Source organism: Equus quagga, chromosome 2, assembly GCF_021613505.1.
Source record: "Equus quagga isolate Etosha38 chromosome 2, UCLA_HA_Equagga_1.0, whole genome shotgun sequence".
Lineage (NCBI taxonomy): Eukaryota > Metazoa > Chordata > Mammalia > Perissodactyla > Equidae > Equus > Equus quagga.
Window position 1 is genome coordinate 85,494,029 of NC_060268.1, and position 288,358 is coordinate 85,782,386.

Genomic DNA, 288,358 nt, shown 5'->3' on the forward strand with positions numbered 1-288,358 from the left:
TTGGGATAAAGAACATGATTCATTATGTAATATTATAATTATATCATTAGAAGTATCATTGAAAACCGAGATTCTCCACACAGGAGAAATAAGACAGAGAAGTAAGATGAAAGAATTTAAGCAAAAACTCTGTAGTTGGAAGTACCATCACGAATTTATGATGTACTTTATTTTTTAAAAATATTTCCTAGTTCTGTGCATTGAAAAGGGACACTGAGAAACTCAGTTGTACTGAGCCCTGCTAGCACCCAGTGTGATGGTTAATTTTCTGTGTCAACTGACTGGGCCACAAAGCGTCCAGATATTTGATCAGCCACTCTTCTGGGCGTTTCTGTGAGGACTTTTGGGGATGAACAGGTTCACGTTAAGATTAACATTTCAGGTTGGTAGACTGTGGAAAGCAGGTGGCCTCCCTAATGTGGATGGGCCTCATTTAATCAGTTGAAGATCTGAATAGAACCAAAAGGCTCATCCTCCCCTAGTAAGGGAGGACTCTCCCTGCCTCACTGCCTTTAAACGGGGACATTGGCTTTTTTCCTGCCTTCAAACTAGAACTGAAACAGCAGTTCTTCCTGGGTTTCGAGGCTGTCAGCCTTCAGACTGGAACGACATAATCCATTCTCCCGGGTCTCCAGCATGCTGACTCACCCCACAGATTTGAGACCTACCAGCCTCCATAATTTTGTGGGCCAATTCCTTACAATAAATCTTTTCATGTACACACACACACACACACACACACACAGATCCTGTTGGTTCTTTTTCTCTGGAGAATTCTGACTAATGCACCCTGAGTGAGGTCTTCCAATATAATTTCCCATTAAAAGGAACCAGGGTTCTTGGAAGAAATGACTGATTCCAGATCTGCAGTAAGAGAAGTGAAAGACGAATTTGGAACATCTCTTTATGACAAATATCAGGGAAACTATCAAAACTATTAAGATCGTGTCAAAAGGAATCAGAAGTCAACTTGAAGAGATTCCATTGACCAAACATGGTACAACTTGTATATAAGGATAATAATGGCAATGATTTGAAACACATAAAAATATTTAGATCCATTGGTTCATAAAGAGATTAAAAATCTAGGGGCTGGCCCAGTGGCACAGTGGTTTAGTTCACACGTTCTGCTTTGACGGCCTGGGGTTCACTGATTCAGATCCTGAGTGCAGATCTACACACTGCTTGTCAAGCCATGCTGAGGAAGGAATCCCACATATAAAGTGGAGGAAGATGGGCAGAGATGTTAGCTCAGGGCCAGTCTTCCTCAGCAAAAAGAAGAGGAGGATTGGCAGCAGATGTTAGGTCAGGGTTGATCTTCCTCAAAAAGAAAAAAGTCTAATTGATTAACATTAGATGCTAGTGCATAAATTATTATTTTAAAAACTGGTGAAAAGAAAAAAGGGAAAGAATCCTGAATTTTCTATAAAAGTTTTACTATTGGGTAATCAAGTAGTAGAATGCGGTATTCTGTTTTTTGAAGTGTAAGCTAATGAATGCAGGAGAAATACTAGATTTAAAATATTCCTATAATGCTGTCCTAATGAATTAGTGGATCAATAATTGCTAACACCATATGCCTCTTGGGGGCAGAGTACCCCAGCCCTATGAAATAGTGTCAGAAAGTATAAGACCTTCTTTTCTGTCGGTCTCAGCCTATCAATAGTGATGCTGTCAGCTAGAAATGCCTGGGGCCACTCACCTTGGCCCGCAGGAGTCCGCACAAACATTTCCCCACCCAGAGCCAACATGGTGGCTGGACTGGCCCTTGTGGTTCTTATTATGATTGCAAGATTCACCTCAGCAACAACCATTGGGGAACTTTGAAAAAACAGGGTTTACTACTCACAGATCCTGGAGCCTACATGACATGCCTGGGGCCACACAGCAACATCACAGTGAGAGAGAGAGAGAGAGAGAGAGAGAGAGGGAGAAAGCTAGAAGGAGGGAGAGTGTGTGGACCTAGGGTCGAGAGTGGGATGTCTAGGGTTTCTCGGCTTCACTCTTCATTGGTGAATTTAAAACACAGGGATGGAATTAAAGCACAGAAAAGGAAAAGCAGGGTCACGCGTATCGTCAGTTATCTAGGTGATCCAGGGCTTTCCAAAAGGGCCACTTCATTGGTGGAGCAGCCTGCCTCTTGCTCTAGCTGTGTAGCTGGCATGTGTGGTTTGCGGTGATGTCTTTGCAATGGATAACTCGGCAATCAAAACCTTAACGTCAGGCACTTAAGCTACAGTCAAAAAAGCTAATAGGCAGAGACTTAACTACAAACCTGTAACTGAGAACATCTCTTTCCAACTACCGTTTACAAAAAACAGAGAGGACAGATGGACGTGCTAAATGATGCCATGGGGATGTCATCATCTAAATTCAGGCGGTCAGAAGCTCTACAGGACGAAAAACCAGTTTCTTCAACTAATGAGTCACAAGAAGAAAATACAGAGTGGAAGCATGATAGCTTATAAGTGATTTCAGAGACATATCAACAATCAAGTATGTGGATTTATTCAGAATGTGATTCCAATTATAAACAAGAATGTTTATGACAAACCAATTAATATTAATCCTGAACTCCTCACCTTGCTCGTAGTACAAATCAAGGAAATAATTTCTCTTATTTTCAGCTGTGATACTCCGCTGAAAGTACAGTTTAATTAATTTATTAATATTGTGGGCTGCAAATTACTTCAGATCTCTTTTGAGAAAGGTTGGATACAAATCATTAAATAAATAGTTGAAACAAACTCGGAGAGTCATAGGGTATGCATATGTTCAGCTTAATAAATACTGCAAACAGTTTTCCAAAGTGGTTGAACCAATTTACACTCCCACCAGCAGGGGGTGATAGAAGCTAGGGGGACACGGGAAGACAAGCAAGACAATTGGGGCCCCAAGCCCAGGGATGACCTGGATTTCAGAATTTCGAGGCAGTGAATCTATTGGATAGTAGTTTGTACTCAGAAGTTCTCTCAACTGCAGTGATTGCTAATGTGTCACTACAGAGGAGGGAAGACAGAGATGAACAGGTGACAGCTCACATAAGAGGTGCCCCCCGGGGCTTAGGTTCTGGTTGCACAAAGAACAATATATACTTATACTGGTAGTTCTCAAATGGGGGAGATTTTGCCTCCTTCCACCGCCACCCCTTTGGAATACCTGGAGACATTTTTGATTGTCATATCTCGGCAGGTTTGGAGGAGGGACCACTGCATCTCATTGGTAGGGGGCAGGGATGCTGCCAAACATCCCTATAGGGCTATGTGTGCCATTGCTCCACAATAAAGAATCATCTGGCCCAAAATGCCAATAGTGCCAAGTTTGAGAAACCCAGTATGTCCCCTTGAGGGGTAGTAGTAATGGCAAGGGGCACAGGAGAGGCTTCTGGGGTGCTGGTAGTGTTAAGTTTCTTGATCTGGGTGCTGGTTTCATGAGAATATTCAATTAGCGAAAATTCATCAAGCTACACATTTATAATATGTGGACTTTTCTGTATGAATATCCTAATCCAATAAAAGCAAACAGTATGTGCCTGACATAGCGCTGAGCATTTATATTCTTTCTTCAAAACCCCCATAATTTGGATTTGATTATTTCTATTCTAAAAATGAAGAAATCGGGGCTTCAGGAAGATAAGTGTGTTGCCCCAAGGCACACAGTAAATGAGTACCATAGTACCAAATCTTGGACTTGAACCTTTATTTATCTGGCTCCAGGTCATTGAGCTCACCCAACTCCAAGCCAGCAACAATCAAATGCTAATGAAAGGCAGTTGGAGAAAGGGGAACTGGTTTTCATTTCAACATAGTCCACATTCGGGGTCAACCAGTCTTCTGAGTTTTCTCCCCTTTTAAATCGCCTATTTCAGGACGTGTAAAATTTTTGTTGCCTCTGAATTAGAGAATGGACAGCTGTAAAAGAGAGAACATGGGTGAAACATGGATCAAATAAGGTAGCGATTTTATAGATTACTAGGATTTGGGGAGAGAAGGTTGAAACTACTAAAGTTTAAAACTTAATGGGAAGTTTTAGGACCACATGTGAATTGCATTCATGCATACTCCCATGGGACTATGAATAATCGAAATCTAGGCTAAAACCTAAGAGTTAGGAAAAAAGGGGGCATTAATTGTTAAAATGAATGAGACACTATTCATTTGGAAATCTTTCACAGGAACAGCCAATATGAATACTCAATAGAAATGGACAGCTTGACCAAGCAACCATTTATAAGAAGCAAGGGAAAGAACTGTCAGGAAACCTCATCACTCAGAAGTCAACAGTTCTAAAATTGCTCAGAGCCCAGAGTAATCACCCCCCTCAACCCCCAACCGTGACTCTTTTGAAGTGTTTCATGTAAAATCAAGAATCAGAGCACAGATCAAAACCTTAAGCCCAGACAGACCATGTTAATTATGCAAAACATCTTTGTACTTGACTAAAAGAATGATTTCAAAGTGCCTTGAATATAAGGCTCATCGATAAATGGTACCTACTGGTATGAGTGTACCAGGCCCAGAGTTTTATAAGCAAATATACTGCTATAAATTATGAAGCTTAAACATAAGAATAATGAGTGGGGGATGGTTATCTAGAAGTAATCATAAGACGTTTGCTATTAAAATTAGTAGTTACAGATTCAGTGGGATCTCACAAAGCTCCAATTTTAAGTTTAATTTGCTGAAAAAATACAGATTGGTAGACTGAAAACCATTTATGTTTTTTAAGATGGTGATAGTGATAAATGCTACTGGATCTAGTTAAAGAGAAGTGTCTGGTTAGTGGGCTGAAGAAATCAAGGTCACATGCTGACATATTTTAGCATCTTTGCTAATGATTTGGAAGAGAGAAGAATATACAGCATGAACATTTCAGGTAATTTTTAAATTGAATATATATAGTATAGACGATATGAAAGAGAAGAAATACTATTCTTATATGATAATGGGCTTTTTCTCCAACCAGAGTTATATGCCAAGTAGCACTTCTAAATTCCCAGGAGGAAAGTTGCCACCCCTAAGTTGACCACAAACATAGTCAAGAGCAAAACTTTCAGAGTCTGAGACAACACATGCCTGTGTCTCTCCCCTAGGAAGCTGGGCTCTGCCCAAATTCTGACTCCCTGCATAACCAGAGAACCTAGGCCCGGCCGTTGCTGTCTAACCCTTTCTCAAAGTCAGAGACTCTGCCTCCCACGTGTTAGATCCTCGTCCAGCAAACTCCAGTTTCTCCCGGGGCTCAGCCCCACACGCAGGACACATCAAATGCAGGTGATTGTCACGCCTCAATTCGAAGAAAACAATCTCTGCCTCCTTCAGCTGTGCAAGGAACGTTCCACTTGTCCCTGTTAACTTTTCTTGGCTGGACCACTTCTCCAGCTTGTGCAAGCTTTTTGGGGGTCAAAATACAAAAACAAAAACAAAGTCACTTACCACTGTGTACACCATAATTTCTCTGGTAGATGCATACTAAATCAGTTATGTCAGCTATTTATTATGCAGTTAAACAAATGATTTCGTGTGTTTTTACTTTTCCAATCAGTTGTTTTGATCTAATAATGAAAATACCCAGAGAAGAGAAACTTGTGTGTATTATGGTCACAAACTAGAGGAATGGAAAACAAACTGAAATCTCAGGATGTCTCAGCTTTAAAGACTAGCCTAATAAAATATTTCCCAGAGAAAAGCTCGATTAAATAATGAATGAGTTGAATTCGGGCATTGAACAAGCTGCTGACATTGGGCTCCTAGGAAAACCTACTCTCCACCCTGAGGTTTCAAATGTAGTAAGAGGCAAACTTTGACTGTTTCCCCTGAAAACACAAGTTCTTCGGTTCTTAATTGGGCTCTACAGATCAATTTTTGAAGATATTAGAAATTTCCCCAAAACTTATGAATATATGTGTTTGTGAATACACATACATATTGAAGGAGTCCAGAATATGCCACTGTGGCGTAAAAATTATTTTGAGCTGGAGGCATTTGTGAATCAACAGATGAGGAATTCTTTTCTTTTTCCCTGAACTCCTTTATCTGACTAAAGGCAGAGCCGCCCAAAAGAACTCAATTCTTGTCAATCCCCTCCCCAAGGGCAACCTGGGAAGGTTGACTCATCAGCCAGGACAATGAGCTGGCACCACTCCTAAAGAGAAACTGCCACGAAACTATCATATTTCTTCTACTCTCCTACGGGCCCATCTATTTTTCCTGAAAGTCATTTGTTTTCCCATGTGCCATTTCTCCCTTCTCCCCCTTCTGAGAAGTCATTTGGCTTCCCGTTTTGAGTCCTTCTCCCCCTTCCTTTCACCTGTATGTGTATAAGCCCCCAATTCTAACTGCCTGTTTTGAGTCACGTTTCTTTGTGAACTCCCTTATGTACAGACATGATTAAAATCTGTTTTTTCTCTTGCTAATCTGTCATTGAGTTTAGTTCACAGGCCTCCAACTACTGAACCTAAGATGGGAAAATTTTGCCTCTTGACAATATATAGGGAGATACCTGTGTGTATATACACACATTCTCCCCTATCAACTGTCTATCATCTATCTATCTATCTATCTATCTATCTATCTATCTATCTATCTATCATCCATCCATCTATCCATCTATCTATCATCTGTCTATCTCTATTTCTTCCCAGGTAAAAGAAGACACACAGCCTTCCTCAGAAGCCAAAAGAATTCTACCACCTTTTGATCTACAACCTTTAATGTGTGAAAAGGAAAACAAAATGGACTATTCTTGTGAAATATGTAGTCCCAGAATGCCTGGCTCAATGCCATGAGTATAAACTGTAAAAAGTTAAAACTTTCTGGAACTTCAGATCCTGAGGTTTTATGGGCCGGTTTGCTTGCGTAGAGCAACTTTTTAATGCTTTAGTAGATGATCAGTTAGGGGAAGACACTTTTAGTACTCCTGATAATAAAGTTATTTTTAAAGTGATTGACTTGTGTTAAGATGAAATTGAATACTCAAATGCAGTAAGATTATGGAGGAACTGTGCTTTGGGTTTATTGTTTAAAATGACTCTCAACTCTTACACAGTTTTAACTGTTTATTTGAGTTGGTTCTCTCTTTGCACATTTAAAATACTTTACAGTAATTGGCCTCTGTTTCTTTAATTGTAATTATGGATAAAATTGTCATGTCATACTTTTTTTCTTTTTTAGTAAACATGCAGAACATTACACAAGGCAAAAGTTTACAGCTCGATGAATTTTACAAAGTGAACAAATTCATGTTCAGACTAAAACAACAGAACATTAACATCATCCCAGGAGCCCACTTAGAGCCCCTTCTAGTCATTACACCCCCAGCCTCCTGACAGCTAACACCATAGACAGTGTTTCCCGTCTTTGAACTTCACATAGATGAAATCATACATTATATATATACCTGTGCTTGTGTCTTGTTTCTTTTGTTTGATGTTGTGAACTTTACCCATGTTATCACATGTAACATTAGTTTTTCATTTCATTTCTGTTTAGAATTCCATTGTAGAGTCACGACTTACTGATCAACTCAGATATTGATGGGTATATACTGTTTCCATTTTTGTAATGATATAAGTAGTGCTGCCATTAATATCCTTTGGCATGTCCTTAATTGAACATATGCATGCATCTGTTGCTTATATACTTGAGTCAAACTGGGGGAAGGGTCATAGGGGACGCATAGGGTCAGCTTTAATAGATACTGCCAAACAGTTTTCCAAATTGGTTATACCAATTTATAGTCCCATTCATCAGTAGTACATGAGAATTTTTTTCCCATAACCTTGACAACACTTGATACTGACTTTTCCATTTTAGCCATTCTGGCTATGTGTAGTATCTTGATTTCAATTTACGTTTGCCTGATAACTAACGACGTTAAGCACCTTTTATATGTTTCCTGGCCATTTGGATAGGTTCATTTATGAAGTGTCTGTTCAATTCTTTTGTCTGTTTTTCTACTGAGTTGCCTCGCTTTTCACTGTAGAAAATCTTCATGTGTTCTGGATAAGAATCCTTTGTCTGATTATATATAGAGATTAAATGTCTTCTCCCACTTTGTGGCTTATCCTTTCACTCTCTTAATCGTATTTTTTGAGGAAAAGATTAATTTTAATCATCTCCAACTTATCAATGCTTTTCCTTTATGATTAGCATCTTGTTTCCATCTGAAGAAATCTTTGCTTATCACATAGATATAAAGACATTTCCCTGTCTTTTTCTGGAATCTTCATTTTGCCTTTTAGTTTTGGATCTACAATTCATATGGAATTGATTTTTGTGAATAGTAAAGGAAGGAGTCAAGGTTCATTTTATCCATGTGGATGCTAAAATGACCCAGCATCATTTTTCAAAAAGGTCTTTTCCCTACGCACTTCAAATATGTCACCTTTGACATAAATTAGGTCACAGGTTACCAAATATGTGTGGGTCTGCTTCTGATCTTTTCTGCTTGTCAATTTATCCACCCTTGTGCCAATCTCACACTTAGTTACAACACCTTTATAATACATCTTGATATCTGCGAGTGTTCATCATCTGCAAGATGGCTTTGGCTATTCTTGGACTCTTGCATTTTCATATACATTTTACAATCAGCTGATTAATTTCTGCAAAAAACCACATAACTTTTACTGCACTTACATTCAATCTATTGACATCTTAATATATTGAATCTTTGAATCCATGAATCCCTTAATTTATCTTCTCCCTCATTGTTTTCATTATAGAGGTATATATATCTTTCATAATTTTGCATCTATATTCATAAGAGATTTTCATAAGTAATTTTCCATTCTTGTATCACCTTATTGGCCTTTGGAATGAGGATTATACTGGCCTCATAAAATGGGTAGAAAAGTGGTTTCATTTTTGCTATTTCTGGGAGAGTCTACATAAGACTGGTGGTTTCTTTGTTTTCCGTAAGTATTTCAAGGAATGTCATAGTTTTTAAATTATTAAATGAGCTATTATATCTAAAGCACTTAGAAAGTACCTGGCATTTGATAAGTCGTACAAAATGTTCAGAATTCTTATGTGCTTCACTATCCATATTCCCCATGTAAATCATTGCATTAAAACGCCAGAAGAGAATGCAGGCTTTATCCAAAGAGACCTATATAAAGAGGTAATGAGCTTTAAGCCATTCTTCAGAAGTCACCCTTCAATTTTCATTCAATTATCAATTGACTACTCATCATACTTTCAGAGAATATTCTATTTCAATTTTTCAACTCTTCTGTTGCCATAAAAGTTGGATTAATACTAAATAAAAGAGAGGGGGGTTTTGACAGAGCATAGTTTTAAATAATGAATATGGATAACAATCTCATACTCATGAAGAATTTTTTGTAGCTCCTAAGTTTACACTGAGTCCATGACACATCTATGTTTTCCTTAGTGAACTCGTCCTGTACACCTTCTTCCATTCCTAGTCACTACGCTCTCTCTCCCCTCTCTTCCAGTGGAACTTTTCATGAGTTACCTCCAGTCAGTCTCCATTTTCCTACATTCACTCACTTCTCAAGCCAAATCTGGTTTCCACTTCTACCAATCCACTGAAATGTCTTGCTGCCAAGGTCCCCCCAAATTGCCATGTCATTAAGTAAAGGTCATTATTCTCTCCTCAACTTATGTGATCTCAGCAGCAATTAGCACTACTGACCACACCTGCTTTCTTGAAACACATTATCATTGAAACACATTTATCATTAAACTCTATGACAGTTCATGCTTACTACTTTCTCCTAATTCTATTTATACTATTAGCAGACTCATCTTTATATATATGACTTTGTTGAGTTCAATCTCTTGAAGCATGCAGCTGCAATCATTTTCTATGAATGTTGGCCCTTAAATGTCTCTCTCAAGTAAGGTGTATTTCTTCTCTGTGTTCCACATCCACGCATTCACTTACCTCTCTGACATCTCCATTTAGAGACTCCTCAGGCACCTCAAATTCAACACCAGCTAAAACTGGGCTCATGCAGTTCTTCCCACAGCTGATCCTATAATTCTCTCCCTCAGCAAAAGTTGACACCATCTTCCTAGACCTGGAGATGAAAGACTGAGAGCCATCCCTTGACTCTACTCTCTCCTTCATCCTACAGTCACGCACCTGCTAAGTCCTGCTCACTTGATCTCCTAACCATCTTCCAATTTCATTATATTTTTTTCTTTTTCCAGTGCCACTATTTGAAAGTCCAGGCTACCATCAATTGGTCAGAACTACAATTGGCTCTGCTCTGAACATTCGTAATTGCTAGTCTACCCACTGCAGCCAGAATGCTCTTTTCAAAACTTGAATCTGAGAATGTCAAGCCACTGCTCAAAAGGATCTGTTTAATGTCTGGCTCTATCAGGGAACGTAGTCTGTTTTGTTCAGGTAGATCATCAGTGTTCAATATATGTTTGTCAAATGATAAATGACGAGAAAAAGAATCAAAAATTGTTTTAGAGCCCACAGATAAATATTATATTTTACTTTGACATGGGGGTAAGAACTTCTCCAAGTATAAGACATTATTTAATTTTAAAGTTTATAATCAAGAAGGCCAGAGTTTATAAATAATATCACACAATATAAGCTAGCATTTAATGCAAGAAATTAGTTCTTAGGATAGACCACACTAATCTATCCAGCTCAGCCCTCTGCTCGGAGAGTCACACACCAAAGGCCAGAGAAAGAAAAGTCATCTATGGCCCAGTTAGTGAGACACGTATTTACAGTGTCTATTAGGTGCCAGATAGGATGTGTTACCCCGTAGAGTACACTGGGTGTCAAGGCCTCTGGTAACTATGAGCTACGGCAGATGCCAGAAGGATATATAAGATGCAGGGGTGAGAAAGAGAAGGGTAGGATTTCATCCAGCCAAGGAACTAAGAAAGCCTATTTGGGGCAGGAGACTTTTGAGAATTTTAAGGGCAGAATTTATTTAGACAGAAACTGGGGAGAAAGTATTCCAAGTGAAAAGAACAGTACAAATGGGATTAACCTGGCGTAATGTAATGGGCACCATTGCTGTGACTTCTCATAAGTTACAGAGGCCTCAACTTGGGTGGTGGCGATCAGAAATGGACAAGATAGAAACGGACAAGACAACACGTCAGCTGGAGCTACCAGATTTTATGGGTTGGGAGATGGGGAAAAAAGCATGAGGAACAAAAAAGGGGATGCCCAGGGCCTCCCACCCCAGGAGATGCCAATGCCAATAAAGGAAATAAGGAAGCTAGAAGGAGACCATGGTGCTGGGGTCCTGAACACATGGAGGGAGAGAGAACGCTGAGTTTCTGACCCCCTGAAGTATAGATGCCTGTGAGATATCCAGGCAGGGCTGGAAATGGACATGTGAAATTTGAGAAGAGAATAAGGAGAGCTCGGCAAAACTTCAACATTCCTATTAAATTATCTTTAATTATCACACTGTGAATCCATAATCCATACATCTTATCTGAAGCATTCAGGAATCTTCAAACAAGTTTCTGATTACTTGTATAAATCTTCACATTTCACTTACAACTATCATTCATTTTTAGCATCCAACATCTACTTAATCAATTAACAATTGTTTTCCATAAAGAGTTTATTGAAGGTTGATTCGGTCTTGCTCCTGCATCCCAGCAGCTGTTTGTGTCCTAAACTCTACACTGAGAATTTCAGTCAGGCTACAAAAGAAGTAAGTCTAACTAACGATGCCTTCTTGTCGGGCAAATTATTTCATTTTGAAATTCTATAGCAAAAGAACAACAATAAAGTATTGGTTCCACTTTTAAATAAATAAGGGGTTATTTTGCTGCTGAAAGTTTTCATTCAAATGACTGATCAGATCTCACATGTCTGTTTAAAAATGTCTGACTTAGGTCGTTACAAAATGACAGACTATGATAAACTAGATGATAGTTGGGAGTGAGACAATGAGGCATTGTTTACACAGAAGATTGAGTAACTGGTTTAACAAAAGAGGTTCTTGGGTATCTATTGTATGTACAACTAAGAGATTTACTGGAGCTTTTATAATTTCTGCCAGGCTCTTTTCCAGCCAGCTTCATTAACTTGAAGTAAATCAAATCATGCAGAAATCTGGCTCAGCCAGGAAGATATAATATGAAGAAAAACAGACACGGGATGATAAGGTTTAGAATCTTTGGCATTTTTCATAAACATTTTGTTTGAAGATTATTAAATTACAACGCAGAGAGAGAAAAAAAAACCATAGTAAAACTCACTATTAAATCAGGTCTTTTTACCTCAACTTTTCTTTACAATACACATATATATTATATATATAAAACTGCACATACAAAGTATGTGTCCACAAAATATAGTCTTTACAACTTAAATATCATTTGAACAGAAAGATACTTGCATACATTTTAAATATGCACAGAATTGGAATTTTTATTCTGGGGGGGGTTACTGAAATGGTGGGGTCTGCAGGAATCAGATACACTCAAAGGAAGACTTCAAGGTGGTACTTTTCTAGAAAAAGGTTTCCGAGATATATTTGTATTATGTGTAGCTTATTTTGCCCATGAGAGGAACCAAAGATCAATTTTGACTGCTAAACTATTTTTACTTTCTGCTCAAAAAGGCGGGCAAATGAGCTGATTATGACAATCAGGTAAGCAGCCACATTTATTAATCCCTTGCTCCTCAGTCTTTATCTTTCTAAATACTCTCAGAGGTCATTCATCCATCCCCTCTCCGCCTTTCTGAAGCTGTAATGTTGACAGTTTATTTTGGAAATAAGCAAAAAGTAAAGTCAGAAGAAATGGCGTTTTAAGGCAACTAAATACTTTCGTTAAACCTTTACACTTCGGAGGAGCGATCCCTTTGGACCTTCCTGGGGCATCCATTGCCCACGGTGGCCCGTGATGTAGGCTGGCATCCAGCACCTAGGGGTTTACTGAAATTTTACATATAGGTCTTCAGCAATCACAGCCGAAAGATTCCCAAAGATTTGGGCTGAACCTGGTAAGTATTAAAAACTCTATTTATAATATACATTATTTGCTAGATGATGGCTATCAAAGACTTGTTAACTCAGAGAAAAAAGTGACTCATGAACAATAATCTGAAAGGAGTGTGGGGATGGGGAATGGAAATAACTGAATCTTAATGAGAATCCGTCGGAGGTGTGAAAACAAGTTCAAAGTCACTCTTGAATCCGAACGGTCTAGAGTTGTTCTCAGGGAGGGTGTTCAGACCCATAGCAGCCTTGCTTTATCTCCTATTTGAGAAGGGATGTTAAGTCTTTCCTAGTCTCTGGATTGTTTGCTTTTGCTGGGCTGAACCGCTATGCGACTAGGACGCCCATGCATGCGGATGTGCGCACGCGCGTGTGTGCATCTGTGCGCGTGAAGAAGGGGAGAGAATACAGCGAAGGGTCCACACAGATGCATTTCAGAATGACACCACGGGTACCACTGAAAGAGCGATGGTATTGGTCTAATCAACCAAACAGAATCCGGTGCTGGTGTCCAAAGTCGGTGTGTGTCCTAGAGCGCGCTGCGCTTCTTCCGAAGGGGGCTCTGACTGCTGCAGAGTTTCAATTCCGCGTACTGCACCTGTGAAAACAAACAGACGTGACGCTGGCGGCAAGGTAACCCTAGCTCCCCACAGTGTGTGTTAATGGCTCCCCAAAGACAAACCAAGGCAAGGGAGGAAAGGTTCAAAGGTAATGAATCATTTTCTAAACACAGGAACACGGGGGGATTAATTGCAGGAAGGATTTGAGAAGTCATGCATCATTTCTTGAAACCAAAATATTAAAAGCAGATTTTTCTAATGAGATGCATGGGTTTCTACCTGCTCTCGGCACTGCTAGATGATTTTCGTTTTGTACCTGCTTGTTTTCAACCAAAAGTGTGCTTAATAATGGCCTCTTGGGAGTGTTTATCTTAGTATATGATACAGCAACTTACTAAGAAGTATTCATTTAAAAATATCTAAAATCTTGGGGAAAAGAATCTCTGCAAATTATATACATTTATTTTGCCAGAGAGGGAAAAAATGTTGAAATTGATACTGGCCCCAGACTGACTTAGATTTCTTTTAAAAATGAATTTCATTTACAATGTAATGGCTAAAACATCTGTGATAAATATAAGCACTCGGGGGCGTCCCCCATGGCAAACTGTCTATCGTATTATTAGAAAGTGCTCTTGGCGATTCATGAAGGATCTTACTAGCATATTGTATATCTTCCTCGAAAGCTCTTTTGTTGTGTCCCTGTGTATTCATGCCAACTCCAAGTGGATGACCACACTGAGGGCTGGTGCCTGAACTATGCACAGATCATCCCTGGGGGGCTTAATGGAAACTTCCATTCTTCAAGACTGCAGGCACGAACTCACATTGCCCCTCAAGTGATGGTACGTTGAATCGTATCGCTTTGGTGTGTGGACTTTGATAGGCTGATGGCGGAGCGGCTCCATTTAAAGTATTGTATTACAGACCACATGTGCTATTTTGAGCATTTGTGCCAAACTCCCCAAGGACACAGTGGCCCATCACATAAATTGAGCTATACTTGGCCAAAAGCAGATACGTGAACAAAAGCATGCTCTCCTTGAAGGGTTTTATGAAAGACCCTTAGCGGAGCTGGGGATGACACACCTGTCAATCTTCAATGCAGAACAAACAGGGCCAGGTTACTATTTTATAATCATGGAATGCAAATGTTAATGAGTAAATTCCTATTTATAGAACGCATTTTAATAGATAATCATATCGTAAAATGAAGGTTAAAGGAAAATAGCATCCTGGAGTTTATTTTAATCCCTAGAACTTGGAATGAAGGGGAAAGAAACTCTAGGGCTTTGCAGCCCTACATCTCTGCAATCCACCCAGAGTTGCCAGGGAACCAAAAATGGTACGATGGCCTGAAGATGAAAATCAATATTTGATTGAGGATTCTCTCAGATAATAAAGGACTGTGTCTTTGATCATTGTGATGCTATTTCACGCCATGGTCTCCCATCTATCTATTCTATGATCTCTCTTCTCCATTAGAGAGATTACTGCCTGCCCTCTTTCCTCTGGATGCACAGCAGCCCCATCTGCAGGGGCCCAGATCCAGCTACCTATGGCACTTTCTGGTCTTGTTGCCTTGGTTAATCTCTACATATCCACAGACAGAGGACACTGCTGGACTAATTGGCCATTACCTGTGAATAATACTTCCGATCTATCTCAAATTATGTCATGCCGTCTCTGCCTCTATGTGTATGAGAGTAAGTGGGGGCTCTGCCCTCAATACCCCTAAGTCTTTACAGGGAAAGGGGCAGAAGTGTAGCCTAGGAGATAATCAGAACAAACAAGAATAAAAGGAATAATCCTCTTGTCCCTCACTTCCCATAAAATGCCCGCCATCCGGAAGAGGAGGAAAATAAGCCAGCCTCCCCAAGTTTTGGACGTCATGCTCTCCCATGCACTGAGCCCGTCTTATCCTCTTTGGGGAGACAAGCAATCAAAAAGGGACAAATACCACTACACTCTAGCCACGCAGTATGAGTTCCAGATCATTCTTAAGTAGCTCTTTTTCAGGATAATTTTCCCCAATCATCTCATGCTTTGGACAAAGGTTTTCTCAGCACCTCCCTGTAAGGCAGGACTCTTTAAGGATTTTCTGATTCGTTATCTCAATTACTCACAAGCACAGCCCTGGGCCCCTCTGCCTCTGGCGCTGGCCAGACTCCTGTGCTGGGCCCCTGTTGGTGGTGAGCATTCATTACATACCTTTTGAACATCAGACGGCACCCTGGAGAGGAAGTCTAGTAGCTCATTGTTGTCGATGGCATAGGGATTTCGAAGCTTCTTAGTAAATTTATTTATGCCTGAAAAATAGAAACACCGGGCAATCTCTTTGTCTGTCTGTCTATCTGTCTATCTATCTATCTTTAAAAAATCACCTGACTAGGGGGCGGGGTACATTCACAAGTAAAAATTAGTGTGAAAACAATTACTAGACCTGAAGTCATGCATATGCTGCTGTCATGTGGAATCATTCACAAATGGCTTTTCTTGAAGGAAGGAAGGGGTGATTGTCGGAGAGGGACTCTGCCTCCTTCAGCTGTGAAAATCCCATTACAATCCCAGCGGCAGGGCGGCAGACAAACACACAAAAACTGGCGCTCATTGGTTTTTTTGGACTACGCTGATTAACAGCCTTCTCTGCTTAGAAAACCAATGTCCCAGATGGGAAAGGCCTTCGTTAGCCCAAACAAGTCTCTGCTTGGGGGCTCTGGACCGAATGCAGCAGTGTGAGGGGGAGGGTGGGAGTTGTTTTTTCGTTGTTAAAAAGCAAACTGCAGAAATCTATCTCCCCCCTTGGAAGTCATTTTCACAGGTTTCTCTTCTCTCACTGCAGAACAGAACTTGACATGTTGACTGTACTCTGATGCTGCAGGAAACTGTGAAAAGTTATTATTGGAAAATTATCTTCCTCTGGTTGCTAACTTAATTTATGGACCGCAACACGGGTGCGTGGGTTGTTCTCAGCAGCGGAGCCCATGAGAATTTAGGACGCAGGCAATGACAATTAGAAGGCGTTCAACATTTAACACGTCAATACACTGTAGAGCATCCTTCCTTGGTGGCTGTGCCTTGGGCTCGTGGGCATGTCCTGGACAAGTTCTACCCATGGTTCCTCTTCAGAGGGAAGCTCCTTTCAATTACCTTTTGTCTCCTGCTCTGCCCCTTGGAGCTGCAGTGCCCATACCCGGAACTCACAAACTGTGGTCTTTTCACCGAACGTCAGTCCTTTTTTGTGCTGAGTATTAGAAGCAGAAAGACTAGGTGGCCTTCTGAAGTTTTGCCCCAGAATGTGTGTTTAACAAGGATCATATCTGAAGGCCGCGGCAATCCCACTGATGCTGAATGAATTCTCACCGTAGGTGTACCTTGAATGGCTCCTACTCCGAAGCCAAGGTAACATTTAACTGTTCAACGGTTCCTAACACATAAAAGGGTTGATGTTTTTCTTCTTTCATTAAATATTATTTTACCTTCATCTAAGGACTAGACATCCTGCATGGCATTATACCCGACACAATGCCAACCTCCAGGCTTTTCTTTCGAGAGGGTCAGAGTCACATTTGCTTTGCAAATGGGAGCAGGCCATTGTTCACCAGTAAATGGCAGCATGGTGGTGGGGCTGAGGAAGACTTCTTGTAAGTGTTCCCTTTCTCTCCAGTCAAAGCTGCACTACGTCTTTTTTCCCTCTACCCCCACAGCAAGCTTCATGTGTCTAGCTAAAATTTTCCCCAGCGTTCCTTTAAACTAAAATACTCTCACTGTATTATTCTAAAGACATTTAATTGTAGCATGGGCTTTTTGGCAAAAGAAAACAGACAAGGCAAAATGACGAAGGGAGACAAAGACGTATTGAGAAAAGATATATCTTCTATTGTTAATTATATATAGTGTGCGCATCTGGAGTCTTTACAATGAACAGCAAGGCACGGATAATATCGCAGCCCATCAAAACACTGCATTCTTAGTCACTGAGAAGATTATAAACCTGCACAGCAGCTCGAATGCACCAATAAGGGCAGAATTAGTTCACAATGCACAGAAACTGTCTATATTAGAAAAACTTCGCTAGAATAAAAATTATAAGGCACTCAGATTGCATGCTTCAAAAGCATACCTTATTTTTTTTAAGGGGTCACAGGCTCAAAGGTCAGTAATTCCACCATATTATCTACTGTATGAGACCAAGTGTCAACAGGGTATCATGTATTCCTTGGTCATCTTTAAGGGGGCATGGGGTAAGGAACAAGGGTTATGGAGCAGGAGTAGCCAGGCTCCAGTTCTGGCTTCACCATGTATTAGCTGTGTGGTTTCACATAAATCACTTAACCTTCCTGAGCCTCAGATTTCTTATATTAAAATTTGAATAATAAGGACCTGTCCTACATAGTTTCCGAGGTTGATGGGAGAATCACATTGGACAACAAAGGCAAGAGGATTCTGTAATCTGAAATTCGCCAACAATGAAGGGGGCTAACATCATTACTGTAGATGTCAGTAAGCCAAGAAAACAAAGGTGGCAATGATGAAAGAGTCTTTATACTATTAGGTATGTGAGCACACACCCAAATTTGGAAGTTGTCGCTTTATCCATTAGCATGCTAAACATACCTTTAGTTTTGGGGTTTTTTTTTTGTTTTTTTGGTGAGGAAGATTGGCCCGGAGCTAAAATCTATTGCCAATCTTCCTCTATTTTGTATGTGGGATGCTGCCACAGCATAGCTTGATGAGCAGTGTGTAGGTCTGTGCCTGGGATCTGAACCTGTGGACCCCAGAGAACCAAAGTAGAGCATGTGAACTTAACCGCTACACTGCCAGGCTGGCCCCTAGATTGTTTAACTTAATACGGACAGACAGAGGGCATATCAACTGTGAATTTTTATTTCTTTCTTTTAGCAAAAAGGGAAAAGTAAGTGGAATCCAATTACCAAGGGATAGCATTTGGGAGAGATGCTGATTTAATGGTCCCAGGTCACAGATTGAATAGATCACTGGATTGAAAGCAGCCCTCTAGTAAAAACAGTCTTGGGGAAAGCCAGAGAGAGGAACAACAGCATGGGTGCTTTGCATATATGGCCACTGGAGAATAACCACTTGAAACAGAATTATAACACTATTTTTCAGATACTTATATGAGTGAGTGGCACGTAGCCCCGATTGCATGCATTGGTGGGGGTGGGTGAGGTAGGGCGGAGAGTCCTTGCTTGGTCATTTATCCAACACGGAGCATCTTCCACGGCTATTCTGAAATTAATCTATTTTTATAGGTTTTATGTTAAATAATTCTGATACTTAATAAACATTTATATAAAATATTATTTTGGGGAAAGAATATGGAAATATAAAAGAGACAGTTAAATAATTTTGTTTCAAAGGGTTAGAAGCATTGAACAAAAAAATGTAGGATCTTATTCACCACTTTTAGGACTCAATGAAAATGAGTCAGTAACTTAGAATAGGAAATAGTCTTCTGATCCTTAATAAAGTTTAAAGGAACACTAGAAATTTAAGACGTGTAAAGTTATCTTCTTCTACATGAGAAAGTCTCTGCCAAGGATGCAATCATGTAAGAGATGTGCAAAGGAGTGTCCTGGGTCTGTGCTGGCTAATAACTAACTTGTCTTGGAAAAGAATAAGTCCTGATAGAACTGCAGAATATATTTCATGACGGCAAGGCAGGGCTGACATGGTGAGCTCAAAGGGTTACTGTCAGCCCAGGAGAGCATCGTAAACTCCATGCTCTTTAAGAATTTCATTCACAAGCTGAACAATAAATAGAGCAACGTCTCATTAGGTAGATGCAAAAAGTTGGTGTGGAAAGCTGCCAAGATCTTGGAGGAGAAGAAGAGAAGTCAAAGTGATTTTGGGTAAAGAGAAAAAAAATTGGAATCTTAAAATGGACAGTCAAAGGAGGAAATACAGTTTGGTCTTCTTTGTGAAGGGAAAGATGCAGAAAAGCAAATCAAGAATACACCAGAACAGTGAAGAAATCATGGGACAACAGTATTTAACAAGCTGACTATGCCATCAACTTACACAAACTTAAAAATGAACAATATACTGGCAAAAAGATTGTAATTTTGAATCGTTCTAGGTAGGGTCAGACAACAGTTTTAGATTTGTGTTTTAAATGTAATCAGTAAATGGATTTGGAAATTAATACTTATGAAAAACAATTAAGAGCGCATAAGATTGCTCAGTCTATACAGATGACATTCAGCACATAAGATATTCAGGGAAATAGTTTTACAAAATACCCCTTCTTAACCAATGGGCCCCTGAAGAACTCCATGCTCTCTTTCCTAAAGGTCAAATACAGATCGATGTGCTAGAATTGTTGCGAAACAAAACAGAAACAAACAAAACTAAGCATGAGAAGACTTTCCTCAAGAAGGAGGGTCATCAAGGATTGATTAAAAGACATCCCTGAAGAGAGAGTCAGAATATCTTTTTCTTTTCTTGGGCTTGCTACAGAGGAGAGAGACTTCTGTACATAGGATTTTTGCCTCCAGGACAAAATAGAAAATGAATGGATTATGTTCCCTCAAAATCATTCTACTTCTGAAATGTTAGGAGTTATTCTATTTTCCCCATGCCTTTTCCCATTTCTGAATGTCTATGTTTGGCTTTGCTCATCAGCAGGATCCTACCTTTGTGGGTTCTCTTTGAAAAGGTCTACATTTAGTTTTTGAGAAAGGTTGAAGCTTTTATTTGGCATTTGCAGGCTCTCAGCTTTTGCTTAAAGGTGAATGCAGTGCAGTCACACATTTGTAACGTCCCTGAACATCTTACCATCTGAAGATCCCTAGAAGTGACTACGACTGTGAACTCAGCAGTAGTTCGAGAAGCCAAGTCATGGAAACCAGGACTGACAGACTCTTATGGAGAAGGGCTGTCTGCTTCTCCAACAATTAATTTACTGCAATGAACTTTCCTTCTATCAACGCAGAGCTCACCCACTAACAGACACAAATGCTCACAAAGCTGCTTGCATTTTGTCCAGTTGCTTGCTTGAGTTGTAAGTCAAGTCATGGAATTTATTTCAAGTGTGCCATTTTCGTTTCTACTTTTTTAAAACAGCTAAACTTACATAGGCACACCATTTCCCCTGGTAAAAAGAAACTTCCTCTTCTGTCAGACCCTGGTGAGGGAGTCCCTGAGTGCCCCACCGCTTCCCCCCACTGCTACTCCATGTAAGTATTGGGTTAGATGATTTTTTTCTCTCCAGGAGAGATGAAGTGTCAGGAGCAACCTGGCAGCAGCCAGACCTACTTTTACATAATATAAAGGGCAAGATGCAGGTGTTTGCTCACTGTTTAAATAACAGTGTTTCCTGCAAGTTACTGGGCCACAGCAATATATTATTCGAGAGTATTTATGGCTATGAAAGCCCAAAGGGAAATTGCACGCACAATCACATTTTTATTTGATTGCAATTATACAAGAGGCCTATAAATATCTCTGTTGATTGTTCATGCAACTGGTCTTTTCAGGGAGGTCCTGGAAGTTTTTGTTCCCCAAATGCTTTCCTTAATCTCACGTTTAATTGCCAACAAGAGAACATTTAAAGTTTATAGTCGCACTTTAAAACGAGTAATTGGTTCTTACCTGGAATTGCTTGCTAGCAAAAGGACTGTGCCCAACTTACCCCAGATTAAAACGATGTACCGAAGTGGAATGAAATACAAAATGATGGTGGCCACTGCCAGTATCAAACAGGCTAGGAAGGAAAGGAACGGGACCGTCCAGTTGAATGTGCTGTAGACAAACCACATAAATGTCATTTTCTCTGATCCTCAAGAACAGCTACGTATTCATTTTGCCATGTTTATTTCTTAGTTAGACGAATGAAAAAGGTCTATTGGAAAAGTTTCTTTAAAAACCCGGAGATAAAAGTCTGCCACACTGATTGGGCACTGGAAAAACATTCTTGAGGAGAAAGCCACAAGGCCAATTGCCACGCCACTTGTCAGAATCTTGGTGACTTTGCCTTCCTGGAACCAATAGTTCCTAAGAGAAGACTTTGGCTCTCGAAAGTGATTAAAACCTGCGAGATTGTCACAATGACTCTGTACATGGAGATCGTCAAAACAAAAGGTTAGTTAGGTCATTTTCGAAGTCAATATTTCTCTCTCAATTGATAGATGGTTGCCAGCAAACATTTAGAAAAGGGAGGATATTATTCCAGCGCTTCAGTGCTTTTGTGTTTTCCAATAACTTATATGTAGAATTTCCAGACTGACTTACTCCAGAAGGCTTCAGAGCCCTGAAGTAGGCTGGGAGCATTTGACTACAAACCATGACACCGCCAACCCATAGAAATGTAGGTGATGTTACCACATATTATTTTCACCAGACCCCTGGCTCCTTTCATTGTATCTACTGCCTATTTTGACTTGTGTGGAAACGAAGCCACAGCATGGCTGCTGACAAGTGGTGTAGGTCCACACTCAGGAACCCAACACAGGTCACCAAAGTGAAGCACACTGAACTTAACCACTAGGCCACGGGGCTGCCCCCGTCATTAATATTTTTAACCTTTGCCTATGGAAAGATACAATATTATATATGTGTGTATTTAATTTCTCACGTCTTTAAATTATAAGCAAATTTGAATACATTTTAATATACTTGCTGGTCATTTTAATTTGTGTCTTAGTGCTTTCCCGCTTATTTCCTCACCAGGGGCCACTATTTAGAAAAGTGCTTAAGAAAACTGATTTGTAATCAAACTGCCATGGGTTTAAGTTCAGGCTCTGTCTCGAAGAAGCTGAGTGACTACAAGAAAGTGATTTAATCAATGTGAGCGAGAATTTCCTCTCTATAAAATGGGAAGAATAATAATACTATAGCATAGAGCTTTGCTAGAATTAAAGAAGAACTTCCATTTAAAGTAATTAGTTCTGTTTCTGGAACACTGTCAAAACTCAAAAAATGTAAAGAAGCTACTACTAAAGTGTCTTTTTTCCCTCGGGCTGTTTGGTTGGCTTTTTCCTCAAATAAAATATCTCCTTGGATGCTAAAGAAATCAGTCCTTTGTGATATCTGTTACAAACATTTTTCCAGTTTGTTGCTTTCTTGACTTTTTAAAAATCTAGTTCATAATTTTTTAAATATAAAAATGATATATTTTACAGGACCACATTTATCAATGTTTCTCCATGTCCATTTCTAGATTTGGTAGTACTTATAAAAGATTCCCCCCAGGCCCATGACTTGGCATCACAAATTTGAATAATCAGCCATTTCCTCACTCTTTTATCATACTGTTTTCTATGTTATTTTAAATTTCTACATATATGGAGGTCCATTCCTGACTTCTCTCTTCTGCAGAACCTCTACTAGAACAGTTTAGTGGGCAACTCCACGTCATTTGTGGAAATGTTATATGGTCTCCACAATTGTCCCAGATACGCCACGGCAAGAAAGTTAACCCACAGATACTCCTTACACAAGGACACAGGGACGGGACATGAATGTCTGCTGCACCATGGTTGGCAGCAGGTAAAAAAGGAAACAGCTTCAGTATCATTAATAGGACAGTATCTAGATAAAGGAAATATCTGAAAATATCTAAATAAAGGGGAAAATCTAAGTGGAAATACTCTGCAAAATAATACAGCTTTAAAAAACAATGCGAATATAAAAGGGAAACCCACAAAAATACCTCTGCCCGCAAGACAGAGGCTCAGAGCCAGATACAGTGAAAAACTAAACTACAGAAATTAATGTGTGTATGTGTATATAATTATTACTAAATTTACACATGGACAAACACCACACATATAGCCTTCCATTTTGAGAAAACCTCTGAAGGACGTACTCCAAACTGTTAATGGTGGCTCAGTATGATGCGAGAAGCAGAAAGAAAAGGGGAACTAACAGAATAAAGGAAGGCTTTCTGTTTGAGCACTTTTATAATGGATGTATAATACATTTATAATAAAAATAAAAGCAAAATAAGATATAATAAAATCAATAAATTAAAACTTAAGTAAGTCAAAACAAATATCATATTTTGTGCCTTATTTTTTTGTTTTCCTAAGGCAGAGACATAGTGAGTGGTAGAGTCTTAATACAAACCCACAGCTGGGTAAAAGAAAATCTACCTTTATTTTTTCACTCTAGCATAATAATTATTATTTATCAATAGAATACCTTACAATTTAAAAATAATTCTTGTTCCTTCCTACTTTTATTAGATTCAGTAATTTACTCAACTTCTCTGTGCTTTAGGTTCCCCATCTGTGAAATGGGAATAATAATTGTATCTTCATTATAGAGGTGCTAAGGGGATTCAATGAGTTAAAACATATAAAGCCTTTAAAACAAATCTCTGGCACATGGTTAATTATTCAATAAGTGTTAGCTGGCCTCATTTTGCTGTTATTACACAAAAGTGACATAAATATAAAAAGAAAGCTAATTATACAATTAGCATTTTAAAGATAATAAAAGTTATGAAAAATGCTTGGAATTACTTTTCGTATAAAATATACATTATGATTCCTTTTCTAGCAATACCACCTGCCTTTAAAAAAATTTAAATACTAGATAAACAATTTTTAAACATTCTTTAAAAAAAAAAGGCAGAGGGCCTGCCCAGTGGCACAGCAGTTAAGTTCGCATGTTCTGCTTCAGTGGCCCAGGGTTCACCAGTTCGGATCCCAGGTGCAGACCTATGCACCACTTGTCAAGCCATACTGTGGTAGGCATCCCACATATAAAGTAGAGGAAGGTGGGCATGGATGTTAGCTCAGGGCCAGTCTTCCTCAGCAAAAAGAGGAGGACTGGCGGCAGATGTTAGCTCAGGGCTAATCTTCCTTAAAAAAAAAAAAAAAGGGGGGGAGAGAGAAAGCCACCACTAGGCTGACATGAAAGTAAGAAAACACAAGAGTGTCAAATAAAATGTATTGCAAGAACTATGGGGGTTACTAAGCTCCAAAGTGAATTTTCACTCATAATTTCTGCCAAATACTGAAATTTCAAACCTCTGTCTCTTACCTGCAGGAGAGGTAGAAAAGAAAGCCTAAGGCCTCCCAGGGGAAGATTCTAATAGGAGAGCAGTGCATAAAACTCACACACTCAGAGGAAGGGTGAATTGAGAGAGAGAGAAACAGGGAGAGAGAAAGAAAAAAAGGAAAGAAGGACGAATCCACGGTACTTAAGCAGATGCAAAGAACTCTGCCTGTCATGGTCCTGGTGCCTGGTAGGGAGTTTATGCTACCAGTGTAGTTTGAAAAGCCTCAGCAAAAAATTTAATTTAATAAAAAAAGAGATCCCAGGTCCATAGTACCCTGAGGTGACTCAGGCAGGCATCCTCTTTCGGGAGATGCACTATCAACTCAGATATCTGAGCACGCGCCACGAAAAACTCCAAGGACTATGAGTTCACAGTTAAAAGTGCAAAGCACAAAAGGACACACAGCATCTTGAGTAAGAGCCAGAAGTAACAGCAAAATCTGAAACAAAAGACTTCAGATACTGAAAACAAACACAATACATTAAACAATAATGTTTAATATGTTAAAAGTCATCAAATAGAAGCTTGAAAATATGATCAAGAAAAAGGTCGTGAAAATGACCAAGAAAATTTGAAAACAAAGCAAGTAGAAGTTTCAAAAATAAAAACTCCATTGACTGAATAGATAAGTAGGTCACTTCCTACTGATTATAGATTCAGTTCACCAAGAAAATATAACAGTTTTAACATCTAGAGAATATGACCTTCAGAATATAGAAAGTAAAAACTGACCAAACTACAAGGAGAAATAGACAAATCCACAGTGATAGGAAGGTATAAACACACATCTCTAAGTAATTGATAGAAGAAGCCCACCAAAACCAAAAGTTCATATGAATGTGAAAGATTTACACACATCAACAAACTAAACCAATGAATATATATAGAACAATACACTCAATAACCTTCTTTCAAGATTACATGGAAAATTTATAAAAGTAGGCCATTGGCTAGGTCATTATATTCTGACCATAAAGCAATTAAGTTAGAAACAAGGCACAAAGAGATAACTAGAAAATCTCCATATATTTGAAAATTAAGCAATATACTTTTTGGCCGAGGAAAAAATCAAAACAGAAATTAGAAAACAGTTTTTACTAAATTTGAATGATAATGAAAATATCAATGCCAAAATGTTTGGCATATAGCTAATGTTGTGCTTAAAGGAAATTGCAGAGCTTTAAATGCTTATGTTAGGAAAGTAGAAAGATTGAAAATAAATGATCTGGTTTATCTATCTTAAAGAGTTTAGAAAAAGAATAGTAAATTAACCTCGGAGAAAGCAGAGGGAAGAAAGTAAAAAAGATAACAGTAATTAATGAAAAAGAAAGCAAGCAACAGAGAAGATTAACAGAGGCAAATGCTGGTTCTTTCTAAAGACAAATATAATTGATAAATCCCTCTCAAGAAGAAGGGAAAATCCAATTAATACCAAGCATAAAAAAGTGGGCAATGCCTCAAACTCTATTGACATTAAAAACAGTAAGAGAATTTTATAAACAAGTTTATATCAAAAAGTAGAAAATTTAAATGAAATAGACAAACTCCTAGAAAATGACAACTTACAGAAACAGAGATGAGAAGAACTAGCATGGCTGAATAGAACTGCATATTACAGAAACTGAATATTTAATTTAAACATTTCTCCCACAGAAAACCCAGGGCTAGTGGTTCACCAGCAAATTCTATCAAATCTTAAAGGAAGTGATGACAGCAGGCTTACACAAACTCTTCCAGAGGATGATCAAGAGAGAGTGTGAGTCTAGAATAACCTTCTCTCCATATGAAATTTTCAAGAACAGAAAATTGTAAAACAAAGCTCACATATCATAGCTGCAAAAATCTTAAGCAAAAAAACCAGTAAATTAAATCCAGCAACGTATAAAGGGATTGTATAACATGGCAATTTGGATTATTCCAGAAATGGAAACTTGGCTTAACCCTTGAAAATCAATCACAATAATACATCACACTAGCAAAAATAAAGGAGAAAAAAGTGTATGATCATCTCAATGAATGCAGAAAGAAAGTTCGATAAAACTCAACTCCCATTCATGATACAAACCCTTAGCAAACTAGCAATAAAAGGGATCTTTCTTAATCTAATAAAGCATCTTTACAAAAACCTATAGCAAACATCATTATTAAGGGCAAAATGCTGGAAGTCTTCTGTCTGAGATCATGAATGAAAAAAGAACGTTCGCCAACACCAGTTCTGTTCAACATCGTACTGGAGCCACTGGCCAGTAAAGTAAGGCAAGAAAACAAAGCAAAATGTATAAACACTGAAAAATAAGGAAGAAAATATTATTCCTAAATGATATGTTTATGAAATAGAAAACTCAGAATAATCACCTTCAGATAAAAGTTAAACTAACTAACTTGACCAAGGTTAATAGATACAAAGTCAACGTTGGAAAATGCATCTCACTTCTATAACCCAGTAAGAAACAGATAGAAAATAAAATGTGAATAAAAGATAATATTTAAAATAGCATGAAACAAACCAAGTACTTAGGAATATAACTCACAAAAATGTGTCAAAGTTCTATACATAAAACTCCAAAATAATATTGAGGTAAATTAAATGGAGGAATATATTACATTCACATATTAGAAAACTTAAATTTTATCAAGATGTCAGTTCTTTCCCAGTTAAAGCAATCCTTATAAAGATCTCAACAGTTCTTTGTGTGTGTGGAAGTGTGTGACGTGTCACGAGTATTTATGTGTTGGATTCTAGAAATGGAGATGTGTACCCTGTTGCAAATACCTTGTCAGATTTGCTCTCTCAATAGCCAAGTCAGTTAACTCATGAATTTTTCTCTCAGCAACCCATAATTTTAGTAGGAAAATAGTTAAATGTTTGAAAAAGAGAGCAGGGCATTAACTATGTCTTTTTTTAATTTAAGACACGGTGGAAAAAAGTCAAGGCAATTTACCGAAAATAATATTCATAATAGTTAATATATATATTTTTTGGATGAGGAAGATTATCCCTGAGCTAACATCTATTGTTAATCTTCCCCTATTTTGTATGTGAGACACTGCCACAGCATGGCTTCACGAGCAGTGTGTAGGTTTGTGCCCAGGATCCAAACCTGAGAACTCCCGAAGTGGAATGTGCAAACTTAACCACTATGCCCCTGGGCTGGCCCCAATAGTTAGTATTTTTAAGTGATTATTACATGCCATCCACTGGTCTAAACTCTTTTACAGCACTGATTCATTTAGTTCTTCCAAAAACGTTACAAAGTAGGAATTATTACTATTCCCATTCTACAGATGAGGACTCTGAGTTAGAAAACTTAAATAATTGGCCCCAAATCATTCATTCCCAGTATAAGTGGCAGAAGTGGGATCTGAATTCAGGAAGTTGACTCCAGAGCCCACACTCAAAGCTTCTACAGCAGGCACTTTAGAAAATGTAAGAAGGTATATTTTACTCATTTAATCCCTTCGCTACTCCTACTTATAAGACTGATCATTTAATTCGAGGATACTACATAGTAATACCTCTAACACTCAAAAACTTACTAGACCCTCTCCCCATTTATCATGGAAGATCTTGTAGTATCTGGTCTTCCACACAACACCCAAGGTTGAGGAACCCTGGTAAATCGAAGATTTCCATCTTGAAGTGAAAAAATTTATCAAACATTTTCATAGACTTCCTCAGTTTTCCTGAGTTGGAACCTCCCTAGATCCTAGGAAGGGAATCCCTAATTTGGGCAGGAACGAGACAAATGAGCCAAGGCTTTCAATTATTGAAAACAATTCAATGAATTCCCTTCATTCTTTCAACCATTTGGGTTCAATCACATCTCCTAAGAATGCCATTTTCAAAATTTGAAAATGCTAAACACAAAAGATGGCGCCCACATCTGGTAAGGTGGGTGCACCTCAGGCCTCTAGTTTCTCCCCCACCTGGCTGCCACCCGTTGACCTTTGTGTCAATGGAATCGTTATGTTCCTTCTTTCCTAGGCTTGGACAAACGAAGTGCTCTGACTCTTCCATCCATGGAAACAGAAACAACTGGTTGCCTAATCTTGTAGATTCTTCTTTCGTAATGTACCCCACAGGATGCTTTCTTTCACATGTGCACTGTTTTCACACTAGCTTGTGAACTCTCTCCTCACACCTGGCTTCTGGCCCTCTCCTTGATCTTTCCGCCTTCACTCTTTGTCTCTTCCAATATGTCACTCTCAGATTAAACACAAGATGCATCAATTTATCATTCCCCATGTCCTCACTGTGTTTCAAACTGCACTTAACCTGCTTTCTCATCTTCATTGCTTAGTATTTCTCAACTTCACTGCTTAGCCAGAAAGTTCTATTTCTGACAAAGGTGCCTTCCCCACCTTACTTTGCAGGGATGACTATGCTGTCCTAGGTCTACCTTAATCTCATTATCTCTTCCATGGAGATTTCCTTAACCACGCAAGGACACAAGTGTTGGAGCCACTCCATAGGATAGGGTGTATAATATGCATCTCTCTTCTGACCCAGCCTGCCTGCTGCCTGGGATGATATAAATGCTACATGTTGAGTAAAGGTTTTAGCCTGATTTTTATGTACATTTGAAATTTGTATAATATTCGAGAAGGTCATTAGAGAAGGTAGAGAAGAGTAGAAAAAAGAAAATAGTTTAGTTCATGTAAATGCAATACCGTTGGGGTCCTCCTGGTCAGTAACTGGGAAGCCTTCCTCCGAGAGTTTTATGTAAGCCTATTTATTTGCTAGTTGCCAAAAGTTGGGTAGCAGTTTTCCTGGTCCTTAAGCACTGAATTACAATGGAATTCCAACAGAGTTACACATGACATCCTACTTGAATGGCCAGCAGGAACTGTAAGGTCACTGTAATAATGAATGGCCAGAGAATTAATAGGAGTTGAGCCTTATGAGCCTTCCTGTGTTGCAGCTGGGCAGAACAGTACTCTGTTCATGGCTGAAAATACGTCTCAGACATGGCCACCACAGCTGCACTGGGCACAGCCGCCCCTCAAAAGCACTGTAGGGTTGGGGGCCTGTTTAAATCACTCTGCCCTCTTCTCTCACAAGACACATTTCCTTTACCATTATCAACTGCACAACGGCCACATTTATCTATTAGCGATGATCACGCACGGAGACAGTTTTACTGAAAGACACAGCCTTCCTTCCTCGGTCTTGCCCCCATACCACATCCTCTTCTCCTCCTTGCTGCTGTACATCCCTCACTTAATTCTTTTCATTGACTTGTTCCATCCACTCAAGGCCCTGCATGACCTGCCTCATGTCCAGGTGCTGCTGCCACCATCCCCTATAGCACAGACAATCTAATCCCCTACACCTCCCTGTATCTGGCACAGTCTTGGGCTTTGAGCCTTGGCACAAGGGCCCCCACCTACTGACCACCCCCATTTATCAATTCTATGCCCATCGATCTCTTCCCATCCTCAGACAAGCTGCTAAGTTATTGCTTCTTCAGAACTGCCCTCTGTCTGTCTCTCTCCTACACCCCTTTCTGGACTGGACAGACTTCCCCCGACATCCCATCTTCCCTCTATCTAGAATCAACGCTACTGAATTCTAATTGTCATATCACTGTTCTTCTATCTCATTGGAAAATAGGTCCCGAGAGGATAATGACATTACAGTGGAGTAGTGAGGAGGGCAGGTTCAATTCCAAGCTCCACGGCTGACTAGCTGTGTGACCTTGGGCTACCTATTTAATCACTCTGTGCTTCAATTTTCTCATCTGTAAAATGAGGATACTGACAATCCTTACTCTATAGGGCTGTTGGAATCATTTAATCCAATTCCTTTAAGTAACTCCTTAAAGAAGTTACTATGTGAAAAGCTTTACAGCAGTGTCTGGCTGGCACGTGACATCAGCGGATGTTGCTATTACTGTTATGGATGCAACTCTCATTTTTAGACCAAGTCAGTGCCTGAAACTCAATAACTGATCATTGAATGAGTGAAACATTATAAAACCCTCTTCATCACTTCAATATTTTCTACTGTCACTTATGTTTTTGTTAAATAATTTTGAGGGTAAATTCAGGAATCATTTGTCAATTTACATGAAATCCAGAGGAATAGAGCAGATAGGCATCAGTACATGTAAGCAAAAATACTACTGCTCTTTTTATTAGGACATTGATAATGGGAATAACAATGTGTAAATCAGTAAAAACTCACCAAATTTGTTTAAAGATGGTTTTAAGCTATTTTTTAAACAAAACAAACATGTTCACTATTCCAATAATAAATGGGCATTCAAGGGCAATTTCATTTGATAAGGAACTGAGAAAGATCAGTATCCAAAGAAAGTTCCATATTAACTATTTATATTTCCCAATGTTATCATTTATTTATTTTCCTGCATTTTAATAGACAAAACTTTCACTTGGCTTTTAGCACTAATTTTAATCTCTTCTTTACTTATGCAATTTCTAAACATTAGCTTCTTTACTTAAAGAAACTAGATTGACCAATAAGATAAGAAAAAAAATTAATCTTTGGAAAGACCAACATAGCTGATACAATTCTGTACTTAAAAGGGGAAAGAAATAAGTTTACAATTCAAAAGAAAAAAATTAAAAATGGCTGTGTTCACTGGCATCAAATGAAGACCAAGTTATTCAGAGTTCATGACATATAAAACAAAACAAACACGAATCATGAAGAGTCTTTGTCAACTGGGACTCCATGAGAGAATTCAGCCCTGAGGCAATATGGTAGGGAATAGCAAGCTATGGGTTGGATTTGAGTCAAATCTAGCCTCCCACCTGTTTTTGTAAATAAAGTTTCATTGGAACACCTATCATACCAATTCATTTACATATCAACTACGATTGCTTTCACTCTTAAACAACAGAGTTGAGTAGTTGTGACAGAGACCATATAGCCCACAAAGCTGAAAATATTTATTCTTTGGCCCTTTACAGAGGAAGTTTGTTGACCTCTGTTCTAAAGCATCCATGTATGTCATGAATTAACTTCACATCTTTGAATCTATGATGCTACTAGTTATATACCAGGCTTTGGAAGATTGAGAAAAAAATTCCCTCAAGGCATTTACTGTGTTCTGTGGTTCAGATGGAAAAGGCTCCTTTAGAGCGTATTTGCTTCCCTTTTTATTTCTGAATAGGACAATCTATTTTTTTAATGCAGTTTATCACCCAATCTAGGATACTTTTGAGAGTGAAAGGGAACACTGTTAATAAATTATGCTGGGACAATTGGTGTAAATTGGGCCACATGGTCACCCCAGTTCTGAGGTAACGCAACTGTGAGGTTGACAAGCCAAAGAACAAACCAACCAAAGGTAACAGGATTTGCCCAACAGTCTGCTTTTGTTTTTCATTCTTGCATTTTCTGATCCCACCCTCCCTGCCCCCACACCCTCACTGTCCTTGAAGATGGCAGCTCTATTTCAAACACCACAACACAAATGTAGAACTTACTTTTTAATTCTTTCTCCAAAAGAAGCTATTTCTTCCAAGATGTTTTGAACAGTTGAAACAATATCCTGCACCATATAGATTCTTTCAATTAACCCCTTTTTCTCGGATTCCTAAGAAACATAAAAGCACGATTTAACTCAGTTACTTCATTTGTATTGTCTCAGCACACAAATTATTATAACCATGTTATAATAACATGGTTATTATCAACAGAGAGACTCCAAGAGATGAATTGCATTTTTCACAACTTAAATATTTACTGACGCCAACAAATCCCTGTTGACTCATTCAGATGCGACCACTCATAGTATGCAAGTCTCAGTTGCAAGTCTCAATCTCATGGGGTGATGAACCAAGAGCTTCATTTCCCTGTGGAGGCTGCTGCTTCTGTCAGAGAACTCTGGAATCCCTTCCATTGGTTGACCCTGGTTTCCTCTCTGCCTTCACAAGGTTATCTGCCGGCTCACCTTACCCCTCTGCTATCACAGTCCTTCAGAAATGCTTCCAGCAGGTTACAACATGGCCTGTTGGATATCCACATAATGTGTTTCCTAGTACTGTGGCTTCTTAATCAAACTCTGCTGCATTTTTAGTCAGGTTTTAAACCCAATGGGGGCCTGATGAACATTTCATTCATCCTTCAGCAATCACCTCAGAAATAAAGTAAAAAGCGGGAGATAGGCCACAATGTCACCAGATAGTACAGTGCTGAGGACCGTATCCTAGATTACTCCCCAGGCAGATGCTCAACAATTGATTGATTTCTTTCCTTCATGGAATTAGAAGCAAATATAAGTCCATCTTCCTCAGGCTCCAATTCTTCATGTGAAATGGAATTCAGTTTTCTAAGAATATTGTCCTTACTTTGCTTATAGAAAACCTTAAATGTGTTCTACCATGTTAGGTAGCCAATGCTTATAAAAATCATTCAGAAATTACTTGAATGTTGGAGAAAATAAGGTTCCCTAAAGAGTGGCATTTTGACACTACTTCTTATAGTCTGATACCACATTCTAGTTCCCTTAAGAACTCTATTGCAAGTGGGATTTAGCTGGTGTCCTCTCAGTTCTTGCCTACCTGGGTCATTGTAGTCACTACATCTAACATATAAAACCTAAAACCTCAAATAACTAACAAAATCTTTTTTCTTCTAACTAGAATTTTACTTGGGTTCAAACAGTACTAAATTATTGAGTTAAAGCTTCTAAATTTAGCAGACCATTTCTATAATAAACTTCTGTGCAGCAAAAGATAAAAAAAAAAATTATTTCATCCTCATCTTGTATTCTCTGCTTCATCAAACTAGATCCACGAATGGAAGGAAGGAGAACGCACCAGCTCAGAGTGATTATTGGTAAAAGTACCAATACAGCAAAAATGTCAAAAAGCACAAACTTTCCTTCTTGCATCTGCTCTTGCTTATGAAGCTACTTGGCTGAAACAGACCAAAGAAAGGAGCAGAGGTTAGAATGGTCCACTGCCACTCATCTTTAGTAAAAGGTGCGGGGATGCTCTGAATGACTTCTTACCATCTGGTTTGGACTCCTTTCTCCAAGCATTCTGTACAGAAGGAGAAATCAGGCTGTTTCCTCTTGCAACATCAAACTTTCAGGACATTTTTACTTTTTCACCCTAATTTTACATTGCTTATTTCCCTTACTCTCTTACTAATTCTTCAAGCAGTTTGAGTTAAAAATTAGATATGCTGCCAGAGCGACCCAATTCATGCACAACAATCCACCAACATCTATTAAGGGGCACAATGGTGAAAACCCATCTCTGTCTGCCACATGAGTATTCATGTCTATAAAGGAACATTTGAAAGCACCGGGTATTTGACCCAAAGGGCAAAAGTGCTTCCTCTTTTCAGCAGCGTAGAGTTTAGGTCAAAACAATTTCTTGGAAAATGACTCAAATTTCCATGTGGCTCAACTTCATAAAAATTTCCTATTTCAGTTGACTGATTTTTTTTCCCCTATGAACACTCAAACACTGAGGTTCTGATGGTGAGAAAGGAAGAGTTAGTATACCAAAATAATAAATGATTTTCATAGTAACCTTTTACTCTATAATGAATTTGATGTCTTAGATTGAAGATTCAATATTCAAAAACTAGGCTTAAGAACCCCACTGTATCTAGGGTAGCAAGATAATTTATTGACCATATTTGTACACTTTTAAGAGTAAAAGTAATCAGAATTACATAATTTTTGAAATATTTATCAAGTGACAACTGGTTTTATTATTAAAATATAATAATTTTATTTATAATATAAAAATTTTATTTATAATATAAAAAATATAATATAATAATTTTATTTATAATATAAAAATTTTATTTTTATTTTTTCATAATAAATGTTTCAAACTAAAAATTTATTTTACAACCATTTAAACAGAAGAAATTTGTTTATCTTGTCCGAATTTTTTAAATGAAATAGTAAGAATAATTATTTGTGCTATGTATTCAAATATTTACTTGGTTTCCTAGTTATACGTGCTTATAATCCCATGTCAGGATTACTTTTCAGAGGAATGTACTTTTAAAAGTCATGTTGTTGATTTTTAAAGATTGGCCCTGAGCTAACATTTGTTGCCAGTCTTCCTCTTATGTTTTTCTTCTTTTTCTCCCCAAAGTCCCCCAGCACATATTTGTATATTCTAGTTGTAGGTCCTTCTGGGTCTGCTATGTGGGATGCCACCACAGCACGGCTTGAGGAGTGGTGCTAGGTCAGCACCCAGGATCCAAACCAGTGAAACCATGAGCTGCCAAACCAGAGCACATGAACTTAACCAGTCAGCCATGGGGTTTGCCCAAGAATGTACTTTTTCCTTTTTTGTTTTATTTTTGAGGAAGATTAGCCCTGAGCTAACACCTGCCACCAATTCTCTCTTTTTGCTGAGGAAGTCTGGCCCTGAGCTAACATCCGTGCCCATCTTCCTCTACTTTCTATATGGGACGCCTGCCACAGCACAGCTTGACAAGCAGTGCATAGGTCCGCACCCAGGATCCGAACCCCAGGCTGCCGAAGTGGAGCACGTGAACTTAACTGATGCACCACAGGACTGGCCCCAAGAATGTACTCTTTAATGTCATTTTTTCATTTATAATATTTCATAAAATTGTCCTTAGTCATCTTCACAGTTGTACTTGGTCATTAAACTGATACCTTTAACTGACTCTACTGTAGACCATAATATTAATCACTCTCATAAAATATTTATATCATATAAAATATAGAATATATAATAGAAAAAAATTCACATAATACAAAATACTCTCTCTAGGTACTGAGGTACCTTGAAAATTCACAACAAAAATGTGGTACATGGAGAATATTCTCAATTCTACTTTTCAAATTTCTATTTGAAATCTGTATACATTCAGTCCAAATATTTTCAGAGGCACTATATTTTGTATCCATTCATGTGAACTTTCTCTGTCAGGCATTTTTTTCAAGTCAAGACTTCAAAAAATTTGTCTCTATGATTCTTTTGAATGTTTCACAAAATTTGTGCTGAAAAATAAATGGCTTCTCAATTTCCTTCCATTCCTGAGTAGAATATATATTTATCTTATTAAAAATCAAAGATTTTTTTCTACAAATTGAGATAATCCAAAGTGTAACTTCAAAATTTAAACATTGAACCATGCACAGCATTTGACCTCAGAGTTTACTTTGTGCTAAATATTCTGAAGGAAAAAAATGCATCGTCTTTTTTGCCAGCTCTTTTTTAATTTACTTCTATTCACTAAAAGCTTCACTAAGTGAAGTTACTTAGCACTTCATTCATTTCAGATTTTGATTACAAATTTCCAACTGATTATGATCAAAATGCAACAAAATTTAAAAGACGTCTTTTTTCCCAAGAGTTCAATAACTTTGGGAGGTATTTAAGTTGACTGAGAGCTCTTTCAAGTTCCAAACTTTCCTAAAATCAGACTGATGACCAACAGCACAAAGAAAGTGCACAGTGCCATATTGAAGGATATTTTTATATCTGACATCTTTGTCACGAAAATTTACTTGTTGCTATCTTAACTCTGTATATATAAAACATTTACAAATGTGGACACTACAGCTTCTAATTCAATTGGTGGAGCGTTATCACTTGTCTGTGTGATCATGGATAATCAGGGCATCGTGGTCAGTCCCAAGTACATTTCGGCCTCATAGATTCTTTCATTTAATAAGACTATCTTATTATCCCATGATGCTGTGCTCCATCAAAATTTGCATTCATATTATCACTACAAAATTAAATAACCCTCAATGTTAAGTGTTTAAACAAATGTACAGTGGCATTCCTAATGTCAGAGATTTCATCATTTGCGAAGTTAATTTGCAAAACCTTGATTTTGATTTCATATAATGGATAAAAAATTGAAACAGTTTCAGAATTAACTCATCTGATATTCTGTTTGAATAATTTGATGGCACACAGATAAGACTGACATCATTTGACCCTTCGCAAGGATTTTAATATGTTGATGCTACTGGAGTCAACACATGGACAGCTATTTTGCCATTTTTCATACATGTACATGAAACCATGGAATGGAAGATGAGATAAATTAATGTGGAAGAGCAGCCATTTGATCTAAATGAAAAGTCATGGTCCACAGAGAGATACATAAACACGCCTTTACAACTGTGTGAATTAAAATCCCATTTCCAGAAATGATCTTCTTAAAGTAACTGCTAACGGTTGAAGGCTTTTCAGCAGATTTGTGACTTAGGTTTACATACATCAGTGATATGATCACGGCCTCCGGGGTGGATAGGAGATGTGAACAAACATCCGTCAGTTAGTTTATCAGTGAGTATATTGAGAAGTGAAATATCAGTACTTGATTATTCATTAAACATGCGCTTTCTGTATTTATCATTACTCACTAAAAAAGCATTATCAAACAGTAAAAATAAGGAAGTGCAGATTTACTCAATACGAGTGAAATAAACATTAAAATAAGGATGTTCAGTCTACTTTTTATTCTCTTATCCATGGACTGTCATGTCTTCATACATTTCATACACACCCACCCTATAATTTCTCTTCCTTCTCACTAACCATTCTGAACTGGTGGTTCAGAGGCTCTACGCATCTTCCAGGCCCTGGCAATGGCTGGGCCACAGCACACTGCTACAGCAGGAGGCTGAGGAGGGGGAGTTTGTATGCTTCTCCACTGCTGCCTGGGATAAGAAGTGGGGAGCTCATCTGAGGGCACTTTGTTTTATCCAAAAGCTTTCCTTTAAAGCCAGGTTTTAGTTACTTAGCCCCTGGAAAGAGTCAGGAATACAAGATGGGTCATCCCCGAGTGTTAGATCTAACCTGGCATCACTGAAAACTCTAGCTCCTGCTCACGCAACTCACGGCCACCAGTAAAGACCACAGCAGAAGCTGAAAGCACAAATCGAAAGCCTACGCAACTCATCCAAGCTGATGCTAATGGAAATATTAGATACAAGACTGAGTTTTAATAACTGGGGGGAAAACTCAGTAAATGGAAACTTTCTGGGCAAACAGGGATATGTGATCAACCTAAGTCAGTTTTCCCTAAAATTCATTAGCACGGAAAGGGACTAATTCTTTCCAGAATATTCTTCTGGATGGGGAGGAAAAACATTTTTGTATATGCTTCCACCTCTTCCTTCCAATCTCTGCATTTGCTATCCATGTATGAGAGGGAAATGTTCAACTGAGAGCAAATACCTTCATGATTAGTGGTGAATATCATTTCTGTTCTCTGAATGTCTTCAGTGGCCTTTGGACAATATCTCTGTGTGTTTAGCAAGGCATGGTAGCTTCTATGCTACAAGAAAATATTTATGCTTTCATACTTAGGTGTTTCATTAATATCTCCCATAACCTTCCTGCTCTGCTCTGCTTTGCTTGAACTGGTGGATCAACAGAAAAGACCAGACTGCCTTACCCGACCCTGTGCTCTCAGCCCCAACAACTGTGGCGGGTGCATCCTCAGAGCTGACACAGTGCACGCTTGATGGAGAAGTGAATGGATGTGGGGAAAGAGCAGGGTACCAGGTTTAGAATAGTATCAAAGGATTATTTACATCAACCTGGGAAAAAGTGCTTAGAGTCTGAGAGAAGATTCTAGGCCTCATAACTCTGGCAGCATGACTGAAACGTCCAACTCAAGCTCCTGGCCTTTTTGAAGCCTTTTCCTCAGGGTACCAGTCCATACTGTCTCCTGTCCTCTCAATTTGTGTTATACCTCTATTCTTTTCACCATTCTAGTAGCAAATGTTCTTTGCACTCTCTGCACTGCAAAATTTATCTCTTTTAAAATAATATACTATTGATGTCATGGGTCTTTTCTCTTTAATTATATCCGCCACTATACCAATGGACATGTTACATAGCTTTGGTATTAGCATTTCCACTTATAGGAAACTGATGTCCAAAGGGCTTAAGTGACGTGTCTATGCTCACGTTTGTCTATGTTCTCATACTGTATGTGGCAGAGAATTCCGTCCAGGACTATTAACTTCAGAGCAAGGGTCTTCAGCATTACAAGAAGCCCCTTAGGTTCCTACTGGACATTTCACAAGGTGGGCATTCAGCTCATACTTGTTCTTTTTGCCATTTGCTTCTTCAGTGTCTATGGCTCTCTGTTCTCGGTCTCTACTTACTACATAATGTATAATTTTGAAAAACTTTGTTCAGTTACATATTTCTATCTACTCTTCCTTTCTAGCATTATTTTCCCCAATTTTCATGAGAATGTAGGTTAACTCATGCCTTTTGAAAACACTTGAGGAAAAACATTTCTTCCTATTCTTATTTATCTATTACTTATCTTGTTCAACATTTTAGCAAATTTTATTTAGGTATAATCTGCATAAAGTGCATACAGTAATTTACACATAGTAAAATACATTCATTCTTTTTTAAGAGCTGGAGTCAGGGTTTACACCAACAGATGAAAAGTTAGGGAGGAAAAAACCTTAAGATGTACCAATTTCACTGGCCTATACATTTTGTTAATAAAAGGCTACGGGGTTAGAGAAAACTAAATTCAACACTGGTCTTGTCATCTACTAGCTTTGAGATCATGGCAAGTACCTTATGCTTTCTGCATCCCTATTTTGCTATCTGGAAAAGGGAGCTCATAATCCTTACCCTGAGTGGAGTGTTTGGAGAATTAAATATTCTATCCCATGTGGGGCACTAGGTATACACGAGGTGCTTCAGAAACCTGAGTCCCTTCCCTTCAAGAATGCAAGGAGACAAAAGAAGGAATAACCTGTTGTCTAAAGAATACTAAGGTTAATTTAAGTTTCAAAAGCAATGATCTTCCAGGACAAGTCTACTCATGTCGCCCTGCGTCATATGAAAGATCATCTAGCAGTTCTATCTGCATCCTGCTGGCTTTATTTACACATTTCAGATGGAACGAGAGAATGTGGGGATAACACAGTTTAGCAAACACAACATTACATCTGCTGCTGCTACCAGATTGCCCAGGAAGACTAACAGTGATTCATTCACAAAGACAGAAATGCTCTCACATGTGCTTATATTTTTCCTTAACATATGAGGCTTCCAATTTATAGAGGGAAATGTGTCATGAAAATAGTGATAGCCACTGGTGTGATTAAACAAATGAACAGGATAATTGTGGCTAAACACGTAGCTTTAGATTCCTACATTTGAAAAAGAATGGATTCTTCTCTCTCAGTACAAACTTGAAAAATCACAGAGGCATCAGTAAAATTCACATGATTTAGGGTCTACTTTATAAGCAGGCATGTATCACCATATAATAGAAGAGATGAAAGCATGGAACTTTCCAGAACCAGAATTCAAATTTCATAAAGTTCCTTTGTTTTGTTATACATTTTAAAGAAAGAGTATATGAAAAATAATGTAATTTTAATTGTATTAATAATTGTAAGAAAAATAATGACAAATTGCATCTCTGTAACTCAAAAATGCATATTATCACATAAAGATGAATGCAAGATTAGTATTTTTTCATTGTCCATTTGTTGATAAAATGTCAACCCAACTGAGTCTTTTGGCTAAGTTTTATAGGCAGTTGAATTAAGAACAAATAATGTGCCTGTGTTCAACATGCTTGTTTTTTCTTTAAAAACAAAAACAAAAACAAAATAAATCAGGAAGTGAATCTTTCCGTCTTCAAGGCCTGTTGCCTTCTTCACGTCTCCAATGAGCATAGCACCATAGGTGCAATAAACGAGCTTTGAGCCTCTGGGCGAAAATTAACACCATCAAAATGAATTTACAGCTAAGAATTAATTATATAATCAGTATGTGACTTTAAATCTTTCCCACATGTTCTGATTTAGGAAAAACTTCTCATTTCTCTATTAATTACCTAAGCAAAATGAGAGAGTCCTGAAAATTGACCATGTCACGAAATACCCTTTTGACATGCTTAACAATTGAGTAATATCTGTCACAGGATGCACAGAATTCTCAAGAGGGATCAGCGCAAAGTCTCTATCTCAAGATATTCCCAGTAATGTCAGCCTTCTAGGAGAAAGATGCAAAAATATGACTTTAAACTTTAAATGGGAGTGTGTTTGGTCTGTTTCATCCCACTGAATATTAAAAGCCTGCAATCTGAAAACTTGAAGAATTATAAACATCAGAAATAGACTCAGTGGCATTTAGCATGAAAAAAAAAACCTCTCAGCATCTGTCATAACAAAGAACAAGAAGCAATATATCTGATATAGGAGATTAAAAATTATTCCCTGGGAATCCAGGCTTGATGCACTGGGAACTGTCTCCAGGTCTTCTTCCCATGAGATGTGTTGTGTGTTCATGGAGAAACACACACACACACACACACATGCACACACACACATAGAGTCAACTCCACGGTGCATGCTATTAAAATGGGGGCGGGGAGGAATCTGGGCTCTTCCAGGAGAGTACGTCCTTCTCAAGTAGTACTCTGGCTTTGGAAAATGAATATAAAACAGACTGGATTTTGAATCGACATCATTTCTAAGTGGTTTTAAACTGCTCTAGCTATCTGTTCATTACATAAACCACTTCCACACTGACTAGTATTTACCAACATGTTTTTTTTGGCTTGCACCAGAAATCTCACCTGATATCAAATGGGAGGGTTGAAAAACTAAAAGGAATGAACAATAACATCAAGAGGAAGATGCTGATAAAACACAACTAAAATATTGGGAACAGTGAAAACAATATATATTTGGAATTTAGACCCTGGGAAGATTGACTTCCTTATGTTTCTCAGAGCCAAGTGACAGATGCCATGCCACCACAAGGCAAACAAGGCTAATGGTTTTCCATCACTGTAACTGCTGTAGGTAAACACACAATGAGCTGCAGTTGCTGATTTAGCTGTGCATGTCCTTTAGTTTTCTTTGAAGTTAGGGAGTAAGGAAGGTGGAAGACAAAATATTTATGTGATCAAGCAATGCAGTAAGTAATTCTTATTACCCTAAGACTCGGCTCAAACATCACCTCCTGTAGCTGTCCTGACTCACCCAGACACTTCACCTCTACTCCCCAACACAGTGTCAAACTTTGATGAAAGTAGCGATCAAATTCACTCTGATTAATGACTTTGAACACCTTGTTTATAGGTGCCATCTTTGTACCCACAGAGGCTCTGAGACAGAGAAACCACTCCATGAATGTTGTCAATAATAATGCAGAAAAATAGACTAATAAATTAATGACAGGTTTCCTTCATAACAATGTGGCATGGTCAAAAATAAACAGGATTTAGATCAGAAGAGCTGGATTTGCGCCTTGCTACTATCCTGGCTGGGAAATCTCGGGAATGCTATTTCATTTCTCTTAACCTGAGTTTGTTTATTTGAAGATGGGGAAAATAAGATCAAATTTGATGGTTTGAGTATTAAATGAGCTAAAGCATATAAAAACATCCTGCAAATTGTAAACACTCTACAAATATTGATATTTTTATGTCTAATTATTTAAATAATTCTTACTCAACATAGTCTTGTTTTAAATTATTACCTTTGTGTCATTTATTGCTTACTTAAATTATGACATTTCTCCTGAGGAAAAAAGTGGTGTCGCCACCTTTCTATCAATTATCTTGTAAATTATCTATCAATTATCTTGTAAACTTCAGTGGATCATTGTGACTTAGGGCAAACCACAGCAAAGCAGCAGACTGCATCGGCCAAGACACGAGGAATAGCTACTCTCCTCACAAAAACAATGACTTGTGGATAATTGAGATACAATATCCAATGTATTCTACATTAGCATGATATAAAACTTTTAGGCAATGGGAAATGAAATAACTAAATGCCGTACAGTCTATAAAATCAGAGCCTCTGACTGTGTTCTGTTAGACATGCACACTAGCTAATAAAATGATAAATAATCATATTTCACAACCTTTGGGAGTAACATACTAAGTGTAATCCTTACAGTAGAAATCACAAAGAAAATCCACAAGTACAAAGAATATTAGCGAGCCTGATAGTAATAGGATGAATAATGCTTCAAAAGGTCAGATTAATAACATGTCGATTACTTCTAAAGGTAAAGAAGCCCAAACATTTTTAAGAATGGAGCTTTGATTTCTCAAAGGAAAATCTGAACAAGTCGATGTGTCAGAGAAAGAACTGCAGGAAATAGGGAAGCCAATCCTTTCTCATTCAAAACATGCATAAACTGATAATTAAGAATTGGCTGGAATCCATTTTAATATTAAAGTCTTAAAAGTAAGATGGTACGGTACAAATGTTAGTCATTAAATCACTTCATCACTAAAAATCATATTAAATCAAATTAAAAGGAGTTAAATCAGAACAGCCATTTACTTTACTCCCCTGAAAATTATCCCTAAGCAGGTCCTCTAAAATATGTCCTCTCTATAGATGTATATGCCCTGAAAATGTGTGTGTATACACTCCGCTATTGTTAACCTTTCAAAGATATTATGTGACTTTTTATTTCCTTAAAAATGCCACACTTCATCATTTTAAAGCACCACTGCTTAGTCAATAGTTAGAAAAAAATCACTAATCAAACTCATTGGCTGTGTTTTGGAATTCTTAAGAAAGCCTGAGGGAACCATAAGCAAAACTACTCTCACTATGAGATCGTAAGAAGACTTCCTCTAAGAATGATAGGCTTTCCTGGTTGAGGGACTATAGACCATCTTCTGTCTCTGGAACAAGAAAACACAGGAAATGAGGCATGATGGACCCCACCACGTAGTCCAAAGGACTCTGCAGGTTCATCTGCAGCAAGGACTCCTCCTGAATACATAAGCCACCTGCTCCTCTAAGAAGGTTCTAATTGGGTAGCGATGAGTGGACCAACTGGTGTGAGGATGGAAATAATTTTGAACACTGAAACTGAAGATTTAAAATGTACTTAAATTTTAATGATGACATCCTACTTTGTGAAAAGAGGGTAGAGATATAAGGGTCATCCATCCTTTCATTATAAAAGTTTCCCCAATTGATCAACACAAATGTAGTAGATACTCCTCGTCTTCTTAAAGGAAAACATCCATATCTTGTTTTCACCCATAATCGATAAAAAGGGGTGACTTTTTTCCTTCATAAACACTGTTATGCAATTGTAAACTCATTGATAACCCTAAAAGAACAGATCATTCCAGTCCTGTTTCTCACAGCCAAGTTAAAAACAAACCAACCCACAATGCAGGCTTCACAGTGCTGTTTCTTTACGATAGCAATAGGCATGGTTTTTTTTTTTTTTTTTTTACATGCCCTTATGATTCTTTCTTCCTGATGTTAATAGTAAATGCTGAAATATTCTATGTAAGTGATTGTTGGGCTGGAAAAAGAAAGAAAGTCTGATGCAAGTATTTATACCTTCCGCAATGAAAACAAGATATTATGGCTCTACGTGACCTTTCCTAAGCATGGGATACAGCATTTTACACAATAGTTTCTTGGTTCATGCTTCAATTACTGACCTTTACTGTGTAGAAAATTAATGCAATTTTCATTGTAATTCATCCATACAAATAAGGTCCACACAGAAGAATTCCACATATGGAATCTAATACAAATAGGAAATGTCAGCTGATTGCTGTTGGCTGAACTTAGTCACTATCTGTTTGTTCTGAAGTCCCCAGCAAACTATACTTGTAACAAGCAACTTTTTGCCTAGGCCATCAGCTATAAGAAAGAAAGAGTTCCTCTCTTCAAAGTTCAGTTTCTATAGTTAGTTTTCTAAAAGCCAAAAAACTAGCTAGCAGAAAGTTCCATGTTATAACTGAAAGTAGTCTGATTTTATTTCTAATACAGCTCGCTACCATGGACTTTTAACAATGAGAAGGAATAAGAGGCTTCAATGATGTCATTTTACAACAATCCCCGTTCCGGACAATAAAAGTATGACAGACCCCAGACCGTGTCCTGGTCTGTACATCGGAGACAGGCAGAATATGGGAATGTGTCCATCTCCTGAGGAAGTCGTGCCAAGGGGCCCCGGCATGCTTTCATCTTCCACAGTTGTCCGTGATGGTATTTGGTGGGAAGGGGCGCTGGCAATTAAGGAGTGTCACTTTCAAGATGGATAGTTTGGGTAGAAAGGAGCCCCTCTCCTCTTCTGGTTTGGAAGGAAACGGCTGTGTGTTTATAATTTGTAAACATTTCATCTCTCACTGGGTGTGTTACAGTTCCCAGAAGCACGGTCTGTCATGTCTAACATGCAACAGAAGCCAGAAGGGCTCCGTGGGTAAGCCCTCTGCTACAGACACTATGGAGGGGAGTGGCCCAGGACTGTGTGTGCAGGTCGATGACGAGCACATCTCAGTTGGGGAGGCTGCGATCCATGGAGAAGAAATAATGAATTGTAATATACATGTGGATGTGTGCTCAGGAATTCTTAAAGTTGAAATTCCTTCTAGTTAACAAATCTCTTAGAGAGGTTAGAGTGAAAAGATACCGACAAGGACTGCAAAGTTGGCCAGTCTCGCCTAACAATAGAAGGGCTGTGTTAAGCAGAAGAGGCATAAATACAAGTCAAAATTTCATTTTAGACTTATTCTTCTAGAAGATTTCATAGAAATATGAAAGTGAGGAAGCAAAACAAACGTGGCCATGCTGTAGCTATTAAATACTAGGAAAACACTATAATCAAAACATCTCAAGAATGAAATTGCCCTGGAGGAAACAAGAGAGTCGTAGTGCCAGTGCCCTCAGTGTGGGACAGGTTGACACAACTGTTGTGTGGAAGGCCATGCTCGGATCATCCTTGCCCAGAAAGGCTTGGTACACAGCCCGAACAGCTCGACTTCATGCCCCCAGGCCCCCAGACAGCCCCTGATGCACCTCAGTGCGACGTTAGACCATGACAACCACTGGTCTAGACTTCATGGCTTGAATTTGTTGCCTGCCAGTTACTAAACACCATGCTTTCACTCAATGCCTTCTGGTTGGATGCTCTCCTTTATCAGATGGGCCAAAGACACATGGTCACAATTATCCATAAAAGGTGATGACGTCCTCTTCCACAGGTGGCTCATTTAAATAGGATTGGCCAAACAGAAAGGAATCTTCTTCATATCTAAGCCTTTGTTAATAAGATTTAGGATTTTGCCTAGTACAGGTTTAAAATAATTTCCTTAATACTTGCGCTTCCTTTGATAAAACATCCCATCATGCACTTTAGCTTGGCTATGACTATTTTCAATATTCAAGCCACTCACGTCAATTTATTGAGAATAAGGTTGCATCTGAGTGACCTTTATTCTGAAAAAGGTTGATTCACTTTAAAACAATATTATACTTTATTTTGTTATTTTGCTATTAATGATCATCTTAGCACAACAAATAAGATTTACTTTGTAATCCACCCAATTTGTTTGAAATGGGCAAAACCATCTGGCATGCTCAATTAATTTTAAGGCTGCTTACGTCATGGAGCCAGTGTTTTTGAATTTGTCTTTATTTCCTGGGCAGTTTATATTGGATACTTATTCTTAAGATTCTCCCTTTTGCCCTTTTCCTCTCCTGCTAGCCTCCTCTCCAACTACCACCACAAGCCCGTGACACCCACAGGTTCTAGCGGACTGGAAGTCCATTAAGCTAGTAGCATCTCATTTGACATTTCGCTTTTTTTCTTTTTGTTCCAGAAGGTTTGTCTGAAAGCGCAATGACAACAAAAGCAGCAGATTTGAGAGATTCTCCCAGGAGAAGAAAAAAGGACAGATGTACACAGACATATAGCTGAAAGCGTTGCCAGCAACAGCTGGGAAAGTGACAGGCTCTGAAGTGGGTGACCACCCCACAGAGTGCAGACACGAAGCTCAAGGAACGGCAATTCCACTTGACTTACTTGTGACTTCCTAGGCTGCCTTTCATCTACCTTTTCTACACCAAGGGGACAGCTCATCTTTGCTTGCATCAAATGACAGGCCTCCTATAGGTATGCTTCTTATAATATTCCAATTATTCCGTATATTTTATCCCTTTTCATCTTCATTTTAAAAAAATATTAAAAAGGGGCATCCTTTATAAATTACAAGAAAATTACTCTCCTGGTCACTCTATAGTACTAAAAAAAAAAAGAGTTTGACTCAGTCTGGGCACACATAGTCTGCTGAGACATTAATGCTCTCTTTCATGTTCTTTCTTGAGCCCACTCACCTTGTCATCGTCATCCTCCTCTTCATCTATGTCTGTGCTCTCCTGAAAGGAAACCCCGCAATTTGTTAATAAAATATCAACCCAAATTACCAAATGCAAATTAAACTCATATACATTTTTAAAGTTTTCCGATATAATTTAAACACTTGTATTTGTAAGACGCATTATAACCTCTTAAAAAATAATACTTCTAAAGTTCAGACTGGAAAGACTATAAACAATACGCATAATCTACATAAAATTGTGAACTATAAATAAAGCTATTAGGCGAGTGCCCTTTGAAGGTATCCAGCTTTAATACCGCATTGCCAAGTTGCACTTTCTGTAAACAGTTTTGTTCTTACGCTGACAAATGAACCCAGTGCTCTGTTAAGGCTGAGAACACCATGCCTACTCCGTTTGTGGTAGGCTCATTGTTATAATGACTGCTCTTTCCCTTTGGGGCCATTACCAAAACATTAGACAGTAGAAAATGCATTAGTCTGACGATAATCAATCTCAAGAATAAGTTACAGGTTTCTCTATGGTATTATTGTTTTCCTTGGGCTTCGGGCTTGGTGGGGGGAGGCAGGTGAGGGGAGGAAACTCTAGGCTCTGATCTGGACTAAAGGCACCTGGCTTTAGTTCAGTGGCCGCAGCACCACCCGTGCTGCAAATAGGGCTTTTCAGATTCGTTTAGAAATCTTCCCTATTTAATCGGTAAATTTTAATCATACCACTGCAATGTTTAAAAGCTGACACACACTGGTACACAATCAGATGGGTTCAGTAGCTCGGAAAGAATGCTGGGTATTAGAAAACCAGGGACTGTTTTCAGCTTGAACACTTACCTTCCTTCTTAACCTTGCAAAGGTCAGACGTGCTGTTTAGATGTCATTGTTCCAATAGCAAAAAGAATGGTGGGTGCCATGCTCCTCAAATGGAGGAACTCTAAAGTACCCAGAGTACTCTGCTATACCCCATAAAACCACTGAGCAGTCCTCAGGTAACTTCTCCAGAGCTGGTACCGTGTTACCTCCCAGAATTCCCATGAGCTTCGCCTAGCAGTCTGTGCGACACTCACTGATCCAACCCATGTACCACTGGCAGCAAGTCTGCTTTATGAAAGCAAATGAATACAAAGAAAACACACGAGGGGAGGAACGAAACTGTAATGAGCAGTTAGCAGTCTTCAGCTTAAGACAAAGTCTTTAGCCGGAGATACTGTTCCAGCAATTTTTGCTGTGTGACTCTGGGCAAATCACTTTGCCACTCTGAATCTTAGTTTCATCAAGCGTAAAATGAGAATAGTAGTTCTTGCTTCTTTCATGCTTGTGTTATCAAGATTAAATTAGGTGATGAGTTTGAAAATGTTTCGCAAATTAAAAAGGTTTTATGAACACACACACATTTACATGCGCATATACATAAGTATACTTATGTATGGATGCATAAGTCTACATATACTTGCATACAAATACACACACATACATATACACATATACACATATATATATGCTATAAACATTGTGCTTATATAGCTGGAAAAATAAAATGATTACAATTGTAAAAATGTTAGTTGACGGCATTTTTATAACAGATGTTTCTCTATAAAACTTGCCTTTATCTATATCTCTGTGAAACTCAGTTCTTAAATGAACCTATACTTTAAAGCTATTTATTTACTAGTTGGTTCCAGCATCTTCAGGCACCTTATTATAGATATATGCCCATGCCTACTGCACTAAACAATAAAAAATCAAACGCAATAGAGTTTTGAATTTGGCTGAGGTTTGACTTCCTGCCACAACACTCATTTTTCCCACTTCCCTTCTATCCCAAATGAAACCAGAAACAACCCTTAAATATCCACTACTTCAGAGATGATGTTTTTATAAGGAGAACATTATAAGGAAAAACAGGTGAAGCTGGTCAGCTTTTGAGTCTTGAAAAACTCCAAGTGAAGGTGATCTTTCTAGAGAAGATGTTATCAAGTCTCGAGACCTTGGATTTTTGTTTTACAAACTTGGTTCTTGAATCTGGAATGCCAAGATTAATAAAGCAAGCTTATAAATACAAGCTCCTTCTCACCCAGAGCAGAAAAAGATCCTATGGGCTGGGATAAGAGGGGTGGAGGAGGAACGTTGGGAAAGAAGTCAGATCAGTAGACACTGGGGGATGGCTTTGAGAAGGGGCCTTGGCCAGACTTTCCTCAATACCACAGGGAGTTTGAGAATTACAAGAAAAACTTGGGCACCTGAGAACAGAAGGACCCATGCTCACCCCTCTCTGACTGCCCCGGGATTTGGTAAGGCTCCACAAATCCCCCAAGCTTTCAGGCCAGGGGAGAACACTGCACAGGGCGCCTATGGGGAGAGGTCTGAGGCCGCCTCCCAGAGGCTCGCTGTGCCCCGAAGGGCATCAGAGAGTCACCAAAGGCTTTTCCCTAGTGGTTGAGAGTGTTAGTCACAGGCACCTGACAGAGAACCAGATGGACACACTGACATGTGCTGTTGGCATAGAAATGATGACCAAGAACCGGAGGGCTCTCCTCAAGCTAAGAATGTAGGCCAAGACTCAGGAACATAAGATGCCACAGAAGGAAGTCTCCAGACTATGCCTGAGAAGAGATCTTGCCCCTGTAACTTGAATACATGTACAGCGTTGCTTCTCAAGCATCAAATGCAACGGACTTAGGCCATGATTTGGAGGAGGTGCTGCTGTTGGTTTATTGTTGTTAACACATTTGTCTTTAGTCAAAAGTCAGACTTACTGGAATCTTTGCTCACCTGGCTGTCCTGGACGCTGCCAACCTTCCCTTTCATGGGTCTGAGGAAATTGTAGATAAACAGCAGCAATAACGCCAGGGGGATCATATACAGCTCGAAATTCCAGACAGTGACCAAAAACACCTGATTGGAAGACAAATAAGACCAATGACTGCTTGAGAAAACTGTGGGAGCGATCTTAAACTCCTACTCTTGACTTAGGACTCTCTAAGTCAGTTCCAAACAGGTTAACACACACACACAGACACACACACACACACACACACACACACACACTGATTAATAAAGATTTAGAACTGGTAGTAGAATGAGGAAAATGTAGAAATGAGTTGGCCAGTCACACTCTAGAATAGACAGATACAGTAGCCCCATATCTGGAAACTCTATGACCCTATCAACCCTATTCAGTTTTTTCTTCCTGGATTTCGTGTACCAGAATTTAGGTAAAGTAGTTTGGAAAAATCGAAGGTCATGAAGAGGGGGGCCACAGGCCCAATTTTGCCAACAGTGAGGTTTATTTGAACTGGAGAGAGTGAGTACTTCTTAAATTGGCTGCCAATGTTGAAAAATCCAAATATTTTAGGTGAAGACTTCAGGTTTCCAAAGTCTCTTTGAAAATCTTACAGTCTTCCAATTTTGAGGCCAGATGGCCACAAGAAAATGATGGGCTTGAACTGCCTACATCAGACAAGGTGCGTGTGTACCTGCCCGACTTCTATGCCTCTGAATCTGGGACAAGGACAAGGGAGGGCTTGGGTTTGAATGTAAGTGCCTATGCTACAGTGGTCACTGGGGACATAAATGCAAGTAAGACATGGCCCTACCTCCAAGGAACACACTAATTCATAGGACAAATAAGATAACACATGCTAATGATGACATGAGGCAAGAGTGACATCTTGGGCAAATTACTTTGAAACTTGAGCCCCACTTTCTTTTCGAACTCACACATAGCGCAGAAGCTGAGATAAGATAATTTGTGGTTATCAGCCGTTCCCTCACAAAGGCTTGAAAGAGTCACTCGTGTAACAGTTCAACTTAGAAGATGGGGCAGATTCTGCATCTTAAATATTGAATTTTCCTTTCCAAAAGCAGTATTTTCACCTGTTACTACAAACTTTTTCTACCATTGCAAGTTTTCTTTTTGCAGATATTATATATTTCTTGCTTATATTTTTGGTTGCTATTATAAATTTAATTATTTCTTCCATTATATTTTTCAGGCAGGCAATGGTTTGCCTATAAAAGCTAATAATTTGTATGTATTAATTTTTTTAAATTAAGAACCTTACTGAATTTTCTTATTGTTTCAAATAGCTTTTCATTTCATTCTTTTGGAATTTCTAAGAATACAGTCACATAATCTCCAAATAAAGAATTGCTTCTGTTTTCTCCTTTCTAATACCTGTAACTTATCTTTTTCATTTTTAATTTCATTACTACTAACAAAACAACATTAAATAAAACTGTTGAGAGGGGTACCATTGTCTAATTCCTGAATTTAATGGAGATGCTTCTAGTGTTCCTTTCTCTAACATTGCCATTGGCTTGGAGTTTGAGCTATACAAATCATGTTAAAACTAGAAAGTTCATATACAGGTGTTTTTATCTATTATTCTTTGTATATTTTAAGCATTTTATAAATCCTCTTTTGTTTCTGATCCAAACGTAGTGAAAACCTTTTTTAAACAAGAATACCTCCATGAGTTTCAACAAGGGTTTATTTAATTATTATTTTTAAAATCAGGAATGATGGTGACTGATCAACTGCTCTTTTGCTATCTTCTGAAATGAGGGTTCTTGTCTTCTCACCTTAGAACATCAATATGGCGCACTGAGTTTATAATTTCCTAATATTGCAGTGACCTTGTATTTCTGGGAGACACTCCTTCGGTGAGGTGTCTTTTAATGTACTATTATATTCTATTTGCTAACGCTTGAAGATGTTTTGCACAGACATCCATGAGTCACATTTATCTGCCACTTCCTTTTTGTGTTATTTTCAGGTTTTAGCATCAGGATTATTTTGGCACCATATAAAATTTTACAGTCTATTCTTTCTTTCTCTACGCTTCAGGTAATATTTTTATATTATATTACTAAATATTCCAAGAATGAAAAAAATACGTAGACTAACAAATGCCCACGCACTCCCTAAGCACAAGGATTTGTTAACATGCTGTAACCTACCTTTCTGATTTATGTATTATTCTTCCTTTTTTAAAACAAAACACTTCAGATAGTTGGTTCCCACTGTCAACCTTCCTTTGTCCTACTCTTCCTATTCTCAGAGATAAACAGGTCCTAAAATCAGTGTAACACCTGAGGACACCTAAGGTTTACATTAGAAATAACATAATCTGCATCAAAGTTTTCATATCATTCTAAAAATTTTTTATTCAATATTATGCTTTATAGATCTATTGATGGTGTATGTATAAATCAAGAATATTCATTCTGATATATGGCACCCCGTTCAAATGAACATACTGCAATTTTTCCATTATACTCCCTCGTCAATGAAAACTTAGGTTGAAATAGTGATTTTAGTTTTTAATGTAGTCAGACATATTAATCTTCAACCTTAGGATTTGTGCCTTTAATGTCTGACATTCTACTTAAGGAATCATACTCCATCCTGAAATGATAAAGGTACTTCCTTGTGTTTTCTTCCAAAAGATAATTGTGTGTATGTGCGTGTATGTGTGTGTGTGCGTGTGTTCCTTATTTTGTCTCAAATGCTTTTTGGTTTATATCTGAAAAAAGCATGCATATCAAGTTGAAGTTCTGTATCAAGTTCCCACAGGAGCGTTTTTTGTTTACGGGCCCCCTAATCGCTCACATTGATATGTACATTTCTATTCTTTTACCAAGACCACATTTGAAACCTGTAGTTAGTAACTAGATGATATCCGAGTGGGCAAGTATGTATTATTTCACTTTCAAGAAAATTACCTTGGATAGTTCTTTGTCCTTTATCCTTCCACACACACTTTAGAATCAATTTGTAAAGTTCCATAAAATTCTTGGTGAAATTTTTGATTGGGATAGTCTTGAATGCATATATGAATTTGGAGAGAACTGATAATCTGATATTGACCTTCTGAATCAAAAGGATTGTTTATTTCTCCATATATTCAAGACTTCTTTTATATGTCTCAAAACACTTTATTATCTTCACTATACTGATTTTGGATATGTTTTACTATTATTTTTCTAAGTAACTTAGAGTTTTGATACTATTATGAATGGGGTAATTTTTAAATTTATATACTTTAATTCATTACTGCTGGGTACAGTAACAGTGATTTTTATGTGTTGCTCACATTACTTCTGAGGTCTCTCAGTTGTAGGAGATCTCAAATATATTCTTTTGGAGATCTGTTGTGGAAAATCATATAAACTGAAGATCATGATAATTTTTCCTTTTGTGTTTCAATCTACATGTTACTTATATTTTCTTTTAGTGTTAAACCTCTACACATTTTTTATGAGTAAGTATAGAATTTTTTAAATACTTTTTGAATCAATGCAGATTATTATGTTGTTGATTTCTTCCAGTCTGTCAATCTGGTGTGCTTTATCAACTTTCTTTTATTTAGTAGTTCATAGTACACCTTTTCCTATAATTTTCTCTTTCTCTTTTACTTTTTTATTTTGAACAACACAGAGAAAAGTAGAGAAAACAGCACAGTAATTTCTCTACTAGGTTAAGCTAGAAATTTTCCTAATTGTTACCCATTTCCCTTTCCCTGTTCTTAAACTTCTTTTAGGATTAGGGTCGTTAACCGTATTCTAAATGGTGGTTGTTTCTAAACGTCTATCTACTGGATAAATGAGATTTTATTGTTCTTTTAAAATGCTAAATATAATTTCAAGTACAAAGAGGCTGACAAAATACTATTGAGAAAAACAAGAAAGAGCATATTTTTAACTTATTTTCTTCATCACAAAGCTATTTATAAACTGTCTTTGACAAAATTACTTACACATCAAGAAATATTAGAGGGATGCTGTGTTAGGTCTATCAAAAACCCTTCAAATATCCTTCATTTGCCATAACATCCACCTCCATCAGGTATAGTTAAGTAAGCCTAGAAAGCATTGTACATCAAAGATTGAGCTGCATTTAAACCACATTCAAAGGACCCAGACTCTTTAGAGTGAGGCAGTGGTGCCTTTAGAAATATTTTTCAAATCAATGCCTAATTCGCACTTCTGTAGTAAATACTAATTTCCTAATGAACATGTCTTCTAGGAAAACAAATAGAAACCTTGGGCAAAACTTTGAAAAACAAGACCATTATGTGAGAGTCTGAACCACTCAAAGTTATTAAAACTTTGCAAGGGAGCTGGAATCTTGGAAAAAGAAATCAGATCTGCACAGGGTCACTTTAACATTTTTGCACCTTTGACCTAAGAGCAGCTGCAGGCACAGTGGTGGGGAAGTTGGTGATACCAATAGAAATACTGGCCATCTTTCTGAGCGGAGGAAACAGGTCAAGGAGTTGGGGACAGCCAGAGCGACCAGGGAGTACAGAGGTACACTGGAAAGAGGGAGCAAGCAAAGAAAAGCCCCAAATTCTGTATGTGAACTATGCTCCAGTCTGTGACATACATGTGGGGCTGACCCAAGTCTGAGCTGGGATCAAAGCTGCTACCCACAGGAGGGGTGACACAATTTGCAGTTTGAATCTAATGATGTTGAATGCCTTCTTAAGACAAGAAAATCAACATTATTTGAAAGAATGTAGCAGAATCTAGAGTCTCCACCACGTAACATTCCTAATGTCTAAGACGCAATTCAATATTATGTGGCATAGAGAGTCAGGAAAGTGGAATCCATTTTCAAAGAAGAGGCCATCAACAGATGCCAACTCCAAGATGAACTGTATGTTGAAATTACCGGACAAGAACTTTAAGCCACCTATTCAAAATATGCTCAGTGAGGTGAAGGAAAATAAACTCATAATGAATGATAAGTTAGTAAATATAAGCAGAAAATATAAAAAGGAATAAAGTGGAAAACTGCCCAACTAAAATACATCGGAATTTTTAAAAAAATTCAGTGGATGTGCTCAATAGCATAATTAAGAAGAAAAAGTCAGTGAACATAGAGATACATCAAAAGAAATCGTTTTACCTGAAAGAGAGAAAAAAGATTGGAAAATATGAATAGAATGCCTGAGGCCCATTTGATAATTTCAAAATTTCTAACATAGGTATTTGGAATCCCAGAAAAAGAAAGAGAAGAAGATAAGAAAGTATGTCAAGAACTAATGGCTGAACACTTCCCAGAGAAACTCAAATAGAATAAATTCAGAGAAAATGAGGCTTAGGCATATATAGTGTAATCATACTTCTGAAAAACAAAGATAACAAGAAAATTTTGAAAGTGACTCTCATGTTGTTTCTCGAAGTTCCTCTTTGGAATTGTTAATAGTCTATATAATAAAGAAAAGAATAAAGTTGACATACTTGTTACATCTTATATTTTTTAGGTAGCATGCAATTTTCTTTTTTAAGATTGGCCCTGAGTTAACACCTGTTGCCAATCTTCCTCTATTTTCTCCCCAAAGCCCCAGGACATAGTTGTATATCCTAGTTGCAGGTCATTCTAGTTCTTCTATGTAGGATGCCACCATAGCATGGCTTGATGAGTCCTGTGTAGGTCCACGCCCAGGATCCGAACCAGCAAACCCCAGGCTGCCAAAGCAGAGCACACGAACTAACCACTCACCCCAGGGACTGGCCCCAGGACAGCAATTTTAAAGAGTTAATTGAAAAACATAACAAAACCAAAACCAAAAACTGTTAAGCCAAAATTCTACGTCCAGTGAAAATATCCTTCAAGAATGACGGTGAAATAAAGATTTATATCAGAGAAAGTTAAAGGAATTTTTCACCAGCATATCTGCACAGCAATATATGCTACAGGAGTTCTTCAGAATGAGTGGAAATGATATCAGATAGAAACGGAAACTTCAGGAAGAAACGAAGACCATCAGAAAGGAGAGATAAATAGGTCAAAATAAAAGATTATTGTTTTCTTTTATTTTCTTTAGAACCCATATAACTGTTTAAAATAATTCTTGTAATATTATCTTGGTGGGGTTTATAATGTATTTAGAAGTAATACATATGAAAATTAAAATATAAAGAAGGGTAGGGATAGGTGGGCAAACAGACTTAGAAGAGTTGCAATGTTTCTGTGTTTTAGGTGAAGTGATATAGTATTAATCTGAAATTGACTGAAAATTTAAGGGAAGATTACACATATATGCACATACTTGCACACATGCATATTAATCCCTAGGGCAATCACTAAAAGAATAGCGCAGGGAAGAATAGATAAAAGTCAATAGATAAATTAAAACGGAATTCTAAAAGGTAAGCAAAGGGAAAGAGAGAAAAAGAAATATAGTGGAAAAATGGAAAATAATAAAATGGTAACTAAAGACAACAATATCAATAATTACATTAAATGTTAACGGAATAAATGCTATAAGCATAAAAGACAGAAATGAGAATAAACTGAACAACTCTGTGGAAAAGAATGACAATTTAAACAAAGAGAAAAATTGTCAGAAAATACAACTTAACAAACTTGAATAGATCAATTGAATTTATTGTCAAAAATATCCCCACCTAGAACATTCTGGCCTCAATGGTTTCATGGTTGAATTCCAGCAAACATTTAAAGAAAAAAGAATATTATATTGGAGGGAAAACTTCACAAATAATTTATGAAGCCAGCATTACCGTGACACATAAACCTGACAAGCCCATTAGAATGAAATAAATTACAGGTAAATATCCAATACGAACAAGGATAAAAACCCTTAAGAAAATAGTAGCAAATTAAATCAAGAATTCAATGAAAAATATATACTATAGTATGATCAAGTAGGGTATGTTCCAAGAATGCAAGATCTCATTCCACTTTCAAAAATCAATCAGTGCAATTCACCATATTCACAAAATAAAGGAGAAAAATCATTTGACTATTTCAATAGATGTGGAAAAAGAATTTGATGAAAAAAATTCAGTTCAATGCTCTTAACAAACAGTGAATAGAAGGAATTTCCTCAGTGTGATAAAGGACACCTACAAAAATCTTACAGTTATGATATTTGATCATACTTGGCAGTGGTTTATTATATGTAAATTATGCCTTAAAAGTTCATTAAAATAATCAGTATGTCCTAAGAAAGACACTTAGGCATGCAATTATATGAATAAATCTCAAAAACACATTGAGTGAAAGAAGCTTTATGCAAAAGAGCACACACTGTGTGATTCTACTTATGTGATGTTCTAGAACAGACAAAATGATTCTATGACAGGGAAAATTGCATGGTTTTGTTCTAAAATTAGGAACAAGGCAAGGATATCTGCTCTCACTACTTCTATTCAGTATTTCACTGAATGTTCTAGCCATTTCAACACGGTAAAAGAAATGAAATAAAAGGCATGAGCATCAGAAAGAAAAGTAAAACTCTCTCTTTTTATAGACGACATGATTTTTTACATAGAAAGTCCTGAAGAATCTACAAAGAAAATCCTAGAAATAACAACTAAATCTAGCAAAGTAACAGGATAATAAAGTTATTTTTTAAAAAATCAATGCTATTTTTATATACTAGCAGCAAGAAATTGGAAAATGAAAAATTAAAATTTCCATATATATAGTAGCAGGAAATCCCATGAAATATACGGGAATAAAATTCACAAAACATGAACAACATCTCTTCACTGGAAATTATAAAATATTGCTCAGGAATATTACAGAATGTCTAAATAAGTGACATATATGTCACTAGTTCATGGATTGTGAGATTCAACATTGTTAAGACGGCAGTTCTCCAAAAATTGATCTATAGATGCAAGCAATCTCAATCGTGTTGAAATTGACAAAATGATTCCAAATATTATATGGAAATCCAAATGACATAGGATAGTCAAAGCAACTTTAGCAAATAAAGCTTGCACTATGATTTCACAACTTATTATAAAGCTATAGTAATGAAGACAGTGTGGTATTGGTGAAAAGATAGACACAGATCAATGGAACAGAAGATAGAGTCTAGAAATAGATCCAAATATAGGCAGTTAATTGATTTTTAAGAAAGTTGCCAAGGTAATTCAACAGGAGAAATGAGAGTCTTTTCAACAAATGGCACGGGAAGAATTGGATAAATGTACAGAAAAAATAATCACTAACCCTTATGGCTTACCATATATAAAAATTAACTCTGGATCAATCATATATCTAAAAGTAAAGGCTAAAAATTTTAAACTTCTAGAGAAAACATAGGAGAAAAATCTTTCTCATGTTGGGATGGTCAAAGATTGCTTAGGACACAAAAATTACAAAGAATAACGTAAAGAATAGAAAAAATGGACTTTATCAAAAGTATTCTTCTCTTGCTCTCTGGAAGACAATATTAAGAAATGAAAAAACAAGTCACCAAATGGGAGAAAATATCTTCTATACATATACTGAAAGAGAAATTATATTCATAATATATAAAGAATTCTTACAACTTAATAAGAAGACAACTCAATAAAAACAGGTAAAATATTTGACCAGACCCTTCATGCAAAAAAAATCTGTATAAATACCTAAAAGCACATAAAGATATCCAACATTATTATTCATCAGGAAAAGTATATTAAAACTACTATGAAATAGTACTACACAGTATTGGAAAGGATAAAATTTTAGAAACTGACAAGATAAAGTGTTGACAGAGAGAACAATTGGAGCTCTCATACATTCCTGGTAGGAATACAAAATGCGAAAAGTGATTTGGAAAACCACACGACACTCTCTCTAAAAGTTGAGCGTACACTTGCCCTAATTCACAGCTTTTCTACTCCTAAATATTTAACATATGTCCCATGAAAAGACTTGTGATCAAATGTTCATAGCACAGCAGCTTTATTCCAAATAACAAAAAAACAGCAATAGCCCAAATATCCACCCAACAGTTGACTATAACACACCTATACAATGGATCACTACTCAGAAATAAAACAGAACAACCACCTATAAAATGTCAAGGCCAGTGCTTGAAGCTAGATTTCTCTGACACCAAGAGAGCTTCTCGCTCTACCATGTGGATGCAGATGCAAAGGTGACTTGATCTGATCCTTTTCATAAAAATGTAATTTTAAGAAATTTTTAACTCAAATCTTCAACTCGAAATATTTATTCACTTTCTTCCCCAAAATGTGTTTACAATAATTTTTATAAAAATAGATATAAGAAATATGCCAAATCTCAGCTGAGAAAAATGTGATTCATAAAGAGACTGTGCTTTTCTGGGAAAATCCTAAAGACAGAAATGCCTTAGGGAGTCAATGGTTCCAAGTTAGCTGTGATTGAAGAACTCAGCCAGGGTTGCCATAGACACTCGAACAAATCCTCTAGGCATTCTTTCTTGAGGCATGACAAGAGAAGGATGTTATCTCATGTCACAAAGAGTTTTAAGGAACAAATTAGGCTATATTGATCAGGTTTCATTATGAAGTGGTCTATAACTAATTAACTAAGTAATTGACCAACCAATCAACCATTTAATATCTTTTTTACATCCAAGGGGATGCTCTTACTTCAAAGTAGTTAACTTGGGACACCAAGTACAATGTCATGACTATTACCCCAAATACTTTGGGATCTCAATTTAAAATTACCTTAAGATTCTGTCCTCCCATCGTTTGAAAGCGGATTCAAGACAAGGAAATAGCCAATTACATGAAGCCAAGTCTCTGAAAAATTCTCAAAAACACTGCGTTTGTTAGAACAAACAAAACAGTGTACGAAGTATGATTATAGAGATTAGAGTTGGCCGTTTTGAACTACACATTGTCCACGAAAGTAATAATTAAAAGAAGTTGAACAATAAAACAAAGATCCTCATTTGCATACAAATATTTTGGTAGGAGTGCTCATAGAAAATCATAGCCTATTGTATGTTTGTATTTCATAAAAAGCTATAGGCATGCCACAGAGATTTGGGTATCCAGTGAATATGATCATTATTTATAGAGTATGACTTTGCCCCAACATTGGTCAGATTAACGATGCGATCTTAAATTGCTATTCTACTTTGTAGTAGAAAGACATAAGTTGACTTAACAGGGCATAAATATATTCACCATGTAAAAACAAAATTAAAAGTTCACTTGTGGTAGAAAATTATTGAGAAATTTATATAGCAACTTTCAGCTAACTTTCATCAGTAGATGAAAAATCTACTTTTTTGTTATAAATGACCCATTCCTACACCCAAAACCAAATACTCGGTTTTAAGAAAGAGAATAAAGAGGTCTAAATTCAGTTCATAAATACAGTTAAGGCTTAACGTAAAAAGTAAAAATGGAATAGATATTTTGGAAGAAACAGATGAAAATCCACCTTCCTTGCCACCAGCCCAAACTCCAACCTTGCCAGACCCCTGGCTTAACATTGTATCAAGAAGTAACATCCCAAGAAGCACAAAGGAAGGGCTAGTTGATTTATTTTGGTTAAGGCATTGTTATTTCGAAGTTCGAGGATTTTGAATGAATACTCAAGGGGGTTGTAAGGTGTTTCATCCAAAAAATACTCAAGAGGGGCCTAACTTTCTGTAAAAAAAACCACTAAAGTGGTCCTTGTGACAACCAAAAATGAGAAAGGGCAAAATACACACACTTCTTTCAGAATATTGTGTAAATCAGTTAATTTGTTATAGGAAAGATTAAATCTGGAAATTTGAAAAGAGCGTCTCTTGAAATAATCATACAATTTTTAAGAATGATCATGCTATAAGTACAGGGTATAATTTGGGGGGAGAGTAACACACATATGGTCATTTTAGAATAAAGGTATTGGGTAAAGGCAAAACAAAGCTATGCTACTTGTGTTCCAAAATATTCCAAGGTTACACAAAGAGAAAGCAATATAACAATTTGTTTTTAATTTGACCAAGTACACATTCATTTCTAAGATAACAAATCAGTAAGCGGCCCCTTCTCAAGAAAATGTAACTGCCTTTATTGTTGTTAAAAGGAAAAAAAGAAGTGCCTTATGTATCACCATACCAAAGCAAACAACAGAAAACCAAAACCACCTACAGGTCTTATCATGCAATTCACCTGACTAAGATTTTCCATTGTTTCCTGGCCTACACTATGACATTTAAACCACACAGTTTAACTTTAAGACCTCCCTCAAACTGGCTCAGACTTGACTGTATTCCCTAAGCCAACATTCATGACACATTCTAGATTCCTAGTCATGCTGTACCATTTACAGACCCCAAGACATAAAATGGTGTTAGGAATTTTGTGCTTTTAAACATACCCTTCTTTCATTTAGAAAGCCACTGCCTCAACTGTTTGAGTATTTTCTCAGCTCTTAAGTATCCCCCACAATCTTATACCCGAGCACTACACACTAAGCCCATCCTTGTGTGACTACTTAACTTCATGCATAAATTCATTGTTCATGTTTCCTTCAGCACTCATTTAAATGTTAAGCATCTACTATGAGCCACACTGATTCAGACACAAGAGTGAACAAAACAAACAGAAAAACCAGCCTTCATGTCGCTTACACTGTATTTGGGGATTAGGGATGAGATAGATAAAATAAATAACTATATATAATATATCAGATGGTAAAATTGCCATGGGGATAAAAACAAACAAGGATGAAAGGAAGGGAATCCCAGGCAATGTGGCTGGGGTGCAATGATAAGTAGAATGGTCAGGGAGGGCCCTGTCAAGAGGGCAACATGCTAGCAAAGGCCTTGGAGGAAGAGTGGAAATCTAGGTGACAGTGCTTCCAGTCAGAAGGAACTATAAATCCAAAGGTCCAGAAGTGGGAGAATGCCTGGTGTGTTCAAAGAATACCAACACCCCTCTGTGGGTGAGGCCAAGTGAGCAAGATGATTAGAAAGAGAAGTGAGAAAGGAACAGGAGTCAGACCTGAGGGGCTGGGATCAGGGCTGTAAGGTCTTTGATATTTATTCTAAGGGAGTTGCCAAGCTGTTAGAGTGTTGTGAGCAGAACAGCGACAGGACCTGACACCTATTAGAGAAGGATCACTCTAGTGCATAATGAGAACATACCATAAAGAGACAAGGACAAAAGCATAGGTTCCATTTACAAAGCTATTGCAATGAACCAGGTTATGGTTAATTGTGGCTTAGAACCATGGTGATGGCAGTGCAATCAGTGAGAAGTGGTCGTGTAACTTTATTTAGAAAGTAGGACCAAGAAGATTTGCAGACAGTTTTGATGAGAAGGTAAAAATGGAATTATAAGGATGATACTAACATGTGGGGCTAGAAAAGTTGAAAGACTGGATTTGCCCATTAATAGAGATAAAGTCTGTAAGAAGAGCAAGTCTGGAAAAGAGGAGTCTGAGGCATCTTTAGATGTCCATGTGGAGACATATAGTAGGCATTGGATATATGGTTCGAGTTCAGGGTAGAAGCTAGGGCTAGAGACAGAAATTTGTGTATTATCAGCACCCAGATAGTATGTAAAGGTATCATAATAGATAATTTTAGTGAGGAACTAACTGTTGGCATAGAAGTGATCCCCATAAAAGTATAAATTTAGAGTTTGAGAAGATTAGAAGATATCCAAAAGACAACCGAGGAGCAGCCTGAAAAAATGGACACATAGGGGGTTGTAGTGTCCTGGTTACCAGATAAACAAAGAATTTTAAAGAGGAAGGCAATAATACATTTCCAAGTAAGATGACTGAAAACTGGTCATCGATGACTTGACATGAGCAGTTTAGTGGAGTGATAAGACAAAAATCAGATAAGAGTGAGTTTAAGCAAGAACAAGGAGAACCGTGCACAGCGAGTAGTGAAAATTCTATCAAACAGTTTGCTATAAAGAAGAGCAGAGAAATAATAGAAGCTCGAAGGGGACGTAGCAATGATCCAGGAGAGAGAGAAAAAAAAAATTGATGATATAGAAGACAGAAGAAAGAAGAGTTGGGGCAATATTCTTGAATCAGTGGGCAGGGGTAGGATCCAGTATAAAAGTGGATGGTTGGTCTTCGCAATAATTCAGTTCATTCATAGTCACAGGAGGGAAAGCAGAGGACACAGGCAGAGATGTTGGTAGGGGGATAGACATGGTGGGGGTGGGATATCAGTGGAAGACACATGTGTCAACCATGGTCACCAACTGAGTGAGGATGGGGAGAAGGTATCGGAGATTGAGCAAAGAAGAGAAGTTATGAAATAGTCTGGAAGACAGGAAAGGAGAATGGATTATAGAAATGTAATAGAACTGTGGAGAGGCACTAAATGTGTGTTTCTATAGCCATACTTAACCTGAGATTTAGCTAATTGAGTATAATGATGAAGGTAGAGAAGGTAAAGAAATTATTTTAAAGATGGACCATGGACTCTGAGCTGGATTATTGGTGAGGCATAATACAAAGCAGAGAGGATGAAATTTAAATACGACTGGTGTATTAATTCACAGATTAAAAGCAGCCGAAGAGAAAAGTAGTGAACTGAGAAATAATTCCAAGGAAATTATTCAGAATGTAGATGAGAGAGACAGATAGAGATATATAAGAAAGGTAAGAGACACAGAAGATAGAAATGAGAAGGCCTAACATACATGTGATAGGTGTTCAGGACAGGGACAAAAGGTTAATGAGAGAATGGGGAAGAAGTAATATACGAAGATGAACCTGAGAATTTTCCAGAATTGTTGAAAGATACCAATATAGGAAGCCCCCGAAAATCCTTATCAGGATAAATAAAGAAAAATTTAGGCCTAAAAATACCATAGGAAAACCGAAAACACCTGGGAAAAAAGAAACACATAAAAGAAGCTAGAGAGAAAAGATAATTCAACTACAAAGAAAAAGCTATTTGAGTGATGTTCTATCTCAGTGCAGTAAGGGAAGCAAGAAGATGGTGGAAGAACTTAAAATACATGTGCTTTCAGTTCTTCAACTTAGTATCTTGTATGTAGCAATTGTCTTTAAAGAAGAGTAAAGTAAAGACAGTTTCAGAAAACATGAGTCGACAGTGCTTATCACAAAAGACCCTCGTGCAAGTCTATATAAAAGATTTACTGTAAAGAGAACGAAAACTGTCCCTGGTATAAAGCCTAAACGTAAGAACGCATGTGCTCAAAAGCCACGGTAAATGTGTATATCAATCTAAATGAACACTGATTTACAAAAAATGGTCTCATTTGTGTCACAAGATAATCTAGAACTCAAACAGAGTCTAGCAAAAGTCCGTAAGTTGGGAGAGGCGCAGTTTGATTTTAAAAATTCTAAGGCACCCTTGTTGTTTAGTCTGTATATTAAGTAGAAATGTAAACTTTAGCTTTTCGGGATGAAGCAGAAGCTTTCATCTCAATCTTCCTGCAAAAAGGAACAAATAAGCCACCAAAAACAAACATACAAAACCCCAAAAAGCAACTTCAAAAACTGGATAACAAACACAAACAAAAAAACTGTTGAAGGCATCTGAAAGCAATCAAGGCATCAAGAACGGGTGGAGACAAGATCAAGGATGGAAGACAAACGCAATGACGGGAGGCTGAGCTTGCTACTGCTTTATTGCCTTCAGGGTTTGTTTCGTTTCTTGCCAATTCATCATGTAGGATGTAGCGACTGAGCACAAAGTAACAGCTGAGAGCTTGCTTCAATCTTCATAATCTATGGAGGTAAAAATTGGAGTGGGGGAAACTATGGCAGCCAAGACTTGAGGGACAAAAGGAATGGCAGCAATTCGAGCCCAACACTGCATACATATCTCCTGGAGAAATTTACTAATTCCTAACACATGCATGCTTAGGAGGAAAGGTTGAGACCAAGCAGAAACTGGCAACTAAAAGCTTCTGGCAATCTCCCTAAGCTGAAGGACAAAAATCGAAGGAAAAGGGCTATTAAAAAGAAGGGCTTTAGTAGACACTGCGGGCTTTTATTGAGTCTCCTGAAGGGCTATGCACTAAGCATGGGGATAAACTAGAAACAGACCAACCCTCAAAATGTGTGAAATCCTATCTTGGGTCATTTCAAGCCCTGATTGGGTCATACTGACTTGGCAGACCCTAACAGTCCCCTCTTCCTCCTCTCTGGTGGAAGATAACATAGTCCATACCCTCTAAAATGTCTCAATAAACCTTATCCAACATCTAATAAAAAATAACCAGGCATGGTCAAGATAAAAAACAATGACCAAAAATCAAGAGAAAAACAAGACAACAGGAACAAACAGGTGATTCAGACATTAGTTACCAGATATGAATTTTAAAAGTTATGATTAATAGATACATGAAAATGGATTAAAATATGGAAAATATCAGCAGAGAACTGGCATCTATAAAACAGAATCTAATGAAAACCTAGAAATTAAATAAAGATAAGTGAAACGAAGAACTTATTAAAGGAATTTAATAGCAGAACAGAAAAGAGAGGATTCGCGATTTGGAATATTAGCAGAAAATATCTATACTTTACGCAGAGATAAATATGGTAAGAAATAATAAAAAAGATATATGGTACACTGAGAAAGACTGAATTTATATGTAAAAAGCTGGAGTCCATAAGGAGAGAGTAAAGAGAGTATAGGGAAAAAGCTATAAATGATATTGGATGAGAATTTCCCAAAATTTATAAAAGATGTGAAGTTACAGATATAAAGAACCTCAAATAGGAGAAAGAGAAAGAAAACCACATGCAGACATCTCCCAGTAAAACTGCATATAATTGAAGACCAAAAGAAAGTTTGAAGGCAAACACTGGGACAAAAAAACACATTTCCTCCCAATGAACAATAATCAAACTGACAACTTATTTTTCAACAGAAAAGATAACAGCCAGAAGAAAATTGGAAAGAACTTATATAAGATAGAATTCATCTGCTCCTTGAATGTTTGGTAAAACTTGCTCCTAAAGTTGCCTGGGCCATATGATTTTGCTCTCTGGGACCACAGTAAACTACTGATTCAATTATTTAATGGGTTTAGAACCATTCCAGTTCTCTTCTTTTTCAGTCCCTTTGATATGGTGTTTTACAAGCTTGATCTATTACATACATCTTTCAACATCCTCAGCATAAAATTTCATAATATGCTCTTATGCTTAATCTCTGCCTCATCTGATTCATTTTGCCTTTAATGCCTGATGATGTTGTTCATTTGTGTTTTCACTCTTCAGACACTGAAAACTCTCAGAAAAGAATAAGCAGTTTGATTAGTTTTTCAAAGAGCCAATTTTTAACTTTGTTAGTCCTTTTTATTTTACTTATGTATTCTACCTCATCGATTTTGCTCATATGGTTATTTCTAATTAATTTTGCTTCATTTTTCTGTTCTTTTTCTAATGTCTTGCTTTTGAAAGTTAATAGTAATTTTGAGTCCGAATTATTTTCAATATTGGTTTTGCCTTGTTCTGTTTTGTGGGGAGCACAACAAGTAAATTCTAACTGTTATGTGGAGGAGCAAACAGCCAAGAATAGGCAAGGCACTCCTGAAGGCAAAAAACCAACTGGGAAGAAAAATGCTAAACCCTATGATGTCTGTGTAATATTCATACAGATACAGATGACACCAATGGACAAGCCCACCTGTCCATAGAAACCTCATTTATAGCTGTGTGGGGATTGCAGATCTCTGGGAAAAAGTTGGAATATTCAAGAAATGGTACTGGATTAATTGGATGCCCAGAACACAAAAATGAAATCAAAACACAAGTTGATTAAAAAAGGTAACTTAAAAGGCAAAACCATAAAAAAATGTAAAGAATATCTTTATGACTTTGGGAAAGGAAAGGATTCCTTAAACAGGACACAAAACGCACAACAGGGAGAATAAGTGATAAATGTGACAGTACATATAAGAATTTTGTTCATCAAAAGATAATAGAGTAAAAAAATAAGCCACAAGCTTGGAGAAGATATTTCCATTCCAAAGAATTTGTATATAGTTTATATAAAACACTCCTACAGATCAATAAAAAGCTATGCAATAAAAGATAATTAGGCAAAAGCAGAACAAAGGAGGAGGAGCAAAAAGGGCCCCAAACATGTGAACCTTATTAGTAAGGAGAAAAATGCAAATTAAAGCCACACATCAGATTGACAAAATCAAGAAGTCAGATAATGCCAGGAATTTTTTAAAGATGCAGAACAATGACAACTTTCAATTGATGCTGATGGTCAGTCACTTGGGAAATGGTTGGCATTAGCTACTTAAGCAAAACATGTTGATCAGATAATCTAGCCATTCCACTCCCAGGTATAAAACCCAGAGTAGTGGGTCTCAAACTTCAGCATGCACAAAAAACACCTGGAGGGCAGGTTTAAGCAAGATGGCTGGGTCCCCTCCTGAGTTTCTGGTTCAGCAGGTTTGGGGTGGGGTCTGAGAAATTACATTTCTACAAAGTTCCTAGGAGCTGCTGCTATTGTCCAGGCACCCCACATTGGGAGCCATTGCTCTGAAGTCTTGCACATGTCCACCTGATGAGATGAATAACAATGTTTACAAGAACCCGTCCCACAATAGCCGAACCAAACAAACCAAGGATCCATCCAGATGTCCATTTAGAGTAGAATGGATAAATAAAATAATTTACTCGCAAAATTAAACACCATACAGAATGAAGATGAACCACGTGGATAAATGTCCAAAATAAGACTGAGTGAATTAATTTGCAAGTCACCGAGTAAGAAAAGTATTACGTGATTCCTTTTATCAAATCTTCAAAAAACAGACAAAATTGAATTGCATTGTTCAGAGACAGATACAAAGGTGACAAAACCACAATGGGTAGTGAGTGAATGACAGAACATTCAGTGTCACCATTACTTCTGGGGATGGGGGAAGAAGGAGTCAATGACAAAGAGGCAGAAAGGGGACTTCTAAGATACGGGGAACTTTCCATTTTTAAGTTGGGGGGTAGGCATACAAGTGTTTCTTACTGTTATTCTTTAAATTGTTCATATATGTGTGTACATAGTTTTATAAATTCCCTTGTATATACGATACATTTTGAAATAACTTTTTTTTCTAGATGGTAACATGCTACTAGAAACAATGGGTATGATTTTTCACTGACCCAGGAGTGCTTTCAAAAGGCACGAAATTGAAGGCCCCTAAGCAGCCATTTCTGTTGGTTTATAACTACTATGAAGGAGAAAGAGCTGAATTTGAAAGTGAGGAAGGCCAGGCTGGCTAATAAAGAAAAGGACAGAAGACACCAACCAAAATGCACGTGTGCGCACACACGCACACACACACACACACACACACACACACAACCAAACTATGATGGTTACAAAATTGTGGAGTGATGAGCAGCAGTTCTTACTGTGGTTCCCCTGGTTTCTCTATTGACAGACTTGGGAAAAAAAGGGCAACAACCCCAATCCCACCCCCACCTCCCAGACCTCTCCCCCATACCTGTACAAATTCCTCTGTTGTCAAAAATGTTAAAAAAAAATTTCAGATGCTGTTTAAATATGATAGGGCACACACAAATGTTTTTAAGATTCTTGTCAAGTCCTACTACTTAATACACTGTTTCTCCAACTTATCTGAGAAGGAGATACAATTTCTTTTCCCACATCATATATATTAACCCTCGAAACACCGCTCATTTTACATCAGTTTTGGAATGTTAGCCACTGCCAAGGGTTTCAAACCCAAATGCCCACAGAGGTCAAGGTAAAATGTAAAGAAGTCCAGGACTTCCAGGTGTAAGACCATGGGGAGTGGTGGGGACCAGGGTAAGCTCAGATTACATCCTTTCTCACCCAAAGGATCCACTCCCTACTCAACTTTAGCTGACTGTTGTCATGCAAAATTAGATCTGACACTACCCAGTATTCTGATTTTTCAAAAGTTCATTATGGGAATAAACTACTGATCCACGCAACTTGGATGGATCTGAAGGCCATTATGCTAAGAGGAAAAAAAAGTACATCTCAAAGGATTACACAATATATGATTCCTTTCATATAACATTCTCAAAGTGACAGAATTACAGTGATGGAGAAGAGATAAGTGGTCGCCAGGGTTGGAATTGGGGGTGTGTGTGAACATTAAAGGGTAAAACAAATGAGTTTCTTTGTGATGATGGAACACATCATAAAGTGATGGTTCTATATCATGACCGTGGTGACGTTTACTTGATATGTGAACTACAAAACAACAATAACAGAACCAACCAAGAGTGCATGTAAGAACTGATGAAATCTAACTCAGGTCTGCACCTGAGTTAATAGTATTATACCAATGTCAGTTTCCTGGTTTCCATGATGCACTATGGTTATGTAAGATATTATCATTGGGGGAAGCTGGCTGAAGAGGACGCGGGAACTCTTTGCACTATTTGTTTAACCTCATGTGGGTCTTAACCTATTTCAAAATAAAAAGCTTTTAAAAATGCTCATGAGCATCTTCCATCTTTTAAAATATGGGAATAATTCAATCATTTTGAAAGAGTTTGTCTCTTCCCCTCCCAAGCACATAGACACTGAGTGGATCAAATATGGCCCCCATTGTTTGCTACTTTACAGCCTCAGATTACTTTCCCACACTTCCAATTCATATACTACTCACAATACTTTTCTCTACTTCCCATGTATTCACTTCAAGGCCCAAGTCATCACCCAAAGCCTAGTTCTCACCATGGTGCTCTCCTGCTCAAAGCCTTTATGTCTGCCTACCCTCTATAGACAGAGTCTAAAATTCTTAGTTTGCTTTTCAAGGCCCATCACATCAAAACATGGCCTAAATTTACATTCACAATTCTTTCAGACTCTCTGTCTCCTACTGTATTTCCTAAATTTCAGGCACACAAATTTGCCATTCGTAAAAACTGCCTATGTTTTCCTTCTCGGTGCCTTAATCCAAGTGCCTTTAGGAATGTTCTTTCTCCTGCCTCCCTGGTTCTCCTGGTTGGAAAAGCCATTATTTTACCTGGTGTTTTATAATGCCTTATAATGGGTACCACAAAATGCCAGGCACATATGTTTTAACTGGTATCATGGTCATCTCATTCACATCTATTTCCCTCACCAGAATTGTTTTGCTCTTTGAAATCCTGAAGCATATATAATTTATCTCTATATTTCTGGTAAAACATACGATGATGTCTTCTATGTAATAGATGCTCAAACATTTGTTGAATGGAAACAGGAGTCAAACTGAGCATTAAAGTAAAAGTTTAGTTGAATCCTACATATTTCAATAACCTGCTACCCAGCAGGGCAGTTGGGTAATGTCACAACACAAGACAGCTCATAACGGTCTGGAGGGCAGACAGGGAAGCCCTAAATCAGAATCCAAACTATGGCTTTGGATCAGACAAATGCGAGAGACAGAGCTTGAAATAGTCCAGATGCTTGAATTCCAAATATTCCCCCAGCGCAGCATCCCCGGTGTGGACCTTTGTGTGTGTCTTGGAAAGGGTGAGCAGGGGAAAGTTCTGGTGAATGGTTTATTTCCATCCTATATTCGACGTCAATGCCCAGAAAGCCAAGGTGGTCAAATATACCACAGGTTTCAAATCAACTAAAACTGCTGACTTGATGAAACAATTCAAACATCCATTCAACCAGCATTCATGGACTGTTTACTATGCATGGGGCACTGTGCTGCTGGGATTTTTTAACAAACGAATAAGACAGTTTCAATCAGCCAGCAGTCACCAGTATAAATTCTCTCTCTTTTGCACACACACTCCTAAATTTGAGGCCCCCACCATGCCTTATTTAAATGTAGTTGTAAGTAAAATATCAGGGTGCATCATTATACAGGACCCCAAAGTAATCAAGAGAATATTTCTTAAAATGAGGAAATGAAATTGTTAATAATTTAATTTTTGGTGAGGTTGAATATGGAGCTGCGTGCTCTTAACCATTATGTTACTTTCTCCTGTTGTGTTATTTCCAACAGTTCTGAGGCAATTACATTTTCTAATATTAAGCCTTTATTTAATGGTGCTGAGGATATATTAATTTTGATTGCACCTAAATCATGGCTCTCCCTATACTAGCTGTGTGAGCTTGGAAACATTAGGTAACACGTTTCCCCTGTAGAATGAGAATGGACTGCTGAGAGAACAGAACGCAATGATGAAAGCAAGGAATCATCACCATGCGTCTCAAAGTAGATGAATGACTGGATCCAAGTCAAAGCACAGGGATATAAGCATGAAGAAAACCACTTGGAAGATAAGGCTTGTTGGTCTCTTCTTCACTAACTATTTCTGTAGAAAAACACTCAGGCTGTTCATTGGTTCAATGAGAAGACATTTACTCAGTTAATTTTTTTCTTTTTTTTTTTGAGGAAGATTAGCCCTGAGCTAACTACTGCCAATCCTCCTCTTTTTGCTGAGGAAGACTGGCCGTGAGCTAACATTCATGCCCATCTTCCTCTACATTATACGTGGGATGCCTACCACAGCATGGCTTTTGCCAAGCGGTGCCATGTCCGCACCTGGGATGCGGACCAGCGAACCCTAGACCGCCGAGAAGTGGAACATGCGCACTTAACAGCTGCGCCACAAGGCCTGCCCCTCAGTTAAAATTTTGTATTAGGGTCCATGGTAGGCAGTGGCAGTGCTTGGATTAGACCAACAATTTAACAGCAGAAAGGACGTACAAGCAAAAGACGTGACAGTGGTATAAATTTTTAAAAGCCTCACATGCTTGGAGATGGTAAAACATCCAATGGGGCTGGATCCTAGAGGGATGGGCTGGAGATGAGGTTGGGAAACTAAGTGGGCGCCAGTTCATGGAAAGACTGGTATGTCATGGTAGTAAGGTGAAGATGTGATCATAAACTAAATGGGAAGTTATTCAAGAATTTTTAAACAGAGAAATGATAGGATCAGATATTTAACTAGATAATTCTGGTAGCAAAGTACCCTTAATTATGGGAATGGGGTAAGGAAATGAGAAACTGAAAAAAATTTCAGGAAGAAACTACAAGTGCCCAGGAGAAAGGGCAAGGTCATGTTTGCTTGGGAAGTTAAGGGACATTTACAGTGAACATAGGCTTTTGTTGGCTTTTTAAACATGGCTTGGATTTTGATTAACTGTGAGGAGTCATGTGGGGACACATTGTGGATTTTATGCCCAATTACACTCACCCCACTCACCAGGAGTTACTTCAGAGTTCTGGACAACCTTTCACATCATTCCTGGCCTCCTTACCTTTTGGCTGTCCTCTGGAACTAGTGCATCCATTCCCCTCCCCATTGGGGTTCTCATACCCAAGATCTGCGGTATGGACAGGCACACAGCTTCCTTCTAGGCTTCCTGCCTTCCAGCCATATTCTAGCAGCCATAGCAGAAGCAGACTGAGCAAACCAAATACCAAAAATCTTTCAAGTTGCTGATAAGATGTGACTTCCGTATTTTTGCAATTGTAGTCCTCCCAGCCACTTCCATTAAAATGTCCATAGTACATAACCTTTTCCTTCCAAATTTTGCCTCTCACTAAATTACTTCCTGTGCAATGGACAAGCACTTGCTTTCAAAGATCCTTATCCATCAGAAAGCAACATGAACGGAAGACAGTAATGAAGGGCCTAGTTGTGGTAAGCAGAATAATGGACCCTAAAGATGTCCATGTCCTATTCCTCAGAACCTCTGAATATGTTACATATTGCAAAGGGGAATTAAGGTTACAGATGGAGTTAAAGTTGTTACTCATCTGCCTTTCACATAGAGAGATCATCTGGTTGAGTCCAATGTAATCACAAGGGTCCTTAAATGTGGAAGACAGAGGCAGAAGAAGAAAGTCAGGAAAAGATGTGAGGACAGAAGCAAGGTCAGAGTGATGCCATGTGAGGACTCAACAACGTACCCTTGCTGGATTTGTAATGGAGGAAGGGGCCATGAGGTAAGGAGTGTGGGCAGCCTCTAGAAGTTGGGAAAGGGAAGGAAACAGATTGTCCCCTAGAGCCACCAGTAGGTCCAGGAAGGGATTGGTTCTTCCCAGTACAGTCTCTACCTACAAAGAGGTAAGGGGAACATAGACACCAATCACGGAAGAAGGGCTTTGGCAAATCTCTACTCTGATGGGGCCCAAAACTGAAATGCCCTTCCCGCCCCCACCCTCACCTTTCTCCTGGGTCCTCTAATAAAACCTTTATATTTTAACCTGCACCTCTAAGTCATGCTTTGGTTGCCATGATAGATACAGAAAGTTTACCGAATCAACATTCATGAACTCTATTTTCCTCAGCATTGAATTATACCATTTCTGGTGTTTCTTTGGCATTGTCTTTGACTATTTCTACATGACATAGAATGATCTGGTCAATTCACTGGGGGAAAAACAACCTGGGTGTCTTGCCCTGTCTCTTAAAGACAAAACTCCATCAACTACTTCTAGTTTTGTGTAGGAATGACCCCAACAGGTAATTTATTCCCAATATTTTTGCAGAAAGACACTTGGATGATGTGTTTCTCACTTTTATTATCCTCTATGACTGTTTGAATAAACAATGTATGTATCTTCAAATTGTCAATTTCACAATAACACTAGACTGAACATTTCTATGAAGAATGTAGCTAATTCCATTCTGATTTTAGAGGAAGTCTATACATAAAAAGTCCATATAATCCTAATATTAAATATAAATTGGAGACTTTTAGATGGTATTCTTCTGGCATGGAGTTTTTGTTGACTTTATTTTCCCCTTTTGAATGTATTATGTGATTTTTTAAAAACAGGGAAAAAATTGCTTCTGACTTGTATTTATATGTACATTTCTTACTAAATACATAATCTTTTCTCTCTTCTAAATATGAAGCATTTACTAAAATCCCATCACTTTAATGTCTGTATCATACTATTGGCCATCCTATACTTTACATTTCTTGATGATTCCATATAAATGGAAAAAGTCAAACAATTACCCATCGCCCATTAAAAATCCCCACACCACTCTTAAAGGCAGAACTAGCTTAAAAAGTAGAAAAGCTCTAAACTAAATGAAAGAAAGCATCTAATGTGCTGCGACTATTGGCTTTTTCCCCCTAGAAAGATCACAATTTCAGGTCTACATTCCTAGAATTAGACAATAAATTTCTCATTATGCATTTTTGCAGAAGCTGACAATTGAGCAGTTCAAAGTCTGATTTGGGTAAATACATCTTTGAAAGCCATCAGCAAATTCTCTGCTCTGATTAAAAGAAGGGAGGAAAATCCTCACACGTTTATTTATTCCCCATAAAGCTGGGGATCTTGAAGAGGTCAAGAAAAAATTCCACTAAATGTACCGGTAAGTGTCTCACTCACTTAAGAGGCGTAATTGTGGGCACCGTGGGCACGCTCCACAGTAGAAGTCCAAGGGGGTTCTAATTGTACTCTAAGTGGACAAAGCATTCTCTGAAAGTGTTCTCTGACTTTGGTCACATGAACATTAGGCTGCAATTGTGACTAAAAGCTTAAACTTACATACGACTTACTCCTTCATGTTCATCGAAAGATTAGATCAGAATGGAGACAGAAAAAACGCTCTGGGTAATAAAGCAAGTGTATCTAATTAGCATTAGTGCAGTGATCAAGGGAAACAGTTCACTGTGTTAACTTACTCCACTTGCAGCTTTATTTCTGGCACTAAAAGGAGGAGGCTTGCAATAGGTTCACACTGAGCCTGCAAGAGCTCTGCACGTCGTATCCAGTGTGCTTAAAACAGACGAAGGTGCCTTAATTCGGGAAGCCTCCATAGCAATTAGGGAGCGATGCTATTTATAGCAAAGTACAACTCCTTTAGGAATCGTATCAAGAATGTCTTGGATGGTCTCCCGTTACTCGGATAGACTACCTATTTGCTTAATCAAAAAGCAAATTGTGCCTGTATCAGAGCCACACGTCCTTGCCGCTAAAAACAAAAGCGATGCCAAGATTTGGATCTTCCTTTCCCTTAAAATGCTTTTCAGAGTCCTGAATTTATTTTGATCAGGAGGAATCCAAGAAGCTTTCCTCCAATGCTGAGACATCACTATAAACCAGGAAGAAATCCAAAATATGGTCTTTAAGTATGTATAAGCATGCGCACAAGCGCACACACAGACACACACACACACACTCACTCTAACAATCTTTTGCTCACCAAAATAAAAGTTCAAATCAAAATCCAGCAAATACAAATTCAATTTTTGTCCCGTTATGTTCAAAATCTGTTGCATCATGTAAATAAATGTGCCTAAAAGAACAACAAAAATTCCTAAAACAATGATCTTATTTAAAGATGCCATTTGAATGTTAATGTCTTTCATTTCAAACAAAAAATAATATGTTTGATTCCATAAATAGAAAAGAAAGTCTTCCTCAGCTTTCTTTTAGGATCTGATCCATTTAAGCACAGAATGAAAATATTTTAAAAGGCTCTTTCCAAACCAAGAGGCAGATGTTCAGGTAATGGCCAAGCCAGGAGATTGTTTATTTTAATAAAGCTATTATATGTGCGGCCTCAAATTAGGAGTGGCACTGAGGCTGGGCCATGTCTAAACCATCACCACCTGTTTGCCCTGAAAAATCAATTAAAGTCACACTTTCATAGCACTGCCTTCTGACCAGTAAAACTTAGACAGCTTCATCGTGAGATTTGAGTCGCTCAGAGGGAATGTTCTTGAAATCCAAATCCTTACTCTCACATTCCTCCTAGCTCACATTCATATAAACTAACCCCGGTAAAAGCAGCCTTCAGGGCCAGGGGTAGAAACGAGAGAGAGAAAGAGAAGAAAAAGGAGAGGAAAAGAGGAGAGAAATTCCTACTTCTGTCGGCTTCATACTGAGAATCATACCTCCTTTTGGTGAATTCCAATAATTTCTTCAAAGGCTCCTTTTTTTCTCCTTTCCTTTTTTTCTCCTTCAGAACAGAATTCTGTGCTACATTTTCTGTGCAATAGAAGAGATCCAACTTTGCAAGTTGAAAGCAAGGGCAGGAAACCCTTCCCAAGTGTTTTAGTAATTAAACGAATATGCATAATGAACCATATGCCCAAAGGGCCTGTTCTTCATGTGGGCCAGATTTTTGTTTGAATTTTTAATTTTTATATACAGATGAAACATTCAGTGTAATCTACCAACAGTGTGAGAGAACATGCGATGAGGAAAAGTGCGAGGGAGCGTCCACGTAGGCGCAGGAACAGGAGACACTAGAGAAATTCTCTTCTGAAGATGTTGATTCGAACGTGTATTCCCCCTCCAGCAATTGTTCTCGTCATCTGCTCCAAGTCTTCGGGAGGCGCATGTAAGGAATCCGCTGACAGCTTTATACAGTATGAGTAAATACAGTGCCGTCAGCCGAAAAGTGTGAAAATCCCATGGGACAAACAAGGTTTTCTTAAAAACAAAAATCCTCTACACCCATCATTCAGACTACCATCTTGAATTACAGGAAATCCTCCCAAGTCTCTTTTGGAAGCTCATAAATATTGTACTGTAGGCTCTAGGCCACATATATTAGCAACTTGAACTGATCTAAGAGGAATTCTTATCTCTCAATGATCCAACTGTGGGTAGTGGGTAGAAAATGCTCAGAAGAAATGCAAGCCTGCTCCCCCAGCTCCTACAGGAATACAGACCATGAATTGGAGGAGTTCACTGTGCCATCTCAGACACAGAGGTCGCCAATATTTCCTCAGCTACCATAGAGCAAGCCAGCCCTGGCGGTCCAGTCGTTAAGATTCGGTGCTCTCACCTCTAACGCCCAGGTTTGTTTCCTGGTCAGCAAACCACACGAGACAACCACTCCTCTGTCAGTTGTCACACCGTGGTGGCTGCATGTTGCTGTGATGCTGAAAGCTATGCCACTGGTATTCCATGGTGGATAGGTTTCAGTGGAGCTTCCAGACTAAGACAGACTAGGAAGAAAGATCTGACCACCCACTTCTAAAAGAAAAAAAAACATTTGCCACGAAAACCCTATGAATGGCAGTGTGATATAGCACCAAAAGGTGAGAAGATGGCGCAGAAAATCCAGGCAGGGTTCCACTCCGTTGTATACAGGGTTGCTAGGAATTGGAATCGATTCGAAGGCACTAACACAAACCATCATGGAAGAACTGGTAAGCTTTTCAGTGTTATTTAGAAAATACTGAGTTACAATCAAAGCAACGTAAGAGATACAGAGTCTGGTAAAATTACTAATATCAGCCCCCGGAAACAGGATTGAGTAAGCATTCTCTAATGCAGAAAGGAAAGCTTTTTAAAGATATGTTTGCACGACGTTTGAAATTTACAATGGTAGCCTGAACGAAGTTATCAGGTAGTAGGTGTGGGGCAGTTTTATATCTTCCTACTTCAGGATAAACATTTCACAAGGGGGTGTGGGGGTGGGTGTGTGTGTGTTGGTGGGGGAGGTGGCACAGAGGAAATACTAAACTCCCGCTATCCTCCACATCTTCAACTGAAATAACCTAAACACAAAATGCCACACTGGGCCTTACGGCATTGAGAAAAGATGATGAAAACAAAACTGATCAAAAGTCAAAGTGAAGCCTGGGACTCTTTTCAGCTCCCCGTCTTGAACACAGAGATGCTGTCGATTTCACAATGTAAACAGCAGAAATGGAATGCAAAGCATTTAAAGAGCAAGTAATAATGGAGCTGTAAATAACATCCCTCATTGCTTTCACTCTTAATTCAGAGTTTACGCCTTTGACACTGGCTAGGATACTTGATCTAGTGGTCTCAGTGGAAAGACAGATAAACTTCAACTGCAGGCAGAAGACAAAAACTGACAAGGAGCATCACCTTTCCTGACTGTTTAAATCCTTTAAGGAAGTGTGGAGCAATTAGAGAGGGAGTGTAATCTTTGCAGAGTGCATTAACACTCTCCGACCTCCCAGACAATAGATCAGACCTCAGACACATAATGCTTCCCTAAGGCTTTTTAGCCAGTGTACTTGATCTCTTAGTCACTCCTAGTGGGTTACTATAGGTATCATCCATGTAGAAGGCATTATTCATGAGCACTGCTTTCCACTAGCTCTGACACTGGACTGCAATCAAGCAAAAAGCAGGAAAATCACCATAATCCTCAGCAGTATTTCCTGTATCTTTAAGATGGGGGTGGGGGTGAGTCCAGACTTCTGGAACATAGTCTTTCACAATTCTCTTATTATTTTTTAAGCTATAAAGTCCATTCTGTAAAAGTGAATTAGTTACATTAATATGCATAGGTCATTTGATGAGCATGGGGCACAGGGTGGGGGAAAATCTCCAAAACATTCCATGCTTTTTGTCTATAAAATGCACCTCGTAATAGATTCATTGAGAAAAACATCGTGTGAGATAAACAACACTGTAATATGCAAAAGAAAGCAAAGGGGGAAATCAAATAAACTCCTTGCACTGCAAGCTTTTAAGACTTCATCTATTCTGCAGGTTACGCGGCAGGACACACTGGTCAGGCAATAACCTATTTCCTGATGAGCACATCCTGTTCCAACTGCTAATCTCACAGTGGAACCTTGGCTTTTACCATTTATTATAAACATTTTCAAGAACTGCTTACCACGATATATTTTTTAATGGATTAGATTTTGGTCAGCTGCTAAGAGAGCAGAGAACTGAATACTGAATATTCTTTATATGAAGGCAGCAAAATAGGTTTTCCGAGGGTCTGACTTGCTTTCCACTCTTCTCCCTCATGAGTAATTGGAATAGCAATTGAAACAGAATATAAGAAGGCTAGAAGGTTTCTTTTCTTCTTTTTCCCCCTCTTCTATAATAAGAAATTCTGAATCCAGGGGTATGGTATGCAAGACCTTATTGGTTTTGAACTTCACCAGCAGACTTAGTGAAATGTTCAGGAGAGACAAAGACTGAAATTCTCATAATTTGCTCAAGACGATCACAGTTGTCTGTTGATGACACTCAATATCGAAAGCCTAAAGCATTTCAACTAAAATAATTACACCATCTTAGAATCAAAGCAGTTTCTTCTTAAAAATGTGCACTGCAAAGGTTTTTCAAATGAGACTACAAGAGGAGAACTAGAAATTAGCTTTATGTCTAAGCAAATCACTTATAGTTAGCATTTTCAAATGCAAACTTAAGAAAAAATGACAAATGAAAATATATATATTCACAAAAAGCAACTGAAGAGCTTTCAAACCTTAACTAGCAGAAAAGATCTACTGAATGCTTTAAATTTGGCTCGACAAAGCCCAATACGCAAAATGAAATAAGGAAAATAACTGAAAAAATATCATATCCAGTATGCGTTTACTCATGTTTTTAAAAAGAATTGTTGGGACTGACCCAGTAGCATAGTCATTAAGTTAGTGCACTCCACTTCAGCAGCTTGGGGTATGCGGGTTCAGATCCTGGGCATGGACCTACACACCACTCATCAAGCCATGCTGTGGCCGCATTCCACATATAAAATAGAGGCAGATTGGCATAGATGTTAGCTCAGGGCCAATCTTCCTCACCACACACACACAAAAATTGTTTATGTTGTGTTTTAATCCCTGGGTAAAATAGCTTTCTAGAAATTGGTGATCTTGCTCAGATTAAAACTAACCTTCAACAATTAACTCAGAAAATAATCGCCCTCCAGAAGCAGCTGGATTTGATCCTGTGATTTGAAGGCATGTCTGTATACACACACACACACACACACACAGAACACTATGACTAAGCAAGTTAATACTCAAGAGCAAAGAACTTTATAAACCTAATCAATGGCAGAGCCATCAAAGTTTAGCTGTAGGTTAAGAAAAGTAAAATGAAAGAAAAGAAACACAGATTTAAAAGTGTTATTTGCCATATGAAATCCGTACCAATCAGCAATAATCTGGATCTTTTCTCTTGTGCATAAAGACGACAAACCATAGAATATCTGAGAAAATTATTACAAAAACAGAGGAGATTACAGAACATGAAAATTTGATTTTTTTCTTTTACTAATGTAATGATTTCTGCTTGTAGATGATTGTATCAAATTAAAAATAAATTGCTGAAATTAAAATCCCCAAGAAGCAGTCCACAGAAATTTACCTTGGGATTTTTATCATTTATGAGTTTCTATCGCCACCTGCAGGACTATCTTTAAATAAACTAGAGCAATGATCAGGCTATTTGCCACTCTTTCTTCTTTTCTCCTTTCTTCCCTTCTTCCTCCTCTTCATCCCCCCTTTTATGTGTGCGTGCTAAATTTCCAGGAAATCAATTCTTTTTCTTTTGAAAATAGGAACACTACTAAAAACTTAAGCACCAATGAAATGCAAAATCAAATTTCCTGAAAAAGGTGTAATTAATGCTAATGGCAGCTAATTTTTTAACAGCTAAGCACACATCACATTTTCCTATTTTGCAGAGTATAATTCTGAAGGGAAATTAGCCTATACAAATTTCCTTACGAAAAATGTGAGGATGTCCATGGTTTTGAAGGAAAGCAGCTTTTGCTATGGAATAGTTTACAAAAAAGTTTATAATTGCATGTGCCTGGCTTATACCAGAGCAGAAGAAATGCTGCGCTTAACAAATTCATACTTGGGATTCTGTTGTTCTTTAAACAGAAGACAAATGTAAGACAGTATTTCACTAAAAGTGTTATTGTAGCCCAACAAAGTAAGAACAAGTTTTAAGGGCAAAAGTCAAAACTTAAACACTTCCAAAACACAAAAGCACAGATTATCATAGTCCTTGTCATGTTATCATCTTCCCTATCACCATAAAGTCTTGATGAGGAAGATTCGCCCGCTGTAAGCAAAGGGTTAGCCACATGCACATGAAGTAACAATACAGATTTTTGGATCTCCAGGGCATATTACCCCTATGAGTAGCAACTCTACAGATTTATAAAATATTTTCCAAGTGTAAGACTTGAGGGGAAAAGTGTTTTTTGATTTTTTAATAACATAATCCGTGGATACTGCATACATGCAGTTCATACTCATGAACTAAGAGCATAATTGCAAAGTTCATGACCACAAAAGTCACACACTGTAAAGATGGTACAGGGACTGCGAATGCTCTATTCTAACAAACGGTGAGACCTTGGGACCATCACTTTACTGAAGCCTTCAATTTCTTCCCTTATGGACGAACATGTAAGTCCCTCTGATTTAACATTCTGTGGCTCCATGCTTTTCCAGACTTGAAAGAGTAGCCCTGGGGGTCTCATTTTAACATCAATTGAGGCAAGACATGCATGTCTTTCTTTTTTTTTCCTTGACAAAAATGAAGGATCCCTGGAATGAGTTGAAACAAAAACTTTTGAAAGCTTGGGCAGAAATAAAAAAGTCATTTTAAAGGGCCAAAAAAATATGGATTTGATCCATAAGAAAATCCCAGTGAGATTAAAACAGTCGGTAAGCACCTTGCAGGAACGTGCCTCAGATGATGACAATTCAATAGAATCGAACTTTGATTTAATTGACTCCGTATCTTCTTTTACTCAAGTGAGAGCTAGAATATCAGGCCAGTGAAAATCTTCCCCCTAAAATCAGCTCTGTTATTTAAAAAGCCTATGACACAACCCTAAGATAGGAGAAGAGGCAAAAAACACGCTTTCCTCAACCATAAATCAAATGGCAAAATACAATCTAGCACAGTGAACCCTAACCAGACCACAAAGGAGGTTTCTCTCCATAAACATCAGATCAGGCAGCTAGAATGATTACCAGGCTCTCTTGTAACTGTCACCTGTGGTGGGTCTAATTACAGGCTACCCCTGCAAGTGCGCCAGCATCACGCAGCTGTAAAAGGGCCGTCCCATTGGCTTGCGAAGCCCAGCCAGACAACAAGAGCACACGCCACCTGATGGGGAGCCCCAAAGATCAGCCAGAGAGACTAATAAAAATGACAGCTTCAAAATAAATGACAACACTCGGCCCACAAAAAAGGCAATATCAAATTAGCCAGAAATAGAAGTGCCCAGCATCATTTTTCAACAGGTCAGAACGGAAGCAGAGAATCGGTTACAACTGTTTTCACACACACCCGCACTATTTCTCCCTCACTCCCTCCCTCCCTCTCTTTTATTTCTAAATATTCTTTTCCATTTTTGCATCACACAAAATGTTTGCACATCCAGGTGTCACATATAGAAACAGATGGAGAGGGGAAAAAAACCATTCAGCTCCGTAAGAATCAAAAATAAAATCCCTCAGATTCAGGGGCCGTTGATGTGGATTAGAGATTTGCCACTCCTCCATCCTCCTGCAGATCTACTGCTGGCTGCCTTTTAGCCATTTGGCTGCAAATGAGTGCCACCTCCCCTGGATGGGGAGGGTCAAGAAAAAGCTGGGAACATGCACATCAGACAAGATTAGGATGAAGCTGTCAGGTAGTCTCTGGATATTACCCTCTGTGAGGGTTATGGTCAGAGGAGGAGTTGAAATAAAAGGAAAGCAGTTAACAGGTAACAGAGGGTTTGCACTAGTTCCAGCACTCTTCCAAGAGGCATTGATTAGATGCCTGCTGTGTACCCAACACTACTGTAAACAGTAAGAATATACACAAAGATAAAAGACTGGGCCTCTCGCCATTCCGCATCTCACAACGTCCTAAAACAATCCTTCAATTAAATGGCTATGTCACGCCGAATAATTTTTCAGAGCATAGCTTAACCTGAAGTATTAGGTCATCAAAATAAAACCCCTCCTATTTTTGAGGGGAGGAACTTAATTTATTAGGTCAAACATGAAGAATAGTAGGATAGCCTGAAAGATAGAACCTCTTGGCATTTGGTGGTTCCGTGCACATTTATCAGCCCTAGAAAGAGCTGACCCCTGAACATCAATTGCATGGCATATAATACAATGGTTTGTATTTCTACCCTCTCATCGAACAGGTCCCCAACAAGTCCTCATATAACACATCCTTTGCAATGCAACAGCAACTGTGTGTGTGAGGGTGCACACATGCCCTTTCTTTGAGTTAGAAGAGCAACACCATCACCTACCAGTAGCTGAATCAGATAAGAATTCCTACCCACATTTGTAGCTCATCTCACATTTTTTTTTGATTTTATTATTTCCTTTTTCTCCCCAACACCCCCCGGTACATAGTTGTATATTCTTCGTTGTGGATTCTTCTAGTTGTGGCATGTGGGACGCCGCCTCAGCGTGGTTTGATGAGCAGTGCCATGTCCGCGCCCAGGACTCGAACCAACGAAACACTGAGCCGCCTGCAGCGGAGCGCGCGAACTTAACCACTCGGCCACGGAGCCAGCCCCTCATCTCACATTTTAAAAATATTATCTAATTTGATCTCCAAAGGGCAAATTTAATTTTTCTTATGGTGTGCTTTAATAACTAAAACGTTACCGCTTTGGTTTCACCATATAAGAGGAGGACAGTGGAGGGAAGTTGTGAGAGAGAAAGTAGGGGGGCATCAAAGGAGGTGAGGAGGGGTCCAGGGAGAGGCTGGGAGGAGGGGGTAGACGGGGTGATAAGGAGGAAAGAGAGAGGGAGGGATGGATGAGGAAGAGAGACAGACGGACTGATAACTAATTAATATGAAAATTTCATCTTCGTGTCTCAATATGTAACAGTGCATGAGACACAGGACAAACAGCAGTTGTGGAAAGGGAGGGAGAGAGTAGGGGACAAGCTTGAAAAAGGTGCTCAAGCTTTGGCTGGGTCAAGGAGTGACAACATCTCTACAGTCTTTTCTTTCTCTAAGATCCTAAAAATCACTATCAAGTTCAAATAAAGAGTAGGGTATCTTTGGACTAGTGAGAATGAGACTGAATTCACTGGAATCTGCAAAGGACAACGGCTCCTAACCAGAAAACTCACAGAAGGCAGAACATGCGTGCTTGCAAGTGCATCCCAACAGAAAGCTCAGGGAGGCAGTGGGTGGTGACAGAGAGTTCCCTGGGGGCTGGACCTATAATACAGAAGGGGGAGTTAACCGTTCACTTATCTAACAGGGCTGTGCGAAGACTGGCAATGTCTGCTATTCTAGGATGAGAAAAATAAAGATCTAACGCTTACTAGTCAAAATTGAGATGCTCCAAAATACCAACTGATTTCCGTCAGTGCAGCTATGAGTCTGTCTGGAAAAGTAACTCAATTATAAGGTTGAAAATATAAACATGAAAATATGCTAAAATAGTTAAGATTGTCCTTTTAAATTTCCAACAGGATAATCTTTTAATGCAATTACTGTAATTTTATTAAATGGCATAATTAGTTAATGCCTGAGAAGCTGTCAATAGAAGGTGCAATTATGTTGTAAAAAATTATAATCACAATGTGCAATGATGGATTGTTCTTATGAGAAAAATGCTGAGAAAAACTTTAAAATATTTTTGAAAGTATATTATGTAGTCCTCTGTGAAAAGGAAGATTTGGGAAATCATCTTACAAATGTTAACACAAATAAACTGTCAAATATTTTAAGCATTTTATATATTTACACATTTTGAATATGTGTATATATGAATGCATTTAAGATGTTTAAAAAAATCTTCTCCTTCAGACATAATATTATTCTAACTGTGGATTTTTTTTCAGCTTTATGGAAATATTGCTAATCTTTGAGCTCCAACTGCAAAAACACCTACTTTAACAGGCAGTGACGTCTGCTCAGCACATCCAGTTGTGACTTCCGGTGGATGTGGAAACTGCCACCAAAAGTTTAATCAAATGCAGGTGCATTTAGTTGTGAATAAACTGGTGATAGAACTTACAGGAAAAGTAAATCTTTTAGACAGAGTTCACACACAAATATCTAAAGCATCAAAAAAACATTGGGCCAGCACTATGTTAATAGTCCAATCTGAAAATAGAATTTCCATTGTAGTTGTTATTTGTACCAAAGTTAATTCAATCGGAATGTTCTTTGGGCCACAGAAGGGATCATGGACAGAAGCAATTCTCAAGGTCTCATATGAATTTTTTACTAAAATGTTCTCACAAAATGTTCCACAGAAAAAATTTCTGTTTCTCAAAAGCCCTCTACTTCTTTCTCTGTGTGTGTGTGTGTGTGTGTGTGTGTGTGTACACACACGTATGAGTACTGGAACGGTCAGTTCTGTTATTGCTGCTGTTGTTTTTCAGTTCAATGTCAAACCATTTCCTATTTCTCAAAATTCTAGGATCTTTAAAAGCTAGGAATTCTGTATATGTTAAATGTGGGGTATCACTAAGAAAGTGGAGAATTGTATCTTTAACCTTATTGGCGAGGAGGAGGTTGATTGATGCCTTAAATTATGTATCATATTGCAGGCCCTGTCAACTCTGAAGAATAAATTCTTCATTTTCCTATACTCAAAAAATTCAGGAAAAAAGTCACAGATGTTAAAATCATAGCTTTATGAAGATACCCATTGATATATGGTAGATTTAGATTACTTTTTAACATCAAACGTCCAAGTAAAAATTTAATAACATAAGGAATCCATCAATGCCCCAAAGACTTGTCTCCCTTGATGCAATAGGTGTGTGCCTGGAAGACTGGTGGAAAAACGAACTAGAAAAAGGCAATCCTTTTTTACAGCAATAGCAAACCTCTGCTATTTAAAATAATCTTCTGATGATGCCCCCTGTCAAGTAAATGTTTTGTCACATGAAAAAATTAATGCATTTATACCATGATATAACTGTAGATTTTTAAATGGACAATATTGGGGATTGTAAAATATAAGCACCCAACAGAAAAACAAAACAAAATAAAAAATCCATAAATATGATTGGTTCTACAATACAAATATCACAACGCGATATTATCTTTTGAGAACAAATTCAATTCATCTTAACTGTCACGAAATAATGCATTTGCATTGTGACATGGGGATATACAATAGAGCACCCACACACACACACATTAGAAATATGGGCCTATCTCTCTGATAGTTACCATTCCAAGACATTTTGAAGGAATATATTAATGTAGATAGTTACTTTTCTCTACTCTTATCCCTTATTTTGGACAACCTGGAATTCTCGAAAAGAATATGAAAAGTATAGATTCCTTCCATGGCTCCTCCATTTGGTTGTTTTCAGCCTTCACTGTCCCCTTGAAAACTCTTCTGCATCATCTAAGAGCTTTTCCCAAAAGTGGGGAAAACATAACTCAGACTCCAATTTGGGGCTCAGCCTGAAGCCAGGCACTGAGGTTTTCCAGACCATCCAGCTGGATTCCAAGGATTTCAAATGCATGTGATTCCCAGAGCCTAGGCTGTTCCCCAAAGATATTACAGACATTTCTACCTTTTGCTTCTTTATTTTTGGCTCCATGTCTTGTGAATATAATAACCATGACTGAGAATTATTCCCACCCATATAATGAGAGTTTCTTTCCCACAAAGCATCTTGGAACAGGCTTACGTCCCATTCACAACATCTAAATATATATCCACAATGACCAATATGGTTGTCCCTAGAGTCACTATCATCTATCTAGATACAAGGACCACAATCACGGCGTCCTGGGCATCAATGAGAGGCGGTATGTCCCATGGTTAAACACATGGACTTCTACAGCCCCATGGTCTGGGTTTAAATGCAAGCTCTGCCTCTTAAAACCATAGGAACTGACACTTTGTTTAACCTCTATGAACACAGTTTTCTCATCTGTAAAAAGAAGGTAATAACTGGCACCTAAATCAGCAGGTCGTTGCAAGAACTAAATGAGTTAACATTCGTAAAATGCTTAGGACGGTGCCTGACACCGTAAGAGCTGGTACGACATGAGCTGTTAAACATCGCGGGAGTTCAAAGTCTCTGTCTGGAATGACCATGTGCACGTCTGTGAAATAGCACGTATATTTACAAATCCATTCATAAGGAAATATAATATAATGCTTCTTCTAGGCATGATATTTTAGTTACATTTGGCCTCCATCAATAAATCGTCACCTCATATTAATTTGTCTGTCATTTGGGAAAATTGAGAATATGCCTTTTTGAGTGAAAAAAGGAAAAAACTTATCCACTTCTGACTGGAAAGCGGGTGGACCTAGATCTTAACAGGCTGCTTTTGTTTAACCCCTGCTTTCAACAAGACATGATATATTCATACACGCATCCATAGGAATCCTCAGAAAATGTACGGTTGGCTTTCATAAAGTCTTAAAATTAACAGCCAGAATATACCAAGCACAATCCTATAACATTCATGCTTTGTATCATCTGAAAATGGAGATATTAACATGATGTGAATAGGCTATTTTATGTTATCTGACAAAACAGACATAAGAAAAAAATTCCTATGTTTCTGTCCTCAGCCTGTGTGCGAGTGTCACGGACTGTACCTCTAGCGGAAGGAAAAGCCGCACTGGGGACTGGTGCAGCCAAAATGGTTCTTTTCACACCTGCGCAGTGAACTCTCAAATACCACTTATCCTAATTTCTAATGTAGAAAGGCCTTCAAATGTAGTCCCATTTAATAAATCCTTGACTTAAGACCTTGCTTCAGACCACCACGAAATTGTTCTGCTCCTATCATGGCAGGGTAAGTGGATGAAGTATGAACAAATGATGACGTTGATGAATAAAGACCAGGAACGGCATTCTGTCTTCAGGAAATCACAGGAGAACATCAGCGTGTGCCACCAACGAGAAAGATAGCACTCTCGACAGCGCAGCAAGGAAGAGAAGGAGCCAGGCTTCAGAGTCACAGTCTCTCTTCCTCGCTCTCTGGCCCAGGGCACCTGATGATCCAACATTTTGCAGAAAGACAGCCCTTAATGGAGTCTCCGAAAGTCAGGGCCACAGCCCTACAGCCAACGGTGGCCTCCAGGTGTGGATCGCCTATCAGTACAGTACAGGACGCTAACAGAAGTCTGTAAGCAAGATCCATGGAAGCAAAATGTTTTCCAAAACAATGAAGGCTTGGCTACCTATAATCTTATTTTTTACAAAAGGGAGACAAATATATTTTTTACTTTATCCTAAAACTGCATTTTCTTTATATGTTCTTACTTTAAAAGCAGAAATACTTTTGGAAGGACTGTCATGATATTAGTAACAAAAATATTCTCTAGTAAAACTAGACTTCATTGGCTTAGGGAGGAGAGAGAGAGCCACCTCTCTATATCTGCTGTAGCTCTGAGATCACCACGCTGGTTAAAGTAAATGTGAGAACAACATTCACATGGAGAGTTTCAAATTAAAACTGAAAACTTAAGGTGTTTAAGTGAGCACTCTTCATTCCAGGACCTTCAGGAATATTCAGAGAGAGTTCATGCATGTATCCTTCCTAATTGATTGTGTCTTCCTTCAATCATGTCCAAAACAAAATGGTGCCCATACACACATAAGTGGGGCCACCCACAGTGTCATATCCTCACGTATCCTTGCAAAATTACACTTTAGCGAGCCAGCAATAAGAGCATCACATTTATTTTCCATTCTGTAGGCCTTAGAGATTTGAAAGGATGATGTGGCAGTCTGCATCCACCAGCTTGGCAGAGGGATCTGCCGTGTGGCATCCACAGAGAGGACATACTCAGGGCACAGGCAGTGCAGATGTGGCCCCACTGCCAAGGCTTCCTTCCCGTTCAGAAGTCCCCTCTATTAGACAACTTATTTCTATTCATTTGTTCTAATCTCTCTCCAGATCAAGCCGACAGCCCATTAATCATTTCTGTCATTCCCATACGTAATCCAGTGCAACAGATCTCTGTTTTTCTAAAAATCACAGTGCCAGAAACCTAAGCTCAAGAAGAGGAAATCCTCTCCTCCTCGCAAGGGCTGGCTGGGGTGCTGACTGGAAGAAGCCACCAGTTGTGTTGACTTTCTTCTTCTGTCCAGAATCACAGAACATTCCATGGAAAGTTTTTAAAGAGAATTCAGATGGGGAGATTGAAGAGGAACCCAAGACATGATGCCCTCAGCTGAGGAGAGCATGAGAAAGGGAAGCGCGTGAATGAATGCCAAGACAAAGACAAATACGGATTAATGAAATCCTTCTTCATGTTTTTGTTAAGGCCAATTGTTTTGGCAACTTCAGACCAAAGAAAAAGTACATTACAGGTCAAGGCTGCAGCCTTCACAGGTCCTCTACATCCTGAAGCAATGAAAAACTAAAATTAACTAGACCAAACAGAATGTTCTCCAATGGCAAAGAAAAAGGCCTCTTACGGAGCTGATATACCTGTTTGCCTAATAAAGGTGGGAGTCACCTTGAACCCACTGACATCTTGGGCTTTTTTTTTTTTTTTTAATGAGGACATGAGGTAGAAGAGAGCATTGACAACAGAAAACAGGAGACAGAAGAACCACGATCATGACTTACTGAGGATCACGACTCAGACCATTCAGGTACAGAAATTAATGGCATAAAACAAAATGTACAAGATTAGCAGTTGAGAGACTTGGTTTCTCCTCCCATGTCGGACATCACTGGTATGATGCAGGAAGAGCCCCTTCACCAGTGAAGGAGAATGCCCTGAGACATAAAGTGAGGGCACTGCGCCAACTTTCATGTCCTTACGAGATTCTTGGACTGTCAGTGGCTGGCTTAGGTGATTGTGAGGTCTCTCGTAGCTCTGAGATTCTGCGGCTTTACTACGCTCCTAAGGATGGCCAGTGCCATCAGAGGGAAGTAAGAGTGCATTTCACATACACTGGCAGTTCTCCTTTGTGGTGCTGAGTCGACTTAGAATGTGCAGTGATCAGTTATGTCTCAATTGGTTTGATATGAATAATTTTTTTCTATCAAAATCTGTGAATGATTTACTTAAATCATGAATTAGAGCAATTTAGTCATGTGATTTTTCAAAAAACACTGGTATTTACTGGTATAGAAGGAGAGAAATACAGACAAGGTAGGGACTATACAAACATGGTTATAGTAACTACCACAAAAACATTGAAATATATATATATCATTAGATCTCTTAAACTTACCAAGAGATAGCACATGAGTAAGATTTGGGTAATTTAAGGGTAAATTCGACTTAAGTACAGTCTTAAAAAGACATCACCTACATAATCACCTATGGTGTAATATATTTTAGAAAGACAAATGCATACTTTTACGTTTTAAAGTTTCCTTACAGGTGTAAGCTTCAGCTATGTTGGATGTGTTATCATTCTGCTTTATGTCAGTAAAATAAAACCCGTCTGCATTTGGATCTGGGACTCAGAAGCAAATAATTTGAACATAAAAAAGGAAGCTTACCACGAATGCTATTGCACTTCTCAATGTGGATTCCCACTGGAAGCAGCTTTTAAGGAACTGTATTGTATTCCATATTGCCATGGTAATTCTTTTCACACGGTCTGCATCTCTTGATAAGATCTGATTAAAAAAAAAAGGAAAAACAGGGAACTAGATTTAAGTACTCCAAGTATGCTCTTTAGATCTGCCAGCATGGTCATTTAAATTATATTTTGTATAGCTGCCAATTAAAATAATAATAGAAAGGAAAAGTCCTAATACTTCTAAAATTCTTTTTAAAATATGACCATCCATAGAGGAAAAGAAAATCCAATGCATTTTATAGCTCCTTTGATGGAGGGTAGCATCTTTCAATAATGTTCAGCACAAAACTGAGCTGGTTAAAGCTTCAGCACCCAGGCTTCTGGTGTGTGTGAATTTGTGTCTGTGTGTGTGTGTGTGTGTTTGAGAGAGAGACAGAAAGAATGGGAATGAGTGTCTATGTTGTCTAGCTTGGAAGGAAATGGATACATTTATAGTAGAAATGTACAAGTATTTCAGTTCATCTAGTCCAGAAGAAAAAGTCTAGAGGCAAGTATAGTTCTAGAAAGGGAATCCAGTTCTTCTAGCTGTGCAACTTTGGGCCAGTTTCTTTTCTTTTCTTTTTTTGAGGAAGATTAGCCCTGAGCTAACTACTTTCAATCCTCCTCTTTTTTCTGAGGAAGACTGGCCCTGAGCTAACATCCATGCCCATCTTCCTCTACTTTATATGTGGGACGCCTACCACAGCATGGCTTCTGCCAAGCAGTGTCATGTCCACACCCGGGATCCGAACCAGCAAACCCCAGGCCACCGAGAAGCGGAATGTGCACACTTAACCACTGCGCCACCGGGCAGGCCTCTGGGCCAGTTTCTTAATCTCTCTCTTATTCAGTGGGGTTGATTTTAGTACTTACCTTGCAGATTATGGAGAGAAGTAAGGGCTTAGAAAAACGCCTGTCACGCAGTAAGTGCTTTTAAGAATTTGCATCATAAGCACGAGTTTCAACTTTATGAAAATCTGGGGACACTTAGTGGTGAGAGGCACAAGGGGGGGATCCTAACATACCCCAGGACCTCAGCCCCAAATCTCCTGGTGCTCCCTGGGCCCAGCCCACCCCCCATGGAGGTGTGTTTGGAAAAGAAATGTCTTCTCTCCCAGGCGTAGGCAGATTCATTTCAGTGTGTTTGCAAAGCAGCTACCCCACCTACTTCAACTCAGGTTTTAACTTTCAAGTAAACAGAGCAAAAGGCAATAATAATAATACAAAAATAAGACGTTTACTCAGATTACATAAAATAAATATTACACTCAATGTTATGGCAGACAGAAACAAAACATTTGGGATGCTCTCTTCAAAAGACGCTGAAGGTCTTTCCCAAGTGTGCCCAGAAGTTATGGGAAACAAAAGGATGATGAGATGCCTTTATATTTAACGGCTTTATGTAACCCACAGCTGCTCACCACACAGGAAGTGCTGGAAGTAATAAACACTTTAAAAAGGGACACTTTGTTCTTTGTTACACAACCAAAGAGGGACAATAGGTACTGAGTGAGATTCTGAACTGTTTCTGAATAGGATAGGGAGGGACTCTGAAAAGAAATGCAAAGGTCATGTTAAAAAAATGTGAAACCTCCCAGACTGATCTTCACTTTTTGTTGAACTGATGAGAGAGGAATTAAGGGTGACAGGTAGAGGGAGAGAGAGTGAATTTCACATGAGGCAAATGCCAACACATCCTAAATTGAGACAACACAAAAGTGGCAGGAGCAGCTGTGGTAGAATCCAAGGCTAGACGTCTCTAAAGATCCACTGGGTTAATCCCTTTATGGACTCCGTGGGCAGAATACCTCCTTGCAACTTCGAAGGACTAAGATGAAAATGGCTGCAATTAAAGAGGGGCAGACAGGACAAGTAAACTCCGGAGAATGTTTATGCAGGCTTAAGGCTAGGAATGTTTGTTGATAGAACAACGCAGGAGATTAGCAAAGGGCTGACACCTCTGCTTTATCCAGTAGCTATGTTTCAAGTCTTCTCCTTCTTATTGGACTGACTGAAGTCCTCCTTTAGGATGAGAAATGGAGACAAGCAGAAAGGAATGAAGAGATAGGGAGGGGAGAGAGAGAGGGAGAGATGCAAAGAAGTAATGACAATTAAGTACTTGGGGTGCTGGGTGCTGAGTGTACCCACAAGCCAGTTCACCGTACAGACCTACCTTTTTGGATAGCTTGCGGCCATCTTCAGCAAAGCGTTTCTCTCTAGGAGTAAAGGTCCTAATACTTGCTTTGATCTAGAAAGACATCATTGTTAAAAAGAGCAGAATTTATATGGACTTCATTCTTCTCCTTTTCTTCTTAAAGACTTGAAGAACATGGAAACCAATACCCACTGACCTAAGGCCTTTAGCAGGGAGCAGAGAAATGGTGGCCACCCCTGTGCTTTGAATGTGTTTCTGGGGACATCACGTCAGCCTGACTCACGTGGGTCAGACTGCATGGGAGACTCCAGGGGGCTGTATCCACTTTGCGAATCAATGGAGCTATTTTAAACCACTGCAGGGACTGGGTTCATGAAGTTCTCAAACTGATGGATTTAGGTTTGTCTAAATCACCATACTGAGAAAAACCTCAAAGAGAAGAATTCGAGTCCTTCTCCACTACATCAAATGGACAACTGGAAAATCATTTCACTAACATATTTTCTATTTAAGACTTTTCCCCCTAAAACTCAGGTTTCACCTGTGTCCAGTCTATATGCAAGTGCTTGTCAAAAGGAAATAGGAGATAAAGGGTGAGCTGTGGTGTAACATGCACATACGATGTCCGTGAAGAGAAAGGGGAAGCTATGGGGAACAAGAGGAATTAACAATAGCCCCCCACACTGGAGACTGTGCCCAGAGTTCCAGCATTACTGGGAAGAAAATAGAAAATTCTCCTGCCATTGATTTTATAAACAATTCCCTAAAGACACTAAACGAGAAGTAGTGCAGCATGGGAATAATCATAAAGTCAGAAAGATCTGGATCTCTTTGCTGACTCACTCATTTATTAGCAAATCAGCTCCTCTGCTTAATTCCATTTGCTCATCATAAAATGGCATTCATGATACCTATTTACCAGGTTTATTGTGAGGATTAAATGGAATAATGTCAGAGCCTGGCACATTATAGGTGGCCAAAAAATGGCAGTCATTCTTATAATTACTTCAAAGCTCCATTACTCTACATCCATTTATACCACTATCTGGATCAAACTGTGCTCTTCTTACCCCTTCTAGAATCTACTGTTGACACCATGGCATGTGAATGCTCACAGCGAAGTAGGCCCTTTTCCTGCATGCCTACAATTTCTGCTCACAACAGTTGAATTGTACGCCCACCAAGAATCAACTGTGCTAATTCCAAAATCTATTTATGCCAGTTTACCCATGATTGCACTTCTATATTTTAATTATTATATAAATCAATGAAATACAAGCACAGACCAAAAGAGTTGAAATTTATGTTGCTCGAGAAAGCCTTCATAAAGGTGGGTCACTACAAACATACTGTTATTGAGGAATTGACTATATGGAAAAACAATCTGGAAGAATTCTATATTGATTGTTCTGTGAATGTCTTTAAAGTATATATCCTCCTCAAAGAAAGTGAAACTAGAAATTACCATAGATGTCTTGGGTGTATTATGTAAAGAATATGTTGCAGAAGTAAAAATAACAAATCAATGCCAAAAAAAATGATTTTGGGCCCACACCTAAAGATGGGCAAACAAATGTATATTCATATATTTCACATTAACCTAAGGTTTAAGATACACTTAAAAAAATTCCTCCTTTAACTACAGTTTCCAATTGAGTAACTACTTGTCTTGGTAATATTGGATGGCAGGACATCTACTACAACAATTAAATAATGTGACAGAGGCTTGAAAACCTCTCTGTCCAATAGCCAACTATCGCCTTAGATGAAGATCACAGGGAATAAAGCTAAAAAACTAATTTTCTCCTTTATTTTTCATTTTTTTCCTTGCCATTTAGATTTACTGAGAATTAAACACCATCAATTCTCCTGGCTCAACTGGATTAAGAGCAGTTGAAACTGGAGAGTCCAGCACTGATTTTACGGCTAAGTTTTAAAACACTGCTCTCTCTCTAGCTGCAACAATTCTGAAACATCTTACATTGATTTCAGCCTCTCCAGGCTGGTCACCTTTTACTTGAGCTGCAGAGAATGTGGGAGGTATGAGCCAGATAAACTTACCGGATTATATATGAGGTCCATCTCCAAGTAAATAACTCCTTTAAAAGCTTGTTCTAAATCTTTATTCTTTAGCACATAACAATTTGGTTGTCCATCTCGAATCTGTCATAAACAACAGACAAAATACAAACTTTCTGTGGGGTTTAAACTGGATGAACAGGCAAAGCTGAGGATGCAGAATGGACACACAGATGATGCAAATATTAAATCCATCATAAACCAACTTTTAATTCTAGAGTGCTGTTGTAACTAATAAAAAGATAAAGTGAAAAATTACCAGGCTGAAACTGGTGTATTAATGGAAAATTAGTGGTACAAATTATTACTAAGTCTATTCAGGCTTTCTTTCAAAAATCCCAGAGGTTATACATTTTTATTTATTAAAAAATGATGAATATCCTACAAAATTCCTGGCCAGTACTCCATAAGATTGCCAAGGTCATGGGAAAAAGGAAAAACTTGGAAACTGTCATAAATCAGAAGATTAAGGAGATAAGATGACTAAATGTAGTGTGGTACCCTGAGTTGGATCCTGGAACAGAAAAAGGCCAGTAGTGGAAAAATTGGTAGAACCCAAATAAAGACCAGAGTTTACTTAATAGTAATGTACAATGTCAGATTTTTTGGTTTTGATAAGTGTATCATGGCAATGTAAGATGTTAACACTGTGGGAAACTAGGTGAGGGGTATATGGGAACTCTGTCTTATCTTTACATCTTTTCTATAGAGCTAAAATTTTTCAAAAATAAAAAGGTTATTGAGATATTTTTCAGAAATGAATAAAGGAACCAAGTTTTAAAAAATGATCAGTGTTTCAGAGCCACAGAGCAATGCACATTAAATAAATCAGTGTAGCTAAAGTTGAGGTCACAATCCAAAAACTTTCAAAAGGCACAAGTTCCTCTGAGATCCTCTCTGGGCCAGCATCTCATATTAGTTCCATACACTAACTACCTGCGGGCCCCAGCATGTAAGACATCTAAGAAAAACATCTCCTGTATCCTTTTGGAAACAACCTGACTCCCATTAAGGCATCTTCTTTTCAGGTTTGATAGCAGCCATGCTCTGAGTACACACAGTAGTAGCATATGTATTGATTAAACTTCTGGCTTATAAGAAGCATGCCTGGTAACTCCTAAAGGCCATCGGCAAAACCCGAGCTGACCAAAAGCTCCATTTGGGATTGTAAGGATCCAAGATTCGAAATAACACAGGAAATTTGAGGCCATGAAATTTGAGCCATATTTTAAATGACTATTGCTGTCACTACAAGCATTCAGCACAAGTGTTCTTATAAACAGTGGTGGAAATGAGTTGAATAAGTCATGAGGGGAAACAGAGCCATTCCACTTTACAAGGGAGAGGTCACCTTCCTTCCCAAAGTCACCCCACCTCTCTCAGACTGAATAGGTTTTAAACAGAAAGATGGTTTTCCTGGCCAGTGGCTAAGGGGAAGGGGGTGCCCCATAAAGACCTGGTTTCCTTCCTAAACGGTGTCCAAACAGGATTCTGAGCTTCCTCTTTTATCCACAGTCTCACTTAATAAAATGTGGGTGTTAAAGTTGAAAGAAATAAATACAAAAACAGCATGACAATGTGCCAAGCTGACTTCGGTCCAGTTGAGCTTTGCCTCAACCCACAGTCATTGTATCGTTAGCTTAAAATTTCCATGATTTCTTAAGGGTGAGGGAAGGTCAGCAGAAGAACAAGAGGTATCAGTATAAAAAGAAATCTTCTATAGTAAAAGAAACTTTTTGTTGTTTTTTTTCTGATTTAGTAAATGATCGTTTCCTCTTTCTCAATGTCCTAGTCTTGGGTCAGCAAAACTCAGAATCCGCCTAGGGACACTAAGGCAATTTTCAAAACCAGAGATATAATTAAGGCTATTCAGGTTTGGCATTTCAATATAACATCATCTTAAAATATATAAATTACAAGTTTAAAAATTTGTAAAAAGTTTGAAAAATTACATAAAAAAACTAAAATCCCTTTGAACTTCCATAAATATCACAATTCCTTCCCCGGATGGAAATTAGATAAGAATTTGGCATGTATCCTCCCAAAATTTTGATTTATGTTCATAAATATATCCCTGAAAAAAGTATTTTACACTTTGTGCCAAGTGTCAAGGTGTATGTATTTTGCAACTCCATTTTGTATCTATCAATTTGCTTTGATAATTTCTATCAGCATATAGCTCTGTCTCGTTTCTTTAAATTGCACAAAAAGTGAATAAACCACAATTTATTAATTCTCCTATTGATGAACATTTGGTTGATTCCACTGTTTCAGGCTATCTGCCATAAGGAATATCTTTCGGGAAAAGGTAAAGAATAAGGGAAAGAGGAAATCTACTACTTAATATTTCATTATATTTGGGATACGTTTGGGCTAAAAATAGGTCAAAGCATTTGAATATTTAGTGTCAAAATTAAGCTGAAATAGTAACCAAAGAGACTATGTTTTAAATATTTTCCTTTACCATAGTCTTTACATAATTGAATTTCCAACATGAGAATACGGGATAAAAAGTTCTGTAACATCCCAATTTGCCGAACACCCCAAATGAGAGTATTTATATAACAGGAAATGACAACTAAACATATATTCTTCCTGCCAAGAACTATGTTTATTATTTATACTTAGAACTCTGAGAATTATTTCTAGCAGTTTATAATTTTAAAATCTCTATTAAATAGGACAATTAAACACAGCCAAAAGAAAATTTATAGCAGAGACTCTATACATACTTTCATCTTTAGGTATGAAATAGTTGCTCCAATTAAGGTCTAAGCTGAATTTTGAGATCTCTGTCAGTCAAGGCAAAAAGGAACGATACGGTTTTCAATTTACGACAAAAGGAGGTCTCTAAGGTCATTTGCAGAGTCTTCTTGGGCTGACATCTGGGAGGCTTTCATTTCACTCAAATATAAGGGTCACCAGATAAAATAATAGTCTTTCATGGAAGCAACTCAAATGCCCATCATCAGATGAATGGATAAAGAAGATGTGATATCTAAATATATATATATATATATATATATATATATATGAATGGAATACTACTCAGCCATAAATAAGGACAAATACCATATGATTTCACTCATATGCGGAATATAAACAAACACAAAGCCAAGGAGAACAGACTGGTGGTTACCAGAGAAGAATGGGTCGGGGGAAGGTAAAAGAGGTAAAGGGGCATATATGTACGGTGAAGGATAAAAACTGGACTATTGGTGGTGAACAGGAAGCAGTCTCTACAGAAACTGATATATAGTAATGTACACCTGAAATTTACACAATGTTATAAGCCAATGTGACCTCAATAAAATAATTAAAAAATAATACTAGATAATGTCTTTAAATTCAGTGTTACAAGAAAACTTTTCCAAGTGACTTATGACACATCTTTGCAAACGCACTGGCCTTTTCATAGGTGAAGAGTGCAGCTATTAAGCAATAATTTGGGGAAGGCATCTCTGCAGGACAGTAATATAGATGTAACCTAATTAGGAATGCAACTTTCACAATCAAGGAAATGGACACTTTTATGTCCCTTTACATTATTTTCAGAAACAATAGGATACATCTAAAAGCTTTTATCCAGAGCATGCTAACAATTAATTCCTAGTTAAACTAGCCAGTGAATGAAAAGTGCAGTAAGTCTGTTTCTGAGTAATAATTCAGGATTTTGGAGCCAGAGGACAAGTTACATAGAAGATAGTCTGATTTGAGTTTTAATCTGACCTCAAATCATCTTTAAACTATTCAATTTTTCTTCTATATAGAATTTTAAATCTGCTTAAACAAGCTTTAAGCATAGTAAATACAAAGAATTTTTGAAAAGTTGGGTTATAAAATTAATTGGTGAGTCAAAGAAATATTATATTCACTATCTAAGAAAACTAAACTCTTTTATAATCGGCATATAAGAGAGGTTGGTACGCAAGAACAGAGAACAAATCTTTTTCTCATCTGGAACTCTTTTTAAAGAATTATCATTATTATGCTTTACTATAAAATTCTTTGATGTAACAAGATATCAACTGATTCAATAGCAGAGTTAATCAGAATCAGTATGATGGAATAAACCCATCAGTTGGCTTAGGGAGGAAAGATACACGTTCAAGATCAAAATCCAAGCTAGAGAGTCATATAGATTCCCTCACAGTTTGACCTTCGCATAAGAAAATGGAGACCATTTGGGCGTAAATAAGCATTACTCTATCAGATGCTTTTCATTCTACACAGAAGGGAAAACAATGTGACGCCACCACAATACACCAGTTGATGCGCACGCAAAGTGACTCTCCAATGAATTATCATGAGGACAGACACGTGGCTGGGCAAGAGGAAAAGAAATATGCTTTCCTTGGTAGTGATTCACATTCACGTCGCCACTTGCAATTAGGCCTGCTTCCAATGGCATGAGTTAGAGACAGCAAGAGGGATTAAAACGCCCACAGTCATTGTTTGCCTGGACACAAAGTCAACCAGCAGCCAGCAGAGGCAGCACTGAGCTCATCACCCCAGACACTCTTCACTTAAACCTCAGCTCTTCTCCGTTCCCAGGCAATCCATCCCATTTACTGTCTGCTCCGAACTTAGGAAATGGCAGAAAACCTGGTGTAGCCAGCATTTCTTATCAACTTCTCTCTCTAAAATATAAGCTATCCTTACGAATGTAACATATATTAATTGTAAGGATTGTGCAAAATTTACAAAAAAGGTTAAAGAAAACAATTTTTACATTACATTTTTAACAAATAAACACATCTTTAGTTTTTAATGTATATTTGTATGTGTTTATCTTATAAAAATAGGATCATAGTCATTGGCCAAAATTTGAGACTCTAGAGGCAGATGAACTGAGTTTAAATTCTGGCGTGGCCACAGCATGGCTGGATAACTCTGGATAAGTTACATAACTTCTCTGTTCTTCAATTTCCTAATCTATAAAATGTGAGTACAAAATGATACATATCTCAGAGGCTGTTGTGAAATAATCAAGAAAAAACACTAAGAACAGCGACAAGTACCTAGAAATTGCTGTTAACATCTATTTTCAGTCTTATTTTAATTTATATAGTTTTTAATCACTTGTCTTTTAAATTAAAAAACAAAAAGTATGGGAAACATTCCCTAATGTAATAATAGATTCTTCTACATAATTTTGAATAGATCTTTACAAATATTCTATACCTACCTTAAGCAATCCTCCACTGTAAGAATGCTTCCAATATTTAACAATTACAAACACTGTGATGAATTTATACACAGATATCTTTAGGCATCCATGATTCACTCCGAGAATAAATTCCTAGAGGTGGAACTGCTGAGTCATAGGATGCGCCTCGTTTTACGGCTTTGGCAAGCACTGCCAATTTGCCCTCCTAAAATGCTATATAACATTTATACTCCTGGCCTCAGTGAATGAGCCTGTCCATTTCCTTGCAACTTTGCCAACCATAGGCATTTTTATTTAATATACAGCAATTTCATAGGAATAAAATGGCCTCAGGTTGTTGTAATATGTGCTTTTTTATAAGTGATGTAACTGAACATTATCTTTCATATGTTTATTAACAGTGGGCCACGGTAGGGCTGTGAAAACAGACAGACTTGGATTCAATTCCCATTTCTGGCATTTAGCATCTGTGTGACCATGGGTAATTACTGTAGCTCTCTGAGTCCCAGTTTCCTCTCTAGAATAGATACCCAGAAGATAAGTACTCAAAGATATGTGTATGTTAAATTTTAATCCATTTCATCAAGGTGCTTTCTACAAGCCTTATAGCAAGTCATGCTCCCTCCAACAGCATTTGAGAGTCCTTTTTTCTACAACTAATTATCACTGCTAATTAAAAATATTTATTATTTGTTAATCTGATTGCTTAAACTAATTTGATCATTTAATTTACTAAAACAAGGGTGATGAAGATGATAGCTTATATTATAAATGTTTACTGTGTGTTACTGTACTCACTTCACATTTACCAAACCATATCAGTCCTCACCATAGACCTCCAATGAAGGTATTACGATAATATCTTCATTTCATCAAGGAGGAAATGGAGACAGAGAGGTTAAGTAACTTGTCAAAAATCACACAGCCAGTTAGAGGAGAAGACTGCGTGCCAAATCAGGTGGCATGGCTCCATCTTCTGCACTCCTGACAACCACAATCATGGTTAAATAAAGCATGAGCCTGTCACATGCTTTTTAGCTATTCCAATTTCTACTTCTTTGAATTAACTTTTCTCCTAGGTTGACTTGCCTTTTTCTTACTGATTAAAAAGAAACAACCTTTTACGTTAGTGACATCATCCATTTGGTTTTATGCTACAAGTATTTTTCGCCAGTCTCTCCTTTGTCTTTTAATTTACAGTGGCAATTTTGGTTTTTGCCATCTTGACATCTTAACGTTTTTTTTTTCCTTTGTTATTCTCGCTTCACTTTGCTTACATAGGATTTCCCCATTATTTTATAGTTTTATTTACAGTTTGTTTCAAGTGCTTGACCTTTAATCCATCTTGAAATAGCTATTGTGTTTGGTCTAACACACTGACACATTTTCCCCTGATGGAAAAGCAACCCATTTTCCCAGAATCATGTACATAGAAATCACTTAGTCCATCCTTTCCTCAGTGACTTCAGGCTTCAAGTTTATTATGCATTAAATGATCTCCAATTATTTAGCCTTTTGTCACATCCTTCAGTACAGTTCTCGAACTTCCTCAGGTAAGTCTTAAGCATTATAATTGTTTTTGTTTCCTGCTATTATACTCTTTGATGCTGTTTTCAGGTTTTTAAAATGTTTTCCTATTGGGTATGGCAACTGATTTCTTTTTACTTAATTTTGATCTTGTTTATACTTTACTGACTTTTTTTATTCCAATGTTTCTATTAATTTTCTTTATATTTATAGATAATATCGGATATTATCAGATAGTACCTGCAAATAATATGTCCCCTTCATTAAAATATAATTTATTTTTTCTTATATTTTTGCATTGGCTGGATCTGACATTAAAGGCTTAATTTTTAATTGTTAATTCATAAGCATATAAGCTCATTAAATTCTTGCAACAATCCTAGCAGTAAGAATTATTGTTATCTTCATTTTAAAGATGAGGAGATAGAAGGAATATCTCTAGTGTTTCGGGAATAAGTTTGATGTTGGTGATATAGGTATCGGTCATTGTGGTGAGGCAGTGGTCATCAATTAGTATCTCTTTAGACGACTTTTCCTAATCAAGAATGGATCTTAAATTTTATCAGGTGCCCCTTCCGCATCTAATGAGATTGTCAAGGTTTTTTTTTTCTCCTTTAATATATCAATGATATAAATTACACAATTACATATCCTAATGTGTTGAGTCTTACTGGTATTCCATGAAAAGTATATAATTTCCTTTTTATTAAATTTATGTTTTTGATATCAGAATTATTCTAGTCTCAGGAAATAAATTCCTAAATTTTCCATTTTCTTTTATGTTCTTAATAAATTTCAATAACATAAAAATTGCCTGTGCCTTTAAGGTCTCAAAAACTTGTTCATGAAATGATTTGGATCTGTTATTTTCTTACTTGGGGGAGGGCAGGGGGCAGAGAGAAAAGGGTGGAATGATTTGGTAACTTTTTCTGATATTTCCATAATTAATTATTTTCACTAAACAGTATATTCAATACCTGATATTCAAATTCCTCATATTTTTTAAGATAATTTCCCTTGCTATTTTTACACATTAATTTCTCCAAATGGGGAGCCGTATTATATTTATAGTTAACTGGGGGAGATTTTAAAACTTTAAAATTCTCAAGTTCTCTCACAGCATGTCTGTATATTTATTTGAGTTTTGTCTCACACTCCTCTATAAAATTTAGTTGTCTTTTTCATAGCAATCCCTATATTTCTTGTTGATCCTCATTCTTAATAGCATACGTTTTTCTCTTTTTTTTTCATTAGCCTTGTAAATGGCTTGCCTTTTTCATTGATTTTGTGGAAAACTAATATTTGGATTTATCAAATACATTCTTTATATATTTTCTATAGTATTGCTCTTTTTTTAATCTTCATCAATTCCTTTCTCCTTTCCTTAGTTTTATTTTACTTCCTTTTGTTGAGACACTTAATTGATTTTCAACCTTTGTTGTTTAATTATAAAATCACTCAAGGTAAGAATTTCCTCTGAATAATACTTCTGGCCCTTATCCACAGTTTTATTCAGTATTTCATTGTTAACTTCTAAGAAGTCTAAAATTGCAGTTTTGGTTTCTACATTAGCTACTAGGAACTTTTTTTTCCACCAAGTGTTTGGATACTTGTTTCAACTTTGTTATTAGTTTCTATTTGAATGGTCCTGTGACCACAGTACCTTTTCTGCCTTTTCGGAATCTACAGAGGCATTTTGGACTCACAACATAATCAATATTTAAACATGTTAAATGGGTATTGGAACAGAATAGTTTGCATATTTACTTTACATACTTTAGATCATACATACATACTTTACATACATACTTTAGATCAAGTTTACTACTTATTCTCTCAAGTTTGAGAACTAACACTTTAGTATGCCTAAAATTCAGCTGAGAACTCGCTACAAAAGGGGAGATTCCAGGATCTCATGCCCAGAAATGTAGTAGCTGTGGATGCTGTGCAAGGACTGCTGTTGTCAGCATCCACCGCCTGGAATGTGGACTTCCAAACATTTGGGCCTGTAAGAAACATCACTTCGCAACCTTATTTATCTTTTGCTTCTGATATTTTTAAAGCTAGCTAGATAATATATATTATCATTTTGTGATTCTAATTTTGTAATTTTTTCTAGCATTTCAAATATTGTATATATATACTCATTTACATTTCTACAGGAAATGATTCACATAAACGTTCAAGTCTGTTACAACTTTATTGGTAACTGTTTTTTAACCCACAAAATAACCTCCTCTACGCTTCTGACCTACCTTTTATACATTAGTGTGTTATCCTTTGGCTCATCCACTTCCGTATTGAGGTGTCTCAAAGTAACAGCAGTTAGATTTTACTCTTTGACTCCTTGTGACAGGTTTTTCCATTTAATAGAAAAATTTACCCTATTCAACATTTAGCATCATGCCTGATATGCTCAGAATTACGCTTGCTGCCATCTTGTTACAGGTTAAAGTTCCTTCTTCTTCCTTGTTAGAGGAATCCCACTAGTCATTCTTCTTTCTCCCTTAGCCTGTCTGTCCTAGCCAAATATCATCCACCGTACATATTACATGTGGTTCATGAAAATTCCAGCATATGGGTACCCTTTCCTAGTTTCCAGGCCAACAGAAAAATGTGCCTTATTTTGTCTTCCTTTATTTATTTGAATAAACAGACTGGATCAGGATTAGACGGAGAGGAGAGGTGAATATCTGTGTTCAAAAATCACCATTTTAGTCCTGCTAAAATTTTTATGTGGTTATACAACCATAAATATTAATGTAAAGTAAACTGTAAATATTATTTATTTTAATGGTCAAAATTTCAGCATTAACTTAAGAAAATATGATTGTGTAAGTGTGTCCATTACGATGTGTGAAACCCATCATAAGTGAAACTTGGGCAAATACTTAATTGGAAATGCAAATGAAGATTTGCCTGGACATTTATTTGGTACAAGCAATTATGGAAAATTTGTCCCATAAAACTAATTAAGTGAAGCTGTTATTGGTGCAGCTAGTTATTGTACACATGGATTCGCAGAGAAGGCTAAGGCATTCATAAAGCCCTCTGCTTCTGATTACAGATTCACTGCACATGTTGGCACAGCTCACGCAAGAGGACTCCAATTTGTCACAAAACGCAGGACCTCATCAAACTGTAGATGATTCCTTCTTACATATAACAATAAATATATGCTTTTCCTATTTTACAGAAAGGTGATTTTCAACATCTTCCTAAATGGGCCCATTAGATAATTCTGAGAGTATAAACATATGTCTGAATAAAAAGGGATGACCCAGAGGAGAAGAATCCAGACTGATTTTCAGGAGAAAGTTTGGATCACTTAATTGAGGAGAGAAATGTTAAATAAATCTATGGAATCAGATAATTATTAGGAGATAGTGTCTATGCTGGAAATGTTTTAAAACTCTAAAATATGCTTATTGTTTTCCAATGCATATTTACTATGTTATGGATCAGAAGATTTTTGGACTATTGTGGAATTGAGCAAATATTAGAAGTCTTCAGATTATAATCCATTCCAATCACAATTTTCTATAGTTTTTAGTCGTGAGTACAAAGTTTTGCATATCTATATAACCATTTCTTTTCTGCTTTTTCTCCCCAAATCCCCCCAGTACATAGTTGTATATTTTAGTTGTGGGTCCTTCTAGTTATGGTATGTGGGATGCCGCCTGAACGTGGCCTGACAAGCGGTACCATGTCTGCACCCAGGATCCAAACCAGCAAAACAAAGTGGAGCATGCAAACTTAACCAATTGGTCACGGGGCCAGCCCCTATATAATCATTTTTTTAAGTAACTGTTTTTTCAAAAGTTGAACAGAAATGAAATGCATGGAAGAATGACTCATTGGCCTGGATTCTTTCAATTCTGATCTATATCTAAGCGTAAGTATGTCCTTAGAACAATTCACCCCCATTAACAGATACGCTGGTTTTAGAATATGGATTTTAAATGAGCCAATAGTCAGCCAGCACATTCATCCTGATTAAAAGATATAGTGAATTCAGAACAGGCTCTTTATTTAACAGGCTGAAATGCACTTAGCACATTACCATTTTGAGAGCGATTAAAAGTTGAAGTACACTCGATGCTTTATACTTAGACATTTTAAAATGTAGTTTGCATTTTCTCTAAAGGTATAAATCACGTTTGAGTTTATGACTTGATTAAAGAAAATGTATTCTCACAAAAATTATTCACACTCTTCTCCAAGCGATACAATTTTTGTTTTTAAATATAAAATAAGGTATTATCAAATACAGTTCCAGATCCTATAGAGATAATAGTGAAGTGCTACTGACTCCATTTTTATGATTCTCTCTCGTATGAATAAAGCAGAGAAATGAATTCTTCCCCTAACACAGCGAAAATCAAAAGATCAATGAAATAATGAACAACTTAAAATTTGCCTGTTGTAGATACTGAGGGTTATGGCATTCGTCTTCTATCATATTTACATTGTAGGTAGGGAATATATTTATTTGGAGAGCACATGTTGCAGTGGACCACCGGATATCAGGAAGAGCCACACAGATCCTAAGATCTGATCACCTTCCCAATTTATTAGCCAAAGAATCAGAGATGAATCTGATTGAAACAGCCACACTGAAGAATAGCTGCTGAAGCATCTTCTTCAGCAAAACACTTCTGGGCCCTAAAGTCCCTAAGGGGAAACGTGGCCCAGGCCATGCTGCCTTTACAGGGTGGGGCCTTTGTAGATCTGGGCTTATTTCTGGATGTGCCACAGCCCTTTTATATTAGAAACAAAGAGTGTAAACCAAACCAAGCACTCCTGGTTTAAAACCTCCCTGTGCTTTCCCATCACCACTAAGAAAGAGTCAAAGTCTTGCCAACTTTCATCACTCCTCTCCCAGACCCCCCATCCCTGTGTCCTTTCTTATTCTACATCCGCTCTTCTTCCACCAGGCTCACAGCATCCCAGCCACACTGCCAGGCCAGCCCATGGAAAATTGCACCCCTTCGCCACACACATATTCTTGGAGCCTCCTTCCCCTTACTTTCTACACAGCACCTTCTACCATCTAACATACTATCTACTGCTTTTGTTTTGGTTTGTATATTATCTCCTGTAACCAAAAAAATAAGTTGCAGTGGCAGTGCAGTCATTGTTAGAGCACTATCACCTAAAACGAGGCCTGGCAGCACGTGGACACTTGATAAACATTTATCAAAGAAATGAATGCATAGATCGTGGGGTATCTCATCAGCAACCTGAGAAAAGCTAAGCGGGTTGGGGGTTGCTTGCCTTTAAACGAAGTCTTTCACAAATCCTTCTACCTTGTATTTTCAAGGATATAGTTTGAAAACTGTATTAATTTAGGTCACTGGCTCTCCACTGGAGTGATTGTGCCCCCTCAGAATATTTGGTAATGTCCAAAGAAGTCTCTGATTGTCACAACAGTGATAGGTGGATGGGTGCTACTGGCACCTACTGGGGAGAGCTCAGGGATGCTGCTAAACATCCTATAATGTACAAGTCAGGCCCCACAACAAAGCATGATCCATCCTAAAATGTCAACAGTGCTAAGGTTGAAAAACCATAAACCTGATTTAGCCGGAGATAATTTCTTAGATCTAACTCAACAGCACACAGAAAACAAAACACACATTAGGAGGAAGGGAGAGAGGGAAGAAAGTGGGTCAACTTGTTGGCATTACAGGAAGACCAAACCCAAAACTTTTACATGCAAAACAGAGAAAGATTCAAAAAGACATGCAAGTGTTCACCCGGCAAGGAAGAAAATATGCTAAGGATTTATCTATAAAAACAAGAGAAGTGTCCAAAAAAAATGTGAAAGAAAAAGGGAACTGAATTGTAAAGAAGGATCTTTGTTTCTCATCCCTTTAGATCTTTCTAAAATTGTGTCCCATGTTCCTGTAACATACATTCTTTCAGGAGTAACTGGCAAAGTTGTAATAAAAACAAGGAGGGAAATCCCAAATTACAATCTCCTTTCAGAGAGTTGGTGTGGCCTGCTGCTGGCAGCTCAGAGCATTTGGCAGGAGCTGGCTCTATGAGGGAGCAGCTGCTCCTCCACTCTCTTTGAGTAACATCAGGGATATGAGAACTTGGGGAGAAATTAACCGAACAATCAAAAACCGAAGAGATATTGAGAGGTGCGGTGTTTCTCCCTCTGTAAACATCATGTGAGCTCGTCTAATCTCATGTTTAAATTACAGACTGCTCCAACCAGGAAAAGGCACTAATAGCTTTGGAAAAATAAGTCTTTGGAAAGAAATAAATAAAGCCTTATTGACTGATAAAGCCATAATGACTCTACAACAAATTATATTAATGGTTGGATAAAAAACTGAAATTCACTCTTCTAGAATACATTTGGTACAAGCATTAATGTCCAGTTATTAGGTGAATCCAGATCCCAGCTTCCCTCCTTTACCCATATAAAGACATCATTTGGTGCTTTCTCCCCTGAATTTTATAGGGTATCTTTTCATTCTGGTATGTTATCTTTTAGCTGGACTACCAGAAACAGCCTTCCTTTCTAAGAGATGCTCTCTGCTTTCTTCCACAAAGCAGTTTTTGAGACTGAAAGAAAACATGACTACAAAAAGACAAACAGATCTTTTAAAAAAATGGTCTTCAGTAGAACTGATACATGTATGTGTTTCAAATCAGTCACAGACATCTATTCCTTGAAACCAAAGAGAAATTCCCATCTTAAGACGGAAAGATTGAGACTCAATTTTGACTAGTCAAAATCTTTTGGTTGGTTTAATCAAGATTCAACTAACACATAGAGAAAATCATGTTATTTTTATCTGAAACTACTAAAAATACTGGATAAGAAGAAGAATAAAATAATTGTTTCCTACTACAGCTGGGAGTATTTTTTCCCCCAGATTGACAAAGATAAAGCATCTCTAGACTAGAGAAACTTGTCAACTGTAAAATGGCTCTCAAATTGTGTATTAACACAGGTAACTTACAGACAGCAAGGGAATGGCAACTTTTCCAAGAAAATCAGGGGGTTTATCTCCATCTTCATCAAACACTGTCACTTCCAAAACATCATGGATGTCTTTAATAGGACTGAAACAAGAAACACACCATGTATTATATACAAAAACACGCAAGCGAAGTCTGCTCCACGAAGATCTGAAAACATGGTTTCGTTAATTAAGTCTGTATGTCCTTAGAGCATAAAACTACCATTTAATTAAATTCCAAAAATTAAATCAAACTGACTGTATTCCCAAACCTTCCATCACAGAAGATTCAGACATCCACATGAAAAAAAAGTCAACTTTTTTACTATGACACTTTCCATGTATATGTGCACTCAAGGGTAAGACTGTTCAAGTAACAGGATGAAGAGAAAGAATGGGAGACAGAATGAGGAGGGTAAGAAGACAGTGATTTCAAAGCAGCTTCCGAATAAGATGAGCAAAAACAAGATTTTCTTGACTTAAATTAATGAAGAATTCTCTTTAAAAAGTGGTCAAAATCACCATTTGCTGAGATCCATAGAAAATTTCCTATTGTTGAAACACAAAATAATAAAAATCCCATGCATATTGAGAAACATTTTTTATGTTGACCAGAATCCAGACATCAGCAACAACGGAAAACGGGGCCATGTCCATTGGCAGTCTGTTGGGCAAACAAGAGACTTGAGTATGGTGATCTGCAAACTTGCTGGGCAGATTTAGTCCACTTCTCATAAATCCTTGAGAACTTTCCACTATACCATCAACTCCATTCAAAAGAAACTTTATTCTTTCGGTTATAAGCACAGATAGAGCATTTCTTCAGCATCATGAGGGCAGTGTGCCACCATTTCAACCAATTTCAACAGGCATCTCCTCTTGATGGTCAGGTGCCTTGGAATCTAAAGCAAACTAGAAAATACATCCAGACTCCTAAATGACCAAGTTAGAAAGAGGGGGCAGGGCATTGCCGTGGAGCAGGTCATTCAATAAGCTGAAATACAAAAAGCCTTCGGAAGTTTTCGAGAAATCACAGATAATCTGTATTTTCCAAATGACTCTGGCAGAATACATATCTTCAGGCATTAAAATAATGTTGTAACATAGACGTTCCTTGAATTTAAGGCAGGTCTCCATTTGTAATTTTCGTTAACCCAGGAATGAATTACTCTGGATATATGGAAGCTTCCGTCTACTCACAGATTAATTTAGTCACTAAAAGATTTACTCTACAAACGCCTCCTATAACCCTCCCTTCCAGTTCTGAATGCTCTCTTCTATTATTAACACCACACTCTATAAAATGAAAGGATAAAAGGTTTTCAGAAGGAAAAAACAATAAAATTCATTCTTTGCACATAAAAATGGACAGAAATTTCCACTCAAGAGCCCCGGCCTGCCCCAAACCTATCAGAAATAATTGGTCTCTAAGTTAGAGCCACTCCTTGGTATTCCAGAGGCTAAAGCACTTACAATGTAAAAACTTTGTTCCACTCAGGGTTGAGGTTTTTGTAAATGGTATGTGTCTGAAGTCGGTCATTGCCTAACTCCAACAAGCAAAAAGGATCACTCTTTCCTGGAAGAGAACACAGACATTGGTCAGAGACAAATGGCTCTCTAAAGTGACAGAGGCAAAGTAAACAAAAGCTACGCACTTTGATGACAATAAAATTGTGCTTGCTCAAAGAGCGAAGGTGAGCCTCTCTTTCCAGCAAGCCCTGTGGAAGCGCGATATAGGAATCTGGGAGATGGACAGAGCCTACAAGTCTTGAAATGTTAGCATACTTAACAGATTGGGACTGATACACAATCCACATGCAGTTTTGAGAGCCAATGGCCACATAGGTTTCATAGAAGCAGCTATCGATTTGGCACATGAGAGAGTCCTCTTTTGTGTTTTGTTTTAAAACAGAAGCTCGTCTCTGTTTCCTTCCTAAATTCTCTTTGAGTCAATATAGATTATTACTCTTCTATAACTGGAAGCCTATGATAACTTATAGGCTTCACATAGCTGTGAACAAAGTGAGAAAAAGTGTAAACACGGCGATCTAGGCATTAAAACTCTGCTCTGGAGTGACTGGCCACAAACACATATAATCCTATATATTTAGTACTTTATGACAACATATATATGACATTTTTGGTGCTCCTAAACATGCAGAAGTATAATTCTATAAAGTAAGTTCAAAGTTTTTATCTAACAAAGAAAATGAAGCTTAACTCTTATTTCTCCCATCTCACCTCATCTTTTTCCACCCTACCTCACACATCTTCCAAAAGAAAAAAGAAGAAAAAAATCAAAAATCTAAAGCTGGACCAGAAATTACCAGGTAAAAATGCTCTCCCCTATTGTTAGGTTTGGCAGAGGGATCTAGAATCGGAACTGCCAGCGAAAGAATGAATGGTTCTATAATGTCCATACGACAGGAACACATTGCCCCCCTCTGCAGCACACGGCACTTTACAAAGCTGTGCATACTAAATTAATTGGGGGCATAAGGACAGATGCTCCTCCAACAAATGGCCAAGGAATCCCAGGCCAGGGCCTAATGCAGAGAGTGCTCAGGCCTCTTGACCTACTGGCCTACCATTCAGGTCACTGAACTTACATCTAATTCACTTAATAACCAGGAGCTCTGAGGTGCTGCTCTTCAATAGAGAACTGACATGTACAGGAGGCTGCATGAAGACTATATTTCAACAAAAGGAGAGAAGAAGAGCAGATGCGTGGGTAAGGGTCAGTATTAAACAGGAGATTCCATGCAACTGACTGGTGGCCTGGACAGTTGGATGCCTGACCAAAGCTTTTAAGTCAATGCCATTATCTCAGCGGCCTGGAGACAGTGATCAAACCGTGGACATAAATGAATGAGCTGGGTTGTCAATTATAAATAGTGGAAATGGTCCCTGCCTAGATTTAGTAGAAAAGCAATTTAAATTTAAATCTGATATTAAAATAATATCAAACAGCTCTCAGAATCATTGCAAAGATTGGAACATCAGGCTTGAAAATCACTAAGAAACCAATGACAGTTAGGAAGACTTAGGCACAAAAATCTCAGTGAGTATCTCACCCCAGGCAAAGTCTGGTGTGGACTCTGCTTTCCAGGAAAACTGGTCCCCCAGGCACTCTTGTCCCTGGACCCTGAGTGTGGCTGCCTCTACTGTGAATTCTCCACTCCTGCTTCTTTGTTTCATTTGAAGTTGATGTCAAGGTCTCAGAGGAAGAACCGGATTGCTCCTGCCTGGCCAAAAACCCGTGTCCTAACAGCCAGGGCTCAGAAAGAGGAAACAGATCTTCCTTGACTTACAATGGGTTACATCCCAAGAAACCAATCGTAAGTTTAAAATAGCTAAGTCGAAAGTGCATTTAATATACCTAACCTACTGAACCTTATGCCTTAGCCTCGCCTACCTTAAATGTGCTCAGAACATTTACATTAGCCTACAGTGGGGTAAAATCATTTAACACAAAGCCTGTTTTATACCTAGCGTTGAATAGCTCATGTCATCTATTGAATACTGTACTGAAAGTGATAAACGGAATGGTTGTTTGAGTATAGAATGGCTGTAAGGGCAACGGTTGTTCACCTTTATGATCACAGGGCTGACTGGGAGCTGTGGCTCGCTGCTTCAGCCCAGTGTCACAAGAGATGTGTGTACCACACATCGCGCTAGTCTGGGAAAGGATCAAAATTCAAAATTCAAAATTCGAAGTATGGTGTCTAGGGAATGTGTATTGCTTTCACTCCGTTGTAAAGTCGAAAAGTCATAAGTCGAACCATTCTAAGTCAGGGACTGTCTGTACTGGCTTTTCAGCTTCTGTGAACGAAAGTGGGCTGTGACCCCTTCTCCAAAAAATACAAAGTGAAACGTCCCCACCGAGAAAGGGTTTCAGATGCTGGGCAGCCAAAATCAAATGAACGCAAAAATCCATGTGCATCTGCAAAATGCCTTGCTTATTTAAAGACAGGTTTACTCTGGGAATGCATTTTGCAGCGATGGGGTAGGGATTGGCTGGGGAGGAACATAACGCCTCTTCAATAACTGTGACCAGGAAAGAGAACACACGTTCCTGGCTTAATGGCTTAATGCTCAAGTAGACGAGGCTCGATTCCTCACCCTACGCTGAAACAGCTACTTAACCGTTTGTCAGACTGTTAGTAGGTGTCAGTGCTGCTCCGCCAGAGACAGCAACATGACATGCCATCAGCACTCACTCTGGGGAAGCCGTCTGACACTTTTAATGAAAGCCCTGGGGCTACTCCACAGCAGGGCAGACGCTGCCGGTCCTGTGCAGACACAGGTGAGCTGAGCTGCGGCCCACTCTCTCTTGAGCCAGCACACTCTTAGCTGTCCCAGCTAATGAGGAACAGACTTCCTTCCAGAAACTGGGAACTTCAGTTATGTGTCTCCAAGGAACACACAGCACCAAGTCTCTGAAGATAATTCCGTCAAAGCTCATTAAAATGCTGCATTTATTAATATTACAGTATAAACAGGCAGAGAGGGGGAAGAAGAAACAAGAACATCAAAACATTTATAGAGTAATTTATGTACACTTCATGGATTGATTTCTTTCCCTTAAAAGGTTCCTGATATATGGGGACTTTCAATCAAATTTAAAAAATGGATATTATTATTGGGGATAAAAATGATCTCCCCTAATAAATGAAATGTCCAACTGTTCCCCAATGGTACCAAGCAAACAGCACCAGGCCAACTGACACACATATGCTTGGGTCTGGACTTTTCCTCCTTGCTCTCCCCTCTTTTTACAGGTAAAACATCTACATGATCTCTTCTACATCCAGATGCCATGTCACCTTGACATGGTTACACCACCGGCGATTCAGTTTCACGGTGGTTTTACAGCACCGTACACTCGATAGTCTTTGCTACTTTTCAACACCACTTTAAAATTCATTTATATTCCTTGAATGGCAAGCAGAGGTTTCTCATTTAAAGAATTTTACCTCTATATCAGTTACAGAAGTTGAATGACAAGTAATAAATGTATTTTAGAGGTCATATCATTCATCTGACAAATATTTATTAAGCACCAACTCTGCTCTTGGCGCTGAACCAGATCCTGATGTACACAGACCACCAAGTCATTACCTTCAAGGAACTCTCATAATAATCTCTGCTTTTCAGCAAATGTCGCCTTTCCAAGGAAAACTTTTGCCACAATCCCGGCCAGCGGCTATGTCGCTCCCATTTCCGGTCTTCAACTGTATATTTTCCTTACTTCGCTTATATTCCACATTTATACATTTCTGTGCCATAGTTAGCCCCGTATTTCATTTAATAACCAGCTCTGGCAGTCCAAGATTCGGTGCTCTCACCGCCGTGGCCCAGGTTCATTTCCCAGTCAGAGAACCACACCACCTGTCTGGCGGTTGTCATACTGTGGGGGCTGCATGTGGCTGTGATGCTGAAAGCTATGCCACTGATATTTCAAACCCCAGCAGGGTCACCCATGGTGGACAAGTTTCAACAGAGCTTCCAGACTAAGACAAACGAGGAAGAAAAACCTGGCCACTCACTTCCAAAAAATTGGCTATGAAAACCCTGTGAATAGCAAAGGAGCATTGCCTGATACAGCGCTAGAATGGTACCAAAAGACCAGGCAGGGTTCTGCCTTGCTGTCCACAGGGTTGCTAGGAGTTGGAATTGACTCAATGGCACTAACAAATTTCATTTAAGGGGCCCAAGGCAGGCATACAACGTATACACGCCCCCACCACCTTTTCTCTCTGTGAAGAGTGCCCTGGCCCGGTAAGACAGGGCAGCAGGGACATTCCTGGCTCCCAGAGACGGGTGCTGGCTAGAGGGAGCCATGCTCTTCTGACTCTGGGCAAGAAAACAAGCTTGATGCAGGTTCTCATTTAATCATCATATCAACTCTATGAGATAAGGAATGCCTGTGCCATTTGGCAGATGAGGAAACTAAATTTCAGAGAAATTTCATCTGGTGAGTTAAAGTTCAGAAAGATTTCACACTGGAGGTGAAACCTAAGCAAGGTTCAGGAGAGGGCCGATTTGGCTAGTAGCAATGGGTAGGTCCTTCTTGAGGAGACAGGAACAGATCAGAGCCTTAAATTTATTAACAAGATAGATAGATAGACAGAAAAACAGACACACACAGAGAGATATATACAGCTAAATAGTGGCAATCAGGAAATATAAGATATGGGTGGATCAATGCAGAGACTGGCCTGAAGCCTTGAGGGTCATGACCAGTCCTTTTCCTCATTTGATTTCCTTTCTTTTTACTCATTCAGCAGCCAGGAGCCACTACAGACTGTCAACACAAGGGGCAGGATCCGAAGAAGGATTTCTAGAAGATAATTCCTGAAGGTAAGCGTAGAGCATGATAGCACAGACAGGTGGGGAAGGTGGGGGTAGCAATCGAGCCATGCCAGACTAGATTTCCAGAAACTCTCCCTTCATGCCTGGTTTCCAACCATTTGCTTGTTAACCTTACTATCATAAATTCGAGCAAATTCTAGTGCTCATCCTGAAAATCTATGTTCTCTGACAACTCATTCCCCACAATCCATCCTGATCTATCCTCTACTCCCAAACCCTTTATCAAGGTTGGCGTGTCTTTCCCCCAACCCTAACCAGCACACAGAGGGACAGGGCTCCATCCTCCTTCCTACTCCGCATGTGGAATGGCCTCTCCCTGTAATGCTCTCCAAATCCCCACTCCTCTCCAAAAATAGAAAGGCCAGCTGACATCCAAGGCCTAGTTCAAGATGCATTATCTTCATGGAACTTTCTCTACAACCTCAAGCTCCAGGGAGCCTCCACCCCCTGCCCTGGACTTCTACGTTCCTTAGTTTGGGTGTTATAATGCCTCACTGTATGATGGTCCTTTATGATTCCCCACTATGTGGAAAGCACTGTGCTAGGAGCTGAGAGGGATTTTAAAAGAAGAGGAAACCTTGATCTCTATTTGCTCTGGGCCTAACCTTTCAAGTCTGTTCTGCCTTCCCCAGGGGTTGCAAACTCCCCTACCCAAATAATGGCCTCTGAGGAGCCATACAGGTGAGGACCTGCTCCCTTGGCCACGGCAGACATCCAGAGCAACGTGCAGACAGGTCTACATCAGGCCTGGGTGGAAGAGGAGGACTTAATTTTGCTGAAATGTTATTTAACTAAATTTATGAAGTTGTAATATTCTAGCACAAACATAGAACAAACAAGAACTAGTAACATAAGAATTTGTCCTTCTTTGAGCTCCATTTCCCGGTCACCATGCAAATTCCGTAAACACCATCATCCACTGAATTTGCCTCACACCTCCCCATTCTCACTCTTGCCTCTTCAAACCCTTGCTCCTCACAGCCACCAGAATAAAATATTATAAGCTCATATCAGATCATATCACTCTCTTACTTAAATAGCTCCCTAACGTCTTCACCTGGCCCCTGTGTTCCTATGTAATCCAGGCCGACCAGAGACACTAGCCTCCTCTCCCCTTGGGGCTTCCTTGCTCTGTTCTCTAATCACACTTGCTTTCTTCAAGGCTTTGGAAAAGCCCTGCGGGCTTTGGAACATGCTGTTCCCTCATTTTAAAATGCTTTTCCTTTATGTCTGCTGACATCTGAGCTAAAACACTGCTTCCTTCAGGAAAACCAGTCAGGTGTCCCTTTATTGAACTTTGGCACCCTGTTCTTGACCTTAGCAGTGTAAGTGTCATTAGAAGCTACTGGTTTAGTCACTTCAAGTGAGGGCAGGGACGAATTCCTATTTCTCATATGTCACCAGGGCCTACCACAGGCTCTCTCACAGAGGAGGTACATATGCTGAATAAATTATTACTAAGAACCCAACCAGTAAGACCAAAGTGATTCCTTTCTTAATTCACAAGACAACACAAATAAACTGAATTCATTCACTCTCAGGTGCCAGTAAGTTACAAATTGCTAAATCTTCTATCCACTCCCAAACTTTACATTGACTGGAGACGACGTTCTTTGGCAGCCTGTTAAAGCAGATGGCCTGCCAAAGACAGATTTATATAGTTTTTGATGTGTTTTTAAAAAGTTGGTCTTGATTTGCGCTCAGCTATCCATGAGGTTCTCATGAAAATTAAAAGCGTTCAGTCACGACTGCTGAGCTTTCTAGAAATTGCAATTACAGTCATCCTTTGAAAATAGGGCATCTTTAAGAGGAAAGGTATTGCTATGGATACAGCTTCAAGAAAGAGACAATGAAAACAAACCAGAAAACGGATATGAGATTTAAAATTCCCAGTGAACAATAACTATAGGACTATTTATTTTCTGATAGGAGTAGTCTTATGTTTCAAACCACAAAAACAACAAAAAACTTATCGCCAGTGTTATAATTTACAGTAACTATTCAAAAGTCAGTATTAGAGCATATGGCTGGAATATTTCTACTCTATAACATGGGATCGAAATGCCGTATTTTGGTCAACAGTTTCTCAGAATAGCACTTTCATGTATAACAAAAAAAATTGATGAGCCCACAAAAGTATTTTATATTGATAAAACTATTATCCAGATTATCCAAATGAGAATGCAAGCACTAAACTGGCTAAGCATGAGAATTTTCCTACCATAAAACATATTTTTTTCTTCACTTTTATCAGGCAATAGAAGCAGAAACAAAAAGAAAAAACATCATAGAATAGTAATTATAGATTTCGAAAAGTGGTTGAAAAGCTAAACATAATTAGCAATGCTGGTATTTCCAACATTATTTAAAATCAGGGAAATTATGAACAAAATATCAAGAAGACAAGAACTTGTGAAATTCTCCATATCAACTATATTCAAATAAAATAAATTTAATAAAGAATGGGAATAGCATTTATGGAGTATGTACTATGTGTCAGGCATGTTCATTTAGGTTTTAACCCTCAAAATACCCACGAGGAAAAGAAGGCTTAGAGTGGACCCAAGGCCAGTACGTGGTGGAACTAAGAGTTACAAATGAGTCTCTGTTTCTAGACATCTTCTGTACCATAAAATACTGAGATTAAAATGAGAGGCAACTAGCACAAAAATAAAGAAGAAGAAAATAGGGTCTAATGTTCGTCTTCAATGCATAAATCATTGAACTGAACATTCATTTACTTACGGCATGAATCACAGACACTTGGAAAGGGTTCTTGTGCTTAATGAGAGAATGGAGAAAGTTACTGCAGTCATGGGAATCAACCATGTGTGTGGGACAGACCAAGAGCTCCTCCTAATGGCAATGCCAAGGAACCAGCGAACTAGAAATGCCACCCAATCTTGAGTGAGGTCCTCATCCACGTCAATGGCCATGCCACCCTCTACTGGCATTCTGCAGTCGAGGAGGAAAGGGTATCTGATCTACAGCAGGTGTTCAGTGATTATTTCTCGAAGATCACTAGATCTACAACCAACCTGACTTTTCTTAAGTTGAGATAAACCTAAAAAGCAGTTGGGAAATGATCCTGGGCTCCCTGGAAAGAAGCAGGGTAGGGTAGAGAATGAAATGTATCTTTTTCTCTCCTGGATCCTGTACTATGATAGCCCCTAACATGCTTATTTATCAAATAAGGCAGCTTCACAATAACCCACATTTTTCCTTGTCTGAAAATCTTGTCTTTTCCATTCCTCTGAAAGATATTTTGGGATTATGTCAATTTGGTAGTTGTCTTGTTAACAATGGAAACAGAGAAAGGGTCCCAGTGACAACCCTACTGCCGAGAAGTCAAGAAGATCTAAATATATTGGGAAACATTTTGCATTTCATGGGTGGGATTTGTAGGGCAAAGAGTGCCAAAAAGTTACAAGGATGAAAGAAAAATCCCTCCAGAACAAGTAACTCCAAATTGTGAGTAAAGACAGTATTTCCAGTTTTGTTCCTTCATTGTCTCCTGATAACTCTCCAGCTTCTCATCATGACATACAGATTACTATAATGATAGGAACATGAAAAATTAAGATAGGATCATGCTACAAAAGAATGGATATTGAGAAGTATACTATGCTCTGTTGTTATGTTACTTATTATCATGCAACACGGAGAACGGCTTGCAACAAGGCTTTGCTGGCTCTTGCTACTGTGGACATGGCACAGTTAAGAAGACTCTCTTAAGTTTCTATCTCTTCTATCTTATGTTAGAATTCCTAATGGGTGGAGGCATCTTGGTAGTGGTAACAGGGTGGAAGAATAAAGCAGACGGAGACTACAGAATCATCAGTCTTGCCATTGGAAGATTCCTTAGGGGGAAGGGTATCAATATATAAGAATTATTTTAAAGAACAAAATTAATAAAGAGAAAGCTTAATTAACAGGGAGGAAGATGTGTGAAACCCACATGTAATTCTAAGAATATAAGAGTCATTGACCAGGTGCTGAATTTTGGCAGGCACGTTACTCAAATGGTGGACATCATGGTTTCCATACTGCTATGCTGAAGTAACTCCTCCATGTTACAATTCTAGCAGCTTCCTCACAGCATTCCATCAATTCTAATCCTGCTACCCAGAACAATTCTCCACATATGCACTGAACTGTCGTAAACAGTTTCCTAGTCTTCACTGGTTAATCTCTCAATAGGTAAGATAAGTGTTGTCATTTGTACTGAACTACAATTAGGACCAGAAGATATTTCCATTCCCCAACAATTTTCAATTTACCTGTTATCTACTGTTTTATCTTTCTATAGGCTGTGAAATAAACTCTGCAGTTTTTGTGGGTTTTTCCAGCAGTATCAATTCATGAATCTGACGTGCCCCTTGGCACAGTAGAAAATGCAGCACTACTCTCTCTGAGCTTCTACTGTGGATAGAGAACCTGTTCCCCAACCACTTCCCAGCTTTGTCCTGAACAAAGCGTTTCTCTCTCTCTTTTAATCATTAGGATGTGGGTTACTTTCTTCTCGCAACAGCTGAGTTTTGGGACTAGCAACAGTAAGTGAAGTATGTTGGTCTCAGTAAACATTGCAGACAGCTTTGCTCACCTTGAGTCTCCAAGCACAATTTATCAACTGTTTTGTGAATCAAGGCTAGGGCCCGGTTCACCACAGAAGTAATGACATCAGACTGGATAACCTATTACTTAAAAATTTTAGGTTACGTTGGGCATAAGGTGTTGGTGAGACAAACTCTTTAATAAAAATATCTGACAGGCTCTTCCATTAGAATAACTCCTTAAGGCTATCCACATCTAACACTGGCTGTAGAGAACATTAAGATAACTTTCACCAATTTTAGAGGGATGGGCTACAAGAGAAGATAGATTACTTCAGATTCCTTAAAATAAAACGTCTTCTCACTTATATACAAACAAATGGCAGTCATAAAAAATACCAAGCCATATATAAGTCTACTAATACTGAATAGGTTCGATCACATAATAAAAAAGGATATTTATAAAATAAAGAATTAATTTGAAGAAACAATAAATATCTTTTTCATATATTAGAGCTTTGAAACCTTTATCTTTCGTAAACATCTTAATATTGTTAATATATGTAGATTTAGGATATTAATATCTTTTAACATGTTTGAAAGGATACACTAATTTTTCTTTATATAAAAACATTTTTAAATTTTTCATGGAAAAGAAATTCACCTTAGTATATGTGTATATATACTATGCATATAATATGTACATATATTATTCCAATGTTCTAAAATACTAGCAAAGTAATGAAGATTTAATTTCTCCAAAGTTTAATTTCTTCCTAAGACTATATAATCATAACCTCAATAACCACTAATGAGGAATATCCTTCTAGTCTGATCACAGTGGCATAATTGACAGATATTTTCTTTTTCTAATTGTTACTTGCAAAGATAGAGATAATTTTAAAGTTGGCAAACCACTGACAGCAGGGCTTGCCAAGTGCATGCATTCCTCCTCTAGGACTTGAGGTCCCAGCGCTCTGCAGGCTGTAACCGTGACCTCCACACGGACCACGGCCAAGACCTGCCCCTGTGGACTTCTGCTTTATCAGGTTCCCCGAATCTTAGGCGAAACAAACTTGAAGCACCAGTTATTAAGGTCAATTTGGTATTATTTTTAAGAAACAATCAACCACCACAAAACAAAAACCAAAAAAACTATCATGAAAGAAAAGTAGGAAGGTTGGAAAGTTCCCTTTTGTACTCTGTCTAAGATGCCCAGGGCTCTTTGAGAATGGCCCTGCTTATTCAGAGCAAATGTATTTCTTTTTTATTTGCAGGGGTGAACACTCTGTTCCCTGAGCAACTGCCTCGGAATGCTCATTTATAAAGTAAGGCTGACTGGAAAATGCTGGGCATGCGGTATAAATAGTTACTTATTTCTTAAATGTCCTGGCACTGACAATGATGGGTACCCCTTCTGATTCATCATCAAGTGAAGCCGGCAGTTTTTTAGCGTGTATCTAGTGGATTGGTAACAATAATATGATATGATACCACTACAAGACAAACCTCTTGGAGGTATTAATTACATCCCTATTGCTACCTCACCACAATCTGAATCCACTTCTTTTTTCACTTAGAAAAGTTACTACTCTCTAGAATACGTCCCCTTTCTTGCTCTAAAGCAATACCCTGGTTGGGAACAGACTGAACAATTCACATTAGGAGCCTGCCAACCTGTAAAGAACACAGACTGTGAAATTTGATTCTAAAAATAAATATCAATATGGTCTAAAGACATGTTACCTAATGACAAGGATCTTTGCTTCAATTCAGAAGAGTGACAATTTTCTCATAAAGAATATGGAGATAGTAAAACACCAGGGCATTCAGTCAAAGCACACAGAATTATTTGATTTCCAACCACTGATTTTTGTTACTAGAATCCTTTGGTGCTCACCTTCATCCATGCCAAAACTATCTACTGAATATCTTGAATATAAAGAAAATGTCAATGTTTTCCCCCAAAATTATTCTTCTGAAAAGAGGGTTTTGCCTTATATTGTGGTCTTTAGAAAGACTTCCCTTTTTCAGGATATGCATAACATAAAAAACTACATAATAAAAAATAATAAAAAAATAAACAACTACAGAAAGAATTTTTGAAAACGCCACTCAAAGGCATATATGGGTTCTTGGAGCTTGAGACAACTTTTCCTGAGACATCAGCAATCATATATTCAAAAAGAGCTTATCTAAACACTTAGATGGAGGTAAAAATAACTTGCTCTGGAAAACTGGTAGCCAACCCTAAATGTGCTTGACATTTGTGATGACAAAATTACTAATCTCAAAGGCACACGTGAAATGTTTGAATTAAGTATTTTCATAAACTATAAGTTTTAAAAAGAAAATCTTGAGATCAATTTGAGACTATAAACATTTTGTGATGAAATTAATGAATATTAGAAGTAATCATTTGAGTATTTCATCTACAACCCTGAGAATTTATATATTCATATTGGCCAAAAAACCATTTTTGGATCGTTTCACTGGCCATTTCCTTAAGACAGAGAACAGGGATTTACAGAGTAGTGATTTCCATTGGTTCATTTTTTGAGGGAGGGTGAGGAAAACTCCTTTTGTTTTTTAACTAAGTTTATATTTTCCATCATTTTCGTAATATAAAGTGCTTAAAATTAAAATCCTCTTTTCCAAAGTTTGAGTTTCCTCAAACTCAGTTTTAGAAGCTCAAAAAGTTACACAAATAAAGTGTAATTGTCTCTATGTGGAAGGTAAAGAGTAGACCACATTCTAACGGTATGAGATTAAAAAACCATGCATGGGACCAGCCCGGTAGTGTGGTGGTGAAGTTCGTGTGCTCTGCTTCAACAGCCCAGGGTTCACAGGTTTGGATCCTGGGCACGGACCTAGTACCTCTCATCAAGCCATGCTGTGGTGGCATCCACATACAAAATAAAGGAAGACTGGCACAGATGTTAGCTCTGCAACAATCTTCTTCAAGCAAAAAGAGGAAGATTGGCAACTGATGTTAGCTCAGGGCCAATCTTCCTCCCAAAAAACCTATGTAATACTGTGTCAATAGACAGAATCATGCTATATAATAGTCGCCATATTCATCAATTTACTTGGTAAACAGCATCTGTCATATAAGTGTCTATATTGTTCGTCAGTACAAGGGGGTAATTTGGCAATGAGTGGAGAGTCAACCTGCAATCAGACACTGGGATGTCTGGATTACTCTCCTCGTGGTCAGGCATCATTCAGGACCAAGCAGACATGCTCTATTCAAGTTAGTGAAGCACCAAGAGAATTTTGTATAAGACAACGTCAACTGCAAGGTGGCTCCATGGCCAAGACTTTGGTAACTTACAGAGAAGTACCAGCCAGGTCCACCCTCATGCTCAGATTTAGGAATCACATGGTCTATACTTTGAAGAATGAACACATTCAGCACAGAGCACCGCGAGCAAGCAAAGGCAAGAAGGCAAATCTGCCCGTCAAGGTGCTGGAGAAAAGCTTCATCCACAAATTAATTCAAAACCAAAGAAGTTGTAACACTAATAATCCACAAATATCCTTGAAAGCCAATGGACTAGTTCATTATCTAATCATAGTAAAATTACTTGAAAACATAATTTTGTAAAAAATGTTACGTGAAGAAGTTGCTCGCCTGCATCTTTTTTCCTTCTAGTACTCTATTGGAAAGACTGCAATTACTGCATCCATGCTTCTACTTAGGAAAACATTTTGCTTTGCCATGAAATCATGGCAAAGCAGGAAATAAACAAAAATAAAAATAACAATGTTTCATACCTGAGAAGTCGGCTGCTAAGAGATCGACTGCCTTCAAAACTTTCACTTGTAAAATGCCGATGTCCTTCATATCTTTCAGGGAGTTCTGTAAGCACTAGGGGGAAGAAAGGTAGATCACAAATGAAAACAGCTTTCTAACATACTGTTTACTGCCGTCAAGTCCTACAGGAAGTCCATTCTAGATTTATCCTCACTTTTCTCATGCAATGCTTCGAAAAGTTCCAAAGTGCATTATCTCAGTCAACTGGCCAGTTACGCATTTACAGCAACCAGATTAAAAGTGACTGAGAATTAATTAACTAGGGCTTTGAAACAGACAAATTACAAAGCACGTGCAATCTACTTTGAACATCGCCCCCTGGTGATAGCACAGATATCCCGCCGGGAAAATGTGTGTGGAACTACATTCATTTTCTCTTTCCCCTTCTTTCTCTTTAATGAGACTTTTAAATCACCCGAAAAGGCAACATTATTCTGACCTACTTAGTGCAAACTTTATGGACACCAGAGGACTAAACTTGCACCCTTCATAGATACTTATTACCCCTGGAAAGAGAGGAGGGGTGGAAACGGAGAGGATTTTCTGGTCCATGTTTTAGCCAGCTCATTAGATCAGAGATTGAGCATCTAGTGTCACCTTATATTCACATTTACTTTAATTTTTAGTTCACATGAGCCAAAGCTTGAATATATCTACTGATAATTCTTATGCATGTACAGCAATATGTAGACGTCTATATATACTGCATCCTTCAGAAATTGTGCATGAAAGAGAGAAGCAGATAAACTCGCGTCACATGCCTCCAGAACACTTCTGCTGAAAACGATGTTGCTTTCAAGTCTTCCGATCTGGTATTTCGGCTATCACCAGATAAGTGAAAACTTGTGATAAGCCAACCCCAGAGATTTATGGAAGGATAGTAAAATCCTTGTTATTTAGGCATTTCAGGAGAGAAAAACAAAAACTTAATAATAGGTAAGGTTTGCCTAACCTAACGTGTACCACTGCTAAGAACTTTTGAAAATTGTTTCTGCTCTATATTTTCAACCTAAAAAAAAATCCTAGTGTTTAAGCTAAGATGAAAACACTTGAAATATAATACTTTTACAATGTAGAGGTGGAAATGCCTTTGAAGATTATCTATTCTTACAACCTAAAAAACAAATCCAGGGGCTGGAACTTGTGTCTTGTAACATAGCCTTCCTTCCCTCTAACATGCTAGCCAGCTCACTAGCTGGAAAAAACACTTGATATTTCTGTTTTGTTAGCCTCTTCAAACCTCTTTTCAATTATTACTCCTCAAATCCTGAGGCATTATTCAAAGCAGTCATTATGATCTTATCTAACATCACCTTTTAAATACATGACATTCCTCATGAATTTGGTTAATTTTGCAACTTATCCATGGGGAAAGTTTGGGGAAAAGTTTTATTTTTCCCCGTCACATTTTCGTTTGCTTCAAGTCATCAGAGAGGCTATGAATGGTGGAATTGGTTGCAATTTCTTTAGAAAATGCCAACCTCGCATGCAGAATCTGTGTTGGCAATAAATGTGTGGCTAGGATTCCTATTCCTGAAGATAAAGAATTATTCAATTAATCAATACACTTGCACAGAGAAGGATTTGGGGCACTAAAGTTAATGCTGAGAATAATATTCTCATTAAATAGGGATTCATCTTTGCCTCATTTTCATGCCACTTTCCTAAAACATGCCTTTGGTGTGTGGAAATAAAATAAACATTGATTTACAAAGAAGACAGGATAAAAACAGAATTCAAATAAAGACACCTATAAAGCCAAAGTACAAAAAATAAATGAAGACGACAAAGCCACTTGATTTAAAAATGCTGAGTGGACTTTTATGCACAAGGTGACTGCTTAGGTAAAAATCACAAACTAGTGTTATTATCCAGGGTGGTACAAAGCAACAGACTTCCGTGTCTGCCTAGAGTTCGGCTTTGCTTTATAAGACACAAGCATTTTCTCACTTGATCCTAAGAGGTTCTGGAAAAGTATAAGATTGCGAACATTAGTGGTTGGTTAAAAAATAAAAAAACACTACTTTTGTGACCATATATTAAAATTCCTATTTATATATGCAGACACGCTAAACAATAGCTTGCCTCCTCAAGGATTTCGATTTTCTCTAAAGAGTTCCTAAAAGCTAACAATTCAAAATTTTTTTTGGCTTTGAATAGAGCAAGGCAAATTCTAATCTACTTTCACCTTCTCACCAATGCATTAACCTCTAGGTCTGATGTCTTGTTTTATGAGACATACCATTAAACTTTGGACAAAGATCTCTTTTTATGCAGTCTTTCAGTCATAGACTTTGTTCCAACTTAAAAGTGGGGGCGGGGGGAGGTGGGAATGGCAAAACAGGGGAAGCACTCACATAGCGCTGGTCAATCTGCTTTCTTTCGCTGGGGTCTGCCAAGGGGCACACACACAGATCGGAGACAGAGACCCCCGTGCAGGGAGTAAGTGTGATCAACATCAGCAGAGCCCCCAGGCAGCTATCCAGTGGCAGCTCCAAGCAGTTGGCTTGCTTGAGCGGGAGTGCCGCGATATCCACTTTACACCTGGAAAAGTTGCAGGAATCGAGAAAGAAAAGCGATGAACTCATGGCCACTTCGAAAGCAGCTGATATTCACTGCATCATCCCCGAACCCTCACTCTGTCCGGACCCGGGTTTACTGAGCAGTGAAGGTTGCAGGGCACCCCCCACGCCCCCAGCTCCTAACACTCACTCCCAGCCTAATGCACTCTAAAATGAAGGAGAGGAAGAGGTAAAGAAAATCAAAGAGAAAGAAGCAGGGAGGGAATCACAAATGAAAATAGAAGAGCCGGATCTTTGCCAGGAAGGCAATGAGATCAAGAAATAGGGAGAAAAAAGTTTCAAAGATTAGGTATTAAGGATGAGGGCTTTTATATGGCTTCTCTGCACTGTGTCTTTTACCAGCAAAGAGAATAAATGGGCGTGGTTCAAAGAAAAGGAGAAAAGACAAGAGAAATGCAGGGAGAGAGTTAACGGAGAAACCAATTTCTTCCAGATTAATGCCAACTGGTGAGTTTTTATTTAAAGAAACAAACGTGTTAAGGTGTTTTCCTAATAGGCACAGTGCCACAGGGGTTTCCCCAGGTGGATTTCTTTCGGACAAATGGGGCATGAAGTGCTGGTGATTGATCCCATTTCAGCAGCACTGCCAGGAAAGGCTGTACCTGTCTGCTAGAAATTGCATATGTTCCGCCTCTTAACAGCCAATGTTCTGGAGATGTTGAAAACCTCAAACATATTTAAATACAGAAGCAAACACCAAAAAGGGGGGCTGAGGTGCTAAGCCATTTATGTGCTTTAACACTGAAAACTCTGAGTTTGCCTGGACCACACCTGCTCCGCTTCTGCGCAGGGGAGTGAAGGAGGCAGGGTCCAGGAGAGGGAGGGAGTAGGCAGTGGTAGTTCCCACATGTAGAGTGTGTGTGTGTGCATGTATGTGTGTGTCTGTGTAATTCTCATTGGCCCTCCATAGTTACTGAATAAGGAGAATATTCAAGACTTTATAAAAGATGGAAACAGTGACTCTCAGAATGTATGACAAGGCTGATTCTTTTCTTTTTTTTTTTTTTTTTGAGGAAGACTAGCCCTGAGCTAACATCTGCTGCCAATCCTCCTCTTTTTGCTGAGGAAGACTGGCCCTGAGCTAACATCCATGCCCATCTTCCTCTACTTTATATGTGGGACGCCTGCCACAGCACGGCTTGCCAAGCGGTGCCATGTCCATACCTGGGATCCAAACTGGCGAACCCCAGGCCTCCGAAGCAGAACGTGCACACTTAACCACTGCACCACTGGGCCGGCACAAAGGCTGGATTCTTACACTAAATCCTCAATGGACTTTGTATGTTTGCAGAGAATTAGAAATAGGTAAACTGAGCTAAAATATTAAGCAATGACAATTTTGAGACACATGGATATGTAAAAAGTTCCAGTTTAATAAATTTTAAAGAAAGCTTGCAATCCCTTCCCAATTAAAAAGAAAAATACAGGGGGAGGCCCAGGGGAATAGGGGTTAAGTTCTCGGGCTCCACTTCAGTGGCCTAGGGTTCACAGGTTCAGATCCTGGGTGCAGACCTACACACTGCTCATCAAGCCATGCTGTGGTGGCATCCCGCATACAAAGCAGAGGAAGACTGGCATGGATATTAGCTCACGGACCATCTTCCTCAAGCAAAACAAGGAAGATTGGCAACAGACGTCAGCTCAGGGCCAATCTTCCTCATACATACACACACAAATCAATAATACTGATAAAAATCTATGCCAGTTTTTGCTACAGAATTAAAATAAATTAATACTGATATGTACCTATAAAATTAAATATAGGTGGGTGTTTATTTCCTAATTACCAAAAGTGATTCCAGCTATGAGAAAAAGTGGCAATTAAAGCTTTCACATCAAGTATTTCTACTGGAGACACATTACAAAAAATATGTCTTTCTCAATAATCCTCTATGATTTGAATCAAAACCATTTTTTTCTGCAGCAATAGGAAAATTGTAAAGTGAAAATTTACTACTGTGAAAAGAGGGGTTACTAAATATTTTTATTTCATAGGCAAGTATGTAAGCGGGGAATTAATTCAGCCTGGAAGAAAAGAAACATCAAATGCTTTAACTACCAACATTTCTACAAAACTAAGTACCCAAGAATCCTTCACCAGTATGGCAGTTTTCATCTGCTTAGGAATACTTTCCCAAGCATTAGTCTAGCTGGCTGCATACACTTCCCTATAATAGAGCTCTTTTTAATGAAAAGATGAATGATTCCAATGTGTAAGAATCTTCTCCAGTAGTCATGTTCATTAGTCCAAATTAGCAAAAACCTATTTAGGGCACATTTATTTTAATATCACTAATAATGGCAATTTATTTTTGTCCTTTAAAATTTTACCTGTTTGTTATGGCAGTGGTGGTTTTGTTTGTTTGTTGAACAACCAAAAGTTATTTAAAGACAAGAGCTCTGAGAACAAATAATGTTTGGGAGTCAAAATGATGCAGAATTAGGGGCCGGCCCGGTGGCACAGCAGTTAAGTGCGCATGTTCCACTTTGGCAGCCCAGGGTTCAACGGTTGGGATCCTGGGTGCGGACATGGCACCTGGCACTGCTTGGCACACCATGCTGTGGCAGGCATCCCACATATAAAGCAGAGGAAGATAGGCACAGATGTTAGCTCAGGGCCAGTCTTCCTCAGCAAAAAGAGGAGGATTGGCAGCAGTTAGCTCAGGGCTAATCTTCCTCAAAAAACAAAAAGATGCAGAATTAGGCAACAATAAAATTTTTCTGGGATAGTTCAAAATAGACCTGACATTCATCCTAAAAAGTCATCTAAAAAGACTATCAGCAATATGAGCATATTTACCATAATTTTGCAGACTCTCCTGGAGACTGTTTAAAGGCACAACTTACTTGAACACAGCAGTTTATTATTTTAGACAAAAGTTGAATCACGTACCAGGTGAGACACAAAGTAAATATTGGGTTTCTTCTCAGAAAACAATGCATTTCCACAAACTTTTCAGTCATTCCCACCCACTGTGAAATTTTTAAAGATTTTTTTGGATAATGAAGAAAGAACATCTGCATGAAATAGCCCTGTGTATGCTAGATGAAAAAGCCCCACAAACCACAGATTGCGGATTTCAGCACAAACTAATGGACGGACTTTACATTCTCAGTTAACTAATGAGGGTGAATTCAGCCAAATACTTACTTTTACTGTCTTAGTAACTTGAAGAAACAAATTAAAGTGATATAGCAGTATCACATCGTTCAAAATTAAAACTTGATGCTTTTGCACATGGGTTATGACCCAGCCTCTTAGGTTACCTGCTTAGCATGTGAATTGATGTTTTAAGTCTTAATAATTAATTTCAAGGTACTCTCTCCCTCGTGCGAACAAGAAACTCCCCTCGAAAGATAACTTTCTATAAACTTTCTACAACGGAACTGCTCTCTGCATCTCTTCTTCCTCATTTATCCCCACATTCTGAAGGAAAAGAAGAAAGACGGGAGTAAGAAGAAATGAATTTCATCCAGAACTCTCTCCTCTGGGCCTCCCATTTTACTCTATTTCAACCCCTATCCACATTGCTCCAGCTCATCCTCACATCTAAAGGAGAACCAGAAGTTCTGGAGGTCAGCCAGAGGCTGGAAAAATTATTTGTATTAACCCCAAACTAGGAAGGGGTTACTACATTAACAGCAAAAGATGTAAAATAAATTGTTTTTTTAAAAAAGGACTTTTTCAGAATTTCAGATACTTTTTTTTTTTTTTAAGATTTTACTTTTTTCCTTTTTCTCTCCAAAGTCCCTCAGTACACAGTTGTATATTGTTCGTTGTGGGTCCTTCTAGTTGTGGCATGTGGGACGCTGCCTCAGCGTGGTTTGATGAGCAGTGCCATGTCCGCGCCCAGGATTCGAAGCGACGAAACACTGGGCCGCCTGCAGCGGAGCGCGCGAACTTAACCACTCGGCCACGGGGCCAGCCCCCCAGAATTTCAGATACTTTTATCACAATACTCATAGAACCTTCTGAGGGGAGGTAAGTATCATGTGAACAAAATGGCTTTTTTTACATTCAAGGAAAGCTAAGTATTCTAAAACCTAAACTCTCTAAGACAAACATTCTCAAATACATTCATCAAAGAGATTTTTAACATAAAAATCTTGAAAGGAGAATCTTGACCCCTTTTTCCATTTCCTGTAGTGTACCACATTCTACCCAGAGAAAATACTGGAGAATTTGGTTGGTCTCTTAATTCCTTCTAGTCGCTACCGAAGCTTTACAGAATCTGTTGTCTTTCCTAAGATTTTCTTTTGTCTGTTTAGTTACCTGCTAAGGGTGGAGTGCGGGGCCAGCCCCTGAGAAGGCCTAGAAGAGACCCGGCCAGCTTTCTGGGCAAAGCAAAACATGAGCTCTTCCTCCCTTCTTTCTCATTCCTATAAATGCTGCTCACTCACTGTCCCATTGCAGAATGTTACGGGGGTTGTTACATATTCTTTTTTCCATCCATTTTGTATCCCCTAAATTTCTTCCCAAACTACACAAATGGAAACCTTTTATGAGCATTTATATAAACTTAGCTTACTAGTGTGGCTGCAAATTTTCCATGAAAAACAGAATCAGTTTTCAGATACGTGGTTTAAAAGGCTCTCGGAATGAAATTTTCAATTATCATTAAAAATCACACCAACATGAATAAATAATAGGCACTTAGACCATTTTTTCTATGAAGGGCCAAAAAGTAAATATTTTTAGTTTATGGGCCATATGATCTCCGTTGCAAATACTTGATTCTCCCCTTGGAGCATGAAAGCAGTAATAGGCTATGTAAAGAGATGAACAAGCCTGTCTTTCAATAAAACTTTATTCAAAAACAGGTAGCCATCTGGATTTGGCCCATGGGCCCTAGTTTGCGGACCCCTAACCTAAAGAAATGCCAATAACTTAGCTGTGGTGAATTATACCAATGGAAGTATTTAAAAAATTTACAAGGTTTGGGGCCAGCCCCAGTGGCCTAGTGGTTAAGTTCAGCGCCCTCTGCTTCTGCAGCCTGGGTTCAGTTCCCGGACACAGACCTACACAGTTCTGTTAGCAGCCATGCTGTGCTGGTGGCCCACATACTGAAAAAACAGAGGAAGACTGGCACTGATGTTAGCTCAGGGTGAATCTGCCTCAAAAACAAACCCAAAACACTGACCTAAGAATGATTTTTAAAAAATAGCTTTTAACTAACCATAGCCCAAGAAACTCTAGCCAACATTTCCAATAATGTTTGTTAATAAAAACTGATAAAAATAAAATTTATAACATTGCTTTTCTATGTGATAGAACCTGTGGAAAACACATGCCCAGAGCATCTATGTAAGAAATGTGATTAATGGGCGTTAGTCTATTAGGCCTGTTCCCACAGCATTGTGTGCAACCTCACATGCGGGGGAGTCACCACTTTTGGAGAATCATTCAGAAGGCGCCCCCCACTGGCCATTAAGTGACCAGGAAATTCTCACTCCCAAGTTGGATCTTAGGATATTCAATCAATAAGAGCTGCACTGTGATAATAGGCTTGATATCATGGAAAGCAAATAGTAGAGTCACCCATGCCCTTGTGCCTGGGGAGGAGCTGCCATGGTCCATTTGCAGGAGAAGGAACCCATGGCTTTGTGACCTCACTCCTGCTCTCCTCTCCCGTCTCCTGTCACCACCTGCCCTTTTCACTCCTTTCAAGTTTCTCAGAGAGGATGTGTTCTCCCTCCTCCAGGCCTTTGCCCACGTTGTGCCATCTCCCTGGAAAGTTCTTCCTGCAATCTCCTTGTCAGGGCGGCTAACCACCACCCCTCTTACAGTTCTGAGCCTACACCTCTGTTCTTCCAAGACGCAGCCCCTTCCATCCCTAAGCCACTGCCTGCCTACTTCAGTAGCCCGAGACTTATTAGTGCCCGAGGACAGGATCCCCGTCTGTATCATTCTCCACGGAATCCTCAATACTTTGCAGGCTGTCTGATACACAACGTGCTCTTGTATTTGCTGAACAAAATGAACAAACAAATGTACGCCAGTGGCGTGATGAAACTCAAAGGCAAAAAATCCAAATTATAAAGTCAGTGTTTTTTGTTAACTAACTAAATCTTTGGCAGTCTCTATTCCCTCTCTCATATAAGAAAGGAATGGAAATAAACATATTTACTAGGTGCCTCCCAGATTGAAAAGTCCTCGGTTCTATTTACCTAAGGAAAACAAGGACTGAATTATTTTTTTCCCCTCGGCAACAGGCATATATTAGAGCTCTCCTCTCTGGCCCACAGGCAGTTAATGTGCTGACTTAGCATTGTTTCTGACCTCCTGTTCTTGTCTTTCTCCATTAATCCCACAGCATTTTAATGTTTTAATTCAACACATAATTTTACCAAATCAGTCAGCCAAACCTGCTCAAGTTCCACTTGCCATGATAGCTTTTAACCTCTTATTCATTACCATAATTCTATGTTTTATATTACAGACTGGTCAGCTTTTAACTTAAATGCAAGGGGCAGAAAAGAGTGCTCTAGTTTTAAAAGCTGTAAATCTCAGAGGCTAAGGAAGGGTGTGAACAGGAAGAAAACGGTGACTGTGTCAAGCCTGGCTGTAAAAGCAGATCAACGACCTGGGGTGCAATTTGTCCAGAGAAATTTCCCAGCCCTGATTCTCCACTGCATCAGAGTCTCGAATAAACTGGTCAAATGCCAGAGCCACTTTCCAAGGCACCACGTGGGATGAAGGACTGACTCTGAGGTGGCCCAGTTAAAACGGGCTTGTGAATTCTCATGCTTAACTTTTCCAAATTAAGTCTAGAACATTCTGTAAGTTAATCTCGAGAATCACTTTGAAATGTAAAATATATTTTAAGAAAAAGAAAATTTATTTTTGAAATGGTACAGGATTACAATGGGGTAATCTATATCTATACTCTTGCCATTTTGTTTAAAACCTGGAGCAGGTTAAACTTAGCTTTATTTCTTACTCCCTCTAAAAGTTCCCTATCTCTGGACCATTGATGGACTCAAAGATTAGAGATTGTCTTTTTTTTTTCCTGCCCATGATTAAACACTGAAGTTAACAGGCACCGTGGTTTCAGCGGGTGTTGGATTTGCTCCAGCACTTCATCTCACCAGCCCGACCTCCTCAGGAGCTCCCTGTGGCTCCGTGGAAGCTCGCAGATGGACCACTACACAGGGGATTTCAGAAAGCTCCACCTAACTCAGGGGAGCCTGGAGGAGGCTGACTGCCAGGCAGGGCCTTGTTTGAACGATCGCCAAGTTATCAACCCACCAGTGTCGTGTGATCTCTCTTAACATAACCAGCCACTACTCCAGCTTTTCGTCTACAGCTACGAACCCCAGCATCATTCATGCTAATCTCCACTGCTCCATCCTTCAGTCAATGAACATCCTTCCACCATATCCTCGAAGATAGGCACTGCTCGCTTCTACAAAAAACGTCTATACTGTTTTGAAAAAACAAAAATATGCTGAATTTGACTAATCATATTTCATTTACTTAAACAGCATCATTTTAGTTGTAAATGTGGGGATCTATAGATTTAGGTCAAAAGACCTAACTATCAAATAGACGTTGTGGCTGATAGTCACGATGACCCTGCGAGTTTACCGGGGACCCCATTACACAGACAGAGAGGCAGGTTTCACAAGCAAATTGACAGCCCAAGGTCACACAGCCAGCAAATGGTGTGGTTACCAGTGAGCCCAGACTGTGCAACTCAAAGGCTGGTGTTCCCTCCCCCACATGGGGAAGCTTCACTGAGGAGAATTTCCTCACAGAAGCCATGTAGAGCTTTAGATGACTAGCATCAAGGTGTCATGCAAAAACAAGATACTAGACAGGCCTTGGGCAACAGTTATGACTCATTCACAATGGCAAGAGCCTCCTTATGCGGAAAGGTATTCTCTACAGCTGGGAGATAAATAACTGAGCCTTAGAATTACAACAAAGAAAGTGAAATGAGAAAGAAAGAAGTGACAAATTGAAAATGAGAAGCAACAGTAAGTAACAGGGCTGGGACATACATACGCCAACACAAGCTCTCCTCTAACCCTAAGAAGCGGTACATATTGCAGGGTAGGTCTCCCCCGACCTGGAAGTTCGCTGCAGGGTAATGCTGTGTAACCAGCTCCCACAAGATACTGTTGTTATCTTTTGTACCTCAGGAGAGGAAAAGGAAAAGGATACCAAAAAAAAAAAATCCTTTCAATCCATGAAGAGGACAGGCAGAATAGCTACTGGGGCAGGTATATGTCTAAGTTACAAACAGGAAATAGCTAAAATAATAAATGAATACCAAAATGACAGAACAGGGAATAAAAGGGATATCTTGAATTATTTGTTGTGTCTGTGAAAAAACTTAACACTCATTTGGAAAAGCATTTCCTATTATGTGAAGGCTACATGACAGCACGATGACATGTGGAATGAAAGGGCATTATCCTTTGCACCTACTAAAAGAACACGTTGGCCATTCATCACTGGAGGCCCAAGTTCCCACCATTCAGATGACGCTCTGGGACACAAAGTCCTCTGCATTTGCGCTTTTACGTAACTCATCCTTGTTCCACCGGCGAGCACAAAGTGTCTGATCTTCCCACCATGGGTGTGGGCAGGGCACTGGTATGTCACAGCAGTGACAAGTGTCAGAGGCACTGAGAAGTGTCTGAAGTGTTTCAGTTACCCCGTATAGGTAGACGGAGGAGAGAGAGACAAGACCAGACTAGTAGCTGACAGGCAATGCCCGTGAAATGGCTGACCACAGGAAGGCCTCCTGCTTGAGCTGGAGAGTGTGGCACGACCTAGTCTGCTCTCCAAAAGCACAAACCTAGCCTGGGAGATTGACAATGAAGGAATGATTGCTACTTGCTAGACAACCAGAGAGTTGGGGATGAGGGGTCCGTGCAAAGAAACACCACCAGAGCTATGACGCACGGAGGATAAAGTGTTGAGGTCTTAACTGGTGGCACTGCTGGTCTCCTAGGGGGTGTCTGGATGTGCGTGATGAAATGTGGATGTGCTGTGTGTTTATTTTCCACAGAAACATTGGGGGAAGTTACTGGCACCAGGTGGGTGAGAGCCAGGTTTGCTAAACATCCTGCAACATGGCAGACAGTCCCATGCAACAGGGTGCCAGTGTTGAGAAACACTGCAGGAATGTTCTATGGGTACCAAACTCCCCACCCACCTATCTTAGAACAAGCCACTGAGGTTGGATGGGCGATGACAGCAGGAGGAGCTAAAACTGTGCGCCAGACACTGTGCTAAGTAGTTTACATAGAAAAAGCACTGCATGAGGTATTGGGTTAGCTGTGTGTCATCCCATTTCTGTCTCTAAATTCCTTGCTGATGGAAAAATATTTCACCTGCCTGGGTCTCTTCATTTCCCTGTCTGTAAAACAAAGGGGTTAAACTAGATGAGTGGTTTTCAATCTTTAGTTTCCAGCAGAACCCCAATAGAGAGCACAGGTGAAAGTTGAGATGCTCTGCCCCAGAGGAGAGGTTTTAGGAGACCCCCCCATTCTCCAAGGCACCTCCCTGAACCCAGGGTTCCAGAGAACTTGCTTTGAAAAAGACGACAAACAGCTGTGGAGGGCCTTTTAAATGCTTATGTTCTAAATTTAAGGTTTGTGTATAAATTGTATGTATATGGGATGAGCAAAAGGCAGAAAAAACTTGGTCTTTGAAAACACAGAATCTGACCCAGCACTCGCTGCTCTGAAGTCCATGGCAAAGTCATTTGTAAACCTCTTGCACTCCACGTCCTCATTTACAAAGTTAGGTTAATGCTGCTAACTTGCCGGGCTATTCAAAAAATCAGAGATGATGTACGCTTCCACCAGCATTGCCTGCCTGCTTACGATGGGCCAGGATAATCGGATAATCCCACGTAACTGTATTCTTATGACAACACTATATTGAAGCTCCAATACTCATGTACTGTTCCTCATGCGTGGATGAGTCCCTCAATTAAGCTGAGAAGATCTGAAGGAAAGCAATGCAAGACAACAGATCTAGCCTTAAAAGATGTCATTACAGTTTGCCACAAAGTTCATCAACGACACTGAAAAATTTCCACCACTTTGGGCCACCTAGCTTTATATTCTTACTAAATTAGATGGTATTTCCCTGATTACCAACACCAAAATTACAAGGTATATTGGAAATTTGTATAACATTTCCCAAAGAGTCTGAGATGGTCCTTTATCTTTCTTAGAGAATTCCTGACACATACTATTGTCCGCTGTTTTGACCAATACTAAATAATATTTCCCACTGGAAAAACAAAAGCAACTCAACTTTCCCCAGATTAGGGTCCAGCTTCCCTATGGCTCCTTGGGGTGGGGCCATGAGGTTTTACTCTAAGCCCAAGTAGATAAAGACAGTCTCTCAGCCCCGCCTGCTGCAGAGATAAGGCCCGCACAGTCTCCCCCCGTTTAGAGAGCAGAGCGGACTCACGTGCCGAGACGCTCCTCGTGCTTTTTGCTGTCCTTTCCCCACACTTCGATGTCCAAAATGCCCATCCTGTCAGAGAAGTAGTGAAAGTCAAACTGTTCCCGCCACTGCGGATTTGCATTCTTACACAGTGTCTAGAAAACATGCAGTTATAACATTTATTTTCTTAAAATGCCATTCATCGCTACAGCAGCTACACATTCATTTCATTTCTATACTGCAGGAGATCATGATGTACCTCCCCTTTATAAAGTTAAACTTTCCTTTTGGGAATGAAAGAGACTTCGGGGTTTCGGGAATTGGCAAAACATCACTAGTCTTTTAGCTGACGGCCAGATTCAATCATTTGCCCACCAAGTTAGAAAGAATACCATTACCCCACTAGAAACCACAAATTATATATACATCACATATCTCAACAGACATTTTACAGTTGTTCTTTCTTACAGAAGATATTACTATTGGTTAATTAAATGCAAGTAACATTTTTATTGGCACATCCATTCAGTGCCGGCTTAACTATATAACTTAACACTTTGGGGTCTTAATTAACATCTGTCAGATACATTAGGTGAGAAACCCGTAATTTGTGCATCGCTGCCTATTTTTAAACCTGGGTTTACTGAATCTACCCCTAGTGTGAGAGAAAGACTAAGAAATCCCACTGCTGCCAAACCTAAAAATTAACCGGCATGGTTTGAAAACTCCACAAGTGTTTACGTGTTCTCCAAAAGTGATTTCAAACGGCTTATGTGTTTGATTCATTGGCAGGGTTTTCATTTTTGTTTCACGTACATAGAGATTCAATTTGTGAATAAAAAGGGAGCAAAAAGGCTGGAGACTGAGCATCAGGCTCCAAGGGCGCAGACTCAACTATGAAATCCTGGCGCCAATGACTCCTGCACGGGAAAAGGGGCCACTCAGACCTCAGCTGTGGCCCCCATCACGTAATATCACTTAAGCTGTTGTTCACATTGGGCTTACTCTAAAACATCACAGAATTTAGAAACCACAAAGGGAAAAAAAAAAAAAACCTATTAGACCACAAATTAAATGCAATATTCCCCAAGGGGGAATGTAGCAGATATTGGACTAACGCTACACTTCACCTGAGTCCAAAAGGCTAAGTGCGCTTAGCGATGAATAATTTTTCTATAAATCCTTAGCTGACACTGGCTGGCTACGGGAATCTTAGCGGAGAGATGTGGTGGGCCTGGATACACTCACTGTGAGGTACAGCCTGAACTACCTGTTTAAAATAATTATCTGCGTATTTCTGCCGTAACTTGCCCTCAACTTGTCACATTTCTTATAAACAATTTTTCATGTGAGCTTCAATTCTCGACTCTTTGTGCTGGAGTAAATGACATTTAATATTCAATTCTGCACTGAAAATGGTGCCTCAGAGACAACCTCTTGTCTCCCTAAATCATTTTCCAACTTGTCCCCATCTGTTATGTCCTCTATCCTGGAAAGAGGAGCTGGAAACCTCCTCGGGTCTATTTTCAAAATCTCCCCCTGTTTTTTTTTTGCTATGTGACTTTTTGGCAAGTGACTTACCTTTCAAGAACCCTGGCCCCTCGCTCTCTAAGACATAGGAATAGTCCTGTCTGACAGCTATGCAAAACGAATTAATCACCACGGTTTGGAGACTACGGCTTTTGAAACAAAAACCACACCAAATTTCTAAGATTAAAAATTAAATGGCATTTGGATCAGCCGAATAAGATGACTGATTTTTAAAGACAGCTAAAAATGCCATTACTTTTGTTCAAAACAGATTACTTTTAAAACTTTACATAGTTAATTTTTTAAAAATCACAACAAAAAGCAGCAGCACTAGATGTCTTTTTGCTGTTAATACTAACAAGTAAGAGAAAGCAAAGCATATATAATTTCGAAAATATTTTTAGTTATGTCAAATGTTTTAATCCAAATATAATATGCTATTTTGTTTTTGTAGGATTCTGAAAACACTTAGTTAGCCTTTTCCCGAGTTCTACGAAAATCATTTGCTTATTTTCAAAACAAAAATAAATTATGCATTCAAATCCATTGTTTAATAAGTTTTCCCTAGTTTCAGTTACTATATTAAAATAAATTACACTAAGCAATCAAATGCCCGTATTAATTGACTACATCTATACGATTATTTTGTTTTCTGGTATGCTCCTAACGTAACCAGGAGGATTAAACATAAATTTGTTCTATTTTTGTGAAATTTAGAGTGAGAAAACATTTTTTCAAGTTTTTTTATTCTTAAAGATATTGTTCTCCTTAAGGAATGGCCAGAACTTACCTTACTTTTGTACCTCTGATCTCCCAGTTTTAACTGGACAAACATCTCTGTCATGCTTCCTCCTGACACATTCCTCCCTTCCAGCAAAGTTATACTTATAATCCCGTTCCAGAGTTGGTTCTTTTTCAAGGACTCTGAGAGCCGTAGGTTGCGTATCAGAGAGGACTAAAGCAAAAAATAAAGATGACATATCAACGCTGATAACTCTTGAGTGTGAATTTAGTGATGCTAGAATTCCAGCTTTCAATATTGGATTACAAATAGCCCTCTCCGCCTGGTGCAAGTTATGATTCTTCATTGGTTTTGCAAACCTGAAACCACAGTTATGCGATTTCCTTCCGAAGCATTGGACTTGTAACAATATAGCGGAGGATGAATAGGAGCAACACTTGCATTTGGCACTGGCCTGTACTCCCACCCAGACACGCTCTTTGGTGGAAATCCTTCAACTGGGCCTTTGGCTATTTTAATAGTAGGAAGGGAAGAAAGGCATTCTGGGAAATAGAGATATAAGAACAAGGCATTGCTTTGCAGGGAAATAAAATACCTCTGGGCATTTCGAAATCATGGTTTTGAATTTGGGTTTGAATTATCCTTCACCCTCGAATCTGCCCCCACTTCCCTTTATTCCTTGGGCTCCTACTGAAAAGGCCGGCACCACTGTGAGATTCACACTCCAGATAGAGCCCGTGATCAGCTAGCCAGTCAAAAGAGCTTTGCAGATCTGGGGAGAATGGAAGGATGCATGAAGGACTCAGCACAGTGCCTGAAACCTAGCAGGGGTTCAGTAACTGTGAACTTAGTTTTTTTTCCATTTCTAAATTATATTACTCACGCACACTCACACACATCTTAAACAGAATATAGAAAAAGGCAAACATCCCCTACTATTAAATTATAAAGAGAACAAACACAGCTTATTTATTTTAATTTTCATTATGTAAATTTTCAAACGTACACAGAGGTAGAGAGAATTGTATAATAAATTTCTATGTACTTATTCGCCAGATTCGACATTTTGCCAATTTTATTTCATCTATTCCTTCACTAATTTTTTCTGGCTGAAATATTTGAAAGCAAAATCCATATTCGTTTTTACATAAGCACCATGCCATGCTCACCACTCAACAAAAGTAACCATAATTCCTTTAATATCGTTCAATACCCAGCACATATTCGCATTTCTCTGAAGGTTTCAACAACGATTTTTTATGGTTAGTTTATTTGAGCGAAGATCCCCATATGACCCACGTGTTGCATTTACTTGGTGGAGTTCATTTATGTTCTCCGTTCAATAAGTGAAATGGCACAAGCATAGACTGCTATATTTGAAGGAGAAATAAATGGACTGAAGAATTTAAATGGCGTTGAGTATCATGGTAAAGCAATGAATTTCTAACACTATATATTCATTCCTGTCATCTGCTCAATATATCTTCGAGATCATTTAGACACCAATTTGCTCGGACACCAGTTAGTCACAATTTATCACAACAAATGGTATGTCAGTACCATATTAATCATATACCAGCTTACCTCACCAACACACATCGCTCCACCACTCTTAATAAATGACGCAACAATGCCACACCAAGCGTTTGGTTGATCATTTTATGACAACCTAAAGCAAAATACATTTAAGGAAATCTATACTCTCAAATTTCATATTTGTGTTACTTTGCTCTTGAAATGAGCACGTGTGTGTGCACACACTCACACAGGGATTTTGGAGGTGCTAAGACAGAACGTGGAAAGCAGATGGGAAAAGAATTAATTTAAAAAAAATCCCTCCTCTGGAGAACATGAACAATTCTTTCGTACCTTCTGTTTGCAGTTGGGTTGTTGATATAATATATTCAATAATGAAGGTTTATGAAATAAAGTTCAGCAATTTTATATTTGTTAAAAACCACATACACCATCACAATTATAAACAGACACATATAAATATATATGTTTATATGTTTATATATCTATATGCGTGCATAAAGATATAGACACACTTACTATATTTTATAGCTTATTAAGGACAGGGGCTGAAAACTTCTATCTTTAAAAAGAAAATGAGATTTTGATTCATACATCCTGCTGCAATTTCCTTTTTTATTTTTTTCCTCCTTAAAGTTTGACTTGCCAACCAACACGCTAAAGCATGACCCGTCCCATGGCCATGCTTCAAAGTCCCGACAGATATATTCCTCCCTAAACACTGCAACTATTTCAAAATCCTTTTTATAAAGAAGGGAGTAATGTCCACAAGGGATCAAAGGGCATCCTACAGTCTGGCAATTGCCTAAGAAAAATGGCAGTGCTTCTATGAAATATGCTCTAAAATAATTTTGTGGCTTGGTATGTCCTAATTTCAAATTGGATGTTTATCTTGGAAAGGCTTCTATCTAACTTGTCCATAAAACAGCCCCACTTAGCTCTATGAGCTCTGTGAAAATGGAATCCAAAGCTGGTTATTAAGGGGGCCTAGAGATAGGTTCCATATGGCGGAACAGCATGGGAGGGCAAGGCAAAGGCCTACATCAGGCGAGGCTTGGCTGGAGCTCCTGATCTATCCACGGACACTCGTTGCATTACACCATAACATCTGGATTATTGCTTGTAATGTCCCTGGGAAATATCCACTTTCCATCAAAGCCTTTATCTATCTCAGTCGGACTTTGAACATTTTAGTATTTAACGCAGTCATGTTTGATGTGATGGACTTGCTCTTTGCCGTCCAAGATTTTTTCCCCCCTTCCTAAAGGCAGGCTAGGAAAAGAGAAGTATTTATTGCAGAGTTCACAGATAGAAAAGAACAGAAGACCTTTATTCTACTTATTTCATCCCAAATATTTCTGCAAAATCCACTATAAGATTACATCCAAATAAAGTTCTATGTGAGCAACAGATTCTGGGGTGTGTGTATGAGCTTTAAAGAAGTTTCTTAATTGCTTTAACGTTTCTCTTCCAGCCTTGAGACTTGTGATGAGGCTTAAGAGTGGAGTCTGGAGTTTGGAGCAGCGTCTGGGCCATCCTGTGTGTGCACTGGTGCAGGGCTGGGCTCTCCAAATCTTTTGTGCTCTTCCAACACTCCCTTTCTCCCCACAATAAATCGACTCCTCTCCACTCACTCTGTTAGCTCAATAGCTCGGGTTTTCCCCGTCTGTGCCTGAGCCTATAAGTGAAATTTGTCATCTTAATGCAGCTTGGAATGTGAAAGGAGAGAAGGAAATGACCCATCAAAGGAGCAGCCCACCCCACCTGAGCTGAAACAAACATTGGGAGATAGAGCAAAGTTTCTGGGTCCTGACCCTAATTTCTCAGCAGACATAACGGATAAAATATGGTACATCAGGGTTTTGTTATTTTTCTCTTTCCTCCCAAAGGGTCAGAACCTTTCGCTATTTCTATGTTGATTCATTCATAGACTCTCTCTTCCTTAGCCCCCACCCCACCAAATCCACACCCATTCTTCTAAACAAAAGGAGTGACTTCCATCTGAAACACACAAGTGAGTTATTACCAGTGGAAACAAGGTGTGATATTTAACTGAGAAACATACTGACTTTTGTGAAAATGAAACAGCTTCAAAAACATTAATTTACTTCTGGGTCTTGAAAATCCCACAGGCAAGGAAGGAAGGGAAGAAAGGAGAGAGATTGAAAGTATAAGCTGGGGAGCTTCTGCTCACTTCCAACAGGTGGAGAATTCGCAGGAGTTTTGGATCTAGTAACAGAAACTCTCAAAACAGTAAAGAGACTGTCATTCCGGGGACACATAAAATGGATTACAGCTTGGCAACACGCATTATTTGAGGATCTTGGCCAAGAGGCATGCTGGGAAGATGGTGCTGTAGACTCCAGTGTCCTGTTTCCTTGGCGTGGCTGCAAAGGAAAACCCAGAGATGCCGGACATGTCAGCTCGGTGCTGCCTATCTGTCCGAGTCAGGAAGACTGGCAGAGAGGTCAGGAGTAAAGAAAGATCCTGAAAAGAGGGCACGGAGTCCAGGAGCTGGGGCTGCAGCCTGTGGTCGTCAAAAGCAATGTTCTATTTGGCTGTGCCACAGTCCAGAACTGGCTATGCTGACCAATGCCATAAGATAATTATTCAAAGTACTCCCTTGGGTGTAACAAAATACCAAAAAATAAAAAAGGATGAAAGTTTTTAAAAGGGGCAGTGAAAAAAGTTTTCCACAAGATTTTTCTAGTAGGGCATGCCTCCTAGGTGTTCGGGTACTTTTCATAACATCTCATTTATGGAAGTATAAAAATCTGTGGTCCAGTGTTGCCAATGCATCTTATTTTGACCCTCATTAATTATTTGTCCTAAGTCATTGTGAGAGAGAAGGCAATGGAAACAAATGCATGAAAAAAACCCAAACTTTGTAAGCCAAGTAAACAGCAAAGCTAGACTCCAACGAGGTTGGCACTGCTGAGAAAAGCTAAGGGAGAACATTCAGTCTATAAAAGGTTTCCTTGAAATATTCCTTCCAAGCTTTTTCCGCATGTACAACTACTGCTCATTGTCAACAGCTTTTACAGCGTGACACGAGAAGATCCATACATTCATGCAACAGGCTCCCAGAAAAGCTGCTCTCAGCAGCTCCTTATATCATCTGAAGAGAATCCTGAGGCATAAATCCTCCTCCAACTACACAGAAATCCCCGCATAAGGATAGAAAGAAAGCCTTTTAAATTTCCCACATGGACATGGACACGAAAGATGAGATTTATATTCGCAGATGAAAACTACATCACAGCCCCAAGGATGTGAATACCAAGACAATAGCTGCAAAAATTGCAGATTCAATTTAACTGTTTTTAATTATGAGGGAATATCATTGTTCCATTTTTGCACTTAAAGATAAAAATTAGATTGAGAGAAAATTTTTAAAAAATAGACAAAGTCTATAAATGCCTGATGACTCTCAGGGTTTAGGACCAGGAAAATCCTTCAAATGCATTGACTATTTACTACTACTTAAAAAAACAAAGACCAAAAAAATGTAAGGGCATGTGATTAGACAAGATTTTCTTTTATGCCCTGACCTCTGGGAAGCCCCAAGTTCAATGTTGTGCTCGTGTGCAATAACCTTCCTCATCTCGTATTTCTTGATTCACATGTGTCATCCTCACGACTTCAAGGGCACCCCTGTCCGGGACTAGAACACAGGGAAGCCAAGGACATGCTCACTCTCAGGCTTCTGCACGGGCAGGGCTGGCACCTGCGACTGAGTGGCTTGTGATGGTTTCCACTCTGGGCACCTCGTTTGCCTCACCCTAATCCAAGCTCTACCTAAGATTTAGCAGTGCTGGCCACTGGCCTACAAGGCCTGCCCTTCTTCCTTCTCTAGTTTTTTCTCCTACTCCTCCCAACATCCCATGTCATACCGTGGTCCACACCAGGGGTTCTCGAACACAAATGTGCATCAGAATCACCTGGAAGTCTTGCTAAAAGATTGCTGGGGCCTATCCCCAGAATTTCTGATTCAACTTCTGAAATGGGGGCCAAGAACTTCCATTTCTAACAATTTCCAAGTGATGCTCATGCTGCTGGTGCAGGGGCTCCACTTTGAAAACCAAATTGTTTGGAGCCCGGTAATAAATAGGTTAGAGCACTCGTCGTGTACCACATTATTCTATACTAATTTTCTTCCTCCTCTTTCTCATTTGGTAGGATTCACTCCAGTCTCCCTTCTCTGAAAGCTTTCTCTGTCCCCAGCATTCAAACACCTCACCCGCCTGCAAGGCCAGGATAAGGGTCCAATTGCAGTCTGAATATCCCCGCCTCTCTACTCTCATCTCTCCTACTAACTCATCAGTTCTGATGGCCAAGTCTGATCCATCGTCGAACTCCCAGGACAGTATTTCCTGCCAATATAGTATGTGCTCAGTGAGAGGTTTTTGGCTAGAACTGAGTCTAATGTCACTGCTGGGAGAGATTTGATGAAAAGTTTAGGAAGGCAGTGGCTCTGTCCTTCTGGCCTGGAGCACACACAGGTCTGAGAGTTCCAAGAGATGCATGGCCTCACGTGAGCATGACTGAGGCCCCCAGAAATGAGGACAGCCTCTAGAGGTCATTCCGCCCAGGGTAACAGTGACCTGGACTTCATAACAAGGCAACAGAAGCATTGGGGTTAAGCTATTCAGCAGCGGGCCCATGAAATGCCACTTCTAGACAGACAGATAGACAGATGGGCAGGAAGACACAGACAGACGTATAGACAGACAAATAAATTAAATTATATATATAGATAGATACACACAGATATATAGACAAATAAATTACATAGATTAAATGAGATATATAAAGACAGACAGAGAGAGATAGGTATACAGGTATATAGATATATATGGCTGTTTTGGGTATGCAATTTTCCAAGCCTTTGAGTTTAATCAAGAAAATAAAAAGGTAAACAGTGCTACTATGGGTGAACATATGAGTTCGGCTAAGAATATGCGAAAACGGAAAAGAACAAAACAAACAAAAAGTACTCTATTGATTGGGAAAGTGCTCGAGGCACAATACCCTCCCTTTAGTTCCTCAAATGAACCACACTTCTGGCAAAAGGCTTTGCTTGTATGACTTCCTGGGCCTACACAGAAGTGAGGGATGTGAGTGCAAATAGAGAAAGAGGGGCAGTGACAGAGGGCACTGACCGATAAAGTGGGAGGAGAGGCTTCCATGCCAGTGTGAGCAGCTCCTTCTAGGCCCAACCTATATGACTAGACAAAACCATCATGTAAACTTCCTCCTGTTTCTCACCTGGGTGCTCATCACAGAGCAGGTCATCATGGATAGAGAGAGAGAGCCAGCGAGCAAGAGCTTCTCTGCAAATTCTTTGGCTGTCCTCCTTCAGTCTGAGTTCCCCCACAGTAAACTAGCCTTGCGGCAAGACACCTGCCAGAAGCTAAATATGTTAAAACCACGCTTCGCGAGAGCCAGTGGAGTCTGAACCCTTAGCAAAATGATAAAGCCTCTAAGCACGCTGTGGTGAAGTGCTTAACTTGCCCTGAGGTCGTAAGCGAATAGGCCTCTGCCAAGTGTTCAGAAGCAAACTGGACACTGTCAACCCGCAGGACCGAGTCAAAGGCAAAAGCAGAACCGTAATCATCTTGGCCAAGACTTCCCAGATTTCACTCCCTCGGCCAGGCAGCTAACCCAGAGTCAGTCGCCCCAGGGACAGAAGGAGAACGGAGGGGGTCAGAACTCAAAGAGGTGCCACATCACCCCACAGCAAGAGAGCACACCCTATCAATGTTCACAAGACCCAACCAATACCCTGTCACGGGAGCTACTATGCCACCAGTCTGGGGTCGGCAGACTTCAAAAGCCAGAGTGGAAAAACAAGCAGCGAGAGGAGGTGCTGGTCCAGGCAACAGGACAGCTCTTGGGGTTCCAGACCAACCTAAGGAAAACATTTCTACCAATTCTGCCTTCTGAGAGGCTGCCTGCCTGCCACACGTCCTAGAGGTCAGGGAGATAGAAACAGAGGGACAGACAGAGCAAAAGGAATAAAGAGAAAGTGGAAAAGGAGAAAGAAGACAAGGGAGGACATGGCCTAATTTCACGCAGAGCCCTCATCATTTGATTCACGAGTCTTACAAAGTAATGACATGAAAGAAAGTATCAAAAAGAGCCAGACTCAAGGGCCTAGCCTCTATATTTTGCTTCACAATCCAACAGGAAAAGAAAACCATTCCAGGTACTGAAAACAGAGGGACTGTGATGCAGGCAACTGGTGTCACAGGCGAGGGGACTGCTGAGAGACCAGAGGACACTGAGCAAACACAGGAGAGCGGCAGCAGGAAGGACTCGCAGGCTGCAGCAGGGCACAGCAGGGGACAGCAAACTTCTCCCATAAAGGTCCAGGTCGTATTTAGGATTGTGGGCCATAAAGTCTCTGTTCCAACTACTCTACTCTGCCACTGTCAGCCAGAGACAATTTATACACGAATGGGTGCAGCTGTGTTCCAAAAACACTTTATCTGCAAAAATAGACAAAGAGCTGGATTTTGTCCTCAGGTGAAATTCCACAATTCCTGGGCGACAGAGACAAAAAGAGTAAATCCCAGGGTCAGGATCATCTGATAGAAGCTGAAGCCACAGCAGGTCGGACTAACGGAAGATGCAAAATGCAACACGTCTGAGACACCATGTGAAAGAGCAAGAGAGGGAGAAATATCCCAGCTTCTCCCTTCTCCCACCCTTCAGTGTCCTGGCAATTCCACTCATTGTGTAAAGCCAGCTGGGGGCCTCCTGACAGGGGACCTAGAAAATGCATCCTGCAGTGGTCAGCCCCTGCAATAAGAGAGAGGAACAGAGATAAAAGAATATGAGGCCAAATGGGCCAAAAATTGGCACCGCTGGTCAACTAATCTCATACAGAAAAAAACATCAGGGGCCAGCTCGGTGGTGCAGCGGTTAAGCAGGCACGCTCTACTCGGCGGCCTGGGGTTCACAGGTTGGGATCCTGGGTGCAGACATGGCACCACTTGGCAAGGCCTCCTGTGGTAGGCGTCCCACACATAAAGTAGGGGAAGATGTGTGCGGATCTTAGCTCAGGGCCAGGCTTCCTCAGCAAAAAGAGGAGGATTGGCAGTATTTAGCTCAGGGCTAATCTTCCTTAAAAAACAGAAAAATATCACACTAGTATAGGACATGTCTCTTACCTCAGATCTCTGAGATATAAACGCAGGAAACAGTGGCTCACAAGATGGGTAATGTGAGAATATATACTTATCTCAGTGCAAATTCACCTATAGTAAAGGAAATGCATAACAAAAGGGGGGCTGTGATCAGCCAGGGCACCTTTACAGACCCAAATGAAAGCAGGTGTGGTGTGCATGTGTGTGTGCAGGTGTGTGCACATAATTTGTGAATACAATCAGTGATTCATCAATTCCATTTTTTATCACTGCATTATTTCCCCATTAGACTATTTGATATGAGAAGTAACTCTGTTAATTTTCTCTCTATATAACTGTTACATACGTTGGAAAGGGCGAAGGAACGTTTGGAAATCGATCTGTTTACAGCAAAGATTATGTCTAATAAGTATCCAAAAAGAAGTAGGTATCCGATTCAGCCCCTATTTGATCAAATTCTCAATGCTTATTTTTAAATCCTCATCAGAAGGTAAACGAAAGCTTTTGGCTGAAACCTAAACCTATTTTTAAGGGCAATTTCTACATATTTACTGTCTTAAAATCCAGGTCAGTGTAATAAAGACGCACTTTAAAAGACACTCCACAACGACTCTGCCATTCTGGGGCCCTTTGGACGCTGTAAAATTATAAATGTATGGGTTTAAGAAGCAATTATCTAAATAAAGTTAAGTTACTATAAGAATTAGATTGAGGTGAAAAAGTCAATGACATCTTATAGGTAACACTTTACTTAGGACCAGCAAAATTTTAGATACTCACAGCTAAGCAATCTCCTTTATGTCAAACTTCTGTTACCTAATTTTTAAATATAATATGGAAATCCTAAAAAAGAAGCTTATAGTTTAAAAATACCAAGATAGGGTGAACAGGGTATTTTAACTACTTTTAGAGAGGGTTAATCACAGTGTCTATAGATTTTGCATGTGACTCATTTCCATAAGCCATATTAGAAACTCTCTCACTCTTCTCTCCAAAACTGTGAGCCCTAAGGAGCAAAAAGTCAGCCTAACAACTGACATTCTTCACCAGTATATAAACTGCATCTCCCATATAAGATCACAAATAGCCTTCATTGAGCTCTATTCAGGTAAGGTTTTATTAAACACAGGTAGCAGGTCTGGGCATTTATTAAGTCTCTGAGCCCAGCACACTGAACTCAAAATTCTGGAAACTACCACGATAGGGAAAAAAGAAGAGAGCAGCTCAGTAGTAAGACACCACTCCACAAGACAGATATAAATACTGCTCTCCAGGATCCTCTGTTCCTTTCATATTTTTGATATCTTTATCCAGGCCGTCAACATTTTTTCTCTCCCTCTTCATTCCTCTGGCCATTCTTCCATAACCTCGCCTGTGCTCCCCAGACTCGCATATTCCCCAAGCTCACAATTTTTCTTTCGAGCCTTTATGTTCTTCCACAAACTGCCAGTGCTCTTCCACAGGCCGGAACTCCCTAACTAAAGATGGTTATTGATGTACAGTACCACTGCTTTACTGCAGCGGCAGAATCAATAAACGAGAAAATACTGCTTTGTCAGGTTTCACCAAAGCATGCTGGGAAACTTTACTGCTTTAGATGGTTACAGAAACTCTTAATATGGGAGAGAGAGAGCTGGGCTCCCTTCTGCGGTGAGAAATGATGTTCTTCTCCCCTCTAGTGACTATAAAGGAATAAGACAAAAGTTGGAGGAATTTTTGAGACAGCTTCACGTTTTATTTATCGTCTCCTAATTTTATTTCTAAAAAGAACCAGGGTCTTGGAAACCAAGTCAATGGGTAGGACGACAAAACACCTTATCATGGTTATTCCTAAAGTGTTCAAAATGCAAAGGATATACATTTTAGTAAGAGTTGGAATTTTGATCCCTTTAGATTTTAAAAAGCAAGGTTTGGAAAGTTTGCCTTTCTTCCGAAATGCCTCAGGGCTGGTCAGGTGACGGATCTTGTTCTCTCTCTGTCTTTCTCTTTCACCTACACATCCTCTTACATACTAACAAAATCCTGGTTTCAATCTCCTTATTTTACAGAGAAGTAAACCACTGAAGTACAGTGAGGTTAGAAATTGGAGCTGGCATATATTTGTGCATATATGTGTGTGTGTAAATAAATACATATAAAGAGATCATCAACGCATCCTCCCGCCCCAGTCACACACACATCATGGCTGCCTCCATGTTGGTTATTTCTCTTTAAAAAGTAGCAGAGCTGCTAAAGTTACAAATACTCTTTCGGTTTTGTTTGTTTATTTTTACACTAATTCTGACAGCCACTTAGATTACAATGTGATAATTTAATAACCTGATAAATTAATAATGCATTTCTACTTTGGTACACCTAAACTTTTTACAAATCGGAAAACAGCGTATAATTGCTTAAAAAGATAATAACAATGTATAAAACCATCAATAGTTCACGAAGAAATCTTTAAAGAAACTCACCAAAAAAAGTAAGAAATGGTAAAATAAAAGTAATATGAAGAGATTTATAAAATATACAGTATATATATTCCACTCAATCTTTTCATTGCCCCAATAACACCAAAGCTAGTTTCCATCTTATGGTAAATAACTTCCTAAAGGATTAAATCTAACTGCTCTACACTCCAAATAATGCGAGCTTAATGAAGTGTAACGTTCTAACGTGGCCGGTACATATAAAATGTCATCACTAAACCAAGTGTAAGTTCAAACATCTGGCTGTGCCCTTATTAAATGAAATTTTAAAAGGGAGGTTGTTTCCTTCTTATTTATAACAGCAGTAACAGGAAAGGAGGTCGTTCCATGCAAAGGGTGGATAATATCAATCATATATACATTTGTGTCTCCTACAAAGAGGAACTTTTTACCAAACGATGTAAAGAAAAAAATAGCTATATTTACCTTGCTCGCACTCAACCGCTTCCGATTTGACCAACGCTAAGGATTGTGTCCGTTGGATGGTGAGAAATGGCAAAATGAAAAGAAATCGAATTGTTAGCATAATTACTATATTAGTTAGATGGTGCTGACTACATTCAAACAACTAACACCCAAGTTCTGAGGTTACAGAGAAAGCACATTTGAGCAAGAACATAGTAACATAGAAAAATCACATTTCTTTGGTTGTTGAATGGTTGAATGGTTCTACACCATTTTCTCACTGCATTCAATAATGAAAACATAAGGACATAGGAATACTGCTCAGTCCTTAGAAGTACATTTATGTTTTTGATTGCCTTAAAACACTATAATTTTACCTCTAAAGGCAAAGCGAAAATGCAGATTTCTCTTACTTGAAATATTTGGATAGGATTAAGAAAATGTTTCAGAACTTCATGGACAACGTCAGTTCATGTTTAGGTTTTCATAGTTTTAGACACTAGAAAAAATAACTCCATTTACCTCCACTGCTTAAATCTCAATATGCAAAATAATAGAAAAAAATAGGAGTCATTTCTGCATAATTAAGAAAAATAGGCTAATTCGGCACTGTGAGAGAGAAGAAAAAATTTTCTGGACAGCAAGTAACTTCACCGCTGTTCTCTTTTGATCTCTCATTTGTCATGCTAAGTCTGCTGAATTTCGTCTACAATTAAAATTCTCCCCTAGCAGAATCCTCTCATTACTCCTGTCACCGGCCAGCACTGTGAAGCTCTACTCTGGCTGGTTAACCACCTAACTGGATGTTAAAACTTGGATAAATTTGGGAGATTACAACTCAATTATGAATCTAATCGAGCAGACCGCATTTACTATTATGTTTAGGGAAAAAATACCTTTAGGCAAATGACCTATCCACTTTGCCAATAAGTCTTCCTAATAAATTAGAAAGCAGAAAATAAACAGTCTTTGCGGGAAATCCACTTACATTCCAGTGACTGGCAACTAGAAACATTGGTACAGAAATTACTTGAAAATATTCTTCACCAAAAACACTTCCCCTGATGAAATTGTGAGTTCAGGATTCAGCACAGGACACAGAGTTACAGATACTACAATCTGAGTATGAAAATCAGTTCTTTTTGTATTTTCTCAACAACATATTGACAAGTATTTTCACCCAAAACAATCACCAAAATTAATTAACATCTTCCAGGTACATGTGGCTTTTTAGGGCCCTTTGACAAATAACATTCGATTTTTATAACAATCATAAAAGATAAACAAAATTGATAAGGAAAAAATGGAAAATGAGTATTACTGTCTGCTCACGACAATACTAAGAGCTATCACATATTTAGTGTCTATTCCACGCCAAGCTCCATATTTGATAATCCCAATCTTCATAATCCTGTAAAAGATTTTTTATCCTCCTTTCACACATGAGGAATTGTAGCTGAGAGAGCTTAAGTAATTCTATGAATTTGACCTGATTACTTAACTTCTCAAAACTAGAAAGTAGTGGGGCTGGGATTCAAACCCAGGCAGTCTGATGACAGAGACCATAATTCTAACAATCCTATTTTTGCCAAGAAAAAGAAATAGATAGCAGGTTTGTCAGCCTTCCAGCCAGAGCCTCATCTTCTAAGTATACGATTCCCATATACCCCTGCATCCCTGGACATGAGGGTCAATTCATGGACATTTTACACGTTAAGATTTTTGTCAGCTTGGTTCGAAAACGACAAAGACTGCCTCAATGACGACAGGAAGAAATCTGGGTACAGAACTGAGAATTCAAACTGAAATCTTTTCATCACACAAATTAAAATGGGAATTTATAAACACATTATTCCCAATCAAATTATCTATTGTCTTCCCAGTCTTCAATGTTACCTATTCCCATTTAAAAACCCAATATAGGGATGCCTTTAAATATTAAACTCAATGAAAAGGACAAACGTTTCCTGATATCTACGCTATCGGAAGGGCCCCTAATATGCACCAGAAGCTGAATAACCCCACACGACCCAGGATAAATTCTTCCTTGCTCAGGGATACTTGGGTCAAGAATATAAATAGAAAAACAAAACTACCAATCAGAACAAATGAGAGCAGGCAGGTTTTTCTATATTATAATACCCCATAAAATATATATAAAATAAACGTATCATCCACTAGACCTTTGCCGGACAAGCAAAGAACAAAGAAAATAAGAAAGCACATGAGCAAGCAGATATACAGCCTGACACACTCTCAAAAACAGGAGGTGGGGGAGTCAGAGGAAAGAAGGACCAAACTGAAAAAGATGACAAGTGTGGCTACTTTAAGGACTTGGAAAAGATACTCTCTGTGATGTTTTACAAAAACAAACTCAAACTGCATCTAGTATTAATTGCTCTGCAATTCGAAAGAAATTTTAACTAAAACGGCATTATTTTAAAACTCCAAATTCTGGCAATACGTAAATATATTTTAAGTGGCAATATTACTGCCAAACATATTCCAATATCCTACAGAAAAATTCGCAAGGGGAATAAATATGCAGGTAGCATGCAGCTTAAACAGACAGCTATTTTCATGAGGAAATTATCCAACTTTATAAACCTCACTTACATATGTAAGAAATTTCCAGAACGTATCAGCTGGCAATTGCTCAACCATGTGGCAAATGATACCTATTTACATTGCAGGTTATTTTAACCTGGCATCAGCTCAGGGCGCTGGTCACCTACTGTACTCATTGATGCTGCCATACTGTCAAGACTAAGAGAAGCTAAGGAAAACCTCTCCTTCATTATGCTGGATAGAAAAAAGTTTATTTTCAACACCAATTTAAGACATTTTAACATCAAAATACCTGCTTTCTTGAGGTCTCCAGTTTTAACAGCGCCACTTCTTAAAAAATTGGTAAATGGAGTTTTTTTTCCGTAGTTATGGTCAAGTAAATGCTCATAAGTAGAGAATTAAAACTAAAAATAGCAGTTATTTAGTTGACCCTCTGGCAACTGAAAAGTCACCGTGCAGCTTTCCCAATTCTTTAAGCTATCTTCTGTGAGTTTACCAGTAAACCAGTCATGATTTTCATCATGAAAATCAATTACAACTAAAAGCCAAGGTGACGTCAACGTGAAGAATATTCTCATTGTTCCCACTGACTGAGTTCAAGCTGTATTATTGGAGGCCTAATTTATAAACAGGCTTCAGATTTTCATACCAGATTCTAAACATGCTTCAATTTTTTAAGTAGGTATTTTAGTTGGCTTTAAGAATACCTTTCAAATAAGTTATAAACAAAGATGCTTTATGCTATTATTTTAATTCTTGGAATGATAAGGTGTAATCCTTGAATATAAAATAAGATTCTGATTTGTATTCACATGTTTGCTCATAAGACACAGTCCCAATCATATTGTCACAAAAGCCAACTTTTTTTGATAGTCTCAACATCTTCAACATGTAGTGCATTAACTAGAAATTTCCATGTAATAGACCAGAGAATATTAAAATTTGCATCTTCCCAAAAGTACTCTCAATAGATTGGTAGCTAAAAGAAAAAACAAGAAGAGACTGGAATGCTGTGAATGTACACATGATCACCTTAGTGATGTATGATGCAATAATTAAACCCGGGGAACTGCTTTTCATAACTGAATAATGCCTAAGTCACCTAGTACCTGAGAAAATAGCAAATGGAAAATTCACCACCGACTGAAAGTATACTTCAGACGATGTTACAAGCAAAACACAAGCAGGATATACATTTTAATAGAAGCAATACTATCTACATTCCTAGCCAAAACAGAGATAATTCCTTAATGGATTTTCTTTCCAGAGTTCCAAGAGAAAGGATGTATATAACCACAGATAGGTACTTTAAGTCTTTATAAAATTATCTGTTTCCCCCCAAAAATAATTACAAAAATATTAGTTATCCAGGAGTCCAGTAACCAAAGGACAATTACAATGAAGGATTTACAAAAGGACAAAAAGGTCACACTTACATGTCTCTTGAAATCACCCTGTTTTACTACTAGGTTCAGATTTAACACGATCACTCCCATGTCATCTTCTAAACTGTTTGGATCTTCCAGTTTTAAAATATGTTCAGTCGTTCTACAAGCAAAAAGTAACCAATAAGGTTCGCCATACTATATAGTCTTATAATGCATCGGGAGCTTATGGTGAAAGGCCCCTGCCTCTGAATAAGTGTCAGACACAAGTTCAAAAAGCACCAAATTCAGTGAAAATACCAAATTCAGTGAAAATAAACCAACCACCTTCAGGGTATTGAATCTGTTTGGTATTGCCTCATTCAACAGCTGGTTATTGTTCCTCTCTGCTGCCCAAGCAAAATTCAAATACTTGTTTTAATTTCAGGTTAGGTAGGCTAATGAACCTGAATATTAACAAATGAATGTGTACAATCCAATACACATTTTAAACACAATGGAAGATTTAATATCTGACTGATAAAAGCGGGAGCTAAAAAGCAAAAATCAGAGAAAAATTCACATTTTAACGCACTCTTTCACTTGTTCAGATTTCTTCTGTCATTTGATCTACACAAATACCATTTAACATTACCTTATCTTCCCTGTAAAATTCACTAATAGCAGTTGGAAAGTAAAAAGACAATACCTGTTAAGCTCAAGATCACTGAGAAGGACAAATGCAGAACCCATGAAATCAGACGTAGTTAAGTCTCGATCATATACCTACAAAGGGGAAGAGACCAGTAACACACATTAATATGGTGAACCAACTAAGTTTACCAAATTATCAACAAATGCAATAAGCTGAGAATTTTGAATTCGGTCTTCTAGATCTAAAAATAATTTGCACAGTACAGTTAAAGAAGAATACAGCCAAGTCGATCGAGAGAACAAAATTATTCAGACTTGCCCATTTTGCCTACCACAGCCAAAAAAAACAGCAGAAAGTACTTTTAAGGCAGTCTGCATATGCATTAAAATGTTACGCACAATGGACCACTCTCTGTAGTTTAAATGGTCTCTCATTAAAATTTAGTATTTTCCACAGTGAGCAGATCTGCCAATTAAATAGAAATTTGCTAAATATTCTATAGCGATCCCATCCTGCACTCAACTCATGCAGTTTTAACCCAGATGTTAGAGCAATTGATGCTTCCAACCGGTAGCTTAAAGCTCTATTAAGTATAAAGTTATTTCTAATGAGAAAGGCTGTGGTACTCGTCACCACTGCATGAGCAGCAATAATTCTCCCACATTTGGTAAGTTTAAATACTATCAATGAAGATCTTCCTTTCAGTCTGATTTTTTGGTAGAGTATATATCACTGATCCGAGAAAAAACATACAGTTTCAATGAAGGGTATAAAGAATTCCTTCCCTACTAATATTTTAACCCACTGCTTAAGAATAATATAAGGGTTTTGGGGAGGCTGACTTTTAAGAGGGCAAAGATGGCAGAGAAATAAACATTTTTAATAAAGGAGCGGATTTGAAAGCCTCCTGGAATTACCTTCACACGTAGCTTTTGGTCAAGGCTCTGTATTGGTAATACAACTATTTCATCCCAAACCGGGTTCAAGTTCTTATATATGACTTTACTTTTGTACAGTGTCTTCCCATTCAGCTTAAATTTCACATAGGGATCGCTTGTGCCTTTAAAAGAAAACGAGAGCAAGGAAGGTTTTAAAAATATACGTAAAAGCCTAGGATCTCCATTAAGTAAAGATTCTTTCCACACTCCCTAAGGCTCAAAGCATTCACTGAGCACACCCAGAACAAACGTCTCCCTGTGCGGAGATTGAAGGCCCCAGAGGTGGAGAGGAGAGAGAAATGAAACAATTTGGGGTAAATGACTGATTCTTCTCTGCCTTTAGTGGTGGAATATAAACGGGCTCCTTGAGCTGTTTCGGTTTTGTTTCATTGTGGGTATGTCATCACCACACTGCTCACAAAAATTCAAGAAATAAAATCCACCGGCACCAGCCGATGGTGTCAGGAGTCCTGGGGAGAAGCCCACCCCTCTGAAGAATGGCAGTGACTCAGTGAAAAGGGAAAGAAACCGTTTTCAAACATTTGGCCAGATGGCTGACTCAACAGAACCCTGAACTTGAGAATATAATCATAATAAATAAATCAATCTCTGGAACCACTGACTCAAAAGATGGGGTGACGGGACTAAGACCAGAACGGGGGGCGTAGAGATTAAATCGACAAAGTTGCCATTCATCGCTGCCTCCCGCACCTGCAGCAAAGCAGTAAACATTGTTTCACCCAGGCCAGCTGAATGCCACACCAGCCAGGCCCTCAGCTGGCCTCGGGGCGACACCCCTGACCCACCCCTCTCCTCCTGGGGAGCTTTGAAACAGAGGCCAAAAAGAATGAATAATGTCCCTCTAGCCACTATATCCAGAGCAGAAAGAAGGGCTGATGACGGACCCTCCTTCACACTTTTCAGATCAATGAGAAAAAACAGAAAAGCCGGCAAATGTAACAGACAAATTATGTGTTGTGCATGTGTGTTACACGCATGCGAGTGTGCCAGCACACTTGGGACATACTTGTGCATTAGTACCCAGCGAATGATGAATAAAGAAGGCACAGACGAATGAACAATCAATGAGGAGTTTAATGAAGGTCAGCTGATAATGCCACAAGGAAAGAAAAAAACCTAATATAGGAAGTTTTGATGTTATAACTAATTGTGGAACTTGCAACTATGAATAAGTGTACAAAGACCAACAGTCTGTTTTGTTCACTAATATAGCCCAGGTGCCTGGGACAGTGCCCAACCTAGGCCCCCGTATATTTATTGACATGAATTCCTGATGTTAAAAAAAAGCGCATATAGTCTAAGAATATTGCCTCAAAAATTAATTAGGCTATTCCGTCACACACATTTACCAAATCGTTAATACGCATCATTAATTACTTCAATTTTTTATTTTTCTTCCTGCTTTTTATGTTTCCATTTCACTGCACTAAAAATGACTAAAAATGAATGCAATACATTTCCCAACTATTTCAACTGAAAATAACATCACTATAGAGCAAGATAATACACATTGTTTAAAAATCTTAATAGATGAACCAAGGTATATAATTTTGATAAGTTAGCCTTCTAGTACTGCAAGGCTACTAACTTTAAAACAAAGAAATTCAACTACATATATACCTATGCATGTCTTTGACTCACATTTTAAGTTCGGCAACACAGGGGCAGAAGCCCAGCTGTCTTTATTTTAAACGTGGACACACACACACACACACACTCACACACAGGCCATGTGGAGCGGCAGTTCTGAGTAGGATAGTAAAAATGAGTGCATTCCCAGCCATTCCGTGGAATACTCACTAGTGAGTGAGCAGTCTGCCCACACCCCCCTTTTATAGTACAAGAGAACACCTCTGGCAAGTCAGACGTTAACAATCATTCTGATATATATCTGAAAAAAAAAAAATGTAGGGGAAAAACTATAATAAAAAGAGGCCTTTAATTAAATGAAATTGCCACTCTGGGATCAGCCCTTCATGCTTGTCAGAGTACTCTCAAAATAAACATCTCAAAACTAGGCCTCGGTGGTGTCACTTTCTCACAGGCAAAGCATACTGGGTAATCCCCAGGCATCTTGACAGCTACATAATGTTCAAACTGTTTCATGGGTGAATGGCGGCAGTTGCGTGAAAGAAAATATTAATGTCTGGAATTAATAGAAAAAGGGACCAGGGTTTACAAAGCCAAACAAGGAAAGAGGGTGTCAAGTTAGTGCGGCGTTAATTGTTAGGGAAAATTTGAGAAAGGGGGAGTACATTGTGATTTTTCTCTCCGAGCCGAAGTGTCTCACTGTCAGGGAAGTGACATCTCAACTAGGCAGGTTCTGAAAAGGGGTCAGCGGCTCAGGAATGCAACTCCCAGATTAGACAAATGATGAGATGACACCTGAATGGGTGGACTTTAACCTTTTCCACTGGGAGTTTCGTAAACAATGAGGCTGTTTGGAATAAAGAGGTAGGGTGGTACTTGGGGAGGAGAATGAAGCTAGGAGGCCGAAGATGGCGCCTCCATCCTGGGGCTGCCACCAATTCTGCCATGTGGGACCCCATGGAGTCACATAACCTCACATTTAGAATATTAAGGCTTAAGCATCAATGGCTGGATTTTTCCGCTCCATTCAAAATATACTGTGGGTCTATGGATGCTGAGAGAGATGAACAGGCATTCATTGGTCCTCCAAAAATGCTGCCCCAGTTTACACTCCTGACAACACGTGTGCCAGTTCTTATTTCTGCTCATGCTCAATGACACTATGGACTGTCAAGTCTCTCTTTACTCTGTACCTGTCAGGCCTGCTAACATCGCTCACAGGCCACAAACACAGGTCACTTCAGAGACTGGCTCCATGTTAGGCACCGTGGGGTGTTACAAGAGAAAATCGATCCCAGATCCTTTTCTTCTGCGCCTGGCGGGCAGCAGGCACACCGTAAAGATAAGGCAAGGTCCAAGAGGTAAGTGTCAAAATAGAATTGAACTTAGGGGTTACGCTAGTTCACAGGTGGGAGAGAGCGCAATTCTAGCTGGTGTATCAGTGGACACTGAAATAAAGGGGATGGGAGTTGAAAATGGGTGGATCTGAACATGCGGAGAGGGACTGAGGCCATTCAGCAGGAGGAACTGGCACTGAAAGGGTGGGAAGTGAAGGGGACCAAAAGGACTCAATTTGTGTGGTGCCAAGCAAGCATTTCAATTTATCCAGAAATTAAGGGGAAAAAAACATAATGAGAAATAAAGTTTAAAAGGCAGGTTTTTGAGTCTGAGGCCGAAGTGCGCTAAAATATCAAAATGATTTTAGTTTTGTTCTGTAAGAAATATAGGGTGGTTTTTGTTCTTCCTGTTCTCTCATTTTTATTTTTTAACAAATGTAAGACATGCACGCAATGCTGAAAGGTATGAAATGAAAAGTAAAATCTCTACCCTTTTAACCTTTCCTCATTCGCATTCCTCAAAGGTTTCTTGGGTGTTTTATAGGAAAAAGATACAAGAATTGTTTTTAACTTGAAAGTAATCATATTACATGCACTGAACATCATGCTTTCACAACTGATTTATCTCGGAGCTCTGTCCATACCAGCAATACAGAGCCAGCAGGTTTTTATTTTTTTTTCACTGCTTCAATTTTCATTGTGTTGTTTTAGCTTAATTGATGTAACTAGTCACCAAGTAATGGACATTCACGTCACTTCCAATTTTATTTTACTAGTATAAACAATACTAGAATAAGCATCTTTGCATGACGATCTTTGAGTTCATAACCGATTACATTTAAAACAAATTTTTAATGTTGGAACTGCTAGGCAAAGGAATATGTACCTTTTCTGGTTCTGAAAGACAGTATCAAACTGTTCCTCCAAAGTCGGTCAAATTTACACTCCCACTAAGAGTATATGTTTTGTATTTCTTTCTTTCTTGTTTTTTCTTTTCTTGAGGAAGATTAGCCCTGAGCTAACTACTGCCAATCCTCCTCTTTTTGCTGAGGCAGACTGGCCCTGAGCTAACATCCATGCCCATCTGCCTCTACTTTATACGTGGGATGCCTACCACAGCACGGCATGCCAAGTGGTGCCATGTCCGCACCCGGGATCCAAACTGGTGAACCCCGGGCCACCGAGAAGCGAAATGTGCAAACTTAACCGCTGTGCCACCAGGCCAGCCCCTGTATTTATTTCTTTACGTGCTCACCAACATTGGATGCTATAAACCTTTATTGTAAACCAATGGCTGGTGAAAAAAGGCTATCTCCATTTTCCTCTATCTTTAACGTTTTGAGTAAAGCTTAGGATCTTTCATATTTTAGTGACCTACATTTGTATTTCTTTATTATGGAAATTCTTGTTCATATCATTTGCCCCTTTTTCTACGGGCTCATGGTTTGTCATCTGCTTATGGATTTGAAGGAGTCCTTAATTATGGAAATCAGCCACTGGCTATAAATCTTGTCATAACTTGTTTAAACGCATTATTTCTTGCAATAAGTTATTTTCATCTTTATTTAGTCAAATTTACCAAAGTTTTATTTATGGCTTTGTAGTTTAACATTTTGCTTAGAAGGAATTTTCTCACTAAAATATTTTAAATTAGTTCAGCTATGTTTCTTTCCACTGATTGTGTAGTTTTTCAGTTTTTACACATAAGCCTTTGGTCCATCTGGAATTATTTTCATGGGAGAAGGGAAGGCAATTCAGGTTTACTTATGAGCAGAAGAGTAAAATGATCAGAGCCAACCTCTAGAAATATAAATCTGGCAGCAGCTTATAATTCAGAAGGAAGAAGAAAAAGGCTAAAGCAAAAAAAACCTGGTAGTTGAGATAATACGGCACCAGGGCATTGAGCAATGAGGGGAAAGAGGTACCAATCCAGGGCTTCACAAGGCATTAGCCATGGAACGCTCATCTCGCGAGATGCTCCATGGACTAAAGGAGGTATGTCATCAAACCATTGGGAAAAGCTGTTTGCTATTTCCTCACTTGGAACTCCACAATACAGAATAAAATGTTCAACTCTGCCAAGTAGTGCATTAAAGACAAACAATGACAACAAAAAAAAACAGCTTAAAACTTTTCTACTCTGTATTTCATAAAATTATTTCAGTCTAGAAAACATTTTACTTGGAGCACCGATGAATATACTATGAAACTCCTCCAAATCAAAGCTCTGGAAGGTAAGATTTATGCCCAGGATTGCCAAACACGCAGGATAGAGGTATTAGAAATACGTGATAGATGAATGAATAAACTTTAAAGTAAGATGGACATATTGGATTCAAATCTTCATTCTGGTAACTCTATCACGTTGGGCAACTTACTCATTTCCTTATGTTTTACTGTCTTCACCCGTAAGATGGAAAAAGACCAACCTCATAGGATTATGTTGAGAACTGAATGAATTCTTTAACGATAGCAGCCTGCAGACATTTCCTGAGAAAGTCCTATAGTAAGTGCTACTATTTTTAGTATTACTACTTAATTAAGTTAAAAGTGGAGAGTGTATACCAACATATGTAGTACTAATTAAATATTCATTTACTTAACTTTAGCTGTCCAAGATAACAGGTACTGATAATTTGTCTCTAGAATGTCTCTTCTATTGTCATCTCTAAAGGCTGAAATTTATATCACCTTCTCTGTTCATAAATTGAATAGAAAATTCCTCAGCTTATACACATCCACCAGGATCCCAAGTGGTTTGGGAAATTTTTCACGAAGCAGTCTGAGCTGTCCTGGAAGGAAAGGGATTTATAAAAGCTAAAAATCACTACATATTCATGAGTCCTGGCTACCACCCCACCTACCATCCTAGGGTTATTCACGGAGTGTTTCAGAGCACTTTGAAGATATAGTCTGATGAAAATAACAGGCAGCTCCCTGAGAAGGACATAAGACAACTCAAATCTATCATCGGGAGAGTCATCAAGAACCATATTATTTGAAGATTTTGTTCTCCTCTTGGTATTTCATTTATCACTTTGAGGAGCAGCTACCACATTGACAGTGTTATGGAAAAAATGGGGAGTACCAACAGAAGTGGTAAATAGAATTGACAATACCACATTGACTGGCTCAAGAACCATTCTAATATGAAAATAAGATAAATGTGTAATGAAGCTTGAATTACAAACAACTTCTCTTTGCTTTTTCTAATATAACATCTCATAACCATAGCAGGAAAAGTACAAAGTCAAGATGCACTTAAAAAAAAAGAAAGAAAATTACCACCAGCTAGAAAAGCTTAATATGTTGATACGTACTTACACTTTACACACACACACACAGTCACACACACACTTTTCACAAAAAGGAATCAGCCTTCATATTGTATTTTTTACCTGCTTTCTTCAGCCAATAACCTATCAGCCTCCTTCCATGCCCATAAATATATTTGTACTAATCAGTTTAACGGTCATTTATCTGTATATCTGTGCATATATATGAAAACTTACTGTATGACATAGGGTAAAAAACACCATTCCTAATTTGAACTAAAAATCCACTGCACTGAATACAAAAGCAGTATTTGTAGGCAAAACCTACTTATTTGCTATCAGCGAAACTCTTTTGCCAAGTTAAAAACTTTAACCATACACTCTCTCCAAAAGAAAGGTCATCTTACGCTAGAAAAGTTGCCTAATTAAATGCATTTCTCAGAGTAGTTGTTTGGTCATGAAAGGAAATTATCTCTGTATTTTTACACTAAGTTTACATTTTGTAATATCTGATAATTTTTGTCAGGAGATCTTAAGAGTTCAGATGCAAGTCAACAATTATTTATCAAGTGTTTAGGGAAACTGACCTACACATGGATGAATTCCTCCTGCATAGACAGCATTTGGAAACATTTGAAAGGTATAAATTTGACTTTATGCTTATCCTCTGGCTTAAGGGTACTAAGCGACCACTGTCTTTATATACACACATTTAGAATCTTCTCAATATATACACATATTTAGAATCTCTTCTTTTTGCCAGAAAAAGAACTAAACCTGAGCTGTTTTTATCCGGGATCCACGAGTTCAGACTTTCTTTGAGGCTGGCTAAAATAAAAGAGCCAGACCTATTTCCCAAAAAAGGCGAGGGAAGATTTCTGAACAGCTGCTGCTGCCCTCTAGCAGTTAAACTGAGATTTCCAGATCAAGTTGTGTCCCAGGGCCGCATTTCTACACATTTCTCACTGACCTCTTCAGAAATCATAATGGGCATGATGGAAATTCAGAGGGCATTTTTCCACAGTCACATGGGAAAGAAGAAACAACTTTTCTTTTGTAGAGCAAAATCCACATTACTTAAGATAACAGTAGGTTCAAATCTAGCAGAATTCCAAGCCAGGTTTTATCCACTAAAATGAAGGGAACATGCGCATTCGCAGGTTCACCCGTCCTTCTGCATATGGCAGCTGCATGCTTCTTGGAGCTGTTCTTTTATTACCAACCATAAAAGAACAGTTTCCTCCTTAACAGCCTTGCTGACTGTGTTTTGCCATTTAGCACATCCCCGTTGAACTATTCCAGAACTTTCCCCCCACCGAGTATGACTGACTTCCCTCCTCTAAGACAGCCCACCATGTGTAACACCCCAGTAGCATCTCGAGCAAGGCCTGCCCACAAGTAGACTCTGAGATGTAATAGCTCCAAGCAATTTACCAAAATCCAGTTTCTGAAAGAATTTCCAATGACCGACTTACAGCAAGATGAACCATGTGAAATTACCAATTTTACCCAAACTTGCTATTTTGAACTATTTATAAAGTTTTACAAAACTTGTTTATTTGAACTATTTATAAAGGTTGTATGGAATAAATAATGGGACATAGGGAGCTGTGGGGAGTGAGGTCACCCTGGGGCCTCCCCAAAGTTCCTTCAGCCCCACCGACGCCACCCCACACACCCGTATCTTCTCCTCTCAGCCCCCTCCCCACCAGTCTTCCTCCTAATATCCTCTGCTTTTCTGTCCTTACTCTCCCCTTTCTGGGCTCTGCATCCTAGGCTATCACATGTCCAGTCTCTTCTGTATTTTTTTTTTTTGGCCTGAGACAAATGAAATATTATTTAAAATGCTGTTTTTGTTTTATCTTCATAACCAATTAACTAATATAACCCAGAGACCTCCAAAGCAGTTTTTAAAAGCTCTCACGCAGTAACTTTCGAAACATAAATAGCTATAAATTTATAAACAGATGAAAGAAAAACATTGTCAATATATTGCTAAATTCAGTAAATTCAATGAATAAGCCATTTGGTGAATAGATTATTGAACAAATTGGCTTTTGGTGAAGTGGTCATTAAGAGAAGGGGTCTGCACCCCTATTCTTGATGAAGCGATCAGAGGCACACAGAGGTGTGAACTTCTGCTTAGAGTGATTATGCATGGTTGTCTCTGGAACACCAGAAAGGAAGTGCCCAGGTTAAGTTAGAAGAAGGCATGACAACATGACAAGAAGGAGAGGAGAGGCAGTGGCCAGGATGCAGTAGGATAAAGAGACTAGAGGGGCCAGCCCGGTGGCGCAGTGGTTTAGTGTGAATGTTCCGCTTCGGTGGCCCGGGGTTCGCCAGTTCCGATCCCGGGTGCAGACATGGCATCGCTTCACAAGCCATGCTGTGGTAGGCATCCCACATATAAAGTAGAGGAAGATGGGCACGGATGTTAGCTCAGGGCCAGCCTTCCTCAGCAAAAAGAGGAGGGTTGGCAGCAGATGTTAGCTCAGGGCTAATCTTCCTCAAAAAAAAAAAAAAAAAGAGACTAGAAAGAGTTAGGGGGAAAAAAGGAAATAAGACAAGAGGAAGCCAGATAGCCAATGAACACTGCCGCCCGGAGTCTCTTGTAAAGGGTGAAACCTACCAGATCTATACAATGTCAGCTCTCGGTGTTCCAGAAATCCACATCGCAAAGAACTTGCAATTATTAATATTTAACATTCTCCTTTCTATCAAAAAAAATACTAAAAATGTCCCCAGCCCAAGCTATTGTTTAAGCATAAATCTAAGTCTAAGGAAACGGACACTGGTGTTTACAGAAAAGGGAAAAAACGACTGAAATTTAGTCGTGATCAATGGGCATGATCTCATTTAATCCTCCAAAAATCGTACGGGACAAGCACGATGTACATTGCTGTGTTAGGGATGAGGAAAGTTAGTGCATTCCCAGAGCCAAGCCTCAGACACAGATCCGTTTCACGTGAAAGCCTTCAGAACTAGAGCAATCTTAAATCATAACCCCAAAAGGTTGATGCCCCTTTCATGAAGAAGCAGGACGCCTATCCTGTTCCCCTGAATCGGGGTGACTGCTTTCGTCAGTGCAGTGTGGTGGAAGTGACACGGTGTTCCTTCCAAGGCTGTGCCATAAAAGGCGACCACAGCTCCTGCTTTGTGCCCTGGACCTTCATTCCTGGAGCCCTGAGCTGCCACATAAGAAGGGTGACAACTCTGAGGCTGCCAGGCTGTGAGTAAGCCATGTTGCATGACAAGGCCTTAGGGGAACAGTCCTCGTCTTCCCGTCACCCCAGCCAGGCACCCAACACAGAGGCAAACCGGTCTTCAGGTCTTCAGATGATTAGTCCCACTAGCCCAGCCTTCGAGTCTTCCCAGCTGAGGCCTCAGGCAATATGTTGCAAAGACAAGTCGCTTGTGCCTTGTCCAAATTCACACTCCCAGAATTTAAGAACATCTGGTTGTTTTGGCTTACCGAGTTTTGACGTAATTTGTTACATGGTGATAGCCTCTGGAACAATACCCTTCACCATTGCATTGCATGTCATGCTCCCTGCCTCCAATTCAGCACGAGAATATCTGAGGTGTGATGACATGACAGAACTAACCGCCCAATGCCATAGCTGAAATCAAAATAAAACTACGAGTAAATCAAGGACACGTAGAAATACACAGACACACCCTCTGTTTCACCCTCTAGAGAAAACATGCACACACCCTCAAGCAGAACACACCATATCGACATCACAGACAAGGAAGTGAAGCAGAAAAACCACTGGCAACACAGCACGCAATGCTGCACGGATTACATTGGTACAGAAATGACCATGATCAAACCCCTCGCTACAGAGATGTCCCATCCAACCGAATGGAAGACATGCTTGATTAAGTTCAAGTCAGTGCTCCTTGGCTGGGTGAAAGGCCATCTGTTACATGCAGCAGACATAGGAAACATGCCAGTTCTGTGCCAGGGTACTTCACAGGAATTGGGATGCGATCCCACTGAAAGAACAGGTAACTGAGTCTACAGAGCAGAAGAGCTCTATAATCAACCCATGAGTATGCAAACAAAACCCAACCACAAACATTTCCCGAGGAAAGAGCTTAGCTGTGGGAATACATTGAAGGCTGTTAGGACAAACATGGGCCACTGAAGATAATCTGTATCAAAGCGGGAAAGGAATGAACAGAAACAGGTTTCAGAACTCTGCTCCACCTGCTTGCTGCAGGACCTCGGCAAAACCCAACAAGTACAGGAAAACCATGGGCTACCTGGGCTTCAGGATGGGTGTGCGCATCTTTGAAAGGTTCAGGTTTGTTCTTGAATGGCATTCTTTCTGATACACTGGCCAAATGTATTTCTGTTGCTCCTGCACAGGCATACCAAGGATCGCATGCCATCTGGTGTTCAGAGAAGGTACTGCACAGTGGAGCCAACCCCAATTTTTGCAAAATAAAAAGTACTATGATGTTCCCATACAGTGTGGTGCTGGCGCCTGGATAAAAGGACACAGCAGTAGGAATCAAAGAGAAATCCGAGGAGCAGACAAGAAGCAACATGCATTGCATTTCAATACCCGATTAAAAAGTGGCAATCTAATCATTAGGGAAAGGAATGCAGTATTTAGTCCTAGCTAATTAAATAGCCATTTGACAAAAAGTAAAACTAAGTTTCTACTCCCGGCCAGAAATCAAAATAAGCTTGAGACAGATCAAAGAGATAAATGAACAATGGAAAACCAGACAGAAAAGGGAAGCAAAATAGGTCAATATGTATCTCCCTCAGGAGAGAAAGAGAAGGCCTTTCTAGGTACGAAAGCAAAGGAAGAAACTGTCCAGAATAGGATCGTAAGACTTGAAAAGATTTTTGCAACAAAAACTTTAGAAACAAAATTAGAAAGCAAATGAACAAAATAGAAAAATGTATGTGAACATATCCAGGAACCAGAAGAAGGAGGCACAGCGAAGGATGGAATAGGCTGTGCACGAGGGAGAAGCAGATAGCGCACATCCAAACACCCCTAAGGGTCCAAGCTTATTAGTACAATTAAAACAAAAACAAGATGATACTTTTCCTCTATCAAATGAACAAAGATCATCTACACACAGAGTAGGTGAGAAACGGAAAGTGGACCGCTTATCCACCACGGAGGGGTGACGGAAACAGAGAAGACTTTCTCAAGAGTCAAGTGGCGATTCCACAACAAGAGTCTTGAAATGCTCGGATCACATGACAGACAACAGCCAACCCATTTCGATAAATGACTTGCGAAGAAAGAAAAAAGAAAGTTGTACACACAGATTTAGGCACCAGAATATTTGCCGCGGCATTATTACTAAGAATTGAATTGCTGAACACACCTAATCTGGAGCATTGATCAGAGAAGGATGAATGACGCCCTCTGCAGCTTTTAATTTCTTCTCAAAATAAAATTTTTATAATATGGAACAAAATAAGTGTGGGGAAACAACAGCAAGAAATCAAACAATTGAAAGTCAGATCTTATCTTACTCTAGAAAGAAAAATAGATTTTTTAAAAATCAGATCACTACAGTATGCTCAGTAAAAAAAATCTCAGCAATGAAGGCAGCAATGACATAGCCAGATGCCTTCATCCATGCCAGGTTTGCCCAGGTTGGTCACCATGAAATTTAAGGGGCATTTTCTGAGTCAAACTTAAGATGGAAAAATAAAACCATCAATTCACCACGGAGTCCTTATTCAAATAACGCATCTTTAAAAATTAGTCTCTCTTTCATTTCTGCTGTCTCACAAACTGAAAGTAGGAACTGGTCTCCGAAAACACCTTTCACAACCACCCTTTGCTCCCAGGGGGGAAAGGTGAGGGGACAAAATCTATCTCAAAAGGAGAGAAAAGCACAAGATATGCAAAAGGTGCACCAAATTCTGAAGAAACTGGGAAGAAGGCCATTAAAAACACCAGCAGAAATGCCATAAAGGCCTTCTCTTTCCCGGAGGGAAAATGCAAAAATAGAACCCAAATGAGGAAAAACTAAAACAAAGCACAGCAATAATAATAGCTCCTGTTTACTGGATGTTACTATGTTACCCCCCACCACCCACATGTCCCCACACGTCCCCACAAGCACAGGCATCAGTTAATCCTCACAGCCATCGCCAGATGATGTGTGAGCAGTGTTCAAACTCGGGTGGTTTACACCTGGAGCCCTGGACTCTTACCCACTGTCCAGGGCTCCCAGCACTTCACAGCATGGCACAAAGGACAATGATGGTTTTATTGGGCACAGCAGGATAAATGGAAGGGGCTGCTGAGGGGCTGGCCAGGTCCAGCAGAGCTGTCGCGAGGGCTAAGGGGTGAACACCTCAGAAGGCCCCATTCAGAACACACCTGTTGGGAAGCTCCACGCTGCCTCCTCAGTTCTAGAAACATCCACCTGCCCCTCAGTTACAGCTGAAACAAGGAGAATGTGTTTCTCTCTAGGTCTAATACAAAAGTATCCTTTCTCTTTAAAGAAGAAATGTATAATCATAAAAATTGCACAATCAAAAAATTAGCCTACTAAATAGCAAAAGGAAAATTGGACTGAAATCAGAGGTCCCAGACATTTGGACGTTTTGGTAGCAGTTCAGTAATTTACTAAACACCTATCACATGGCTGACTTCTCATGCTAGCGGGAGATCTTTAAATCTTTTGTCTCAACTATTCTTTTCAAGGAGGAAAACGACTTATGCAATGCATTCTTCCTGCAATGTACAAATGAAGCAATCCCCGCTCTGAAAACAAAGAACAGCCATCTACTAGTGCTGGGAATAGAGAGAGGGCAGTTTGCTGGATGAAGATGTCATGAATTTTCATCAGCTAAAGCTCACATCAAAAAGAGGAGCATCAGGGCCTGGCCCCATGGCCCAGTGGTTAAGTTTGTGCGCTCCGCTGCAGGCAGCCCAGTGTTTCGTTGGTTCAAATCCTGGGCGCGGACATGGCACTGCTCATCAAACCATGCTGAGGCAGCGTCCCACATGCCACAACTAGAAGGACCCACAACAAAGAATATACAACTATGTACCGAGGGGGCTTTAGGGAGAAAAAGGAAAAAAAAAATTAAAAAATCTTTGGGAAAAAAAGAAAAAAAAAGAAGACCATCAATCCTCAACCGTCACACCTACAGCCAGAGATCTGCACGGCCCTAGCAATGTTACAGCCAGTTTCAAGGGACTTTTCTTTCCCTTTTGCAATACTGAAAACTGACCACCAGAGGGCGTCAGCAACACAGTATTCTTCCAGCCCACAGTCGGACACCATCATAACTGCCTTACATCAAGGGAAAACTGGGTTTTAATCCAAAGGCTGTTTCTTGTTTTCCAGTAATTAAGGTCTAGGTTTTAAGGGGGGTTGAAGCGAAGCATTTTTCCCAGGTCAAGAGGCCTGCCCATGTCACAAAGTCAGTGCTCACAGCAGGCCTAGGAAACAGGGCTGCTAGCATGAGCACTGCCAGCTCTAAGACATGGCAACAGCTTCTCGGCCGCGTTCCCTTCTGCGGAAAATTGAGCCAGGGTTCAACTTCCTCTGTGTCAACCCAGTTATGAAGCCGTTGGACTTAAAATCGATTGGTCATATCATATTGCTCTGCTTTACCAATGTCAAAATTTGAGACCTCCCAAGAGTTACCAGACAATGGCTCAAATCAAGAACTTAAAACAGGCGTGTATCTTGTTTGGCCAAAAACTGTAACACCTTGTAGAACCTTCCAGAAAAAAAAGGCGAAGGAAATGGGGAATGTAAAGGATTAGGATGATGAAGAGGGGAACAGAAAGATAGAGCAAAGGAAAATAAGATGACAGGGCGTTGGTTCAAAACCTTGGGAGCTTCCTGGGTGAAATCAGAAATGGGACCCAGTACACAGAGGGCAAGGAGAGACTGAAGACAGAGGGAGCCGCTCCAGATTGGGAGGTGGCAGGTTTCATAAGCAAGAACTGACGTAGGCGGTTCTTGGGCGGCCACAGGTGAGCAGATCTCTGCACCCACCCGCAGATTCTTAAAAGTGTATACAGAGTCCTTAACTAGGTTTCATCACATACACTGTCCAGATGGTCTCAACAACACTTTCTCTCTCACGGCTGTGTCCTTGAAAATGGCACCCACTGTGGCAATGGTGGGCAGAGCATACATTCCCAGGACAGGGGAGGGGGAGAGGGGCCTCTGATGGCCCTGTCCCCCTGGAGGGTCAACTGGTGGTCATGTCCTCTCAATGACCTCCTCCAACACAGGGCAGGGGGAGGGGTTAGACAAACACAAAAAGAGCCCTACATATAGGCTGGAGGCAGGAACCAGGACACAGCAAAGAGAGGAGGTGAGGGGGGAGGGCTATGATTTTTCTCATACAGATCCCTCAAGAAGGTGAGATCAAGGCGAGGCCTGGACATTTCACAGCATTTGAGTAAAGCTCATCCTTAGAAAGACCACTATAGCAACCCAAGTTGTCCAGCAAAAACTGGGGCAGCTTAATTAGTACTGGGCTCCCCAACAGTGGATCAAGTCTAGCAAAGGCTGAAGGATTACACGCCAGAGAGTCGAAGGAAATTCTTGAACAACTGGAAAATGACCTGTAAGAGGCAATCTTCTAGATGGGGCCACACTTCTAGAGAGCCCTAATTAAAACCTCTCAGCCTCCCATAATACTATTCTTCTATCCTTGATGACGCATGGATGTACAGGCATGTTCATGACTGCAAGTTATTACTTAGTCCCTCACTAACTTTGGTTCTTTTTACTGATCTGTAGGTTTTGCTGGGTTTATTCAGTGTATATACACACACACACACAAACACACACACACTCACATATTCTGTACAAAGGATAGAGACGTTGACAACTAAACTAAGACCCTGAGATGCCCTGGGTGACGACGACACACTACTTTCCCAGCACCACCGCTGAACCTGTGTATTGTTTCGAAGACAGAGCTCCATCCAGATTCTGGCCAAAGAGCAATCAGCAACCTTGTAGCTTAACAAACTTCACCAAAACCCCCAGAAAATCTCAAAATCCCATCTTGATCGTCTACTTCACAAACCAGCCCTGTGTTTGAGCCAAGGAAGTAAGAGATCTAGATAAAATGTCCACAGCACTCTTTCCACCAAGGAAGTCCCTTGTGCTGATGCTGTGAGAACAGAGAGGGGGTGCTCTGCTTTCTGAGAAGCTTCTCCCCACTTGTTTCTGGAAGGGCCAAGTGACCGGAAGTTCCAATCCTGAGTCAGAAACCCTACAAGCTCTTCCTAACGCCCTTTCTTGAGGTATGTCAGAAATGTCTTTTCCTGACAGGGGTACCCAAACCTTTCCCTTTACTGCCTGGTGAAAACACAGAAAAAAAAAAATGGCTTTTCCCTACCCAATATCTCTAGGTTTTTCTGCATTATTTTATGTCATATCACTGAAATGTTTCCTAGAGACTTAACTGGAAAGCACGAGCTTCAATTCTTGATCGCTTCCTGATTAGATTGTACCTCCTTTATTTTAAATGAAGTTTTTACTTTGCAACTCTAAAAAGCCATTTCTTAAAGCAAAAATCCAAAATCAGATCATAATATTCTAGACCAAGGTGGGCAAACTGGCCGCTGGTCAAATCCAGTCCACTGTGTGGTTTTTGTAAATAAAGTTGCAGTGGAACACAATCGTGTCCATTAGTTGACACAATATCGATGGCTGTTTGGCACTCCTCCAGCAGAGCTGAGTAGTTGTAACTGAGCTCTTATGGCCCATAAATCCTAAAATGTTTATTTTCTGGCCCTGTATAGAAAAGTTTGCCAATTCATGTTCTAGACGGAAAGTTACATAAGCAGTAACGATTATATAACAATCCAAAGAAAATATCAAACTCTTTCCTTAGCAGAGAATGACTCATCAACAGTGTTTTTTTCTCTCTAAAAATTCAAAAATGAGACTGTGCAATTGACTAACATATCCCAGAGCAGCTCCTCCATAGTCAAGGAGGCAATGCACATCAACGACCCTTTGAAGGCCTCCCTGTCATAACTGAAAATCAATATTTGATCAATTTGATCTGTTATATTTTAGACTGAAACATTAAACACACGATTCAATATATAAGGAACATAAAATATAAGCAAACTCCTATGCTGAAGATGGAGCACGGAGAGAGGGCACGGGGTACTGACAAATTGACAGAAGCTAAGGACCAAGTGCCCAAGGTCACGGATGCGGATATTGATATGGAACACAGGAAGAAGTTCTGCACTGAGAGTCAGGAACATGGCTATTTTTATTATTATTATTCATTAATAACTCTAATAACACACTATCATTTATTGACTTTTTTCTATATGTATGGCACTATGCAATATATACTTTCTTTTTTTCAACTCTTACAATTGCATTACAAGGCAAGTTGTATCGTGCCCATTTTACGGAAGGGTAAGTTAAATTTCAGAGAGGTTGAGTAAGTTGCCATTGAAGTCCCAAACTGTACTGTCCAAATCCTCTCTCTGTTCCATCGAGCCACGCAGTCCACTGAGTCCTGCCCCAACCACTGCCTCCCCAGAAGACCTCGATCAAGTCATTTAGTCTCTGCTCTTCAGTCTCCTGAATTGGAGCTTCTGTTAAATCGGAAGTTAAAGCAGGTGATCTGTATGATATGCCGAATTTCTAAAATCGTGTAAGTCCTTCTTCCTGACTTTAATCACCAGGTCCCAGTCACGAACCGGTGCAGTGCTCGTCTCTCTGAAGTGACTCAGTCATGCCTGCTGCGTAGAGGAGTGAGTGAATGAACTCTGTTCCCTTCTAGGAAGATGTTTTCCCACTTACTACAGCCTTTAGTACTCCTTTTCTTTAAGTCTAGCAATTAAGTTGGATTTCCCTAATGAAGAATTAAAATTTATTGAAAGCATTCTATGTTCAAACCACCAATACAGCATAGCAGGGTGTACAAAGATGAATAAAATTGTCTCCCAACTAATAGAGTGCTAATACCTTAACAGGAAGGATCAGTCATTTATCCAATTAAGGATAAAGGTGTATGTTTTATAGTGGTAAATTTTTTATAGGATTGAGATGAGAGGGAGCCTGTGTCTGTGAAAAACATACGAGACTACACAGAAGAAGTACCATTTGAATGGATATTGAAGGATATTTAGTACTGTGACAATCAGCTATTGATCTTATATCCACAGAATTGGAGAACATGTTATACAGAATAAAAAGAAATAAAGAATAAAAGAAATAAAGAATAAAAAAAATAAATTCACAGATAATTCAAAAATTCTTTTATATTTAGTACTTTGGTATATCACATAGTTCTCTGTACCAAATTATGTTAATTGGGCTAATACCAAATTACATTATGTTCAGAGAATACAAATAAAGGAAAGTTTGAGACAGATGCTGGAGAGCACATACATAATGAGGTACAGCCCTAGGAAAAGAAAATCTTGTGGCTAAGAGAGAGTTACACTTTACCCACCAGGAGAAGCATAGGTTTCTCCTCATTCGTCAATACCCACTGGTAGACAGAGACCACCCAGGGCAACAGTTCTCAAAGTGTGGTTCCTGGGCCAAAAGCATTGGCATCACCTGGGAACTTGTTGGAAATGCAAATTTTGGGGCCCCACCCTAGACCTGCTGAATCAGAAAACCTGGATGGGGATAATGTATATTTTCATATGCTCTCCGGGTTATTCTGATGCTCACTCAAGTTTGAGAACTATTGGTCCAAAGAACTATATAATTCTGTTGGATAAAATTCTGAGACTGGGTTCGGTTCCATAGAACATAATGCCATATTGATAAGCAAAGTCAGTCCCAGACAAAGGAGACAGGTATGGCAGCACACGAGCTGATAATGATCATCCCCGCTTAAATCCCCGTGGACATTCACGTGCTGCCTTACCTTGAGTGGGCTCTGGAACATACCCTGATCACTAACTTAAGACTTGTGACAATGAAGCAGAAATTAATACAGTCACAGTATAGCGAGGCATGCCACACACCAAAGTATAGAAAAAGAACTGACTGGGAGGGGGCTATTTTCTTAACAGATAACGATTAATCTTCCCAATAAATAAAAGACAACAGACAAGAAGAGTCACTGATGTCTATCAATGAAATGGGTGCTAGAACAGCACAGTTTATGACTTAGACTCCTTATTAGGTCTTATACTTGGATAATACTAGGTTTACAGAAGATAAAGCCAAATTGTTATATGATGTCTTAATTGTGATGAAACTATACAGATAGACATGACAATGGCTGGGATTAGAGCACAAACGACAGTGTCTCCTTTGGCCCTAAAACAGCGAGATATGGAGCAAACACGAAAACCCTATTGTTTCAGTCATTTTCTACTATACACAATGGCTTCTTCATCATCTACTAAGTTTACTGACCATCTACTAGGAATCTGCTGTAAGTGCATCAGTACGACATATCAACGGTGGTGTTCCCAGGTAACTTACGTCAATGATGGAGAAAGAACCAGAAAAGATGGGAAAAGTGGAAATGGGGCAGCTGGCCTGTAGAAGAGGTCCAGGGCCTGTGTGCAGCCCCAAAGGTTTGGAGGTTTCCAAAAATTTAAAACAGAGCATGTTTTTTAAAGGTTTAGAACACTTTCTTCCTAGTAAAGTTAAATACTCCCTCCATAGAACACACTTCTAATCGCCAGATAAGTTTTCAAAAAATAAGCTCAATAATGATCGCTATTCGACGGAAGCACCCACTGGACACTGTGCAGGTTCAGAGCAAGAGTCAGGACATCTGTGGGGGGTAACTGTGCACTGGTTTATGATCGTGTTCCTTAGATGTTATTTCAGGTGTGAAATGCTATCCGGCCCCAATCATTAAAACTAGCATAAGAGATATATCTATTAAAATGCATACATTTACAACGATAGCACACGACAGAATACAAGAAGTTGCACAATTGATAGATAAGATATTACGATTTTGATAGAAAACAATATCTATCAATAGGTATAAAATGAGATTTTTTTCACTACTTTGAAGTCCTACAATTGAGAAAATACAAAAAGACACAGAAAGAGAGAGAGAAAGAGAGACTAATTTTATTTTCTTAAAAAAAGTGGGCATGTTTTATACAGCCCTGAAAGACAGAAGTCAGGCGAGATCAGATTGATGGAAGGATCCATGTCCCAAAACATGAGCAGTAGAGAGTCAAAGCAAAAAATGTACCAGGGCGGAGGTGCGCTGGGAGGATGGGAGGGTATGTGCCAGGAATTCTCCAAGCTTGGAGGCAGCAAATATGGAAAGCAGAAAATGGCCTGAGTGACTGTCAGGGTGGCTGGTTGGCCCAGCATACGCAAAGCCTCTGGGTGGGCCAGAACTGTCGTCTCCCCTTGGTGCCAAGCAATGACCAGCAAAGGCACTTGACTGCAAGCAGGAACAGTGAGCATGGGCAGTGACCCAGAGAGGAAGGCTTTAGGTAGCAGGTGATAACTAGGAGGAATGAGAAGGAGCCAGCCTGAACTACTGGCTCACCCTGTCCGGCTGCACGTCCCCACCCTCGTCACTCTCAGAGAAGGCAGGATGCAATAAGCAAAAATAGCATCCATAGACGGTGGAACAGGATCACACAAATAAAAAGATGAGCAGCAGACACAACCAGCTGATATCCAGGAGATAAAACACTGAACGGGAGATTTTAAATGTAGATTTAGTATTCTTAAAAACAAGATGGCATCATCTCATTCATGAAACAATAATAGGCTGTTATAAAAATGAAAACAATGACAACTCAATAGATAAATGTAATAGCACAATGGTAACCTGGAAGAAAACTGAGTAAGCTGGAAGACCAGGCTGAGATTTCTTCCCAAAAGGAAAAAGTCACGGGAAGAATGAGAAAGAAAAGCTAAGAGACTCAGAAGACAGAAGAAAGGGTCTAGGAGGCCCTTCCTTTGTTTCAGAGGTGTTTCAACACAGAGTCGAAAGGAAGCAGTAGGAGAAATTGGCCAAGACCTGGAGAAAGACACAAAATTCTTTAGAATATAAAGGTCCTGCCTACTAAGTAAAATAAATGAGAAAGATTGCAAAGGAAAAACAGACATGTTTGCCTACAATGAAATGTAAAACCTCTGAAGGCCAAAGGAGGCCATAAAAATGAGGGATAAGCAACAGACTAGGGGAAAAATATTTGCAACATACAATGAACAAATGTTAATGCTGAAAATTATAAAAAGTTACAAAAATTTAGAAGGAAAAGCTCAATTGAAAACTGGGGAAAGGATACAGAGAGAAATGCACAGAAGAGGAAATACAAGTGGCCACGTTCATCATGATCATAACCCAGGAAACGCAGTTGACACTCAACCTTTGAGACAGTTGAAAACTAAGGAGTGACAGAAGTAACTATTCGACAGTGACAAGACGGGGAACACATAAACAGTGTAGGAGAGGGCATACTTTGTACATTTTGGAGGGCAATTTGCCAGTCTCTCTCAAATTTAAAAACATGCATGCCGTGGATCCCAGACTTGCATTTCTAGGTTCTGTCCTAGCCGCTAACAATGATTAACTTTTATTAAGTGCTAGAAGCCAGACGTAGTTTTAAAGCCCTTTATATAAGTTACTATACATCCTCCTAAGAGCCTATAAGGTAGGTTAATATGACTACCCTCATTTTACAGGTAAGGAAACTAAGTCACAGAGTCAAGGAGCATTTTGTAAATCAAACAGCAAGAAATGGAGAAGCCAAGATTGGAGCCCAGGCAGCCTGGCTCCACTGTCTGCTCTTAAACACATGCTATCTTTTTTCTAAGATATATTCTTATCTATATCCGAAGGAATACATAGGATGTTCATTTATAGCATCATTTATACTGCTGAGAATGTAGGAACAAAACAGCTGTCATCAAGAGAGAAATAGATACCACTTCATACCACAGAATATTACGTAAAATTTAAAAGAAAGGCATGTTTACATAGAAAAGCATGATCACTCTTGAATATATTTTGGGAAGTAAAAAAAGCTTATAGCAGGATAACATGGACATTATAATATCATTTTAGTTCAAATATATATTTGTATGCATATATGTGTGTGTATGTACATGTATGCATGTGTGTGTATAAAAGCACAGAAACAGGTAGAAAAGAACAAACCAATCACATACAAGGGACAGATGTTATCCTGAGGGAGGGGAGCCAGCGGGATTTTAGCACAGGAAGGAGGGGGGTTGAGAGGGCATTTCCATCTACGTGTATTATGCGATGAGCATGAGGATGGTTATTATGAATTTAATAGCAGAAAAGGACAGTAAGATTCAGTGTGTCTAAATATTTGCTGCAAATTCTTCGACACTTGGAGAGGACTAGATTTGAGCTCTGCAAACCACGCTGAGATGGATAAGACTGACTGACAATGTTGATACAAGGGGAGAGAGAAAGAGGTCTGCAGACGACAAACAGAATAGCAGAGCCCGGCCTTACCACAGCGATCTCGGATGACCAGGTTCCGGCCCTCCTTCAGGTGTATGGTGAGGAGGTAGGCGAAAGGGCTGGGCAGATTACTCAAGCCATCTCCAGCTTCCCCGAGAGTCTGCACGGATGGAGAAGTAAGTTAGTCAGTTGTCTTGGGCCCAAGGAACGGAGTTTCAGAAACAGTTCTTAATGTAAGGAAAAATAACTGGTTCACTACAATGGCAAATCTGCAGGTGTCATCTCCCACTCCCACTCACTTTGATGACTTGGTTACACTGCTCTGTGAACTTGTTCTTTCCTATTTCTCTCCAGTGGGAGGCTATCAGAATTCAGAGGCCATCATGGCAATATCTTCACAATATTAACTTTTCAAGAAGGATTAGATAAGCAGTATAAATAAAACGCATTCATCTTCTGCAGGATTCTTTATGCTATAACTCACGGTGGAGCACCAAGAGGGGAAATAGCATGCAGAAGTGCAGCTGTGGGGCTGGCTCCCAGGAACACATGTCCACATCTCCAAACTCACATATAACACGTCTCCCTCTTCTCCTCCCCACTTCCCACCAGCCCCCATCACCTCTGGTACACCTCCTCTGCCTGTAATAAAAACATTTCAGCTCACAACCACTCAGCTGATCGCCCACTGAGCTGCACGTCCATCCCACACAGGTGTCCACAGGTGACTCACTTTGGCTCTATCTGGCTCTCTCCCACCTTTTGCATATTTTTCTTTCATTTCCTGGCCCCCTCCACTGGGGTCCCCTCCTCTTACCCTCACAGTCTCACCTCCTCCCAATGCAGTTCACCTCCCTTTCCAGGAATGGGTCAACTCTTAAGGGTCATAATGTCAAATTTGTTTATCTTTGAATATTTATTAGATGAATCCAATTAAAGCTTTGACCTAGAGTTTTGCACCAGTTCAAATTTTTGTCTTTCCAAAGAGAAAGGACAAATAAGATAATTTATCGTCCACTTATTTGATGTTCACTTAATCGATCCCATGGCTAAGTCACTCTCGACAGCCTTCTTTTGAGAGTTTCCCTGTCTACGTTTCAAAGCACTTCAAAAGGGCTTTGCCGCCTGTACTACCTCCCTCAATTTCATGGCTGCTCTGTATTTTTAGAAGAATCTATCCCACTCTGACAAATCAATAGGCACTGAATTCATCTTGTCCAGCTATAATTCACAAGTCCTGTCTTTGTAAGTGGATACAATTCAGCATCCTTTAGAAATGAAAGAGGCAAAGACATACAGATCCAAACATTTGATAAAGAAATAGTTACAATATTTACTTGAGCGTTTGTTTGTTTTTAAGGACTGTCACTCACAGATTGTTCTTCAAATTGTTGGGATGTCAGAGAAGCACTTAGATCCCCACTGCCACATAGATTCTGGAAATAAAAAGAAAAAAATCCTGCTTTAAAGAAGCAAAAGAATTGCAACCTACAAGGATATCCTTTATCAGGTCTTTCCCTTTGAATCTGCCATCTGCACACTTAGTGTCAGACATGTGGGCTGCCTTTCTGTGTGTGTGTCTAGTCTTCGCAATACAAGGAGTCTGTCTGGCTGCAGCCTCTGCCTTCTTAGTCATTGATCAGAGCATGGAGAAGGTCCATTTGGCTCTCCTGTTGGGATGTAGGCTTTCTCTCCTGCATCCTTTGTTCACCCAAGGTTTAATATTCGAGCAGCTTTGCTTGTAGCGAAGGAAGCCAGAGCAGCAGGGTCATCCCGTGAGGTCCCTCCCAGGGTGAGTCTGCCTGGCCCCCAGCCATCAGAGGGAAATGGCAGCTCAGGAACCAGAAAGGCCGGCGAGCTTATCAGTCAGGTAGGAAATGCTTTAAAACGTGATCTGAAAGAACCTTCTTCAAGCCATCCCTTCCTGAGTCTAGCAACTGTACACTTGCCAACCAAAAACTAGGAAATGCAAATTTCCTCATTAAAATATGCCTCAGAGACCCAGGAAACGATTCCACAGGGCAATGAAGCAAGCATCATTTAGTAGTTAGCAAGGGATACAGTAGACATCTCCTTTGTGACAGGCTTGATATGCACAAAGGAGGGACCCAGAGGAGCTCTGGGACTTTATGAAGGTTTCTGGACTAGATGTGAGTACGGCCACCTGCATGGAAAGGCAGAATGCAAGGGAGATGAGCAAACGGCCTCCTTGCATTTTGGGTATGTTCGTGTCTATGTGACACATTAGCCGGGGCTGATTATCTTGTGTAAAAAACAACAGATTTCTCCCTCCAAAGAAGGCTGGCTAACTCTGAAGTTATGGACAAATTTAGAGGTGGGCAGCAGCCCTGCAGAGATTGCTTAGATGACCATGAACCATTGCGGGTGGAGGTAGGGACCAGAAGCCCTGTGGTCCTTGGTCCTTCTCATCCACAGTAACTGTCAGGGAGGTCCTGGCACAATTCAGAGACCCTGCCTGGATGGCAGGCTGCCTTCCAAGACTCTCTTTGTCTCTCAGGTGGAACTTGAGGCAGTAACAGACCCAGGTTCCAGAGCAAGAGGGCAATTCTTTAGCCCCCAAGAGGGATGGTAAGGGCTGGAAACAGACAGGAGCGCTCTGGTCCATCCCTCTGTACGCAGTGACATCAAGAAATGCTGCAACCAGGCAGAAATGAGCCCTGCTCACACATCAGCGTGGAGCCTCCCAAGCCCCCGCCATGAGGAGTGGAGGCCCTCTGGCCCTTCGCATCTGTGGTTCTCGCATCTGCATCTTCCTCCATCAGTCCCCAATCTAATGTCCCCTGACTGTGAATATTCTTCCACTCAGATTAATTCACACAGGATCAAGGGTGATTTCACATCTCTAAGGGTCCCAGCACTTCAGTCACTAGAGCCCTCTGGCCCTGCAAGTACCACCACTGCCCAGCCAGGACAAGAGTCCTCTCAATGTGGGCTTGACCTGTTGGCAGACAGGAAAAGAGGCAGCAGCAGGCCCTTTCCTAAACCCCCTTCTGGTTCTGGGTGCCTCCTCTTTTGTCATTTGTAAAAAGACACCCAGGTGAGTTGGACAAGACCATCTGAAGACCACTTTATGACAACAATCAGAACCTTATTCAAGTCTCCCAATTTCGAAGATTTCTCCTCTTGCCTTTTACAGCACACGCTACTATTTCCTGAAAGCTCAGCAATTCCTCTTCTGCCTGATTTACAAAACCAAAACAGCCCAACCGCACCTTCACACGCAGAGTCAACAGGTAACACCTGCTCTGTGATCCTCGGCAGGCTGAACCCCCCTTAGTGTCTCCAGTTCATGAAATGAATCAGTGCTCCATTTAACCAACCTTGTTTGAAGGCAATTCCACAAAACTACTGGTGCTGGGATCAGAATATCTGTGTAAAGTGTGTGGTTATTAGCCAAGGACCATGGTGGTCGGGTGCCTTCCATTGTCAAACAGAAGAGTGGTGGGCTGGGGGCTGAAAAAGCACCACCTCTCAGACCAGCACACCATGTACATTCCCCCAAGGTGGCCTCACCGGACTTAACGATAACGTTAATTAAGTGACAAAATTGGTCCACATCCCCACCATCAATTACACGCTATGAAAAATGAACACAGAGCTTTTATTCAAACACTCGGTAAGTCTTCCACTTACAACAATATGGAAATTAAATGTGAAGAACGACATTAATTCAATATTATGGCTGGTTTTACTCACAGAAAAGTCACAGAACTTAAAGTTATGGTTCCCACAGCCGCCGTAACTGTCACACACCATATATACACACCAAGGAAGGAAAGTGATCACCATAAAGAAGAACAGAAAAGCTACACAGGCACAGGAGGACCAAGTTACAGCCGTTGGGGGACACATAACTTTGAGTGTTCCCCTACACTCTGCATAGAGCCAAAGGAATTCGCCACCAAGTAGAAGCTGCATTATTTTCACCATCTTTGTAAACCTAGTAACTACATCAATGAGTTTTTCATTAAAAAGAACACAATTCATGTTTTCCTCCTCAGGAATTCCTGGTATCCTGCTATCATTGGGAGATTTTCTTGATGTTCTCAACAAGCATAATTGAGCACTGGGGTTTTTTTAAAATTTTACTTTAAAGAAAATACACAGTAAAATTGACTTTTTGCATGTGTGTACAATGCTATGACTTTTTAACAGATGTATGTATTTGTGTATCCACTACCACAATCAGGACACAGAACAGTTCTATCACCTCAGCCCAAAAGTCTCCTTCACGCTATCCCACTGTGGTCAAATCATCCCCCAACCCATGGCAAACACTGACCTGTTTTCACCATATAGTTTCATCTTTTCCAGAATATCTTAGAAATGGAATCATACAGTACGAAATCTTTTGACACTGGTGTCTTTCACTCAGTACGATGCTTCTGAAATCTACTCAAGTTGCTGTCTGTATCAAGAGTTCATTCCTTTTTATTGCTGAATAGTATTCCACGTATGGGTGTACCACGGTTTGTTTATCCATTAAGCATTAGTTTTAACAATTTCAAACAATTTCCAAGAACATACTCAGGAAAGGACAAATAATTTTGAATACCATCAATGATGAAAAGTCTTCGTATGACAAAACTGCCTAATTACATACAAACATTCAGAAATACAGCATTAACATCTTGGCATGAAAATTAGTAAGCGGTTAGTCATCTCTCACACAACTCTCACTGCCACCTTGCAGATAAGCAGTTTCTGCGTGTGTGTGTGTGTGTGTGTGTGTGTTTCACGACAGCAAATTTGCATTGATATTTCCATTCTACCTTGTTAAACTGAAATGTGTGGGAAGGAAATACATCCTTTGCATTCTCTTTACATGAGAATCCCCAATCTGCAAGAATGCAAATTTATTAAAATTCAACAGGATATGGGAAGATATTAGAATAGATGGGTTGATTATTTAAGGACCGTAAGAGCAAGATATTGATGTAGATAAACAACATTTTCCTTTTGTGTACACGAAATGTGATCTTATACAAATACCAGCTCCCATGTGCCTGTCCAAAGGATCTCACCATGAAGAACACGCAGGAAGCTGAATTACAAACAATCCAAGCAATCACTGGATGTTTAAACTTCAGTGGAAGAAGACATAAACCCACACCCAGGAGAGCTAAATAAGAGTAAAAGGTTGGTTGAGAAGATCACTTATATAGTCTTTGAAAAATACTCTGTTAAAATATATGAGTATAGTAAATGATATTTATAATACATATTTGCTTCATGACTTAGCCCACATCTAGGTTGTCGAGAACACGAACACTTTGGATGATAGTAGTCATAAACACAAATACCTACAGGGCAAAGGAAGCAGCAAAATGAGCAAAGGAGGTCAGACAGCTAGACAGACCATTAAGCCATGCCTGGACGCAGTGATAGAATCAAGACCCACATGGCAATTCCAGGTCAAAACTGGAATGTCTGGTCAGAAAAATTCAGGTCGACCAGATGGCTGAGTCTACTCACATTCAGTCTTTACACACCTTTTTGGGAGGTTATTGATCATACAACAAAGGTATACATATTTAGTTTTCCCCCACCCCTAAGGTTGTTCTCTAAAAGTGGTTAACCTAGAATATTGTCTAATATACAAAATATAAGCCACATGTATGTGTAAGTGCACGTGTGCATATACCCTACTCAGTCACAGTGGGAGATGAAGCTCTGGAGTCAGCAAGACCTGGATTCAAATTCCACTTCTATTACTTCCTAGTTTTGTGTCCTTGAAAAATTTACTTAAAATTCAAGACATGGGAACATCTCTAAAAGGGGCAAAAAAGATACTTACCTTGCAGGTTGTTAGGAGAAAAAAAGATGTCAAAGTCCACGAAGGACCCTAGGACATGGCTGACATGCCCATCTCGCTAACACCATTATGTTGAGCAATGATTTTTGAGATAAAACAAAAACAGTAAAGAATACATACGTAATGGAAGTGAAAAGAAACAGATGTACTTGTCTAATTTTGCAAACTGTAAGTTGTTTTCTTTCCTACAAAAGTGGTTTGTCATTTTGCTTCTCTGTGGTCACTAAACTGAAGTTCTGTGGTTGCCAAGCAGAGTTTCTGGAAATATCCAAATAGGGTACTTCTCTAAATTACTCAACTCATCCACATGAGCGAGCACCAAAGCTAGTTGTTTAAAACTCCAACTGCCAAATGAAATGTCAGTTGTACCCCATTCTGGGATTATGTGGATGATGGGGAGTGATAATCCTTGTATTCAGGATTATTAGTTACTGACCATGATGATAAGCCCATTCGATCACCATAGTTATCCCTGTGATTAAAAGGGATCAGTGGACACAGAAAAATAAGTGTCTTCCTTTGATGATCAACTTTTTAAACCCCCAGCTCTGAGTTCTCCCACGGCGCAGGACTGCATTTCCAAACTCACTGTACACATAGTTTCGTGCACAAGTTTTGGATTTAGACAGTCCTGGATTTAGACCCTGGCTCGGACAATTACTAGCTGGATGACATTAGGCAAGTCATTAAACCTCAGCCGGCTATTTCATTCTGAAGAACATAATAAAACTAACAACACTAACAGATACAATCATAATCATCACAGTGAGTCCTTGTTAGGTACTTGTGACTGCCAGATACTAAGCTAAGAGCTTTCTGTTTTTCTAGCCTCATGGACGTAAAACCTAACTACTCAGCTTTTCTCTCCACCTATCTGAATCATATTCTCAAAACGCATCCTCTCCAGCCTTTCCTGACCACCTACTCAGAGCAACCACCCTCCCTCTCACCTCAACCAGTTATCTAACACTGACTAGACAGTGCCTCGTATTATTGGTCATTTTTTCCAGTATCTGGGTCTCATCTCAATTCTGTCCTCAATGCAGGGGACAGGAACCAGAGGTGACTGTCTGTATTGACTAAATACTTAACTGATTTACAAGGCGTGAGAGAGGACCATGTGAAATAACTACTGGGGGGATGCTGCCTGGGGAAGAGAGTGAGAAGAAACAGCAAGGTAAGAAAGAAAGAAGAAAAAATAAGGTGCTCTCACTCTGAATCTCCTTAACTTTAGCTTCTGCACATTTAAACTGACATTTGGGAAGTCCTCTAGAGTTCACCCTACCTACCCAGGGCCTCCACATATCACCCCTTTCCCCAACCCAAGTGACTTTCTTAGGGCCCCCACAGCACCTAGCACTGAGTGGTCTGTGGCTTGAAAGTTAACTGCAGAGACAACATGAATCAGTATATTTCACATAAGCAAGGTTTGCAGAAAGGCTGGGAGAAGAAGAAGAAGACATCATCTCTACTCTTCAGGAGCTTCCAATCTAACAAGAGCCTGACTTCTAAACAACTAACTAAATACAGTCACGCACCGCATAAGGATGTCTCAGTCGACAACAGACCACATATATGATGGTGATCTCATAAGATTAGTACCATATAGCTAGATGTCTAGTAGGCTACATCATCTAGATTTGTATAAGTACACTCAATGATGTTCGCACAATGACAAAATCATCTAACCATGCATTTCTCAGAACATCTCCCCGTCATTAAGCAACGACTGTACAAGGTGGCAGTGGTGTTCGGCAGTAGTGTAATGTGCCCTTGCCACCTCTCAAGTCCCAAGTCTGAGTAACGAGAGCAATGAAAATGAAACTTTAAGACCACCTTTCATTCAGCAGAGGCCAGACATACAAAGTCACCTAAAGGAGACAACCTGGCTGTTGGGCAACCATGATAGGATATTAGTCTGACTGAAAGTGGTAATATAACTAAGAACATCATGTGTCAACCTAAAAAAGAAAGAGGTCATACAAGGAAGCTTAGGTAAAGGTTTGGACCTGCCCTTGAACCCTACAGAGGGAAGAGAGAACCTATGCCACAAGACTTTAAGAATCCTGGCTTCATTGGCGAGGCAGGTTGGCATGTGGAGATGGAAGGTAGGAGGCCCTAGCAAACAAAGTTTGAGTGTGCCCAGTTCTCATTTGCAGCTCAATCCCTATTGTGAGATGGATGGCACGACAGATGCCATTTGGTGTGGAACCTATCTATTCTCGTGGTGATTCCCACTCACCAAGCAATCTCCTGATTCTAAGTGACTTCTCACACGGGCTGACTTTGGTGAGGAAATGAAGGTAACATACATTCTCCAAGTATAATAAGTTACAAAAAGGCCCTGAAAGAATAATTTCTCCCAAGAAGTTAACGAAGTAGGTGTTAATTATGAGTTGACTTCCAAAGTATCTTGAAAACAATGAAAGACTCCGCTGTTTATATCAAAATGAACATTAGAGTCTACATAGTATTTAATTGTCATTGCAAATTAGTTGTGACTGTCATTTGTAGCTAGTCTCATTATCGTCTGGTTGTCACGAGAAGTTCGCAGAGCAGATGGTCCCTGGACAGTATATATAGGTCTTGGAGCCTGGTGACCTTCTCAGGGTCTTACCCAGTGACACTCTTGCCCAGTACCCATTTGCCTGCCCCACTTTCTCTCCTCTATCTGTTCAAATCCCTTTCTCACTACAGATTTCCACAGAAAGCAGAATGACGTTAACGCTCAGTAATAGTAAAAGTGGCACGCTGTGCAAACAAAGGCAGGGTGAGTATATTAATTGTAGAGCTGGGAAAAGCACCACAAAGGAGGAATATTTTAGCTGGGCCTTGAAGGGTGAGAGGATTTCAGTGAGAGAAGAATGAGGTATGTAAGGGAGGAGGAGAGCGATGGGAAATGGATAAATGAAGACTTCATAGAATGTGAAAAGCGAGGAAAGTAAAACAGTCTAACATTCTTCACAGGTTTTTCCCTTGAGCAACTAGGTGAATAACGGCAATGTTGCCAAGAAATGATGGTCTGTATATGTGAGGGCACTTCAGAGAGACAGGGAATTCTGCCAAGAAAGTTGAGACCGAGTTTCTGTGGGTGCCATATGAATCGGGGGCTTAAGAGAGAGAGTCTGGAGAACCCTCTTCCACCACCGTCTCCTTTATTCTAAACCTACTTCCTCCCATTTTGGTTTCATAGACTGCTTGAGCACCTGCATTGAGACTATTCTAGCCTCCACCTGGCCTCCACATTCTCTGATTCTTTCTTCCTCTTTCCTCATCCTCAACTTTCTTCTTTGCCTCATCAGTCCATTTCCTCATAACTGTAAGCCAACACTTTACTTCCTTTGCTCACACTGACAGGATTGGAAAGTGACTGTAGAATATTTAGACAAGTTAGAGATTAGGGCTCCTATCCCACTGCTGCAGCTCAGCCTGGAACCAAGTCAGCACTGGGCATAAAACAGGTGAACCCCAATGGGGGCCTCAGATCAGACGGAAAGCTACAAACAAAGTAACTTACACCAAGGATACTGTGCAAACAGCTGACTGTCCTTGTTGTATGCTGGGCTTGTCACATGTCAACCCCCTCCTTCCTCCTCATTTCTTCCCCTATGCCATGAAAGCGAGAGAAGGCATTTCACAGTTCATTAGGAAGAAACAAATGGACCAGACCTGAGATACGACTAACCAACTCCAAAACTCACAGATGACGTGAATTCAGCCGTGACTCCCATCTTCATTTTAAAAAAGACAGAGACAATAAATTCAGATGTAAAATTCGTATTAGACTTGAGCTGAAAAGCCCACACCTGCCTAAATCTATTTTCTATTAATATCACATAAAAAGAGATTTATAGTATGATGGGGTTTTTTCCCAAAAAAACAAATGCTGCCTTTAATTTAATCATAAACTAAAGAAGAGAACTCACAATAAAGACATTAACAAAAACTCCATTAACCTGAAAGCATACACTGCTCTCAGTGATTTCTGTATTAAATAAATATTGACTGAGCACATACTATGTGTCAGGCATTGAGCTAGGCCCTGAGAAAACAAAGACAAATTAGACAGGATGCCCCCAGCCAGGCCCAGCCCCCAAATTAACATAGCCTAGTAGGGAAGACAGCAAGGGAGTGCTAATTTCTGTACCATGTGATAAACTAGATCCTCAGGGAATGGGAGGGGCCCACCCAATACAGACCCTGCCACTCAAGACAACTTGGAGTCGGAGGAGGAGGAGAAGGAGGCAGGGTTAGGTAGAACAATGCACTTGACCACAAATGCTCCTACAGGCCTGATTAGCTGCAGCCCAGACCCTCCATTCTCTGCAAACAGACCACCAAGCAGATAAGTGGTACTCAGGTGGCAGTGAAAGAATCAGTCTCAGTCTCTATCTTGTACTTCCTAGGGCAGGGAAAGAGAAGCAGAAGGTTCTTTTTCAAGAACGAAGATTTTTTTTAAAAAAATGGCTGAGTTAAAAGAGAAAATCAAATTACCCAGAATAACCTATTCTTAAAGGTCTGTGTATTCCAGGCTTTTCTGCACTTAGCCCAGAGAAGAGAAAATAACCACTCCCAACCCTCCATCTGTCAACCATCCATCCACTGTCACTCACCAGCCCCTCAGCACAGCCCACATATGTCACGCCAGGAAGCTCCCCAAGCCTCTGTTCCATGCAGAGCAAAATGCTCACCACCTCCGACTGCCCCCATCCACACACAGACTCATGTTCACCATATTTCCTCACCTGTCAAATCCTACTTATCCTCTGTGCTAGCTTGGGGATTGTCTCATACATGACATGCCCCTGGTCCCCACACACTGGTATCCTCCAACCAGGAGATAAGGCTTGGATGTTTTGCACAGACCATCCTGTTACCTGTCTGCCTCTTGTGCTATACTTAGTGCTCTGCAAGGTGCCCCCCAATAAATTCTAACTTAGGGCTGGTTAACTGTCTTATCCATCTCTAATACCAATAGTAACATTTACGGTGCCTGAGTTAGAGAAGGCATTCAAATTTCTATATTCATCAAAGTCTGCTGAAATGCTAAAATAGTTAAACAGCACTAACTTAAAAAAAATTCTTCTAATTTGAAATTGTTAGCATATCAAAGCCAAAAAGCCCACCCGTTTTCTTCTGGGCAGTAAATAAGTGACAAGAAAATAAAGATAACTTCAGTATATAATTCAACGTGTTACCTCCTTCAAGCTGAACTAGTTGAATAATTCACTTAATTTATATTTTTATTAGTGAAAACATATTTCAAATTTATAAACAACAGTAAAAATCATAAAGTTGTTACAATGAGGATTTCATAAATGTTAATGGTAATGAAAAAAAATAGTAAAGTCATTTAAAGAATCTGACCACAGCATCCCCTGAACATGTACCATACCATTCCCCAACGAAACTGAAATATATGGCATAATTAATAGGTTTTGATTCTAAAAGTAAAATCAAAAATCCCAGTTGAATAACTGGTTTTCTATGCAATTATAACACTAACCTGGAATATAGAAAAATTAACCCCTTACCACAATATTGTGACCTACTTCAGTGTTATTAATGGAAGAATTTAAAAAGAATCTGATTAAATTGATCATCCAAATCATGATTTAACAATCTGGTGATTGAATTTAAATGAAACTCTTCCTAGAAATATAAGCTTTGTCTCATAATTATGTTTGCCTGTCTGATCTTATTGAAATACCAAAGTTTTGTAAAAGTCACTGAATTGATAGGAATTTGTTTCCTTTAGTTTTTGACCCTTTTTTTTAAGAGAATGCAAATGAAGTTCCCGCAGATAAGTGTGCACAAGTGTGTATATGTATATAAGTGCACACATGCACACACGTGAAATAGGAGGAAATTCAAATGCTCTGGCAGTCAAAGGGAGAAATCCATTCATCCATTTCTTAGGAATATTAGTATGCATTTTTGTCTATGGTAGGACTAGGCAATGGTGTAGAGAGAAAGATACAGAAAGAGAGAGAGACACACACTTAAGCAAAAAGACGCAAAGTTACGCTTTTAATTTCTTTGCCAGGAGATGGAAAAAGGAAAACTCATCCAATAGGGCTTTTAATGACTTCAAATGTCCGAGAAAGTTATTTGTATAGAGGTCAACCCTAAATCTAATGGGAACACTGGGTACAATCAATATTGCCTTAATTTAAATTCTTATAAATGACATTCTCTCCATCCAAGCTAACCACAAAAATAACTCCTAACCAAATTTTCCAAGGGCACTGAATGCACTTAAAAAGAAGAAAAAAAGACCAAAAAAACCCCCAGGAAGGCGCCCAGCCCCGGTCTCACCTCTGGCTCTTCCAGGGCATCCTCCCCGAGGGGAGTTTTCTGGAGCAGATCAAAGATGCCATTGCTGGAAGCGCTCCTGTCCTCGGCGGGAGAGGCGTAGGTCTCCTCGGAATCCGTTTCCACCACGTGGAGGTGGCCTGCTTCTTCCTGGCTCCAATCCAATTCCTCTTCAGACTGTTTCAAGGAGCCACCGCTAGTCTTGGGACAGATGCCTGCAGTTGACAGGCTGCTGGGCACTGAGGTATAGGACGACTGGGGCCCGGAGTACGGCCGACCCTCCGGGGCCAAGGCCTCAGCCTCCAAGAGGTCAGGGACGGAGATGCTGAGGCGGCGATCCAGGTCATGCCTTGCCCTTACGTCGAGGGGTTTGTTTGCGTTCTTTTTCACCTTCTTCTTGCTCAAGTTGATTAGCAAAGGCCTGGTCCGCTGTTTTAATGAGCCCCAGACAGACGGTTTGTCCAGATCCATGGCCGCATGAAGGAACCAAGAAGTCACTCCCGAAAAGAGTGTGTCTGTACTAAAGACAACTGCAGTGACTCCTAGAAAACAGAAAAAAGGGAGAGAGAACATGAAACTTCTCTGGTGGTAGGGCACTTCACAGTGAACAAGATTGAAACATTGGATTGGTAATGTCTACAAATGTTGGGGAAATCATCTTCAAGGAACTGAATTTTTAAGATTTTTATCACAGTAGTTATAGAAAAGTTAAACCAATGAACGAAAATATGAGGTTGACACAAAAAAATGCTTCACAGGAAGACCGCTTTCGGTGCCTGGCTTATTTCACTCAGCATAATGTCCTCAAGCTTCGTCTATGTTGTTGCAAATGGCAGGATTTCCTTCTTCTGATGGCTACATAATATTCCATTATATATGTACCACATTTTCTTTAGCCATTCACCCTTCAACAGTCACTTAGGTTGTTTCTATATCTTGGCGACAGTGAAGAATGTTGCAATGAACAAGGGAGTGAAGAAATCTCTTCAAAATGTGGATCTCACATCCTCTGGATGTGTCCAGACATGAGATTGCTGGTTCTCACATGGCAGTTCTAGCTTTAAGATTTTGAGGAAACTCCAAACTGACTTCCATAATGACTATAGCAATTTACATTCCCACCAGCAGTGTACAAGGGTTACCTATAATCCACATCCTCATTAACACGTTACGTCTTGTCTGTTTTATAACAACCACGTGTATTTGAAATTATAGATCTTATGTGTTCTTACCACACACATAAAAACATAACAACTATGTGAGGTGATGGATGTGTTAATTAGCTTGTGGAGGTAATCATTTTACAATGTATACGTATATTAAATCATCATGTTGTACACCTTAAATGCATATAATTTTTATTTTTCAATTATACCTCAATAAAGTGTGGGCAAAAATTTATAAAAAGAAAAAAAAAGACTATTTTCTTATTTCCTCTCCAGAGAAACCAGAGCTGGAGACATTTATTAGAACAATAATAGCATCTTTCAGCAGTATGATCAAGGGGGTGCTTTTGTATGTCTCTAAGCCAAGGGTAGGCAGTTTCTGTATGAGGCCAATTAGCAAATATTTTAGACTTTGTGAACTGGATGGTGTATCACGATTACTCAACTCTGCTGTTGTGGCACCAAAGGAGACACAGACAACACCCAAACAAAAGAGTGTGACCATATTCCAATAAGACTTTATTTACAAAAATGGGCAACAGACAGAAGTTTGCCAATGCTTGCTTTAAACTTACCATCTTCCTTTCCAGAGTTAAGGGTGCATTTTGAAGGACAAACACAGGCTTACATCAACTAGAATTCCGTCTAATATCCTTAAAATTTATATTAAAATAAAGGTACCTAGAGAGAAAATCATTTATAAAAGTGAGAGGTCTGCCCATATCCCAATGTACCAGGTCAGAAGAACTGACAAAACATCTGGTAAAGCAAAACGTAGGAAAAGCAAGTTTCCAAGCTTCCACTTGAGACTGTAAGATTGAGACGAAGCATCTCCCACAAACTGCTGGGGGTGACTGACAGGAATATCTCACAAATAAAAATGTAATAACAGAGTAATGATAAATGCAGTGCAGAGAAAGAGGTAATTTGAGACACAAAGGTTGTACTCTCTAGGGAAAAATCAAAATCAAATCTGGAGAAATAACCCTGAGTCAAGTGCCTCATAATGAATCCTTCCAATACGACAAAGAACAGTGCTGTCAGGTCACTCTGACCTGGCCTGTACTTACTTTGCCACATTTGCTGAGGAAAAAAGAGGCCATGAGTCACAACAAACATGTTTTCTAAAATCAAGGACTCCAAGCATTTGTACCCAGCCCTATCTTACTCCAGGACAGGACAGTCATTGGGAAGTCAATGCCTTTTGAAGGTCAGGACTATGTGACTCCACAACCCTTGCCTGATGACCACCAGCATCTGAGGATGAACTATTCTCAGTTCCTATGATGAATTCAAGTATCTTTAGTAGGCAATACAGAGATGAAGTCCCTGAGTTCTCCTGACAGTCTCCATGGTTTGGAATTCTGCTTTGCTATGTCCTACTTAGATGTACAATCAGGGGCAACCCATCACACTATGCCTCAATTTTATTACCTATCCAATACGGACTATATTACCCAGTTTACAGACAAAATGAGATAAAGTGTAAGGCACAGTATTGATACAGAGGAAGTATTCAGTCAAGAAAAGCTACTTTTTATTATTGATATGGTTGTCATAATCCCCAATTTTGATATCTTAGTCAAGTTTCTTAAGAGCTCTGAATTTCATTATTACTTCCATTTTACAGATGAATTTAACATAACTACCTCACAGGGCTCTTGTGAGGATTGAATGAATTAGTCCATCTGAAGTTCTTAGAATAGCGTTCAGCACAGCATAAAATTTTAATACAACGTTAGCTAGTTGTTAAATTATTATCATTTCACTTATTTCATATTGGTTCATTCTGGCTTTAAATTTTAAAATATTTTACAACTTTTTGCTCCTTTTAAAAATGTTATTCTAAATAAAAACTTGTATTTCACATTAGCAACACATAAATGCATTATTTAATTCACATCTTATAGCTTAACTTGTAAATATGCTAAAAAGAATTGTTTCTATAATCTTTTAGAAATATTTCGAGTCAACTAGCATTTAATGACATTTTATATAAATATCTATTAGGTCTAGTTGGTTGATGGTTCAGTTCTACACTCTTGCTGATTTTCTGTCTACTACTTGTATTAGCTAGAGGGGTGTTGGATTTTTTAACTATAATTGTGAATTTGCCTAGTTCTCCTTTCAGTTCTGTCAGTTTTTGTTTCTTTATTTTGAAATCTGTTGTTATTTGTATACATGTTTACAACTGTTACACCTTCTCACTGTTTAAATCCAATCTGACAATCTCTAGCTTTTAGTTGGTTTGTTTAGACCATTTACATTTAATGTAATAAATGATATGTTTGTATTTAGGTCTGCCATTTTATTTTTTTCTTATTTGTTTCCCCTTCCCTGCATTTTTAGGGGTTATTTGAACGTTTTTGAGTGTTTCATGTTAATTTATCAATGGTGATTTTGACTATGTCTCTTTGTATAAGATTTTAGTGGTTGCTATAGGAGTTACAACAGGCATAGTTAACCTCTAACACTCTACTTAGAACTAATAATTTAGCACTTCATTTGGAATAGGGAAAACATATCACATGCATTTGTTTTCCATTGCTGCCCTAACAAAAACCCACAAACCTAGTTGCTTAACAAGATATATTTATTATCTTTCAGTTCAGAAGGTCAGAAGTCCAAGACACATCTGATCAGGCTGAAATCAAGGTGTTGACAAGGCTGCACTATTTCCTGGAGGTTCTAGAGGATAATATCTTTCTTGGTCATTCCAGACCAAGAGATTCCCATTTTCTTGCTGGCTGTCAGCTGAGGGCCTTTTGCAACTTCTAGAGGCTGCCCACATTTCTTGGCCCTCTTCTTCATCTTTAAAGCCAACAGCAGCCAGGAAAGTCCTTCTCAACACTGCATTTTTCTGATCCATTCTTCTGCCTTTCCTCTTCCACTTTTAAGGACTCATGTGATTTGGCTTAGCCAACCAGAATAATACAGGATATTCTCACTATCTCAAGGTCTACAGTCTTAATCCCATCTGCAAAGTCCTTTTCGCCATTTAATGTAACATATTCTCAGGGTCTAGGGATGAGGATATAGATATCTGCAGGGAACAGGGAGAAGATTATTCTGCCTACCAAACCACCATACAGGTCCCTTCATTCTCTCCCTTTATAAGTTGTCTTATATACTACATCTAAATACACTGAAAATTCCCATCAGACAATGTTTTACTTTATTTCAATCAGGAAACATATTTTAAATAATTCAAGAGGAGAAGAAGAGTCTATTATATTTACCATTTCCTCTATTATTGATATTCTAAATTTCCTTCTGGTATCATGTTCCACCTGTCTAAGGAATTTCCTTAACTAGTTATTTTATAGTAGGTCTGCTGACTCCAGATTCTCTTGGTTTTCCCTCATCTCAAAAGGTCTTCAGCACTTTAAAAATAGTGTGCCATTTCCTTCTGGCCTCCATGGTTTCTGATAAGAAATCTTAGTCATTTGAATCACTGTTCTCCTATAGATAAGGTGTCACTTTTCTCTGACTGCTTTCAAGATTTTGCCTTTGCCCTTAGTTTGCAGCATTTATGATATGCCTGTGTGTATATTTCTTTGGGTTTATCTTGTTTGGAGGTAGCTTAGCTTCTTGAATCTGTAGGTTTGTGTCTTTTGCCAAACTTAGAAAGCTTGCAACCATTATTTATTGGAATACTTCTTTAGCCACATTCTTTTTCTCCTTTCCTTCTTGGACTCCAGTGATACAAACATTGTGCCTTTTGTTATTGTCCAACAGACCCAGGGTCTCTGTTCAATATAGTTTCAATCTTTTTCCTCTCCTTTGTTCACAGTGGATAACTTCTACTGATTTATTTTCAGGTCTACTGATTTATTTTCAGGTCTATTGATTTATTTTCAGGTTTACTGATTCCTCGGTTATCTCCATTCTGTTATTAAATCAATAGAGTGAGATATTTTTTGTCTTTTTTTTTCTCGAAGGGGGAGGGTGAGGTGGAAAGGTTACTGTATTTTTCAGTTCTAGAATTTCCATTTGATTCTACTTCCTATCTCCTATTTCTTTACTGATACTCTCTATCATAACTTTCACTTCAGGATTCACGATTATTCATTTGTGTCATTTTGTAATAGCTGCTTTATAGTTCCATTGTCATCTGTTGATTGTCTTTTTCCATGTGATTTGAGATTTTTTGTAGTTCTTCATATGCCAACATAAATTGTATCCTGAACAACTTGTTCTTACAAAATCCTATGCCTTATTTAAATCTATGGAGAATGTTATTATCGTTTTACCAGGCACTTGAATTTGTAAGCTTCCAGTCATAAATCCCAACCCACGGTCTGTGGGCTATGGTTCCAATGTAAGTTCTGTTTTCAAATGCTATAAAGGGCCATTCAGATTTGCCCTGGGTGCACACCACGTGGAGGTCAGTCTGGGACTTGGGTGGATTTCTATTCATTAACTCCATTCTCAAAGTTGTTGGTATGCTAATAAGGGGCAGATCCATGCATGTGCAGGTTGTGATGAGTTCAGGAATTCACAATGTTTTGGGGCGATTTCCCAAGCTCCTCCTTCTCAGTTGTCTACCCTGATCTTTCCTGGTACACTGGAACCCCCTTTTCAGTCCTCCAATCAGAAATAATCCACTTCTATGATGGTACCAGAGTAATGAGAGGATTGAGAGAGTTTAAAAAAAAAAAGAAACAGAAAGAAAGAAAGTAATGGTTTAACCCTGCCACAAAGAACTACAGATTCACCAAATAGAAAAAAGTTTCCCCTAATTCAATGTTTTGGCTCCTGCTGTTTCCCAAAGCCAGATGCTTTTGCTGCTACTGCCTTTGCTACAAGATTGCCAGGGAGCTTGGGCATAACAAAACAGAGAAAAAGGAGACAAAAAGATAGGGGATTTCTCCCTTTTCTCTGAGCTTTAGGGCTTCCTTCTTCTGTTCCTTGAGCCAGAACTAGATGGTGTATCTTGGATCTCTGACAGTGTCCAATATTGACTTCTAGATTTTGGGCGGCATTGAATTCAGGCAGGGGGATAAGCAAAGGGGAAAAAAATGGTAAATTTGCCTCCGTTTCAGTGGTATTTCAATTCTGATGTTCTTCTCTAATCTACATGCTGATATCAACTTTTCAGAGATGTCGACTAGCCTTACCAGGCATTCTATCCAGGTTTCATATTGTGTTCGATGGGGAAAAAAAAGGTTAGAGTAGTTTTATTCCATTTTACCCAGGAGTGGAGCTCTTTTAAAACCTTTGCAAAAGCATTCTGACCATAATTTCCACAAGTGTGCAAGTCATACAAAATCAGGTATACAGAACTATACACAAACATATAAACACAAAAATATGTGCCCAGAAAAAAAAGAGCTCTTAACGGTGTGCGTAAAGCTAATAATACACTGTTGGACTGTGGTCTCTGCGATGCTTGAAAATGCCATCCCTCCAATCAACGGTGTGTTCTTCAGAATAAAGGAAACTTAAAGAAATAATAAAACCAAGGAACAGTTAGCTTTCAAGAAAAGGCTGGTGAGATAAATCCAACTCTCTGAGTGTTAAAATATAGTCAGTTTTCCTCATCTCAAAGGATATTTAAAAACAAACATATTTGCTCCATATTCTACCATAGGTTCATATGTTATTGTTATAAACATCCAAAGGGCTACAAGCTAAATTGTAACCCACGTTCTGCAAATCCTCAGCACTAGAAGCAGAATCTCTTCAAAAAGCAAGATACCCAGGGCTACCCTACCTTCTAAACCTGAGCTTTCATTTATTGAACAAAAATAAGCATTCTGTTTCTTCAAACCATTAAAGGCAGGACAAGGTCTTTATAGGAAATGGCCCAAGCCAAGGAGCTTAATGGAAGTTTCATTTATTATGGTTTTAACCCAGACATCCTCCCCAGCTGGCTGCTAGCAATTGGCCAAATGGAAAAAGGACAACAAACCTTTTAAATGCCAGCCCAAAAGTTTCTGATTGAATCTGAACCACAACCACTATCTGAATAAGAAACACAAGGAAGGAAGGAGGCCAGAATGATGACAACGTAAGTTATTACTCTGCATATTAGAGTTCTTCAGTGACACGGACTCAAATTGTGCTTCTCAAAGTTCTCTTTGAGTGAAAATGTGATGAAAAGTGTTTGTTTTCACAATGCACATATCAATTCAAATGACACAGCAGCAAGTAGTTAAAACTAGTCAGAATGTGTCATTACTGAGATATCTTTTTAGTTAACCATCATTTCTCATCAGTAGGAAGAAAATTTCATATCACATCCTGTAAAAATGGGGCAAAAGAAGAAAAATCTAAACTAAAATCAATAAAAGTGAAAATCTGATGATACATACTTAGCTTATGGGGAAAGATAAAGGCAAATGAAATTCTACAGAAGGATTATTCAGCATTCTGACAGAACTGCGATAAGAATCTGTACACCTGAGAATATTGAATAGTGCTTGTAGCAGAAACAACGTATTTTCCTATCTAAAGGAGGTTATCCTTAATGGAAAGATCTCTCATCAGTTCCATATAAGGAACGGACAATTTCTCTGCTTTTAAAATAAATTTGGCTTTTTTCCTTCTAAAATACAGCTTCCCAATCTATCATTCAACTTGTTACTAAGTTTGCAATCCAACTGAGAAAGGAGAGATCATTCCATATGGTAAATACACTATTAAAAAATATATCATGGGGACAGACACCTCCTCCAAAATTAAGATCACCCTCAAGGATTGGATGCATTTTTCAATCCCACTACATATGTTCTTGGAAAGAAACAAAATGTATTAATAGAGAAGTGGTTCCTGTCTCTTTTAGTTAATGCCATCCTCTGCCCCACTACTAGTCTATTAAGAATCTCATCCATAGACAGAGGTCCCAGAATTGCTGACCTTTTTATCAATCACTCCTAATTCATACTCTGTGCTTGGAGAGGACTGGAGGAAAGGGGAGAGGGGGCTAGTGTTTCTGAAGCACTCAGAGACTTGTACTTTTTCTTCAATCCATCTCTCACAGGATGTCCACATTACTGTCTTGCCCTAAAATGGCCACAATAGGTCTTACAAGAGGTATACATAATTTTTAAATGAACCCTGACTGAGTTAATATTCCATTCTACAAAAAAATAAAGATATTGTGCAGAAAAGCATCATCAAGAGGTTTGACATTGCTATCTTTTAAAAGGCCTGCTTGCAAGGTTAGGCCTTGGCTGGTATCTGGGAACTTGCATTTTGGAAGGTTTCCCATCAACCTAACTGACAACAGTGGCTTATTGTGTATGCAAACAATTTGGTTTATGCTGAAAACCTGCTTTCCTCCTAAGATTCTGGAATTTTAATACAAGCTAGGCAGAGAGCACCCATGTGACCAGCTCCCAGTCAAAACCCAATACAAAAATCTCCCTAGTTAGTTTCCCTGGGAGACAACATTTCCCAAGTGTTGTCACAACTCCTTGCTTGAGGAATCAAGCATGTCCTATGCGACTCTACTGGAAGAAAACTCTAGACGCTTCAGCCTGCTTTCCTCCAGACTGCCCCTATGCACTTTTCTCTTGGCTGATTTTATTTTGTATTCTTTCCTGTAGTAATTATAGCTACGAGTATGACAAAATACTGAGTCCTGTGGATCCTCCCAGACAGTCACCAAACCTAGGGGTGGTCTTAGGGACTCCGACCTGGAAATGTTAATTAGCATTTCGATGCTTTAGCGTAAGTTGTCAAAATGGACAGATTTGGAAAAAAATATTCTAAGTTATTCTGATTAATTCCTTATCAAGAGTAACTGAAAGAAAACAAACCAGATTTTTTAATAAAAAAAAAAAAAGAAAAATCTCATTATAGCAATAAAATTTTTAAAATACAAGCAAGACAAGACAGGCAGCTCAACTTGAAAAATAAATTGATGGGTCTGAAACAGAGGTGAAAGAAAATGAGATGAGAAACAGTCAATCAAATCTGTGGCATTCTTTGGGCCATGCTTAACTGCGAGCAGCATCTGCCCATCTAGAAACACTTAAGAAGTACCAGAAACCCAACAGTCTAGAAGGAATAACCCAACTTTCTGGGGGAAGGTGATGCCCTGGCAGCAAAAGCCAAGCCAGCCTGGTATTGGACACCCTACAGGACATCTCAGTGTTACCAGGGAACACAGACACCGTGTGGGCATTTATCCTTCCCAAGGATCTCTACCATCTCTCTTTAATCAAACTATCTCCGTCTATAATTCTGGCAGGGATGGATGGCTGAAAGAACCATTCCATAATTTTGGAATTTATCCATGAAAAGTGGGGGAGTGCGAGGGGAAGAGGATACAATGAGGACCAGGTACTCATCATTTCTGGCAGCTTTCTAACTCCCTATAGCCAGCACAAGAGTATGAACCCTGACTCTCAGAGATCATAAAGCAAATTTCTTCAGCACCCCAGTTTTTACTTTAATTGCACCTACAGAAAGTTAAGTCAACTTATAAAGCTAAGAAGTAGCTCACCACAGTGTCAAGCACCATAGGCTTCCTTTCTCATTTTATGTCTCCTATTTTATTGCCATATTCTTTCCTACGATCCAGTGAGATTATATCCATTAAAGGGCTTTCCAAACATTAAACAAATACTAAATAAGTGGGTTTCAACATTATATCTCCTACTCTAAATGAAGTCTTTTCTAATCTTTTCTGATTTTTCTTGATATAAATTGTTTACTTTTGGGGCGGGGTGGGCGGTGAGGAAGATTGGCCCTGAGCCAACATCTGTTGCCAATATTCCTCTTTTTGCTTGAGGAAGATTGTCACTGAGCTAATATCTATGCCACTCTTCCACTATTTTATATGTGGGACACCGCCACAACATGGCTTGATGAGCAGTGTGTACGCCCATGCCCAGGATCCAAACCCACAAACCCTAAGCCACTGAAGCGGGGAATGTGAACTTAACCTCTACCCCACCAGGCCAGCCCCTAAATCATTCACTTTACGGATTGATTTTTTTTATTGATTGATTATTGATTTCACCCCGACATTTTCCATATACCTCAGTTCATACTCATTTTCCGCTCTCTGGACTCCTATTAGCTCCTCTCAAACCTTCTCAGCCTTGGTTATGTATTCCACATCCACTCTTGTTGCTTCTGTTTTACACTTAATTTTCTTCAGGTACTTTTAAAACAAATTTTTAGCCATACGAATATGTATAGAAAATTATGTAACACACAGGTACTGGTGACATACCGTATGAAACAAAAACTTAACTACAATTACACTTCCTTCTTTCAGATGACTTCCCCATCATGTCCTGCCAGAAGCAAGAACTATTCTAAAATTGCATTTATTATATCCATGTATTTTGTTAGATGTTATATAGCAATATAAAAACACAGTGCTATTTTTCATAATTATAAACTTTACTTATTATAAGCTTTATCTAAGTGCTATATTACCCCATGCTTTTCAATCAACATTTCCTTCAAGAATTTTATCCACAATAATAAATGTAGCTTTATTAAAGTTATTTTAACAGTTGTATAATATTCCATTGTCAGAAAGTGCTATAATTCATTACTTAATTTCCCTGCATATGGATACTTAAGATGCTTACCCTATTTTACTATTACAAAAAGAGATAAACAGAGTTTTAAAGAAGATTCTTAGCCTTGTCTTCTGGTGCATATGTCAGTTTCTCCTGGAGTTTTTCAATCAGCCAGGGACTGTCCCACTAGAAGTGATTTGAAATATTTGAAGAAGTTTTGGTAATTTTAATGACCATATAGGGGACGTAACTCATGTGTGGTGGGTGTGAATCAGGGATATGAAACCCCAGAAGAGAGATTTGTCTTGCCCAAATGACCAATAGTGTCCCATCGAGAAACGCCACATCTCAGAGTTGTATGTATCCTAAACTTGACTAGGTAGGCATTTGCCAAATTGTTCTCTAAAGTAGGTATATTAATTAATGCATCCAATATCAGCCAATGAGTTCCTATTGTGCAACATCTTTGCCGGCACCTAGTATGACAAGATTTTTTAATATTCACCAATCTGAAATTGTGAAAGGGGACACATTATACTATTAGAATGATAGCTTTGGGTTTTTTTTCTCATTTATTTAAAACAGCACTTTAAAAATTCTAGTAATAAGGTCTTTTTAGTAATTTCTGTTGCAAATCTCTTCACCTAATATCTTTCTTTTTACTTTATATGATAAGATTTTCATTTATAAAAATTTATTGACTTGAATTTATCAATACTTTTTTTTACATGTTGTGTTTTGTATGGAGCATGTATGTGGTGGGTATTGGTTTAAAAATCCTCAAGGTTGGGGGGCTGGCCCCGTGGCCGAGTGGTTAAGTACGCACGCTCCGCTACAGGTGGCCCAGTGTTTCGTTGGTTCGAATCCTGGGCGCGGACAAAGCACTGCTCATCAAGCCACGCTGAGGCAGCGTCCCACATGCCACAACTAGAAGGACCCACAACTAAGAATATACAACTATGTACCGGGGGACTTTGGGGAGAAAAAGGAAAAAATAAAATCTTTAAAAAAAAAAAAAAAGTTTAAAAAAAAAAAATCCTCAAGGTTGGGACCAGACTGGTGGCGTAGTGGTTAAATTCTCATGTTCTGCTTCAGCAGCCCAGGGTTCACAGGTTCAGATCCTGGGCACAGACCTACACACCGTATATTCTCAGTTTGGACCAATGTGTAATGCCATGTATCCACCTTTACAGTATCATATCGAATAGTCTCACTGCCCTAAAAATCGCCTGTGCTCCATCTAGTCATTCCTCCCTCCCTTCCTCCTGAACTTCCGGCAACTACTGATCCTTTCACTGTCTCTACAGTTTTGCCTTTTCCAGAATGTCATATAAACAAATATTACTTAACCTTTTCAGACTTGCTTCTTTCCCTTAGTAATATGCATTTAAGTTTCCTCTATGCCTTTTCATGGCTTGATAGATACTCATTCATTTTTACTGCTGAATAATATTCCATTGTATAGATGCCCCATGGTTTGTTTATCCAGTCACCTGCTGAAGGACATCTTGGTTAATCCAATTTTTGGCAATTATGAATAAAGCCCCTGTAAATATCCATGCTCAGGTTTTTTGTGCAGACATTAGTTTTCAACTCACTTGGGTAAATAGCAAGGAGCAAGATCACTGAATCACATGGTATCTGTAACTGTAAATAGTCTTTAATAATCATCAATTATATTTTTTACATTTTCATAAGTATCATTAATTCCTAGTTACCTCATAGTTTTATGGTTATTGATATTTTTATTATGTTTTCATTGTGAGTTTCTAGTGTATAGAAAAACAATTGACTTTTATACATGGATTCTAATTCCAACCATCTTGTTGAGGTCATTTATTGACTCTAATAACTTATCTATAAATTATAATTAATTCTGGTTTTCCATGTAGACCACTAAATTATTTCCAAATGATGAAAATTCTGTTTCATCTTTTCTAAAATAACTATTTCTTTTTCCTTTCTTCACTGACCAGGACTTCCAATTCAATATGTAACAATATATTGAAATATGCTTTAACTCTCATTTTTCTGATCAGTCTTGCAAAGGGATTATCAGTTTATTAATGTTTGCTAAAGCTAACTTTTCTGTTGTTGATTTTATGTACTGATTTCTGTTCTTATTTTCACTCTTTCCTGCTCTCTATATCCTTTGTGTTTGATGTACTATTCTTTTTGTAAATTCTTGACACGAAAAATTAAATACTAATTTTCTGGCATTTAATGCTATAAACTTTCCTCTAAGCACTGAGCTAGCTGCATATCGCAAGTTTTGATATGTCACATTTTCATTACCATTCAATTCAAAGTATTTCCCAATTTCCATTCTAAGTTCTTCTATGACACATAGGTTCTTTTAGAGATATAATGCTTAATTTCTAAAAAAAAATATATATATATGATTGTCGATATATATCTTATATATTGTCCTATATATATAGGATTGTCTAGTTATCTTTATGTTATTGACTTCTAGCTTAAGTCCCATGGATTAAATCAGAAAGAAAATCCATGTTTTCTTTCCTCTGCAGCTGGAGCTTTCTTTATGGCCCAGCTTCCGGTCAATTCTGCAGTTCTTGGTTTCTATATATGTCAATTAGTTGAAGCCGCTAGACTGTGTGGTTTAGAGCTATGTTCTTCTGATTCTTTTGTCTTCTTTTTCTATTAGTAAGGAAAAGAGGACAAGTAATGAGAAATAGTAATGAGGTTGAATTGACGGGACTCAGTAAAGGGGATGAGAGAGAGGAGACAGCAGGATTGAGTCCAGCCCAATTAAAGAGTACTAGGGCCATTCACTCAGAAGTCCAGATTTTGAAGGCATATTCTGAGCTCAATCTTGGCTTGTGTTTGAGAAGCTCAGCTGGAGAAGCCAAGTTGCCTCTGGGTACACGATTGTGGAGCTGAGAAAGGTCAGGTTTAGAGAAAGACTTTGGAGAGACTGGCATTCAGATGACAATTGGAGGCAGGGCAATGGATGAGGCTGCCAAGAAGAATACAAAAGGGAAAGATGGAGGAGCCTTAAGGAACTCCAGCACTTAACAGTCTGTTAGAGCAGGATAAACTTGCCAAGGAGACTAAAAAGATAGAGCCAGAGAGGGGGAAAATTGTGGTACCATCGCATGACAAATAGAACCCAAAACAGAGAAGACAGCGGAAGGGTGTTTGGCAGAGGAAGTGGTCAAGAGCATCAAGCGCTGCTTGCAGATGAGTTAACATCAGTCCTGAAAGCATCCACGTGGTGCAATAGAGATTATGGTAATCTTGGAATGACTTGTTTTGGTGGTATGAGGCAAAAGAAAACCTGACAGAATTAGGTTCAGAAGGGAGTGGGAAAGGAAGAAATGGAGGCAACAAATTAGAGGACTTTCAGAATACTGGGCTGAAGGAGAAGACGGGTATGGGTCAAGTTAAGGATACTCAATCACAGTTAGAGGTGAATAGATGTAATACTCATGCTAAAGGCACAGGCTTCTCTGGCTACAGAGATCAATCAATAATTACTTGTTGACCGAACTGCTCCCCACCACTTACCAACACACTCACTCACACACACACACACACACACACACACACGTTCTTGATTCCCTTATTAGAACACTGTCTGCCACGTAGCTACAGGCCCAAGTTTTGAAAATCTTTGAAAAGTACTGTCCAATAAACAGTTTCATAGCCTCATCAATACACACCAAGTGTAAGAGAAGGCAATTCCACTTCTTCACATAAGCTTAGTGGTCCCATATTAAACCACACACACAGTTCTCTTAACCAGGTCTTACAACAGAAAACAACTGACAAACCTCAAATGTCCTGCCCAACATTTGGTCACCTTTAAAGCTTTCCTTGTTACAAATTACCTGCAGAAACAGAACACCTGAAGTATCTTTAGGATTTTTTACTGGGAGAAGGATAGCATGAAAGGAAGATGCTAATTTCTACTAAAAATCTTATCCCACCTGAGTAAAGTGCATAGTGCAGAAAGCGACTAAATGTGATTGAAAGGTTAGCCTAGAGACAAACACTAATTTAGAACAAAGGAAACCTTATACATATCTTCCTATGCCATTTCTGGTGTGAAACAGCAGATTTAGCAAATTGTGTATATCTGGAAGCCACCAAATCAATACGAATTTTCAGAATACAAAGCAAAATCTTTCGGAGAAATGGTTGTACCTGTCAAAAGCAAGGATGAAATTTTACATGCAAATATCTATCTTTTAAATAAGTATCTCACATAGTTTATCATCTCCCTACTTCTAAAACATCAAGCCAATAGTTTCTTTCATAACATAATCTTTCACAGCATTTCCCCAGCCCATGCCCATATCAACAGAAGCCGCAAATACCTATTGTCTAGCCAAACAGCAATTACACCACCTCTGAGCAGACAGGAAAACTCAATAATTCTAACATGCTATGGATAATTTTATTGATGACCTCTAGAGATTTGCAACCAATTTCAAAATACATATGCAAAGATAATCACACCATTATACCCTTAAGGCAATTTCATCTAAAAATAAAAGTATCATGCTTTCCTCAAATAAGAGTGATGGAAGAATCCCAGAGTTGGATGAGTATAGAGCAGAGAAGAGGCTGCTGAGAGGAAGGCGGGCTGCAAAGATGCAGGCTGCCATTTTTATATCATGCATCAGAGAAGACCCCTTCAGATGAGGTGAGCAGAGAATGGAAGAAAATGAGGGAGGGAGCCAAGTCGATATATGTAGAGGGAGTGCCTTCCACGCAGAAGAAAGAACAAGTACAGAAGGTCCAGAGGGAGGCACATCCTTGGGGAGATGGAGAAACAGTAAGGAGGCCAGTGTGACTAGAGCAGAGACAGGAAAGAGAGTTTCAGGAGATGAGTTTAGCGGGAAGCAGCCGGTCAGATCAGGCAAGTTCTCATAGGCCACTGTGAGGACCCTGGGTTTCACACTGAGTAGGTTGGGAAGCCACTCTGAGTAGGGTACTAAGCCACTGGAGCCAAAGTACGCCAATGACTCTTTACTAGTCCCCACTATGTATCTGGTCCTGTGTTCACTGCTTCACATACATCATCAGCAATGCTCAAAATAATCTTATACAATATGTATTTTTACTCCAACTTTACAGATGAGGGAAGTGCAACTGGTTCACATTCACAGTGCTGGAAATTGAAATCCAGGTCTACCTAGCTCAGCATTGCTCCATGGGGGGCATTAGTGGCATTTGGGGCAGGACAATTTTTTGTTGTATGGGACTGTGCTATGCATTGTAGGATGGCGGTTATCAACACCAGCCCCACCTTCTATTTGCCAACAATGTGCCTTGTCACGGTGACAAAAACATCGTACACATTTTCAAAAGTCCCAAACAGGTATACTTCTGCCACTAGCTGAAACCACCAGTACAGCCCCTGTCCAGTCTGCCACTTTGCTCTGCCTCCCTTGCGTTATCCTGCTAGCAGAAAGCAGGCAATAGGAACAAAATTTATAAGAAAGCTGGATGGATGAGTGAAACACTCTAAAGTTGGGCTATTTTTTCCATTGAAACCATTTGTTTTTGACGTCTCCCCTTCTTTCCAACTCTGAAACAACAAATCACTTTTAAATATCTGAATTAGAACACAATTGTCCAGGTCAGAGAATAACGTAATACTCTTCAGGTTGAGAGTTGAACCTTGAGAATCCTTGCAGTAACAAAACAACTGCCTGTGGACTGGGGAATATAATGGGATCTGTGGAAAAATACTAAGGTGAGAAGATATTCTTCAGAACTTTAGGTGTATTAAAATACGCTTAGAGGAAAAACTAACATGGAACACTAGGAAATTGTCTAAGCAATGCATAATCATATACATGTGAGCCTGATAAATTTCATCCCTTATGAAAGCTGCTCCATCCACATGAAAGTGCTTACATAAGAAACACTGAAAATTAATACTGACATCAGTTTTCAATGTCTTTATAAAAAAGTCACTGAGAAGATATGACTCAAGATACTCAAAGTGGGAGGGATAAATCTATATTACTATCTAAGATATTAATTATGCTTGCAATTGAATATGATCAGAGCTTGAAAATTAGCAGAATTTGAAACTAAGCCTGAATTTTTATAATGCAATCATTAAAAAGATATGACTCAAGATAACCAAACTTGGAGGGATAAATCTATATTATTATCTGTCTAAAACATCAATTACGCTTACAGTTGAATTTGAAGAAAGCTTGAGAATTGGCAGAATTTGAAACCAAGCACAATCAAGCCTAATTGCTTCAATGGGAAACATTTCAATGGGCACTTTAGAAATCACACTTGGTCAGAAGCGAAGAAGACACAGAAATGTAGCTGGAGCGATTAAAAAGTCCTCACACTAATATCTTAAGCAGTAATATTAATAACAGTGTTTTGCTAATTGATCCCCAATTCAGAACTGGAAATCTGGCAAACATGCTTCTCTTAAGTCTTAAAAAACTACCAATATATACAAAAAGATTAAATGTAAGAGTCTTTAAAAAAAATAACAGGGGCCAGCCCTGTGCCGTAGTAATTAAGTTCTTGCACTCCGCTTCAGCAGCCCAGGGTTCACAGGTTCGGATCCCAGACACGGACCTAGCACTGCTCATCAAGCCACGCTGTGGTGGCATCCCATGTAAAATAGAGGAAGACTGGCACAGATGTTAATTCAGTGATAATCTCCCTCACAAAAATAATAATAATAATAATAATTTTCTCAGGGCTGACTCTACTCTCTCTTATCCCCTAAAAATCAATCAATATAGAAGTATTACCTGAAAGCCCAGTGGTTCTTTTCAGAGTGGCACAAAACCTACCCACAAGAAGTTTATAATCTAATGGTAAGAACTCAGGGGAGAGCAAGGCAGTGTGTAACAGATACTAAAAAAATGCAGAAATAGAACTGGTGACAGTCTTTAATGAGCTGTTAATCCTATAGCATATACAGAAGGAGCCAGTGAAGAGGAAAATCAAGGTGGGGAGACTTCCTCGGGGAAAAGAGAAGTGATAACAGCAAATCAAAGAATTAAAGAGGAAAATGAAAGTAAGACCATAGCTATACCGTTACACTCAAAACTAAACCATCTATCTTCTAGAACGGCTAAAAATAAACAAAACAAACAGAGGCAAAAATTGACAACACAAAGTGCTGGTAAGGATGCAGAACAACGTGAACTCTCATATACTGCTGATGGGAATGCTAACTGGTACAGACACTTAGGAAAGCAGCTTAACAGCTTCTTAGACAATTCAACATACACTGACCATATGACCCACTTCTAAGTATTTATTCAAGAAAAATTAAAACAGATGTCCACACAAAGACCTGTAGATGAGCGTTTATGGAAACTTTATCCCAATTGTCAAAAATTTAAAACAACCCAACTTTCCACTAACTAGTGATTGGACTTTCAAAATATGGTACATCCATGCAATGGAATACTCCTCAGCAACAAAAAGAAATGAACTTCTAACACACAAAACAACATGGATGAATATAAAAGCTTTGTGCTAAGTGAAAGAAGCCAAACAGAAAAGGCTACATTCAAAAATATGATACCCTTTTTGTGGCATTCTGGAAAAGTAAAAACTACGTGGACAGAAATAAGATCAGTGGTTGTCGGGGAAGGGAGAGGGAATTAACTACAAAAGGGGACAAGGGAACTTCAGGGGGGTGATAGAAACCTTCGATATCATGATTGTGGTGGTGGTTACATAGCTAAGTATCTCAAACTCAGACTATACCTAAAAAGACTATATTTTATGGCGTATAAATGATGCCTCAATAGAACCTGACCTTAAAAAAAAAAGAAAACTGAACCGACTGGTTTCAACCAAGTTACAAAGGAGTTCTTCAGAACAAACCAAAATGATGCAATTCATCTGAATACTTCCCGGTCACTGCCAGTCACGCCAATGTGGAGAAGTCCTATGTCACAATGCCACTCTGCAAATCTTACAAATACCACAAACATCACCAGCAGCCCCTTTTGCACAATATTTAAAAAATGCCTTACATTGTTCTGGATAAGGTACATTTACTTATTTCGATTTCTGGTTAAGCTTCCTCATTCCTTCCCTTTGATAAGGAAAGATTGGTAAGGTAGGTCTGACCCAAATGTAAGATGCCAGAAGAGGGAGTCTGATCTCTCAATGAAACATTTGCTAACTGGGCTCTGTGCCTTTGCTGCTTGCTTCCACGCCCTTATGGAGGGAAAGGTCCCTCCCTCTTGCTTTTCATGTCCCGCCCATGCACAGGCAGTGGTCTCCAACGTTGGGTGTGAGTCCCTCAGTGTGGGCAGGAATTAAATAACAGAATTCCGATGTATATTTTTCTTTATTTTAAAATTGAGAAAAATTCATTGTTAAAATTTAATACACAGATCGATTCGCTCATTTGACAAAATTTTCTGAGCCAAGAATTTGCCACGAATTGGTCAAAGTGCTGGGAACGCCACAATGAACAAAACATCGTCCCTGAACTCAGGGAGCGTACAGCCTGGAGGAGGAGTCAAATAAGAAATTACAGTAACAAAAATACAAACAAACCAAAAACTATATGCATGTAATTCCCACAGTGAAAGGTGATAAATTCCTACCGGGAAAGGTGCTGTAAAGCCAGGAAAGGAAAGAGAATGTGGTCCCCTCAGCTAACCCATATATCAGCCAATCACAAGCTATTTCGAGCTGGTCTGTGGGAAGAATGGAAGATTCACAGAGAAGAGATCACAGGCCACACATCCTCAGGACCATCCAGTGTGCTGCCTATTGAGAGACTGTGGATGTGTGGGGGTGTGGGTGTGGGTGTGTGCATGCACACGTGCCCCTGCATGCCTGGCTAAAGAGAATTAAAGAGGTTATCTAGTTTTACTGAAAAAGATCCTTGCAAAGAAACTATGGACTACAGATAATCCTAGTAACGAAACACAGGCAAAAGTATTAAAGAGTAGTAATTAGACTCTTAAAATGAGCTTTTTTAAAATAAAACAATTAGGTAATTAAAACCGTTGATGATATGTTTAATGACATTGCTCTTAGTGAAAAGGAGTATTTAATCCTTAATAAATTGCATGAGAGTAAAGGGTTTTTTAACCTTAGGTTTTAAATTGTTTATATACTGCTCATTTCATCTCATCCTTCCTTTTTATAATTTCTTTATTAAGGCATCACTTATAAAACATAAAATTTGCCCATTTTAAGTGTGTAATTGAATAACATTTAGTAAATTTTCTCAGTTTTGCAGCTATCACCACAATCTACTTTTACAACAATTATCCTTCTTCTTCATCATCTTTTCTTTTTTGTTTTTTTTTGAGGAAGATCAGCCCTGAGCTAACATCTGCCACCGATCCTCCTCTTTTTGCTGAGGAAGATTGGCCTTGAGCTAACATCTGTGCCCATCTTCCTCTACTTTATATGTGAGACGCCTGCCACAGCATGGCTCAATGAGCAGTGCATAGGTATGCACCCGGGATCCGAAAGTGGCGAACCCCAGGCCGCCGAAGCCGAATGTGCAAACTTAACCACTGTGCCACCGGGCTGGCCCCATCAACATCTTTTTTAATGCAAATTATAATATACAAATAGATATTAAACTATAAATTGTACATGTTATAATATGTACATATTATATTAGTTTTGAACTATGTATATGCAGTCTACAGGTAAATAAATGCATACACAGGGATGTGTGTTTTAAAATATTTAATAATAGAAGGGCATGAACCAAAGGCATGGAGGCTATGGCTTTAGGGCCCCAGCCACAAGGTCTCCCAAATCCAAGGTGGCCCCGTATACAAGCCGCACTGAACTCAGTTCCTTCATGTGTCTCTTATGTCTTTATCATCTTTATAGAACACCCAATGCCTTTTTCTGCACTAGGCTTGTGTGCATGTGATCCATGATAAAATCGGAGGAAGAGAAAACACATGGCTTTTGTACAGACAAGTTGCTTTTACAATCAAATCGTCCGAAGCAAGGATTCCTCAGCAGAATTACTGTCTCGAGGCTAGCCTTGGAGATCAGAAGCTCCAAGATGCCAAGGAGAACGAGAGACACACGTACACAGAAACAGGTTACAACTCAGTGTAACAGGTATCTGAACATCAACAAAGTAATGCAATTTTAGAGACCACACTGATTTAAACGGGGGATGTTCCAAATTTATGTATAATGAGAAACACTTAAGTTTATCACTAGTTTTCAACTATAGCATGAATTCACTCCAAAAAGACATAAATACCAATCAAGCAGAGATTCTTATTTGATAGCCAGGTATATGGTTAGAATAATTATTTCTTTTATTAACATGATCAAACCAACATTATCTATATCCACTAATAGAGATGCTACTTGGAATACCAAAAGAATCAACTTCATATGCCCGGATTTCACAGTCAGACGTCAGTGCAAATATCTCATGGGGGTGGGGCAGGGTGGGGGGAATAAACAGCAATGTTTACTGAGCAGGTACTATGTTCCCGGTACTCAGCTACATGTCACAAATTTAATTTATATAATACACATTCCTGCAGGGATTATGAGTAATCATAAAAATTTATACTTTACAGGAAAAAAAAAGTAATTTGCCCCGGGTCACCAGCTTGCTTTTGGTGGCAGAGTTGTCACTAAAACCCGCCACTGTAAGTCCATGTGCCGTTCACTTTGCCAGGCCATTTCAGTCATCAAGTGGTAAAGTAGTCAATTAAATTGACATTTTGAAATGAGGATGAAATAAAGGGTATTAAGGGTATCTGAGAGCTTACTCTGAGCCTTTGACTCCTATTCAACCCTCTCTCCTTTAAAATCTCTCTTCCACACCGTCAGCGCAACGGTCTTGCCAAAGCACTGATGGAAGCCCCTGGAAGGCTCCTGCACTGCCCTCACAAAAAAGGTCAAAGTCCTCAACGTTGCATTTGAAACCCCATTTACTATCTGGCCACAACCATATGCCCAGCCATTTCGCCCTTGGTGGGAGATGAGGGAAGATGAGAGGCTAGAAGCAAAAAAAGACTTGAAACAGTCACTCTGGAAAGCATGCCAGCCTGTCAATGATGGATGCATCCTATGATCAAGAGATGATGCCACAGCTGAGCAGCAAGAATGCTGATGGGGCCTGGTCTCGGGGGTAGACTCAGCCTGGTGAAGCAATGACAAAGAGATGGTGGAGCATTCTGGAATTCAATACACCACACTGAAGGAAGTCCCTTTGGATTCTGAGTTGAAAAGGAATTTTGCACATACTTAGTATCTCCACTGAGATGCCCAGTAACCAGAATCCCCAGGAAGGGTACGGCAAGGTTCTATGAGTAAGCAAACAGAGATGACGAGGGTGGACGCTGGACTCACAGAAGACCAGTGTTAGAGGCAGGAGTAGGGTCTTTTCGTAACTTTCTGAGATAAAGCCAATGGCCTAGCTGGTGACTAGAGAAAGGGCAAGAGAGGGGTTAAGAAAGATTAACAACAGCGAGGTCCGAAGGCTTCTCAGCAAATGTAGAGAATTTGGAAAGGGCGATTATCTGGCAGTGAGGATGGCATTATGGTGCAGAAGGGTTAGTTAGACTAGAGTCATTGTTCCATCCAATCATAGTCAAGGTATAAATGACAATATTGGCACAAGTGACCAAATCAGGGCAGGTACACTCTTTTCTACAGAGACATGAGAAAGCCATTACAAGCAATCATGACCCCTAAAAGGCAGTATTCTTTAGAAAATAATCTGAAACCAAGAATATGAAAAACAGGGCAATTCAGGCTTCAAAGTAGAAGTAATAACAGCAGAGTTCTATCTTCCGTTATACGAAAATCTTAGGCCAGGTTTGTTTTGGAATTCAGAATTTAAGATTTTAGAAAGGAAGCATTATATATCACACAACAACCTGAATGGTGTTTGAGATAGCAGCCCATAAGCAAACATGTCAAGATCCACACTAAATAGGAATAAATAGAGCAAATAACTTCGTTAGAGTTTGATACCAAAGAAGTTAAAAAAAAAAACTTTCATTTTCAGAAGTTTTTGAATTCTGAAATTTCAGAGAAGAGATTTATGAAGGAGACTAACAGCTGCAGTAAGAGAACAGCCACAGAAATAGACACAGAGCATCAACTTCCGCTTCCTGACCACCAGCCCACACCGGACACCACGCTATGCACCTTAATGTGTTATCTCTGAAGATGAAGAAATGAGATTTCAGTGAGTTTCTTTCAGGACTTTCGGCAAAGTATTCTCCTTCCAGCCTTCCCGTGCAGGGTTCGAGCACCTCTTCACGGTGCATTTTTATTGAGATCCTGCAAACCCATGACATTCTCCAGGCTGGGGGAGGGAGTTCCCAGAGCAGACTGAGCATGCCCCAGGGAGGCTGCAGGAGGGCCATGGTGTGTGCAAAGAAAATGTCAGAGCTTCCATTCAGACTGATCTAATGTGTTCTTCTTTTAGTGTCTATTTTTGTGTATGTTTAATAATATATGTAATATCAGTACCACAGTACACGTACATAATTTATAAGTAAATATGAAAACTTACATTGGGTGTGCCTGTGCAAAAAGACTCTGCTGATAGGTTGCATGACGAACAGAGCATGGAGAGAACATTTCTAGAGCACCTGAACAATTAAATCCTTTAATCTGCTGAAAAATATAAAAAAACCTTGCAATACTAAGAAAAGCATTTGTTCTTCCCCTTTAGGCAATGACTATTTTCGGAACTGTGTCTCTTATTTCAGAAAGAAGTATCAGGTAATGAACATGACACAAACCAGATCAGATCCTGAAATAGACAAGATGCCTGTTTTTAAAAAAAAAAAAAAAAATGCAAGTGTGACTTTAATAGTCTTTTCGGTAAATACTGCTGTCACCTCTGCTAAAGGGTGATTTGGGGAATTCGTTAAGCATTAATTTCAGCAAATATTCTCATTTGTCTCAGGTTGACTCTAACATTTACAAACTACCTTATGCACTGCTTCCTTCTGATTCCTCCCGCCCGTTCTTATAATTTGCATTTTCAAAAGTAGACCCGGATGCCTTTCTGTGGACCCACGTGATAAAGCACAAGTAGGAAAAAAAGATTTGCATCTCCTTTGAGAGAGGAGTTATTCATAATTAGAGCAGAAATTCAAACTCAAAACAGTAAAATAAATCCGTTTACCATAAAGCAGGGTTAGAGAAATCTCGGTAATTAAAGGCTTGATTTAGCCAGGATATCATGAATAACACACAGGGATTAAAAAGCCGAATGAGATTGAAGCACAATAAAAGGTCAATATGCAGAAATAACTATAAATATTCTTTAAATGGTGATGTTTCCAAAAACAAAACGACTTTTCTTTGTAGTACTCCCAGGTCATTGTAGTGAATATGCACCACTATGGCAGACACAAACGTATGGGAGACAAGGTTGAATTTGTCTGCTCTAGCATATACACTGAAAGTTCCTCTTTTGAATGGACTCCCAGGACCAGCTTTACAAGTCCGACCTGACATCTTATACATTTGTCAATTCAGTGGCCAAATCAGACAGGGGACTTGTTCTCTCGAAGCTTGTGTTCCAGTGGGATGTATATGCATGGAAGGGGAGATGGAGCCATTTCACAGAGGCGGAGGTAACATAGGAGCAGACGCCTAAGTGACAAGAAGGAGAAACACTGGCTATTTGAGGAAGAGGATCCCAGACAGAGGGAAGAGTTCATGCAAAGCCTCAAAGCCAGAAGCATGCTCCTTATTTCCTAGGAATAGCAAAGAGGTCAGTATAGCCAGACCTGCGTGATCTAGTGGGCAGTGGGAAGAGATGACATCAGAGAAGGAGATGGGGCAGACGAAGACTTCAGATTTTATTTTAAGTGAGCTGGGAAGTCCCGGCAGTGGGGAGGGCTAGGGGAGGCGAAGGTTGGTCAGAGGATGGATCTGATCTGTTGTATATTTAAGGATCCCCCTGGCCGCTGTGGAGAACCTGTTCCACACACAGCAAGAGTCAGAAGAGTAAGACCAGCTAAGAGTAAAGGATCCAAAGTTCTTTGATTTGCTATTTGCTTTTTTGTTTTTAGCTTGTTGGTTATTCAGATTTCAATAAAGTGGATCTACAGCACTGCTAGAAATACCAAGCCCCAAGCCACATCTGACATTATCCACTACCTAGTCCATCCACATAGGAAGTAAGAACACAAGAAAGTTACAGTTCCTTTCAAAAAGGTCCTTTACTTCGCTGAGAACCACACTCACAGAAAAGACACCAATCCCTGAGAAAGTCTTCCTTCCTGAGATTCACTAGAGACATTGTAATAGCCTCTCAATCTAAACAATGCCACACAAATTTTGCAAGTGTTTAGTAGAACTTTCATTTCTTTCTGAAAGGTGTCCCATATCATGTAGGGGAACAGCTTAAGGACAAAGTTAAGTATATCATCAATAAAAGTTCTTATTCATTCAACGGACATGGCAGGGAGGGGACGGATGTGTGTATTTCATTCCCACCTTCCATCAAGAGTTGTTCTGGTTGCTGGAGTGTGATTGTGCGGAAAAGACATAAGTCTTCATGGGACTTTTGAGAAAATAAAAGTCATCCTTGCTAAAAATCAGATTGTGACGTACTAACAGAGAGAGTAACAGAAAACACTTCCCCTAAGATCACGATCGTGCCATAGCTGCCAAATAATGTAATAACCTCCTACTCTTGAACAATTCTTTCTTTCATAGCAGCTCCCTCAACCCTACTTTATTCCTCCTGACTCCTGAGCAAAGATTACAGGGATACTCAATCGTTAAACTACCCTGGCTTCAGGAGAGCACTCAGGACAGAGGTAGTCCTGGCTTCCCCCTGGTTCTTCCTCAAAACCATCCAGCTGAGCTCAGAGTCCTCCTCTACTCCCGCCTACTAAAATACCCCGGGATTCCTCATGGGGTATATTCACCCTTCTTGAAGGTCTTTATCTAACTGGGATTTATCACTATTCAGGGAAAACAGGTACAAATGAAACAAATAATTATTAAAATATTTAGTATGTCAGATGATGAAAAGTGCTATGACAAAAATAGAACTGCCAAAAAAATTAAACAGTTCACTTTCTAGCCATCTATATCTAAGTGGTTTCTAACACTGAAGATCTCAGTTATATAGAAGAAAATCTTCTCTCTGCTAGAAACAGTAATAAATCTAAAGAGATCTTCTAATCGTGTTTCTCTTAGGTCTCCAAAGTACCTGGCTGACCACACTTGAAACTTAGCAGTCTTCCATAAAGATATATTTGAAATCATTTCTAGAACAGGCCTGACTGGACTGATATCTCACCAGGAAAATTAGTGTATAGCTTTAAGACCAAAGTGTTAGGGACTATTCTTTAAATATTAATCAATGCTATCTATTGAATGCTGTCTCTAGAAAAAGGAAGAACATGTCTGATCTGCCAAGGAGACTTCTAAAAAGTTGTGTTTCCACAAATCCCAGCTTTGCCGAACCAGGCATCACATTCACTGACTTTTCCAAGTATAATTCACCTTTTATAAAAATTCCAGATTAAACCCCTCTGAAAACTTCCATCTTTAGAGAAATAATACAGTAACATTATTTAAATTAGAAGCAATACAAAAGAGTTTGAAAATTCTCTCTGATAAAGCTATTAGTTTCTAAATACAGTCACGTCCCGCATAATGACTTAGTCAACAACAGACCACACATCCAACGGTGGTCCCATAAGGTTGGTACCATATAGCCTAGGTGTGAGGTAGGCTATACCATCTAGGTTTGTGTAGGTACACTCTATGATGTTTGCACGACGAAGTCGCCTAACAAAGCATTTCTCAGAACATATCCCCATCATTAAGCAACCCATGACTAAAGAGTCATTAGTCATGTAAGGTTGTGGCCAATGACAAATTAACGTTTACTTTCATAAAGACAAGTATGACAATTTAATCCATTCATTCATGAACAAATACGTCTATAACTTAGTATTTATCAGACTACAAAATCTGTGTTTTCTTAACATTTGTATAGCTGCATTATGTTGATCTCAGTTCCATGCACATAGGAAATAATTACTTCAAGAAAATACTCACTGGCCTCATTTACCAAATTTCCAAATCTAGTGGGAAATTAGTTTAAGGATGATAAATAGTTACCCTTTATTGTGTGGTGACTATGGGCAAGCACCGTGCTAAACATTTTTTGTCTGAGTTTTCTGAATCCCCACAATCATAACAGAGATGGGTAAAAATACACTAATTAAACATGAGAAGAAATCAAGGATTAGAAATATTAAGGCACTTGTCAGCTAATATATGGCAGTGTCAGGATTTCAACCTTTTTCAACCAGTTTCCTTCTAAAAATCTGTCACAAAATCTGTGCTTATAACTCAGGATACTTTGCCCTCCCTAACTGGCAAACATCAAGTTTCTCTTCAGGATAAATCAGTCATAATTCTAAAGTAAGAATTAAAAAATCTAAAGAGACACTGTGGATGACATGATACCTACTGGTGCATTAGAGTGGGAAACACTACAGAAAATTACAAAGGCTAATTAAAAAGTGATGGGATTTAAATATCCTATGAAATAAGCAGCAATAGTAAACAGAAGCACTTAGAAAATAACTACAGAAACATCTAAATATTATGAAGATAACATTTGCTGGGATCGATCCACCACTGAGGTATTCAAAGTTTTGTATCATTATCACCCAGTGCCGCCCCATCCTCTTTGTCCCAGCAAGTGTAACCTTGATTTATACACTCCGAAATTCGACTCATTGAAGGTGAAAGTAAACAATGTGCTCCAGAACATAAAGAGCCATGTTAAAAGCAGATGTTAGTTTCAAGCCACCACTGAGCCATGTTACAACACTGGTTTTTCGCTTTCTCTTTAAACTGATGAGAAAACTTTCTTTTTCTGTCATTGGACTTTACCGGTTACCGTTGTAGGAATATTGCAATAGAATTAGATCTGTGACATGAAAAGATAAGGAACTATCAGACTGCTCATGTTTTTTATGAGTTAAAAAAACACTGGAACGCAATGGTAATGAAGGTATGATTTTTCTCCCCTAGGCATTAGCTGAAGGATAAAATACACACCATTTCTTCTCAGAATTTAGAGGAAGAGACAGATAATAAAGCAATCCCAATACAGTGCCATGTGATATATGAGGCGTTAGGAATAAGATGCCAATGGAGAATGTAGGTGAGGCATCAATCTATCATGGCAAGGGCCTAGACTAAGGAAGTAGCAATTAGAATGGAGATGAGGAGATTGATTGAGAAGCTGAATTATGCAATCTATTGATTATATGTGTCCGTAGGGTAAGGGTGAGGCAAAGGCAGATGTTCAAGGTTTCTAGATGGGCAGCAGGGAATCCATTGGAACTACCAATAAACACAGGGAAATAGGAGCAAGAGCTATTTATAGAAGGCAAGATGAATCCCTTGTTGAATGTGTTCAGTTGGAAGGATTGATAAATTGTCAGAGTCGAGACAGACTATAGCCCAATTCCATATTCAGGATTAGAGACCAGGGACAAAGTCAGGGACAGAAACGAGGAAGAAAGGAACCCTCTCCCATTCCTAAACAAGTGTGCCAAGGAAAAACAAAATAGAACGGGGGACAGAAAAATAGGGATCACAAACTTTCAGTGGCAGCACAGAAACAGATAACCCACAATGAAGACTACGGAGGACTGACCAGGGAGACACAAGAGAGCCAGGGAAGAAAAGAGAGCAGGATCAAGGAAGCTGAGAGGAGAAGTTTCAAAGAGGGAGTGAACAACTGTTTCAAATACTCCAGAGAAACCAGCTGAGGAAGGCTGAGGTGCATCCATTTTTTTTGGCTATTGGAGGGCAGGAGAGATCTTGGGGACACAGAAGACAGAATGCAGCAAGCTGGGAAAGTAAGATATGACCAGAGACACCCTTTCAAGAAGGTTTGCTGTGAAGACAAGAGAGATATTCTAACATTATGCCAGTGAAGATACAATAAACAGTACCACTTGATTAAGATAGGTTAAATTTCAAAAATCAAACTCACAAATAAAGACATATAAAATCAAACTAAGTGGAAGTTGTAAATAGTGTAAGATTCAGATTTTATCACAGACCCCTGAAAAAACTCATCATTGCCTTTTCCCCTCTATAGTTTTAGATACAGTTTTCACGTCTTATTTTGATGGCAGGCAATCCTACCTCATGTGAAGAGACTCTGGGTTACACTTACAACCTTAAAACTTTAGGTTAAAAACTTCAGAATTAGAAAAGATTTAAGCTGTTTACTTTCAGAGGCAAGAAAACCGTAAACCAGAGGCAAGAATGGAAACACTCTGGTTTATTTTTCTCTTCTCTGTGGCATTGCAGAGTGGCGATCCACACTTGGCAGCGGCCTAATTAATGTTTGTTAAACAGAAGTGAAGGTCAAATGACTAATTAGTATAAAGACATGGCTAGAATCCAGATCTTTTTTTTTTTTTTTTTTTTAAAGATTTTATTTTTCCTTTTTCTCCCCAAAGCCCCCCAGTACATAGTTGTATATTCTTCGTTGTGGGTCCTTCTAGTTGTGGCATGTGGGACGCTGCCTCAGCGTGGTTTGATGAGCAGTGCCATGTCCGCGCCCAGGATTCGAACCAACGAAACACTGGGCCGCCTGCAGCGGAGCGCGCGAACTTAACCACTCGGCCACCGGGCCAGCCCCTAGAATCCAGATCTTTTGACTCTCCAGGTAATTTTCTTTCAAAGACAATTCAAAGGGTTGTGTCTTGTACCTGCAGTAAATTTTTTCAAAAGAACTTATACTCAACATCAGTAGTCATCAGGAAAATGTACATCAAGACCACAATAAAATACCACTTCACACCCATTAGGACGGCTACTATTAAAAAAAAAAACAATAAAAACAGAAAATAACAAGCATTGGTGAGGATCTGGAGAAGATGGAATCCTTGTACACTATTGGCAGGAATGTAAAATGGTGCAGGCTCTATAGTAAACAAGATAATTGCTCCTCAAAAAGTTAAACATAGAATTCCCATATGTTCCAGCAATTCCACTTCCAGATATACACCCCAAAGAAGTAAAATCGGGACTCCAAGAGATATTTGTACACCCATGGTCATAGCAGCATTATTCACAATAGCCAAAAGATGAAAGCAACCCAGTTGTCCCTCAACGGATAAATGGATAAGCAAAATGTGGTGTACACATATGAGGGAAGATTAATCCGCCTTATAAGGAAGGACATTCTGACATGTGCTACCACATAGCTAAACTTTGAGGACATTATGCTAAGTGAAATAAGCCAGTCACCAAAGGACAAACACTGTATGATTCCACTCACATGAGGTACCCAGAGTAGTCAAATTCAGAGAGACAGAAAGTAGAAATGTGGCTGCCAGGGGCTGGGGGAGGGGAGGGAGGAGTTAGTGTCTAACGGGCACAGAGTTTCAGTTTGAGAAAAAGAAAAAGGTCTGGAGATGGATGGTATTAAGAGTCACACAACAGTGCGCTTGAACTTACATGTGAATGTACTTAAATATCACTTAACTGTACACTTAGAAACGGTTCAGATGGTAAGTTTTGTGTTATGTGTATTTTACCACAATATTTTTAATTAAAAAAATGTTCTAAAATTGATTTTTAAGTCAAGTTGGAGTGCATATATGGATCTATAAAGTGATACCTTTTAAGAGGATGTATCAGGTAAAATAATAAAGACACATGTTACTGTAGTAGCGTCAAAAACTCAGGTGACCATGGGTGCCAGCGAAGAAACAAGAGCGTGTGCAGGCTGAAGTCGGTGAGTTGTGGCGGAGGCCGAGGCGAGCTAGAGAGGGCACAGAGCTCCCTGGAGCAAAGGTCCTCCTCATTGTGACCAAAGACCGTCCCGATTTTTCAAGAGATCCTCCCAGCTCTAATGCTTACGTAAAATTTGCACATTTTTGTATACTGTCAATCAAACAAAAGCCATTCAAGGGCCACTATTTTCAAATCATTTTCCATGGTCATGCTTCTCATGTCAGTATATAAATACCAACGTATTGCTTCTCATTTGAATAAGATGTTTGCTAAAACTTGACTATGAGTACATTTTCTACTGCCTCTCAATCTATAAACACTCGACACCAATTCACATTTAATAAGCCAACAGAGATAACCTTTTTCTGAGAACGGATAATTTTTGCACTAAAATTGTTGGCTTAAGCTGTCGATTTTGCTCTCTTAGTCCCTTGATACTGAATTCTATAAATAAGCGTAAAAGTCAAAATATTTTATTTCAGGCCACTTTTCTCTTAATTTTATGATTGTTCTCTGAGTGATTTCACCTTGCAGAGCTCATGTCATTTAATACAATTGACATACAAAGGCCCTGACTGAGCTAATAAAAAGGAAAAATACACAACTCTCAGTCCCCATAGTAAGGTATAAATTCACTTAGATCATTTTGTTTTCAAGGTTATTCCATGGTGTCAGTTCTTTGGAAAGCCCAGTGATTTGCCTTAATGTGTTTTTAGATTTAGGGTATATTAAAGAAAATCCATAGACAAATACATAGTCCATAGGCTTCTATACTAATGCCCAATACATGCTCACCACATGAAATTTTAAATAACTCCATGATCGCAGGTGAGGAATAGAATGCCTTGCACAATTTGCACAAGGTGACAATGAAGTTCACATAAAATATAAATATACCACAAGCCTAGGAAATTGAGCATTGAACACATACTATTTCAGCGATGGATTTGTAGAGATAGACACACATCGTGAACAGAAATATGAACCACTAATTTTCATTGATGCAGCCATTAAAACTTAATTCTCTGATGCTATGTAGCCACCTGGAAAATGATTTATCACATAATTTTAAATGGAAAACACAAAAACTACTAAATTACAACTGAACTATATTTACAGCTCTGTAAACTGATGTTTAAGTATGGACTAGACTGGAAGGAAACACGGAAAAATGTTTAATGGCTAGTTTCTTCAAGGCAGAAATATTTGGATTTTTTTCTAAATTTCTTTTTATTTCCTCTGGTATTGATATCATGCTGTTTGCGTAATAAATACATATAAAAATAAAGGTAACGTGTGGAGTGGTATTTGGTGTATGTGTGTGTTTGTGTGTGCTTTCCCCAACAGAAAGGAAAAGTTCAATCCAAAATAATCTTGGATGACAACTAGATTTCTGATGGCCAGCTCAGATCAATTGATGCCAGCTGCCTGAAGGGCTATTATCGCAAAGGATTCCGAGGCCCAGAGGGAAACACAATGTCATCAGCGTGAATATCTGCCCTGGGCTTTGGAAGGGGAGCAGTGGCTCTGTGCCAGTTATTTGTCATCTCTGTCTTGGCACTAATATCAGAAATATAGAGCCTGTCAAAGACCAAGTGTATTCCGTGGTGTTCCTTAGAACAACCAACTCAAGAGGCCTTAGCAGCTCAAAACACGACATAGCTAATTAGTTCTTGTCCAACAGCCAAGACAGAAACGTCCACATATACGGTTTTAGAGTTTAATATTCTAAAAATAAATTCTTAAAAATAAATGTAGTCATTTCGTTCACGTGGTACAGACGTCTCAGGGAATCACAACACACATCTATGTAATCTGTCTTATTACCAGGTTGCTATAATTCCTACTTATTTATAGAAAAAAGTTTCTATGTTTATTGTCTCTGTACAGAACAGAAGCTTCCAGAGGGAGAACAGCCTGTAGAAGCATCTAGCTACACAAGAGCTTGAACAGCATCTAAGTTTGGGTTTAATATTTTATTTAGTAAATTTCTGCTTTCCTATAAAGTTGTAATTCTGTATTACCACCCCTTTCTATTCCGAAGAAGCCAAAGTGTACTGTTCTATACTTAGAGTGAATCAACATGAAATACAAAGCACCTGTTCCAGCCAGCGTGGCAGGGTCTACACTGCAGGGCGCATTTCCAATGATGGAGCATGAAGGTCCTTGATTCAGACGCTTGCACATTGACAAAGCCTCACATTTTTGTGTGTGTGTGAGGAAGATTGGCCCTGAGCGAACATCTGTGCCCATCTTCCTCTATTTCATATGTGGGACGCCTGCCACAGCAAGGCCTGATAAGCCACGTGAAGGTCTGCGCCAGGGATCTGAACCTATGAACCCTGTGCCACTGAAGCAGAGCATGTGAACTTAACCGCTACACCCACTAGGCTGGCCCCAGAAAGCCTCACCATTTTATTCATTTTCCGTAAATACACAAGACAATTCAAGCTTCATAAATGATAGAAGAAGTCTAAAAATAATCCATAGTTGAAAAGAGTCAGACTGAAAGAAGAGGAAGCTCTCATTTCCAGCAGATGTCTCGACACAAGTGGGCAGAATCTGGATGGTGTGAGACTATGTCAGGCCAGAGTGTCATTTACAGAAAGCTAAAAGCATCAGGTGAAATTACATATGTTTTAGGCGTGAAAGGAAAGTTAAAGCAGGCTCCAGGCTAACCTAAGCAGCCAGTGTCATCAGAAAGTAAACCCAGAAGAAGGTCCCCATTAGGTGCAAAGTTCAGTCGACTTGGGCTGTGTCCAAGGAGGAAGGCCCACAGCCTCACAGTGAAGACCCCGCCTGGGAGAGGCCATCATCTCCAGGACGTTCGGCCTTACCAGGTCTAACAGGAATGCCCAAAGGAAGGAGAATCTGCAGCCACGGAACAAGGAGAAAATGGGTGCAGTAAACATCTGGGGTGAAGTTAAGGATTTGGTTGTTTTTGGTTTGGGGCAGTTGGTTATACAGTCTGTTCTCTCCAGGTTCTTTGCAGGTCCCAGACCAAGCATCATCTCTTTAGCAAGCCCGACCCTGACCCTCTACTCTGAGGCTACCTTTCTGTGCCATAATCTCTGGCCATGCCTGACATTCATCATGGCTTTCTGATCAAAATTATCTCATTAGTTGGTTTACTTGTTCCCCCCAATCCACCTCCCACCCCCCACAATAATTAAGTCCTCTACTGAGATGGGACTGTATTTGCCCACCTCCGCATCGTCAGCACTTAGAACAATACCTGGCACATAGCAGTTACGTTTTGATGGAATGAATGACCGCCTGTATGCATGAATGAATGAATTCAGAGGGCAATTCCTTCTACTACTAGCATGACTGACTACCAGAAATCCAAGCCTGACTGGAAACCAGTATGTGTATCCCATCAACCTATAAAGCCTCACAATTATTAAGCTTTTTAATAAATGTTTAATTATTAAATAATGTTGGGTAATGTCTTTATTGCTTTGTGGTATGGTGTCTGAGCAGCTTCACGCACCACATTCAGAGCATTGAATCAGCACTGACCACGAGTCCCAACACAGCTTCATTAGAGGCCTGGGCATAACCATGGTGAGGATGGAGCACATTTTATCGGCCTGTGCCTCCCCTCTGGTTTTCCCCAATCATTTCATAATGGGACGATCCAGTCCTCTTATCACCTTTACACAATCACAGTCAACAAGGTGACAATGGGGCCCTTGAACTTCACCACAGGACAAAGCTCACGTAAGTGAACTCTGAAACTATCAACCAAGAACTGATGGATTCTAGAACTGGGCATGACTGCAAAGGCCTACAAACCCAGCCTCCTTTCCTCTCTTGCCATCAGCATTTGGATTTCAGTAAGCCAAGATGCTTTTTCTTGTGTGTGTGAGGAAGATTGGCCCTGAGCAAACATCTATTATTCCTCTTTTTGCTTGAGGAAGATTGTGTCTGAGCTAACATCTATGCCAATCTTCCTCTGTTTTGCGTGGGACGCCACCATAGCGTGGCTTGACGAGTCGTGCTAGGTCGCCACCAAGGATCCGAACCTGCGAACCCCAGGCCACTGAAGCGAGCACACAAACTTAACCACTATGCCACTGGGCCGGCCCCTCAAGATGCCTTTTAATCCTGAGGATCCTGGAGACAGCTGTGTTCCCCAGCACGTCAGGACCAACAAAAGGCAACAGGTGAGGCCCCAAAGAGGCATTCAAGAGGCACTGACTTATGAGCTTTCAATCACCTCTGAACCTATCCAAGTGTCTGAATCAAATGAGGAACACTGTGGCTAATGAATTAAAATGAATCACACACACTCGCCAGCCTTTCCTTGCCTGGGAGTTAAGGAAGATTTTGAAAATACAGATTAACGAATATTTCCTACACTCATGTGAAATATGATTTATTTGAAGAATGTATTTCTAACCTGTTAGTCATGCATTTAAGTGACATTTGCCCAGAGCATAGAACTTTTTGTCTCAAAATACCCAAAGGAGTTCCTCACCATCAGAATGTAGTCAGCACACATTAGTATTTATAAGGCATTCCATTATAGCAGCATCTCTCAAATGAAAAGGTAAAGAACACTATTATCAATATTAAAACCATTTATCTTTTAAAAAAGTTACATCGATTTTCCCCCACTGCTCTGATTCCATCAATGCCAGTGTTGGCTCGATGAAGCGGACACTATCATATAACAGCTTAAATTGATAATTCCCAAATGAACCTTCCCGATTTTCTACAGTCTCTCATCCCGGGCACTTTGCAACTCATTTTCTAGAATATCAGCTAGGCAAAGGCTTGGAGTGATCAGAAGGATCCAAACAAATCTTCCCGCTGGGCTAAAAGACTGCAAATGAGTTTTTAAATAGGAAGCAATCATTAGGCTTTATTAAGATAGGCAAACGTGATGCACGGTAACTCATTAAAGCTAAAAGGTCAATGGGAAAACAGGAGCAGCAGCAGCTACTCCTCACATGTGGCACGAGATGCATCAGGCATGGCATACCCAGAGCTTTAGGTACCTGTCATTTAATCCTCATAACTTTATAAGGGAGGTACCATTAAAGATTTATTTCACTGATGGGTAAACTGAGGCATGGGAAGCTCAAGGAACTTGCTTAGTGTATCACACAGATAATATGTAACAGAGCCAAGATTCAATTCAGGCCAGCACCCCAATTCCATGCTTGATCTTTACGCCACCTCGCTCCTCAGTCTCTGTCACCTAATTTCCTGCTTCACAGTATCCGGTCCTAAACGAGCAGCATTGCAAAGTGTCCTTCAGGGAAGTTCCAGGAAGCCACACACAGTGAGAGGAGCAGAGATCAACAGTGTCCATCTCTCCCCAGGGACCCCAACAAGAGCTTGAGAGTCACTTTCTCCTCATCCTTCCAGACTCGTTACATTTTCCCTCCGCTCATCAGCCTCAAGAAATGTTGCCCACCTTTAACATCCTCTCTGCTCCCAAGAGGGTACCACTAATAATCTTTCCATGAAGGTGCATCTTGATTCTCCTAGGAGATAAGCTTTTCAAAACTAGGAACCACTTCTATTTTCCGTGTTGCCCCATTTAAACAGGGAATCATAGCTAATCAATGCTTTTTTTTTTTTCTTTCTTTTTGGCAATCAGAAATGTAGGCAAGTGAGGCCAATGATGCCACTGATTAGGTGTCACCTTCCAAAGAAAGCCTTCCAAGGTATTCTTTCATCCATATATATTTAGGAAACATTCTGAGGTTTCCCTGAGGAGTGGCTGGGCTTTCATCAAATTATACCGTAATCACCAAGAAAATGCTAAACCCAGCACAGTCAATAGAACATGTGCATCTCCAATATCTGCTTTCTGACCTCAAAACCATCTTAAAAATGCAAAAGGGAAAAACACCTGAAAAGTGAAAGTAAAAATCTAAAGTTAAAAAAAAAAGGACGGGTACTGTCTCATCTCTAAAGAGAATGGCCTCAAGTTGGGCAAAATAGTCCGAATTAGATCATTTTTGTTGCTCCCTATATATGTCTCGGGTTATTTTTGGAAACAGTGTGATTGAGTAGCAGCTGCTACTGATGTTTCCTTTCCTACCCTTTCTTCTTCTTCTTCTGGTTAGAAGAAAATGCAGAACGAAAGATCAGCAGTGCGGAGGTGTCTGATCTCAGAGGAAAAGCTGCCATAACCTCGTGGGTACTCACTTATGTAAACCTCTACAGGCTTACTTCCTCCCATGTAGCCAGACTCCCTCTTCTCCTTGAATAACAGGAATTTATGAAGTACCTACTATACACAAGGCACACTGCAGGGACTATTACTAATATTCACAGCCTCCCAAGGTAAGTATTTTCATCTCCATTTGACAAATGAGAAGCCCAAGCATGGGAGACGTTAAAGTCCTACAAATGGTAGAGGGGATATTTGAGCCCACGTTTGTCTGACTCGAAAGTGCTGGCTCTTCCCAGGAAATAGGTCATGGCGGGTTAAGGGAGTCATGGCGCTGGCCTCCATGCTGGCTTACTGGGGTGGAAGTTTCTGAAGTGGTCCCATCCTACAGCTGCCTCATCAGAGGTGGCCTCCGGGAAGGCTTGCTGGGTGGATAGAATAATCTGGAAACTTTCCTCTCCTTAATCATTTCAACTACCACGCTCTGCTAGTTCTTCTGATTTCAGAGAAGATGTTTGGCTGACGAAATCTGATAACAAATACCAAAGACTTTAAAAGCTTTAAAATGTTAAACAAATTGAAAATATTTTTAGTATTCTCATGTCCAAGGATGACTTTTTGAAATGACATTTTAAAGACAACAAAAAAAGGCCTGCTAGCTCACCATCCAAATTACCCTGGCAGTATTTTTTCAAGGGATGTCTTTAGGAAATTGTAATGGTGCAGAGACGCACGTGATGAAAGATGACTCAGCCCAGACTAGCCCATCTCCATGAAGGACCCACGAGTAAGTTTCTAGTGCTCATTTCCAGAAAAAAATATATATTCATATATCAACACACAGTGTAAACAGGGGTGTGTGTGTAAGTGCGCTATGCTTTATCACATAATGTTAAAAGCAACAATAAAACCAATTCTCTTTCAGTCCTAAGTCACTTATCTCTGACCCACAGCCACTAGCAGAAAACAACATTTCACAGGCAGGGGCTCGTGTTGGAAGTGGCCAGATTCAGGCTGTTAGTACAAACCAGAAACTGCCAAAAACCACACCGACAAGATATGCAGAATTGAGCAGTAAAATTGACATTAAAAATTATTTTAACCAAAAAGACCAATTTACCATTCATTGCATATGGTAAAAGGACTGGCTTCCTACTGGCATGAATGCAGACAACACTGACGAGTGCTCTACTCACAGGCTGTGCATGGGACATCAGATTGCACGGTGCTAGGGAACTTTAGTGACATCCACCCACTTCTCACTGCCACCACAGCAGCTTGAGCATCTGCTACCATGTCCTAAGAGGCCACAGGCTCTATGTCCAGACTAAACAAGGGTTCCTGGGCAGTGTCTCGGAAGCGCCCATGGGGATAAGCAGAACATCCAGCAGAAGTAACTCCAGCTTCTCCAAGACCGCATGGACCAGAATAGCAACCTCATTTGTATACTGTGAACCCTTAAAAGATCTCATGTGATAAACTAGCCCAATGCTGATAAATAAACAAAAGGATAAATAACAAAAAACCACCTAGATCCGATCAACGGCACCACAGGAATTTTATCTGGGTTTTGAAATGTCAACATCTGTACGTATTTAAAAGCTTACATCAATTTAAAAACATAAAAACACTGTGAGGTAGTTTTGTGAAAATTCAGGGATGAAGGATGGTGTTCAGAACTAAGTGACTGCTTGCTTTGCTCCACCAGTCTATTACAACAATTATGGGTTTAAGGCATTACTTGGGTCAGATGAAGGAGACAGACCTTTCCAGAATATCCAGCTACATGTATACACAATCTTCTGGCAGGAAATTGCTCTAAAGTGATATATTTAGCAAGACCATGCCAACTCTATCTCCAGAACAGGGTTTAGCAGGATGCCAGGGCTTCAGCGACCCAGCTGAAAGTGGCCTCTGTGGTAAAGGGTGTCAACTCTGCCTTCACCCTGGGGAATGTGCAGAGCAGCTGCGTCCAACCCCAGGAGGCAGAGAAATTCCTGGAATCTTAGTTGGAATGACTCTCTAGTCCTGTGGTTAAACACCTTTCCTGGGAAGCCAGACAGAGAGGAATGGTTGAAATAACACTGGCTCGGAATGGAATAGTAGGGGCAAAAAGTAAAATTCCATCCAATTGGGTGACCCTGTACAACTTGCCGGGCTTCTCTGAGTCTCAGTGTTCTGTTCTATAAAGCGGGGATGGCTTCTACCCAGCAGGGTTCCTGAGAGGATTAGAGTAAGAAAATGCTGCCACCTAGTAGAAACTCAGCAACGTCAGGTAGCTGGCACACTAAACAAAATACACCACAGCTCAGTCTGTATGTCCTGTAAACCAGGAAAAGCAAAAAGCTTCTTCCATTAAAGGAAAAAAAAAAACATTATCAGCGAAAACGCACATATTGGCAAGTGAACCCAAAACTAAGAAATAAGTTAGTGATTTAGGATCTTGAGTTCATGGTGATAAAGCTAGAAGTTGACAGAAGGTTGGAAGTTGGACTGGAAGTAATAAAGTAACTGAATACCCATCTGTGATTAATGACCAGGGCCACACCTATGCTTTCAAACTTTCTTTGTCCTATAAATAGTTCAGGGTATTTAAAACCAATTCCTCATGTAGCTTCTCGGTTCTGCCATGGCTTCTGGTCAATATTAACACAGGAAACTTTCTGAGAACCGTCTTTCTCATTCCTGGCTAAAGCTAAATGTCTCTGGGCCAGATCACATGAGACTTAAGAGAATGAAAGAAACATCAGAGAAATTCTACCTGTTTAGACAGGCCTAAAACGCTGAAGGCAACTTCTGCAAAGGATTCCTACAAAATTCAAAACACTGAACTATGTAGGAACAAAGCACACGACACACACACCAAGGAGGAAATGCGGAAGAAAGGGTAAGGAGCTCTGTGCAGATAAAGACTCGGAGAACACAGAGACAGTTAATTACAGGGGCTCTTCCAGGAACAGACAAGAAACGTTCAAGTGAAGCATGTCACGGTAGGACAAAAAACAACAACCCATTTTACCAACAGACTTTGTTACCAACTGACCACGTGCAGGTAAGCAAGCCTGCAGCACCTCTGGGCCCCGGCTCCGTCATGAGAGGACACCAGGAGGTGGGAGAACTAACCCCAAAGGTCATTTCCAGACTACAAGCCTAGAAAGCTAAGCTAATTTTATTAAATGAAATCTTTTACACTAGGCAAGACTATTATAGTGATAACGGTGGTTACTGTGATTCAGGCAACACAACGTTCTTTTCTGATAAGCTACAGAAGTTCTCAGACGGAACCCCAACATCTTCCATAATGCTAAAAATAGTGCCCCCCACCACCAAAAATATTACACGATCATTATTTTTGTTTTGGTGTTTTTGTACTGTCACCTTGGTTGCCTCTTGGATCTGAACACGGTCACAGTCACACAGACAAGTACAACACTTTCTTTTTTGGTTTTCCTGATCAGTTCACAGATCTCTCATGAACGTTCTGGTTTATTAGCTGACTTTTAATTTCAGAGCTGAAACAGGTTATTCTAAACATCACTTCCTCAAAAGAAGCAGCCATCAATTTCTCAAAACAATCTCTCTCTTCTTTCCAAACCTTCTCCATGCTGATGGCCCTGCCCACAGGAGGCTTTGCCCACTGCTGGCTAAGCAGAGGCAGCCCTGCCTCTGGCAGCCGCCGTCCCACTTGCTCCCACAGCCCCTAGTGCCTCATCCTTAGCAAACAGCACACTTGATTCTACTCACTTGTTAAGCTCTCTGACTTGCGCTCTAAACTTAAGCTCTAAGGGGACAGAGAGCTGTCTGTTTTATTCACAACGAAAACTCCAGCACATAGCATGCATAATACATGCTCAATTAATCACTTTAGGACAAAAGAACAAATATTCATTTCAGCTACTTTTTAACACATTTTAAACAAGCCTTCAGCTTAACTCTGAGCACCTAAGAAAGCCTACATTTTCTCCACAAAAATGAATCTTGTGACATTTGTATAGCAGTAGTTACAAAATAACACTGGCCCCTCTGCATGACATACAAAATGACATGATTCATTTACAACAAACATGATACAGTACAAAAATAATTAGTGAGTGTTTTTCTTTTTTCTTCATCTCTTCAAAGTCCCCCAGTACATAGTTGTATATTCTAGTTGTAGGTCCTTCTGGTCCTGCTATGTGGGACGCCGCCTCAGCATGGCTCGATGAGCTGTGCTAGGTCCATGCCCAGGCACTGAAGCAGCAAAACCCCGAGCTGCCAAGGCAGAGTGTGCAAACTTAACCACTCAGCCATGGGGCTGGCCCCCCTAAGTGAGTGTTTTTAATAATGGAGAAGAACAAATTAAGAGGATTGATGGTAAGCATTTTACCTTGTGACAATTACATGGACTCAAATTCTAAAAAACAGTTTTCAACAAGCCCCTTGTAAGTCTCCAGCTTCCTCTTGTTTGCTTTTCCACCTTGAGGACCTCCTCCCGTGGGCCAGAGGTCAGGCTATCAAACATGTTAAAGGCCAAAGGGAGTGGAGAATTCCTCTCTACCCTCAAAAGAAGGAGCATAAGTAAACCCCTTTCACATCAAAGGAATTGGAATCTGTTCCTCTCCTGCCTGGCCAGAAGAAAAGGGCACATTTCCTTCATGACCTGCTTCTCACTGCCCCACTCTCCTTAGGAGACAGCATAATTCAATTGTTGATATTATTCCATCCGTTGGATTACTTGGTTGTTATGTCAACTTTACTATTCAATCAGTTGATAATTAGTCAATTATTCAACGACCACCTAGAAACCAGTTCTTTCAAATCTCTGTATTGCAGACCTTTTTCCTGGATGCAGGCCCTCATCCTACCCAATTATCCACCCCAAACCTCCACCTTGGAGTCATCCAGACATTTCAAACTCACATTGTCCACGAAACTCATTATTTTCTGAAAACACTCTTCTCTAGTTCTAACTTGTGTTACTGGCACCAACCCAGGGGCCCAAGGTACAAACCTCAGCCCGACACTCCCTCTCGCTCCTCTCCCACCTCCACCTGGTCACCTCTGTAATCTCCTAGATATGGCTCAACTTGCCCCACGCCCCTGCCTCCCTACCACCTTAAGCCCAGCCCTATAACCTCGCTCCTGAACTAGGATAACTTCTTTTTTTTTTTTTTTTTTTAAAGATTTTATTTTTTCCTTTTTCTCCCCAAAGCCCCCCGGTACAGTTGTGTATTCTTCGTTGTGGGTTCTTCTAGTTGTGGTATGTGGGACGCTGCCTCAGCGTGGTCTGACGAGCAGTGCCATGTCCGCGCCCAGGATTCGAACCAACGAAACACTGGGCCGCCTGCAGTGGAGCGCGCGAACTTAACCACTCGGCCACGGGGCCAGCCCCTAGGATAACTTCTTAACTCCTCTCCCACTGACTCACTGACAGACTTAGGGCATCTAACTCTATTCACCCATAACCTGGCAGAGCAAGTTTATCCCCACTAGTCTGGGGGGAATCGTTAACGTCAGGCGTTAATGCCAGGCACTGGGAGGAAATACAGTGGTGACCATAGGAACGAATGAATGCATGAATGAGACAGCTAGTACTCCTAGAATTAAATTCTAAACATATGTCTCTGAAGAACTGAAGACTCAATAAGCTGAGGTTCACATCCAAAGGCAAATCAACATTCTACACACTCACACATGTACTCATATCTATAGCTGTATATTCTTACTCAGGCTGCCTGACATGATAGAGCTATTCCATGATAAAGTGTATAGAATCGCGTAGAACAATTGTTTTCAGAAAAAAAAAAAAACTGTGAAAATGCAAAGCACAGCTCTTCTAGATACCTCTAAGACATAATGGACAAACATACCATCAAGTCCTCTGTGGCTTGGGGAAGGGGTTGGCCTTTAGAAGAAAGGCCCCATGCTAATATCCAGATCAAATGCCAGTATTCTGAAACAAGGCCACCTTCCACAATCATCCACTGGGGAAATCCACGTGAGTCCATAATCATGCTGAGGAAAGAGACACTTCCATGTTATGCAATCCTATATATGCAATCGTGTCCCTTTGGTTATGAAGCTTTAAAAATTTGCACTAGGAGTGAATGACAAGAACATCCTTGCTAACCTGGCAGTTAGTCCTTAAAGAAAAAGGCGTTAACCCCGAGTGGTCAGCAAATGACTAAGGTTGTTAAATAGGGTCATCCAAGCAGTTCCAGGCCTGCGTTCCCGACCTCTCCCACAGTGCCAACAGATAACAATAACATCGATGAAAACCCTCCCAGGCAGGATGAGAGAGAAGGTGCTGGAACCAGACTGCCTACATTTGAATCCTGGCTGAACAGCTTTCCAGTTGTGTGACCTAGGACAATATCCTTGTCTCTCAGTGCCTCAGTGTTCTCACACTTAAATGGAGGTGATAATAGCCCTGCTTCATGGGGTTGTAGTAATCATTATAAGAGTTAATATTTCTTAGCACAACGCCTGGCACAATCTGAGGCTCGATGTCGGCGATAGTAATATAAACTGTAATTATATTACAATAATAATACATTAGCATTAGTATTCATCTCATTCCTCTCCTTCCATCTCCACAGAGGACTCTATGTCCTACCAGTGCTCTTAAATACTAACAGCAGTGGTTCTCAAGCTTTAGCATGCACCAGAATCATCGGGAAACCTTAAGACCCAGATTGCTATGCTCCAGACACCGAGCTTTTGATTCAGGGGGCTGGAGCAGGGCCTGAGACTGTGCATTTCTAACAAGTTAATCTCAAGTATGTGGGTTCTGCTGGGCTGGAAGGACATGTTGAGAAAGACTAAGGAGGCCTCACTGCATCAGTGGAGGAGAGTGTGCGGATCCAAACATCCAGGGCTTTCTACGGCCTTCTACACACTGAGTATGCTCTTCCCGGACTAGCTCAACTCAGTAACTCCACCAAGAATTCCAAACTCAGCATCAGGAGCCCCCCAGGCCTCTACACCAGCATGGACAGCACTGTACTGTCGTCAGTGAAATCAGCTCCATGAGACTAGGAGCTCCCTGGCAATCAGGGCCTTCCCTTATGCAGCACGTAGGAAACTCTCAATAAATGGTGACCGATAGATTGAAAACTGGGAGAGCCAATGGCCAAAGGCATCCTTGGAGAAACAACCCAACTGGAAGGTCTTAGAGACCAGGGATTTTTTCTCAGAACTATTCACTGGACATGAACTGTCCCAAGTCCCCGATGAGCCTAGGATTCCTCCCACCCCAGCCAGCAGCTTCTTCTCTGCTCAGTGGACCACGAGTTCTTTACCTCCAACCACAAGTGGCCCTCTCTCTCTTTGAAGGCAGTGGAGCTTCAGCGTCCGGCCTCTCCCTGGCATAGGCCCCTCCGAGAGCTACAGGCCGCTGGGAGATGCTGAGTGTTCTCACGGAGAAGGGTGCAATCAGGAAGGCTTTTTATGTAAGTATTTCTGGTAAACCGCCCAAAAAGAGCTCAGCAGAAAGAGACAGAAATCTCCAGCATATGGTTGTAATCGCTTTTTCCATTCTAAACAAGCATTCACTGTCATAACTAATTTTGTATTATTTTCTTAAAGAGGATCCCCAAATTGTTTACCTTTCAGGTCTCACAACATCTGGATCTGCCCGTTTCACACCTGGGGCATCCTCTGCTCCTTGGCCCTCAGGCTTTGCTGGGAATTTCTCTAACTCATCACCCACTCTGCCCCTTGATTACAGCATCTTAACCAAGCGCAGCACACTTTCGTAAACGCCTTCTGGGCAGCATTTCAAATGCTCCTAAAAAGGATTCACGGTGTCTTGTTGATTTCACTGTCAACTGAATACAGAGAAAAAACTTATGCCAAGCACGATGCAGGCAGAATATCCTACCAGATCCTCCCAACACAGGCAAAAAGCCTTTCTTCAACAAAAAACACTTTCTTCAACCTGTAAGGTAATTTAAATCTGAAACCCCTCCACTTTTGTATGTAATTACCAACAGTGAAAAGGAAAGTTTTAAAAAAGCAAGGGCTCTCCATGTTGGGAAATATTATTTAAAATTCTAAGTACTATTTTCATTCACATCCTATACAGGATAATAATTTTAACTTGAAAGTCACTTTTGTGGTTTACATACACATTAAGAGATTGTCAGGTGAGCTGTTATGGATCGTTTACTCAAAGACTAATTTAGAAACTTTAAGATTCCTTGTCAAATAAGCTCATTGTGGGACTCCACACTTCTAGAAATAGATTTAAGGAAAAATAGATATATCTTTTAAAATAAATATTAGACATATTCATGTATGATTTTAGATTTATACACACAGAGTCCTTTTTGGGTGAAAATAGTGGCCTCTATTCACGTGGAAGCTATGGAAAGAAATCAAGCTAAAATATGTTAAAGTACAAGAATAATGTGAAAATCAGGGGTTACCTGAATGTGTAATACACAAGGAATAAATATAAAGTTTTGGTAACTTGTCACACTTGGATATATTAGGTCCTGAAAAAAATGTTAAGGAAGACACTCAATAAATTTTATATTTTAAAAATAGCTGTTCATCTTGTCCTAGATTTTCATAGTTTAACCACTCAAGTAGAATGAAAACAGTGCTCATTTTATTCGTGACGGTTACTTTAACTCCCAGGACATGGATTGCTTTATGAATATAAATTTGAATTCTTACATCCATTAAACCTGCCTTATTTACACTATCTGTCTCACAGCAGCATGGAACAATGAAAAAGCATGGCCTCTGCACTTAGAAATATCCACATTGAACTCCCAGGTCCACCAGTTACCTTAAACAAATCGCTGGATTCCTCTCTGCCTCGGTTCCTCATCAGTACAGGGAAAGTACTATCCACTTTGTACATTTTATGCGCCCCAGATGAAGTGCCTAGCATGGTGCTCGGCACAGAGGTGATTCTTAGGAACCTTATTTTAAGGATGGTTTTGATAATCCTTGTCACTTTGGATGACAGACCAGGCTGATGACAGATATTCTTCAAAGATTTACATTCTCCCAGCATTTAAATGCTTATTACCAGAGATTAAAGAGGTGCCGCGGAGACAAAGGCACAATGTGCCCTTGGTCTCTTTCTGCACATCCACCTGTGAGGAACACGTGCTCTGAAAATCCCCTTTGTATCAACACCTGTGCTACCAAACAGCGCGCCAGCCTGGCCCTCCAGGGTTCCCCCTGAACAGGCGTACAACAAATATCTGTTAACACTCAAATGCAGCTGACCCAGGAGAAAAATGAATGCTAATAGAAATCAGAATTCATAGACCTGTTTGCGACTCAGTGTCGCAGAAGCAGGTTTCCTAAAGTCCCAGGCGCAGAGGGAAACGGGTAACTAGAAGTGGTCCCGGCCGAAGTAAGTTCCAGAGCATACTCACGCAAGCACGCGGCTGAAACCCTCAGGCATCGCAGAGAGTTCGTTCAGATGTCTTTATCTAGTTTACGGAAACCCAACCACTTTTAAAAGCCATCAGCGCACCATTTGCCTAACAAATGGACAGTGGGCTGGGGAACTAATTGCGGAAGCAATTGCCTCTCAAGTTCACCACCACCATCACTGTATTTTTTTTTTTTTAATGTGACAAGACGCTGTACACAATTATCCTAAGGCTTTCTGCTCTCCTGGGGCAGAGCAAACGTCTGCGCAAGGAACCAAACTTGTATCTCCAGGTCACCGCGAAGAGAGCGCATCAAATCCGACACAAGGGAGGAACTGACCTCTGCAGAGAGAGACCCGGTGATGACGGTCCCTGACCAACTCCGCTGCGCCCCGAGGAGACCAAATACGTGTCCTTTAGGATGCAAAGAAATCCTGGCGCAGGCTGCCCTCCCCCAGTGCGCTCTCCAGCGCTCCATGGCTCCGACTGCTGCCTCCTGGCCTCGGCACACATTTCTGACCTTTGTACCAGCAGCTCCGGGGTAGGAGCTCCCCTGGATGGGAAATCCCCATCTCCCCACTTCTGTTGAAAGCAGGCAGCCGCCCGCAGAAAGAGCACGCGGCGACCCTGGTTCCCCTCCACTCCCTGTACCCCCACCGCGTGCGCTGCCAGGTGAGCCTGGCACCGCCCTCACCTGTCCGAGGCGGCGTCCTGGGCGCTGCGGAGGGGCCGGCGCGCGCCCCTCACCTGCCGCTCGCACGCGCGGGGAGCAGCCGGGACCGGCGGGGACCGGGGCCAGGCCAAGGGCCGCCCGACTTCCCCGGTCCGCGCCAGCCCCGCCTTTGAGGGGAGGAGGCGGCCGCGTCACCTTGGAGCCGCCTCGAGCGGAGAGCGGGCGCGGCCTCCGGGCCTCGGCCGGCTGTCGCAAGCAAGCGCCGCCGCTCGCGTCTGGGCACCGGCTGGGCGAGGAGGCAGAGTTTACCCGTAACTCGTTCGTCTGGGTTGGCTCACGGGAACAGAAAGACGAGTTTTAAAAGTCTGGCAGTGACCAGGGGAGTTGAGTCTGCTCGCGTTTTAGTTCAAAGTAAGGTAAGAGGACAAGTGTGGGTTGCAAACTTGAAATTGCTTACTCACTTGTCGTCACTGATACTCAGAGGGGTGCACCTTGCTCCCACAGGTTCCTAAAGCATCAAAGGGAAGAGAGCAGCCTCCGTTTTTATCACCCTGACCGTGGCAAGAGGTACCAGAGCCAGGCAACCCGTGAAACCCGTGCCATGTGTGCGCGAATGTGGGTGGGAGTTGGCCACCCAGATGCTCAGAGCTCTCTTTTCTGAGCCGGAATTCCCCATCGGTAAAGATTAGGCCGACAGCCCAGCCCAGGCGAGCTGCCTGAGTACAAAGAGACCCTTAACGAACCATCCGAGGTGTGGTGACCGGCTAAGTGTTCCGTAAATATTTGCCTTTTGCTCCTCTCCCTTGCATTCTTATTGTTCCTCCTCCCTCTTCCCACCATAATCCTCCTGCGCTTTACTGCCCCTTTATCTCTGCCTGGTCAGTTTCTTTTCCTGTCTATTCATGAGTTCGCGGCCTCTGGGCACCGAGTCTGCGCCCTGGAAGGCGTCGTTGGTTTAAGAGATCTGCAGGATGCCACCCCTGCCTTCGGGGAGGTCAGGAACTCCCACGCACACCCTCACCACCCCCACGAAACAGCAGTTTTGAAATTAGATACAAGAGAGTTATCGAAACATGCTAAATTGGGTGTAGGACAGGCCCGGCATTCTATAAATTCTTAGGGGAGTGGGCGGTCTGGGCACTGGAGGGGAGTTTAATTGGGGTAATTGGTGATTAAGAGCTCAGCTCTGGAGTCAGAAAGACCTCAAATCAACTCCTGGCTGGGGGACTAATTGTGTAAATCGATGAGTTCACCTAACGTCTCTGAATTTCTGCTCTCTTTTTAATAAATTGGAATTAAAATAATAGCTATTGCATAGATTTTGAGAAATAAATGGATGATTTTCATACAGTGCTTCCCACAGTGTCCTGGATCTTGATAAGCACTTAGTAAAGGGTGGCTAATGCTACTCATAGTACCGTAGGAAATGAAGGGGGCCGGGAAGAAGAAACTCTAGAACACATGAGAACTTGAGAGGAAATGATAGAAAGCAGTGCTACCATCATCAGGAAAAGTATTCTTACAGTAATAGCTAAATAGTAAATGAAGCCACACAAAAAGCTTTTTGCTTCTAACGCCTGCCACGATGGAGTTCCTGTTCTGTGGTTCCGGCCGCCCAACCACAAGCTGAAGATGACTAACAGCAGTTGTCAAGCATTAAATACTGCACAAAGTGAAACATCTAAAGACACAGAAATCTAAGGTCATACTTCCTCCCTCTCACCACAAGACACACCTCTGTCCAGCTTCTTTGAGTTTTTTTTTTTTTTTTTAACTGTTTTTAACTCTTTCTAATATATTCCTCCCAGGGAATAAGAGTGTTGGCATGAACCACTTTAACTTCCCTGCAGAACTACAGGCTGCAGTTGGACTCATCTCGGTGGCTGATAAATTTTCAATACGCTGTGGTTACGTTGAATTTCTTGGTTTAAAGAGGTTTTGAACCAAGTCTCATGGGCACTGTCAGTGAATTCGTAATTGTTCTTTTATTAGAAATGAACTCTCCTGCACTTATAAGAGGCTGTCTTCTCTGTCTTACCTTCCTAATTCACATGAGCAACGATATATTTGGCCTCTGAAGAAATGACTCTATTGTCAATACGATAATCGAGGTGGAGATTTCTCACTCTCCACACCAATACTGGAGTCCTATCAGGTGCTTTTGCAGCTTAGACAACCTGTGCTTGGTTGCATAGCGATCTAATAATTTCACCTGTTCTTTTAAGTATTCTGTGGCAGATGTGTCTTCTGCGGGTCCCGGGTACTCCTTTGCTGTCACAGCTGATGCTGCTTGTCATACAGTCAGAAGCACTGCTGTGGAGGTGTCTTACCATGGCACTGTGCCTGTTTGAATGAGCCAGCGACAATGAAACAGGACAAGTTACAATGGCTGTGGTCGCCTGGAATCTCAGCCCATGGGGTTAAAGGGGTTTTCTCCAAAAGAGAAGATCCTGTCTGTAAATGCATGGGAGCGAAAGCTCCAACTCTTCTCTGCTCCTAGGGAATCTCAACAGGCCTCTGCCGACGCAAATAATCCATAACCAGTCTATAAATGAAAATTTGGGTGATTTTATTCTGAGCCAAATTGTGAAGACCATGGCCCAGGGCCTTCCTTCCCCCAGGAAGAAGAGCACCAAAGAAGTGGGGTGTACAGAGTGGTCATATACCATCAAAGAGCATGTTTCATTTATGATTGAAATGTCCCTTTTACAATAGTCACTAGACTGCTCTGTCGGCGCAGCGATTGATGGACACAGCAGGTAGTAGTTCTGCTATCTCAAGCTGGGTGGTCACAGGTGAGACCTGGGCGGTCACAGGGGAGTGCAACAATTAGTTCCTAGCCTAGGGAAAGATATTTGTCCTTAAGCAAATGCCAATGTCAGGGAAGTTGCACCTTTATCTTAAGGCCCTTTGATCTTGTCTTGGGGACAGAGCAAATGCTTAAAGCAGATATATAGTGCGTGCTCACCAGCCAGTCAGGCCCTTATGGAAAAACAAAGTCGAGCTGAATTAGGTTTATACCAAATGGCTTCCTCATATACTCCAATATATCCTATTGCTTGCAATTTATTTGTCACCTCCTTATGTCATCCCATCGCAGCTCGCCATGAGGTAAATCCAATCCGGCTCTAATGGGAGGACTCAAGGCTAGTCTTGGGAGTACAAGTCCCCTGAATGCCCAAGAGAAAGGTTTCTGAGATCTGCTTACAGTGATAGAAGGGTTTGGCCCCTAACAGCCCTCACATTTTCCTTCTCTGGGTCTTCTTGTAATTTCTGGGGCAATAAAAGCTGAAGTGAAAAACCACTGAGATATTACACGCATAGATCTAGACCTACAAGGAGGTGAAACCAATGTCCTGGTTAAGGCAAAATTTCATCCACTGTCCCAGTGGCAAATGTTTAGTGTGTGCTATAAGGAAGCATATACCCCTTGTTGCATCACGTTGAGAAAACGGCGTTCCTTTTATTGTCAGTGCAAACAGTCTTTGTTATTATATTTACTCAGGTTTTTTGGTATCATATAACTGAATGACAGATTATAGAAAGCATATCCCCTTTTTATAGTGGCAGGTGTGGAGAGCCCAATTTAGTGACTCACTCCAGCCCTCTCTCTTCCACTTAACTAGCTATGTGCTTTCCTGCAGGTGGTTGGTAGGCTTTCCATTTCTTGAACAAAGGCGTGGCTCTAACAGAAAAGGAGTCTTACTTTCAAATTACTCAGAAAGAAGACTTGTTATAAAACTTTTCTTTGGAAATCAACACCAGTATTTACTTGTGTTCTTAAGAATAACCTTACGAGAGGAAGATGGGCACGGATGTTAGCTCAGGGCCAGTCTTCCTCAGCAAAAAGAGGAGGATTGGCAGCAGTTAGCTCAGGGCTGATCTTCCTCAAAAAAAAAAAGAATGATCTTATATAGCAAATTATTTCAAATGCCTACACACATATTTAATGTAAGCTGGTTCACTGGAAATGTTTATAATAGTAAGCCACTCAAAGTTACAGTTTTATGGATATTATAGCTTTATGGGTGAGAATTTCTTTGGCCAAGATGAGCATCTAGTGATAGTTGCTTTTAAAAAGTTAAAAAGAGAGAAATGGGTGGTAAATCTTAAGAGCCTTAGTCCACCCATTCATCAGATTGGTAAAGCAGACCCAAATTTGTTTTTTCAGGTGAGACTTAACCTTACTCAAGGTTTGTTTTTGTTTTTTCTTATGTCTAGTGATCTGAATTCCATCCATTTAGCTAATTGCTTAAAACTTCTCCCAGATTAAACCAGACCAGGAGAGCGTGTCATACTGCAGAGCATCGCTGTGGCCCCATGTAGAATCGCTTTTGCTGGCTTGTGCTCCAGTGTGTTGCCATTGGCCATAGTGAGCAGCATCTTTGGGTCAGCCTTGAGAAATGGATTGTTGAATTTTAAACTTGGAATCTTGGTCAAGGTCATTGTTTTGAAAATTCCAGTGCCTGTTTTCAGATGATCCAAGTTAGAAGTAGTCAGCTACTCAGGAATGCAAATCTAGGCTTTCCCACGGCAATTGGTTTGTTTGCATCCTCTGAGTTCTCTAAATGACACAACTGCACTTGTTTTCCTCTCTCATTTGACTGCTAGAATGCTCAGAATGGCCTACCTCTGTCAAATACTCAGAAACGCATTTTTGTATATCATACAATAGAATCATCTCTTTATCGTCCTAAGTCTGAGATGAAACTAAAGGAATTTTGAAAACCGGAATATTAGGATAATAACCAATTCCCCATGCAGTAAGATGTACATTCTTTGGCGCCTTCATCCATGTAACATACACCGAGCAGCTACAACTAGGGCTGCAAACTAGGGATGCCTACAAGGGCCAGGCTGGTGAAATAAATGCGTGACTATGGCCGCACACAAGAAAATAGAGACCTGAAGACTGCAGAGGGCGTGCCCACATAAACGCACTCAAATTCAATTATTGTTTTATCTGTGCTGGTCAAATAATTCAGGTGGCCAGAAGCCAGACGGTCAGTTGTGTCCCCTGATCAACAATGTGTCAAAGTCTATGGTAAACACTATGGATAGAAGATAAATAAGATATGATAGCTTCTGCCCTCCAGCGACTCACAATTTGGTAAGGAAAAAGACATGTAAACAAATAAACACGACAGAATGTCAGAAGGAAGAAGCTCTGATAACAGCACCTGCGGGGCCCAACCAGTCAAGTAGAGTCAGGTGCAGGAGACCAGGTAGAAAATATACAAGGAAATTAGCAGGAGCCGGGACTCCAGGCAGCCCCAGGTCCTGAGAGAGGAGATCTTCACCGGTGACGCCTGGCTCACACCACAAGGAGGAGCACACACCTAGACAGCACAAGGAGATGAGTTTGGGGAATGAAGCCAGACCCGTCTAGCCATATTTCCGTGATCGCGTACTCAATTAATCAGAAAATTAAAATGCAGATGAAGAGGGAGAAATAACCATACTTTTGGCTGAGGACATTAAATTTTGGACTTGAAGTCTCCAGTCAATCTTAGTGACTGCCTGGGACATATAATTTGAATAAGTTTTAATTCATCCAGCCCCCAATTACTGGCTATAATGATGACCTACAAAGAAAGTCCAGAATCACTAATTAATGGATTGAAAAGTAGTCAGGAAATGCATGAGGTCTTACTAAGTGCACAATAACAATATTTTCAAGCTGGCTTAGTATACAATTACCTACTTTACTGACTTTTTAGGCGTATCTTTGTAATGACTATTGTTGCCACTTCCTGAGAAAATCTGGGCCCAAATAGGGAATAAAATAATAAGAAATTTGACCTTTCAATGAATTTTTTAATTTTCAGTATACTGGTGCTAAATCTTTTTTCCCTATTGGAAAGTACTTAACTATATTGAAAAATTGCACATTCTTTAAAGGGGTTATTCTTTTGAAAAATAACTTTGCTTACTTTGAGCTTCCTAGTAGGGCAATTTTAAAATGAAGAATGGGGAGAATAAAACCCTATTCAATTAAACACAAAATATATTTTAGATCATGTAAAAGGGAAGAGAGTTTTTTAGCCGATTCTCTCAATGTCAGACGTATTTGGTTGGAGTGTTGAACTTTTTACAATGACCTCTGCCCCCACCCTCAGTGTGGGTTGTGACCTGTCTCGTTAGTCCTGATGGTGTTGGGTGAAACTGAGCCCTACTTGATGAATTTGCAAAACGTGGTTCTACTTTGGTGACTCTCATTAGAAAACCCCAGCCTTATATTTCAAATTGACTATGCCTCTCTTTAGACATTCATTGGTAAACTATGGTCAGAATTCCGTAAAAAATTACATGCTCATATAGGAGATTAAAACATTCTGTACCTTTGTTAAGTTTTGCTTCTCTAATGCCTCCTTTCTGACAGCCTCTTCCTGCCCCAGAGATGAAAATTTATCACTTCTCTTGAGAACCAACTAAGTCCCAGTATAATGTCACTTCACCTGAACCAACTGTATTTTAGGCTATTACGTGAATTTCAGTTTTGTTAAATTAAAGAATATTTCTCTGGGAGCTGAGAGTAGAGTAGAAGCAATAGGTTCAGAGGGCCAGCATTTAAAATGCTTGTGGAGACATCATCCTGTGGCCTGCCCATGTTTTGTCTGGTTCTGAAGTGCACATTTTAGCAAGGTATGCTCGAGGAGGCTGTGTCCCCAACAAGCTGGAACCTTCCATGGTCACTTAATGATGAAATGTGGCAAGAGCATAAAGGACAGAATTAGCACCATGAAAAGTGTGACTGGCCATCTAAAGGGCGGAAATTAAAAATGAAAAAGCAAGTGATCAATGAGCAGTGTGGGGAAGCAAGCTGGAATTTAAATTGGCAAGGGAAAACTATACACCATCAGGACAAGAAAATCAGAAAGTGCAAAGATGAATAAGATAGACAGTATGTCAAATGGGCCCAATATAATCAAAGTTCCTATTACGTGTAGCTGTGGTGTAAGTCAAACAAGAAAATGGATTTTTCTTCTTTGTGATCACACCTCTCTCAAAGTGTCTCTGTCACTGCAGCTTTTTCAAATGCAGCAATACTCTGCTTAATGAAGAGATTAGTAGATTAATGCCTTATCTAACTATTATTCTCTGAGAATAAGAAAACTCATTAGCTTAGCCCTGTAAATTCAACTCCTGTAGATGCATATGCTCATTGATACTAAGAAGAGTGTAATGTTAAAAAAAAGAGTTATTTGCAAGAATTAATGTCTTACGTTAATATGCAATATCTGTGTAATATGAGCTGAAGAGAGAAGTTGGAAGCATCTGTGCACAAAAAGTATCTTTTCTTCCATCAATGTCTTCTTTCTTGTTTCCTCTCCTTACATTGTGCTCACAGGTTTCTTATACACACCTCTTGATTCCCCATCTCCTGTACACCCTACTGATTCTTTCACTCCAAGTGCCTAGAATTTGTCAGCAAAATGTGGCCAAATTCTGACCCCTTCAAAGCCCGTATAAAATATTGGGCTTTCCACCCCAAAGAATTCCCTCATTTCTCAACCAGAAGCAATCCTTCTCTTCCAAGAACCCCCAAGCAATACCCTTTTGTTGTTAGTGCCATCCAGTAGATTCTGACTCCTAGTGACCCTGAATACAGCAAGACGGAAACCCACCTGGTCTTTTTGCACTGTCCTCTCATGTTCTATCACTAATTAGGCAATGTTATTCACGGGGTCTTTGTGGCCAATTTTTCCAGAAGCGAGTGGCTAAGTCCTTCTACCTAATCTGTCTTAGTCTGGAAGCTCCACTTAAACCCATCCACCATGGGTGACACTGCTAGTATTTGAAATACCAGTGGCATAGCTTTCATCATCACAGCAACATGCAGCTGCCACAGTCTGAGAACCAACAGACAGGTAAGGTGGTTCCCTGACTGAGGAAATGAACCCAGGCTGCAACGGTGGGCGTGCTGAACCTTAACCACTAGACCACAGGGCTGGCTAGCAACACCCTTACCAATCTTAAAATGCTTCAATCAAGAACAGTCGCTTTTGTCTTCATAAAATAGTTCTTTTTGGTACCCATCTTATGTTTCAAACGTTCATTTGTTTCCCAAATATTTCTGGAATACCTGCTCTGTGCAAGGACAATTGTAGAATATAAACTTTTTGATTTCAGAGTCATACATATACCCAATGTGTTGGTTATCTATTGGTGTGTTTTAAAAATTACTTAAGAAGTCAATGGCTTAAAGCAACAAATAGTTATTATCTCAGCATCTATGGGACAGGAATCCTAGTGTGGCTTAGATGGGTGCTTCTGAGAAGCTCAAGCTCTCTCATAAGGTTGTAATCAAGCCATCTGTCAGGGCTACAGTCATCTCAGGGCTCCACTGGGGCTGGAGAATCTGCTTCGAATTCACTCACACAGTTGCTGGCAGACTTGTGTCCTTGCCACATGGGCTGCTCCATAGGCTGCTTGTGTGTCCCCAAGTTATGACAACTGTTAATTAGAGAGAGGGAGAAAGAGAGAGTCCGAGATATAAGCCACCATTTTTTTATAACCTAATCTTGGAAATGACATCCCGTCATTTCCGCCGTATTCGATTCGTTAGTCACAGATCACTAAATTCATCACGTGCAAAGGGAGGCGATTACACAAGGGTGTGAACACCAGAAGCCCCAGATTATGAATTGAGAGGGGGCCTATCCTAATTAGCACACCAAGCATGCAATCAATGTCTGATGAATAATCTGCTTAGGGTTCGTTGAGCTTCTTTTGTTTTAAAGATTTTATTTTTCCTTTTTCTCCCAAAGCCCCCTGGTATGTAGTTGTGTATTTTTAGTTGTGGGTCCTTCTAGTTGTGGCATGTGGGAGGCCGCCTCAGGCCGGCCTAATGAGCGGTGCCATGTCCGCGCCAGGGATCTGAACTGGCAAAACCCTGGGCCGCCAAAGCGAAGCGAGCAGACTTAACCACTCAGCCACTGGGCTAGCCTCTGTTCAGCTTCTTGAATGTGTGAGTTTATAGTTTTCATCAAGTTTGGACCTGATGAAAAATTTTGCAACCATCACTTCTTCAAATACTTTTTATGGCATTCCCTTTTCTCTTTTTTGGATGCCAGTTACATCCATGTAAGGCCACTTCAGGTAGTCCCACAGCTCACAAATGCTCTGCTCATTTTCCCCCAGAGCGTCTTTTCTCTGTGTGCTTCATTTTGGATAGTTTCTGTTTCTATGTGGTCAGGTTAATTGGTTTTTTTCCTCTGCAATGTCTTATCTGCTATTAATCCTATCCAGTGTATTTTTCATCACAGACATTTTATTTTTCATTCTCAGAATTTTGATTTTGGTCTTTTATTTTTCTCATCATGCTCATGCTTTCCTCTACATCAGTGAATGTAGAGGGTATATTGATAATACTGTTTTATTGTCCTTGTATACTAATTCTCAGCATTTGTTTCATTTCTGGATTTTTTCCAATTTATTCATTTTTCTCCTTGTTCTGCGTCTTTTTTCCTGCTACTATGCATGCCTTGTAAATCTTGACTAAATGTTATGCAACGTGAGTTATATATTGTTGAGAGCTGAATCTTTTCTTTTGGGAGGGTCAGGGATTGGCCCTGAGCTAACATCTGTTGCCAATCTTCCTCTTTTTGCTGGAGGAAGGTTGTTGCTGAGCTGACATCTGTGCCGGTCTTCCTCTATTATGTATGTGGGATGCTGCTGCAGCACCGCTTGATGAGCGGTGTGTATGTCCACACCCGGGATCCGAATCTGTGAAGCCCAGGCCTCCAAAGTGGTGCACACAAACTTAACCACTATGCCACTGGGCCAGCCCCGAGAGAGCTGAATCTTTCAAATTATTATTCCTTTAAATATCTGGGGGCTTTTTTCTGGAAGCAGATAAGTTATTTGGAAATAGTTTGATTGTCTTGAGGATTGTTTTTAAGCTTTGTTGGGTAGATCCAGAACAGTCTGTAGTCTGGGGTTCCACCTTCTGAGGATTCTACCCCATGTATTAGGAGATCTTTCCTACTGTCTCATGGGAACTTGAACTATTCCCGGCCCTGTGTGAATTTCAGGCATTGTTCCACTTGCTCCTGCTGGTGTGTTTTTCCTGACTGGGGCAGTTTCCTTGTATATATGAGCTAATTAGCATCCCACTAAACACTTGAGGGAAATCCTTTGTCAATCTATGTGTCTGTCCTCTCTTTCTCTTTCTCTCTAGATCATTCCTCTGTTTACGCCCCCTCCCCACAAATTATGGCCACCTTGGCCTCCCTAATCTCAAATCAGAGAAGCCACTGGGCTCTGCCTGGTCTCCCCATCCTTGGGCTGAGACCTGACAACTCTCCAGACAGGAAGCTGGGGCAGTCACATGACTTGCCTCATTTATGTCCTTTTTCTCAGGGATCATGGTGCTATCTGTTGTCTACTGCCTGAAAACCATTGTTTTGTATATTTTGGTTGCGTGTGTGTGTTTTAGTTGTGGGAAGGTAAATCTAATCTCTTTTATTTAACCATGGCCAGAAACTGAAGTCTAATCCGGTAGATATTTGACTCTGTCTCAAACATATAGTGTGTCAGTGACCTGTTTGACATTTATGCTGTGTGAGAGAAGAGTCTTGTCTAAAATTGTTAAAAATCATAGAGAAATACACTAGAAGTCAGGATATCTGAGTTCGTAACTTAACTCTTCATCAAATTATAGCGTCCTTTTTCCGGCAACTTCCTGAAGAGACTGGACCCAGATCAAAGATTCTTAGTATTTTCACTCCAAAGGTTCACTGCATTCCTATTATTAGATCAATTTGGTTACAATAAATATCTGACTGGCAGCTCTGATAAGCGGGTCCAGCCGTCTTATAATGTCAATACCCAGTCAGAGAGCTGATGCCTGTGACATCATCAGTGTTGATTCACTGAGTTGATCCGATTCCAGCCAAAAGCAAGGAAACAGCATCTTAAACAGCCTATGCCATTGTATTATGGGAAATAGTCTACTTTCATTAAATGTGAGCCTTTGTGGATTTAGAACTTATATGTTATCAATCTTTGCTTCAGCATTGAATAGTATCTTTGCACAAGTAATAATGATACTGAAGATTCACACAGGACTCACCACTCTTAATACTGGCAGTCTTTTAAATGCCAGCCAAGCAAATTTCCAGGCCTCATGATACCAAGCATAATTTCTAGGTCAGGATGCTGCTTCTCATTCTCTTTGAACTATAGGAAGAATGAGCTGACTTTTCCTCAAGGCCCATGGACAAGATCTCATTGCATTCTGGTTTAATAGGACCTAAACTAATTTGGAAATGAAGCCACCAAGCATGAAGTCACTTAGCTACTTTGCCTTCCAAGGTAACTGGCAAAATACCAAAGATATGACTCATGATCCGAAGCACCCTTAGGCATCTTTCGTTTGTAAGCTGAACAAAGGTGCAAATACATCATTAAAAGTTTCCTGTAAAAGTGGCAGGCTCTCAGTTACTGTACCCAGATAACTCCAGCACATCCAAGCTATCTTTGACTGAAGGGGTCTCATCCATGCCAATGTAGTTCCAGTAGTTCCTGGTAGACCAATTAGACTTCACCACTTCTAGAACCATTTGTGGCACAAACAATATCAGTCACGTAAATTTCCATTTCAAATTAGCTTTCTTTCCTAATTTATCCACACAGTTCCATGGAATTATTGCTCAAGTTGATCATTCATTTTTCTGCTTACCCAATCTATCCTATAATTTGAACAACAAAATTTTAAACTTGAGTCTCCAGAATCCTGTACTATATTTTAGTTGTTTTTTTGACCCACACTGAGGAAGTAGGATGATCATAATGAGAATAAAAGCAATAACAAGGAAATAAACAAATAGAACAAACCTGGTATAGAATAAAAGCTCAGCTTGGCCACTTATTAGCTAGTAACTTTGAGCAAATTAATTTCCCTTATATGTAAGTTAAAAATACTTCTACATCAGAAGATTAGTGTAAGGGTAATAAATATTTTTAATATATCTGAGCCAAAGTAGATTCCCAGTGAATGATGGATTTAGTAGTGATGATGATGATGATGATAAAGTTCATTCCACGTATTTCTTTTTTTCTCAAATTCATTGGGTTTTTTTCAACATTTTATTATGAAAAATTTCAAACATACAACAGACTTGTGAGACTTACCACAAAAACCTGTATATCCCCCACCTCGATTCCACTACACATTTTGTTACGTATCTATATGACTATCTATACCTCTGCCCATCGATCAATCTGTTTAATTTTGGACACATTGCAAAGTAAACTGCAAACATTCTTACACATCCCCCCATCAATACTTTTTTTTTTTTTAAAGATTGGTACCTGAGTTAACAACTGTTGCCAATCTTTATTTTTGTTATTATTTTATTTTATTGCTTTTTCTCCCCAATCCCCCCAGTATTTAGTTGCATATTTTAGTTGCGGGTCCTTCTAGTTGTGGCATGTGGGATGCCACCTCAACATGGCCTGATGAGCAGTGCCATGTCTGTTCCCAGGATCCAAACCTGCGAAACCCTGGGCCGCTGAAGCAGAGCGCAACCACTCGGCCACAGGGCCGGCACCCTACCACCAATACTTTTAACTAGAGTTCTTTTTATTTTAACTCGAATTTTTTCCCTTTAATGCAAACCTTATATACATAAGGGTATAAATCTTAAGTGTAAATTCACCGAGTTTTTATTGGTAGGTACATCTGTGTAACCAAGATATAGGACATTATCTTCACCATCCAAAATTACTTCATGTCTCTCCTCACTCAATATCTAGCACTCTATACACATACATACACAAACCCATGCACACTCACACAAGCACACACAGGCTACCTCAGTGCTGACATTTTTTTCATCACAGGTTAATTTTACCTAGCCTAAAACTTCAAATATGTGAGATGATATATTTGTACTCTGTGTAAAGGCTTTTTTTTTCACTCCTCATAGTTTTTGAGATTCACCCATTCTTCCATGTGTATCAGTGGTTTGTCCTTCTGTTGCTGAGTAATTTTCTGTTGTATGATTATGTCACAGTTTGTTTATCCATCCTATTGATGGAGAACTGGCTATATCCAGTTTGGAGCTGTTATGAATAAAGGTACTATAAACGTTTTTGAGCAAGCCTTTTCGTGGACGTATATGTTTTTTTCTCAGGTCTCAGTTCATAGAAATTAGATGACTTTCCCTTCTGTTTTATTCCCCAAATACCTACCGTATTGTTAAGCAAAGAAGCTTGATACACACATGTGCACACACACGCACACACACACACCCCCACCCCTAAGAGCAAGGACACTAAAAGAACAATAGAAAAGTTCCCCCTCCAGAAAAGGCCTTTCGTGAGCTAAGAAGTATTCACACGTCAGATGTTTTTTCCCCCATATTTTTGTGAAAAAATTGTAGTCTTTTTCCTAGAATGAACTGAATGAATGTTTTTCACCCATTTTGTTGAACATGATGATCTAGTACCATTGCTTAGAAAATACATTTTATAAAAATTGTTGGCCTAATTGACAAAGAGCCAAGAGGTCATCTACCTAAAGCCCATAAAGTTAGGGACTTTTACAAAGTTTAGGGACCTCACGTCCAGAACTCTGGTCTCAGATGCACTGACAATGGCTCCCAGATCGTCCTGCCCTCTGCCTTGCATCACGTTTTTTATCCTTTTCTTTAAAGTGATCTGATGGGCTGTTCGAAGCAGAAAGCTGCTCTGCTGCCATCCATCTGGGACAAGGAGCTGGTGCAGTATTTCAGAAAGAGCTCTATCTACATCCAGAGGTTGAAAGACTTAACTTCCAACACCACCTCTGACATGCACTCACCATGCCACTTCACGAAAGCGCCTCAACAACCCCTAAGGGCTTCAGCTTTCCGGTAGTAAAAGGAGGGCAGGGGTATGAATGATCATTAAATTGTGATGGTGATTAATGAAGGCAATTTTAGAATATTAACTCAAATGAAATAACTGCACTCTATCTTGTCTTCTCTTTTGAATTTCCTTGGGATTTTTGAGCCGTTATAATTTTACCTCAATTCTCCAGTAATTCTAATGTAAGTGTTACTTTTATTGATGGCTATTGCTAGACCCAGATTTCCATGCAATTCACCCTCCCCAGTCCCACGGGCATATGGCCAGCACATGCTGGAATTTGAACCTAGATTGGTCCAAATCTAACATCTGTGGTCTTAAGCATTTCACAGAAGCCTTTGAGGATAGCATGGGCTCTTTGACTATTTGGGGGAGTTAGCAGGTAAGGATTGAGGATTATTACTGCTAATGATAAACCACCCCTACTACAGCTTCCTCAGGATCCTTTAAATGACAGAGATTTCTTCTGACTGTATAGGCAGGAAGTAGCTGAATTTCTGCCTGAGCAAAGACTGGCTGAGTTCTGGGCCTTAATAGATAAGGTCACAGTTGCCTCCCATAGAAAGATACTGCTGACTTTATACTGAAAGTGTTATCCTTCTCTGCAGCTCTATTAAGATCTTCAATAGGTTGCCCAATGTCATTGTTTCATCTCAGATCTTCCTTCTAACTGCCCATATATTTGAAATCCAGTGTCATTTCTATTTCATGAACATTAACTACACATCTTATATCAGAATAGGTGTGGGAATGCAAAGATGAATAAAATAATATGCATGTCCTTATTAGAGGATAATTTTCCAAAACTGCTGAAATCGTGGCTACCATACTGATGTAAAATGAACGCATGTGAGAGATTTTATTTAACTCATTATTAACGAGGAGGCTGTGCTAAAATGTTACAACTGGTTCAAAGGGGGAAGCCCCCAAAACCACAAATTTATATGGATGTTGGTTCACAAACTGGCCCCCATACATGCAGGGCAAGGAGAGACCAAAGAAAGAGACAGACCACTTCAGATTGGTAGGTGGTAGCTGTAATAAACAAGGGAACTTACATATGAGGCTTGTCTTGGGTGGCTGCAAGATGAGTAGATCTCCTCACCTGCACACCAGAATCTTAAAAGTTTAGAGAGAGGCCTTAACTGTGCTCAGTCACATCTTCAGTCCAGGTGGTCTCCACAACACCTGCTCTCTCAAGGCTACATGCTTGAAAACTGGCTACCACTATGGGAACAGCGGGCAGAGCGTACATTCCAAGGACAGGAGAGGGGATGAGGAGCCTCTGATGGCTGGGGGTCAGCTTGAGGGTCAACCAGCGGTCACATCCTCTCAATGACCTCCTCCAACAATGGAATAAAAGAATATTAAAATGAACTTGTAAATGGATGCAAAAACTACCTTTTCCAATGGTATGGGGGAGAGTTGTCCCTTTACTGGGCAGAATTAATTTGCATAACTATGCACAAGAATTACTTTGCATTGCTATTAATTCTCTAAAATTTACTAAGTTATAAAATAGTTCAATGGCAATGAAAGGCTAAAATCGGATAATCTGGAAGGATTGGCTACAGATAATGCACAGATTTCCATGGAAGCACATATTTTTCTCTACACCTTAACGAAAAAAGGTGTTAGCATTTATTGAGTACTTGTGTGTTGGCATAGTGCGAAACACTATGAAATCTTTTTAGCTACCTTGAAGATTAATTAGCAGTACCTAATTTTATGATTAAAACGTGGCTTAGAGAAATGTTCAGAGTCCCTGCTAGTCAGTTGGAAAGCTGAGATTTATTTATATCTTATGATTCCAAAGACTACTTTTCAACCCATAGGATACTGCCTCATAAGGAAACTAAAGCATAATGGAGGAGACAGATATGTAAACAGCAATTGCATGTGTATGTTACATTGGATATGTGTTTGCACAAGGGGAGCACAGGAAAAAATAAACAATGTTTCCTCCTCCTTGTGGGGTCCTTCATGTCATATACAGGTGGGGGTTTGCATTTTCCTAAAGCCTTTTTTTTTCTATTAAAGAAATTGAATTATTTATTTATTTATTTTTAAAGTTTTTTTTTTATTGTGGTCTCAATAGTTTATAACATTGTGAAATTTCAGTTGTACATTAATATATTTGTCAAACACGATGCAAATGTACCCCTGCACCCCTTGTGCCCCCCCTCCCCTGCCTCCCCCCTGGTAACCACTAAATTGTTCTCTTTGTCTGTAAGTTTGTTTATATTCCACATATGAGTAAAATCATACGGTGTTTGTCTTTCTCTGTTTGGCTTATTTCACTTAATGTGATGTCCTCGAGGTCCATCCTTGTGGTTTCGAACCGGACGATTATGTCTTCTTTTACGACTGAGTGGTATTCCATTGTATGTATACACAACATCTTTATCCAGTTGTTAGTCGATGGGCACTTGCGTTGCTAAGACTTTTTTGTTTAACTTGAATTACTTGTTAGTTTCACCGGACTTTCCAAACTTTTTTTTTTTTTTTAGATTAACAGAAAAGTTGCAAGGATGGTACACAGAGTTCCTGTACACCCTTCACCCAGGTTCCCCTGTTGGTAATGTCTTAAATACCATGGTACATTTGCACAATTAACAAACTGACATTGGTATTTACTACCACCCAACTCGACTTTATTTAGATTTCATCGGGTTTTTCCATCAGTGGGATCTTTCTGTTCCAAGATCCAGTCCAGGGTGCCACATTACACTTGGCTGTCATGTCTCCTCAGTCTCTTCTGGTCTGTGAGTTTTCTCGTCATACATGACCTTGACAGTTTTAAGTCCTGGCCAGGTGTACTGTGGAATGTTCTCCAATCTAGGTTGGTCTGTTGTTTTTTTGACTAAACTGGGGTAGTGTTTTTTAGAAAGGTACCATCTAGGTGAATGAAGTGACTTTATTGTCACATCCTATCTGGGGATGTCCAGGGTACTTGATACCCACATGACATCACTAGTGATGACAACCTTCACCACACTGTAATTTCTCAGAATTTTTCAGAATAATTTTGGATCTTATCTGGGTATTTCATCACAAGTACGGAGAGCACGAAGCTTAGAAGGAGGGTACGATCCTCTGCTCTGCACTCTGGTGGTTTCCGCCGTCCATGAGTCAGTGACCTGGCGTGCTCTACTGTCAATATCCTTCTCCAAACAGGAAAGGACAAGAAAAACCACCAGCCTCATTAAATAGTACTTGGTTTATCCCTGCACAAGCCAGAGCAGGAGGAACACTTGGGCTTCCAGTAAGCTGCAAAGAAGCTCTGCTATCATGCCTTGCCCCTCCTACAGCAAGCCCCGTAAAGTCTGAGAGCATTTCCTGGGCAAATGCACAGCCCCATTGCATTGACATAAAGGGACTATGCAAGTTTCGAAATGAAGGAGACCCAGGGGTGACTCAGAGCCTCAGGCTCTCCTAGTCCTCTCTCACTCATCCAGTGATTATTGGTAGGTTTTACAGTATTCTCTGTTGCCCTCTTTTCAAAGATAAAAGGATCGCATCTCAGACAGACCCTCCTCCATGAATTCACATGGCAAAGGTCTTTTCTAAAATACACTTACAGTGGACTAAAAATAATCTTTTTCTTTTTAAGGTTTATTTTTTTTCTTCACTTATAAGGCCTGTACATCAGCAATTTTTCCTTATAAAGATGACAGATTTTAAGGAAATAAATCTCTGCATGCACGCATCTTTTCATATAAAACACAACTCTTATTTTTAGGTGAGTTTGGGAGGAGACAAGGAACAAAGGAAAATGAAAATATTTTTTTGTTTGCTTATTTTATGGGTGATTTAAAACAGGCTATGCCTGGTGGTGTACTGGTTAAGTTCACAGGTTCACCTTTGGTGGCCTGGTGTTCACTGGTTCACATCCTGGGCACAGACCTACACATCACTTATCAAGCCATGCTGTGGTAGGCGTCCCACATATAAAACAGAGGGAGGCTGGCACAGATGTTAACTCAGGGCCAATCTTCCTCAGCAAAAAGAGGAGGATTGGCAGCTAATGTTAGCTCAGGGCTAACCTTCCTCAAAAAAAAGAAAAAGGCTATGCCTACATCGTTTTAGGAGAGATACTAAAGGAGACTGAATGCTCATATTAAAGGAATATGCATGAATATATAATATAAGTTTGGCATTATGCTGCTGCCTCCGACTCCAGTTTCTCACAGGCTAAAGCTAGGGGAAGGAGGGACCCATGGATATGCTAATTGAAAGGATTTGCTGCCAGGAATTACACTTCACTAACGGACACATTTCCCAGTGGTATCTCTAGAAAAGCTTTTGCTTTGTTGTGTTTGTAATCTTAATTGGAGAGTAGGAAGACTTGCACGGATAGAACCATTTAGCTAAATCTTAAAAATCAAAAATATTTGGTGAGCCTGTTAACTGGTTGAATTGTGATTCAGTTAGACAAACTAATTTAGAAGGAATTGTCCAAGCACTCTTTCACAGAATGTTGTAAACTTTAAAATCTATTTCAGTGGATTCAAGTGTATTAAATACGCTACAGTTAGAAATGGATGCTACACTAGCATTTGTTGTAACTCTTATTTTAAAAAAATATCAAGGGGCCGGCCTGGTGGCGCAGCAGTTAAGTGTGCACGTTCCGCTTCGGCAGCTCCGGGATTTGCTGGTTCAGATTCCGGCTGCGGACATGGCACCGCTTGGCAAGCCATGCTGTGGTAGGCATCCCACATATAAAGTAGAGGAAGATGGGCATGGATGTTAGCTCAGGACCAGTCTTCTTCAGCAAAAAGAGGAGCATTGGCAGCAGGGCTAATCTTCTCAAAAAAATGAAACAAAACAAAACATATATCGACGTACAGTTGACCTATAACAAAGTACACATATTAAAGTGACCTATAATAAAGTATACATAGTAAGTGTTCAATTAAGTTCAACTAATGAGTTTTGACTTATTTATACATCCATGAAACCATCACCACGATCAAGACAGTGAATATATTTATCTCCCCCAGAAGTTTCCATGTGCCCCTTCGCATCTATGACTATAGATTAATTTGCATTTTTTAGAGCTTATACAAATGGAGTCAAAGATAATGTACTTTATTTTTATCTAGCTTCTTTCCCTCAGGATAATTATTTTGAGATTTATTCATGTTATGAAGAATACCAATAGCTCATTGTTTCCATTATGTGAATATACCATAATTTGTTTATCCATTTACCTGATGATGGACACTTGAGTCCTTTCCAATTTATGGCAATTACAAATAAAGCTGCTATGAACATTTCTGCACAAATATTTGAAAGAACATATGCTTTCTGTTCTCTTGAGTAAATAACTAGGGGTGGAATATATGGATCATATGGTACATGTATATTTAATTTTTAAAGTACTGCCAACTGTTTTCCAAAGTGGGTGTACCATTTTACATTCCCAGTAGCAGTATATGAAAGTTCCAACATCTCCACCTACTTCCCAGCATTTGTTATGGTTTTTAATTTTAGTCGTTCTAATAGGTGTGTAGTGGTATCTCTTTGTGGCTTCAATTTGTATTTCTTTAATGACTTGTGATGTTTAGCATGCTTACATGTACTAATTTGTCATCCGTATATCTACTATAAGAAAGCGTTTGATCACATTTTCTGCCCATTTTAAAGACTGTGTTATTTCTTATTGCCGAGTTTTGAGAATTCTTTACATATTCTGGATTCAAGTCTTTCATCAGATCTGGGCTTAGCAAGTATTCTCTCTATCTGTGTCTTGTATTCTTTTTTTCCAAGGAAGATTAGCCCTGAGCTAACATCTGAGGCCAATCCTCTTTTTGCTGAGGAAGACTGGCCCTGAGCTAACATCTGTGCCCATCTTCCTCTACTTTATATGTGGGATGCCTGCCACAGCATGGCTTATTGCCAGGTGGTGCCGTGTCGGCACCGGGATTGAACCAGCGAACACTGGGCCGCCAAACCAGAACATGGGAATATAACGGCTGCGCCAGTGGGCTGGCTTCCGTGTCTTGCATTTTTATTCACCGAACAGTATTGTTTGAAGAGCAGACATTTTAAAATTTTGATGAAGTCAAATTTAAAAAAAAATTTTATTTGCTCCTAATGATGCTGTGACACTGTATCTAAAAAGTCTTTGCTAATCCAAGTCACAAAGATTTCCTCCTATGTTTCCCTCTCAGAGTTTTATAGTTTTAGGTTTTAGATTTAGATTCATGATCAATTTTGTCTTAATTTTCTGTGTGTTAAGGATAAAACTTCCTTTTTGTTTTCATTTTGCATATGTATATCCAATATCCAATTTTTACAGATTATCCTTTCTCCACTGAATTGCTTTTACAGTTTTGTCAAAAACTCCTGGTGCCTATATGTGCCTATGCATCTATTTCTGGACTCTGTTCTGCTCCATTAATCTATTTGTTTGTCCTGACACTAATGCCTTAGTCTCTTTGTCTCAAGAGACTAAGCTGATAACAAGTCTTCCCGTAGCTTATAATAAGTCTTAAAATCAGGTGGCATGAGTTCTCCAAATTTGGTCTTCTTTTCCAAAGTTCTTTTGGATTTTCTAGGTTCTTTGCATTTGCGTTTGAATTTTAGAATCAGTTTGTCATTCCTTACAAAGAAGTCTGCTGGAATTTTGATTGGGATTGTGTTCAATCTATATATGAATTTCGGGAATGAGGAAAGATGTCTCCATTTTTCAGGTCTTCTTTTATTTCTCTCAGCAATATTTTGTAGTTTTCATAATACAGATCTCATACATCTTTGGTCAGATTTATCCCTAAATACTTCATTTGAAAATACTATTGTAGATGCTACTGTTTTTAAAATTTTGATTTCTGATTGTTTTTTGCTAGTATATATAAATACAGTTGATTTTTATGATTTGTCTTGCATTCCACACCATTACTAAACTCACTTATTAATTCTAGTAGCTTTTTTTGTTGAATCACTTAAATTTTCTACATAAACGATCACGTCATCCAGGAATAAAAACTGTTTCTTCGAATTGCGTACATTTTCTTTTTCTTCTGGTTTTATTGCGCTGAAAAGAACCCCCAGTCCAACGTTGAATATAAGTGGTGAGAACGGACATCTTTACTTTTTCCCAATTTTAGGGGAACAGCATTCAGTCTTTCACTGTTACATATGTTAGCTATAGAGTAACAGGAGAAAAGTTCCTTTGAATTCCTAACTTGCTGAAAGTTTCTTAAGTCAAGAATGGATTTTAAATTTCATCAAATGCTTTTTCTACATTGGTTGAAGTTATTCTGGTTTTTCTTTTTTATTTCTTTAACATGGCTAACTATATTCATTGGTTTTCGTATGTTAGAGCAACCTTGCATAGCTGGATAAACCCTCTTGGTCACAGTATATTATCCTTTGTATGTATTGTCAATTCAATTTGCTAAAGTTTTGTTCAGAATTTTTGCATCACGGATCTTGAGAGATATTAGTCTGTTTCCTTCTTTTCTTGTAATGCCTTTGTCTGTTTTCACTATTAGTGTAAGGCTGGCCTCATAGAATGAATTTGGAAGTATATTAGTTTTCTATTGCTGTGTAACAAATAACAGTATGCTTAGTGGCTTAAAACACCAATTTATTAGCTCAGAATTCCATCATGACATGGCTGGATCCTCTGCTCAGCATATCACAAGGCTGAAAGCAAGGTGTTGGCTGGACTGAGATCTCATCTAGAGTCTCGGGGAAAACTGTACTCCCAAGTTTATTCTTGTTGATAGGATTCAGTTCCTTGCAGTTGTAGGGCTGAGGTCTCTGTTTCCTTGCTAGTTGACAGGGGCCGCTCTTGTCTCCTAGAGTCTCCCCATATTCCTTGCCAGATGCCCCCCTCTATCCTTCAGCTAGCAACAGTGCAGCAAGTCCTATTTGTGCTTCAAGTCTCTCGTGTTTCTTCCTCTGTGACCTGTGTAGGCAAGGAAGAAATTTTCCTTTACCTTCTAGATTTTTCTGGCTTGTCTAAGAATTAAATTGGTATGAGGCAGATTAATAGGAGATAATCAACTTTAATTAATTTCCTATGTATGGGAACCCCACATACATGAAAGAGTCAGAGATTCCACATACACAAGAGGTTCAGAGATAGAAAGGTAAAGTGAGGTATTTAAACCATCTTGAGCCAAGGAGTGGGATAGGAGCCTGGGGCTTCAGAGCGGAGGAAGGTAATTTATGGGACGATAAGAAAAGGAGATGTTCACTAATTAGAGGTTTGCCCCACCATACCTATAGGTCATAAAATTTTTTTCTGGCAGTAACTCTTATCATGGGCAAGCCCTCAATTTAAATTCTTTAAGGGAGAAGTAAAGGTTTCTCAAGACCACAGGGTCTTGGTTGCCTTTAGCTGAAAATACTCCACATTCCAAAGGGACACATTTGGGAGGCCTGTTCTGAGTCCTTTTGGTCCTTCCATTGAAACTTCATGAGAAGTTTCACATTCCAGAAGCTGGGTTGGTAGACCACTCCATCATGTTGAGCCAGTCTCCTGGATTAGAGAACAGATCAGTCCAGTTAAACAGTTGTGCCCAATTTCAGGAGGGAGTGATATAGGTAGTCTTCCAACATTAGGCCTATGGTGCAAGCAATCAGGTATTTAATAAAAGGCATTTCTATGGAAACAAAAGAAAAGCAATGGTTAATGATTGGAGCAGAGTATAATTCCAGTTTCTGCGTTCTAAAAGCAGTCAGTGGAGGAGATTTCTAGATGTTCAGCTTGAAGCATTTTCAGATGGAGCGAGGGCAAGCAGTGGGAATCTGACAGATTTTCCTAGTTTGCAGTTTGAATGTCTCTGATGATCTTTCTAAGTGGCCCATACAAGTATAAAGATTGTCCATGCTTAAGTTGTTGTGGTGATTTCTCCGAAATTTATATCAAGTTTTTCAGCTTCAGTTTGCAAGGCTTCAGGAAAAAGAGCAGTTTTAGTCCTCAATGATTCCAAATCAAAAAGTGGAGGAAAATTGGATATGTTAGTTTGGAGGGTTGTAGCCAGGTATTAGAGGAATCTAGAAGAATTCAGGATCCGGTCCAGTTTACGGGTAGTAAACAAAACCTTAAAAGGCAATGAACAGCCCTAGAATTTAATATCCACAGGTGTATTATAGTTTCTATTGAAATATATTTTTTCTCTCTAAAATCTTCCCCCACCATTTCTATCCAAGATAATCACAGTAAAACTAATTTGTTTTTAAAGTAAGTCTAGTTTCAAGAAACTTAGCCTGTTATTTTCATAAATGCAGCAAGAATAGCAATTGATCATATAGGCTCTTTTAAATCTGCTTTGCTGGAACCTTTCATAGGAAATCTCCAGATTGAAATTTTAAAGGCATCTCGAAGTCAGGAAACCAAGCCAAGAACTTGCCATCAGATTTGCCTGCAATATCTACAGATTTGGGTGAATTCTTCTCTTCTTGAGATTCCCAAGATATCCTGAGGTTCCTGCACCTGCCAGGAGGTGACCTTCCTTACTCACCGGGTAAGGCTTCTCAGAACCCCAATAAGGCTTACCAGACCAATATTTCCAAGGGGCTTTATTGACTCCATATAGTCAATCTTGGCTCCTTAAAGCTGTCTGATCATATCTGAGAGTATGCACATTCTCTCTCAAATATGACGTTCCAGTCAAAGCCTTGGTAATATAACCAGTTTCCAACCGTGTCCTACTACAAGGAGAACAGATTCTTATTGAATATATGCAAATAACTATATTGCCACGAAAATAAGAATACTCACTAAATTTCTGAATTCTGGAGGGATAATGTAGGGAGAAAAAGACAAATGTTTCAATTCTGCTCACCAGTTGCTGTAGTCATAGTTGGCTTAGGAGAAAAAGAAATTCTTTATATCTGGAAAACAAAGGATTAAAAATATAGTAATATTTCAACAAAAGTCATAAAAATTATAATCATATTTATCAGTTCATTCAGTCCTATGTAATTAATTCTTGTTCTGCTTGAATCCAGTTTTTCCATTAGGTCTCTCAACTTTGTCTGATGACTGAAGGTGATAGGAACAGTGATAATTCCAAGATGTTTGCAAGATTTTCACTAAGGCTCATATGATTTGCCCAGTGAGGTGGGTGCCTCAATTATTGGAGATTGTGGAAGGTATACTCCGCGTGAGAAACACATTTTCTAACAGTTTTCTTTGCCATTGTGAGTGCATCATCTTTGTGGCAAGGGAGGGCTTCAACTTTTCAGAAAACATACATACAATAATAGGAACATATTGATAACCCACACTAAGTGGCGGTTGACTGAAGTCCAGCTGCAGGTGGTCAAAGGACCCAGAGGGAGGAGTTCTGGGCCCTCTGGGGACAGAAATAGTTTTCCATATAGTGGGTGAAGGAGTGTAAAAACTGAAAAATGGGCTTTGCCAGGGAGCCAGGAAGAACCAATTGACTATCTTGGGTTTCCCATTGCTCCGACTGTTTGTTTAATTTGCAGCCATTGTTGACCCATCTTAATTTCTCTGATTCAGGAGAAGACTGTTGATGTGTTACAAGAACATCAGGATGGCAAAAGTCTGACAGTGAGGGTCAAATACTTTTTCTTTGCAGAAGCAGAACGGACTTCATCCACATATGTCAAAATGTTTACAGATTCTGTCATTGCTGCCTTTGCATGGAAACTCAGCTCAAGTGCTTTCCTGATATTTAATGTGAACCTCAATTTTGATGAGAGACAACATTTTATTCCAGAACATATTAGACTTCTGGGAATTTCACATAATTTCTGGAACTCCTATAACATATACAGATACAACATAAAGAAGGCTTATTGTTACTTCTTATTTGAAAGTAGTTTCCCTGTTTGAGCCAGCTCACAGTATGAGATTTTTCCTTCTATCTTGTTATATGTTCTGAGAGCTTGGATTTTTGACCACTGAGAAAATTCTCTCTGGTCTCCACCAATCCAGACGTTGCATTTACTGGGGTGCATCTGGTGGCCAGTAGAACTGGGGTTCCAAGACACTCTTTGTCTGGCTGTGCCAGCTCTCAGGGAAGTTTGTCATAAGAGTCCTAGTCCATAGGGAGCCTTTGTCGTCTCAACCTTAGTTGCTTGTTAGCAGTGGAAAAGTCCCATTCCAATAGTGCTTGCCTGATGTCACGGATTAGCAGGTTTGTGACTGGAGGCATTTCACGTTCTCATGGGAGACCAGAGACACCATTTTCACTTGGCCACCCTTACCAACTGTGCATTGAAGGCCTTTGCTTCCCTAGACTATTTTGAAAGTGAACTTTTTGGATCTTGGGAGGGCTGCTTCCTTTACGCTCTCCTTTTGGGACATCTCTTGTGTCCATGGTTAAGCCATAAAAAGGCTTATTGGTTTGAGTCGTTATTAAGATCCTACACATCAATGGCCAGATGATCGATCCTTTGAACTGGAAAAACTTCAAAACTGGAAAAAATTTTTTAGAGAACTCTCCTATTGGCATGACAGCTAGCCATAATGACTCCCTTAATAAGTCGAAAAGACAGAAATTAGAACAAAAATTAAAATCCACTCAGATCCCTTCCTATTTGCCTTCAGACATTTGCAGATATTGTTAAAATTAGGACTTTCGAAGCACAATTGTCCAGCACTAAGAAGAAAAGAAAAAAAAATATCTAGCAGCTAGATTTAGGAACTCTCTAACAAGATAAAAAGACAAAAATTTAGACTTAAAACAAAGATCCAATGTAAAATCCCCTTCTTAAAATCTGGCCCCATCTGCCTGTTTTAACTTACCTTTGTCTACAAAATTTACAGAGAGCATTCCAGCCTAATGTCGAAGAGAACGCCGGTTACTCACATAAACGCTGAAGGCCAGGAAATGAATTCAGCTGATGCACCTAGGGCAGGCAGTACTGTTCGGTTTGCTGGACATTATAATCAGGCTCCGCCAGCTTCAGGTCTTCCCATGCAAAGTCTTTTGCAGATATATCCTAGATGCTTACCCAAGGAATTCATGTCCCTGGGACAACAGGAGATCTTTTGAATTATAAGCCTTTTTAATAGTAAAGTCTTCTTACCTCCACTTTCAGAAGATCCTGCCAAAAGTAGAAAAGAATTAAAAAGGTCCACAGCCATTTGGTTGTGCCTGGTCAAGAGAGGAAAATAAAAATTTTATGTCGTCCTTTCCTTTCCAAATCCAGAATTTTAATTTAATTCTAAATTTGTCATAGAACATACTTAGCATGATTTGTATCTTTTAAAGTTTATTGAGACTTTTTTTCTGGCTCAGATAACATCTTTATAAACATTTCATGTGTGGTTGAAAAGAATGTATTTTCTGATGTTTTGGAATGGATTGTTCTATACATGTAAGATAAGTCAAGTTTGTCGATAATTTTGTTCAGTGTTCCTATATCCTTGTTGATTTGATGTCTGCTTGTTCTATCAATTATTGAACATAAAAATCTCTGACTATATGTGTGAATCTGTCTTCTTACAGTTTCAGTGCATTTTTATTGGTGAATTTTAAAGCTCTGTTACGTGTATAAACATTTTGGAGTGTTTTGTTCTCTTGAGTAACATTTTTGTCATTTAATTACCTTTTGTCCTGAAATTACCCTAGTTATCACCACTAGTTTTCAAAATTTACTTTGTGCGATATGAATATATTGGTTCTCTTTTTATTAAGTGCTAGCGTAGTATTTCTTTTCCATCCCTTTATTTATTATTTGAGTTCATAATAGTTCACATCATTGTGAAATTTCAGTTGTACATTATTTCTTTACTGTCACCACATAGGTGCTCCCCTTCACCCCCTGGGTCCACCTCCCACCCCCCTTCCCCTGGTAACCACTGAACTGTTTTCTTTGTCCATGTGTTTGTTTATACTCCACATATGAGTGAAGTCATATGGTGTTTGTCTTTCTCTGTCTGATTTATTTAGCTAAGCATAATTCCCTCCAGGTCTTTCCATCCTTTTTTTTTATGTTTAATTTTTTATTTATTTATTTTTTAATTGCAGTAACATTGGATTATAGCATTATATAGCTTTCAGTTGTACATCATAATATATTCTGAATTCCATGTAGATTACATCACGTTCACCACCCAAAAACTAATTATAGTCCATCCCCTCACATGTGAGCCTAATCACCCCTTTTGCCCTCCTCCCCTCAATGGTAACCACCAATCCATTCTCCATTGTTATATGTTTGATTGTCTTTGTTTTTATCTTCTACTTATGAGTGAGATCATACGGTATTTGACTTTCTCCCTCTGACTTATTTCACTCAGCATAATATCCTCAAGATCCTTCCATGTTGTCACAAATGACCATCCTTTTATTTTTAATCTATTTGGATCTTTATAAACTTCATTTCTCCTAAGCAACCTATAGGTAGGTCTTGCTTTTTTATCCAATCTGACATTTTGCTTTTTAATTGGCATGTTTGGGCTATTTACATTTAATGTGATTATTGATAGGGTTAGATTTAAATCTATTATCTTGCTATTGAATTTTTATTAGTCCCATCCATTGTTCGTTCCCTGTCTCTCTTCTTCTAACTTCTTTTGAATTAATTAAACGTATTTTTGTGATTCCATGTGCCTCCTTTTCTCATTCCCTGTACTGTTTGTTTTGTTATCTCAGTCATCCGTTTGAGTTTGTCTTGAACTGATCACAGTCCACCTTCAAGTGATGTCATACCACCTTATCTGTGGTCTAAAACCTACAACAACACACTTCCCTGTCTTATCTCCTGACTTTTGTGCTATTGTTGTTAATCTTATTTAACAATACAACTGAGCGAAGATAAAGGAAAGAAAGAATAAAAAAAGAAAGAAAATGAAGGAAGAAAGAAAGAGGAGAGAGAACGAGAGCTGTGATCCCTTATTTGTAATTCTAAAACCCAAGAAACTCTGAAAACCAGAAGGTTTTCATGACACATTGTATGGCCATACCTGACCTGACCTGAGCCGACTTGGTGGCAAAGCCTGAGCTTAGGTGCCCTGAGGCTAATTATATTCTTTATCCCCCTTAGTATAATTATTCGTATATTTTGCTACAGAAAGTCGTGCGGAAGGAGTTAACTTAGCAGGCTTGAGACTGCTATCCTTGGAAAGGCCTGCTTGCAAGGCTGGCCCCTGACTTGACATCTGGGAACTTGCATCTCTGGAGGGTTGCCACCATTCCCTAACCCTTAGGAGTGGCTCACTGGGCCTAAACTGTTCATAGCAACAACGTGGTTTATGCTGAAACCTGTTTTTTTCCTCTGGGAGTCTTGAATTTTCGTACGTGCTAGGCAGAGGGTGTTTATGTGTCGAGTCCCCAGTAAAAACCCTGGGCACTGAGTCTCTAATGAGCGCCTGTGGCAGACAGCATTTCATACGTGTTGTCACAATTTGTAGGTGGAGAAATTAGGTGCATCCTGTGTGATTCCAATGGGCGAAGATTCTTGAAAGATTCTGCCTGTTTCCTCTGGACTGCCTCTTGAGCCTTTTATCTTTGCTGATGTTGCTTTGTGTCCTTTTGTTGTAATAAATCATAGCCACGAGCACGACGATATACTGAGTCCTGTGAGTCCTCCCAGCAAATCCCCAGACCTGGAAGAGGTCTTGGGAACCCCTGACACAAAAGTGAATGTGATTGATTATAGGGTGCAATTCCACAACTTGCTGGGCTGGTTATGAGTGTGTGCTATATGCACTGTATAACTTATCTGAAATCTCAAAAGTTCTGAATTCCAAAACCCACATGATCTATGATTTTGGATAAGAGATTGTGTAACTTTGTCCACGAGCATACATACAATAGAATATACATAGTTTGCATGTACAACTAGTTGGGGTGCTTTCATTAACCATTGATCCTTTCCAGGTGGGATAAATGGCGATACCTTAAGCCAGGATGATGATGATGAAGATGCTAGTAATAATCATCATCATAATAACAACCACTAACGTTTCTTAGGTTCTCATGCCCAGCATCGGACGCTGTTTACAACCTGCACAATAACTCATCAAAGTACATATTATTATTATTATTCCTTTGTTTGTTGAAAATAAACTAAGGCTTCAAGAGGTTATGCAATGCGACCAACATCAAACAGTTCACAAGGGTTGGACGCCACATCTGAAGCCAAGATTATCTGGCTGGATGCCTGAGCCCTAATCATAATGCCACAGGAAGCGACTCTCCTCTCCACAGTGTTCATTTCTCTATATTCTTTCATTAACTCTGTCTCCTCACTCATGTATTCACTTCTGCGATTTTCACTGGTCTGTGCCTCAGGCTTATTGACAGGGTTACACACAGACTATTGGCTTCCCTCAGTGAGCGCTGCTAGTTGGCAGCAGAAAATGTGCTTTTGTGTTCCCTCCCTGGGCTTTTGTTCCTTTACCATGTAATCACTACCATATGTTGACCCCCTTTCACACAAGTGAACTTGTATTGTATTAAATAATTTCCTGAGTACACACAACGGCAAACTTTATCAATCCCACTTACAGTAAAAGAAAGCAAGCCACAGAGGAGAGGAGGAAAATAAGGGAGTTAGAATGGAAGGCGGAACTCAGGTCTCAAACAAAGCCAGGACTAGGCAGCCCTGCAGGGTGGTCTGAAGATTGGGTTGACTTCCCTGTGGCATGTACTTAACCCCCCAGGCATTAAGTAGCTCTCTGAGAAAGCTACACTCAGGAGGTCATTTGTAGCTGGTAGAAAAAGATAACAAGAGATTTGTGGGAGAGGCTCATAGAAGAAGCAACGCTGAACTAAGAATCGAGAGATCTAGGCCCCATCAATGAATGTCGCTTCCTTGTGGTGTGACATTGGGCTTGTCACGTATCTCCACTGAGTCTCAGTTACCACTGAACCGCAAGATGGGGTTGTTCAAAATTACCCTTGAAGTGTCCTTCAACTAAAAACATCTCTGATCATCCAAAGTAAACTTTCTGGATCAAAATAGGTTTCACAAAAGGCATCTGAGCAAAGCGGGGAGAAACACTATTTTGTCAGTTCAATATTCCTCTTAAAGGACCATTACTGAAATCAACATCTGTGACAGAGTTCATAAGGGCCTCCCTACCCCCATGCTCTGAGGCTTGTGCTTATCTTAAAATGTCATCTAATCTCTATGAGGTTTCAGAGTGTTTGAGAGAACAATGCCAGAGGCAGTCTTCTAGGATCCAGCAAGTTCTGTCTAAATAAATCTGATTTCATCTTTCTTTTTTCAGGAATGAATTATTTTGTCCTTAGTAAGGATGTTTTGGGCTGTATTTCAATCTTCAAACGGTATAATGCTTTTTGTTTAATGGTTGTACTAGGGATTATCCCAAAAGACACAGGAAGCAATAAATTAGAGCTAAAACCCCCTAGATTTGGAGAAAAAGAGGACTTGGATGCTAGGGACACTGCATAGTAACTTTGTGACATGGGGTGGGCACTTACCTCCCTGAGAAACTCTGTGGTCAGGTAACATCAGAGAGAAGGGCCCATTCACCCCTCTCACTGGGTTGCTGAGATGAGCGCGGTGGGATACTACACCAGACCCCTGTGTACACGCAGCCCACAGACGGGCTCACAAGAGGTTAACCACTATTGTCTCTGAGCAAGTGCTCCTTGGAAGGACCAGTAAGGATGGGGATGATCGCAGTGTTCATTTTTCCTCCCAGTAGGTTTGTGCTTTAGTTTGGACACCGTGATGGTTACATTTTGTGTGTGAATTTGACTGGCTACAGGATGCCCACATATCTGAGTAAACATCTTTTCTGGATATGTCTGTAAGGTGTTTCCAGAAGAGATTAGCATTTGAATTGGTGAACTGAGTCAAGCAGAAGGTCTTCCTCAATGTGGGTAAGCACCATCCACTCCACTGAGGGCCTGAGTAGGACAAAAGGGTGGAGGAAGTTTGACTTTGCAGTCTGCCTGACTGCTGAGCTGGGACGTCGATCTTCTGCTGCCCTCGGTGCTCCTGGTTCTCAGACCTTCAGACCCAGACCAGAATCTGCACCATCAGCTCTCTGGTCTTTGAACTATATCGCTGGCTTTCCTGGGTCTCCAGCTTCAGATGACAAATACATCTATCTCTCTCTATATCCTGTTAGTTCTACTTCTCTGGAAAACCATGACTAATCCAGACACTTAGCAGGAAGCAAAAGTCTAGAATAATCAGCCAAGTAACAGTTCGAGGAGCAGTTAATAATGCTGACGTTAACAACATCAAGTTAAATGCATTGAATGCTTACAATGTGCATCCGGTGCTTAGTACTTTGGATACTCTTTTGGATACTTCCTAACTCTTTTAATACATCATAGTAACCTCTGAGGTAAGTACTACTAGTATCTGCATGGAACAGAGGACAAAGTTGAAGTCCAAAGGGGTTGAATCTATCCAAGACCGCATAGCAGTCAGTGGTAGAGCTACGTTTCCGACCAAAGTCCAAGTCTAGAGTCCATTTTCAAGTACAAAGCAGGGAGCCAGCATCACCACAAGAACAACTGTGGGATGCAGCATCCTTAGAAATACGTAGGCTAAAAACTTGATACTTAAAACTTTGAACATTAAGAGATTCTACACTTCTACCAATTACCCTGATATGAGGAAGCTAAATTCCAGGACAAAGAGAGCTTAGACAAAAAAAAAAGAGAGAGAGAATTTTAGATAGAATAAAACAGCAACTATTTTCTTGGCTTTTCTGGTTAAGGGTTATCAGTACCTTCTTATTAAAGAGTAAATGGATATTTGTATCAGAACTTCACTGAATAAAGCCATTTTACGGTTGTCAATCATACGGTGAATACGCATGGTTTTTCGTTCAGAATGTGGGTTTGGTCATCCTCAGTGAAACCGTTAGCCATCTTTGTATAACTCTTCTAAATCTCCTCCGGGTGATAGATAGATCAGCAAACTTTTTCTGTAGAGGGCCAGATAGTAAATATATTCAGCTTTGCAGGCCATACAGAGTCTCTCACAACTAGTGAATTCTGCCAGTGTAGTGTGAAATTAGCCACAGACCATACATAAATGAATGGGCATGGCTTGTTCCAATAAGACTTTATTTACAAAAATGGGAAGCAGGTCATTTGCCAAAGCTTGGTGTGTACATGGCTGTCTGTATTAGGCAGGGTGACCAACTCATCCCATTTTCCTCAGGACTGCCCCACGTTTAGCACTGGAAGTCCTGCACCCTGTGAAACCTCTCATTCCAAGACAAACCAGGTAGATTTGTCACCACGGACTATTGGGTGGGTTCTGTTTGCAATTTACAATCAAGTTCTGAGACACAGAGCACACCAAATGTGATAAGAATCACTCTTCTCCCCTTAAAATTGCTTTGGCTAACCTTTATCTGTCAGAATAAAGTTATAAGTTATAAGTGCATTCTTTAACCACTCCCTCCACCATGTTATGCACGTACAAGGGAGAGGAATCGGATCTAATTTTCCTTTCCTACATCTGCTTCCATACAGGGATTTCCCACTTCCTCCCAAGCAGTTGGTCCCATCTTAAGACAAAGCTACAAACTGAGTGTTGGCAAGGTGTCTGGACATCTTAGGTGGTGCAAGTGAAGTTATAATATAATTGTCATTCTTGATCTAATTATTACCTTTCCAAGTTGGAGCCAGGCCCAGAGAGTCTGCTGGGCTTCAATGGATAAACGAAAGAGAGAATCTTCAGGGACTGAGGTAATACAGAGGAAAAGCAACCCCAGACAGAGCACTAATTGACTGTTTTCTTGGCAGCTTCAGCCAGCTCCAGCCTGGGATTTGAGAGAGATATGTCAGGAATTACCAAAGGCATCAGCACCGTGATCTCTCTACTGTCAGGAAGGTCCCGACACACCAGGGCTGCAAATAATAAGCAGATGGTCATGGTATTTAGACAAAGAAAACTGCCACCTCCTATCACTACCCATGTGGCCTTGACAAGTCCCTCAAACCTTGGGCCTCAGTGTCCTCATCTTCCAAATAGTGATAAAACCGAGCACTTCACAGAGGTGTGGTGAGGATCAAAGCTGACACTCTATGAATTTACTTAATGTAGGGAATATATCACTATACAAATGATTGGGCTTGTGATTATGCCGCATCCTCTTGGGGGTGCTCTACAACCAGGGCGGCTGACCCTGTCCTGGTGAGTCAGGAAAGGCATCCCAGAGATAGTGACTGTTATGTTAAAAGCTAAAGGGTGATTAATATTCATTTAAGTAAAGAGGGAGAAAAGAGAGTCTTACGGGGCTTGGGAGAGGGAAAAGCCTTTGTGAAGATATGGAGATGAGAGAGTAGACACAAGACAAGAAGGACAGAGAGACAAAGTGTTTAAAGCACTAGAAGAAATCCCACACACCTAGAGAGGAAGGCACCAGGGGGCAGAGTGGAGAGATGTGTATGAGGAGAGGCCAGGCTGGCTCAGACCATGTGGGATTTGTAAACCGGATTGAGGGCTGTGCTTTTCTGAGAACTAGGGGTGTTAGCAGAAGGTGCATCATTGGGATTTGAAGGTTTTCTTTTCTTTTAAAAAGTATTGCTGTGACCACAGAATGCACAATGTCTGATTACAGAATGGGAGCAGCAATGAGGGGCAGGGTGCAGGGCGTTGGGGTGAGGGGACAAAACTGGGTTCAGGGAACAAGACTTGTTAGGAGGCAGTTACAACTGTCCAGGTGAGTGGTGATGGGGTGTGACTGGTGTTATGCACCGTGAGAAAGCCGAATGGAATCTCTGCCCCGGTCAGAGCCACAATCACTAGGGCAGAGGAAAGGCAACAGGCTAATGAAGAAAAGGGGGAGAAAGTTAAGGTGGAAGGAAGCCAAATGGACCCACAGTAGGCATAGAAAAGCAACAGATACAAAGTGGGAGATGGAAAAATATGTCTATCTTTAAAGCATATTGGATGTCAAGTGTGCAGTTGGCATTTGCTATGTCTTGGCCACACCATATCCATTTACCCTATGTCCAAAGACTGTCTCTAATTTCTTTCTGGGGGACCAGTGCTAGACCTGCATTCATACCCTCACGGGCCCTGTGCTGCCAGTGGTATTGATTCCACCCCAGGGTATTGTGGGGAGAAGTCGCTTACACTTTGCTCAGCACAGCCCCTAGATCCGGGCAAGTAGCGCCCTGGCCTAGACCCTGTGCTTAGAGGGGCCTGCTTTGGTCTTCCTGCATCATAATTATCTCCACAGTGTGGGAAATCCACAAGGCTAAGCAGATGTGCTCAACTGGCCCCCACACTTCCCATTTTAGTTCACATTCTAGATCCAGGTATCCAGGATCCCCAAATTACCCTCCTAAACATCCCCACCTGCTTCCAAGATGTGTGGAAATCTCTTCCTCCTTCTGAAGGTAGACCATGCAGCTGGCGTGCTCATACTTAGGCTCAACATGGGGGTGAGATGTGGCTGTTTGTGCGAATGAAGACTAAGGATGGATGTGTGGGCCAGAGTGGACATACATTTGCATGCCTGGCCCCTCATGCTGAAGCCAGAGCCCCGAAAGGAAAGAGAATTGGTCAGGCCTTGAGCTCCCTCTCTCTGTGATGCTATACTCCAGAGTAGGGCTCCAAGGATTCTGAGAATTCTAAATGCAAGACTTTCTCCCACATTATTATTCAGAAATGTTATTAAGATAAGAGGGGAGAACATATTTTATTTAGCAGATAATTTGATTTATAATTTTAGAATATTTCGACATATGTGATGTGGGCCTCTATTTATAATCTTGCCTTGGACCCTCCCAAAAGTTAGGAATGGGACCAGCCTGGCCAGTCATTGCACAATATTGCACTGGCCATGGTGATGGGTTAGGGCTTGGGCAAGTGCCCCAGGAAAACAGTGAGAATTTTGCTGGACTCATATGAAAGACAACCTTCCTCTTACTACTTGGCTTGAAGCTGAGAGGATGAGGGTCTGAGAGCAGCAGCAGCCTTCTTGTCACCATTTGGAGTAGGAGACTGAATCTAAGGAATACACACGGGAATGGATTCTGAGAGGTAGAGAAAAATCAAGGGACAAGGTAGGGTATGGGATAGCAATGGCAGTTTGGGATTGTCGTTTGGCTTAGTTGGGGCTGAAGATAATGAAATTCCCTTTTGTATGAAGAAGTAGGATTCTGGAAGCCACATGTAAATAATTATTTAGCTACTGACTAAACAATGAATTAAATTATTGCATGTGATCACATGGGAAAAAGTGCACAGTGAGGGCCAGCGTTGGGGCCATGGTGCTTCTACCATTAAAAAGTTTGTTGGGCATGGACTTTTCAAGAAAGATAGAGTGAGGGTGCTTCCTCTGATACTACTGGACAGCTTGAAGAAAGAGAAGGAATGATAAGTTTATATTTCTGAAGTCTTGGTGCACAGTACATATTACAACCCAGGAACGTAACCATATTAAAGGAACATTTTATCTCCTGCAATTTAGGGATTAGGTGGCAAAAAAAAAAAAAAAAAAAAAACAGACAAAAGACCCAGCAAAAGTACTCCTGAAAATTGCCAAATTTTCAATTTCCAATTGAATTGCCAATATTTCAATTGAAATAACATCTTTCCTTTTCTTCCATGTGGGACTGCCAGACTGAAATGGGGACACTTGGACCCCGCCCCCATGAGCCTTTGAATGTGATTTATTTGGAAAAAGGGTCTTTGCAGACATAATTGAGTTAAGGATCTTGAGATCATCCGGGATTTAGACCACCTCTCTAAGGACATGTGCCCTAAATCGAATGGCAAAAGTTCTTATAAGAAAAGGGAAAGATCCAAGCAGACACAGAGGGGAGGGCAATGTGAAGACAGAGGCAGAATCTGGAGTAATACGTCTACACACCAAGACATGCCAAGGATTGTCACAGCCACCAGAAACTGAGAGGCATGGAATGGATTCTCCCACAGACCCTTCAGTAGAAACCAACCCTGCTGACACCTTGATTTTTGACTTTTGGCCTCCAGAACTCTGAGAGAATAAATTCCTGTTGTTTTAAGCCACGACATTTTTGGTCACTTGTTACAACAGCCCTAGGAAACTTGTACAACCTCCCAAGCCAAATGGGGCCCAGAACAAAAGAAGGTTCCCTAGACAGTCCAAATTGAAGTTTAAGTGGATCCAATAAATGGTACTTAAGGTTTTGGAGGGAGATCAAGATACTGTATAAGACTACGACAAACCCCAATAGGAGAATCTCACACCACTGGGGTTTTAGTAAAGTTATTCTTCAGCAAGAAGTTATTCCTTATAGAAAGAGCTTTTGGTTTGCTATCGGGCTTTGATAAAAACTAGACTCTCAGTTATGGAAAATCAGGTGATCGTATACCCTGAGTTAGTCAATATAATCTGCATGTCTATTCCATTTAACAGAATATCATCATGTGGAAGTAACATAGGAAGATTAGGTCTGAGCAGGTCCTGACGGCACAGATAGGTTGTATCCGCCTATGACTCACGTTTCTCATATTTCCGCTTCTCCCATACCATATTAAGCCAGATTCTCAATTAGTCAATGTATAGGTCAAGAGAACAAGCAACTTCTTCACGTTGTAAAAGCTAAATACTCCCATCCCAGCCTGTGACAGAGACGTGAAAATACATCTTAATTCAGCCCAGCCTAAAGTGGCAGGAGAAAGCACACATTCTCTTGAGACACTGGAAAAAAGCAGTCCATGATATTGTTCTTGCTTGTAAACTGGATTACAGCCAGCCCAAGGCTGAAAGAAATTCAACCAAGAGCCCAGAAAACTGTAGACCATCAGAGAGTATGAATGGAAAATGTGATGAGAGAAAGAGATCAAAGGAAGGATAGAAAGGGTGAAGAAAGTTTGAGGAGAAGGTAGAGGGCCCAGGGAGAAAGAATAAAGATGGATTTCTCTACCTCAGTTAGCCCACTCCAGGAGGATTTCCTGGGGAATTAATGCCTGGTAGCTTTCCTGAAGGAATTCCTGGAATAGCAGGGGGCATGCTAGAAATGATGGGAGTATCTGTGTTTAATAAAATCTTCATGATGCTTAAGTTCCTGAAACTATGCATGCTCCAGAAGTTATGGTGACCTTCCAGGATACGGTCCAGAACCTTACAGATAAATTGGCGTAACAGAGTAATTCAATGTTTACCATGGTGTATAATGTTACAACTCCCAGCAGATCTCCTTGAGACCCTTTTATTCTATTTTGGGGGCCTGTAGGCTTTGAGGAGCTTTTGTTCTCAAAAGCCAGCACCCACAGCTCTTTTTTCAAAGGACCATCCTTGGCAGGGGCTGGGAATTTCCCTTCCTCTAAGCCAGTGACTGATGGATTTGGGAGTTTGGAAGCTCTATGCCTCTTGCCTTGGGTCAGGACAGCGTGGAGGCACAAATTACACTCCAGTGATCCCCTGAAGTGATCCTCTGTAAAGCTTTGCATGAAATCGTGCTCCTATTTGGCTTCTTCCCCTTACTTTTCCTGCTTTCCTCACTCATGTCTTCCCTTGAGATTACATTATTCATAAATCTCTGTACAAGGCTCCTTGTCTGAGAGTCTGATTTGGGGGCGGGCAACTTAAGACACTTATGAGTCTCATGTGTAAATGGTCAGCTAAATTTGGGAGTCAAGCCTAATGCCTTTTAAACAAACAAAGCTTCTGCTGGAAGAAAAAACAACCCAGATTACTTAATGAAGCTCACAGTAATACAACCGGCACACATCTGGTGTTCCCATCAAGTAAGTTGGGGGAGTTTGAAGATGATCTTTACCGCCTGCTCCCACACAGCAGAAACACTTTACAATTGATTTGCCATCGGAATTATCAAGCATGCTTTTCTATTAGGAATTATAAAATTGATACACTTATGATATGTGAAAAATATTTAAAACATAAATAAAAAGCCAATGGTAATTCACACATTCTTTTCTTTATTAGCAATTTTGTTGGTTCCTTTCAATTGTTTACTGTATTACTTTAGTAGAGCTGCCATAACAAACTACAGCAGACTGAGTGACTTAAACAACAGAAATTTATTTTCTCACAGTTCTGGAGGCGGGAAGTCCAAGATTAAAGTGGCTGTGGGTTTGGTTTACTACAAGGCCTCTCTCCTTGGTTTGCAGAAGCCCTTCTTCTCCCTGTGTCCTCCCATGGTCTTCCCTCTGTGTGTTGCTGTGTTGTAATCTACTCTTCTCATAAGGACATCAGTCCCATTGGATGAGGCCCATTGCTTCATTTTAACGTCATCATTTCTTTAAAGGCCCTATCTCCAAATAGAGTCGCATTCTGAGGTACTGGGAGTTAGGGCTTCAACATACAAATTTAGCCCATAGCAGGTGTATAATGAATAAGAATTTCAAGCAGGATTTAATTCTTGTTCTACTTTGAATGGAAAATGGTTTCATCAAAGAGAAGCAAACATGACTCATTAGTTACATAGATAAAGCTGGAGTTTGCTTTCAGGTTATGGAGGTATTTTGATTTGTCCTCAGGCTATCTTTTGTTTAAAGATAATTATTTTGATAATAAAACAGTTGGGGCCACTTGTAGAAGATTTGAGTAGGGACTTGCATTACCTGGTAGGCATATAGCTATCTTTTTCACGATTTCGTATTACATACGGCCCCATGAAGAAATCAAAATTGGTTGAAGAGAATTAAAATCTTACGATGTGGCTCAGGGCATCATTTTGTAATGGTACAGTAGGGTTGATTTACTACCAAGTAGGCTCATGTCTGTTCTTGTCCAGTACATAACTGAAGTATCTTTTCAAATGAAAGAGAAAGTTAGTGAAAAACAGTTGGAAGACTATTGTAACCCTATACATGCAGGCCCACCAAGGGCTGAAATATTTGTGTATGACATTTTGGCTCACCCCACTGATTCAGCACCACCAACCATCAAAGCGCGAGCCGAAGGCAAAGTAATCATGGAGTGGCCTGTGGTGTAGACAAGCCACAATATTATTCACAGCCATGAGACCTGTTGCAGAAAAGATCACTAAGGTCATTACCCACAATTTCCTTCCTTGTTGTATTGTGCAAATATTTTAACCAACTTCCTTGCTTTTGTCTCTTTCCACCTAAATTGCATATGCTTGGGAGTCTGACTTTTAATTATTTGTGGTTTATAATATATCAGAATAATATAGCTACAGAACTAAAAAAAAAAATAGATGTTGTTCAGAGGTCTTGGGGCAGGAGCTTGAAGGAAGTGGAGAGATTTCACTGGCTTGGTTTGGGGAGTAGAATATTTTCAGCTGTACAGGGTGAGTTGGTTTTATGTTAGGTAGAAGCCTTTTGGGTTGTGTGTTTTGTTTCACTTTTGTTTTTGAAGTGCAGTTCTGGGAAATGGCAAGGTGGGATGTGGTGGATGTGTGTCTCTTGTTTTGGCTGCTCGTGACTGTGGGAGCCTTACTCTTTGAGGGAATTTCTGCACTAGTCCTGGTAGGAAACCAAGTGTGCTTGGGCTCTGACTCCAAAAGCAGAAGGGTTGGGGACTCTTGAAAGTCATGGCAGTGGGGCAGTACACACGTGATAGAGGTTTAGCCTATAAGGTTTAGCCAATTGCCACCAGGCTTTTGAACCTTAGGAGAACAGTTGGGCCGACAATAGCTGTGGCAGGATAGCATCTGTGTTCTTAGTTTGAGTGTCTAGTGGCAGCAGTGCCAGTGGTGGTGGCCTAACCTAAGTTCATCCCACGGTTTGAACTTGCCTGTCGTTTTGGGCCCCATCTACTTTGCTTCAGCCCTTTTCTCTAAGTCTGGTTATCTGATCTTCCTGTGAATTTTGATAGCTGCCCCAAAGTCTTCCAAATAAATTCCTTTTTACTTGAGTTAGACAAATTCTTTTGTTGTGGCTTGTAGCAATCAATTCCAACCCATCCACTTTCTTTCTACACTCATTCTCTCATCTTTTTCTCCTTTAGTTCCAAGGCTAATTCTCCTATCAGGGCCTACAAATCTTTCCCTTCCTGCCTTTTCTGGAATTTTCCCACTTTGAGCGTCCTCCTCCCCCTACATATCTGCAGCAAGCACACCACTAACGAACACCTCCCTGCCAGCACTTTCCTCTGCCTCCTGGTACGGGGCCCTCTCTTGGTCCACCCTACACCTGTCTGGCCTCTTTCCTCTGTCTTCACCACTTCCTTTCCCTTCTTGTTTACACCCCTCTATGGACCTCTTCTTTATTTCTAAACTTCCTCATTCATTAAGCTGTATGATATATAAGGAATCTGCTCCAAATGTAATGACTTTGGCTAACTGCAGCTATGCCCCCAGGCTCAGCCCAAGACTGCCTGCTCTTTCTTAAAACACTCTATTTAGTCAACCCCTTCATTCACATTAAGATGTCTCTTTATCGGTGGACCCAATCTCTGTCCTGTGTACTTCAACATAGGCACCATCCTGTCTACAAATATTGATTGTATCATTGCTACCCAATGCCTATGTGCTGAACCTTTAGAACACCTTTGATATTTTTATATTTTGAATACTAACCAAGTTTCATCTTCAACTTTTCGCTTCTCTCTCCCTTCCTTTCCATTCCTCTATCACTTCCTTTATTCAGACCATCTTCATAACATTTGGATCATTTCCAAAATAATTATCTCTTTCTTTTAATGACTTTGCTCTAACTTTTCTTGCACAAATACAATAAAGATTAATAAGCAAAAACATAATGAACACAACATGAGTATTTAATAATTAGGAACTCCTTTAGCTTGAGGTTAACATTGTCCTTTTTCAAGTTATCATCATGTTATTCCAGGCTGAGTCACTGACTGAGATGCCGATCACTAAGCATCAAGTGTGAATTGATTATCTCTTGGATACTATTGACTAGGTATAGTAGAGGGAGTTTTTGGAGGAGAAGGAGGTCAAAAATTTGTACTATAAAGGATTTTGTCTTACTCAGAGTCAATGGGTAGGATATTCTCTTTGTAATTACAACTTAGTTGGATTTTAGAACTGGAAAGAACCTTTAAATATTATTTAGTTAATTTCCCTCAATAAGTGAGAAAACCTAAAATTAGAAACGTGAAGTCATTTGTCAAAGACAGGGCTAAGTTTTAACTCCTCACCACTCAAATCCCAAGCCTCACATTTGTTTTTATTAATTTTTTAAATTGTGGTAAAAAAACCAAATAACTTAAAATTTAGCATGTTAACTATTTGTAAGTTTACAGTTCAGGATTAACTGAATTCACATAGTTGAACAATGGATCTCTAGAAATTTTAATCTGGAAAACCTGAAATCTATACCCATTGAACCATAACTCTGCATTTCCCCCAGGCAACCTCAATTCTACTTTTTGTTTCTATGAGTTTAACTATTTTAGATACCTCATATAATGGAATCATATAGCATGCGTCTTTTTGTGACTGGCTTATTTCATTTAGCATAATGTCCACAGGGTTCATCCATACTGTAGCATGCGACAGGATTTTCTTCTTTTTTCAGGCCAAATAATATTAAATTAGACATATATACACCACACATTCTTTTTTCATTCATCCATTGATGGACAGTTGGGTTGCTTTCTCCTGTTGGCCCTTGTGAATAGTGCTGCTATGAACATAGAAGTGCAGGTACCTCTTTGAGATCCTGATTTCAACTCTTCTGGATGTATACTCAGAAGTGGGGTCGCTGAATCATATGGCAGTTCTATTTCTAATTTTTTGAGGAATCTCCATACTGTTTTCCATAGCAGCTGTACTATTTTACATTCCCACCAATAGTGCACAAGGGTTCTAATTTCTCTACATCCTTGTTAACACTTGTTATTTTCTGTTTTTTGATAGGGGCCACGCTAATGGGTGTAAAGTGATATCTCATTACAGTTTTGATTTGCAGTCATCTAATGACTAGTAATATTGAGCATCTTTTTGTATACTTGTTGGCCATTTATATATCTTCTTTGGAGAAATGTCTATTCAAGTCCTTTGCCCATTTTTAAATTGGGTTATTTGTTTTTTTGTTGTTGAGTGGTAGGAGCTCTTTACCTATTCTAGATATTAAGCCCCTATCAGTTATATGATTTGCAAATATTTTCTTCCTTTCTGTAGGTTGCCTTTCACTCTGTTGATTGTTTCCTTTGATGCATAAAAGTCTTTAAGTTTGTTATAGTCCCATTTGTCTATTTTTGCTTTTGTGCCTGTGCTTTAGGTGTCATATCCAAGAAATTATTGCCAAATCCAATCTCATGAAGATTTCCCCCTATGTTTTCTTCTAGGAATTTTATAGGTTTAGGTCTTACATTTAGGTCTTTGATCCATTTTGAGTTAATTTTTGTATATAGTATAAAATAAGGGTGCAACTTCATCCTTTTGCATGTGGATATCCAGTTTTCCCAGAACCATTTGTTGGAGAAATTGTCCTTTCACCATTGTGTGATCTTGGCACCCTTGTTGAAGATCATATATGCAAAGACCATATATGCAAAAGTTTATTTCTGGGCTCTCTATTCTGTTCCATTGGTCTACATGTCTGTCTTTATGCCAGTACCACACTATTTTGATTACTATGTCTTTGTAATATGTTTTCAATAAGGAATTGTGAGGCCTTCAAATTGGGTCTTCTTTTTCAAGATTGATTTGGCTAATTGGGGTCCCTTGAGATTCCATATGAATTTTAGGATGGTATTTTTTTATTTCTGCAAAAAGTGCCACAGAGATTGCATTGAAGCTGTGGATCACTTTGAGTAGTATGGACCTTTTAAGAGTAGTAAGTCTTCTAATTCATGAGTATGGAATGTCTTTACATTTATTTGTGTCTTCTTTAATTTCTTCTTTCCACAATGTTTTGTAATTTCAGTATAATTTTCAGTTCCGTTTTCTACTACCAATTTCAATGCAGTAGGGTTGGGGGTCCCCACAACAACAAGTAATTCTCTGGATGCCAGCTGGGTGTCCTACAATTCAACTCAGTTCTGACACTATCTACCTGGAGATTGCATCAAATCCCACAGATTAAGGGCTCAGTCCCTCAAGGGTGCTCTCCCCACACTCGCCTACTGAAGATGTCACTCACAAGACCAGGTTATTACCCATGCTTGTGACCCACTGGCTGTAGATTAGAGATTCCAATGACTCCCTCCTTGGGCTTGATTGATTTGCTAGAGTGACTCACAGAATTCAGAGAAACATTTCGCTTACTAGATTAGTGGTATATTATAAAAGACTAAAACTCAGGAACAGCCAGATGGAAGAGATGCTTGGGGTAAGATGTGAGGCAAGGGCACAGAACTTCCCTGCCTCCTCTGGGCACATCATTCCAGCAGTACCTCCAGGTGTTCATCAACCTAGAAGCTATCTGAACCCCCTCCTTTTGGATTTTTATGGAGGATTCATTACTTAGACATGATTGATTAAACCATTGACCACTGGTGATTGAACTCAATTTCCATCCCTCTCCCCTCCTCAGAGGCCAGGATAGGACTGAAAGTTCCAACTCTTTAATCCCATGGTTGGTTCCCCAGGCAACCAGCCCCATCCTTAGGTGTGGTCTAAAAGTCATCTCATTAACATAACAAAAGACATCTTTGTTGCTCTCATCACTTAGGAAATTCCAAGGGTTTGATGAGGTCTGTGCCAGAAATGAGACAAACACCAAATGTAAATTTCTTACTATAAATCACAATATCACGTCAGTGTATAAGTCTTTTGCCTCCTTGGTTATATGTATTCCTAATTTATTCTTTTTGGTGCTATTATAAATGGGACTGTTTTCTTAATTTCCTTTTTGAAGTCTTCATTGTTACATATAACATTATTATATGTATGTAACATTGTTATTATACGTAAAAATGTTCAAATTGTTCTATATACATAGAAAGGCAACTGATTTTTGTCTGCTGATTTTGTATCATGAAACTTTGCTGAATTTGTTTATTAGTTCCAAAGGTTTTATTGTGGACCAAACCTCACCTTCTTCAATGAACTTCCTGCCCTCTCTTTTCAGGTTTTGACTTGTTGTTTGCCTTCTTGTTTACTTTTTTTTGAAGTATAAAATTGAATTGGCTAAGAATGATTTGACAATTGAAAATTGGAGTTAGTGATTGTTTGACAGAAAGTTTATAGAGATTCATTTTCCCAGTATATCCCTAAGAGCCTCTCCTTCTTAGGATATTTTGTAATTGACCTTCCTGATGGGGAGCATAAAAGACAGAAGCAAACTGAAATGTCAGTAAGAAATACAAGGACAAAGAAAGAATGGAAATATAGAACAACCAGAAAACAAAAGCTAGAATGGAAGTATTAAGCCTTCATATATCAATAATCACTTTAAATGTAAAAGGACAGAATTCACCAATCGAAAGACACAGAGTGGCTGGATGGATTAAAAAACAAGACCCAATAATATGCTGACTCCAGGAAACACATCTCAGCTCTAACGACAAATGTAGGCTCAGAGTGAAGGGATGGAATATGATACTCCAAGCAAATGGCAAGCAAAAGAAAGCAGATGTAGCCATGCTTATATCAGACAAAACAGACTTCAAGATAGAAAAAGATAGCAAGAGACAAAGATGGGCACCATATAACAATAAAAGGGCCATTCCACCAAGAAGACATACAGCTTATTAATATATATGCACCTTACACGGGAGCCCCAAAGTACATAATGTAACTATTAACAGACCTAACAGGAGAAATTGACAGCAACACAAAAATAGTAGGAGACCTCAACGCCCCACTTATGTCAATGAATACATCATTCAGACAGAAAATCAACAAGGAAACAGTGGACTTAAGTGAAACTCTAGACCAGGTGGACTTAATAGATATATACAGAACATTCCATCCAAAAACAGTCAAATACACATTCTTCTCAAATGTATATGGAACATTCTCACAGATAGACGATATGTTGGGAAACAAAGAAAGCCAGAATAAACTTAAGAAGATGAAAATCATTTCAAGCATCTTTTCTGACCACAGTGATATGAAACTAGGAACTGAGTACAAGAAAAATGCTGGGAAAGTCACAAATATGTGTAGAATAAACAACATGCTACTGAAAAACAATTGGATCAATGAAGAAATCAAAGGAGAAATAAAATAATACCTGGAGACAAATGAAAATGAAAACACAACACATCAACTCTTATGGGATACAGCAAAAGCAGTTATAAGAGGAAAATTCATAGCAATAAGGCCTACCTCAACAAAGAAGAAAAATCTCTAATAAGCAACCTCACACTATATTGAAAAGAACTAGAAAATGATGAACAAACAGAGTCAAAAGTCAGTAGAAGGAAGGAAATAATAAAAATCAGAGCAGAAATAAATGAAATAGAGACTGAAAAAACAATAGAAAGGATCAATGAAACTAAGATCTGGTTCTTTGAGAAGATAAACAAAATTGACAAATCCTTAGTCAGACTCACTACGAAAAAGAGCGAGAAGACTTAAATAAATAAAATCAGAAATGAAAGGGGAGAAACTAAAATGGATACCACAGAAATACAAAGGATTATAAAAGAATACTAAGAAAAGCTGTATTTCAAGAAATTGGATAAACTAAAAGAGATTGATAAATTCTTGGAATCATACAACCTCCCAAAACTGAATCAAGAAGAAACAGAAAATCTAAATAGACCAATTACAAGGAAAGAGATTGGAAGAGTAAGCAAAATTCTCCCAAAAAATAAAAGTCCAGGACCAGAAGTTTTTGCTGGAGAATTCTACCAAATATTCAAAGAAGGTTTAATACTTTTCCTTCTCAAACTATTCCAAAATATTCAAGAAGATGGCCTGCTTCCTAACTCATTCTATGAGGCTAGTATTACCCTGATACCAAAACCATGCAAGGACAACACAAAAAAAGGAAAATTACAGGCCAATTTTGATGATGAACATTGATGCAAAAATCTGCAACAAAATATTAGCCAATTGAATACAACAAAATAGATTAAAAGGATAATACACTATGATCAAATGGGATTTATTCCAGGGATGCAGGGATAGTTCAACATCTGCAAATCAATCAATGTAATACACCACATCAGCAAAATAAAGAATAAAAATCTCAAAGAATGATAATCTCTATAGATGCAGAGAAAGCATTTGACAAGATCCAACATCCATTTATGATAAAAACTCTCAATAAAATGGGTATAGAAGGAAAGTATCTAGACATAATAAAGGCCATATATTACAAACTCATAGCCAACATCATACTCAATGGTGAAGAACTGAAGGCTATTCCTCTGAGAAGAGGAACAAGACAAGGATGCCCATTCTTGCCACTTTTATTCAACATAGTCCTGGCAGTTTTAGCCAGAGCAATTAGGCAAGAAAAAGAGGCAAAAGGGACCCAATAGGAAAGAAGGAGTAAAACTGTCACTATTTGTGGATGACATGATTCTATAGATAGAAGAACCTGAAGAATCCACCAAAAAATTAGGAGAAATAATCAACAATTACAGTAAAGTTGTAGGATACAAAATGAAATTAAAAAAATCTGTTGTATTTCTATATGCTAATAACGAATTAGCAGAAAGAGAAGTCAAGAATACAATCCCATTTACAATCACAACAAAAAGAATAAAATACCTAGGAATAAATTTAACCAAGGAAGTAAAAGACCTATACCCTGAAAACTATAAGACATTATTGGAAGAAATCAAAGAAGACACAAAGAAATGGAAAGATAGTCCATGAACATGGATTGGAAGAATAAACATAGTTAAAATGTCCATATTATTTAAAGGAATCCACAAATTCAATGCAATCCCAACCAGAATCCCAATGACATTCTTCACAGAAATAGAACAAAGAATCCTAAAATTTGTATGGAACAACAAAATACCCCAAATAGCCAAAGGAATCCTGAGCAAAAAAGAATGAAACTGGAGGTATCACACTTCAAAATACGCTATAAAGCTGTAGTAATCCAAACTGCATAGTCCTGGCAGAGAAACAGACACACAGATCAATGGAACAGAATTGAAAACCCAGAAATAAAACCACACATCTACAGACAGTTAATTTTTGACAAAGGAGCTAAGAACGTACGAAGGAGAAAGGAAAGTCTCTTCAATCAATAATGTTAGGAAAACTAGACAGCCACATGCAAAAGAATGAAAGTAGACCACTATCTTTCACCATATGCAAAAATTAACTCAAAATGGATTAAAGACTTCAATGTAAGACCTGAAACTATAAAATTCCTGGAGAAAATATAGACAGTACACTGTTTGACATCAGTCTTACGAGTATCTTTTTGAATACCCTATCTACTCCAGCAAGGGAAACAGAAGGAAAAATAAACAACTGAAACTATGTCAGACTAAAAAGCTTCTGCAAGCAGGCTGACCTGGTGGCATAGAGGCTAAATTTGCCTGCTCCACTTTGGCTGCCTGGGGTTTGCCGGTTTGGATCCTGGGTATGGACATACACACTGCTCATCAAGCCAAGCTGTGGTGGCATCCCACATACAAGAGTGGAAGATTGGCATAGACGTTAGCTGAGGGACAATCTTCCTCAAATAAAAAGAGGAAGATTGGCAACAGATGTTAGCTCAGGGCCAATAGTCCTCACACATACACACAAAAAGCTTCTACAAGGCAAAGGAAACTATCAACAAAACGAAAAGACAACCCACCAACTGGGAGAAAATATTTGCAAATCATTTGTCTGACAAAGGGTTAATTTCTAAAATATATAAAGAACTCATACAACTCAACAACAAAAAAACAAACAAACCCATCAAAAAATGGACAGAGTATATGAACATAAATTTTTCCAAAGAAGTTATACAGACCGCCAAAAGGCACAGGAAAAGATGTTCAATATCACTAATTATTAGGGAAATGCAAATCAAAACTACAATGAGATATCACTTCACACCCATCAGAATGGCTATAATTAACAAAACAAGAAATAAGCGTTAGAGAGGGTGTGTAGAAAGGGAGCCTTCATACATTCCTGCTGGGAATGCAAATTGGTGATGCCACTATGGAAAACACTATTGAAATTGCTCAAAAAATTGAAAATAGAAATACCATATGATCCAGCTACTCCATTACTAGGTATTTATTCAAAGAACATGAAATCAATAATTCAAAAAGATATATGTACTCCTATGTTCATTGCAACGTTATTCATGATAGCCAAGACATGGAAGCAACTCAAGTGCTCATCAACAGATGAATGGATAAAGAAGATGGAATACTACTTAGCCATAAAGAGACAAAATTGTTCCATTTGCAACAACATGGATGGACCTGGAAGGTATTATGCTGAGCGAAATAAGTCAGAAAGAGAAATACAAATACCATATGATTTCACTCATGTGTGGAAGACAAACAAACAAAGACATAGATAAGGAGTAGAGATTAGTGTTCTCTTTATCACTAAAAAGAGGACACATTTTTGGTGTCCCTTACCAAAGAAGAAGGGGGTAGGTGAAGTGTGAAAGGGGTAAAGGGCAGATGTGTATGGTGACAGGTAAAAACCCCACCATTGGTGGTGAACAAGATGCAGTCTATACAGAAACCGAAATATAGTGATGTACAACTGAAATTTACAGAATGTTGTAAGCCAATACGACCTCAATAAAATAACTTTAAAAAAATTATAAAGCTAAAAAAAGAAAAAGAAATAGAACCTTTCTTCTGATACTCTTCCAAACCTGCAAGTATTTTGGCTATTTCCAAAATCAATAGCATCCATACCAGTTCTCCAATATAACTAAGAACTAACTCAACAGAAAAATACAGGTACAAAGATCTTACTGTTAAAGAGTTCCCTTAAGAGAAATGTATATGCACACACAAAAAATGTGCAGTTTAGCTCAAAGAGGCCTTCCCTGGCAACTCCTGTCATATTACCCTGGGCAACACAATCGTAACATCTAGACTCAGCTTCTTTATTGATTTGTTTATTATATATGTGGTTCTTTTGAAAGGTATGCAAGCCTTGTATGTCCTTTTCACTCCTATTCCCCCAGGAGCCTAGCACAGTGCCTGGTACTACTTTACTAATATTCATGGATTGAAAAGGGAGCCATGTTAGTAATGACTCCAAGAGTTCAGAGCACAAGGTTAGAACAAAGGGTCTGAGTTTAAGAGATTTTAAGCATTTTAGAAGAAAATTGCCTCTCCAACCCCGTGTGCATTGAAACTGTGCCCCTCTGCAAAATCCAGGACAGCCCTTAAGTGTGTATCCCTCCAAAGGTGCAGGGAACAGCATGCAGACTTACTGTGCTCAGAGTGACAAGCTGTGTTTGGGAACCAGCCAGGAATTCGTGAGCACATCAGATTGTCTTCATTCTAAAGCTCCACAGTTTTGAGCAAAATACAAAATGGGGGACCATGAAAACTCAGAGAACAACCTGCTGTTAGGATAGGTCTGGGCTCACATCTCTCCTCTTCCTGCCTCCTTTCCTCATCTGTAGAATGAACGTCACAGTGCCCCCACCTCTTAGAGTTGTGGTGAGATAATTAAGCACTTAGCATAATGTCTGGTACATGGGAAAGGTTCCATGCATGCTAGTTTTTCTCCATTTTTATTTCATAATTTGAAAAATAGCCAGGACAATATTACTCCCTGTTGTTTTTTTTTTTTTTGGAGGAAGATTAGCCCTGAGTTAACATCTGCTGCCAATCCTCCTCTTTTTGCCTAGGAAGACTGGCCCTGAGCTAACATGCGTGCCCATCTTCCTCTACTTTATATGTGGGATGCCTGCCACAGCATGGCTTGTCAAGCAGTGTGTAGGTCTGCACTGGGATACGAACCGGCGAACCCCAGACTGCCAAAGCGGAACATGCAAACTTAACCGCTGTGCCACTGGGCCAGAGCCCTCGGTTGTTTTAAGGACTGAAAAAGACATATAAAATATCCTTTCAAGGTATTTTACTATAAAGCGATGTTGGTCACAAGACCAAATTGGATCAGAAAAAAAAATTCAATGAAAGTGAGTTTATTGTTTGTCTGTAGCACAGCCTTATGGAAGAAACAGGGGCCAGAGATCAAATCAGCAAAAAGGGAGAGAGGGATTCATTCACACACGTCTATGCAAATTTATTTAAAGTAAACCCTAAGACAGTGATTCTGAAACTTCAGTTTGAATCACCTGAAGGGCTTGTTAAAACACAGATTGTTGTCCCCCATTTCTCCTTTTGTAGTTTGAAGTGGGTCCTAGGAATTTTTGTTTCAAGTAAGATGATGGCAATGTTGATGCTGCTGGTCGTGGGACCCCACTTTGAGAACCACTGCCTCGTTGCACCTTAAGATCATCTGAGAAGCTTTACAGATACTGACGCCTGGACCCCAACACAGAAGTTCTGATTTCACTGGTCTGAAATGGAGCCTCAATGTCAGAAGTTTTAAAAGCTTTCCAGGTGACTTTAATGTGCAAAAATAACTTCCCTAGGGAATAGCAGTTATGATATGTTTTAGAAAAGAGACATTCAATTATTAGTTCAATAAATATCAATTGAGTATCTACTATAACCCCAGTCCTGTGCTAGATGCTGGGGATATAGATATTTATCAGACAAAAGGAGAAAGATTGCCACATTGATAACTAATGAAGTGACTAGCGTAATGATGAACATATGCGCAGAGATCTGCTAAGGACTGTGTGTGGACGGCAATGAGGTCGAAGTAAGAAAAAGCTTCATATGGAACCTGAACTTAGTTTTGAAGAATGAGCATGTTAACGGGCAGAGAAGGAGGGAAGAACGTTTCAGGACAAGGGATGGAGTTGGGAATGGACACAGTATGTGTTCACAGGTGTCCTCAGGTAGCTGGAGCCTGTGATAGGTGCTGTGTAAGAAGGTGGGGGACGTGGTCAAGAGTCAAGTTCTCATGTTGAGACTTCATCCTATGGGCCCTGGGGAGGTATCTGAGGCTTCTAGGAGGAAAGTGATTATGAATAGATTTAATTACCAGCTACATCAAGAGGTAGGAAGACCTACCTGAGAAATATTCTCTAGATAGAATCATCTATATCTTGAGATTACATCTGGAATATTCTCTGGATAGACATAATCAAGACACCAGAACAACATAGAATAACAGAACAATCAAGATACCAGCTTCCTTCTCTTTAGCTAACTCCTGAACTTCTGATTTGATTTTCTAGGGAAAAGATGGATATGTTTGTTTCCATTTCAAGTCTACCGGTTTTGGACTTGGGGAATGTGGGTAGCAAAAGAGATGATGGGAAGAGAGACGACACCAGATAGGAGAAAAAGGAAGGAGGAAAACGGGACAGAGATGACACTGAGGTTTGAACCAGCACAGAAGCCACAAATAAAAGCTAAAGCTGTGTAAATAAGTTTCTCCATCTGCCTCTGGTCTGAAACCAGGTCCAGTGAAGGCCAAAGGCCATATCCAGTGGCCTGCACTGCCACCTGCAGGTAGACATCCTGAAACAGCAATAACTGAATGCCTGAACTGTATCCTCAACTTTGGAGAAAGCAAGATGTAACCAGAATGCGCCTGTAGATCATCAATTTGTCCTCAAGCTGAGCCATCATGTCACTTGTTTGTTCTTTATACTTCAGCCTAGCTTTTAAATGACTACTTTTCATGAATCTTTTTTCCCTACATTTTTACATCCCTGAAATCAGACTGTGTCTTGGAACTGATGGTCTGTCAGTTTAATTGGCAGATTTCTTTTTCCTTTGTGATACACGAAGGAGCATCTTACAAACAATATCATCTTAGACTTGGAGACATATGGCAATATTTGTTTTGCGTTTATCAGAGGTGTGGCCTGATAGAAAAGATGTGATTTTTTTCTGAGTGAGAAAGATAAGTTGTCACTTTGAATCTCTAACATTCCTTTTTTCTTAAATTCTGGATTTCCATTATTTACTAGTTATTTGATTGTGGGCAAGTTAATTAACTCTCTGAGTCTTGATTTCTTCATCCTTGGTACAATGTATCTTGTATGGTTTTGTGAGAATTAAATGAAATTGTGTATAAAATCCTTGAATGGTTCCTACCTAGCCCAGTAAAGTATTCAATAAATAAGGATTATCATTTTCCAATTGGAGTCTCAAAACCTGATAGCTGTTTTCCTGCTACTATCCAAGTGAAAAGCATTCAGACAAAAAACACTTTTCATCCTCAGAATGTGCCATTGAGTCTCAAATGCAATCTGTGCGGCTTAATCCTTGGAATTTATGAGAACTACTGCTGAGCGGCTTGCTTTATGTTGATAACAAAAGGCACAAGAGTTCAGCTGGAGTCTATGAGGGCGTTTATTTTAAATGTATCTATTTGGATGTTTAAAGTCTTAAGAGAACGCAGTTATCTTGGTCCACATAATTCAAAACCTTCTGTCACCAAACTGTGTTTTTCCCTGTGCCCTTAAAGCTACCCAGCCTGATTTCTGCTTTATTCTGATAAACCTGGAAGTGCAGAGCTCAGACTTTTAAGTAAAACTGGTTTTCTGGTATTTAAGGCAGCTGAACAGAAATGAAGTTGAAAATGACAATGATAGGTAATGCGATCACCACCCGCTGGATGCTGTTTGGAGCTCTCCCTCGCAATCACAGGATCAAATCAAGGCCCGTGGTGAAGGGCAGCCTCTCTAATTGCTGCCACGGGACATAAGCAGCCCTGTCTTGAAGCTTCAGTTAGCTCTGCAGGGGGCAGCTCTGAGGAGCACCGCGATGGGGACGGAGACTATAAAGATGTCTTGGAACTGGCTTTCATGTTTGCCAAGTGGCTGCCCCTTGAACTCCCTAATATGCCTTCTTTCTTAAATGATAGGAAATTGTACAGTTCAAGTTCCCAGCACAAGTCCCAAGGAGAGAGAAGCAGCCATTGAGAGGGGAACAAATCAAGGCTTTTCATGGTGGCTGCATCATTGCATTTCTGGGGATTGCTTTGGGATGAGGAGCTGAAGTGGGAAAGATGGGGGTCTTCGAAGGCTCCTCCTGCCCTGGCCCTGTCTCTCTACATCAATCGGCCCCTATTCGTGGCTATTACTTAATTTTGTATCCACAAATCTTTTACGTATTAAGCTCATTTTTATATCTTGGGGTCTCAGATAGATTAGGAATCTTGCCACTATGTGAGAAAGTCATGGTTCAAATCCAGGTCAATTTAACATCAAGGCCTGTGTTTTTTGCACGAGATAGTCCTGCCTTACCACTTTTCCCCACCCCAAGCAGAAACCACACTTGCACCCAAATCCTACCTCCCCCCAGGCATTTTTGTACATGGGACAAACATTTATACAACTTATGTCTTAAGTATGTTAACATCTGCTAATTTATTTATGCTCCAGAACAGCCTGATTAGATAGAACCATTGGGTTCACTTATAAATGAGAAATTAGAGCCTAAAGAAGTGGTTCAAGTTTAGGCAGTCTGTACATAGTGAAGTTCATATCCTAGCCAAGGTTTTAGACGGACAAGTCCCACGTGTTGCCAATATGGCACAGCATCCTAATTTTATACTTAAAAGGAATATACAAACATATAGTTTCTAGGAATATCAGATTTTGGTGGCCAAAATGGCTAATGTTTTGATGTTTATGATGTTCTTATACTGTCTGAAACGCAGGCATGTGCAGTAAAAATGAAGTTACACTAGATGGCCTCTGACTACCACGTGTTTCAGTGGAGAGGTCCACCATGTCATGGGAAGAGCTGGGAGGGAAGCTGGGCCATCAGAGACCTGGCACTGAATTCCAGCACAACCCCT

At 39.5% G+C, this 288,358-nt stretch overlaps 1 protein-coding gene across 4 annotated transcripts; it reads right to left on the reverse strand.

Moving 5' to 3' along the window:
- Positions 1-7,072: 7,072 nt before the first annotated feature.
- Positions 7,073-235,094, reverse strand: MCTP2 (multiple C2 and transmembrane domain containing 2). Of its 4 annotated transcripts, none has more exons than XM_046653662.1 (23): positions 234,963-235,094; positions 188,356-188,894; positions 177,575-177,637; positions 176,253-176,361; positions 154,573-154,715; positions 153,710-153,786; positions 153,073-153,184; positions 149,090-149,125; positions 137,551-137,715; positions 135,255-135,385; positions 124,592-124,778; positions 122,195-122,288; positions 108,963-109,065; positions 107,490-107,592; positions 93,795-93,896; positions 91,752-91,826; positions 89,517-89,636; positions 49,416-49,538; positions 46,648-46,689; positions 32,006-32,115; positions 21,176-21,285; positions 15,733-15,830; positions 7,073-13,559 (listed from the first exon to the last, which is right to left on the reverse strand). In XM_046653662.1, the coding sequence occupies exons 2-23, from the start codon at positions 188,821-188,823 to the stop codon at positions 13,491-13,493; spliced, it is 2,640 nt and encodes an 879-aa protein (XP_046509618.1). In that variant the 5' UTR covers positions 188,824-188,894; positions 234,963-235,094; the 3' UTR covers positions 7,073-13,490. The 4 variants fall into 4 exon arrangements, with proteins under 4 accessions (XP_046509618.1, XP_046509619.1, XP_046509617.1 ...); XM_046653663.1 differs by lacking the exon at positions 234,963-235,094 and adding an exon at positions 234,609-234,738; XM_046653661.1 differs by lacking the exon at positions 234,963-235,094 and adding an exon at positions 190,094-190,149.
- Between the last annotated feature and the right edge of the window lie 53,264 nt (positions 235,095-288,358).

Bases quoted from the DNA above. Each gene is read 5' to 3' on its own strand.
- MCTP2 (XM_046653662.1), bottom strand. From the start codon at position 188,823: ATGGATCTGGACAAACCGTCTGTCTGGGGCTCATTAAAACAGCGGACC. The intron at 176,362-177,574 runs GTGAGTGACAGT...CCATCCGTGCAG, and splicing joins AACAATTTGAAGAACAATCT to ACTCTCGGGGAAGCTGGAGA. The intron at 93,897-107,489 runs GTAAGTTACCTG...TGTTTATGACAG, and splicing joins TTGCCATTCCCTTGCTGTCT to ATTCGAGATGGACAACCAAA.